Source organism: Momordica charantia (genome assembly GCF_013281855.1).
Source record: "Momordica charantia cultivar OHB3-1 chromosome 4 unlocalized genomic scaffold, Mcharantia_2.0 BLBB01000004.1, whole genome shotgun sequence".
Taxonomy (NCBI): Eukaryota; Viridiplantae; Streptophyta; class Magnoliopsida; order Cucurbitales; family Cucurbitaceae; genus Momordica; species Momordica charantia.
Window position 1 is genome coordinate 23,230,526 of NW_028275162.1, and position 279,165 is coordinate 23,509,690.

Sequence of the window (279,165 nt, forward strand, 5' to 3'; positions counted from 1 at the left end):
CAAATAAATCTAATGTCCACCACTTTTATTATTAAAAATTATTTATTGGGAATAAAAACTAGGATCCATATCAATAATTGAAAACTCTTAATTAATATCTTCAATAATTTTTTTATTATATCAAAAAGTTTAGTATTTTTTTTAGGAAATATACAAATTAAAAAAAAAAAGATTCACTAATCATCTTATATTAAATATAATATAAATCAATGACTAAAATAAGAACCTCTTTTATTCCATGTAGCAAATCATATTATATTTTAGCTTTGAACTTACATTAAATTCTAGAGGTTATAATCATCAAAGCATCTTTTGTTTTCATATCAAGTCTATAAATGCCGACTTTGATGCTTAGCCACCAATTAAAATCATATATATATTTTTTACCTTAAAGAATACAGTGCGTTTTGGATTAAAATGATCTGAGCCATGTAATTTCAACTCATAAATATTTCAAAATTTAAAAAACAGAAACACTTTATATTCATTTCCCCTCATAAAACTCATTTATTAACATTATTGAGCAGAAGAATCAGCCCAATTTTTCCAAAAAGAAATTGGAGTTCTGTACCAAACAGAAAAAATTAATCTAAAATTTCGAGTTGGTAGAATATTAAAATTGCGTAATTAACAAAGAATTAACACAAGTCAAAGAAAAAAAATAAAATAGAGAAGTATTTTGACTGTTTTTAGCACTATAATTTAAATTTCATTGGTCCAGGTTTTTGTTTTTTAACAAATTAAACGACGTATTGTCATGAACACCATCGAAAAAATTCCATTGAATATTTATTTATTAATCATTGCATGGGAATTTTTTTATACCTTTTCTGATGGAAATTGTGGATTATTTATCTTACGCCTACCTTTCAATATAAATATAGGAGGCAAATATAAGGTTAGTTTAAATGGTAGCGATAAATTTACCCTATTTATAAACATAGCAACAAACTTTTTTATTTTTTATTTTTACAAACATGACCAACAATTTTAAGTCAAAATTTTTATTTCTTTTGTTATTCTAATTTTACCATCGTTATCAATATACTTGATATTAAAAAATATAAGTTATATAACTAATATAGATAAATATAAAAATTTTAGTTTTAAGTTAAGTTTCTTAGTGATATATCAAATTATCGGTGATATACTTCATTTAGTGATTATTGATATGATTTATATATTTCATAGAAAGTATATAACTAATATACTTATAACTGATATATTAAATGTAAAATATATTATCGATATAATTAATGTATCTAATATAAAGTATTTTAGAAACACTAAATATATGGAGTATAGTAGTCACATTAAAGAAATGATATACTTCATATTAGGTATATCACTAATAAATCTTATTCAAATTGAATATTTTGATTTAAGTGATATTGTAGGTTTCTTTCGTTTCAAATATATCTAATATATTAGAGGTATAGTTTATATTATAAATGTCTGTTGTATGAAATAGAAATACATCATTATTGATAAATTTAATATGAAATATATTAATCAAACTAAATAAATCAGTGTTATATTTTATTTAGGTGTATTATTTTTATATTTGATATTTGATATATTAATGCTAGTGATATAATTGACCCTTTTTTTCTGTCTTGATTGGACATCTGTTTTTTTTTTTATATATATTTGTAAACTAAAAAATGGTTTTCATATCTGTAATTATTATTTTGTTTTGGCAGACGACCCTAAATATAATAAACAAATATTAACAAGTACGAACATTAAAAGATAATAATAATTTCCAAATTTGTATATGAAGTAAAGAAAAAAATGATTAGTTTATTAATAAATAATAATAATAATAATAAAAGGATTATTAATGAGGTGAGGTGAGGCACGCAAATGTCAAAATGGAAGCGAAGCGAAGAGAAACGCTTTTGCAGTTGGAATTGGACCGGCCGTGTCTGAGCTGGCAAGGAAGTGGAGCCCACATGACCGTCGTTGAGCAGCGTGCGTGGGGCCCACCACCCACGTCTTTTTTCTATAACAGCGAGACAGGTATGGGACGCTGCCAACTGTTCCCTTCTCCCAACGATCTTAGGCGTCATCCAGCCCTCCACGTGTCACGGTTCTAACTTCACAGTCCGTCTCCGCGAAACACCGGATCAGGAGCGTTGGCCGAATGCACCAATCACGTTCTGCCAAGTGGCGTTGTTACGAAAGCAAACTCTGCTTAATATGCAATCCGATTCTATTTTTTATTTTCAAATTCATTTAATCAATTATTGTTCAGATTTGTTTTTTTATAATTATTTTATATTATGTGATAAAAACGGTGTAAAAAATTATATTTTTGTGTTTTTAGTGATTTTTGGAATTGAATTTTGAACATTAAACTTATTTCATATTTTAAATTAAGATACGTAAAATATAATCATATAATATTTTAAAATAATAATTATACAAAATATGTTTCGAGAAAATAATACAAAATGTATGACATGTATTTTGATGAAATTAATTAATAATATTTTAAAATATTTAGTGGGTAAATTCTACTAGTTTACAAATATATTATTAAATAACAATTTTTTATATTAAGATTAAATTTTTAACTCTACTATAAACACGTCACACTTACTAGACAATCCTGATAATATGAAAGTTTTTTTAGAATGTTATTTATTTATTATTGTTTAATATAAATTTTTTGTAATATGAATCAGAAACCTATCGATATTTACTAAAACTGTGTAGAACTTGAATATGAATCATATAATATACAACAATGACTATAATATCTATTTCCTATTTATAACTAATTAAAATGTTATAGTATTATTTTTTTAATCAAAACGATAATTAAAAAGTTAAAAGCTTCCCTAATAAATGAGTTAAAAAAAGTACAAATGGTAAAGTAACTATTGAAAACGTGTGAGGCCACGGAATAAGAAATGCAAATCAGGTGATCATCCTATTACTTTGAGATAAAAATTTTCATTCTCATTTTTCTCCAAGTAAACGTGACCTTTATATATTAAAATTCTCAATCTAGTGTTGGAAAACATGTTTTAAATGATCTCGAAATTCTCCACCTCAACATATTATAAAAAATAAAATGATATTGTACCCTGAAATTTTATTTCTAGAATATGCCCTATACCCAGTGTATATATATTATTTATTTATAATTAGAAATTTCTGGTGGATAATGTCGTGTATTAGTGCAGTGGCCGCCCCTTCCGGACCAACGGAAAGTCAGTTGTTTCTTTCTCTTTGATTTTATGTACGTTCCTTTTTCTTTTCCTTTCAATTTACAAGTAGACAAAACTTTGGTCAAAATAAAAGAAACACCCAATAGAGTTCCAAAGCCATTAATTCTTGTTCATCTTCGATTATTATAATGGGGGTTCAAATTGTACGTAATTTGACAAACTCAAAAATCGAAAGGAAAATAAATAAATAAATAAAAAAAGAAGTACAAAAGAGATGGATGATGTGTTTAAAAAGTGAAAGTGGGAGCGATATTTTTAAAATTTTGTTGGATTGGAAAAGGATATTTTTGGGAAACATATGAAAAGCGAAGTTTTAATTAGTTTCAAAGGAACCCAAATTTCCACCAACACATTTGAGTAGGAATTGGAAAAATGTTAGAATGAAAATGAGGAAAGAAAAAGGAAGAGTTATTGATGAATTTTGATTGGGTGGTGATGGAGGGAGTGTCGGTGAGGGATGGATGGCCATGGTGCATGTGACCAATTTTTATGTGGAAATATGTTTTGGGAGACAGACAAAATGAGAAGACATCTCACTTTTCGGGCTTATTACATATCTAACTTTGTTTATTCCCTTTTAATATCAATTTGCATCTTATAATTTACATCACCAAGCCTAGCAATACCACATTCACCATCAAACTTTATTGGCGAAAAAAAAAGGGAACCGCCTCGAGTTCGAGAATGGATAATATGTTGGAGGGGTAAACATAATCGTTTCATATTGGTTAGAAGTAGAGAAAACTTAAATATAAATATATAAGTCAGGATAATATATTTATTGGTACGTGATATTTTGGATAAAGTAAAAACCAAATTGAAATGAGATTATGCGTAAAATTGATGATGTTATATCATTGATATACAGAGAGAGTTATTGTGGTGTGCCGTTGGAATTTAATCACCTAACCAAATACAAGAGCACATTAGTGAAGTTCATCGGCATGCTAATATTTTTATTTTTGGAACCTTTTTGGGCTGGGAATGTACAATATGCTATAACATTTCATATCCGTTAGAAGTGGAGAAAATCCTATGTATATAATTAAACGCTAATATATCCTACTTCAACTGGTTAAAGCATGTATTTCTAATTAAAATGTCACGTGTTCAAACTCTAATCCCACATATTGTACTAAGAAAGAAACAAGGATAATATTCTTATCGGTATGATATTTTTTTGAGTAAAACTAAAAGTAAAATCATGTGAATTTAAGTTTGAAGTGAAGGGTATCATATGATCATGAAAATATAGAAAGATTTGCTCTTCCAATATTAGCCAATATTAGGTACATAGGTTCGATGCTAGTTAGTAGTTCAATATATATTTGTTTGATAGAAGGATACTTGTAGAGACAATATGTTTGTTTGATAAGGTTTGTTACCACTAACAAAAAAAAAAGATATATCTCAATGACTTTTTAAACTTATTTCTAAAATTTGAAAGACTAAAGTGAAAATTTTGAAAAGTCAGAAATCACACCATCTATTAGTGAAAAAAAATATATATTTTTAAGAAAAATCTATTAGCGAAAACTTAGAGATTTCATGAATAATTTCTCCCCAAATGAATGAATAAATAATTTGGAGATAATTTCTCCACATTGGGGAAATTTTTGGAGAGAAATGTTTGAACAAGCAAGTCTTCCAATTCATAATGGTGAGGTTTGAGAAAGATAATGAAAGTATAAAAATGGGTGGTGAGAAAAGCATATGATTATTGGGATCCACAACTTGAAATGAAAAGTATAAAAAAAGAATGAAGAGGAAAGGAAAGGAAGGCCTAATGAGTAATGAGTAGTCATCCACCCATTAATTCACCCTCAAACCAAACCCAAAACAACATTGTATTATGAATAACATTAATACATGTCACGTGTTCATCTCTAAGGCCTCATTTCCCCCTCTCTAGATTTTTTTTTTCTCAGACCAATTTCAACTTCAACTTCATTCCACACCTCAATACTATAATGCACCCATTTGCTTCAGGTATGTCGTATTTAGATCGTGCAAAGAAATGAATTTTTGGAGTCAGGTTTGGCTGAGTTTCGAATGTCAAGGTAATTTTACTATTCTAATTATTGAATAACCAAATTATCCCTATAATTCAAGAGTTTGATTGTTACAATCTTAATAGTTTTGAGGGTACTTGGTGCGTTTTGCAATATTCAAATGTTTGATTGTAAGTTTAGGGAGATGATTGGATAAATTGAAAGTTTGAGGGTGTGATTGTAACAACTCTTATTGAAAGATGGTTCTTGCAATTTTCCCTTAAAAACAAGTGACTCAATGGGGTGTTTGAAGGATTCACATGAGGATCAGAAATAAAATCAACCAATTCATGTTAATGTTAAATGGGGACTGGCCGATGCTTCTGCTTCTGATCCTTCACAATATTTTTTATTTTTATTTTATATGATGATGACGTGTAGGTGTGCATATTATTTTTATTTTTATCTATCTTATCTATCTATTCCAAATGTCCCTTTGAGTTGAGGAGTTTTGTTGGTTAACTTGGAAAGGCTGCGTCTACGTGGCAACACATAACACTTCCTTTTCCAACTCGACCAAACTCTTCAACTCTCAGGATTGATTCCACGGTTTCCCATCTGTGGGGACTTCAAAAAATCATCTGATTGGGGAGGAAACTCTTAAATTCTTGCATTGTTCTATTCTTCCTAAATTTCTGTGTGGTTAAGTAATATATAGATAAATATATATGTTTTTTAATTTTGCATAATTTTTTGTATAGTACACTTACTAGACCCTACAGGAATTCAAGAAGAAACTCCTCAATTCCTTCATAAAAATTAAACATCTAAAGATCTAAAAGATACTTTTTAAAAGTTAAAGAACCAATTAGATATGGTATTTAGAGTTAAAGACTTGTAAGAACTTCAGGCATGACTAAATCTGTGATTTAACGGCCCGTGAGATACCAGCTGGAAGAAATCAGAAAGATGAGATGATTCATAAGTCATTAAAGAGAGATATATATATATATATATATGTACCCGAATAATTCTACAAATGATTTCATTCAACACTTTGCTGTGAAAAAGATACGTTTCCACCTAATGGCTGCAAGCCAAAATGATCTAACAAGAACACGTGAGATGCCAGCCAGATCCTTTGACAAATTTCTGCTGCTCTCTCTCTTTTTTTTTCTTCTTTTCTAATTTCGTTTTTGGCTGCCCAGCATCTTCAATCTAATTTAACTTGGAACCACATCGAGTGGCAGTTGCTATACTATAACCACTCGAATGAGCATGCTATTGGCTACTCATCCGGTAAAAATATTTGAAAAAAGAATTAACAAAAGAAGAAAAAAAGAAAACCAAAAAAACCAAAAAAACTGTTCAACTCACTCGAGTTGCTGATCAGTAGGGATCTGACCGAATATATCAGGGCATGAGTCCCATTTTCCCTGCTCTCTGGCTTCCCAATACCCGCCAATGTAGCGATACGTATCGCTTCCCTTATCCATTGTGAACCATCTTGGTTTCCAACCTCGTTCTTGCATATTCCGAGCCTGAATACCAAATACAATACCACAACTTATTCTATTGCTCCAACAAACAACTTTTCAAATCTCACCCAAATTAAATAAATAAATCAATCAATCAATCAAAGATCTTGAAACTAGTCTTCCTACTTCTAACATTTGGCTAGGATGTGAAAAAGTCACTCTAGACAAACATGGATTGTACATACTCGTTAAGAAGAACCAAATATGCAACAATCAAGTATAATATACCTGCCGTTGGCGCTGCTCCAATCGCAACTTTTCTGAATTAGCCATTTCGTACTCTCCATTTTCTAAATACCTCTGATCAGGTCTGAGCCTCGAATCTGTAGGAGGTAATTTTTCCTGCAAATTGAAGTAATATTGGGAACAAATTGATCTCAGAACATGTTGCAAGTTGCATGTCATTCCATCGCAAATATTTAATATACACAGAAAAAAGGGAAAAAAGAAATTCTAAACTATCATCTCATTTCCAACGTTTCAACTAAAACGGATAAATGGTCTTCTGAGCCCCGTTCCTACCACCAAACAAAAATGCAAGCCTACTAGGAAACTGTAATGAAATAATCTACAGAATTACCTTCAAGCCTGGGGTCAGCTCATTCAAAGTCGTAGCAAAGCTCGTGAAGTTATATCTAGTAGAAAATTTTGGTGGCTTGCTTCGTTTCCACAGTAAGCGGGCTTCAGATACAGAATCTGATCCTTTTCCCTTCCTAGAACAGTCCCCATTCGCATAATGCATACTCTCATCCCATTTTCCAAATAATGTAGCAACTGTCTTTCCAGTTCTATCTTGAACTATACCATGTACCTGCACGAGAATGGTACTTCAAATTTCAGTCGACTTTAACAATCTATAAAATATCTAGTCGCAAGTCAGAAATTCTAATTTTAAACTTGCACAGGTTTTGTTAACCTAAAGAATTTGACAAAAAGTAACATATTCCCGACTCCTGCACATAATAACCCATTTCACCGAATTGTGTCAAATCAAAGCATCCGATCACTAGGAATGAACATGTTCCTATAATATGAAAACCAGTTGAATAATATGCAAATAAAATATGTGAAAATGGGCCAGCTTAGAGTAGTAAATTTAAAACTAGAATAACTACAGCCACATAAAACCTCAGCTTTCGCCCATGACAAATGAGACCCTGCTATATCTGAATGCATCCAGTAGATTTTCCAATGGGGAACGATTAATTAGTGTACTTCCTTAACTAACTTTGTAAGAGTATTCTATAAACTTCGTGATGATATCTTCTACATCATTGATGAAACACGCAGCACAATCCTCAAAATCAATCGATTGGGAAACATTTTTATTACTTTACATGGCATCGTTTAATTTTCTCATTTCAACCTCTTGTTGAACACAAAGAACCCTATGGTGAAATGCCATGGTAAATAGAAACAATGGTCAAATGAAGATGGCAAAAATTTACACTATTGACGGAATAAAGAGAAAAGATTTGTTAATTTTTTCAACAATAACAATCCTATATATTTCAGGCATATCCTACAAGATTATAGGAAATTACCTGGTGTGGATTCCGGTCAATAATGGACTGCTCCTTGAATTTGAGCCTACACGAGTATTCACGATTTCCCTGTAGACGCATCGTACCATAATGATCACAGTACAGCTTTCCCAGTATCAGGTTGTAAATTGACGTTGTCACCTACAAGAAAAAAGTAGAGTTCCAAATAATTATAGACTCTAAATGGAAAATGGAATAAATAAAAAGAAAGGATTTAAAAAATGTAAAACACTTCACTGGTATAACACCTTACTCCATTGATAGACTTCTCCATCATCAAATTCTAAAGTCAATATACCAACAGGATCAAGCTGAATTGAACGACCCCAAAATTTGCTCTTCAAATTGCTATCCCCCCAAAATCTCCACCCTTTACCCTCACAGTGGCATGCAACTACCATTGGATGATGGCTAACCTAACAACCAAAATTAGAAAAATCTATACCATTTGAGAGGCAATATCTTAGATCAAAGCCATAATCAACAAAGACATTCACTCTTTGATTCAAATGTGGGGACTAGATTATGTAGCCATCCATGCATTCGAATCTAATAAATGAAGCAATAAAGTAAGAAAAGTTAATAAAATTATATAATGAATTAAAATTTCATAATAATGTGACCATGAAAGACCCACTATGTTACAGTAGAACAATATGTTTTTTTCTTAGCAGGAGAGCACAAAGAACAATCCTATTTTGAGGGAAAATTATACTTCCAATAAGAAAGTACCGGAGATTAAAGTCAGACGCTCTTGAAAAGTTAAGATGGCCTACCAATCCAATAATGTATTTTACTTCTTTACTTACACCCATTACTATACATTTCGATAAAATATTTAACCTTCCAGATTTCAAATTTTCATGAAATTTGAAATTTATTAGGATTTTCCAGCTTCTTGCAGTCTAACAAAATGTTAAAAATATTCCCTATATACATTCAACAAAATCCTCAACGTTTGTTTCAGTAACTCCAAAAGCATGAATATGGGAAGAATTGTATAAGATCAAAGAAAGATGGTGGATCAATAACCAATGGAAGTTCTCTCAACCATGCGATCCCAATTGGTTTGGAAACAAACTACTTAAGACAATTTCTTATGAAATACTAGTATAAAAGGACATCCACAAAGCAATCTGGTCTGCACAAGTTCTTAAAATTTTTTGTTTTTAAAATCTTAACTCACCACTGTGATCCCATTTCCTCCCTTATTCCCACCTTACCCGGTTACATAACCCAATCACTGTTGAAATGTTAATGTAAAAAGATTAAAGATAGTTAAGGCAAAACTGAAACGAAGCATGTCAAATAAGATTACATTTTCTAATAGGTTACATGTTAACTTCAACTGAAGAATGTTTATCTAATTTCTGCTAGGCATCTAGATATAGCTCTGGGCATTTCTCGTTTCTCCAACCAACTTTTGTATATGGTTTTCATTTTCTAAGGCCCCTGGTTCTTACCCCAAACAAACGAACAAATCTGAAAACAGTACCTTCTCCGAGAAAAACTTGAGGCCTTTATCTGGATAGTCAGCCTCATAAGTTTCCCCTAACAGTGGGTTAAATGGTTTGCAAATTCTTCCTTCTGTTGAAGCATACCCAGATACAGCAAATGCAGCTACGTTAAGAATCCTCATGAGGCTATCACCCTGAAGAGTTGGCAAGAAATGAACTAATAAATCATTAGGGAGCATGGAAAATAATCACTGTTTCCTTCTTTTTACACTTTACAGAAAGTTCCTAAAATTCCTTTTGGATTACTAGAGTTTGCAACGTCTTCCATGAGATCTCCTTTGTTAATTAAATAGTGAAAAGAATGTTGAAAGATATGCATAACATGGGATCATGGATCATCAACTTACCCTTCTACCATATTCGTATGCCCGATCAATGAGGTATGAATACTCTAAATCTTCAAAACACTTTTGCAGGGAAGAAAGAGGCTCATTGAAGAAAACAGGTAGACAAATTTTAGTGAGATCTTTTCCAATGTTGTCTTTAATCATTGACCAAAGACTGACACTCTTCTCCTTTTCAACTGGATCAGGTAATTTCTTGCGCCGCTTAACATAAGGATAATTAGTTCCAACAGATCTAATTGATGGATCCACTTCATCCTCGGTATCAACTGCAGAAAGCCTTTCATCATCAGAAGAAAAAGATGATATCCTGTAATCGGATCCATTACTTTTGAATGAACTTGATGATAAAAAATCTCGAGTGTCGAAAAAAGTATTTTCTTCATCGTCTGTTTCTTCCTCTGCAGCATCTACTCTCTCATTATCATCATCAGATTCAGTTACACTTGCACTTGCATCTGTAGCCAGAGAAAATTTGAGGGATAAAAAGAATAGGACATATTTTGCAAAGACTAAAAGAACTTGCACTTGCACACAAACACATCTTGAGTAAAAAGCCAAATACATTGTAAACTGTAAGTCAATGTTCAACATAACCAGGCGTAAATTGTAAATAGGACCTGAAACTATTGACAAAAAAACAAAAAACGAAAAATTTATGTGAGAAAATTGATGAGATATAATATTTTGGGAGGATATAAAAAATGGTTCCGGACTTGGGATCTTAAGGAACTAATATTTTTAAATTGATGAAAAATAACAGCAAATATTATCATCATATAACCTAACATACGTAAGAATATAAATAATGGATGAGCCAAATTAGTTTACACAGGGTTCTAGTTGTTTAGCCACCGTTATGGAACTCCCCCGAAGTTGGAAAATTTCAAAGTTCTGGCCATGGAAGCTCAGATGCATCTCTGCATGTTCAGAATTACTATGTCCTAAAATTAAGACAGCCCTTACATCCACCTTCCTACAAACTAAGAACTTGATACTGATATGTTCAACGGCCACAGCTAAATTTCAATTCCATTCTTCACATTAATGAAAGCACACACAAGTCATTGAGATGGCATCCGTAAACAGACATTTATATCTTAATTGCTTCAAGGACTGTGTTGGTGTAGCTAATACTTCATCCCCTATAGCTGATTATGCTTTTCTGTAATCCCCTGAACAGGCATGTTCTCCGGAATAAAAACAATAAGCAATTCATATCAGTGTTTCTGTAATCTGACGGTCCAGTCATCTTGTAGGTCTATACCCTTTTCTTTAGAAGATCTCACTATCATCCATGAGATCTCATACACGTAGTGCTGCATGAGAGAGATCAGCAAGGCTACACTTCACCTCAATCTATCAAATTCAGGTCCAAGTCTAGGGCTAAGCTCCGTCAAAAACATATGTAAGTTTTCAAAAAATTTCTGCCAAACCAATTTCGTCTTCATAATAGCATATCTTAAGAAAACAGAGCAGCACCACGAAGTGCCAGATGTAAAAAAACAAAGCTGCAATTAACACGAAGGAAAATCTCTTTAACTCAACTCATAATCCCAGACAAATTCCTCTAATAATAATTATGAAAAATAATGACGAGGCCAAAAGACACTGATACAAAAGTAATGAAGTAAACAATAAAAGCAGGATTGTATAGATTTAGATACACAGCATGAAAACTCACCACTATACTTTTCCAGCATACCAGACAGAGCCCGAGGATCATTTGACTGTCTCTGGCTCTCATCAACTACTGTGTTCTCCAAGTCAACTTTTTCTGTCTACACAAGACAATATAGAGAGTTGTTTAAGCAGAGTTCGATGACCAAAACAAAATGTCGAATGAAATGCAGAATTAGATAATTTTACATGACTGACCTTAAGATGGTCAGTCAGTGAACTTCTATCGGGACTTCTATTGTTATTGATTTGACTAGAGGTCTACTCAATGCTAACAAAAAATGAATTATTCATGGAAATTAGAGAATCAAATTCTTGAAATAAGTAAATGTATTAAATAATAAATGCAAATAGCTCAAAAGTGAGAAGACAAAAATTGAATAGCTCAGGTGAGGAAAAAAAACTGAAGTGCCTATTTAGCAAATGGTCTGCTTGGGTTAAGCCTCACAACACTGTTTGGAAGTAAGGTTCAATCCAAATGACATTTAACAATTTGATTTGTCTTAATATCATAATTATATTTATAACTTGGAAGTGCATGCAAAGGTTAACTTCATCCTAATAAAACCTTTCAAGGTTAACTTCAACCTTCAGGCAAACAATCAAGAGATTCTAGAAAAAAAAAACCATTTCCGACACAGTGAAAGCACAAAAAGCAAGCAGTAGAAAACTTCACCATCCTTGATGAAGAAATCCAGGAATCCGAATAAAAAAATCTTGGGCAGAGAGTTTTAGATTTGAGTAGCAAGTAGGTGGTATGTCAAGAAAGGAATAAATCTGAGAAGTTTTGATATACTTGTCATCTGCTAGGAAGCATGGACACCCTATTTTAAACAGAGAGTGAATGTCGAACTCAAGAAATATTCTAAACAGAAGTTCCAATACTGAATTGAACTCAGACAAGCTCAAAATAGTGCTTCAAAGTGTCCAAATCCCAAATTTTGGACAGATAGGAGACATATTTAGTATAAAAAATGAAAACAACCCAATATGTAAATAAATTTCAACCAAGGAACTAAGAAACGTTATGAATAAAAAAAACTAATGTAATTAGACAAGAAAGGGCAGACAAACTTAACTAGATATAACCAAATGGAACCATACGAGCAGTGGGAACTATAGTTTTTTCTGTTTGAAATACTTTGTGCATTTTGTGGGAAATTTGACTTCATTTTAATCTTGTGTAATGAAGAAATGTAAACACACTACAATATTTTAGTTTGGATCAAATTAAACATTGCAGGGAGAATAAGTATTCCTAATTAAACCACGACAACCTCTACTACTACATAGAGTCAAATGCCATCACTCTGCTACACAATCAGTAATGGTGCAAGCACCAATGCCGAACCCACAATCAGAATTGTTGGACGAAGAGATGTCCACTAAAGCAATGGATTTAAATTCCTCTACGGAGTCAATAATCAACATAGTATGATGTGGGAAGTGGAACCCATTTAAGCAAAATGACAGTTAATTATTGAAGTCGAGAAATTAAAGTACTTACAAAGTTACGAAAGAGTAAAGTTACAAACTCAAATTCTGCTTATATTCAATCAGAAGATCACTAAAAGGGGAAAATATATACAATCTCTAAAACAGAGTAACACTGTAAGCCAAAGCTCCATAGTAATTTAATTAAAGGGCACTAGACTCCAAGAAAAAGTTCCAATAACAGGAGGAATCAAAAAACAATTCTGAATTTGATACATATGGAGAATTCCAGATTCAGTTTCAGTGTACCTCTAAATGCCGCAGTGTGTCGATAAGTTGCCACTGCTTCTGCCTAAGCAACACGAGCTTGTCTTGCAATGCAGCAAACTCACTCTTCATAATATTTTCAGTGTCCTGAATGGCTGTTTCACTGACGCCCTCTTCTGCAAGCCGCTTTCTAAGCTTCTCTGTTGACACAGACAAGTAGTCCATAGGTGCCATGAGTTCACTGTTTGACATCCTCGGGAATAATTCTTTCACTGCCTGCAATGCCTCCATCCATGCCACACGATCCTCACGGGTCTCCGCCCGCAAGTGAAGTCTCTTTGTCCCAGTGAATATGGAAAACCTCTTATCATCTGATCGGCTTTCACGAATTGAAGAAACCTGTTATAAGACAATCCAATGGAAACATCTGAAGAACAGAACCAGAATGAAAACAAGAAATGCCACGAATGTAACTTAAAAGCAACATCTGCATCCTAGACATCATTTCTCAAGTTTCATTCACCATTAACATGGAAGGCTAGAATCTTGAGAGAATCAGAAGGAAGATTCAAATAAAATCTAACCAAATTAATGTTAAGCATGGATGAAGATGTTGAAATACAATTATAAAAAGAAATGATGAAAAAAACAAACGAGTCAAACTTCAAATGCACACAAACTGGAACAAAAAATGAAGATGTTGATACGAAATGTCAACGTCTCAAAATAAAGAGTGAAAATTAGAATCACGAGAAGAAGAACAATGAATGACATGGTACTTGGGGGCAAATTATGAGGGAGCAGTTAAAAAAATTGGCGAGACCTTGAGATGAACTTCCCCAAATGGCTTGCGCCTGAGTGGGGGCAGGTGGTGGTGATTAGACAACCCATTCTTATGCCTCGAAATCCTCCGCATCGACACCTCGCCGATGATCTTGCATCCCTTCTCTGTTTCCTCATTGACGACGATCTTGTCGGGTCCATGAATCTTATAGTATGATAAAACGCCATCCTGAAGCACGAACCAACGTGGACGCCAACCTTTACCGTAATTCACCCACTTGTAGAGTATACCACAGATACCGTTCCCAACGATATCGTTGATCTTGACGTCAACGGGAGGCTCCCTAGCGGACGAATGTCGCCCAACCATCTCAGCTGCAAAAATGCTCCGCTGGCTAAGGCGTCCGGCATCGCTACTACTGAGACTCCGATTATGAGAAATTCGATTGGCCGGATCGGATCTGGATGCGAGGGAAACCGCGGGGGAGGCCGGTGATATGTGGAGCTCCGGCATCGGATACGGCGATTGCTTGGAGGAAGGAGAGTTGTCGGAGACAGTTGAGACGCAGCAGAAAGAATGCATAGGGAATTGCAAAAAAAAAGAGAAAAACAAAAAACAACAGCACACAAGAAGGATCAAACAGAGGGATCTAAAGATGACGGTGGCGGCGAACAGGTGGCGGTGGCAGTGATAGTGACGTCGGCCGGACGTTTCATTGATCCAAATTGTTGGTGGAAACAGAAGATTTAGAATATTAGAGTGAAAACCAAAACCAAAACCAGGCGATGCGAGGTTCGCGTGAGATGCGAACAAGGCGGTTGGCTAATTACCTCTTATATTGAAGGTGCCCCAACCGATGGCCATCGCTACAGAGAGAGAGAGAGAGAGAGATCTCCGAAGGCAGCGAGAAGGACGGATTTCAATTTTAGAATGAAAAAATTGAAGAGCAAAAACAGAGAAACAACAATCCAATCTAATCCAATCTAATCTAATCTAATCTAATATAATTTGTGTTGTTGAAAAATGGGAGTGGAATGGGAATTTTGAGAAGACGCAATCGGAGAGAGGAAGCGAAGCGTTCCGCTGGCGATGGAGTCGAGCGTGACACGCGGCGAGTGCCGAAGACGAGACTAAATGGGCAGCCGAGTTTAAATATGGGGACGACGCCGGACGGGTGGTTAATACTTGGGAAAAAATTCAATTAAATTAAAAATAAAAGGGAAGGGCAGGCCAGCGTTAAGAGTTTTGTTTGGATGCGGAAGGGTGCAGGAATTAGAGTGGGGAACGGTGCGGGTTTGGTGGGAATTATACAGGTGGGTGAGAGGATCGACAACGTGGGGACGGACTGCCCGGAGGTTTGACGGGAACGGCCCACTCCCTCCAAGGGTCTTTTTGACTTTTCACCTTTTCTTTTTTGAAATTTAAATCCATCGCGTTATTATTTTTTTACGTTAAATATTGGTCGGTGAAGGAAAAAGGAAACATCTCAGTTTTGAGTAAACAATTTTTTCCTTAAAAGAAATTGATTTTGCTTCTTTTATCCTCTCTTTTTTTTTTCTTTTTGTTTTTTTACACGTAAAGGAAGAAAGACAAAAATACAAATAGTGCGAGAATTAATGGTTTTAGATTCCTTTTTTTATAAAATTAAATTACATTTTATCAGTTTCTTAAACTCCTGATTAAAACTCATGCAAGGTTAATGATTTTTTTATTTGTTTTCTATTTTTTAAAATTATAATTATAATAATTCAGAAATAATAACTCGATTTTGTTATTTAAAAAAGTTAATTTCAAAATTTTGTTTTTGTTTTTATTTGATTTATATATCGTGAGTAATTTAAAAGAGTGAAAAACTAAACCAGTAAAATTGATGTCTAATAATTTTCCTGAGATTTTAAAAAATATAAAACCATATTATTATTGAACGGGACTTGCCTAATCAAAATTTCAAAATAAAGAACTATCAAATGTATTTCATTTAAATTAAAATAAAATAATAAGACGATTTAAGAAAAAGTATTTAATCTTTTTAAAAATAAAACAGTTTGACTCGATGAATCGATTGCACTATAAAATTCACTCGAGAGGAAAATGTTATTTTTATTTTTTTTTTCAGTTCTCATTCCGATTTAAAGGAAAAAATATGGATGTAATCTAGTATAAATTCATATTAAATAATGAATTAAAAAAATTAATATAACATCTCAGATATTGTTTTTTTTTTCAACAAATGAAATATTATTTTTTGTTTAGAGGGAAATCATTTTGGTTGTTGAACACAAAATAGAATAAAAAAATAAGTCTGATCTACAGTGATACTTTCGATAGTTATAATGATTAAAGCATATAATTTTAATGAGAAGGTCGGAGTTCGAAATTCCAACCCTCATACTGCTATTGATCTAAGAAAAGTAAACTCTCCATTGCCATTTCACTAAAGGAAAAAGAAAAATGAATTAACTTAATAGTCATAAATATGTTAAATCATTTTTTTACAAGAAATATGTTAAATAAATTGATGGGCATTTTAAAAAAATAATAATAATACATCAAAGTGCGGATGTGAAATTGGATCTCTAACCTCAAAGAAAAAGTAAGGTACTTTAATTGCTGAGTTATACTCATGTTGACAGAGGTAATAATTGTTTAAGAGCACGTTTAAAAAGTTTTAAAATATGTTTTATAGCATGGACAAAACGAAACGATGACGACACTAGTCAATCTTTGCATAGCTCAATTTGGTTAAGACATATATTATCGATTAAAGGGTGTTCGAAACTCCATCTCACATATTGCTAAACTAAAAATAAAATAAGAAAAACGGATCATACTGCATAGATTTAAATGCATATGCATGTATTATATATATATATATATATATACATACGTACATACATACACACTCACGTATTTTTTTAGTTCAACTTGTATTTCTAAACTAAAAAAATGTGTATTATCTTTTTTTTCTAAATATTACTATTGTTGGAGGGTAAAATCTGGTGTGCCACGTAGACCCCTCATAATAAATCGAAAGATCTACCCCAAAGTATGTAGACAAGGTATATATACCGACTTAACTTATGGTTTGATCTATATGTCGCTCAAGAGGAATAAAGGATTTTGGCTAAGGCACCCTTCCAACCTACGACCTTGCTAACCTATGGATCGAGAATTGTAACTACCTGTCAGAACGCCATAACGGTCTTGTTTCTCACCATTCGCCTATTATAAAAAGGAGCTCACTCCTTCATATCAAGTACATAATTTTGTCTGACGCTGACCTATACAGTTCGGATTGGGATTGACTTGAGCTTCAGAGTGTTTGTTCCTTCTTTACAGGTCTTCCCTTGCAAAACTCACTCCTTTGTAGCTTTTGATCTTCGATACTTCAATAGAATTTAGTATCGACAGCTGTGGCAAATCATTCTTTTATATATATACTTAGACAAATGTAGGGATTTGAGCATGAAGATTAAAATGTATTTGACCAAGTAAACTTTTAGGTTGATATGTATTGATCAATTCAACTAGTTTTGGGTCGATATAGGGTAATCATATTGTTTTACGATGTATTTTATAAACTAGGATACAAGAGAAAATTTCAAGCTTCTCTTTTTTAAGTTAATTTAATTAATTTAGTTTTAACAGGAGATTGGAATTGTTAGCAAGTCAATTTAATTTATACTAAAAGAAGTCAATTTAATTAATTTAATATTACCATAGATGTAGCTTTTACCCACCCTTAAGAAAAACGTACCTCCAAGTGGGAGAATTTAAACCAATTAATGGTGGCCAACTCATTTATTAAAGACAACACTTTTCTAAATATAAATTAGGTGTACTTATCATTTAAAAATTAAAATATAGATAAATAATCTTTTTTTACCCAATTTAGAGCCAAAACAATGAGATGATATTTTCTTAAAAATAATATAAAAGTGTAATTTTTAACCATGCTTATTTTGAATCATTATCATTAACACCATTTATTTCGAAATTTTTGAATCGTAACTTCATAAGTTTAAGTACAAATTTTTTAGTCATTACAAGCGTAACTCAATAAATATCTTATTTATTAACATTTCAAAAGTCGATGATTTGATTCTCACAATTTCAATGATTTAAATAAATAAAACAAAATTTATAATTTAATGAAGAATATATAATTCTGTCTCAAAAAAGAAAAAATATATAATTAAATTATTAGAAGAAAAAAATATTGGGAATTAAAAAAATAGAAAAAGGGAAAGAAAAGGGAGGAGTGCGACGTGGAAAGCGCAACGGGGGAAGAGAAAATCCGTTGAGTGGAAACTGTTTTTGCAAAGGAAGGCGTTACGTGGAAATTGAGAACGTGGTTGAGAGTAAGCAAGTACGCGGGAACTGGAAGGGAAGCCAGTACGGGGTGGGTCTGGCGGTCGAAGATCTACGGTTAAGGTCCAATGGGGTGCCGACACGTACACGTAATTCCAAGTTTTGTGTATGAATATTCTCTACTGTACCGTTGCAGAGCCTGAAGTGAGCCAACTCATTTTCAACAGTGAAATACCGCTCAGCCGTAGGCCCCAAACTAACCAATATAAATAAATGAATAAATCCACTTTTACAACTAAATACTCTCAATTTAATCAAATTTAATCTTTAAAGCTTCGAAAAAATATTGTAATTATATTCTTTATGCTTATTCATCTCATTTTATCAAAAATCAATATAGACATTCCAAAGAGCTTTTTAATTTTATTGAAAATTTAATTTTGTACAAAATTGACATGGAATAAACTAGGCAAATTTCACCTTTTCAAAAATACAAACTAGGGTCATATGTTTTATGCGAATGCTTATTTTATTTTATGGTTATTTCTTAGACAAAAACATATGAAAAGGTAAATGTTTTGTTCGTGCACGGAAACGTCCGTCCAAAAAATCAGGCTTATCCCTTCTACCGTGAGTCAAAAGTGGCTTAAGCCAATAATGGTAGGAAACGTATGTAGAGCCCTCATAGCTTTGCTTTGATTCCACCTAAAAAATCTCATATCAATGGAGATAATTGTCCTCCCTTATATATCCATGATCATTCTCTTCCTTAGCCAAGGTGGGACTTTGTTTGCAATCATCTCACAAACCCAATTATCCTCCTCTCGAACAGAGTACCACCGAGCCTCCCCTCAAGGAGTCACTCATCCGTCTACTCTCGGACCTGAATGAAAGTTTTTGCTCCCATAATGACATTGCAACATTTTTTTTAAATTTAAAGTAAAAGTTGTAGTACTTATCCAAATTTAAAGTAAAATAAAATTGAAAATTTAGAGTAAAATTATATGCATAATTTTTTTTTTCAATGAAAGAAAGTGAAGTTTAAAGTTGAATTATTTTTTATGGCATGGCTAGCAAAATAAATAAAGAAGCATGTGCGCCTTTTTATTAATTTATATATTTAGTTTGGTTGGGTGCATGCGTGGCGAAGAAAATACAGTTGCAACATGCAGCACCCATATCCATCCATCGTCTTAAAGGTGCGGCTGGTGGTGGCGGCGCCACCCTTTTTCCACTGTACGTACATGTGGCGTCGACTGTGGAGAAACGTTATAAAATCAGAATACATGTACCATGTGTGTTTACTGTTTCATATTATGACTATACCATCCAATTCTCTCCTTAATTTCCACGAGGGTAAACAAAAATGTGAATTTCGTTTTTCTTTCCTTTTCTCTCTTTTAAAATTGTTTAGGAATATGACGTTTTTTATCTTGTGGAGGGTTTAATTTGTTCTATGGCGTAGATATCACAACTCTATAGAGTTAAAACTGAGTATAGCTCCATTGACTTAATGTATTATTTAAGGTTATTAATCATGTATTGAAAGTTTAAAATATCTCTTTACTTTTTGTTGGGTCGATAAGGAGTGCAAACAAAGACGCAAACAAAATTATCTTTATTAGTATGAGATCTTTCGAGTGAAACTAAAAGCAAAATCATGAACAACCATTGTGGAGATACTTTATTTAAACGACATTTTGTATATATGAGGTTCTATCTTTATATACTTTTTTTAACAACATTCTATATATACACTTAAAAGATAATTTATTTTTTCAATCATTGTATACGTACGTGTTAATGAAGTACTATTGAATATTATAACATTTTTTTTAATAGAGAATAGGCAGTGGTAGGTTATTTTTTTTTATTCAATAACATATGGAGATGGATTCAAACTCACAACATTTTGGTTAGAGAAACAATGCGTTAATTTGTTGAGATATGTTCAAGCGGCTGGTAGTAATGTCTTACCACTTGATCGATCTTACTTAAGTCGACTTTAATATAACATTTTTTAATATATGAATCTAAAAAATTTTATTTTAAGCAGAAGTTTCTTGAACGTGTTATGTGCATGTAAAGATTTCAATTAGCATTTGGTCTCAAAGTTGGAATTATTCCAATCGTCGAGGCTACGATAGTAATCAATAATAAATAATTAAAAGTAAAATACCTGAGAATCATAAAGGTGGCTTATATGAACTAAAGTGGGTTTGTTTTTCTAGATAATATTAAATAAAATAAAAAGATTTCTCTCGATCATTTCACCGACCAATACTATTTCAACGTAAACAAGCCCAGCGGCCATAACCATGGACAAAAATGTCAACCATAATATTGAATTATATAAAATATGGTAATATTATAAATTATCTTTTGAAAATAATTTAAGACGTTAGACGATTTCAACTATTTTCTTAAAAAAAATATAATATATATATATAATCTCTCTTCTTATAAGCTTTCTAACATATAATACGGGATTAGTTTATGGTTTGAAACCAAGTTCTCAAACTTCAAATAATATATGTAAAAAGAATGACATGTAAAAGAGAGATGGAGTGCATGAGAGTGCATCACAAAAAGATGCGCTATATGTATAAACTAATATTATTTAAGTAGACGTAAGCATATCTCAATTAGTCTAAATACTGGAAGTTTGAATTATCATCCAACCTTCTTAATAAAAAATTGAAAGTCGAATCAATTAAAGAAATTATTTATACATTATCCAATTAAATTATATTTGAGATTGAATTTTCAATCTTAGATAAGTATCTATTTAAGTGATCATTTTTCTCTCTTGATTAAGTTTCGATTTATTAAGTGATCTATCCATTCGTTTTGTCCAAAGTATGATTGGGATTCTGTTCGACTAATCCAGTAAAAATATTACAGTACAATTGAGAATGATAATGTGCAGTAAAAATATTAATTGGATTGTGGTTCTGTTTGACTAATCCAATAAAAAAAATTGTATAAATAAAAGTTAATATTTGAGTAGAATAGAATAGCATACCCTAAAAGATTAGGGCACGTTCGGATTTAGGGTTTTTTTTTAGTACAGATTGACGATAATTAGACTATTAAAGAATGACAGGTCTAATATTTGAATGAAATTATGATGATGTTATTCTTGATTATGGAAATATATTGGAACATTATAGGGGGTCGCATGATTAGCTCGCACTTTTTTGGGATCACTTTTAGAGATTGCAAATGAAAAGTAGGAAAAAGAAAAAGAAAATAAATGAAGTCAAATCAAACCGTCTATTAATTGAAAGCCACCCATTTTAATTTTTGACCACCAATTTTTCGAACAAAGGACAATCATGGCGTTGCAAATTCTAAATCTGCCTACTTTTCCCGTTTGTTTTTATGTTATTAAAAATGGAAAATCCACATTCTCATCAAATCAAACCAGTCGTCTCCTCGTTTTCCCCCCAATTTCCTTTTGCCTTTCTCCACTCCTCTTTCAATTCTTCCTTTTTATAATCACCTTATAATAATAACTTGATTAATACCCATAATTTACTTTTAAAGAATGCTGCATTACATTTTTTTTAATGTATACTTTGTGTCCTCTCTGTCTTTAGACTTTAAAGAAAAAGTAACCGTTGCATTTACGACTTTGAATTATGCTTTTATTGCAATTGAGATAGGTTGGTTAAACAAATCAGTAGATAATTAAGTTTGAATTGTAGGTTTTTCTGCTAGTGAAAGAAAAAGATGGACAATGCCAAAAAAGAAGAAAAAATTACTCAGTTGTTCAAGTTAAATCTTTCAAATTTGTTCAACTCGCTGAATACCTCATTCAAATGTCAAAAAATTGAGTATCAAATATATTTTCTTTTTATTACAAAGGTCCAGTATGTTGCAAAAATAAATTTAAAAAAGAAAAAACTCATAACAAAAAGAACAAAAAAATCAATAAAACTCTAGGAACTCTACAAGAGTCGACAATACAATTAAAGCAGGCAAACTTCAAATAAACACCACGTTAAAAATAAAATTAGCATAATTCAAAGTTCAAAATTATAAATTAATGTATCCTTTGCCACCTAATTCATAATAAATAAATTTGAAAAGTTAATTTGATTACACGTGGTGTGAATCCACCACCTCCCACCACAAAGCTCGTTCTCATATATGCGTCGATTAAAAAATGATCGGAAAACGAAAACGATGGAAACATACGACCAAAGCTACAACACGAATATCCCATCTTTCAAATGCGCATTAAACCTTTCGGAATTTCCCTCCGTATATCCCTTATTCCTTTTGTTATTATTAATATTTTATGTAATCTTTAATTTGGTTATTTAACCTTAGTTTCGAATTTGCTATAGTTTGTCAAGGGTAAAATTATTTTTGTCATCATCTAAATCACTCCACTCCTTTTCTTGTTTGGTGAATTAGAAAATTGATTTTAGGAAAGTTTAAAATCACTTTAAAAAGTCGGAAAGGGATAGCTTGGATGGCTCGGGACCTTAAAAAATAACCTTGAAGTTTTTGGTTCAAGTCACATCAGGCGCAACTTTCAAACGATGACTCCAAAAGAGCCACCAACTCCTGGATCATAAAAAAAATCATTTTAAAGTAATTTTTAAGGTGGTTTTGAAAAATCAATTATACTTAAATCTCTTTTTCAAAATCACCTTCCTTCAAAAACACACTCTTAAATAATTAGTCTTATTTTTTTATTATAATCTATCTATTGTACAAAAAAGAAAAAATACTATAATATAAAAGTAAATTCTTGTTGGACAATTTTAGTGTAAAAAATGAAAAAATTAGGTCACTGTATTTAGTAAATTAATATTAAATTATATGTTATGATTTAGGTATAATAATACGATCAATTAATAACAATCAGTTTTACCCATTACATCACTTTTGAGGCCTTCCAATCAATAGCAAATAATATAGACTTAATCTTTTAAAGTTCTCAATTTTATTGTAACGTATAAAGAAATTTACAATTAGGTCTTTAATATCACTAAAATTTAATTAGATTGCTACTACTTGTCCATCAACAAAAGTAAGATTCACTCGTTATCCTAGTCTAAGTGGCATGTCCACGTATCTAATACGTTAATAAAACAATAATTTAATGATACAACTCCTTTCTATTAACAACTTTTTTACTGTTTAAAAAAAAAACAACTTTTTTACATCTTTTATTATGAAGGACTTCGATGAGAATTTCACAAATTTTAAAATTTTAAAAATTAAAGATCAAAGTTAGAAAATCTTCAAAGATTAATTAGATAGGGAAAATATTTTGGTGCAAGACTTTGTGGTCTTCACCACCATTGAACAACTCATTATTTTTTTAAACAATTATATATATATATGTTTATATTTTTACATTTGTCAAACATTCAAGGGTGGTCATGACATATACGAGCGTGAACCAAATATTCTCCATTAGCTATTATGAATTTAAAATTAATTCAAATAGCGATCTAGAAGCTTCATCTTTCAAGAGTATTGTAATATAGATTCAAAAAATTGATGTCAAACTGAACATATCTCAATTAGTTAATATATATAGATTCTTGATTTAAAAGTTTGAGGTTTGAATATTCAACTGATACGGCTGTTCAACTCAAAAGATTCTATAAATTGATGTTATTCTTATATAATTGAAATACATATACGCATCTCACGCAATTCCATGTGTCAGCTAATTGATTCCTTCTCCTCCTCCGCATTAAACCATAATATTAAGTTTTGAACAATTTTTGAAGGAAAATTAAAGAGTGAAGGTGATTTTCACATAAACTAAAAATATTTTATGGGTTGGGTGAATATTACATAAATTTGGTAGGAGGAGAAGGAATCAATTAGCTCATACAAAGAATTGCAAATTTGTACGAGGAGATCATTGATATAGTTTGAACTAGGATTTCGGGTGGGAGAGATAAAAAAAGAGTTGTGTTTTACTTTTGTGAAGAAAAAAAATAAAACAATGCTTTTATTTATATTTAAAACTAGAAACAAGAACCAAAAATAAATTAGTTTTTTATACAATTTGGAAGTACTGAGAAACGAGACCAATAATTATTAAATACCTAATGTTTAAACAAGAAACACGAAATAAAAAACAAAAATTTTACCAAACAACTTTTTTTTTTCAACAAGAGAGTGAGATGATTGAAACTTCTAATCTTTGAGGAGGTAACCAAGCGAGTACGACTTCGTTTCTTAAGTATTAAACATTCATTCTTGTATTGATACAAACGTTACTTTATCAACTTTTTCATTTTCTTTAAACCTCTCAAAATCTTTCTATATTTTGAGGTTGATAGTATGAAAGAACTCATAATTATTAAACTAGTTGAATATATGGAATTAATTGATATTCCTAAATAAAAATTTATTGTTGAAATGTGTCAAATATTTCCATCCCACAATATCTAATATTGTGAGAATCTTTTGAAGATCATGATCAAAAAGCAAATAAAAAATACTAATCATGTTTACTCTATTATAAACCTACTCACATTGATCGGTGCCTATAATAATGGAAAGCCACATAGGAATGAAATCAAATTGTCTATATATAATTTGGAATTTATCACTATCAATGGAGGGATCATAATTAATTTGAATGTTACTTCCAACCCCACCAGATGGAAAATTTATATGTTGTTAACTTATCTTTAAGGAAAAAAAAAATCAATGTTTTAAAGTCTCAATCAATTGACAAAAATATTCCCCACTAACCTTTAGTACTTATTGTATAATTGAAAAGCTTAAAATTAAATATTATTCAAAATAAGACTAATATATAATACGATGTATAGTATAGTTCAATTGATCAAGACATCTCTCACTTATCTAGAAGTCGTTCATAAAACTTACCATTTAAATTTAACTTTTATTAATTAATCGTACTTTTTGATTTATTAATAGTTAAAATATAGTTTTTCGAGTGTTAAAAAATATATACATATAAATCGAAAAAAGATAAGGCAAAAGCATTTTAAAAGTCAAAGGAGAATGAAATGAGATTAAAGATTAAAAGGAATGTTGCTATAAAAGAAATTTGAGCATTTAAAACGGTAAATATTTACCTAAATCATTTTATGAATAAAGATCATTGAGATTTTTCTGTCACTCAAGAGACTACCGTTGAATTTTTTAAAACTTTAGTTATTAAATTGTAATAAGATACATTTTTAAATTAAATTATAAATTTATTTCTATAAAAAGGTAAATTACAAATTTAGTATGTAAACTTTTATAGAATTATACGAAGTTTCAATATTTAAGTGTTATAAAACTTTAAACTTGAAGTCTTTAAACTTTTTAAAAAGTACCCTAAACTTTTATTTTTTTATAGGCCCATAAATTGTTCGTCATTTTTTAAATTCACAAACCTACTAAGACTTTGACCTAAAACCTACTCGACACAGACTGAGCATTGAGGAAACTATTAAATGCAATATTTAAACTTCAAATAACCTATTAGACAATCCACATAAGCTTAATAGTAATTAACATCTTCAAGAGGTCGTGAGTTTTAATCCCCACCCCCACTTGTTGTACTTGGAAAAAAAAAAACGACACAAAATTAGAGCCAACTTGAGTCTAACCTCAATGGATTAATACACATATTTTCAACCAAAAATGTCATAAATTAAAAGCTTAAAACCATCCAACACTTTTTCGATGACAATTGGACATTCTTTAGCCTAAAATTCAAGAATGAAATTTATAGTCTAACCAAAGTTTTTAATGTTGATATTGACGAGGATGTAGAGATCTCAATTTTATGGGAGTGTCAATAAAATGTTGATGCCGATAAATATTTCCGGAAATTTTATAAAAAAAGAACAATAACAAACAAACAATTCATATTTTTTTAAATAACTTAAAAATTATTAAAATCATAGTACGTCCATATTAATGATCTTTGTTGATATTTTTTTATATGAAAATGTCGATTCATTCCTCATATTGATGTCAGATTCATTGACACATAGACGTGTCGATATGTTAACGGATACATTGACTCTAATCTGAATATAACAATCTGACGATTTAAGTTAAAAGACATATTCTCAATCAAAAGAAAAAGTTCAAATTTCCACATATACGTATATGTCAACTTGCAAAAGAAACAGAAAAAAAGAAAACTGCAATATAATATTCTAAGATAGGAAAAAGAAAAGAACCAATATATTATGTACACGTGGCTTGTGGGAGGAGAGTTGGCTGGAAAAACGAAAAAAGTGAGGGTAACCAATAAAAATAAAAAAAAAATAAAAAAAAAATAAGAAAGATGCGGTCACATGCGGCATAAAAAGGGAGCACGTGATTGGAAGGGGTGTGTGACGTCACTTTCGGTGGACGGGCGGACACGGAAAGTAGAAAAACAGAAAGATGATAGGGGCACTCCATCGGCGCAGATTGGATCACGGACATTTCCTTTTTTACTTTCACACTTCACAACTCCACGTGGCCTCCTCTCATTCATTATCGCCCCTCCACTTTTTTCTCCTTTTAAACCATAATCCTTTCTAATTAATTAAAAAATATATATATATACACACACATTACACAACTATGTAATTTAGTTTTAAACTCTATTTTAATCCTGAACTTTTGGTTTATAATTTTGCCAAATTGAACGTAGATCAAATGGTTAAGGTATCTATCTCTGATCAGAAGGTTATGAGTTCAAACTTTTGATTTATTACCATTTAATCTAGAAACGATACAAATGTTCAATTTTGCTTATAAATTTTTATATTTATTTTCTTTGATTCTTAAACCATCAAACTCTCTATTTTAATCCTTGAATTTCAATAGTCATTTTAATTTTCACCATTATTTTTTTTGTTAATTGTTATATCAACATATCGATATAGTTTCCCTCTACACATATATAGACATGATTAGAACCAACGAGGAGTTCATGTAGGTATTGAGATGGGCAGAAACAAGAGCATAGAAAACTTTTCAAAAATATATATATATACATATATTAGATAGCAAAATAATAACAATTAAAAAGATTAATGTTTTTATGTTATTTTAAAATACTAAAATATGGATATTTTTATATCCTAAAGACTAAAATATGATAAACCTAGAGTTTCATATGTAAAAATAGATTTAAGCCTACAATTTAATATAGATCTTTATTATATATGAATTAATTTAAACTTTTGAGCGAAAAAACCCTATAAGACAAACAAAATTTTATTTTATAGTTTTTTAGTCCAACAATATTGTGGAAGTAAGAGTTTGAATACGTGGCTTTTTGGTCAAAGATATATGCATTAATCAATTGAAAATTTTCATTTTATAATTTAAGAAGGATGAATTTGGAAAAATTAAATGAGCTAGGGAGCGGGGCTTCTTTATTGAAAAAGGGGGAATGAGAGGGGAAGGAAGAATGGAAAGGGGGGTGGGGAAGGTCCGGAAAGCCCTCACTTTATTGATGGGACATTTTGATCCCCTTTTCCTCTCACCCTGGTTCTGGTTCAGGAAAGGGTCAACACAAGGATCTTACTTCGAAGCAATCTCTGGAGTTTTCCCTTATCCGAACGGGTCTTCCAAGAAAATAGGATTTCATATTGAGCTCCAAATATACGCTATTGGGATAGGATGGCTCCTACTAGCTCTCCCCCCGTACGAACTGCACGTGCGAGTTCCCCCGCATACGGCGCAAGTGGCGAAGGCCCTTTCCTTCGCGCTTGGTAAGCGCTTCGCTTTAGCCAAGCTTCGAGAATCATAATGACTTAATTCTTAAACTATGAAATTTTATATAGTTTATAAATTTTATTTTTAACCCATTTATTTTAGTTTATCGATTCAAATTTAACTATAAGGTTTTAATATCTTCTATAGAATGATTGATTGATTTTTTTTTTTTTTAAATTTGTTGAGAATTCGTGGATAGGTAGTTGCTTGGCGAAGAGTTATTCAAGCTGCAAAATTTTCATCAAGCTGCAAAGTCGAAGAACTTCAACAAGCTGCAAAGTCGAAGAACTTCACAAGATGTAAAGCCAAAGAACTTCACGAGCTACAAGCCGAATGGGTGTATTATTATTATTTTTATTATTTTGACAAAAGTTATATATACTGCCAAAAAAATAATGGATCTCACGATCTGAGATAAAAACAACAAGGGAACAAAAATATGAACAGCAAATAATAAACAATATAAGAGACACACCACCTATTTTGATCTAGAAAAAACCCACTCATGAAAATAAATTTGAAACCGACCTCATCTATATAATTGGAAGCTAGAACCAATGCTATCTCGTCTTTTATAATTTTGTTGAACAAGTCTTAATAGGTACTATAACAAGTTTGAAATGTCTTCGTAGTTAAAATTGGGAGGTTTTTCTAGATGCCTCCTAAAAGCTATGTTGCTAAATTTTTGCTGATTTAATTCAATAGTTGGTCTTTGGGGAAAAAAAGAGATTAGCTTAGTTATAAAGAGAAATTTTGAAACTTTTTTTTTATATATATATAAATAAAATGTCAAATAGAAACTAGAAAGTATAGGGCATGTATATAATATTTAATTAATAAAATAATGGAGAGAGAGAGAGAGAGAAGGGATTTAGGGTTTACAAAGAGAGTTGATGGAAGTCTCATATCAACAAAGGAATCATTACTTCATAGCAATCCCAATGATTAGAGGGAGGGGAAGATCATCAAATCCAATCTATTCTTTTTTGACTCTCAACTTTTTTACAAAATCCAAAGAAATTCAAATAAAAAAGACAAAAATTAAAGACGGAGACAAAGAAAAAAGGGGGATAATTTTCATGCACCACTGCCACTGTCTCCCCTCTACCTTCTAAAACATTGCACTTTGAAATGACAAAAAGAAAAAGCCTTCCCCAAACTTACTCATTTTTTTCCTCCAAATTTTCACTTTTCCACTCTTCACACTCACATTACTACTGTTCTTTTCCCCCCACCTTTTCAATATATCTAGTATTTAAAACAGCCCTTGTTTTGCAGTATATCTATTTCAAATCTTGCGTGGGTAAAAAAATTTAGCATGTGATTAGGAATGGAAATTCGAATTCAAAAGCATCTTTTGAGTTTTGTTGCCGACAGAGTAGGCGATATAAACGCAGGAAAGGAAAGGTATGAGGATAATTAGGATAAGAATTACAACAAAGATTTCGACTGAAAATTCCTTCAGTCATAACAATTTTTAAAGAAAAGACGTTTTTCAATCTTATCTTTATAATTTAACTAATGTATTAAAGGAAAATTCAAAGAGATCTAATGATGGCTCAATAAACAACTACAAACGATTGCCAAAACGAGCATAGCTAGCAGTAATTGACATATATCTCTAACCAAGAGATTGTGAGTTCAAATCTTCACCCACACATCATATTAAAAAAAAAACAACTACAAAAGATTAAATTAGTATCCAATGTCTTTCTTACTTCAATGAGTCAATTTTAACGTTAAATTTTCGAGAGTATACGAGGACTAAAAATTAAAACACAACTCTAAATAAGTTTTTTTTTTTTTAAAGGTGTTTATTTGTTTATGTTATCGAGGTGTTTTGTTTTGTTTGTAAGTTTGCAAATGGTCATCTTTTCGGCGCGTGATGAGCGTTTTGACATTAATTTCGAATCTTCGTTAGGTCCACTTGAGATTATGGGAAGTATCTTTGACTAATCAACAGCCTGCCTTCTCTTTCTATTTTCTCTTCTTTTTGTGGAAGTAAGGAAGTTAGTTATTTTGCAATGTGAATAATTCTTTCCATCTGATCCTCATTTCCCTTTAACCATTTCCTCATCACTCATCCTTCCCCACTTCCCCTTTTTGCTTTTTCACTTAGATTCTCATTCTCATTCGCCACCCGTCTTTTTGACTCTGAGCAACTACTCTCTCTTTTCCCACGTCTATTTAGTTTTTATATTTTAAAATTTTACTAATAGGATTTTCAAGTGTACTTATAAAAATCTAATAAGCCCATGAACTTTTTAATCCTTACATTGGCATTTCAGTTCGACCTACTGACCAAAACTTACCAGCGTTGGATCAAAAAATTTAGATAAAAATTCAATCTCTAATACCATATAAAAGAACAAGTAACCTAAGAATTCACGATACGTAGAATGTGAACGTTGAATGATAAAGATCCAAAGTATGAAAGTTGTAATTGTAACGACCTGAATAGAGTTCAGAACCATAAGAAATCAAAGAAACCACTAATACAATGCAGCGAGCGACAGCTTATTGTGACTTTACAACAACATTGCGTTGCACACCATACTGAGACACCCCAAAACGACAACATAATGAGACGTAATGGATTTTTTGTTAGAGGTGGCGACACTATACAATTATAAGGATGTCTTACACCTAACGCATCATTGAGCAGATTATAAGACAGAGCCGAAGACAGACAAAGGCTGCAACAGCGGCAAACTCAGGACTTGGGAATTACTATGGGGTCATTATGAGGGGCACATAAGCTGAACACAAACCCAGTTTCCCAGTTGCTGGCTTCCCCCTTTTGCAGCTTTTGTTAACCTCAACTCCACACCACAGACACACACACAGCGCACTCGGTCCCTACATGGCCCCCACTCCACTACTGTTAGCCATATAAAGCTCGTTTTCTAATGGTCAAATGATAAGTTCAGTCCCCAAACTAATGGTCCTTGAGCTCTATATTTGAAAAAATCTGACAAGTTCCTTAACTTTCAATTTTGTGTCTAATAATTTTGTGTCGTTAATTTCATTAGTGTAATGCTTATAGCTTCCCGAAATCGGACTCAGCACAGCATCTTTAAGCAATACGATAAGCATGTTAGGTGCGTGTTGAACTGTCGGAGTTAACGACATGGGTTTATTAGACACAATTGAAAGTTTAGAGATCTATTATAATCTTTTAAAAAAATATAGGATACTAAATAGACACTAACTTGGAGACCAAACTTTAGTTTAACTTTTCCATCATTCAATCCATCTACTGTTCTGCATGTGGCTAGCCAAGCCCTTTCTCTCTTATGATAGTGAACCTTAAACAAAAAGCCCAAACGGCCGCAAGGAAAGAGAAGACATACCAGTTTCTGGGTCTGACATGGCGCCTCGTCACAGGAATCTTTTGCCCTTTTGTAAAGTTCAAATTAGTTGTATCACTTCTCCGTCACAACGTATCGTTACAAAACAACACCTTTCTGTCATAACGGGGTTTCAGTTTCAAGCTCAACAGCTGGCAATAAAGTGGCAGAGAATTTATAAGTTTCTAACAAAAGACTGCTGACTGACTGATTATACCAATTGTGGCCGGGACAGCTTTAATCCAGTGCAAATTGTCCCACTCGGAATTCCTTCACGTTCATTCGGATGATACAAAAATATAGCATGTTCTGAACCTGGACCCTCCTGAGTAAGTTTAAAGATAAATAATATTTACAAGTTCAGTAGAGATCTCATTGTTTAAACATAAAAAGTAAGACGTCCCTCTTTCTTTCCTCCACAATAAATAGAAACAGAGAGAATTGTTAGCCAAAAATAAAAGAGAGCATATGCGTTCTTCTTATTGCACATGATTTCATTCCATACAGCTCATAGCCAGCCACCTGTTGAAAAGTGAAAAAGCAGTACTCTCACTCCAGTTTGCTCTTGACCAGTCCTTTGAAAAAGTCCAAACTGTAGAACAACAGGAAGATGGCATAATCATCAGATTTAAGATCAGATCACTTTTTCTTTTTAGCCTTCTAAACTCAGCCCTCTACAATCATTGCATTTGAAGAAGAATTTAAACAGTCAAATTTGTCAAACACTTAGAATTGTGAGCTGATGCATGCAATGGAGAAACAGGGCATGTAGACATTACTTCCAGCTAAGTTCAAAAGGACTTAAAAGCAATAAATCAGAATTAAAATTTTCGTCTGAGTACACCAGATACTACACTATTTATTGACTGGGCAACAGGGCAGTCACTTCACGATCATTATGATTGATCATAAAGCACTTACCATAGAAGACGTTAACTTTACAGACCACTGTTTCTCAAGTCATTTGTAAATTTGGAATCAATTCTATGATAAAGGCAGTTGCATACATAGTAAGCTATCTTAAAATAATAGCAAATCTAGCGTAAGTTAAAAAATTTGCAAATATGGTACAACTTTTGAAAAGGCTTGTCAACATATCTCTACCCCGCACATCATCAATGAACAAACGTCTACCACTATTGATATACACTAATACACCGAGAGATGTTCGCCCTACAAAATTGTTATATTTACAAAATCTTATTTTTTGTGTCATATTTGTAAATATGGACAAATTATTTGCCATCCATTATAATTCCCCATTTTGTAAATAATCAAATTTTAGTTTAGTTATTATGACAGATCTTTCCCATTTTCCAAGTATCTAACTACAGTACCCAAAGGAAGGAAAATATTTTAGACTGTGGACCAGATTTCGGCTGAAAGCCTGAGATACAATATCTAATTTTCCTATTTGTTGTTTGAACTTCCACGTTGGGGCAAATGGTATACATATATCAAGTTCATTTTTCTCTATAACAAAATGAACTCTCTCAGTCTTCGAGGCTTACTTTTGAAACACAATCCACATGCTACAGACAGATGTCATACTCTTGCAGCCCATATCTCAAATTGTATCGAACAGTTGCAAAAAATAATAGCACACCATCTAGTCATTTCACTGAATCAAGAATGGGAGTCAATTCAAATACTTCACCTATTTCCATCGGGATGGAGCTCGCACATTTGGTTGTCATCTCCAATAGCTAGCAAATATCCTGAAGATGTCAAACCCTGTATATGGAAACAAGCAATTCTGAATCCATACGCAACCAATTCCAGTGTTTAAAACCATGAAAATCATAGAATAATGCATTGAGCACTCTCCAGTACTAAGTTGAACAACAAACTGATGTTGAATATTTAACAAGGACATAGATTTTTTCTCTGTTTTCTTCCTTCCAAAAGTTTTAGCCAAGACCAGTTCGGGGATACGATTATCTAACAACTACAAGACAATAACAAATCCAATTGCAGGAAACAAGGTCTTGTGTTCTGAAACGAAAAGATATTAATAACCACAGTGAGGGACAGAGAGCAGTGGGATTAATTTTGCAGCATTTTTGTTAGGCGTTTTAATACTGGAGCTGCCACAGAAATCAGCTGTTGTTCAGATATCACGTACCTGAATAGTGACTACATTTTCCACTACTTGGTCTTCTTTCTTTTCTTGTACAATAACTCTTTGCCCACTACATACACAGATCTAAATAAAATCATATCTATAGCAAAGAAAATATAAGAACTAATTAGCATAACTTGCACTATACAATATGTCACAAATATATATACACAACAAAACAATCAAAAGTGATCTGCTGCAAAATATTTAATGTATTACTAGCTCCATAGACATTAAGCACTGAAAAATCACACAAGATATTCCATTACCAGGATGTATTGGTCCCCATGGCATCAAATGTATAGACAATAACACACAAACAATCATGAGAATCCTGGAATAGAGCACGTGTTAAATAGAAAGATCAATCCACATTAACGAGTTACCTGTGCAACCATGTCTGATAGTAAAGTTCCTCAAGAGCCTGAAACCCTAATATTCCAGAAATTAAGAAGCAAAATGCATTATCCCGATGCACATAAGCTAATCCAGACCCTCACGAATATTTTTTAAAAATGGCAAAAATAGCAAGAATAAGGTCAACAGGGAAACTTTGAAACTGAAGCTGAACCAAATTGAGATAAACATGATGTTGGCTATATTTAGGGATATGACAGCAAGTTAAGAAGGTAACGATAAATGAGGTGCGTGTCACAAAAATTCTAGCTTTTTCATGAGAGAACAACCTAAAAATCTACATCCTAAATGAACAATATCTTAGTTTTCTCTCTCTCAGTCTCTCTCACTACCTCCAGAGTCCATAGGAAATAATAAATATTGCTCTGATCTTTACAAACTACAAAGATGTGTAACTAGAAAACAGAAAGTTTTTTTCAGCCTCCGTTCTTTTAGCTTTTTGATATTTCTTTGGCTTTAGATCTCATCTATTACCATGTATTTTGATTCCTTTCTTTGGTTGTTTTTCTTCTTTTTTTGCTTCTTTTGGAAGCTTGTATCCTTGAGTATTTTTCTTCCTTTTCATATTATCAATGAAAATTTTGTTTATTGTTTAAAAAAAAAATTAGAAAGATTTCCTTTACGTATAATTAATCATCTCAAGTCCTCCAACCCTTTATGCCATAAGGTAGAACCCAAATGCTTCACATACACAAAACCTTAAGGCAATGAACTGTGTGATGTGAATTTTAAGTGATAGGTTCCCTTTACATATATATAATTTTATTTATCTTAAGTTCTCCTATCCTTTATGCATACAAAACCCAAATTTTAGCATGCACAACACCTTGAGGCTACAGCATGATGTGGTAGAATGATGTTCAGCTCTGAGGGAAAAAGAAGAGAGATGGAAAAATTCAAATTCTGTTGGCAAATAGTGTTTGCTTAGCTGCATTAATTTTTAATAATTCAAAAGCATCTCCAGAGCATTGTTAAGGCAAGATTGAAGGAGAAGCTCTAAATCCGTGCATGCATGTGATATGCCTCATCACGAGGAAGACATTTGATTAACAAATAAATACCTTGATTTATGAAAATATCGTGCAATCTTTCAAATTTGTTAAAAAAGGATGCTAAGATATCCTCCCTCCTGAACTTGTCAGGTGTACTGGACAAATTTTTAAGAGCTGCATTCAAGCATGTCGTTGGTTTATCATTGTCCACATTCAAGCCTATACCTGGAAGAACATGAAGCAGTTAAAATATATCACAGCCACACCAGGCTTTTCAAATTGGTGCAAGGTACGGAAGGTATGGAGACTATAAGTTTCTACTTGGAAGGGGAAAAACAAACTGCAGAAGAAAATTAGACGAAAAATAAACGAACACAATTACCAGCACTAACGTTGAACTTCTTTGATCTATATGTTGAAGTGCACAGAATGCCTCCAAGTTTCAGGCCATTCACATAAAGATCATTTGGCCACTTTATTTTCAAATCAATATAGGGTAGTCCCTGAAATAGGAATCCAAAGAGAATGAGCTAACCTAAAAAATGCAGCACCATTTACAAATGAACGAGATAGTTAAGTGTCATTGGCACAACGAAAATAACTGAACATGTAAGGGAGTCTAATCATCTCCATAGTGCACTAAATCAGTTCTGAATTTAGGAAACCAGTCTACCATGAATCGAATTGAAACCCTACTAATCGTAATCTATTCAATTTAAAGGACAGATTCTTTCCAACAAACTGTTTCCTCACTCTACGACCAAAGTTTCAGTTGTTTAGCATAGCAGGGCATTGAGACAACCCTAGGCGCTATAGAAATTAACAGTATCACTTGGTGGTCAGATTTTTCAACTAGAAGATCAATTCTAATAGAGTTCCTATATTTAACAAAGTAATATTTCAATGAGAGTTGATAATACGGGCAAAAACATGACAAAAGTTACCTTTTTGTCGCAAATATCTTTTATGGCCTCGGTAATAGCAAGAGATACAACATACTGTAGTAGAGGAACAATACGCCCATCTTCCATTTGAATGGTAAAGGAAAACATAAGGCAACCAGGGGGAGATTCCCACAAATTCTTCGATCGACCTTCATTTAAATCCAGAAAGTGATTTTAAATATAAACAGGAATTCCAGAACTAACAGAGAATGCTATCAATTTGTTGTCACTTATTAGCACTACGCACCTCTTCCCTTGAACTGAACATCAGCCACACAGACAGAACCCAATGGAAGGTCGCTGAAGTTGCTGTTGCAAATTCACAGTTAGCTAGCTCGTCAAATAATGAAAAGTAGCGGGAGGGGGGAAAAATAAAAGAAGAATTGTGGCTACTCTTACTGAGAAATGACGTCTTGAGTTGAAGGAATCCGCGGACACCAAATGAGGAATCTACCAAAAGCATCAGTAGAAAGAGAATTCATATACAAATCAATCTGAAAACCATTTTCCTCCAAATGCTTATCCGCTTCTGAGTGTAGAAAAACCGAAAGTCCAGTATCGTCAGGGAGCTTCAGAGTGTTATTCCTCTTCAGCAATTTGGCAGTTTCGTTCTCAGCCGCTGTTTTTCCACTCAAAACTAACGCACAGGTTGAACTGGTCTCCATTGCTGAACCAGACAATAGATAGAATAATCTACTTTTTTCCCCTCTCTTAAACGGAAGTCTCTGTTCCCCAGAAGAAGACGAATTTCAATCTTCTAAACTCTCACCCCACCCCATATACTTGTCTGGCTCTAAAATTAGGCTCAAATCAACGCAATGAAACCAAAATTTCAGGAAAAGTACCCCTACGTGCATAGAAAGGCTACGAATGACGAATATGTTGAAACAAGCAAGAAACAAACCTGGGGCGGGCACTGAAAGAGAGCGCGCTGAAGCAACAACTTTGGAGTTTACGATGGAGAAGAAGTAGCGCGAGTCTCGCCTGCTGAAATAGCGAAGTTGGTTCGCTAACAACATGTCATAATCATCTCGTTTCTCTCATGGACAGCCAGCCTCCAGTTCCATGGCAGGACTCTCGGTCTCGGTTGATGCGGAGAAAACAACATGGTTTATCGTTACGCGACGCGTTGCTATGTTTGCGTCACAGATGCATTTGAGCCGTAGATCGTAGACCTGACTGGTGGGACATCCGCTCTTGAACGAATTGTGACCTCTCTATATGGTCCACTTCGATAATATATCTTTTTAGGTTAATTCATATATTTTATAGGAAGGATACAAGTATGCTATGTTTCTAAATATCCATCCATGTTTTTTAGAGTTTTGCATCTGTACACAGGCTAAATCGATATTTCAATCCTAGAATAAAAAAATTGACAAAATATGAGAAATATCACAATAATATTTATATTAATTATTTTTTAACTTATTTAGAAATATGAAAATGTTTATTTGTTAATTTAAATATTTTTTTTTATAATTTTTCAATTTCTATAATTTTTACATAAATATCTATTGACATCGACATTTTATCGAATTTTCCATGAAATTGAGACATCGACATTCAAAACCTTGTAGTATAGTTAATATATTTAATATAAAATATATCATTAGCGATATATATTTTATATTAGTTATAATTATCACCGATAAACTTTCTTTAAATTTTTTGTTTCAATAACATCGCATACTTTTTTTTATTGATATATCAAGTGTTGATGCAAAAATCGGCCCATACGATTTCGCCACGTGGGAAATCATATTGTTGCCCCACATCAAGTATTTTAGTGATGTAATTCATTTTGGAAGTATCACTAGTAAATCTTATTATGATTTAAGATTTTGGTTTAAGTGATGTGGTAGCTTTCTTATTGATGTATCAAACATATAAATGAATTGTATCACTTATATAACTTGTATATAATGTAAAATATACCAGTCACATTAAATATATAAATCATATATTTCATATTAAGTGTATCATCGATAGATATTTCAAGTAGAATATTTTAATCTATATTGTAGGTTTTTTATTCATATATCAAGTATATCAGTGGTATATTTTATTTTAGATATATCGCTCATATAACTAATATATTACTGAGTATATCATTGATAAATTTTATGGAAGTTTAAGATTTTGGTTAGAGTAACTAGTTTATGATCAATATACCAAACGATATTTATGTTTATGTTTTAATTAATTATGTTTTTTTTCCTTAAACATTCTCATAATTGTATATAAATATTTTAAACAATTAAAATGAGTTTTTTTTTTGTTCCATTTCCAATTTGTTACAATACATAGATATAAATATTGTTGGATCATCGTTGAATTCGTGGATGTTTGACTCATGCAATTTAATATTTTTTTATTAAAAAAATAAGAAACGGTAATGTTACCGAGCCTGTTTTCTGAGTTATCTGACAATGTGTTGAATACTAATATGAACTAATGGTGTGGATTAACACATTCTCCAGGACTCTTTATTAGCTTAGCCTAAGATCCATATGGAAACTTACCAACCCTCATTGGATTAGCGATGCTCACCTTTCTTAAGCAAATTTCTTGCATCACAAATTTTGATGTCGGAGAATATCACAATCAAAGAAAGCTCAGCAGTGGCGAAAGAGGCCATAGTAGTGGGGAAAAAAACAGAACAAAATAACGAAAGGAAAAAAAAAAAAAAAGAACAGCTTGACTAACCATCAAGTCATGCATTTGCACATGTAGAATGCGTAGACGCATTCTTAATTTTGATGCTATTCAAGTTGCGTTGCCTCCATATCTACAACAAAACCCAGAATTTGACACTAGTTAATTTGAATGTAACGTTGTCATATTTTATCCAACTGATTCATGATGGTTCAAGAGCCTTTGCTCACAACACGAGGCATGTTTGAACATCATTGCAAAAATTGACGAAAAATATGCTTCCTAGAACATCCATCCATACGACCCATAACGAAAGATCTCAACTTTTTTAGGAAGGAGTGTGATGCCAATACACCCACTAATTGATATTGTTGAAGGGATCGAGGTTTATGTTGGAAGACACACTAGAGAAGCCCACCAAGCCTCTGGTACATGGGCAAATCTTCTTTCACCGTGTGGGTTGAAAGCGACGAGAACTCCAGAAGCGGCGTGCCTCCACAATACAAGACCAACAAAAACTTGGTCTTTATTTGCTTTCAAGTTCTGTCCACTGGTGTCATCTCTTCTATTGTAATTGTATTGGCTTAGCTTTAGCCCATTTCCTTTTTTGTACTCAACTTCAGGTTTTTGATGCACCATTTTCATTAGGGCAATTCTTTTTGCTCTAATTGATGGACAATTTACATGTTACTGTTTGGTATTCAGGTGGCTCTACCGCTAGTGGGTATAGGAAAGCGAAAGCACTTTTATTTCGGAGCTTAGTCGGTACTGTTGGTGCTCTGTGCTCGGGGCATTCATGGAGGATTTGCAGAGTTATTTGAACGACCGTGGGTTAACAGTTACTATTTTGCCGGAGAAGGGCCGGAGCCTCTTTACCACCAGGGTTTTCCATCCGGGTCAGTTTCTTTCTTCTTCCTTTGTCTTTCGTATTGATTTTCTTTTTTATTAATTGGAATCGAGAGAACTCAGAAGCTTCCATGTTTTCGTGCTTGAGCAAACAAGCTCATACTGGGGTTCAACTATGGTTTTATAATATATTTGGGTTGCGTAGATAGACTCAAAACTATTCGCACCGCTGTAGGCGTAAGATATGAATGGCCAACATTGGGCCGCAAAATTGAGAAATAAAGACAAACACAGGCTTCTACTTCCTAGTTCAGACCTTGGGTCTACGAAAGGTCGCTTGGGACCTGGACTAGTTTGAAGCATTTTAGCCATATGCCATAGGCTGGTTGTTATATGAAATTCTATTAAAATTATGCTGTTAACTGTAATCTCACTCTACAATTAAAGTTCCAATATGTGGTTGTCATGCACGGTACCGTCCAATATGTGGAAAATTTATTCTCTGTGGAGTTTTTTTTTGACATAAACAAATGTACTTCAAAGTTTGTGCAGTGCCGATAGTATCTGTTGATGGAACTATCAATGTAAACAAAAATTTATGGGACTGATTATGATTAGTGTTGCAGGAGAAGAAATAATTAGCCAAGAACCTTATGTTTGTGTCCCGAATAACTCAAAAGTCGAGTCAAAATGCGACAGATGTTTCACATCAGTAAGCCTTAAGAAGTGCTCAGCTTGCAAAGTTGCATGGTATTGCAGTAGTATGTGCCAGGTATGTGAGACAGACTAACTTTTTCGTGTTCCTCTTCCCACCATTTTATGCATCATTGAATTTGACCATCTTTCTATAAACCTTAAGCTAAAGATCAAACATTGCTTGTGACTTGTTTGCATGTTAGGATTGTGCAAGAAACTAAACCATAATTTGAAAACTTTTGAGCAAATTTTAGGACATATTTCTCTTGTTTAAAGTATGGTTTCAAATCCATCCTATTCTCAAATCAATAACTCTTGCAAAAAGAAGATTATGTTCTGTCAATACTAGTGTGACAGAGTGCCATTTATATTTTACAAATTCGATATTCTTCCTATGCCATTTTTATGCAGTGACTAGCAGATGGGTTGTATTGGTGGCTTGGGCCGCTTGGCCTCTAATAACAACTTAGCGTGATTGAACAATGGGGTTTGACTATTTTGTACTTCAATGACTTTCAGAAGTTAGAATGGAAATGGCATCGTCTTGAATGTGATGCTCTCGCAAGGCTTGACAAGGATAGGCACAAATCTGTTACTCCATCTATAAGGTTGATGATCAAACTCTTTATTCGGAGAAAATTGCAAAGTGAAAAGGTAAATTTTTTCCCTCCACTTTTAATCAACACCTCCTGTTTATATTGAGATTTTCATGTTTATTATATGGAAACTGCTGTTGGGAAATATTTTTTAGCTTCATGCTTTCCATGTTAGACTTGTTTGTGAAAAAATAATAGGGTAGGAAATTAAATCGGAAGTGTGGTTTGGCCTTGAAGCTTTATCGATAGTTGAAATGAGCAGCAGAATAATCAATTATTACTATGGGTCTTTTTGGCTGTAGATAATGATGCCTATTAAGCCCCACACATCAATCCAGGAAACTATCCTACAAATAGCAAAAGACACCACAGCATGAAAGAAGGTTTTTCTTCCCTTTGAAGGGGCGACCTTCCAACACCGTCATTATATAATCCTCCGAGGATTTTGGTCAAAAGGACCGCTGGCCAAAGATATTGAAGAAGTTTCCACCAAACTTTCTGCATAAAAATGCAGTCCACGAAAATCTGATTGGTGGAAAGATTAAAATTTGGATTTCTTATAAAAGTATTTAACCTTCCTAAACAAACAGTTTGAAGAAAGACCTTGCATTTCTTAGGATCTTTTATCCCCAATTTTTTTTGCAGAGATCTTCATGAAGGGGAATATAAAAAAAGGGCTTTACTAGAACAGTAATCATCCTCCCATATTTCACTCTTGCTCCATCTCATAATTAGAACATGGGGAAATGAACACAGTAATAAATTTTGCAATTGCCTTCCCCAGGCTTTTAGAATTGGAGTAGCTACAGGAACCTACAAAAAAATGAGAGACATCCGTACTCTCTTTTCTAAGAATTATCTTAAGCCAAACGTGATAGCTTCTCTAGGAAACTAAAGCAGAGGGCTGTATTTAAATGTGTGATGTTTGCAATATTCCCCAACAAGAAAGTGTATATTAGTTCGGGGAAGTATATAATAACTCCGCTATGTCTACTTGATCAAGCTTCAAAGACCATGATCTGATAGTAGTGGCGTTGTCAGTTAACAATTCCTGTTCTATTATGTACATTTAATATGGATGCTCATGTTAATGTGACCTAGTCTTAAGCAGGCAAACCTTTGGGGTTATGAAATTGTATTCTAACATAATATGTATATTTCTTTATCTTGTCGTTTTTAACATTCTCTGATTATGTTTTTCTTTGTCAATATTCATGTTTACGTTAAAAGCACAAATAAGAAACTTTTTAAGTATGATGCGGCACTTTCATGTCTTCTGCAATGGATTGTTTTAAAAATTAATAATCTAATACTTCTAGCTCTAGATATATATATTATTCTTTATTTTTTGCAATTTGTAAATATATTGTTCCTTTATTGTCAGGTCATACCTACGACTGCAACAGACAATTATAAATTGGTGGAGGCACTAATAGATCGTATCCTCATTTTAGGAAGTTCTCGATCTTAATATGTAGTATATGATGCATTGCTATTATAACTATAGCATTCAACTTGCGGTAGTTTTGTTTTGTTTAACCATTTTTCCGACCAGACATGTCTGTCATAGATGAAAAACAATTGGTGCTGTATGCTCAGATGGGAACTCTTGTGAATTTCATCCTGCAGTGGCCAGAAATTAACGTAAAAGAGATAGCAGGAAACTTTTCCAAGGTCCTACATTTAGCATTTATATCTCTACATATTTTCTATTGTAGCAGAACATGACTTCTACTTACTAGGCCTTAAAATTCAAAATTTTTAAAAAGCATTGTGTTTCTTGGCATTCTTATTTATAAATTGGACTGTCTAACAAAAAGTTTCATGTAGTAATGGTCATTTTTAACTGGATGAAGGTCTCATTAGCCATAATTTTATCTTGGCCAGTACGCACCGTAACATGGGCAGTAAGTTGTCCAATTAACTGTTAGTATCTTAACATCTATTTTTGGCGTAAATTTATCTAGGCCATCTTTTAAGCATTGGTTTTTCAGGATTAGCACTTCCTCTGCTGCTATTATTTGATTTAATACCTGAAATAAGTTATGTTGCTAAATCATATTTTCCATAAGCACAAGGTCCGATAAGATCAGTATTGCATTAATTCTTGGGAAGTCTAACCCCGTGCATTTGAATGCAGCTTGCGTGTAATGCACATACCATATGTGACAGTGAACTCAGACCCTTAGGAACTGGACTATATCCTGTAATCTCCATTATAAATCATAGGTAACTCCTCTCAAGACATATGTTTTGGATATGCATTCATAACATCATCATAATAATCTACTAGGTCTCTAAGTGATTTTGGTACTATAGCTGCTTGCCCAATTCTGTTCTGGTATTTGAGGGAAGATCTGCTGTAGTCCGTGCTGTACAACACATACCCGCAGGTGCTGAGGTATTTACAACTTCCCTACCTATGTTCAGTTTTCTTCCCACCTAGTTCTCTATATTTTGCTATGTCAATGAACATGACTGGATGCAAAGAGGCTAGAAGGCTTCGGGTTTCTGGTTTGAAAATTAATTTCTTCGAGTCAAAAGTGGTTGCTATTAATTGCATTGAAGCTAGAACTCTAGAGGTGGCTAGTAGGAACCTTGCTTTGAATTTTTAAGAAACGAACAGCCATTTAGGTTCATGGATTAGGTTTGTCTGATGTGTTTTGTACCTAGTGAGTAATCTAGACAGACAAGTTTCTAATTCCTCACAATCTACAGTTGAATTAGGTTCGTTTGAGGAGCAAGGATTGGTGACAGGTTGCAGTCATGTTATCGTTTTATCTGTACATCTTGTCTGCTGTAGCTCTATTTTATTGTTCTCTTGTCTCTATTGTTTTATGATTAATGTTCCCGAGCTCCATGTCTAATCATATTTATTTGGTTATATTTTATTAGGTGTCGATAAGTTACATTGAAACTGCTGGAAGCACTATGACTCGGCAAAAGGCGCTTAAAGAAAACTACTTTTTCACTTGCACTTGCTCTCGATGCGCTAAGGTTGTAACGATAACTGCATCTTTTAGATGTATTTCATCCTTGATTTAAAACACATTTTGTTTGATTGGAACAATGGAGTTGTTATATGATCAGTTTTTCCCCCTCTAAAAACTTAAAGGTTCAAGTAGATGAAATCAAAGAAAGTGCAATTTTGGAGGGTTACAGGTGCAAAAATGGTCAATGTGATGGTTTCCTGCTCCATAATTCTGGTATGTGATATTTTACTACTGGATCAGTAACCGAGAATGTGCTATTATTTAAATGTTCTTTTTTACATGCAGATGACACTGGATTCCTGTGCCAGCAATGTGGACTCCTTCGAAATAAGGAAGAGTTAAAAAATATTGCTAGTGAAATAAAATCGATATCAGATGAAGCTTTTACTTCTATGTCTTCCCACAGTATCCTTCAGTCTTTAACTATAAAATCATTAATGGTAGTCCGGTTCTGTCACTGATTAAATATTTTAAAGTTGATTAATTATTTTAAAGTTAGTTAAGTCAATGAATTTTTAGAGTTGTGTCTAATAGGTTTCTAAAATTTTAGAAAGTGTCTAATAGGTTTCTCAAATTTACATTTTGTATCTAATTGGTCCCTAAACTTTGAAAGTATATAATAAGTCTTCAAATTTTCAATTTTGTATTTAACAGGTATTTTACTTGTTAGACATTTTTTATAACTCACATACCTATTAGATACAGAAGAATACTATGCTCAATTTGATCTTTGACCAAATTCAGATCATGCAGAAGCTTTATGTATGCATGAAAAAGTTGAGAAACTCCAAAGGATATTATGCCATCCTTGTTCCATCAGTTTGATGCAAACTCGAGAAAAGCTTCTCAAGGTAAGCTAGCCACCAATACTTTTTACTTTTCCTTTTTCGTGTTATTATTCATACATAACAAACCAGCTTGTGTGAGTTATGCTTACAGTATTTTGTAATCAAATGTCTTTTGCAGATTTCGATGGAGCTAGAGAATTGGACAGAAGCTCTAGCATACTGCAAATTGACAATTTCCGTCTATCAGAGTATGTCTCTTTCTTTTCTTTTTTTTTGTTTTGTTTTGTTCTGTTTTTTTTTTTTTTTAGTTTTCGTACAATAAGAGTATGTCTTATTTGTTATTATTCTGGTAAATTAGTTGTTTTGGGATAATAAGTGGATAATGTGTCTAATACAACTGCAAAATTTACTCTTTTGTTCCTCAGCTTTGAATTTGAATCAAGATATTACACATGAAAAAGGTAGAAGTTAGATTTGTAGATAAGTGCAAAAGCAAGTGGGAAAAATATTTTCCGCACTCAAAGAGTGTTACCCCACTTTCTCTTTAGTCATAGACTCATAGCCCAAAGGTTTGCAATCCGGTATTATAAGGTTTACGTGGGAAGTAGAGTGGCCTGGATGTTTACAATCATCACCTAATTGCAAAATGAACAACTCTTTAATTTATCGACGCCAAATATTGTAGAACTAGAAAGTTAGTAGAATTGATCGTAATGCATGCAAATTAGCTCGGACACTTAAAAAAAGTGTTTAGGGAAAAAGAGTCATGGAGTTGACGAATCCTTTAAGGATATTCTGCATGCATAAATGAACAAATGCAGGATGAGGGGCTGTGGGGGAAGATATAGCAAACTTTACCGAGCTAGCATATTTAATTCGGTTGTTGCCTAGGATTACTTTCTTATATGTATTACCCGATATTTTAAAATTTAAAACTGGCTTTGCTCAAAACGAGTCTGGCTTAGGAGCTGAAAGATTGTTCATTTTCATTCTCATTTCTTGTAAAAAGAAGAAAAAAAAGAAAAAGAAAGAAGCATACAAAAACATTCAAGGGTTAGTTTTTCTAGTACGAACATGGCCTTTTCAGCAGAGAGAGAAACATATACGAAGCTAGCCAAAAGTTGATGGAGATTACCGAAACGCTCTTACAATTGACAATAATGGAAAAGATTAGAAAAAATATGAATGTGAAAGACTCTGAGAAGAGGCTATTAAACACACTAACACCTAAAGTATTTAGGTAATGTTTGTAGAGCTATTCTCTGAAGCATTAGCAACATGCTGGCATTCAGAATTTATTTCCCAAGTTAAAGTTGTTTTCACATTATAGAGCTGGTGTCGGTTTGAACCCAAGATTACAATTTGGTTTATTTCAATTTGTTCATTTTTTTTGTTACTCAAATCATCTTACATGCATGTTGTAGTAGTCCCTGGGAATCCTCCTCTTAAATTACTATTATATTTTTACTTGAACTTGAAGACCATGTTTGGTCGTGTGTTGCGATTCTACATAGTTTATCAGTTTATATTCTGAGTCAACTCTCTTTGATTGCAGAACTATACCCAGGGTTCCATCCGTTGCTTGGATTGCAGTTCTATACATGTGGGAAACTAGAATGGTTGGTAATGCTCGATGATATTGTTTCATTTACCAGTCCCCTTTTCTACAGACAGAAAACACGGGGACAGGGAAAAGCTGAAAAAGAAAACTAAAGATAAAACCAATCTCTACCTTATTTTATTTCCTAAAGCTCAAAATGCTGCATGATTACATTGGTTGGGATGTGTCAACTCATTTGCTGTACTTGAGAATGATATCAAAATTAACCAAAGCATTATCATCTGGCTTAATTCGTTTGCAAAGCTCTCTGGTATCTGTGGCCGGAAGAAATAGCAGGATTTTTAAGACAAATGCAGGGAAAGGACAGAATTTTGGAATTTAGAGAGTTTTGTTGCGTCCTCTTGGACCAGCTTTTGAAACTACCTTCCCTACTTACCCCTTATAAAACCCAGTTGGAAGCCTTTTTGTTTCAAACATTTACCAACTAGAGGGAGAGAGAGAGAGATAGCGCGGGGACTTTCCTCTGTTACCATGTACCCTGAAGCACTGTCAGCTGCTTGATGTCTCGAGTTATTCTGCAAACTATAGTTTTTTGTTACACATGTCATTGTGCTGCTTACTATAGACTCGTCAGTCATCACTCATGAAGGGGCTTTTTATAGTGGAAGGGCTCTTGTTACATTGACTTCTAAAAAATTTGATGCTATTTCATTTGCAGGCTACTTGGGTATACAGAGGATGCTGTAAAATCTTACACCAACGCATTTGATATACTGCGAATTACTCATGGAACTAATTCAAGTTTCATGAAGGAGCTGTTGCTAAAGTTGGAGGAAGCTCGTGCTGAAGCTTCTTATAAACTCTCATCTATGGATGAGTAGACCCACCATTACTTTTAAATGGTGAGTTCAGATCCACGTTTCATATAGAACCTTTGGTTATAACTTCTGCTTCATGTCCTAGATGCAAATTATGCCCACCTGTGCCTCAGTTCCCTTCATTTCTCACAGTGAAGTCTGGATGATAATTCTTTGATTGACCACATGAGAAGGTTGACCTCGTTTTCAATCTTGTCTGTCTTATTATCTGGTATGTTAAGAACAAAGAGCCTGCCAGGCATATCTATACACGTTTCTCTTTATTAGATACCTTCACTAGGGATTCGCTGTACATTTTTTCACCCAAAATAATTCATCAATTGGTAGCACTTCAGTTAAATCTGATGATGATTGGTTTTTGAACAGTGTTATTAAGATGTGGGGAGTGAAGTTCAAGGAGGTGTACTTATATACCAAGTTTGAAGAGAGATTTCCGAAGTATTGGGACCAACATGCACTATCAAATTCAAAGTTTTCCAGCCAATGACATGAAGAACAGAATTAGGTTCCACCAGCTTGAACATTCTTGTTCCTGACTTCATCATTTTACTGAAAGTTAAACCTAATACTAGTTTTTGTGCTGCACAATGTGGAAGTACTGCATCTCAGAAAGGGAAAGGTTGCTGGAGCCATATAACTATTTAGGGTTCATTTTGTTCGTTCAAGAACTTCTTTTCGACCAACAAAAATGCGTTCCTTTTTAAAACAAAATATAAAGGGAGAACACGATTGCATTCTTTGAATCCTTTGTTTCTGAAAATACATTTGGTTATTGTTTTGAAAATGATTATAGAAGTCAAAACATATGAAAATGTGATTGGCATGCTTGGTCTAGTTAATTTCATTATGTATTTATATATCTACTTTGACTATGGCGTTGACAAAAGGACAGAGTTATATTGTTGCTACTTCATTAAAATTACCATGGACTTTATAATGTAGCATCACTGTACTCTAGTTAATACATTAAAGTTTTCATTGCAAACTTATACAGAAGGCTTAGACGCAACCCATGGTTATCATACATGGGAGCACCATTTTTTTTAGTAATTAGGAGTCCGAAGCTTTGCTCTCTATACTAGGGGCACTTATGTCCGCCCCAAGGTCCGGATTCATAAGACATCAAGGATTTTTCATTGGAAGATTCGAATTTGAGACCTCTAAACCAGCATGATCAAGAGACTCCAAGTTCTTGCTAAATTGAGCTTCTTGGGGCGGGAGCAACCCTCTAAATTCTCTAGAACAATTCAAAATTTTCAATAAATTATGGTCCTCAGACAAATCTCATCTTATAAACTACAAAATATGTACTTGTTGTGGCTATCATGCATGGGAATCCATAAAAATTATTGGCAGAATTCTTTCTTGTAAAAAAATCCCATGTTTTTCCACATCTCCAGATCTTATTACGAAATTCAGTTAAACAACCCTAAAGATCAGGCTGAAATAAGTAACCGTTTTTTAAATTGATTTCATTTTTATGTTTTCCGAATGCAAAGTTGGAATCATCCTTGAAGGAGCTAATCAAAAGCTTGAGGTCTACAATTACAGCACAAAAGTTGGAGCTTCTCAATTTCAGAACACAGATGATCCTGTGTAAACAATATACAAATATGTCAAATTCCGTTGGAATAACTGTTGGACACTTGAATACAAATTGCTAGATGTTCAACATGCACAGTTTCTGTGTTTCGTCCCGGAAGAAACATAAATGGTAAGCTCTCGAACAAAACTACAAACAAATTTACATCCTCAGCGAAGAACACAGTTATAACGATATATATTGTACACTATTGGCAAACCATACAGAAGTATTGAATTGATTAAGCCAGCTTCTGACAGGAAAAATTAGATACTCTAATGCGCCGAACCTGGAGGAGCAAAAGCAGCATCTCCCAAGAAGCAGCCTCATATTCTATCAATCATCAGCTATTCAAATCCAATCTTTTCAGGCCGAAGAGAACTCGAAACCAGTCCTCGAACAAGAAACAAAATTAGGATTTCGACCTTTCGTCTTTGTGAGTTGCTAGATTTTTGTGGAGCAGAAAATAATTCTTTGACGTTTGGGAAAACAGCTCACTTTGATTGTCTTTTGAAGTTATTAACAGAGATGTCATTGGCTGCTCAGAGTTTATGAGCAGTTGTTGAAGCTGAGAACATAGGTATGAAGCTTCCTGGTCATTTTCACAAGTTTCAGCAATAAGTTGCAGAAGCTTGGAACTCTGGTCTTGAGATAAAGATAGGTGTGGGGACACCGGGGGTACGAGAAAAGGGTGTTGAAGCAACTGAGGAATTCTCCACCTCTCATTACGCTCCCATGCAAGGCATTTCTTCATAAGATCAAGAAGCCAATGGTTGCCCACAGGTTCGTATTTAATCTCATGATTTGGGTCTGTAATAACTTTGAACTTGGCCCAGAATGTCTTATACTCAGAGAAGGGGGTCCTCCCATATACCATCTGATAAAGAATGCAGCCAAGGGACCAAATATCAGATGGTCGACCACACTTGATGGTGTTTCCATTGGCATCTTTCTCATTGCACATAAATGCCTCAGGGGACATGTAACTAAGTGTACCCACCTGGGATATCAAAAAAATTCAAAACCAAAACGGAACAAAAATACAAAATTGCTCTAACCATATCTTATTTGTCTGATTAATAACTAAGAATGCAACAAAAATGGATGCACCTTTGCATTATTGCACATTGCAACATTCGTATGAGTTAAATCCACCATGTATGAACAAAACCAAGGAAGGGTGTCGAATGATATTCACCTGTGAATCCCTTTGGATGTTGGTTGTATCACTCATAATGGCTTTTGCAATACCGAAGTCAATTAGCTTTAAGGAGCCTTTGACAAGAAGAAAATTAGCTGGCTTCAAATCAGAGTGAACAATGCGTTCCTCGTGTATGGTGTTTACAGCTTGAAGAATTTGCTGCCATATATGAAACATTTATATGAAAATTATTAATCTACAAGAACACATAAATGCTGCAAATGATGGAAACTTTTGCGAACTTGTTGAGTTCAGCGGCAAAAAATATGCAGCAGTAAATAATTTCTCCAACAGCACAAGGTTCCAAACAGCTAAAAGTTGAGGATTCTTTATTCTACAGGACCAATCAAAGGAAAACACATGCACCAAATATCATAACAAGCAAAAATTAAAACTATAGCAATAGGTTAAACGCTCCACGCAATGAATTGAAATTAATAAACTTCAGAACCTCAATGTGACTCCAATACCCAGAATAGTAGTAAAACAATTGTGTCTAAAGACGGGGTGCTGAGAGAGCTCAATGATTATGATAGGAAGAAAAATGAAAATAAACTGCCAAAGTGAAATAATTAGAAGTGAATAAAAACTGTGAATAAATGCTGAGGGTAAAGAGAACAGAGGACATTAATAAAAGTGCAATTATTGCTTAACTTGATTCTAAATTGGTAGAGTGGATCACCTGCCAATAGAATCGAAGCCAATTTTCATCTATTGTCTGATCAGAGCCATCAATTTCCTTCCATTTCTGTGAGAGCATGTGAGCCAAATCAATTTCACCATACTCTAGCACCATGTATATATATCCGTCATCCTTAACCCTGACATCTTTATTATTCATGGAGCCATTCAACACTTCCTGAAGTAAAGTCCTATCTGTTACCTAGAAAGAGACAGGTTTTTAGTTAATTATGACACAAATAACCATGCATGACTGAAATATTCCACAGAATAGACACCAAAATTAATAAAACAAAGACTCCAGTTGATAACATTTGGGTTTCTGTTTTCTAGTTATGAATTAAACGTATTTACAAATGATTTCTTTGTTCCTAATCCAGTTTACTAAAAATGTTTTAAAAATCTGTGTCATATTTGAAAGACTAGAAATGACAGTTCTCAAAAATCTGTATTTTATTTTCAAATTTAGCCAAGATTCAAAAGTGCTTTTGGAAAGTGAAAAACTTGAGGGGAAAAAAAAAGGGTTTTAGCAAACGCAGCTTTTTTTTTTTTAACATAAAACTGAAAATGAAAATATTATCAGGGGCAAGTATTTTGACTACTAAAAGCAACAAGGAAAAAACATCTCGTGCCTTCTACTCATGGCCCAAAAGTCTGAGCAGCGGCTGAGAGAAGTAAAATGATCAGCATCCACAGAGTGAAAATGAGAAATATGTAATATGAAATTATGAATGAAAAACACAAACATAAAGGATATCAAGATGAAGGTACATACCTCATAATCTACAAGTTGTATAATGTTGTTCTTCCCTTTCAACTTATTTAAATACACAATCTCCTGACAGAACCCGTAAGCAGTGGCATAATCACGACCTTTAAGTTTAATTTTTTTAAGTGCATATATCGTGCAATCTGATGAGATGACTTTGTGAACCTCACTGCTTCCCCCACTGCCTATTTTTCCAAGTCTTTGATAAAGCTTTCCATTAACCTTAAAAAACAAGTCTGGATCATAATTCCTTTTACGAATTGATGAAGCACTCTTACCACTTGCAACTTTTTCTGGTTTTTCTGATCCAGAAGGGTCCAAATTCACATCAGAAACCGGTTTTTTGGGTACTTGAGCCTCCAGTTTTTTGTCAGTGGCATCCCCCATTAAACCTTTGCCTTCATTTGATTTACCATTATGTTGCAAAGCATGCTTTGGAAAATCACTTTCTCGTGCTAACTTTCCTCGTTGCTCCTTAGAGATGTCATATTGCCTTATAACTTTTTCAGTGTCAGCAGTAAGGCTAGGAGCACATATGGGATCCCATTTCACATTTTTTACCTCACCACTAATGTCCTTTAGAGAAGACCCTGATGTCAGCATCATACTTCTTTTAGCTTCATGTTGAATATTTGCATTAAAGTCACTCAAAGGTTCTGTTGCAACATTACCACCACTTTCCTGAAGCAAATGAGAGCAATAGGTTGTTGAATTAAGCATAGGTACTGAACTTGAATGAACGGACGTGGTGGTTGCACAAGATGGTCCAAATGAAGGCTGACTAACAGGTTGAGCCAAAAAGTCTCCAAATCGCTTGAGTTGATCTTCCATGGCTGGGGTTCTCTGTGCCAACATTGAAATCCCGCCATTATTCTTCATGTTCACATCAGACTCTGTAATTGGAAAACTTTGGTGCTTAGATTCGTCATGATTGATGACACTAGAAGCATCTCCTTGATTGCTGGTTATCCAATCCATCTCTGTCAACGCAAGTGAACCCATATGAGATGATAAGTTCTCCAATCCACTGGCCATTAGATCATGGGCCCCTACAAGTGGAAATAGAAGAACATATGCATTGCAGAACTTGGTACAAAACCAGTAAACTATACAACATAAGTGTCTAATTTGAAAAACATGCAACGTTCACAAGTGATAGTGGAAAACCATTTAGGAAAGGATATGATATCTAGACAGGCAAATATAAGACAACACTGTTTACCCTGAGATATCTTGTTACTTGTAATGGAAAACCGAACCATTTTCTGGCCATCAACATGCTGAGATCCTGTATTTAAAGTAGACGATGCCTTCCTAGATTGACAACCAGCACCACGTACAGGTTCATCTCTGTGCGCATCAGGTGGGAAACTTCCATCAAAGCTTTTGGTCATCAGGCCTGAAATAGAAGGTGGTGTTATTGATTCATCTTGAGTTTCTCCAATGATAGTCATTGTGCTCTTTGTCTGTTCAATCAAATCCTTCACTACATTTTCATGCTCCTTAACATTTTCTTCAACCCCGGACTGTGAACGAGGATTCCTCGACACCTCTCTTTGAGGAACTAACAAGCGCCTGGGTCTTATACTATTTGATTGCGTCACACCTGAAATTTCTTGTAATATGATTGTGGGACAAGTTATTTCGCCGATGAACAAACATAAAACTAAAATCATTACCTTAGATCTTATCCAATCTTTCTTCAAGCTACGCAAAATCATATTTGGTCCAGAATATTTTATACGTAATTATTATTTTAGTAGAAACAAGGTGTTCCTGGCATAAATGCTTCCAAGCAAGCCAGAAAATAAACTATGGAATAGCAATCTAAGGTAACTCCACAGATAAATACTGCAATGATTACTGAGAGAAAGAAACCATATAGTTCTCCTAAGAATTCACTGTCCCGAAACATTTTCCAATTCGGCAATTTAAAATCGGCGAAGATTGAAGCTTAAAGCGCGCCTAAAAAAAATTGAAAACTACCCTTCTTCGAGCTTCCATACAAGAGTTAGAGAATATCTACTAACTGAAGCGAAGGTATTTCTTCTCCTTCTAGCTCCAAATTAAACACGCATGCATATACATCAACCCAATTATAAGCATAATCTAACAAATAGAGTTAGAAATAGTTACCGAGTGGTCGATGGCGCTTAAAGGCGGCTTGAACATGTCGGAGGAAGTCCGGCGGTGAGGAGGAAGAAAACGACGACGAAGACGACGTTGTACTCTCTGCGTTGGTCGGACGACTCACTTTCGTCGCAAGTGCGGACGGGACCGGAAGGTTAGCCTCCCTGTCCATTGTCGGCTCCGAACGGCATTTCTAAGAGAGAAGTAACTACAGAAAAGAGGAGAACAATGAAAGAAGTGTTCTAATTACAGATATTTTCGCTCCTAGCCATCCCGATCCAGAGCTCAGCGCGAATTTCAGATGCTTGAATCAATGAAACTCTCCATTGTTGCAGAAGCACTGTAGAGACGGGAGCAGTGCGAGGGAAAGACTGATTTTTGAAAGGATCGCTTCGTTTCGATTTCGACCTGTCCCCTGTCGGAGCGCTCTGGAATTTGCATTGAATTGTAGTGGACCTCTTATTGGGCCTCCCTCTGGGCTTATGAGAGTCCATCAATGACTTGGATCGGACCTGGGCTTCCATTTGCTCGAATGACCCATTTGAGTTATTTTTAAAATTATCTTGTTTTTCAGAAAAAAGGGGAACTCGTCAGTAACGACTACAAGACACGGTAACAAAAAATAGCCAAAGGTTTCGTAATTTGTACAGACGACCGAAATAGCAAAGAGTTGTTTCAAGGGTGGTAAATTTTAGGGGTGATAGTAAGATAATTTTACTATTTTAGTGCGAGGGTATATTTGTCCATATTTTTTAGACTGCCTTGGTCATTTTTCATTTTTCAAGTCGCACTATTTAATATTTGTCAATTCCGATGGTGGGTTATCTACTTTTCAAAAAATAATTTATTTTCCTATTAAAAAAATCACGGATTTAAGAATAGTTGCACATTAAACTTTATATTTCCGAGAAATTAATCATATTTCTTAAAACATTTTGAAGAAATTGTGTTTAAAACAAAGTGGTTATCATTTTGATCACATGAATAAAAATTGTGTGTATATGCTTTGCTTATAAGTTAGGACTCGGTGATTTTTGTAGACATGTAGGCTTGCAATATGATGGTGAAAGTGTAGACAGCATTGCTCCAATTCTTTTTGGTTATGGAAGCTTCACCTTAAGTTAGGGGGCTTTTACCACAAGGAATGAACTTCTCTTCCTATTTTGAATCCATTTATATTATTACTCTTTTGGTGCAATCATTTTTCTATTAGATTCTTAATATATGGTACTTTTTAAAGTAGATTGAAATTGTAGTTGATATATTAACAGTCAATTCGTCATATAAAATAATATATCCCGATCAAGTCATCGGACACCTCTGGGTTATAGGTTATTAATATATTTGTTAGTTGAGATATGCTCAAGTTAACAAATTATTATTGGTTGATTTATATGTTTAATGTCAATCACAAAGGTCTTGTTTGATAACCATTTAATTTTTGTTGGTGACTTTTAAAAATTGAGTAGAAACGTTACTTTCACCTATGTGTTCCTTTGTTTTGTCATACATGTTTTATAAACATTTTCAAAATCTAGATCAAATTTTGAATATTTTTTTTTCTTTTTTAATTTAGTTAGGGAGTTCAAATATGTTTACAAACATAAACATAAAAACGAAATACCTAATTTACTAATATAGGTGTCAATCGCCAACCATAGCATAGTTCAACCAAAAGATTGGAGGTTTGAATCTACAGACGCACTTTAGCAACTTTGTGGTTCGGTCTATTATATGTATTTAATTATATATATATTTTTAATGCAACAAAGGTGTGAACGGAGGATTGAACCTAACATCTAAAAAACGAGAAAGATGCCTCAAGTAGCGCGGGACAATTTTATACTCGTTTATATGCTTAGTTATTTGCTCCCTTTGATTTGAATCAACATTTTATATGTTATTTCCTACATACCATTTTCACTCAAAGGGTACATATGCTGCGAATTAGTTTTCCAAGAAGTACTTGAAAAGAAAACAAACTTGATTCGCTAGTTGTGTTTAAGATAGGCAACCAGACCTTTTTTTTTTCTTTTTTCTTTTTAATATAAGATTTGAATTGCATCTGCATCCTTAAACACAATAAATTACTGAAACGGAAAAAAAAATAAGAATAAATTACTGAAAGGTGTGTTTGACACTTTTAGAGAAAAAGTGTTTAAATGCTTTCTCTAAAAACACTTTAAAATTTATCAAGCCACTCCCGATTATAAAAACTTTAGAAAGTCCGTGATTTCAAAATGTGAATTTTAGTCTGTTAGTTTCAAGTTTTTATTTATTTTAGTTGTAGTCACCCTTGAGACGTTTATTTTAGCCCGTGTATAATTTAAGAGTGAGTCTCTTCATTTTATTTCGTATCTCATTTTTTAATCAAAATTTCAACCCAACACTATATTCAAAATGTAGTCACAATTTTATATTAAAAATCTTCTGTTATATGTATAAAGTATATGTTAAAATTTTACAAACATGAATCAAAATGATCTCTTTTTAAAATCACAGCCGCACAAGAACTAAAATGAATCAAAATTTGAAACAATATTTTAATTATATATTATATATATGTTTAAGAAGTAGGTTACAACAGCTGCAAGATCAAAGTAGAAACACAAACTCTTGCAACAATTAAAGAAGTTATTTTTATAGCTTTAAGAGACAAAAAGATGTTCCGATAGAAAGAGTAATGCATTCAAATTCAAATCCAATACATGTATGATGGGCATTGGCAATGAAGTTTGAATGGGAAATAGGGGGGTGAGTTTTTTTTCCTTGAATTAATGTAAAGAAAGAAGAGTAGACAGCTTTATTCCATAAGAAATTGTGTGTTTTCAGTTTTGTGGTGATTTTGAGGCAAAAGGAATCAAGAGAGAAGGCAGCTTTTAGTGAAAGCAGCCTTCATTATGGTGTAATTAGTGTGTACCTTAATGTTAGGGGCACTTTGCTTAGCCCCAAAAAAAGCCTGCCTTGCCCTTCTCTTCCTCTTATCTCCCATAATTTGCTGTTGGGTATTTATGGGAAACCACAATTTTTCACTTCTTTTTTAACTGCCCAAAACACCCCTCTCCTCACCATCATTATTTTGCACCTATGATAAATAATTTTGTACACCGCTAACATTGGTGCTTTGGGAGCACAATTGTTGCTATGGACTTAAAAAAGTTTTGAAGCAAATACTCTCCTTTTTTTTTCCTTTTTTGTTAGTCAATTTTGATATTCAAATCAGAATTCTCGTCTCAAACCAAAATTAAGAACTCAAGTCTATGTTTGATATTTGAGTTTACTTATTTCAATCGGTGAATTTGTTACGTCATCTTACTACTTGCTAACTTTTACCGATTATATACTCCCAAACCAAATGCATGTTACACAAATCAAAGCTTCCATAATTTTTTTTCTTCGATTCTATGAATATCCAGGTCCGCTTATAATTTCAAGCAGCAATCACAAGATCCTACTCAAGAATAGTAAGAATCTATCCTAATATATGAGTCAAGAAGTGGTAGTTTGGTCCATTCCATTGTGATTATAAGAAGGAATTTGGCTTAACTACGTTGGGTATGAAAAAATGATGTGAAATTCATAATCGTAGAGATGGGGTATTGTTTAATTTTGTCAGTGAGTATGAAAGATGATAAAATCTAAAACAAAAGGCAGAGAAAGAAATGAAATTAAACTAGGAGGTGTATATAAATAGAGAGAAAAAAACATTTCTTCAACATAATTTACAGGGAACTGAATGTATTTTTTCTACTAAAAAACTAAGCATGGGGGACCTTGGGACCTCCAAAACCGATGCCACATATTGAAAAAGATTCTTACAATAATAATGAATAAAAAATTGTCCTGTTCAGAGCAATAAATTTACGAGTCAATTTATGGTGGGAAAAAAAAATCACTTATCAAAAAGTCCCACGAGTCCCCATATCCATAGTCCCTAAGCTAAAGGAGGTCCTCCTGTCAAGCTTCATCTTCAGCTCCATGTTGCTGAAGAAGTTTCTTCTTTTGAGATCCTGAAATAAGAAGAAAACCCCATTTCATTTACTAAATTGCCTCACTACTTTTTCAGATTTTATGATTATAAATGGCATCTGCCATGGCCAAAGCAGCGAAAACGCAGAGAAAGCTTACCAGACAGACCCAAGAAAACCAGAAACCGAAGCAGCAGAAGGCAGAGAGGCCGCCGTCTTGGGCAGTTGTTAGAGGCATATTCAGCTGCAAGTACCTGCAGCCCCAACAGCAACCAGAAAAACAACAACAACATCAATTGCCACGAAAAGAGAAGCAACAGGAGCAAGCGACAGAAGAGAGTACCAAAAACTGTAAGAAAATGAGGTGTTCGGGTTCGCTCTGTAGCAACACCAAGGTAACTCACAGGCTTGAAGCAGCACCATCGCCGGAAGTTCACAAGAAAAGGGCATTAACTTCAGTGGGTTCCAGAAACAACGATTCCTCAAGTTCATGTAGATCCACAAAAGCTCCTCCTTTGAACGAACAAAATGGTGTCTTATCAGCCACATGTTCATCGTTATCCGCATCATCTTCTTCCAATTCCTCCAATGGTGCTTCTTTCAGGGGAATGCCTTTCAGGAGGTTCTATGGCTGTTATGAATGTAAAATGGTGATTGACCCTGTTCTTGGGATGACCAGAGATCCTTCTCTTAGAGCAACCATTTGCCCCTGTCCCGAATGTGGTGAGATTTTCATGAAAGCTGAAACTTTGGAGCTTCACCAGAGTGTTAGACATGCAGGTAATTAAAACTTCCGATCCCTCCTTTTTCTGCAACCTTAATTTATCAGTTAATAAGGTCCGAACTTATTCTCTTATTGGACAATTTTTTAGTATCTGAACTTGGTCCTGAAGACACGAGCAAGAACATAGTGGAAATCATATTCCAGTCAAGCTGGCTGAAAAAGCAAACCCCAATTTGCAAAATTGAGAGGATTCTCAAAGTCCAGAACACTCCAAAGACCATCTCGAAATTCGAGGAATACAGAGACTCCATTAAAGCCAAAGCCACCAAGCTTCCAAAGAAGCACCCACGTTGCATAGCAGATGGTAATGAACTCCTCAGGTTCCACTGCACCACCTTGGCCTGCTCACTTGGCCTAAATGGCTCCTCCAACCTCTGCAATTCAATTCCACAATGCAATGTCTGTAGTATAATCAAGAATGGGTTCAAGGTGGCCGGAGAGGCCGCCGAAAAGGGCATTCTAACGACGGCAACAAGCGGAAAGGCTCACGACAGTGCCGGAATATCATCGGACAGCAATGACAAACGGGCGATGCTGGTTTGCCGGGTAATAGCTGGCAGGGTGAAGAAGAGTTTGGAAGGTAGCATGGAGGATTATGACTCATTGGCTGGAGCAGCAGGGATGTATTCCAATTTGGATGAGTTATATGTGTTCAGTCCCAAGGCAATATTGCCTTGTTTTGTTGTCATTTACGGAGGGTTTTAACTTATAGCTGCCATTAACGGCTTTTTGGTGGGCAAGAGTTGTCTGGATTGCCTTTGGAAAGATGTTGAATTTAATGGTATTGTATTGTGTTTTTGTAATTGGCATTTGGCGGTATGTTGGGTGGGGGTATTGAATGTGTCTTGGAGATGGAGATATCATCCACACAACCCTATGGAGGCATTAATTGCACATCGTGCACATTCAAAATGTACTTATAATGTGAAGACATTTGCCATACTTCTATAGATGAAGGGTGAGGATAATTATTCCCCTATGAAGTTAATGACTTCTGGAAATAATTTTAAACAACTATGCGTTGTCCTAAGAAACCACTTTTTCGAGATGGTTGTAAATAAATGCCCAGAGATCTTCTTTAAGATCAAATCTTAAAATAATTTCTTAGGCACATAAATTAATCACAAAAATAAGTTGACCTAACTACTCGAGGTAGGCAAACATTATTGCAGCAAAGAACTTCTATGTAGCCTTGTCCATGGGTGTGAGAGCCAATCTGAATATGGCCATCAACAACAGTTAGCCATCACTTGAGCTATTCAAAGTCAAGATAACTCTTCAGACAGCAATTCGCCAATGGCCCTTCACGTTGGCTCGAAAAAATATGGCATAGAGCAGAGAGCATGCCCCTACTCGCCATATTTTTTGAGCGAGTAGGGCCAACACAGAGTCTTCCCCCGCTCAATATATGACAACATGCCTCCGTACTCCGACATCTGATCCGCTGGGCTAACTAAAGGATTTCCTTTGTATTCAGCTCTTTGCCTACAAAAGCCAACATTTTATGTGTTACTCTGAATTTTTTCCACTCTCTTACCTAGTTACTTTGACAAGTACCAGTGCAAGGATTAGCAACATTCTCTCTTTTGCAGGTAGCAGAATGATAGTAGAGAAGTATGTGAATGTGAAGTCCTTACGCAGTAGAAGAACTCCCCATCTTTCAATCTGAAGGCCCTTAATTTCACCAGGGCTCTCTGATGACGGCTGCCTCCTTGAAATGAGTTGTAGCTGTACCACAACTCCTACGGCGGTTGTGAAAACTTCGAGTGAACCCAAAATAGGCCATGTGCTTGGTGTGGGTTATCTTCAAATCCAAGATATGCTAATTTATTTGTCTCGTTGGCTCGTAATCCCAAACTTTTGGAATTTTCTAGGTGTTTGATATTGAAGTTTACAAGCTGAGCGTGGACTTTGGTTAGACTGGGAACTTAAAGACCCCTTTTTCCTCTTTGGACTATGTTAAAAACTCAAGACTTGTACAAAATCCGTAAAAGAGCCTTGTAAAGAAGCGGGCAGGTAGTTGCGAGTTTGGCGCCAAATCTCTCTCTTTTTCTGCTGTCGTTATAATTTATTTCTATTCATTGGTAACAGTAAAAAATAAAGGGTAACAGTACCTCACGCCGGGCCTGAAAAAGGGGGAGCTGAGCCCAGCGAAAAATGGACTAGTGACTGACAAGTAAGCTAGGTAGTGCGTTATATGATTGCAAGAAGAAAGCAACAGAACGTAGGAATGCTTTCTTTTCAGACGACAATCTGCCACCAACAGTTCTGCCGGAGAGATGACATCCTTGAGGGATCAGTCGTTGGTCTCATCTTATTATAGCAAAATATTTCTAGAAAATGTTCACAAGCATATAAAATACTATTTAATGCTTTTAAAAATGATTTAAAAGCCATACTGACTCTGAGAAATGGGTTTAAATCGTAACAGAAGTCCGTCTATATCAATTTATAGAGGGGAGAGCAAGTGAGCAACAAATTCGCATGCATCCTATTTATAATTATAAAAAAGGTAGAGAATTAGCAGAACTCACGAAGTACTGAGGGTACAGTTAACCCTTTCTGATCTTGGCGGGGCCCAGGAATCATGTTCTTCGTTTTTGGAAAAACCCATTTTGTTCTGCCCAATTGAATGGCTTGAATTGACTTGGTCTAATTTCTGAAGCTTGTATTACCTTTTGCTTCTGGGCTTTAAACGCGAGGAAATACTGGCATTTACCGATTAATCTCCAAACCACGGCAGAGATGCAAAGAAATCAGAGCTTAACAACGTGTTGATGATTGGGCAACATGAGCTTATGCTAATTAGGCTTACACGAGAGGCCGTGCCCCTGTTGCATAAATAAAAAATGGAACTTGGCTTTAGACTTGCACCCTCTTATAATAGAAGAATGATATTCAGATATCGCATGTTTAATTTTGTTCTTGTAAGTCATGTCGTGGTCAGTAAACTCATCCCTGATGTTGGATAAATGCGAGGTCCAACTAATTAAAACTTGATAACTTATAAAAGGTTTAACAAAGATAATTTATGGTATAAGTGGTTAATTAATATTGTCCAACGATTTTAATTGTTTAGCATATGTATAGACGTAAACTGGCCACTAACTAAAATTATGAACGTTTGAAACAGGATTTCAAGGGTAACGGACCATAATAATGTACGGAAGTTACCATCTCTCCACCCAGGGACCAATGTCACGATCGGTCCTTTAGCCATCACTACTTTTTGTCAGTTGAGCATTCCCCCACTCTGCCAATTACCAACAGAATTATCAGTTTAGGGGGAAGCCATCAGAGACTTGAGAGGAAACTGAAGTTGACCGACTGTAACAACACATTATGATTATAACAAGTTGGAAATAATATATGACAGCAATTTCTGTCTAGTACGACCTTTTTTGGTTTTAAAAAATAAATAAATAAAAACCACTAGGCCTACCTTCCAGTTTCTTGAGTTACCAGTGGAGTGATCCTCTATGTTACGTCACCAGTTCTCTTCCCGCCAAGGCAGGACAAGTCCTTGAACAAAGATGAAAAGACCATGAAAAAAAAGATGCTCAGTTGATAATCTATCAGCTCGGTAATTATGGAATTGGAACGGAATGATGGTTGTATATCCTTTTTTTCCCTTTATTCTGTAATATGAATGACTTGAAATGACAGAAATGGACCCAGTAACACGGTGAACTATAATAACAAAAACAGTCAATGAACATGATCGATCAACTTTTACAATAGGCCAAACTTGGGAACCGTAACAAAATCCAGGGAGAAAGACAGAACATACTTTTTTGATAAAGAAGAGCCAAAAGAGAGGAAATTCAAGTTAAACCCAGTAATATAAATTTACGCCTTATTAATTGATTACGCCCCCAATTTCAGAATCAAAGAAAATATAGCAAGATTCAAGAGACACCAGGTAGAGTGCAGAGTTAGAAGTGAATGATGTACCATGGACATAAAGGTGGGATCCCTATGAACTTTGGCCTCAATATCCACCACTCCTTTTCTTGTGTAGACTTGTTCGATTACCAATTGCATGAGATGATCGTCTTTCCAAGAGAGGTTAAGCCTAACAATTCAAAGAATTCTATTCCAGATATACAGAACATACTTCTGCTATGGATTAGGTGAAGCAGGGTGTTTTTAACTCGAAACCTCAATCCAGCTCAACCCAGCTCTTTTTGCTCCCACTGTTTTGGCAGCCTCTCTCGCTTTGCTCAGGGTTTGCCACATTCCCAGTGATGCATAAGCATTTGAAAGCGTCACGTACGTAGAAGGGTCATTTGGTGTGGCTTCAAGAAGGCCATCAGCAACACTGTTAATAAGCTTCGGATCATTGCGAGTTCCAATTGCCCCTAGCAAAGTGCGCCATGTGGTCTGATCTGGCTTAAACGGCATATTTGCAACCATTTTCTCAGCTTCTTCAGGAAGTCCCGCTAGAGCAAGAAGATCGACCATGCAGCAATAATGCTCTAAATGAGGTTCTAATCCATATACAGATTTCATGGAATTAAATATACTTCGTGCCTCTTCAACCAAACCAGCATATCTACATGCAGAAAGAACCCCTAGAAAGGTGATCTCATTTGGATTTAGCCCAACTTGAATCATCTCGTGAAAAAACCTGACTGCCTCAGCTGCCCTTCCATTTTGTCCACATCCTACAATGATCCCAGTCCAACTTACTATGTCTTTTTCTTGTATACAGCTAAACAACGTTAACGCATCCTCAATTTCACCGCATTTTGAATACATATCAAGAAGGGATGTGATTGTGAACCCCTCCATTTCATACCCACCCTTGACACAGAATGCATGAACCTGCTTTCCACTTCTAAGAGATGCTAAATTAGAGCAGACTTTCAGAGTAGTGGAAATGACAAAATCATCTATTTCATGAGCCGACGAAACCATATCTCTGAACATTGAGAAAGCTAGCCAGTTTAATCCCATTTGAGCACATCCCATGATCAAACCGGACCAAGCTATGATGTCTTTCCTCGGAAGCCTCTGGAACAGTTCCAATGCGTCATCAATGCTCCCCAGTTTTGCATAAAGATCCACAAGAATGCTTCCAATAACATAATCCAACTCATAACCACAGGTGACGATCAAACCATGTACTTGAAGAGCAACCCTCCGACTTAATACGTTGATACAAACCTTTAAAGCACCACCAAAGGTGTAAGAGTCCAATAATGCACCCGAGCAATGGATTTCTGAAATCAGATTCAAAGCTGCTTTGTCACAATTGTTAATAACATATCCTGAGAGCATCGAATTCCACAATGCCAGGTTATCAGAAATGGAAGAGTTGAAAGTAGAGTGTTGGTCAAATAATTTGACTGCTTCGATCAGGCCATTGCAATTCGAATACATATCAATCAGGGCAGACAGAGTAAAACAGCTAGATTCATAACCCAACTTGGTGACATAGGTATGAATTTGTTTCCCCATGAGTAATAACCCATGAAGCGCACTGATCTTAAGAGCACATGGAAACGTAAAACCATCAAGCTTAACGCCCTCTGTATTCATCATGGACACAAACTCCAATGCGCGCTGACTCCCATTGTCTGCAAAACCAGCAATCATGCTGTTCCAAGATACAACATTTGGCTGTGGCATACAATGAAAAAGTTTTTCGGCCTCCAACATCAAACCAGCCTTACTATAGCCAGAAATGATAATGTTCCAAGAAGTTGTGGTCGCACACGAAATATTGTGAAAGACTTTCACAGCATCATTCAAACTTCCACATTTCACATACATATCCATGAGAGAATTCATCAAAATAGCATCAGCCTGCAATTTAGCTCCATATATTCTTTCTTGAATCAATTTACCCAAATCCAGATCACCCACAAGCCCACATGCCTTCAGAACCGCGGAGTACATGTACCCATTTGCGGCTCTGATTTTGGCATATCATTATATACTCGGAGAGCTTCATAGGGTCTTCCACTATCAGTAAATGCAGAAACCATGGTAGTCCAAGTAACAATATTCCTGTCAGGCATTTCATCAAACACCTTCTCTGCGTCTCGTAAATTCAAAAACTCCGCATACATGGAAACCAAATTGTTCGCAAGAAACACGTCGTTCAGACACCCAAGTTTCCTCAAATAAGCATGAATGGCATTGCCTTGTTTGAAAGCTTTAACTTGCGCGCAGTGGCGCAATTCCTTCGCTATGCGGTTCGCATACATGACTAACAAGAACGTGGGGACTATACTATCCTTCCGTAGCCATATTCGTACATCTTAATGAGAAATTTAAAGCAGCGGTGGAGTGAATCACAAACATATAAAGCAGTTTCGCAAATTTGACATGCACGTTCCTTGCACTGCACATGGGTATGGAGGGCTCGGCATTTCAAGAGGATGTCCGAAATGGGCAGGAAGAAGAAGACTAATTGTACTGTGGCGGAAGACGCGCTTGATATGCATTTGCTTCCACAGTTGGCAGAATCCATAATTTTCTAATTACATTGTTCGGAACCAATTTTATAATAAGTGCACTATTTGTTACGGTGCTGCTACGGATTTGCTAGCCATCGAACAAGTTGTATTGTCTTAAAATGTAGTTTTAACGCCAAAGTGAGTATAACTCAATGATAATTGTCATATATGAGATTCTGTCACCACTCTCATATATTATAGTAAAAAAAATTAATTTAACAAAGTTATTATCCACCGTCACTGCATGTGTAAATCGAGGTGTTCCTAAGAGCGCAATGGATTCGTAAAAAAAAAGGTGGTCTAAGTTGAAAATGATTTTTAAAATAGTGTACCTATAAGGAGGCTCATTTATTTAATTCAGCAGACACTGGTTCTAATCAGTTACAAAAATGTGATAAACAAGTATGAAATTCTCCCAGCTTATGATGGCAAATTAAGCCATTTAACTATGGCGAGTAGACAAAAGGATTGTATTTTAGTTTACATTCTCAGAGCTCCGGAAGCTCCAACCCTATCACGAGGAATCAGGCGTAGTTCAGAGCCATGCTTGAGGAAGACGTTGCCTGCAAAAAGCACAACCAAAGATTTCAACTGCAAATGGAATATTATGGCCTCAAGCTTCATTTCATCACAAAAAAAAAAAAAAAAAAAAAAAAAAATCTCATACAAAATAATTTTGATTTTGAAAGAAGCAATATCAATAGTTCTGTTTTAGTTTACGCGACCATATACGGTTGACTTGGTTTCATAAAATCACAGAAAAATTCCAACCCCAGTCACCAATAATAGCATCTCCTGCATCCATATATCCTCACGGAAGTATGTTTTTTTTTCGTGCATTATGCAGTTCAGAATATTCTTCTATAGTCGGGAAGCTTAAATAACATGAAAGTGAGCACAACAGAGGCCAGGACACTAAAAATTTAGAGCTTAGGAATAGAGCTTACCAGCACTTTGTTGAGGATTTATTCCAACGCCATCTGCAAGTCATATGATCAATTTTAGACACCTAAAATAAGAGGCTAAACGACTGCAATGATAACTATAATATTAGTGTGTCTCAAAGCACATAGGGGGATCAAATGAAATGTCTATATTGAAGAAAATGCAGAACTTGTAATGGATCCTTAAATCTTTTCCCCCAGAAAAACAATGGTGCATAAAGGATCTCAAAATCTAAACAGTGTCATTTTAATCAAAAAGACTAGTAATGGTAAGAAACAAGGAAGCGCTAATACCAAATGATACAAAATCAAAAGGCATCGAAGAAGCTATGATACCAAATGATATACTCAACCCTACTACAAGTGGTTTAGACAATCCTCATAAGAACAAGCACCTCCTAAACACACACGGCAACACCTAATACACACAATGAATCACTTAAGGGAAAGGAGAAACGAACTAACCTTGATGGTCAAGGCTTTGAATAGAAAAACATGTTCTCAATCCAAATTCAAAACAAGGCTCAAAAGCTCTTCCTTTCATCCATAAAAAAATCTCCTCCTCAAATGTACATAGGAAGTGAAAGTTCCCCTCTTTGCTCCAAACCGAAAGCATGATACATCATAGCTTAGGTTGCATGTTCCTTATAAACATTCAAGTTTGATTGATTATCAAACTTGTGGGGTGTTTCAAATTTGGATTGAGAACGAGTTTCTCTATCCAAAGGCTTGAAATCAATGTTATTTCGTTTCTCCTTCTCCTTGAGTATTGCCTTGTGTGTGTACTGAGTGTGTTTAGGAGGTCCTTGTTGTTATCTGGGTTACCTAAGCCATTTGTAGTGGGGTTGAGTACATCAAGTACGAACAAAAACATGACCATTTACCCACGTCTCACTAGTTTATGCATTCTAAAGCACGATCTCCAACCTTTATACCATCAGTAAAATCATGAAGCAACTGCAGATATTTATCTCAAGCACTCTGCAGTTGCAATTTATTGCAAGTTCAAAAAACTTTTTTTCTCTATCTGTGAACAAAAGCCTTGCCTTTAGTAGTTTTGCTTCCATATCAGTACAATAAGAAACTAGACGAAGAAGATTTTCTCTGAGAAGTCAAAAAGAATCACGAGCATGTCTCATCATGGGATCAAAAATATGATGGTAAGATACGAGTGAGTTTAACTAACATCAAGTATTACATATAGCACAATAACAACACTCATTTCCAAGTGCGTACTGGTAAGTTTGCAAGTCACGAATTGTTGAACTAAAACTAATTAAGTTCTTGTGCTCGCATATAATTTTTCTCATATTATACTATTTTTGACATCTTTTTCATCGCTCTGAATCTTCAAACCAATTAATTCGAATCAGCTGCAGTTATATACCTTAAATACAGAAGATAATAGACAACCCTCAATCGTGATGAAGTAATATGACGGGTTCAAGAAAAATTTTACGTTTCTAATAGAAAACAACCCAACCTTACATCAAAACAATTTACATTTGAGAATGAAGGTTTCGGAAGAAAAAAAGGGGTGGGCTCTAACACTAATGCTGACCCAATCTCAATCCAATTACCAACACCCGTTTCTCTCGGAAGACCTTACGCTGCGTGTTATTGTGGGCAGATCCCAAATTTTAAAACACAGAAGAAATTTCATGCATGCAGCTCCAATCACAATCGAATCAAAATTCAACGAATAAATAAGAAATTGATTACCGTTGGTGATGATGGCGCTGGTTTGCGGAGGCACCTTAAATTCTTCAGCGGCAAATTTGAGGACAGCGGTGAAGGGCGCGGCCTCTGGAACACTAAACCTGAGAGTCAAAGAAATTGAAAAACGGTGAGATTATATCTTAAAACTGGACAAAGGGGAGGGGGGAAACCCTAGCAACGAAAAAAGTAGGGTTTGAGATTACGAACACTTTAAAAGGGAGCTTGGGGTCTGAGGTGAGAGTGACTTTGAAGGAGACCTTTCCGCCACCAGCACCCGCCATTTCCGAGCTCTGCGATGAAGGTTGAAACTCGTGGATTTGAGGAGATTCTTCTATGTATAAAAAGCCTAAGCCTATAGGTACGGCGAACTTATTCGTCCGGTATTTTCCTTTTCTTTTCTTTCTAGATATATATATATAATCTCAAAAAGAAAAAAAAAACTGTAAAATATATACCATTTCAGTTTTTTTAATAATAGTTTTGAATTCTTACCTTACAAATTGTACTTCAAAAGAAAAAAGTTTTGAATGCTTACATATTAATATTCATTTTCTGATTTACCACTATTAAAATTTTAACCGCTCTTTATTTTAAAAATATTATATAACACATATTTCTTTTTTACATTTTTTTTATTATCAAGATTTCAATAGTGATTAGAAAGCTATTTAACATGGTTGTACCATTTTTTCAATTAATAATGAGAAATTTCTATTAAATTTATAATGTCTTAATCAATTGATTTAGATAGAAAACAAAATTTTAAATCTTTAAATCTATTATAATCTCATAGTTAAATGTCATTTGAGTTAGTAAGTTGATGTTTTTTTAATAATTAAATATTTACAAAAGTTTACTTTGTCCTTTCTAATTAAAAAAACATAGTAAAATTGTGACATATTTCCTTAACAAGTAGTATCAATGAGAATTTTTTTATTTAGGTACGATGGAATGTATTTAACATTTAAATGACAGCAATGTTTATTTTATATTTGTAAGAACTATCATTCTTTTATCTAATTTTTGTGATGTGATTTACGCTTTTTTTTTTAACAATATGACATTATTAGGAGGGTGAAAATTCATCTACAAAAATAAGTATAATTAGTATTTTAACTGATCAAGCTACATTGTTCAAATCTATAATATTTAAAATATTTTGATACATTGAGTAAATTTGGGTACCAACCAATTAAAAATTTGAGTAAATTAGTTGTCAAACTAGGTTTTTTTTCCCCATTTTAAGTAGGCGTGGTGTGTCAGGTGCGTTTGGTTAAAATTTTCTTTAAAAAGAAAAAAAACAACAAATTGTTTAGATGGAAAAACTTTCAACTTTAGATAAATCCAACTATAATTTCTAATTAATTTAAATAAGTTAATTGCATACATTGAGTATTCATCACCTAATTCAAGCCAAAGTGGAACGAAACTACATATGGATTATAATAATTTATTTACATTGATGCAACGATATTTTTCTTGGAAATGAGGATGAAGATTCGAATAAGGTATGGAAGAACTCAATTAAATTTTGCATAATTGGAAACAATACATAGTCCACAAGACAACCCATTTGGCTATCTTGCACCCGAAGAAAAATCAAATAATCACCCACACAAAATAAAAGAATAAAAATATATATATTTACAAATGTGAAAAATATGGAGTTGGGTCTTAAAAAATAATTCGAGAATTGACCATAAATAAAAATGCTGCCATTACAGCCGCTCCCCATCCTCCGATGAACGATTTCAAGCCATTTGATCCACTGCATACCAGCTTTTGGTTATGGTAACTGCACACCGGCTGGTTCCTACAACGCCCAAATTATCATTTTATTCTGTTAATTGATTGTAATGGAGTTTAAGTCAGAGAAAATAAAATAAAATAATAAAGGGAAATGACTAAGTTTTTGTATAACCGTTTGACAGAAGGTCATGGAGATCAATTATTGAAACTAAAACTAAATCTAGAGACTAGAATGAAACTATTTTGATATCGTAAAAATCTAACAAAAACTTATAAATTTAGGGAAGTAATATGAAACTTTTTATGGACTTAATCTCTTCTTTAAAATTCTACCCACTTATTCAAACGACTATGTTTAATAATTATTGTATTTTTGGTTTTATATTTAAAAAAAAATAAGCTTACCACGGTTACTTCCAATTATATGATCTAGGGCCTATCGTAAAAATTCGAGAGTACAATTCGTTTTTATCAGTGGAGATTAAGATGCTACGAATTTACATGTTTCGAAGAAATGTGTGAAAAACGCAAAGCTCTTGGAAAAATACCCCAATAGAAACAGAAACACATATATTTATTTAATTAATCAGCCTTAAAATGATTGTAATTTTGAGTTTGTTGGTACCTGGATGAGCAGAAGCTGACGACGTAATCGGCGGCGGTGCAGGTGAAAATACTGGTGGGATCATCGTAGGCGTAGCTGTACGCCGTGGGGCACGCGCTCTTAAACTTCTGCGAATAAAACGTGGGCCGGCAAGTCATGGAGTTCCCATAAACTCCTCTGCAGCAATACTCGTCCGTGTTGAACACGTCGCACGCGCTCCGGCACCCCACCACCTTCCCCTTCGCCTTTACCGCCAGCTCCGACGGGCAGTCCCCTCTCAGGTCCCTGTCGCACCCGGCCACCCCGCACTTTCCGGTCCCGTTCAGCGGCGTCACCGCCATCGGCAGATTGAACCCGTCCACCAGGCTCACGTCGTAGAAGTCCGGCGTCGCCAGCGTGAACTCCGCCAGAGACGCCGGCGTTTTCCCGGACGCCGCGCATTTCAGGTCCGTCCCACAGGCCCCGGTCTGGCATTGGCCCTTTCCGGTCTGGTCGAAGCTGCACCCGGTTCGACCCCATATCCGGCCCGACCACCCGACCGGCGCTGTTAACACGATGGACTGCCCGCGCTTTAGTTCAAAACCGCCGCCGTTGAAATGCTCCCCCGGGGTGATCGCCGGCCAGATTGTCTCCTTGCAGTTGTTTATTATGGTGAAAACTCTCGCGCTGTCCGAACTTCTGATCCCCCCTGCGCCATTATTATTCATATTCAATGCAAATGCCACACAAATTAAATTTTGTTAAATGTTGAAAATAGAAAAGAATTAATTACCTGATGAGATAATGATTAGAATAATGAAGACAAAATTAGAAAGTGGATGAAGAAGTGAAATCATCTTGCAATATATATATATTATATATATATATATATATATATATAATTGGTGGGTTTAGATCATGAGGAGATCGAAAAATGGAAATCATATTTATAAAGCAAAATGGAGGTGGGGCGAATTGGGAATACGTGTGGAGGGAAGGATAACTTGGAATTGGAGGCAAAAAGTTGGACATTTCAGAAAAGAGCTTTCTGGGTTTAAACGAGAAATTTTTTTGTTTTCTGTTTTGAGATTCGTTTCCTGACCCTTTACATCAAGTTTATTCAAAGCTTCCATCTTTTTAGTTCTAGTTCTAATTAATCTGTCATTCTTCCACTATTTCAACGGCCTAGCCTAGTAGCCTACTTAAATAAAATGGGCCCAACGCAGAAAGCCCAATATGTCACGGCTTCTTGATTTTGCAAACAGCCCAGCCCACTGTGCAAGTGCAAGATGTACCTTAAAAAACGTATGAACATAAAACACAGAGACTACAAACTAAGCTTAAATCAATTATTACATTCAACAACAATGTCGGTTAACACATTTCCCTTGACCCCATAATGTAGAGTAATTTATAGTTAAGATTTATAAAAAAATCGATAACTCACTCGTGAGAAAAGTTCTTCACACCGCCCAAAATTTGGAACTAACATTTCAATTGAAAATTCATATTAGAGTACTTTTCAAGTCAGTTGACAATGAAAGAAAAAAGAGTTTCGTCATTTTTTCCCGTCTTTGTTGGGTTGACCCAATTTGGATGCTCAAGTAGAATTTGGAGCATTCCAAAAATTTGGAGATCCAACTATAAGAAGAGTAGTTTGAATGAAACAACATTCATTGAATAACTTGACGCTAAATCTCCTGCTCTCTCGGCACCTTGCATCCTTGAGCTAATAACTATCCTTCTACTAACCTAGCCTTATCCATGTTATAACTCTTGAAAACGGAATCTGCTAAATTTTTTCCACCATTGAATGAGTTACTTTTATTGGCATTGGAAGCCATCAGTTGCAGTAATACAGAGGCAAACGTTATTTGGAATAATTAGGCTTGGCTATGCTGCCAAAACAATACAAATATTGGATTCGTTCATCGAGAAACAAGTCGTCTTTGCTTGGAGATTGGCCCTTCATTTCCCTCTCGTCCATCCTTTAATCTATCTCACCTCACAAGGTTGAAGGTTTTTTATTTTTTATTTTATTTTTCTGCTCTAGTGCTTGTAATTGGATGTTGAGACGGGACAACACATATGTATTTTGATTCGTAGTAATAATATGACAAAGTTTATGATGGGTGTCAATGTTCTAAATGTTGATGTTGATAGACGTCGTTGAATTTTATAAAAAAAAAATAAAAATTATTTAAATTAAAAAATAATGTCACATTTGATCACTATTTATTATTTTATTATTTTTTGTTTTAAAAAATCGAGCTTATAAATAGGTTTGGCTTCCTTTCCTGTGGTCACCTTACTTTACCCACTCTAAGCTATGCTTGTTGAGAAAGATACACTGCGATTTCCTCTTCTGTGGACGTACCGAAATATGATTCAGGACGGGAAGAGAAAGACTTTTTTCTCCGGTGGACTTTTTCTCGTAATGCCAAAAACGCCCCAAGACAAGGTACAATTATTGGGGAGGGGACATGAGAAATATAACCTTCCTTGTTTTGTTATATATTTTTTATAAACGTTTTCAAAATATGTGCTAAATTTTGAAAAATAAAGTTTTGAAAATTTTATTTCTGTTTCTAAAATTCAACTAAAAATTCAAATATTTTTTAGGCCTAATTTTTAAAATCAGAAAAACTTAAAATTTATCCAACCTTGCTTAAATAAACACTTTACCTTTTTTAGAATAAATTTAAAACCCTTTCCATTAATATTAGGTAAATATTAATGATATTTTATTAATACTTTCTAATACTTGATCGATTTTTTTATGATATAATAAAAATATCGATTCACTCAAACATGTAAACATATGAAAATGTAGTGTGTGGATATGGATTAGTTGCAAGAAATATTGATAAAAGGTATTAAAAGTATCGAATTATAGCTATCAAATGACCCAATGCCAATACTTTTGCTTCTTTTTGTAAGCGCACATGCAATACAACTTTGCGTCTGTACCGAACCTAAACTCCACCGGGTCCAACGTTTCCATTACACCTCAAAATCAAACTCGGGTACTTTCATTCACTTTAATTATTAATTTCATCCTTTAGGTACCCACTAGTTTTACTTTCTTTTTTATAAGAATTAAAAAAATAAAAGAGCCCATAAATTTCTCAAATGGTAATTTCGTCTCTGTCTAAAATTTTAAGGTGGTGTATATTTAATTTTATATTTTAAAAAATTTGTCAACTTTCGAAACTATGTCTACTTAATTTCTATATTTATTTTGTGTCTAATCAATCTATGTAAATGATTTTTCCAATTTGAAGCTTATAATTATACCAGACAAATGCATAAATAGAACCTGAACTAAATAGGTATGATGGAAAAGTTCAAATAGCAATAAAATATATTCTACACATAAATTAGAAGGTGGTGTTGTATTTTGGGTTAATGAGAAGTGTTTTTTTGTTTTTTTTTTTTAATCTTAAACAAAAGTTCCAATAGGAAAAATATGCATATAAAAATAACGTTTCTCATTTGTAGGGTTAGTGATTAGGTTGGCCATTATTATCAACATCAAAAGTGGGGGTTCTTTTATATATATATATATTTGAATGATAATAATTACCAATCCAAGCTGTTGATTAATATTCTTAAACTCCCAATATGCCCATCATTGCTATGTCACTTTCCAAAAATCCAATGGAAAGCAATTTCTCTTGATCCCCTTTTTCATTTTATTTCAAAGTATGAAAACTAATTTTAAAAGAATTATTTATCAAAATTTATAAAGTAAAATGCATGGCATATTTCACGTAAACATTTATAAATTTGTTGTGATATGAGAAAGAAAATGCAAAAATAAAAATAAAAATATTGGCTAATGAAATTTAGATACTAGTCTTGTTTTTTCTTTTCAATTCTTTCTAAAACTAAGTTGGACCTGTATACACCCCAAAATACAATAATCCATGGTATTGCAAACAACTGTTTAAATACTATTTTTTTCTTGTAATTTTGCCTTTGATTTATTTGATTGTTGTATTTTTAAAATATAATTTTGGTCTCCGTACTCTCAACTTTTATTAATTTCAGTTTTTATACTTTCAAAATGTCTATTTTGATTGATATATTTTTTTAAAAGTGATAATCTAGTCACTCATATTCATCTTTATTCATTTATTTGATCACAATTTTAACATGATACTGCGTGCGTTCAATTATTTTAAATGTTACCATAAATTGTATTAAAGAGTTACCAGTTTATATAAAATAGCTTGTTAAAATTTTGCAAATAATAATTAAAAGAATCAATTTTTAAAAGTACATGGACCAAAACAAATGTTTTAAAAGTATATGCATACTCAAATGAACAGAAGTTAAAAAATACACAAACTAAAAAGATACTTTGAAAGTAACGTTGAACTAAAATAGTATTAAAACCGACTTTTTATTTTATATTTTTACTTTTACATACTGGCCCAAAATAATATTGAATTACGAATTCAATTAGTTGCAAATGTAAATAAAATTGCTTGGAAGTCCCCAAAATATAGCTGAACTGTAGATTTGAGTAGTGGGAATGGAGGCCCATTTCAATACCAATCTTTCGTGGACCGAAAAGCCACTCATGGCCCATCCAGTAACATCCCATAAGTACGAAAATTGAATGTCTCTTTTTCAAAAGCTAAAAAAATATATCAAAAATAAAAAATATTAGAGAAAAGATAAAATTTTCACAATCCTTTCATTTCAACTCTATTAATCATCAAACTTATAAATATTAGGTTCATTTTTTCTAATAAACATTACAACACAACGAGTATTAATGATTTTTTAAAATATAATGAAAATTAAAAGTCAATCTGAACGTATCTACCATCGCAGGTCATGAAATCAAATTCCTCCGCTCCGTGTCGTGCTGAAATGGAAGAAATTTATAGTAGAAAAGAATAAGGTTCTGAAATGTAGCTTTTAAGAAGCACTTAATATCATGATTAAGGATAGGAAAAGAGTGGGCCCAGTTAAGCCCAAGCATAAAGGAAGACATGCAGTGGGGTCCACTGGAAAATTTTTTGATTAATGGCAGAGCCAGTTGGCACACGTGTGTTACTAATCATATTTACCACTAAGCCAAACCTCGAAGCAATCATTTCCTCCATCTTCCCCTTCCATTCCGCCCTTCTTTTCTTTAATCTCTCAATTTTATTGCTAAATTATAACTTTACTTTACTCAGACCTTTACCATTGTGTTAATTTCATCTTTATTAAAAATAATCAATAATCTTAAGTGATGTGATGATTGATTGATATATAATTTTATTTTTGTGAGATTATTGCTCTTAAATACTCTTGATAGGGTTTGTTTACGTAAATATATGCACAACGTCAAATCTTGGTCAAGATCGAATTCGGTCCTAATTTCGTTTGGGATCACAACGGAAAGACCTGCATAAGAGGGCAAAAGCTCTGACGCTCAAGTTAGTAAGAAGCTCGAACTCAATATTAAGTTTGAGAAAAAATTCAATCATTGTGTTGAAAATGAGACTCTTTATTTATAGGTTTAGGTTTCGACAAGGTTACGACAGGCAGTTACCTTGGTCAGAGTTTGAGATCGCACCTATCGGGTTGAGTAGATCGAACCTGGACAGCATCCTTAGTATTGGTAATTTTGATAAGGGAAATAATGGCCAAGACCTCAATCTCGAAAGGTGCCGAGGTGGACCTGCCCTGGAAATATACATTGGGACACTCCCTTTGGTGAGCATTTCATTTCATCAACTAACAGTTAAATGAGTTCAAATTACTATTAATTACAATTTTTCAAAATACCAGAGTTGTAATTTGCTCATTAACCTACATTTTGTTTTTTAATGGGATTTTTCATTAAAAATAAAAGGAAAAAGAAAACAGAGAAATAATGGGCATAGTGGGCCAACCCGCTCGTGCGCTGCATGCTAGGCCTGGCCCATAAACTCTGCTTTTGAAGCCCACATGTGAAGAACTTAAACTTTTTTAAAAAACCTTCCTTTCTATTTCCCCTTCTCTAAAAGCTGGAACAAAGAGATAAAAGAAGAGAAAGAATTGAAATTTTCAATTTCATTGATTGAAACAACTCCATTATAACCACCACCGAAAGCTACAAGAAGAAGGCAGCTTAGTTTGAACTCAACAGGGGTTTTAATTTTAGGTATATATCTCTCAAGGTTCAATATCAATTCCAACTATTCATCTCACATCCCATAAAAAATATCTCTCATTTTCAAAATTCATCAATAATAGTTAAAAAAAAAAAACTCACCCAATTTCCTCAATTTTACATGATGTTGTAAAAACAAAGAGTTGGATTGTAGTAATAGTAATGTTTGTTACATGGGCATGGCTGAAAAAGTTTTTTTTTTCCATAAGCAAAGCAAAAAATTTGAAGAGTGAACTGAACTCTGTCTATTTATAGGCTCTATATCCAACCATTTGTTCCTCCCACCTTACCCAAAACGCGCGCAATGGCTTCTGAGAAGGTTGAAACTGTAATCGCAGGCAATTATGTGGAAATGGAGAGAGAAGAGGGGAATTCTTCGAAACCCACCAAGACCAAGCTCTCATCACTCTTCTGGCATGGCGGTTCTGTTTATGATGCATGGTTTAGCTGCGCTTCTAATCAGGCAAATACCCCCATTTTTTCCTCTATCTTTTTCTGTTTTTTTTAGTCTCTAATGGGTTTCTGGTTCTGGGGGGTTTTTATTTTTGGGTTTTTCAGGTTGCTCAAGTGCTTCTCACACTTCCATATTCATTTTCCCAACTGGGGATGCTTTCTGGGATTCTCTTCCAGCTCTTCTACGGCCTAATGGGAAGCTGGACTGCGTATCTTATTAGTGTTCTTTATGTCGAATACAGAACCAGAAAGGAAAGGGAAAAGGTGGATTTCAGAAACCATGTAATCCAGGTGAGTTCATACTTCCACACCCATTTTTTTTTTCTGTTCCTCTTCTAATCTCTTTTCTTTCCTTGCTTTTGTTTTCCCTCTGCAGTGGTTTGAAGTTCTTGATGGGTTGCTGGGGAAACACTGGAGAAATGTGGGGTTGTTTTTCAACTGCACGTTTCTACTTTTTGGATCTGTGATTCAGTTAATAGCGTGTGCGAGGTAGTTTTGGCAAGAACAAGGAAGGAATTACCCTGAACTTGCATATATTTCAACTTCAATAATTCTTCTCTGCCCCCTCTTTAATGTGATTTTGATGGGGGGTTTGGTTTTGCAGTAACATCTATTACATAAACGACAATTTGGACAAGAGGACTTGGACCTATATCTTTGGCGCTTGCTGCGCTACCACTGTCTTCATCCCCTCTTTCCACAATTACAGAATTTGGTCGTTCCTTGGCCTCATGATGACCACTTATACGGCTTGGTATATGACCATTGCTTCCCTAATCCACGGACAGGTACAATAATATATTCATTAAAATCCTCAAATTTCACTAGTTCAATACAGTCCAAACGCATCTGAATTTTTTATTAGTATAGAAGATATTTTTAGCATACGCATCTATTACCATTTCAGTTTGATCTCCACTTTGCAATAGTTGAACTCAAAAAGAAAAATGTTTTCAAGGAATGTATTAAATATTAGTGAAAAATTAAATTTACCTCGACCCATCAGTTTGAACTTTTAGGTTAAGTTACCCAATTGGTGAATTAACGTGATATCAAGGCAGGAGGTCCTATGTTTGAACTCGTGTAAATCATTTTCTCCCAAGTAATATTTATAACTACTTATTGGACTTTGTACGAATTTCTAATTCCACAAGGGAATTTATGGTAACCCATCGATTTCAACTTTTGAGTTTAGTGGTGATTTAATGGAATGAATTAAAGGCCCGTCATGTACACGTAGTAAAGAAAAAGTCATTGAAATGTAAACATCAAACTGGGTTTTACCTAAATTTGGTTTCATTGAACTAGAAAAAGATGAAGAAGGAAGAAAGTTTTAATGACGTGAAGTTGGTATCCTTTTTACCTCTTTTTTTATCTGTGAAGGTTGAGGGAGTGAAGCACTCAGGGCCTACCAAAATGATTCTGTACTTTACTGGGGCTACCAACATTCTTTACACCTTTGGAGGGCATGCTGTAACAGTGTAAGAATTCAGAAGATAATTTTGGAGTTAGAAAGAGAAAACACACATTCATTTCATTTGTACCAATTGTTTTATCTTCTTTTGCTTGATTTTTAGGGAGATCATGCATGCCATGTGGAAGCCACAGAAATTCAAGCTTATTTACTTGATGGCCACCCTATATGTGCTTACCCTCACTTTGCCATCAGCTTCTGCTGTTTATTGGGCTTTTGGGGATGAACTTTTGACCCATGCCAATGCTCTTGCTATGCTCCCAAGGAATGGCTTCAGAGACACTGCTGTCATACTCATGCTCATCCATCAGGTGACATTCTAATTGCAAAAATCAAGCCCATTTCAATAAGATTGATTCATTGAGATTTCCATTATCAATATGTGTATTAATTTTGTAATGTAACACTTGGGAGTGGTGATTCATTATACAGTTCATAACATTTGGGTTTGCCTGCACACCTCTCTACTTTGTATGGGAGAAATTCATAAGAGTCCATGAGACAAAGAGCTTGATCAAGAGAGCTCTCGCTAGACTCCCGGTAGTGATACCGATATGGTTCCTGGCAATCATTTTCCCATTCTTCGGACCCATCAACTCGACAGTGGGATCGCTTCTCGTCAGCTTCACCGTCTACATTATCCCCGCTTTAGCTCACATGGTCACGTTCGCTTCTCCAACAGCCAGAGAGGTTGATAACTTTTTCTTTCTTTTGATTCAAACTCAGTCTCTCCCAACTCTCTAACCCATTTCTTTCCTATTGAATGATACAGAATGCAGTGGAGAGAGCCCCATCACTGTTGGGAGGGTGGGCAGGGCTATACTCTGTGAACATATTTGTGGTGGCATGGGTACTGATTGTGGGATTTGGATTTGGAGGGTGGGCAAGCATGCTCAACTTCATTCATCAAGTTGACACTTTTGGAGTATTCACCAAATGCTACCAATGCCCTCCTCACAAGCATTGAACTCACTCACACACAGAAAAACATCAGATCACTCAAATTTAAAACCAAAAACAGCCACTGAGGAGAGACTGAGAGAAAGAAGGCATAAATATGTTTGTGTGTAAAGATCAGATTGGCAATCCCTAAATTTTCCTCTTCTTCCTTTTTCTTTTTCCATGTATTGGTGATGATTTTAAGACAAAGGTGTGATGGCATTGTTGGCCACCCCTCCCTATACAGACCTCCAGTTCAGCTTGAAACTGGCTGAGTCCACTAGCTTCCCCTTTTCTTTCTTTTTTTTGATATTTAAGAAATCTGTACTTCCAAGTCTTTCTCTTTATGAATGATATTCTATTCATCATTTTCCCTTATGGCTTAAACTCATCCTAAAGATTGTATGGTGGAAGTTTGTTGTAAAGTGTGGCAAAGCAATTGGGGGAAGTTCGTTGTTGTGTGGTTGTACGTTGTATTAGCGACAGATGAAAGAAGTCATTAGTTCGTCTCGAGAATGAGAATGGCAACCACATAGTCATTGTCTCAACTAGCTGTCCTAACATTACGAATTATTGAATTCCCATCCGTAGAGAGAGAAAAAAGAGAGGAGAGAGAGAGGGGAGGAAGGAAATTTTGTAGGCCCATTTGAGACCTGATCAATGACCGACCTCTAATAAGATGTCACATATTCCATTGAGTTATATCAAAACATATTCAATCCGGTTCAATTATAAAATATTTTATTATAGGTGGGAGGTTCAAATCTCCTAAAATTTTCATGGTTGATTGGATTTTTTTTATTCAATGAACTTTTTAAAGAATTTCTAATTCTGAATCAATTCGACGTATCACTTCAAAGGTTTTGGTCAAAAAAGTTGGATCGACCAAGAGGAAATTTTGGTGGGATGAAAGGACCACTGGGTTTGGAGTTGTTCAATCTTATTTGGAAGGTCTCGACTCATTTCAATGGCAAATTTTATTGCTTTCCCAACATTTGAGTGTAATGACAAAATTACCTCGTGAATTTTCGTCTATTTATTTAATTTTCTTATTTCCATTCAAATCATTACAAAGGATGTATTAATTACTATAATGAATAAAATAATGGTTTTAATCCATCGAAATCTTGTTAAAATTGTCGCGAGTTCTTGATAAGATCTTGCTCGCTTTTTAACGACAACCATTATTTTTTTGTCACCTTTTCTTTTACAATTTGAGCACCAGATGATAATGAACAAAACATATTTGATGGGTTGATGAGATAAGTAATAGAGTGAGAATAAAATATTAATTGAATAATTTTTTGGTTTTATATTAAATTAGAAGCTACAAGATGAAAACAATTCAAGTTGATGAAGATAGATTTGATATGTCGTACTAGTAGGTGTTAAGACAATCGATCTAACTTGTCCACGTAATTCTAATTCTACGTTATTTTGTCTTTGAACTTGTCAAGAAGGATTTATACCGTTAAAACATTATCATTTCTTATTGTAAATAGTAAATACATTATGTGTTTCTCTCCTCTGTAATTGACCTACATAATTTTAGTCACACCATCTTCAACCTTCTCGTTGAACAAAGAATCTTTGAATTCTTTTTTCTAGTGGTCACTCATCCGCTCTCTAACCCATCGATAGTTTGGTCATATCTCTACATTTACTTATTCTATCTTTAAATACTTTTAACATGACCAACGGTACTTTGCACCCTAGGTTTAGAGCACGAATTTGGCACTACTTGTCACGACAGAAAGATTCAATTATGTACCTCGAAAACAATACAACACTATTTACTTAGACCTAAATTTGAAGGGAAGTATTTTGAGGCTCTACATAAAAGATCTCTTACATACAAATATGGATGTTATCCTCGACACTAATGACACTACTACCTGCAATTGAAACTTAGTATTTATTGTAATTTTCAGACATGGCAGAGAGAGATTGGAGAAGCTCTCTGCAAAAGCTGCCTCAGCACGTGTTGGCCCCGTAAAAAAGCATTCACTTAGACCTAAACTTGAAGGGTTAAAGTATTTAAAGAGTGTACGTAAAACATCTTGTACATAGAAGATGCTATCCTCAACACTAATGACAATACTACCCACGACTGAAACTTAGTATTTAGTGTCATTTTCATACAGGGTAGGGGAAGCTCTTTGAAAAAGCTGCCTCAGTGTGTGGGCCCCATAAAAAGCATTGGGCTGGATGGTGGGGCCCATTCACTTGATGGGCTTATCAGGATTTTGTCAACAAATGGGCCTACAGCACGCAGGCCCGTACCCAAAAGGCAACGGTGACAACTGAACCTTTCTACTTTCTCTGACCTCCAACAGTGGTTTCTTTTCCTTTGACAAAACGTGAGTCAGCAGCCCAAGTCGAGGGTGGGGTCCACGCTGTAGGACACGTGTAGAAGTGTCATTGGATGTGGACCCTTTTGAAGAACTTTCCAAGATTACAGAACAAAACAGCCTTTTTTTTTCCATCTTTTACATTGAATCTTTCTATCTAGATGGATCTCCTCTGCCAACTGCAATTCTCACAGGCTCTTTATTATACTTTTACATTTTGACTAAAACTGAAGAGAAGAAAATTTCTTTTTTTTTTCTTTAGTTAAATTTATAAAATGGTCCCTAATTTTTTGCTCAATTCTCAATTTGGTATCCAATTTTTAAAATTTTCAATTTGAAGGTTAATGCATTAAAAAATCTCAAATTTCTAAACTAGTAAATATGCTACTTGTCACCTGCCAATCAACAAAATTCACTCCACCAATTAGCATGTCTATGTAATGTGTCATGTATAGAAATATACTAATAAAATAATACTTTAATAAGTTAATAAATTTTAACAGTTATTTTATGTAAGGACTTAATTGTATTGAAAGTAAAATTGAAAATTTTAAAAGATTAAGGATCAAATTGAAAAAAAAAACTTGAAGGGACTATTTGGTCTTTTTATTATTATCATTATTATTTTTGGTGTTTATGAAATTAACTATAATAGGACATTATTGAGGTGTAAAGGAAAAGTAAAGATGGATGTTTCACTTCAGTGTCAGAGATGGCCTGTCGGCACGTGCTTGGAAGTTTGTTGCCACGTTTACATCGAAATTTTCAGAAAAGTTTTTGGTATTACAAAAAATCTACTAACGTTAAAAAATTATTTGGCCCGTTCAAAGTTTTTCTCAAATTTCCTTCTTGTTTGATGAACTACTTGCTGTGCTCAACAACTTTTCAAAAATAATTGTTTTTTTTTCCTATAACACTAAATATATATTTTCCTTCCTTATTTTAGTGTTTTTAAAATTGGTCCTCACGCTTTTGAAAACTTTCAATCTCATCTCTAACGTATTTAGTTATTTTGATTAAGTCCTAAGAGTGAAAAGAATCGTTGGTACAAAAAATTTTTAAATGATTATTTTATGAGTGTTCAATAACAATATGTAATTTCAAATCAGTGTGTTAAGTCATGAAATGAATAAGTTTTTTTATTTTAATATAATAGTGAGGAATTCTAGCATCTCTTCATATTCTCTAGTGACAACAAGAATTTAGTGACAATTGATGAAGTGTATTTTAACGTTAAATCATAATTTTTTCAATTAATTTTAACGTCTAGTGACAATAAGAATTTAGTTGAAAATAATTTATATATAAAAGAAGAAATTGAAATTCTTACATATAATTACAAGACCAAATAAAAAACCGACCTCACCATCAAAAACTAAAACTTTTTTATTTGTTCGTTAAATAAGAGACCTAAACGTCAAGAACTAAAATATATATTTAACCTTTAAAAATTGATGTTCCTCCCCTCCCCACCTTATAAGTGCTTTTTGAGTTGGTGCATTTAACACAAAGTGCTTAGATCATAAGTACCATAATAAAAACGTGTTCTTATACTGTCATCCTAATGTAAGTCAGGAACTTTATGATCAAATATTTGGGCCAAAAGTGTAGCACTTTTCCATGAGGTAAATTATTTTTTACTTTTTTGAACCATATTTTCAATTTACTCTCAAATATTGATGATTTAGAATTAGAAGTATTTTGATAATGCTAAACGCCCAAATTCGAGTGTCTGGCTGTACTTAATATAAAAATATAAAATTCTGCACCAACTTTGATTGATAATTCTCTTTATTTGGTAGTCGTCGACTAAGAACTTTTCATAAATGAGAAATGTGTAGTTGAAAAGTAGTATAAAAAATAACCTAAATATAATAAAGAGAGAGTAATGACCCTTTAGTAAAATGTATCAATGTGACCATTGCTCTCAAGTTTTAACTAAGTATACAATACAGTTTTATCTATTCTCCTGACATTTGGAAAAACTATAGAATAAGGTTGTTGTAATGTGGTCGTCCCCTAATAACCATGAGATGTAGATTAAAAAATCACCATAGATACTTTTGTGATTTTTCTCTCATAAATATAACAGTATAACATCATCAGTCTCATTGTAACGATCTCCTCCAATAATTCATTCTTGATACGTAAGCCTAGACTAGACCGCTATACATCAAAGCAAAGACATATAATTGAGTCAGACAAAAGAATATACATTTATCCAAGATATCCTCGTGAGGGAGCACAATGTGTTTTCTCCACTCGCGTCACTAATTAGACGTTTATTTTCATAAACTCAACTCGTAAGCCAAATACCTTGATGATACTGTCGTATTCATCTAAGATTGTCATAGATCCCATCCAACTTTGGCACATGGGTTTCATATTTTCTTCTCTCTGTTAAACTTTATTGTTATGAAAAATGATAAACGAATGGAGAAACTTGCTACCTTGTCATGATCATCTAGCTAAACCTGACAACTTACAATGAAGTTTATTGCCCATCTAGTTTGAAGCATAAATAATCAGTATAGAGTTTCCCTTTAAAGTTAAGCATTGGCTTATATACTAAGTAAAGGCAAGAAAAAGTGTGATTATAAACTGTTTCAATTGCTTTCCAGTGGACTGCATAGTTAGATGTTAAGTTCTTTCAGCCATCACCTAATAACGGAACGCAACAGTTCCATTAACCTATGTGTTGAGAAGGAAGATGAAGATTTAGAAGCATAATGCAAATCAACAAACTACAAGCATCTCATCGCAGTCTTTTACAAATGTGAACCTATGGGAAAACAAAACAAAAAGTTAAAAGGCCCGGTTTGATAATCATTTCACTATTTATTTTAAAATTTAATTTATAAATACTACTTCAATCTATGTATTTATTTGCTTTGTTATCTACTTTTAAAATCGAAGTCAAATTTTGAAAACAAAACAAAGTAGTTCTTAACAACTTGTTTTTGTTTTCAAAATTTGGACGAACATTCAAGTGTGTTTTTTAGAAAGTTTTTTCTATAAGAGTGTTTTTAAGAAAGTTGAAAACACACCAAAAAAAATTGTAAGGAAGCAAAAACATAGATTTTTAAAACAAAAAGCAAAAGAAAACGGTAATTAAAGAGGGCCTAAACAATTCCATAACTCCTCAGAAAGCAGAGAATTGAAAGTTTCAAACATGATGCAGTAATCACATACATCATGGAACTAAAAATGATGACTAGTATTGTCCTATAAGAACTTACAGAACATAAAGAACAGCACCAGCGGCTGAAGTTACTATTTAGAATTGTCAAATGTGAAGAATTTGACAGACAAAAAGGAGAAAATTCAAATCCAGCCATAAAACAGATCATTGGAACCCCAAAATGGCTAATATCTTATCCAAAGAGAGATTAAAGAATCTCCAAAAATACTCTTAGGGTGTCTACAAGAGCTAATACATTCGGTTTCCAGAGAAAACAAAGACCATAATGGAAGTAACTGATAATGTGAAAAGAAAGAAAAAGGAAAACATTACAGTAATTGACAAAGACGAAACATTAGAAATACAAAAGAAAATGGTATGAACATATACTCTTGACGGATTACATATATCAATATATAACATGTTAAGAAATATCACAACAATCAAAAGAAGAATGAACAGAAAATGCCAGTAAGGTATAGCATATACAAGCAATTGCTTTCAATTTTCATCATCTAACTCTGAACAGCAAATTATCGAACACCCAAAAGGAGAAACAATGATCAATTGAAGCCCTATGGTTTATTGTCCCGGATCCTCGTGCCATCAATTTCAGACTCGCAGTCACCAATGCACTTATAATCCCAGAAATTTGCACCAAAATTTAACAGTCCAAAACCAAAAATAATCTTCAGAAAAAGAATAAATACCGCTTAAAGGAAGACCCGCATTCTTTATACGCTTTCATTTGGACATTCCCTGGCAAAATGCCCTGCATCTCCACAATTAAAACAACCCCCGGCGCCACCGCCTCCGCCTCCGCCGCCATAACTCCGACCACCTCCGTATCTACGAGTCCCGCCACGGCCGGGAGGCGCACCGGCACCGCCGTTTCCCCGATAACAATCCCTCGCTAAATGACCCACACGGCCACAATTGTAGCACTCACCCCCGCCACGACCACCTCCGCCGAAGCCACCACTGGGGCCATCGTACCTCCCTCCTCTGCCAAAACCACGGCCGCCGCCGCCTCCTCCGTAGCCTCCTCCACCGAACCTTCCATAACCGCCTCCTCTACCTCTACCTCTCCCACCCCCACGCCCCCCTCCATATTCGCTAGATCTACCAATTACAGTGACGTCGACGGCCTTGGCGCGTTGATCTTCGTCATAATCGATTGAATACTCAACGGCCTGACCATCGAAAAGAGTCCGAAATCCTTCGGACCGAATCGACGTCTGGTGGACGAAAAGATCATCGGTAGCATCATCTGGAGCTATGAACCCAAAGCCCTTCTGCGCACTAAACCACCTCACAGTGCCGCTGGATCTCTGCACCTCAGCCATGGAAAAGCAAAATTAAGAACAGCAGCCCTGAAGCTTCTCGCAATGTAGATTTCAGTTGATTAAGCTGCCGGCCATTCACAGGAAGTAATCAATGGCGGACAGTTGAGTGTGAGAATTGATTCAGTTTTCGAAGGTGGATATCTCCGGGAGGAGAGATTCGAGGGAAAAGGAGAGAATCGGGTGAAGTAGGGCCCAGTAGTTATACGATCGGACGGCTGTGAGCTGCTTTATCAGCTCCAGATAGGTTCGCCCTTATCCATTAGGCTATTGCCACGTCATCTACCGAGATAACCAAGCTAACCGCAAACGAACACGTAATCCAATAAAAAAAGACGTTTAAAAGGAAAATTAATTAAGGCGCCGAAATGAGACGGACGTATACAATTACATATGCGCCACTAAAAACTTAAATTCGTAAATAAAAAATGAGCTGATAATTAGTAAGACGATGAAACTTGGAGAGAGATTGGGCTTTTATATGGGCCGAACGTTAGGCCCATTTAAGCCACACTTTAGTGGGCTGGGCCTATATCAACTGGGCTTAGCCGGATTGTTAGACTGGATGAATTCAGTCTACGACTACTTGTGTGAAAATTTCAACGTTAGTAACTGTGGATTAATCATACTATTGTAGCACTAAACTATTTTTAGTTATGCTTAATGAATAAATAACTGATAAGTGGAATGGGGTAATCTATTTACCCGCCTTGTTCACTAATAAATCGACTAATTAAACTCATGTTTCTATAATCAATTCGATCCCCCGATTGAATCGGGGGCAAACGCCTACAAAAAGATCGTTTGGATTTAAGAAGGAGTCGCTTGGATTTATCCATGATTTGTTTATTCCTTATCCCGAAAACCCTATTTCGATTAGATCTAAAATGATTTAGAATTAAGAAATAGGATTTGGTTTGTTTATATTTAAATCTAAAATATGTCTAATATATGTAATTTTTCATCTTCCTTGGATTGGAAAAGGGTGACACACGGACGATCGGTTCGATCTATTTCTTTATCTCCCCATGAATCGTATGTTTGTAACAACGGGGACAGAATTTTCTCAATTCCAACCGATTAGGTGTATTGTGTCTATTCTTTTGAGTAATATATCTGGAAACCCCATTGATTCCTTATTAACACTGTTTCGAACGCAACGAGTATAATATTTTATAGAATATTATATTATTAATAATATAATATTTTAATATAAATTAGTAATTTCAACCATGAAAAACATAAATACTTTAACCAAATCGACCTAACAAAAATTAAAACTTGTCAATGTCACATTTATTTTAAAAACTAAAAAAAAAAACTTGCAAAATTTGTTTATTCAAATACTAAAAGAATTCTTAAAATCAAATTATTTCAATTTATTCGCAACAATTTGTTTCTTTTTATTTTTATCATAGTAATTTTATGATATGCAGTAAAAAAATAAAGCCAAAAGTAAAAAAGAACGAAACATATACCAAAAAAACATAAACATACAAAGATCTGAACAATATTGAAATATAAGGAATCTTAAGTACACCAAAAACAAAATAGAAAATCAATCTTTTTTACAGTCGTGTTATAAAAAAAATCTTTTTTACATTCGTGATGAAAAAAAAAACCTGTTTATACTTATTAGAATAAAAAAAACTACTGACAAATCAAAATTTGAAACTTATTTGGTTGATGATGTAAAAATAAAGGAGGTTAGAGTGATAAATCTTTTTTACCAAAGTATGACAAAATCAGAATTTGTTACCTTTAAATTTAAAATCCTCGCAAATTGTACCTGTTTCTAAACCAAAAACAGAATTTGAAATTATTTAGGATTTCAAATTCTTTTTTCTTTATTTATCCAAACATAAAAAATGATTTTGAAATCCCTCTGGGAGGTTATAAACACGGGTCAATGAGAGTGTTCTCAACCTTTTTTTTTCGGCCCCCAATCAATTCGTCAAATTCGATAGTGGTTTCTAATATTAACCTATGTCATTGAAATGAAACAAAATTAGATGGGGCAACTGAACTTGATGGGTGTGGATTGTACTCAAAACAAATAAATGTAGGGTTGAAATCTTCCATCTCAAGAATAGAAGAGTTTATTTATTTACTAAATAACTGACAATTTCTTGGCAAAATTAAATAAAAAGAAAAGGTGTGGAGGGCGTTGGGCGTTGGGCGTTGGGTAGGTTCTCATGTTTGGGCCGTTGACATAATTATGCTCCTCATTATTCTCTATCCCCTTTGTTGTGTACGTTATTTCAACATTTGGCATTTTCAGCCACAACCATCCATATTAAATCATTTTCAACCAAAAAAAATGTCCTTTTTAAATCAAGCTTTACCATAAAAAAGCTTTTAATCAACAACTTAAGCATAGTTCAGCGGCAATTAGTAAGTACACTTATCTTTGAGATGAGAAGTTCAAACTCTTATATCCCTAATTCGTTGTACTAAAAAAATTAATATCTAAGAAATAATTTAGTATTTTAACCCGAGAAGTTCATAATTAGTTTAAAAATTTAAAACGTTAATTTCACCCTCGCTCATATTTAGGGTTAAATTTCATAAAATTATTCGTTTAAATCTAAAATTAATTCAACAAGTGCTTATTCTTTCCCTGATTTAAATAAGCACATGATTGTGAGAAAAAGGCCAAAAACAATGTACTAAAAAAAAGCCAAAAACAATAGACAGCTTAATTGTCGGTTAAGACAACAATGACACTTGATTTTTTATACTTATATAATCTAAATTTTTTTGTGGGGAACAGTATCTGTATTATTTGTTACATTTCTCTCCAATGGTTGAGAAACTACAAATACAAATATATTTAACTTAGCTAGTTCAGCGGTTGACAACTGTATTTTATCTAATCAAAAGATCATGAATTCGAATCCTCCCACCTTCACTTATTGTATTAATACATATTTTTCTTAAATAAAAAATCAGTTGATAATTATTTTATCATGAATTTTATACCTTCCATTCTAGTTAATTAAAATAATTTTCAAAACTTCTTTATATACATTAAATTGTCTCTAAATTCTATTTAAATACATTTTTTCATTAAATTATAAAATTGGTCATTGAATTATTGACATCTAGTAAATATTTGTACTTTAATTTTTTTCTAATACGTTCATGAATTTTTAAGTTATACTCATATTATCCTTGAACTTATTTTATATTATGTCTATGCACTTCAGACAATTTTGTGTCTAATGCACTCATATTATTAACTCTATCAATTTAATATTGACACCATCAAATATCAAAATCATCTAGAAATGTTATGCCATATGATCTTTAAATAATACACTACAGTCAACTTACTACAAGTGATTGAGATAAAGTATGAATCGTTTAAGTTAAAATATATATCATGAACTTTGTTATAGATAGGTTAAGGGTCTGCCAACTTTAGCTTGGCATGTGAAGACGACAAAGTATCTGATGTCGACTCAAAAGGTAGACCAACTTTGATACTGACTTGGAACTTGGAAGTGGGTGATATCTTTCAAGAATCTCTAAGAAGTTCGTTGACATTAGATATTGGCATCAGAGTGTTAGAGTTGCACTTCCCAAGACACCCCTATAAAAATTAGAGTTCAACATTTTCAAAGGTACGCAATCTTCGTACAATTCTATTCAAATCGTTGAACATCAGCTCGAATTATTAAGTATTAACTTAAAATTCGGAGTGTATATAACGAATACCACATCTGTGCAAAATTTTATTTGCAGGTTACCAACTCGTCTCGTCTCTAGTTTGTTCACTAAGTGACGAGATATCTCGTCCATAATTCAACCAACTTAATTGGTTACAAGGTTACAAACTTAGGATCGGATAAAATTTAATAGTTTAACCTAAAATTTTATTTATATATAAAAAAATGCTTTAAATTTGTTTACGTGAGAAAATAGAAAATAGCCCAAAATGTTGGAAGTTAGAATAGAAGGGAAAAGAAAGTCAAAGTATGGAGACAGAAGCATGCCGCACACGCTAAGCGTTTCATCCCTTCCTTTCACAGCCTGCAACTGCCGTCTGGCTGCGGCCACCTCCCAACCGCCATAGCCTCCGCCTCCGCCGCCACGCCTCCCCAAATCCCATTTCCTTCTTCTCCCCATTGAACCCCTTGTCTGTTCTATTCAACCCACAAAATCGGGCTTCCGCCATTGCGCAATCGCAATTCGCGGTCGGAATCTTCGAATCGCATCGCGACTCGGCGTCGGTGATTACTCCTCTTCCGCCGAGACGAGGCGGTTTTCGTAGCACATCATATATTCCATAACCCCAGGTTCGTTTGGCTTCAGTTTCAGTTTCAGCCGAGCATTAATCTTAATCTTGTAATAATGGTCAAATTTTATCATCCCGAGGTAGCACTTTGACTTATTTGTCTTTATGTATTCATCTCTTCCTCTCTTTTTTATGATCAACAAATACATTTTTCTTATGTTAATCCTTTCAAGATTCCCTCTGATTTTTGTATTTCATTATATTTTCCTCACTGGAAATTCGGCTCAAGGCCTCCAATTCAATGGTTGAGAAATGGGAGTGAGTTTATATGACTTAACAGTGCCCTGTGAGTGGAAAACATATCTTACGAGTTCCCACAAGAGAACAACTTTTATGTTCATCTTCGCTGTGGGTGGGGGAAAGATTCTCTGTTTCTGCTACCAAATCATATATATTTTATGATTATCAAAGAGAAGGTTCCTGTTTTCTTTCATATTTTAGTCAGCAGTTGGCTCTACTTGTTTGTTTTTTCTTTTTCCCCCTTACATCTCTGTCTTCTTTTCAAGTACAGTGATGGCTGAAATTTATAGAAACCACAACCATTGAACTGTACATAGCATTAAATTTAAATCCATCTCTTATCTCCAAATCAGGGTAGTTGAGCTTAAATATATTCATGGGCGAAGAAGTTGAAAAAACAATTGAATATTATTGTCAGCTTTATCATCATTCAATCACTCTGTTCTTTTATCTTGTTTTTTAATCTTTACATATCTGATTCCCTAATAAATTTTCTGCGATTTCTTCCTAAAAGGGGTCATGGATTATGGGAATGGCAACCCAGAAACCAGGCAAGGAATTTCACTCAATCGAGCAAGAAGCTTAGGCTCTTCATTTAGAAGAAACTCTTTTAACTCCCTTGGTGCTCAGCCTCCTCAAACTGATGGAGATGCTGAAAGTGAGAGCGTCTCAGAAGCAGGAGACATAGGGGATCGTGCTCTGTACAGCAACAGATTCAGTGACAGTGAGCGTTTTAGCTTGTCTTTCGATCGTGTATTAGAGAATGGCGCAGTTGCCCCAATTCCAGAGAACAATACCTTCTTGCATTCCTATGGATTTTGGGGTCGTGAGTCTGCAACAGTTAGTACTGCTGTTTCCCCTGTTTCGCCTCTTGCTGAGGAAATCGTGTCTCCTATTGCAACCTGTCCCATGGTTCATTCTGAAGACACAAAGCAAGTGAGCTTTATTTCAACAATTTTTCCTCAACTGTTGATTTGAATGTATTTCCATTTCTCGGATAATTCTTGTGTTTTGTTTGGTTTCATGAACAGGAAAGCCAGAGGAAGCTCTCCAAACCGTTGGAGTATGTAACCTGCCTTGTTCATCTTGCTGTTTTTGGAATTCTTGGGGTAACTCAAAGGAAATTCTACATTTAAAAAAGTTTAGATTAGTGATCATTTTTAGTACATTCTTAGAAAAACACTGCCTGTGGCCGCCTCCCATTTACAACTCAGACTTCTGTTGTTTACTGTCATTTCTTGACAGTACTTGTGATTTGAGTGACCAAAGTTTTGGCCTAAAAGATGTTGGAGTTTGAACTTTTTAAGAGTTGGATGAAGATTGAGATTGTTGAAACCTTTTCTTGTTGACAAACAAATTAGCTCTGTCTATTCATCCTCCAATCAATCTATTTTGCAGGTCTTGACAAGGTATGGACTACAGAAGTTATTTGGTCCGGAGAATGCAAACGTGACGAGCGACAAGACAATTTTGTATCCTGATCTTCCTTCGAATATGGTCTTACTCTCATTCTCTGTTCTCTCATAAAGCAACGAGTTTCTGATCTTCCTTTTGTCTACCCTCTGGAACATCTAATTTATTCAGTCTAAGAAGGATAAAAATGAAGCTTATAATTCAATGTGCATCACCTTTTCTTGTAGTCTAATATTTGTTATGAATTCTATGGGCCAAATGTTTGATTTCTGTGCTTGAATAGGGAAGGCTTGCAGCTTATTTGAAAGGGCGTTTTCTCTTAGTGTTTTTAGAATGACTTCTGGAAAAGTGAAATCTCGAATCATCAATCAAAAGTGTTGAAAATTTTATACACTTAAATGCGTAGTGCTTCTTAAAAAGAATGCATGAGCTTTTGTTTTCTAAAGTACTTGCGAAGAAATACTTCCACTCATCCAAAATTTTAGAGGTATTTTTGTATGCAGCTGCAGCTTGTTTTAAGACAGTAAGCAAAATTGTTTTTTTATATTAACTTTGATAGGTGGGATCGTTCTTGATGGGATGGTGGGGCGTGGTCTTCAAAGGAGATATCTCCAAGATTTCAGACTATCTTGCCATTGGATTGACAACCGGCTACTTGGGAAGCCTAACAACTTTCAGTGGTTGGAATCAGAAAATGCTCGATCTCAGCGTCGAAGGCCACTGGCTCTTTGCAATCCTCGGTTTTCTCATAGGTAACATAAACTTTACCTCGTGCTTGTTTAATCTTTATACTTTCAGTAGGCCTATGAAATTTTAATTTTACGTCCAATATATCTATATTGTGGTCAACTACATCGAAACTTTCTAAAATAAGCCTGTTCGCAATGTAATTTTAAATAGCCAAATACTTGATTCCTTACAGTTTAGGAGCAATTTTGATTAAGAGAGAAATGCAAAAATATAGAATTTTTACAAAAATTAATGAGTTGCGAATCCAGAGACAAAACTTATGATGTTATGCATCATAGCCAAAGTTATAGAAAGACAGTACAAAACCTTTTGTTGCTGTGCAGGTTTGTTTCTGGTGGCCTATTCCATAATCTTCGGAATAGAGACAGCAGAGGGCTTCCGATGGGTTCTGAGAAGAAGAAACATAAGCTGCAGCTGGTGCTGGAAAGTGGACAGCTACAAGCGCCACTTGGCAGTGATGGTGGGGTTTCTACTGATGCTGGCTCTGTTATGGAGCCTCAGCGGAAGTTTGCTGGAGAGAGAGTTCAGCGGCGGCGGGGCGGAGCTATGGGTGGGATGCCTGGTGGGGCCGGTGGGGGTGTGGGTGCGGTGGTTCTTGGCCCGGTTGAACGGGCGCGGCGTGGGTCGGTGGAAGTGGGTTCCGATTGGGACTCTGATGGCGAATGTTTTAGCGGCGTGCGTGATGGCGGCGCTGGCGACTGTGAAGAAGGCGGTGAAAGGGGAGAGGGTGGAGACGGTGGCGGGCGGGCTGCAGCTGGGGCTGATGGGGTGTTTGAGCACGGTGTCGACGTTCGCGGCGGAGTTCAATGCCATGCGAGTGAGCGAGCGGCCGTGGAGAGCCTACGCGTATGCGGCGCTTACAATGGCCATTTCCTTCGTCTGCGGCGTATTCATCTACTCTATACCCGTTTGGACCAACGGGTACAATTAGTACTGAACTAAAGCCCTATTTTGCAATTTTCTTGTGAAGGTATTTTTTGAAGCTTAGGGATTTTAAAGAGGGTTAAATTATTATAACTTTGATGTCTATGATTTGGAGAGTTTTGATTTTGTTTCTATAGTTAATTAGAGCTTACTTTTTAATTTCCCTTCTATGATTGTCAAAATTTGTATAAATTGTCTCTACCTTTTATCATATTAATTAGCACTTTTTTTTTATGTGAGAATGAATTATTTTCAATCTTTTTGTTATGTTTAAATATAATTAATTATCACTAAATATTATAGCAACAAAATTAATGAAATTTTATATTAATGATGGTTGTTGTAATAAAAATTATATTAAACACTTTTAACTAATATAATTTTATTTTTATTATTAAATATTAAATAATTTGCTTAAAAAAATAATTGTCGGTAAAATAGTAATAGTAATAATTAAAATTAAATATTATTAGTTTCTAATTGCAAATAAAATAATATTTTTAGTTAACTAAAAATAACAAAGGAACATTCTAATAATGGTAATATGTCCTATAAAGTTTTTTCTTAGTACGATATGTGAGAAGGATGGAACTCATGATTTCATTGTTGGAGTTATTGGTGGATTATCATTGAGCTAGCAATTCTAATTATGATTAAGTAAAATGTAGGGAGGATAAAATTGTAGGTTTTACTGGTCAATGCAGTAAATTTTCCGTTTCTTCTGATCGTATACTGAAAGCTACTCCATAACAAATGCATTGATTCATATATTGATGACTGGCGGCGGAATGAGATTTAATACATTTATTTATCTGACCAAAACTGCACTCAAAATCGTTGCTTCCAGCGTCTTCTTTCTTTTTTTTTCGTCTTTAAATTTACAAAAAGTTCATTTAAAAGGAGACCATTTCGATTTCTCATCTTTCCATCATTTTACACATATTTTTGCAAACATCAACCGATACTAAGTACTAACCAAAAGTCATTTTCTAAAAGTAAAAAACCAAAAAAAAAAAAAAAGTTCAAAATAATCTAAATCGACCTTTCATTTTATAGACGAGTTCTTAACAGCTATAAATAGAGATTTTAAATGGCAAAAAGCTAACTAAATTTAAACAAGAACAAGTGCTCATCGGCTATATATATATTTTGTTCCTAGAGAATTGTCAAAAGTCAAATTTTAAGTAGTGGTTAGCTTTAAATATTGTTGTTTTAATAAAGTTCCATTATAAGTAAATATAGGCGTGTTATTAATTGGAAAGAAGGCCAGCCCCCTGATGCCAATTTTCGTGACACAATACTATATCGCACACGTCACCGACTTCGTTAGCAGAGCCGCCGTGGCCGGAGAAATACAATAACAAACGACACCCTTTCTTTCGTTCAGTTTCAAATTCAGTCACTGGGGGATCTTGTTCAGCTTGCAATACGCATACTCACCGAACTTCTTCCTCTTGTACTTCGCCGGATTCTTCTCGTCGACCAATTTCGGATGCGGCCCAACTTCAAACTCCGCCGGCGGCTCCAAGAACACCGGCCACGATATCCTCGTCTTATCCTTGTCCACCGTCGTCCTATGAAACACGCCCTTGTACTTCCCATTACTCAGAATCTGCCCCCACACCCACAACACACAACACACAACAACTTCAGAGATTCAATTTCACAACCCAAAACGCATTCTAAAGAATTCCCAGAAATTAGTACCTCAATTTGGTCACCGATGTGGATGACGAGGGCATTTGGGATGTACTTGACGTCATACCAATGCCCATCTCTGAAGGCCTGGAGGCCCTGGACTTCGTTTGGCACAAGAATGGTGATGGCCGACATGTCGGTGTGGGCGGGCACCCCCAGAGCCAGATCAGGGCGGGGACATGGTGGGTAATAGTTGATTTTGAGCAGATACACCAATTCGTCTCCTCCAGCGCCCTCTTTCAGCTCATGCGGTTCCAGCCCCAGCCCCAGAGACAGGCTTTTGAACAGCTTGTCCACAACCCCATGTAAGTGCTTTCTGTACTCCTCATTGGCAGCCCTGTAAAGAGAATTTGGTTAGAAATTTTTCCATGAATTGGGATTCGGAAAGATGGGTGTTGTGTTGATACCTGTAGGAAGGGGGGTTTTGAGGCCAGAATTTGTAGTTGATGTCGGAAGGGGGCCAGATTATATGGAACAAATGGTCGACCCATCCTTTTTTGCCATCGATTTCCTTTTCAAGCTTGGTGCCGTAGCCTTCGATGGATTTGGAGCCAGGGGGCTTGGCGTAGAGCTCTTTCTCCTCTTGTGGGAGCTCGAAGAAATGCTTGCCCACGGCCTGCAGATTGGCGATTACTTGGTTTGGGATCTCGTGGTTGACGATTTGGAACATGCCCCAGTTGCGGCTGGCGTCGTCGATGGCGCGGAGGACAGAGGCCTCATCAGGGTCGCTGAAATCGATGACCGGAACGGCGAGGGTTTCGCCTTTGACGGTGGTGATCCCGGGCTGCTCGGTCTCGGAGCGGACGAACTCGGCCGGGAGACTGCCGGAGGAGAGCACCGCGGAGGCGATATCCTGGACTCTCCCAACCTCCATTGTGGATTCTCGTGGTTGTTACAATTGCAACCAAAACAGAGGACCGTCTCTTTAAACTACTCCCATTTCACGACACAATGCGACGTGGATCGTTTGGGATCGGTCGATTCAACTACCGGCCCCTAAAGAACAGCGTACAGCGGGATTAGGAACAGTTTCAACAGACGCAAACAGTATCGGTTCGGTTTGGTTTTCGCATCTCATGCGAGACACATGACATAATATTTATTTTCATTAAATATTCATGGTTTTATTTTTCAAAGATTTAAATAATGTAAATGCGGGATGTAGATTCACAGTTGAAATTTGAGAGGTATGTCCATGACCGTAACCCAAGTTGAGGATCTTCTTTTTTCTTTTGAAATACAATGATTTTGGTTTAGATTTCATTTTAATCTCTGGTTCGGTTCTATTTTGGACCAAACTTCTAACATCGATTCCCTTTGGGTTGTTCTGTTAGTTGTTATGCCAATTAGAGAGACAGAGCCTAGATTTTAGGCAAGATTAAAAAGAGTAGTTTTATGAGAGGGAGAGGGAGAGGGAGAGATTTTTCCAAGCAAGAAGGTGGAAGATTAGCCCATACACACGATTCATTAAGGCCCAAGACCCGGCCCACTCAGTTATTGGGAACTCATGATTTTTTATTTTTATATAAAAATATATATGTATATTTGAAGATGAGTTTTTATTAAAATAAATAAATAATCTATATCTATATCTATACTATATTAAAAAGGTAGGATGTAGGAAAAACATTTTTGGACACTTTTGCCCTTTACTAAATTTACAAATTACAAATTATACCATTAATATATTATTACAAATATTAAATTAATTATTAATTATTAATTATCCATACTATAAATGCATGGAATATAAAAAGTTAGAATGCAAAAAGTTTTCCAACAACATAAAATTAATTTTTTCTTTAATTAAAATTCATACTAGAATTTCAAGAGTTTTAAAATTTGAAAAGCTTTTGTAACGTTTTATCCTCTACTACTATAAAAATAGGTTTCTTCTACATGTTTTTCACAAGTTTCAATACTTTTTTATTCTTAGTTCCTTCAAACATCTCTCAAAGATGATTCAATCATGAAACCATCTCGAGATATTTGTGACATATTCATCAAATTGCAAGGGAGGCATACGTTGAATCTACATATCTCGAATACTAGGTTTGTGACATTACCATTCTACAATTTTACAAAGTTGAATAATATTATATGTCAAGCAATCTTCAAGAATGAGCATATTTACTCTAAAAAATGAGTGTATAGTAAGTATTTGGATTTTTTTTTGTTACTATTGTTATTTTTCTAATTAGTGTGTTTTTATTTGAAATGTTTCTTTTTTTTAGCAATTTTATTTAGTTTAGGATTTTTCTTTTTGTTACTAATGTTTTTTATTGTTTAGTGTACTTTTTTTATTTGGAATATTTATTTTTTGAGCAATTTTATTTAGAATATTTGTTTAAAATATAGATAATCATAAGCTCATGTTCTTATTGTTGAAAAAAAAAACAATCATAGAAGTCAATATATAAAAAAATGTTTAATTAATAAATTAATTATAAACAATAATTTGTATAGAATCTTAAAAGGTGGAATATAAAACTTTTGGTCATTTTATTTTCTAATAATATAATTTGAAGAATTTTTCTTTAATAATTTTAATTATAATATAAAATTAAATCAATAAAATAATTTATATTTAGTTAAAAAATTCAACATATATAACAAAATGCCAGCTCTAAACAAATATTTAATAAACAAACAAAATATTAAAAAAATAAAATAAAGGACCCATATTGAAATAATTTAAAAATAAAAATATTAAAATACCTATTTACTTTTTTATTAATATATAATTTTTTCCATTACTTTTAATTTATTTATTTACAAAATATATCATTAACAATTAATTATAAATAATATATTTAAAAAATAATTATAAATAATACATTTTATTATTAATAATTAGCTATCAATAATAATAAATATATATAAAAATTAATCTTAATTATTTTTAAAAATAATTATACTTAAAATATTTTACGTGAAATTATATAAAATTTAAGTTACCTTATAATTAAAAAAAATTTTACGTGCATTGCACGTGGTAATATAAAAATGAGAAGAAAGAGTCCCCTTAGCATTGGCAAGCAACTTTGTAAAGACTGGTAGCGAGATTAAAGTGGGAACCTTAATGATGATTTAGGGAATTAAGTTTTCCAAATAGCATAGAATGCAACCAATATATATTTGTAGATAACATTCGATCAACATTTACATCACATTCCACAATTTTAAATTGCAAAAACATTTTCTTCACGCAGCATTTTGTAAATGCACCATCGAAGCAGCCAAATCTTAGCCACAGCACGAGCCACAGGCAGGCAACGAATCTGGTGGCCATAGGTTCACATCAGTAAACAAATGAAATGAAGAACCAAAGGAAAAAAAAAACAGCATTTAACTTACTATGGTCTATCCCTCGAACATTATCTAGACCGCGAGGTGGACCGCGAGGACGACCACCATATGGCCCCGACCCGGGACCTCCAGGGCCACCACCATCCCATTTCTTGCCAGAACCAGATCCGTTTCTATAAGCTTCTGATTTTTCCATCTAGAAAGAAGCATGGAGAATTAATCTTCCCTTCCATGATGATGGTTCTGAATGGTCACATTATTTTCGGGGCAATAAAGAAAAACTTACCGAGAACAAGGTGGTAAAAAACACACCGATGACGTTTACAATGGCCCAAAAGAAATCAGTTATGGTTTTGAGACGCCATATTGATCTCTTGGGTTTCACAACGCCTACAAGATATCATGCAAGTGCATAGTTGGTCATTACATGCTCGACAGAATTTAAGAACATAGAAAGATCCAGAATGAAATTGGCTCCAAGAAACTATCAAATCAAGAATAGTAACATCTCAAACCCACCTAAGAATAACACCAAGTTCAACATCTCAAACGTAACTCAGCCAAATGGATAAGGTGAGAAATAATACCATACAGACAACAACGAATATAGAAGAGGTGAAACAGGTTATTAATCAGGACAACATAATAAGCAGGTGAAAGTGAAAAAAGAACACAGTTCAATGCTCGAAAAGTTAGTGCACAAAACAAAAAATCTTACCGTTAACCATCTGAGTACACTGTACAAGCAATATTCACATAATATAGATTTAGAGAATCCTGCTAAGCAGGACAACCAAAAGGAATTCCTAGTACAAGTGAATAACATTAAAAGCTTCTGATAACCGCCTCAAGTGACAGACACATTTTCAAATGTGGAAGAGAAAAAAGACTCGATAAAACATCAATTTCTTAACCTAGCACTTGATGAGAGCACAGAGAAACTGCCAGACCATGAGAATGTAATAGTTTTTTAGCACACTGATTAAGCTCACTGCATTACAAAACAACAAAATTATGAAGCTTGTTGAGATTAATAATTCGTAACATCTTCTCTCTATATTGCTTGATCTCTATCTATTGCTTGCGATGAGGTAATGCTTCATATATAGAAGACACAAAGAACCTCTATATGGTTTATGAATGGACTTAAAACTAATCACTAGCACCAGTGTCAGACTAACAAAAAGCAAGTAAAACATATTCAAAAGAAGATATATATGTTTATACATCAATTTATATACATCAATTTACACAGGCACTGATGTTTACATCTTCCATATGAACTACACCATCTCCTATACAATTTTTTATTTCATATTGAGCAGATGCATTAAATAAAAAAAAAAAAAACACTCTTAAATGAATGGTACAACTTTATTAGTGAAGTCTACTAGATAAAGCCATTTTTCTGGCTCTTTTCATGCTCCGTTCCATTCACTAGAACCATTGAGATGACAGAACGAAGTGGTAGAACTAGAAATGGAGCGGAGAAATTTGAAGAAAGCTGTCACTTCATCCACAAAAAAAAAAAAAAAAAGATGGATAAAAGAGATAACCAAATACCTTCATCTTTAAAGGGTCAATAACAGCTTGTCAAAGTGGCACCACCAAATTTGAAGTTTAAGGTCGGAAATAAGAATTCAATTCATACAACATAGAATAAATTATCGAAGTTGCCCCAGTATCAGGTGACAATTTCCCGAACTCATCCATAACGTTGTCATCAAGCAAGTGATCAAATCGCACACAAAAGATAAACCCACAAAAATGAAAATAAACCTCGGTCATGAATTTCATCATTAAGGGGAAGAAAAACCCTCAAACTCGAGTTTAAAATGGAGCAAGGTTTGAGGACCTAGTGAAATGACAGGGAAAATTGTTGAAGTTCATTAATACGCGACAAAGAAAAACTCGAATAACATAGAATTTATATAGTTCCTGATAAATGATTAGAAGAATTAGACCAAGTGATATGCAACTGGATCATTGTTCCTTAAGAATACCGCGGATTCCAAACAATTTGATTGGATCTAACTTACTAAGCTCAAAATCGAAATCAGAATCATAAAATGCATGATATCACGGGAAATAGGGAAAGGATCCAAAGATAATTAATCAACAACCCAAACACACAAGGATCGTGTACAAAATCAACAATAGAACCAAAATCCCCAGTTCTGCGAAACCAATCCTTCGACAACCCAGCAAAAAAATTAAAAAGAAAAATCAATAATATTTCCAAACCAGTCCCTCAGCAGTGAAATCGAAATAAAATTGATTAGAAATTGAGAGATAAACCTCGTTCAACATACGCCATGGGAGACTTTCCAGAGAGTTCTCGGAGCGAAAGAAGTGCGATATTCCAGAAGCGGGAGGTCGAAGTCGAAATACGGTTCGTTTGCTTCCTGCCTTCCTTTTTACGATAATTTGCGCGAATTTTGATTGGTTACAGCTACGTCATATTTTAAGAACTTTATTTTCTATTTATTATTATTTTTTAATAAACTGGATGGGGTGACTGTTCTGTTAACTTTAACGCCACCGTTACCTCGACCCGGTCAACGTCGGCGGTCGTTAAATGCCGCAGTCCGGATCTGGGGTCGAATGTGCTATTTTGTACGGTGATGTGATCTAATGGTTCTTGCAATTTATAAATAAAACAAAATTATTTTTTAAAGAATAATATTATGTACTGGCCAACTCAAGTATAGCTCTTAAAATTGTTCTTCGATGTTTGTGGAAATTCATCTCATTCATCTTCTTAATTAATCAAATGTGTCATCAAATGTGTCATGATAGGAAAAGGGGAGTGTTTGATCAAGAATTTGACCAAGTCTCCAAACCTCGGTTCAACAAGAATGAGCTAAGTAGTGAGCTCCCGATGATGTGAAGAGGACCTGCAAAACAGAGCAAAAACTCCGATGCTAAAGTTAGCAAATGCTCAAGTCAATTCGAGAGAGAATTGGTTTGATTGCGTACCTTCAAATGAGGGAAATGAGTCTATTTATAGGCAACTCCTCCGAAAACTGTCCCGACAATGCCTTAACGGCTCTTTAAGGTTGCCGTGAATCACGACGTGCTGTCGTGGAATCTGTCGGAGTCTGGGGCTGAGTCGAGGTAAGACTAATAAACTAAGCGAAGTGATAACAAAGTATTTGAACATTTAGATCGGCTCGGCCGCTCAAGACATCGGCTCGGGATACATATGAGTGTGTCCGAGGTAATGAAACATGAGGTTTATCGCCAGCCACGTGTATTATTTATCTAAGATCTAGTCATCATAGGCCACGTGTAAGGGTGAAAATCCTCTTCCAAGGGGAAGTTTTTTCATAATTGAAGTAACTATTTAGTCTAATTATAGTTTATAACGATTTAATATCTAATATGAAAATATATTGTTAATCTCTTATGTGTAGATCAATAAACAATAAGAGATCAACTGTATTTATAATACTAAATTGTTATATAATATGTTAAATAATATTTCTCAAGTATGCTCAAGAAGTTTTTAGAAACCTGATGTACCCAACCCTACCACAAGTGGTTTAGACAATATCCTTGTAAGAACAAGCACCTTCTAAACACACATGACAACACCTATTACACACAAAGAGTCACCCAAGGGGAAGAAGAAGGGACTTAACTTGAAGGTCAAGGTTTTGGATGAAGAGAACTTGTTCTAGATCCAAAGTGAAACACTCCACAAGTTTGATTACCAACCTAAACTTGAATGTTTCAAGGGGTTTGTGCAACTAGATCAAGAAGCACCAATGCTCACGGTTTTGGGAGCAAAGAGGAAAACTCAATGGCTATTTTCATTCATCAATAATCCAACCTTCAAATGTACAAGAAGAAGCCTATTTATAGGCATCTTGAATTTCCCTAAAATAAAAGGAAAATGACTTTAACTAAACCTAGACTAAACTAGTTACAAAGGGACTTAACTAAGTTACATAAACCTAAAGTTGGCTCTAAGAGCTATTACATAAATTTTCCATTAAATCCAAAAGAAGGTTACAATTCTAATTACATGAAAACACTATTTTAATGATCAAACCCTATATAACCCCTAAAAGTTTCTTTCTCCACTTGTTCTCCTTTCTCATGAAGCTTGAATAATCCATATGTGGAAATGGAGATTCCCTTCTTCATCGGTTGGCCCTCATGGCATGATGTGCGTTGATTGAAGCATATCAAAACCACTAAGTGGTTTGTCAAATGTTGCTCAAGAAACCTCTTTAGAGATAGAAATCTTTGGAAGCCACTAGGTTAAGTAAGTTTGCTCAAGAAGCTTCATTGGAAAATTGAATAAACTAGAAGATACTAGAGTGCAATATGTGGCATAATTATAGCAATAGAAATTTGCTTGAGGAGCAAGTATGAATGGACTATAAATAGGTGAATATCCATACTTGGCAAACCATCCCAAAAATTCTCAATTCCAAGTGAGCTAAAAGTGAGTGTGGGGCTTAGTGAGATAAAGATAGAGAGAGTTTCTTCTCATCAGATATTTTGTTCTCCATAAAAAATAAAGTTTGTAATTCCTACTTTATTGAGTGGAATTCTTCTTCCTCGTCCGTGGTTTTTACCCTAATTCGTTTAGTGGTTTTTCATGTAAAATCAATGTGTCATTTTTTTCTTCTTTCTCTTTACTTCTTCTCAACTCCATTTTAGCTATGATCCTACTCTATCCAGTTCCAATCCTTTTTACAACATAATAAGGATCAATACTTAATTTTGATGATATATTTCGTAATAAGGATTAGATTGTTATAATCTTAATTGATAAAGAACTAAACTATTACATACAAAGTTTAATGACGTAAACCAACCTCGAAGTAGATCAATCGATTAAGATGTCTATTGATATGAATCAATGAGCTCCCTTTGTCATGCCTCATGGACCGATTACAATATCAAGAGCTAGGAAACTTCAACAAGCCTTATTACTTCGTGTTCAAGCATTCGTGCAAGATGTTAGAACAATTCACTACAATTTGGTGCAAGTTATACATTTCTAAGTGGTTTTAAGGTAAGTCAAGTCAACTTAGTCAATGTCAAGGTCAACTCCATCAAGGTAAGTCAAAGTCAACTCGTTCAATACAAAAATCAAGTCATACACTCACATCCCTCATTATGGACGGGATTGCACTTAATTTTGTTCGCTTTCCACTTTCTTAGTCTTTCCATTTGCTTGTCTTTTAATTTATTTAGGTCATGTTTTTTTATTTGCAAGTCTTTTTCATTTCTTGTAAATTATGTCTTTTCATTTACTTAAGACTTTTCATATGAATTGCTAGGATGGTTATATATAACTTTGAGATTTTTTGTTGTAGAGACAATTTGAAGTTGAATGAAAAGTGAGTTTTCTCATTAACTTGGTTGACAACTTTATCTCCCATATATTGTGCAATTTCTTGTGTCTTTATAAATTGCATGTTATAATCATTCAAGTGGTGTTGGTCATACCTTTTGTGGAGTGATTCGAATCACCAGTTTAAAAACAAGTTTTCTCTATATTTGATATTGATCATCAAGGTAATTCGTTCTTAAACTTTTTCTTGGGTTGATTCCATACTTGTTTTTGGATTTTTTGAGATTGAGTTATATGGGTTTTGTTTGTTAGCAAGATTCTTAGATCAAATTCTCAAAGGTTTCTTAACATTTCGATATCAGAGCATTAGACCATTTGATCGAATATATGTTTCCTTGCATTTATCTATTTGAATTCATTGTTAATTTGCTTATTATTTTTATTAGTTCTAAACATATTAGATATCTAACAATAAATATCTTTATCCACCTTTTTTTTTGTTTAATATACTTTTTTTTTACATAACAATCACTTCAATTAAATAATAGGGAACAAAGTAAAATTGGCTACACCTATACAACAATCGATGAGTAAAATAGTGCAACCATAAACACGAAGAAAAAATATTCGCAGCCTTTTTTATAAGGAGACAAATTATTTTACATCTTTATCTACTTGAACTATACTACCAATTCACATCCAAAATGTATTAAGAAGACCAACTTCAGTAGGTACGAATTAAATTTCAAATAATTAAGCCTAACTTTTAAAAATCCAATGAATATTCACTCAAATGGCTGGTTTTTTTGGAGGGAAAAAATATTAGGATTTGACAATCCACCTAACTTTTTCTTTAGCACAACCATAAAAACAAACAGACAGCCTCAAAACTTGAACTATGTAACAATCAAAAAAATATATATAAATATATATATTTAAGTTATTATTATTTTTTAATTGTTTTCTTTTATTTTCTCAAACATAAACCTTTTTGTTTTAGAAATAACTTTTAAAAGATAATTTGTTCTTAGAATTTAAAAAATAAAAAGAAAGAGTTTATTACATCTTTATCTTTTTATTATCCTTTTTAGATAAGGATTCATTAGGGTTTGTTATAAAAGCCCTTAAACCCTAAGTTTTATTTTCTTAAACTGTTAGATGTAGTTTTCTCTCAAAGAAAAGAAAGGAAGAAGAGTTTGGTATTTTCTCTCAAAGATCCGTAAGATTTTCTTCTCATTGTTTTAGTTTATTTTTTTCTTGATTTGTAGTTCTTTAATTCAGTTTATTGGGAAAAGTTTGGAGGTCTTTGTTTTTTAGAATAAAAGATTTTAAGAACTTTTTACCCTAAAAATTTTTCAGAATTTTTGGTTTGAATTTTTTGTTTATAAGACTGTTTTTGGGCTATTTTGAGGCTCTTTTTACATAAAAAATTTACCTATTTGTATTCTATAAATTATAGTTTGTTGTTATGATTTTTACATAAAAAATTATATGTTTTTACCAAATTTTAAAGGTTTTCTAAAAAGCTTTCAGATCTGATTTTTCTATAAAAATCAAGAAATTGTTAATTGTTTTATGGAAAATTCTTGGAAGTTTTATTCTATAAAACAGAAAAATTTTCAGATTTAAAATCTCCAATTTCTAATTGTTTAGAAGGTTTTTAAGCTGGTTTTATTGAGAAACTTTTGTAAAATTTTGTTCATATTGATTTATATCGATTCTTCTAGTTTTAAAATTTGTTATTGTTGAATTTAGAGGCTTTTTAACCTAGTTTTCAGATCTGGTTTTGTAGCCCCAAATCCATAATTTCCTAATTATTTTACATAAAAAAAGTGTTTTGAATGGGAAAATTGGGTAGATAAGATTTGAGTTAGTAATTGGTTGAATTTTAAATCCTTGGATAGGATTTAAGAATTGATTTTGGATATTGGTTGTTTCTAGGCCTCTAAGTTGACAACTACCAAGGAAGAAGTTAACTAGATTCGTAGGATTTCTGAAAGAGGTAGTGTTGTAAGTAATTTGTCATATCCCTTCGAAAAAGTATTGTAAGTAATTTACCATATCCCTTCGAAAAGTGTTGTAAGTGATTTGTCGTATTTCAAAAACTAAAATGTATTTTGGATTTGATAGGAAGATTTGAAATTGATATCTTGCATATGAAATTGAAGTTTTATTATGGATTTGGAAACTAATTTGGCAATTGAAATTATGTTTATTTGCAAAGTATTTGAAGTATTGTTAAATGATTTGATAAAGTTTTGTTTAGATATATTTAAAGGTTTGAAATTGATATTTTGTTTATTTGTGAAATATTTGAAATCACGGAGGATTGATAAAGTTTGTTTTAAATTATTTCAATGTTTTGAATTAATTTAATATTGAAAGTAAGTATTTGTTTTGCATTTTATTTGAAAGATATTTTGACTGATTTCATAGGGCTATCCGGATATGCCATGATTTTTGTTTTGAGGAATGTTTTGCTTATTTGGGGTAGTAGCCTAATTTGGAATTGATGGATTTCTGTTCTGATTTATTTGTGGGAAGACACTTTTGTGGTTTGACATTCCTTAGGAATGAAAATTCATGTGTGTGTTATTCACTCACATGGCCTCACACTTAAGTAACTCTGTTCTGGTCGATATTATTTCGACAACTCTGTTCTGGTCGATATTAATTCGACAACTCTGATAGAAGCTTCTGATTGATTTGGCGTTACCGACGGGTAACCACATATGTTCTGTAGGCTACCCAAATAATGCAACCTTCCACTCTGATTTTGAAAGTATGAATGAATGTAAGATTGTTTTGAATGTTCGAATGATTTAGTTATTTGAAAGTTTGAAAGGTGTACCAAATGTTTTAGAAGGAACTTTGAAAGTTTAGATTGAAAGGAAGTTTGTTTTGAAGGATTTGAAATTTGATCGAATGAAAGTTTGTTTTGAATGAATGGAAGTTTGTTTTGAAAGAATGAAAGTTTGGTTTGATTGACTGGAAATTTTATCTTATTTAAAGACTTTGTTTCCGAAAATCTAGTTTATTTTGAAAGTTTTGAAAATTGTATTAAAGATTTTAAAGGACTTTAAAAGTTTTGATTTGTTCGTCTTTTTGTTTACGAATATTTTGAAAGGAAAATGAATTTTGAAATTCGATATGGAAATTGCTTATTGAGTATTTTTGTACTCATTTTTGTTTTCCTAAATGTTTTTCAGATGAAGGATTAAATGATCGTTCTGGTAGAAGGTGAAGTTTAGCATACTGGCATGAGTTTGAAAGTCATCCTCTTAATAAAAATTCTGTAAAGAAATTGATTCCGCTGAATCATTTTAGTTCTTAAGGTTTCTTGAAAGTTAGGTTTCCGCATTTGGTCAGAATGACCGTATTAGAAAATACGGGTTGTTACAAACTACATCATAATAAATAAATTTTTTTTTTAGGAACAATAAATAACCTTTCTTTTCTGGTAAAACTGTAAATTAAATACTTTTTCTTTCAAATCCCTAATGATGTAACTAAGTACTAAATCAACCATTTATTTGTCAAAGATAAAACTCTGAAACGATTCCACTTCAAGATGTAGTGGCCAAACTCGATCCACCAAACTCAACAATGGCAACGCTGATAATAAGATTAAATTAAATTTGTAATCACCAATTTTCAACTTTAATTTAATTTTAATTCCTATACATATATATTATTTTTATTAATGTTTATAAGAAGTTTCTACCCTTAACGAAAAGTGACATAAATAACATAAAAGAGTTAGTTATCCATGAACATTTAAAATAAAATTTGTGATGTTTTAATGTGTTTAAACAATAATTTTTTTGTACAACATATAGAGGTGAGGAGAAATTCACAATCTATTGATTGGAGATATATGTCAATTGTTGCTAAGCTATCCTCGTTTTGACCGATTTAAACAATATTATTTTAACTGAAAATTAGAAAAAAACAATATAGCATTATTTTGGAGTTGGTGACAAACAATATTATAACTTAATTTTTGTTTTATTAGAAAAATTAAAACTCAAAAAAGATACTAAAATGAGGATATTGAGAGAAAATAAAAAAGAATGTAACGTTACCTAACAATAATTAGATTTTGGACCGTGGGTAGCAAAATATGAGTATTGACTTTCCAACTGAAAAAATGAACAAGTGTTAGACTTCTACAATACTGGGCACCATAATTTTGACCTTACAATAAATAGACCACATTTGTATTTTCTTTAGGTACGAATAGTGATTGGAACCCTGACATTTTAATAGTCAAGTTAAATATAGTTTAACTGATATATATTCTCGGTAAAAAAATGTTGTAGGTTCAAATCAATACACAAAAACCCATTTTAACACAAAGTGTATTTTATTTTATTTTTATTTTTTCAAATTCAACATACTAAAGAAAGTATCTATTACCATCCATGAGGTTTATGGTACGATCTCCTATATTCGAAATTGCTGAACTAAAAAAACTTTTAATTTTTTTTTGTTTTAATTACAACACATTTGAGGTGAGAATTTTGGGACCTCAAAAGAACGAGCGATGCCTTAATTGACGAGTTATGCTTGTTGATGTCAATTTATGGACAAGCGCCACATAAGTATCACATTCGTGCCACATACGTCTTTGTCTCCAAGTTCTCAGCTACTTACACATAGAAATCGATCACCGATGCGGTGCTCTGTTAAATGCACTCCAATGCTTAAGTTAGAGCTCAAGTTGGGAGCAAACATGCATGAAGCAAGTAGAGTAGAAGAGTAGTAATTTTGAGGGTGAGAGTTTGCTTGAGACTGTGTGCCAAATTTTCACGAAAAGCCGTGTGGCGAAAATCAGTTTATTTAGGGTTGCTCTTCCCCTTAAGTACAACATGCAAAAGTGGGGATTCAAACTCACGACTTTTTAGTTGGAGTGCCTTAATTAGTTGCTATGCTCAGATTGACATCATCTTTGCGTACGTTCACTTTCTTATTTATTGCATTCAACTGTAAAAAATATATAGTTTATTCCACAAAGTTTTAAAAAGTTACCATTTTGGTATTGTAATACTGTATTATCACCTAAAATTCACTTACTTAATACTCGTTTTCGATTGATTTGATTTGAATACATGTACACGTCAATACATTGACATACATAGCTGAAATTGTATCAACTCACTTGTTCAAATCAAAATAAAGTTCAAGTGCTAAAAATATTACGAAAATTTAAGACCCAAAACAATTAATTTTGAATCTAAAATAGATTTTTTAATTTAAAAGTTGAAAAGACTCATCCAATTTTTGTTTGAATCGATGATTATTAGAATTCAGGAAGATTTCTTGATTTGGGTCATTAGGAGTAATTACGGGGAAGAGTAAAAGGCAGCGATGACCGGCAGTAGACAGTGAAGAGTCTGAAGACGTAAAGGCTGAACTTGAAAATGTGTGGTGAGAGGAGTGCGCAGAAAGGAACGCACATAGCGGGGAAGGACACGTGTCAGTAACTGACCAATCTTGGCGGGCAGGTAACACAACCCAACCACCAGAACCGGAAGAAGAGAAGACTGAGGCTTTTTTCTTTCCTTAATTAAAAAAGAAAAAGAAAAAGGAAAAAAAAAGGCTAAGTGGGAAGACAAAGGAATCGAGAGTCGGCGGCCTTGTCTTCGCCGACCAATCATCACCTCCCTTTCTTTCTTCTTCTTCTTCGTCTTCCATCGCGCTCTCACACTCTCACCAAACACTGCCTTCTGTTTCTCTTCTTTGTTTTCTTTAACTTTTTGGTTCGTTTAGATCCATTGCCGAGGCGTCTTCCGGGTGCTTTTTTCAACAATTCGGAAGATTGCCTTATCCCGACGGAATTTCCTTTTGTGTTTGGTTTAGATTTGAGGTTTTTCTTGCCCTTCCGTGTAATTCTTATCCAGTTCCGTGAAGTTTCGAGCTCGTTGCGCTTTTATTATGAGGGCAGCTGTTGAGCAATCCACTTCCGAGAGGAACGAAGATGGGGAGAAGGAGAAGAGAAAGAAGCGTCGATCCAATCGCCGATCTAAGCAGACCCAGACCGCCTCTATTACCACGGCTGGTACTGTTCTCTCTAACATGTTTTGCTTGAATTTAATTTTAATTCGTGGGCCTTTACCGGATTTTCTTAGCACAGCCTGGGAAGTTGATTGTTAATCTTAAAAACGTTTGCACGCTTACACAACTCGAGCATTTGTTAGTTCGTTGTCATTTTCCCTGATTTTTTCTTTTGGACTATTAAGTAAGAATGTTACATATTTCGATTTGATTGTTGTTCATTAGTTAATCCATTCTCTTTGGGTGATTATATACTTCTACTACTTCCACTCTTTCTCCCGCGTGGGGATTTTTGGGGGCGGGGCGGCTGTGGGGATGCAAGGTTTAGCATGGAACATTCTGCATTTCTTGGTCTTCTTTAACTTAAATCCTTTCCTGTTGCCTATTACCATATAGAATGAGTTTCAAATATAAATAGACTTCCGTTTGAATCTCTCGATTTTGAGAGTTAAGAGAAAGACTCCCCGGGGTATGATTAAGAGTGTTATACCTGTTAGTTTTGTATCCTTCTTTGATATGGGAATCCTCGCAGATGTAGTTCACAAATTACTATGTTTGTCAGTACTTAAAATTACTGTTAAGTGTTACATAGAGATAATATTCACAGGGCTCTGATATGTGCTGATTCTGAATCAATACTTTGATGTTTGTTTCTCGAAGTCATGTTTTTTTTTTTGTTGCTCAGGAAGATGCTTTTGTGTTTTATTTTCTTTTTCCCCAAACCCCATTTCTGCTCTAATATACTTTTAACTTACAAGATATGTTGCTCCTTTTGGCAGTGTCTTGCAGTTCAGTCAATGAAATACCGGGAGAAACGTCAGAGTGCATGGAAAATGGTAGAATAGATGCCAACTTAACAGCACCCACAAATTATTCTTCTTTGACGGAACCAGCGTATCGATCAAATAATCCAACAGAGCATGGTTTGACCAGAACAAATAAGATTGCGTTTAGTTCTTTGCCCCCTTTGCACATTAGCGAACAAGCAAAATTTTCTGAGTCGCAAAATTTGATAAATCAGCATTTTCATTCATCGAATGCTGGTGGAAGGATTATAAAATCATGTCCTCAAGAGATTGCCAGTGGAAGGGTGCCTGGGATATCTGCGAACCAGAATTCACTTCCTGCCCATGTGACTGAAAATAACTCGCAAAGGAAATATTTTACTTCACACTGGTCGATGGATGATGTTAATGAAGGATTACAGGTCAGTGTGACATTCTGATTTTGTTTAATGCTTGGGGAGAGTGCTTTGTTCAAATGATATGAAATCATCTGACATAATGCAGCAATTCCGCTGTTGTTTTCACTTTTGCAGAAAGGTGACATATTTATAGCATTATTTCGTGTTAATGCTCACAATGGACTTGAGGTTTGTTTCAAATCCCTTTAGTATATTTTGTTGGAAAATTCTTTGATGTTTCGTGCTTTGAGTCTGATCTACTGAGTTCGTTTGTTCACTTCTATTTCTTTCAAGTTTTGCTTGAACACGATATATTTATTTTGTAGGCCTACTGCAAAATTGATGGACTACCAGTTGATGTCTTAATCAATGGAATTGCATCTCAGAATAGAGCTGTGAGTACTCTCTCTCTCTCTCTCATGCAACACATACAAATGCACGTTTACATGCACAACCTCGCGGATAAACTGAAAATTTGTTATAGGCTTTATGAAAAGATTTAAACATTTTAGTTCACTTTTTAGTCCCATGAGGTGTGATGTATGCTTCTAATCTTGGAACTTCTCGTTCATGTTACTTTCATGTATCTGGGTACTCACTCACTCATCTATGTCCCATGTACTGCTTACCCAGATGGCCTGACCCATGAGCTTATTATGTTTGTTTAGGAGATAATTGATTTAAAAAGGTGCTTGCATTTTGGAGGGGCATGACACTATGAGGCCTAGAAAAATTAACTGATTTATTCATGTTATCTGTGTTGAGTTTTTCTTTATAATGTAAACTAATGGAAGGGGTCCAGAGGTGTGCCTGTTGCATTTGGATTTTTTTTGCCACGGGGGTAGAAATTTTTATTGATTTGGAATCACTATCCTCATCTAGGTGGAAGGTGACACAGTTGCAATTAAGGTGGATCCTTTTACGTCATGGACTAGGATGAAAGGTGCCAGTGAGGCTCATAACAACATGCATTCAATGGAAGATGCCAACATACATGCTGAGGAGAATGGAAAGGATGGTCATAACTGTGAAGAAAAGAATAAAGTTGACGTCGTTAAGTCTAACAATTTTAGGAGTTCCTCATTACCTGATAAGAGGTGTTGTAGTGAGGAAAATAAAGTTTTGGATGGAACTGCTTGTGATGTTCTTTTATCAAATTACGAGCAATCTGATGTATACCAGTCATTGGTTTTGGATTCTTCACAGGCTCATTATTCTTGCAATCAAGATGATGTCTCTAAAGCCATAGGGAAGATCTGTGCAGTGATTAATTTACATCCATCAAAAAGACCAACTGGCAGGGTAGTAGCCATCCTAGAAAACTCTCTACAACGAGAATCTATTGTTGGCCATCTTATTGTCAAGAAGTTCCTCTCCTTCCAGGAGATTTATATGAAAGAGATGAATACAAAATCATGTTTACCGTCATCGCCTAATCATGGATATGTCCAGTTGATGCCTAATGATGCAAGATTCCCGATGATGATGGTTCTTACAGAAGATTTACCTGACCACATTAAGAAGAGATTGGACAATGGTGATGTAACAGTTGAGAGTGAGCTTGTCGCTGCACGAATTCATGAATGGGTTCAAGAGAGTTCAGCTCCACGAGCACATGTCTTGCATGTTCTAGGACAAGGGAGTGAAGTAGAATCGCATGTTGATGCTATTTTATTTCAAAATGCAATTCGTACGTGTGAATTCTCTCATGATTCACTGTCTTGCCTCCCTCATACCCCTTGGAAGATCCCGCCAGATGAACTTCAATGCAGAAGAGATCTTAGAAATTTATGCATATTTACTATTGATCCTTCCACTGCCTCTGATCTTGATGACGCTCTTTCTGTTGAAAAATTAGCCAATGGCATCTTCAGAGTAGGTATTCATATTGCTGATGTATCACATTTTGTATTGCCAGAAACTGCCTTAGATAAGGAGGCTCAAATCCGATCAACATGTTTTTATCTTCTGCAACGCAAGATACCAATGTTGCCACCGTTACTCTCTGAGAATATTGGTTCACTTAACCCTGGAGTGGATAGACTTGCGTTTTCATTGTTTTTGGACATAAACCATTGTGGAGATGTTAAAAATTGTTGGATTGGTCGTACTGTGATATGCTCTTGTTGCAAACTTTCATATGAGCATGCTCAAGACATCATTGATGGATTACTTGATTCTGATTGTTCAAAGATTTCAAGAAATCATTGCCCCCATTTGCACGGCCAATTTGCATGGCCTGATGTCATTTCATCTGTTAAAATTCTTCATGAAATTTCGAAAACTCTAAAGGAGAAGAGATTTAGAGATGGGGCCTTGCGGCTTGACAATTCTAAAAGAGTTTACTTATATGATGAATATGGAATTCCGTATGATAGTAAGTTTTATGAACATAAGGATTCAAATTTTCTTGTCGAGGAGTTCATGCTTTTGGCAAATACTACTGTTGCTGAAGTTGTATCCAGAACTTTTCCGGACAGTGCATTATTGAGAAGGCATCCTGAACCTGTAATGAGGAAACTCAGAGAATTTGAATCATTTTGTTCTAAGCATGGTTTTGAACTCGACACATCCTCTTCAGTGCAGTTTCAACAGTCATTGGAGCAGATAAGGAAAAAACTTCATGATGATCCTTTACTGTTCGATATTCTCATATCCTATGCTACAAGGCCAATGCAATTAGCAACTTATTTCTGTAGTGGAGAGTTAAAAGATGGTGAAAATGGGAGTCACTACGCACTGGCTGTCCCCCTATACACACATTTCACTTCACCATTGCGACGGTATCCTGATATTGTTGTCCATCGCACGCTTGCAGCAGCTATTGAGGCCGAGGAGTTGTATTTGAAGCATCAAGGAATCATACAGAAAGTTAATGGTGATGAACAGATGAGATGTTTTACTGGCATTCATTTTGACAAAGATGCTGCTGACTCCTTAGAAGGTAGAGAAGCATTATCGGCTGCTGCACTGAAGCATGGAGTTCCATGCACTAAATTACTTTCAGATGTTGCTCTGCACTGCAATAATAGAAAATTGGCTAGTAAGCATGTCGCGGATGCATGTGATAAGCTCTACATGTGGGCTCTTTTGAAGAAAAAAGAGGTATTCTTTTATGCCCTTTTCTTTTTTTCTTTTTTGTTTCCAGAATTTCTATGCCCTTTTCTAATTCAATTTGAACACCATCTTTGTGCAACCATATTTGTCATTTCCTCAAGTTGGGGACGTTCTTATTCTAAACTGGTTTGGTAATTAACTTGCTATTTTGTTTCGAAAAAAGAGTAGTTCTTAGCCTTACATATGAACTGGTTATACTGTGCTTCTTTTGATGGTAATTTTTTTCTCTATTATGTAGTTTGTGGTATTTTTTTAGTCTCTTAGTTTGCATTCTGATTTCTTTTCTCCCCAACAAAGCAAACTGTATTCCGTCTTTCATTGTATGTTATAATTGGATCAATAACCTGAATTCTCTGTTACGTTTTATGTCATTAAATTCTCCCACAGGTGGTATTTCTTGCGAGGATAATTTTTTTCACATTTTCATTGGAGTTTTACTTTTCCATGTTAACTGTTCTATTATCTTCAAAACATATGTGGTTTTTGTTTGACGACACGGATTGAAGTGCACACCTGTATGTTCATATAGATGCTGATGTAATCACGTTTTTGTTTGTCCTGTAAGTACTAAGTTTGGATGGATGATTGCTTCATGTGTGGCTTCTTCTTTACACTTGCAGATTTTGTTATCAGATGCGAGGGTACTGGGCCTTGGTCCAAGATTTATGTCTCTTTATATTCAGAAGCTGGCTGTAAGTGTTCTTTGAGCAACCTGCATTCACATTTTAATGTCTGAACTTGTTTTTTCTTGTGTTTTAATTTTTTTCTTGTGGTGTTTGATATCAGATTGAGCGGAGAATATACTACGACGAAGTTGAAGGTTTGGCAGTTGAATGGCTTGATGCTTCATCGACATTGGTGCTTAGTTTTTTTGGTACTAGGCGCTCGTTTAAGAGTAGAGGTTCAAGTAAGTGGAAGGCATTGGAAGAAGTTGCACTAGTTATTTCTCCTTGCGACCTGAATGTTCAAGAGAGGATTCTTGGAGGGAGTCCTAGTGAGTCGGGTGGAGTAAGTACTACAGAGGGTGCTACTGTTGAACAAGAGTCCAATTTGAAATCTCATACTTCAGATACTGGAATTGTCCCTGCAGTTTTCCCCCTCACAGTACGACTCTTTTCGACCATACCTGTAGCACTTCATGCCATTGGTGGGGATGATGGACCCATCGACATCGGTGTTAGGCTATACATGAGCTCATATTTAAGGTAAACCATGGTGTTCGATGTGGCAAACCAAACCATTTGTGTTGCCATTCCACTGCTCCTTCAGAACATGATAACGGCACAGACAGTTTTTTTCTTTCTTTTTGATTTCTGGAATTGCCCTGCTCTGTTGTAGATAAGAAGATCAGTGCAAGGCAATAGTGTTTAGGTATAAAGGAGGAAGGTATGTTGGTGTAATATCTGCTGAAGCTTCATTAAGTAGGGAGACAGAACATGATCTGGTGGAGAGTGTAGATAAAGGAGGGAACAAAAGAAAAAGGGTACTATGTGTGGCTTCAGCACTAATTGCTTTTTAGTTGTGTAGGGAAAAAAACAAAATGGGAAGCTGGTTTTCTGGAGAAGGCCATTGTTTTTTGTCGGCCAGTTCCATTCACCGTACAACTTTTTTCTCCATCCACCCATCAACAAATCCAGCTTCAGACATATGTTCTTTATTTGCAGCCCAATCAAGTTTTTTTTTTTGGTTGTTGGGCGGCTCCAACTAGGTTGTATTTGATACCACTTTTTCGCTACTTTTTTCTGTTATTTGAAAACCTTCAGAGAATGGTTTGCAGCTGCTGTTTGAAACACAGGTGCTCATCCTTTTAATGCTGGCATTTTTCGCCTTGCTTTGTTTCCTTTAGTTGTACTATTCTGAATATGAACTTCTGGGATTGCTGAACTTTCACGATATTCATATTGATTGTTAATAAAGATCTAGATTAGTTAATTTTGTTAAATTTATGGAAAAATTAGGTGAAGTTTGCAGTGTGTGGTTGGTTTCATTTCTTTCTTATCATTTGGTTTGATCTCCTAAAATGTCATTGTTGTTATGTGATATGTTTCTTTCGACCCGGTAAAGAAAAATAGTGTTACATTTAATAGTCAGCCAATCTTTTTTTTTTTTTCTCATACTTAATGCTAGTTCTCATCTCAGTCACGTTCAAAGAAAATGTGTTGTATAAGAAAAATTGTTTTTATATTTTAGTGGCATAGATGTTTTATTAGATTTAATCAAATCATGTGACCTAGTATTTTAACTTTACGGGAGTTGAATTGTAATCAAATGAAAACTATGTGTAATCAAATGAAAACTATAGGAAGGATGGCTGTTTTTTTGAGATTATCTTTCGTATAGCACGACCTTTTGGTCGGAGATTGGTGTCTTGACTCGAAATATGGTATTAATTATTCGTTAGATATGTAAACATTTTTATGTATCCATGAATTCGACAGGGTTAAATTGACATTTCTATGTCACTAATCTAGAGAAGTTAAAATATTTAATTGTTAATTGAAATAATTTTTTTAATTTTTATAACCTTTTCCAAAAATATTCATTAGCATTGGTATTTTATCGTTATATCCATAAAATTAAGAGCTTGACAATTGACATTTCCATTTACATACATTTAAAACTGATTCAAATTATATTTGTAATTTGAAAATTATTTTGATATTTGTGTTTGTTTTGCAGAAATGGGCCCAGCGATGAATAGGTGAGAAGGCCCAAATCCAAGAGATGGTTCAGTCGGGGGCTCCGCTCTCTCTCTCCTCGATCCGATTTGCAGAGAGAGAGAGAGAGAGAGAGAGAGAGAGAGATGAGGGGAACTGGAGGACCTCTTCTGTGCATAGGCGATTTTCTGTGCGATGTTGGAGAAGAAGATGGCGGAGAAGGAAAAGGATCTCATGAAACCCCCAAATCAGTAGCATCATCATCTTCATCCTTTGCTTCTGTATCCTGTTTTCCAGACGTATCTGAATCCCCCGATCTCGCCAAACTCTTTCAGGTCTTCCTCTCCCTCTCTCTTCATTACTCGATTCTTCTTCAATTACCGCTTCCGAATGTTGGTTGTTTTTGTTCTTTGGCTAATCGATGCTAGGATCACGCGGATTTTTGTATTGCGACTGTGATTTTTAAGGGCTTGAACTATTTTGTTATGAGCTTTATGTTTGTTTCCCGTTCCAAATATCATATCGACGAGAATCTAACACTGTCCGCCTTCTTCTACTTCAGGAAAATTATGACCAATTGAACAGAGCATTCGATGATAAGGATCACTCCTGGACAGCCTTGACTTTGAAGGTAGGGTGTTTGTTGTGCTAAACATTGATTTTTTTTTTTTTTTTTTTTGGTCCTTCCCCTTCATATTATTTATTATTGCATGATACAATGATAAGAAGTAATCTCTGGACATTTTGGGGTTGAAACTTTGCCTGTTTACAAGTTACAACAACCCATATCTTTTGATTTTGAAAGACTGTTTGATGTTTGAGCAAAGGTATTGACAATTGTATTTCCTTATGGCTGTATTTTGGGGCATTTTCAGATGTGCAGTGCTCTTGAAACTGCTAGTAAGTTGGTTGAATCAACCAACTCAAATTCGAGGTTTTTGTTGGAGAAGATTGTGGAGCTTGAACAGATTGTGGAGAAGGGAGATTCTACAAGAGAGGCAGCCATGGCCATCCAGACCAGATATAGCTCTCAGGACTCCATGTCTTCTCAGAATCAAGGTTAGCTTAGGCTTATACATTAAAGGTTTTCTCATTTTGCATATCAAAATCTGAAGCATGATGGAAATATCCACACCAAAATACCCGTTTGAGCAATTTCCACATCTTACAGTTTTGATTCATGCTATTTTATTTGTCATGGGTTGAGGTAAATTTGAGTTTTAATTATTTAGTTCAAGTAAGTAGAATAAGAATGGAATCTATGGTTGAAACAAATGGGGGTAGAAAGTTCAGTCAAATGGACATTTCAAAATTCAAGGTTCGTTCAGTGTTTTATTTATCTCTGTTTTCTTATTGGCAACAGGAAATGGAGATTTGTTTGCTAATCGTTTCTATGTAGAAGTTCTAAATAAAATAAAATGGAAGTTCATCTGAAAATTGGTTTGGTGACAAGTAATTGGTTTTATGAGTTTTTTTAGGGTGGGTTTTGGTTTGGTTGGCGATGTCTGAAGGTAAGAGATTTCATTTAGGGGTCGTTTGTTTCGGAAATCCAATATTTTCATGAGATGGGGATCTGGATCCCACATTTGTTTTGTGGTAACGTAAGATATCCGGGTATCTCGAAATGCGCGCCTACATTTAGAAGGCATCCAAGTCAATTTGGATACCTTTTTAAAATATGGGTTTACATGATTCCCATGAAAGCATCCTATGTTGACATTTTTACCCTTCGTTATTTATTCAATATTTTCTTTTATCAAATTTCTTTGGTTTTATTTGTAATTTTATAGTTTAAATAAATTAATATACTCAATGACTAATAAGTAATTAAGTATATTTATGTATTACATGTACATATAAAATATACTTCAATTAAATTATATAATATCTCTATTTATTTTTAATATTTGGAATGAATTATTATGAATGATATCTATTATCTTAAATACATGATTCTAATGCAACAGCTTACCTTTGATATTTTTCTTCCTAAAAAATATGATTTGATAATATAATAAATGAATTTTATCCCATATAACATTAATTATATAATTGTATTTTTTAAAAAATATTAAAATCATTATTTATATTCAATATTAATTACTTTTAAAAAAGTATTATATTAATATGATTCTACCTAATAACATAAAAAAATTAATACATTTATGCAATTAATATAAAAAACTTAAAATATTAAATTAATTTAATAAAATCTATTATATACATGTAAATTATATTAGATTAATGTATAAATTATATGAATATTTGGAAGGGAGTTTTTGGAACATTATATAAATTTAGAACATTCCCATGAAACAAACGTGGTTATCCAAATAATCTCGGACATCTTTATGTATTTTCCTACAAAACAAATATGGTCATTTGAAGATGCAAGACATTTAAAATTTCGAACATCTTAAATTTCAGACATCTGCATTTCCAAAAAACAAACGGTCTCTTTTTAATTTTTTAGAAATGAAATAAATTTATAATTTGAAATAGTATATTTATGAAAGTTTTTGTTTTTGTTTTTTTTATATATAATTATACATTTTAAAATTTGCAATTTCAAATAGGAGAACGCGGAAAACATATTGTTTTTAAAACTACTATTATTTGAATCACAGAATTTAAAAAGAGTTTTGAAAAATAAATCTGCCAAAGAGAACAAGAAATAAATTTCGGGTTGCAAGTCCTTGGTTGTCTAAAATGTAGGCTCTTTAATTGCTAGTGTCCAATTTATCCTTTCGATTTGACTTTATTGAAATTTAAAGTGATAATCGACTAACATAGACCATGAGAATATATAAATTAGAAAAACCCATAAAAATGAAAATATTACTTGTAACTTATTAGTGGCCTTGATGATGAAATAGATATTTCTAAACATTTTAGAAAATAATCATTTTGATAGTTCTAAATATTCTATAAAAATAATGCTAATTTTTTTTTAAATTACATAATTGCCAATACAACCAATTCTATAGGGCCCACAGCGAATCATGCTTTTATGGGCCATGGATGTGTTTAGATTGGGTCATTCTTGGAGGCATGGCCATTTAGGAAGTTTTTCTGGACAATAATAAGGTCGTTTGTTATGAGTTGTTTCTAGACCACACATCTCGAGGAAGCTAAGGAACAATAGAGATGCTATAGCGTCCTCTCTTTCGGATGTAATGATCCCAGTTTAGCCCTTCCTTGTCCTGTAGCAAACCAAGTTTGCCCGCTTTTGATTGTTGGGCTTGACCCATGAAGTTTCTTTGTTCACTCGAAGCTGCCGAACAGAGTGTCCAAGGATACGACCTACCGAATGTGTTTCGAAGTCTATGGGGTAACGACGAGCAAACACTCGAGGGCGAGCAACGTAATAGAATCTCCAAGACAGACGACGTGAGTGAGAGCTCATACCATAGCAGCTCTAAAGACTTCTCTCTCCGAAAGGCTTTCTCATATTCCTTAAAAACATATTTGAATTTTTAGCTAAGTTTTTAAATTAAAAAGAAGTTTTTTTTTTTCCCGAGGAAAAGATAAAAAGAAGTTTGAAAACTATATACATCTTTTACAAAATTGTCTAGATTTAAAGAATATTTACAAAAAATTATATAATAAAACAAAGGAACATAGATATGTGAAAGAAATATTTTAAGCATAATTTTTAAAACAGAAAAAAAAACCAAAATAGTTAACAAATTAGCCTAAACAATTCAAATATAATATAGGCTTTTAAACCACTCCAAGTAAACATTACCATTGATTGGGCCGGACCTTGGATATTGATGGGCTTTGCTAAATCCAGTAGGCCCTTCGTGACGCATAAAGTTGTCTAAAGTTTCACGAATTTAATCCACAGGCCCAGCTTGAAATATTTGACTTGAAAATTGATATTGGTTTGAGTTTTCACATTGAAACAGTAACTCTTTATATTTAGAATTCTATGTTGTGATTCCCTCGTTAATTCCATATTAATTCAGTGCAATATTTCTTATTTCTTACTGTCATGTAGGGGTCACAACTCTTGATTGGAAATATATTCCAATTACTGTTGAACAAATAGTTACTTAATAATCGAAAAATGGAGGGAGCCTCAATTATTTTAATCAAATTATTAGGGTATTCGACATCAACAAGAGGAAGAACACCGAAAAAACTTGGACCGCCATTTGTTTAGTGTTTGCTTTCATTCTTCTAGTACAATTTTTTCGTTGAAAATTGGTAGCTTAATCCATTACCAGTTGAATTATGTTGAAGTTGTCTTGTTTAAATCTTATTTTGGTAGGGACTAAAATCTATCTTCCATATTTTTTTTCTTTGTCTTTTTAAAATCAATCGTGTTTCTGGATTTGGAAACTCTTTTTTTTTTTTTTTTTTTGTAATTCATATTATCTTTTCCTTTTCTTTTTAATTAGAGAGTGAAGCCCAAGGAAAGAGAGGTTTCACAAAATAAGAAATATAGCCGGATTATTGCATGACAGGCCTTTTGTTCATTTATGTGAGGTGTATGTGTGAACAAATATTTGGAATCAGATGTTAATCTACCTCAAAAAAAATTAAAAAAAAAATCAAAATTTATGCTTGAGCATAATTTAACAGTCAAGACATGTCTACTTATTCTAGAAGGTCGTGGATCTCTACTTGTATATTCTTTACCTAATATTTTAAAAGAATGAAAAATGATTAATATCAAACCCTAAAACACCATAACTAAAATAGAAAAATTTGCAAGTTTGATGTGAAGTATCTTTCCTAATCAATGGTATAGAAATAATGCAGGGCATAGGTGTGAGCATGCTCCAATTCTCCAAATGTGTAAAAACAGCTACCATGGACCATGGTGGTCTACAATAATAATTCCATCATCTTTTTATCTAAATATAAAATAGTAAAAAAAAAAAAAAAAAAGGAAAAAAAGAGGGGAAATAGTCATGATTGTCCTTTTGGACCATGGGTAAGAAAGAAACATAACATAAGCTTCCACTTCAAGCAAAAGGGTGAATGAAAACTTAGGAAATATGATTAATTATAAGGATTGGATAAAGTGATATGACATGCACCTGCTCCACACTTTTTTTTTTCTTTGATTCTGGATTTTTGGGGAATCATAAGATAAGGTAAATAAAATGGTGACATTCAAATTTTCACATGATTCCACCATTTCCAATTTGAATTTTCCACCCACCAATCCCACATGAAATGTGTAGTTACTTCTTGTTTCTCTTGCAAACTTGGTACTTGAATTTTATAAATTATAATGTTAACTTATTAATTTAAAATAAATTTAACAGTCTAATATATTTTCAGTATACCTTAACTGGTTCATACAATATTTATCTCTTTAAAAAGTTGGAGGTAAAAATAAAAAATAAAAAAGCTCATAATTTTCTTTAAAAATTTAAACTTTGAAACATTCTAATTTAATCATTGAAATTTACATAAGAATGATGGTAATCCTTGGCATTGATATTTTAGTTAAATCATTAATTTGGTCTCTATAATTGCAATTTAATTTTAATTTAGTATTTATAATTTGAATTTAGTTTGATTAGTTACTTATGATTTTAAAAGTTTTAATTTTGTCTTATAATCTGGTAAAATGTCACCAATAATTTTTCCATATATAAGGTTGTGATTATATTGATTATGTGACATTTATATATTTGTATAGCGAATAAGTTGTGTTTTTATTTGGTTGACTAACATTGAAGGCCAAGTATAAAATAGAGGAAAATATGTAAATTTTTTATTGGATAAAAAGTAAGGACAATTTGTGAGGTCTAACTGTCTAAGCATTAGCCCACCATGGAAAACAAATTAAAACCGAAAAATTAATAGGAACCAAATTGTCACGAAGCCCAAATCATAGGAACTAAATTTTAACTTTTAAACTCGTAGAAATTAAATTAAAGTTAAAATAAAGCACCATAACTAAATTGAAACTTGGTAAAATCTGACGTACATCGTTTGTTAATCACCTAATTAATAGTTGGTTAAATGTTGGAATGTCTAAAAGTCTTGAGAGAAAATCAAAATCAAAATCAAAATGTATCTAAACCAAAGTTATATTTTAATAGATTATTTGTTTTTTTATTATTTGACATCTTATGCTTGTATTTTTGGGGTGGCATGGTAAATTTGAGGTTTGTTTTTTTTTTTTTTTTTAAATATGAATTTGGAAGTGAAAGAGATTGGTGGCAACAATAGGCATAGCTGTCAAATTTCAACTAATCCTTGTATTTAAGGCTGACATCTTGATTTGAGAGTCCATAAAAAAGATTAGGTGACCTAATTCAAATCTACACATATAACAATTTTCTTTCATTTTTTTAGTATATGGGCATACCCCATCACCACCTATATCATTTCCCTCCCTTTTTTTAGATTCTAACCTAAAATCTACACTTTCTTTAATTTAAAAAAAAAAAAAACATATTCTACCTTTTCCAAAAATACTTTTAAGAATTATGCTCTTAATTTTTAAATTGTAACTCAAAGTTCTTTAAAATTGAATCATAAAGTAAGGAAATTATGAGTAAAGAAGTTAAAATAAATGAGAAATATATAGATACTTATCATACAACACCCATATTTTACTGACCATCATTAAATTTTGACAAATATGAGAGAAAAATGTAGCAAAAAAGATGTTTTTTCTTTCTGTCTTTCAAAAAATTAAAAAGCTATTAAAATTTTCTCGGTGATCAGCACAAAAATGAGTGAGGAAGGAAAAACATTCAAGCAAGGTAAATTGATTATCAAATAAGCTTTTTCGCATTTTAATTGTTTAAAATAATTGACATCTCTAGATGATCAATAGATCATGAGTTCGAATCCTCTGGTCCACTTGCCGTAAAATATATATATATACATATATATATACATATATACATACTTTTGAATAAAGATAAAAGGAAAGAAAGAAAGAAGATTTAGTCTCTCACTTTTTCTTTGTTTCTCTTTTTGGTAATTAACTATTTTCTCAAAAGTGCTTTTAAGCAAACATCTCTACATTTTCATTGTAGGCAAAGTTGGAATCTCTTTATTACATCCATGCTCCTTCTCAAGAAATTCAAAGATTAGGCCTTCTAATTTTTCCATCTATAGATCTAGAATAGTGTATATCTCTAATTAAACAAGTACATAATTTCCAAAGGTATGAATTTATAATCTCTTATATCACAACCCTACCCCAATACTACAAAATCAGAGGAAATTCAACTCTCATTTAATTATATATTTAATAGCATGTCGATCTCTTACTTAACAATTAATTTAATGACCATAATAAAAAGAGTTATGTAAAAGGGTAATTAACTCGTTTTAAACTTACACAAAACCCACCTATTATTTGTTTTTCATTTGAATTTGTCAACGTTTTTTAGTTATATCATATATGAAGGATTTGAAAAACAGGATCTCTTGCTTTGATACCATGCTCAAGATAAATATACTACTACTCAACCTAAAAGTTTAAGTTGATGGGTTCGATAAATTTAATTGGATATCACAACTACGTTAACCTTTAACCTACCTACCTTATCCAATTTTCTTATACACTATATACAATTTTATTTTTTGGCTACAGAACTGTCGGCGACGTATTGAAATTTCGTCATCACAAGGTACTATAGCCCTTCGCGACGAAAATTCAAATTTCGTAGCCAAATCTGAAAATTCTAGTAGCGAAAAGTATTAATATTCCATTTTAAAAAAACACTAAAAGAAAGGGAAAATCTAAATTAATATGATAAGAAACTCAGGACTTCTCCTTTTGTGAGGATAACCATAAACATAAAGAAATGTAAGAGGCATTAAAAACTTGTCTGATAATCTTGATTTGTGTGGACATGGCAGAGAAGAGAAGACATGCTATGCCATTGATATATATATATATATATATATTTACTACCAAATTAAAAATGTTAAATATTATTAAATTAAAAAATATACACTCTGGAAGTGAAGCCACGACACTGCATCTCTCTCTCTGTGATCTTGAGATTTGAATTTTCCAATCCTTTGTTGTTCAAATTTTTAAAACCAAGATTGGTCAAAAAGTTGCAGAGAAAGGAGAGACTGTGTTTGTTCACCTACAACAAAATTTAATATTCAAACAAACCAATGTAGCATGTGGAAGAAAGGTGAGAGAGGCAGAATTTAAAGTAACAACCCATTCACAATCTTGCTTCCATATTTCTTCATTAATGTTAAAATTCCCTTACGATACATCTACATTTCGATGCGAATAATATTTGGTTGCTAATTGGAAAACAGCAATCTCGTACTGATCATTGTTATGTTATACATATATAGCTGTCAAAAAATTTTAATGGTTCCGACGGACCAATTGATAGTCAAGTATAATTCTTTTGATATTTTGTTTTGAATCGTACTTAAGTGTTTACCGGTCAACACTCATATTTTGATGATCATTATTGATTTATTTTTTCTAATTTTCAAAAAGTTAAAAACTCTCTCTCTCTCTCATTTGGACAGTCATGTTACTCATGTCGGAAGTGACATGGCAGTGGACAATGGACATGGGTTGATGGATTGGTGGGGAACTTCCTTCATTACCCACCTATTTCAGTCAAATCCATGGTGATCTTTACATGTTAGACTCACGGTTTTGTTAAGTCCGAGTTCATCTCGATCGAGAATGATAGTTGATCGGTTGAGACTGACAGGACTCGAACCCGCAGCTTTCCCCTATGACATGATTGATTACCCATAAGATATCCCAAATGCACTCATTTGGGCAGATAGTCTATGTAAAACAACAGAAATACTACTATATATTATTATTTTTACGATTATTTCTTTGTTTTATAATTATAACTACTTTGAAAAACCATTATTTTAAAATTGAAAAAAAAGTTTATGTTTCAATTTCAACTACTTCAAAAACAGAATTATTTTTAACATGGACTTCAAATCACCTCTCCGAGGCAAAAGCAAAACAGCTGAGATCAGAGAAAATTATGGATAACTTTGATTTAAGATAAGAAAAAAAGTAGAAAGATGTGACTGGTTGCTGCTTCTTTAAGCTTTATGTAGGAGCAATGCCGTCTTGAACTCTCACTCTTAAGCCTTTCAGCCAATCTAATATTGCCATGTCATCCCATCCTCCACGTGGCTTTTGTCTTCTTCTCCTTCATCCGGCTTATCAGTTATCACACCTTATACAATAATACAGACTAAAGAGAAAATTCAAGAAATATGAAGCTTCCATTGATATACAGAGGGTTGGGTTGGGTGTATATACATGTTAGATTGTGACCATAGAAAGCTCAAAAGGAAAAAGGAAAAAGAAAGCTCCCCTCAACCTCTGATGGGCTAATTTTTCTCACCAGGGTGGTGGTTTGTTTGTTTCTGAACCAAAGTACTCAAAATTAGTCAAAATTTACACTTTTTTTCTTAAGCGCCTAAATCACAAAACTTCCCTTTCATTCTGTTTTGAACAGCTTTCACTGCAGCTACTCTAGCAGCATTGGCTGCTCTGTTTGCAGCCATTACCGCCTTGTTCACCTCCTCATCCACCTGCCCGATCTTGATCGCGTTCTCCGCCGTCTTTCTAGCAGCCTATCATGGTGTTTGTAAACTAAATTAGGATGAGAAATTCACAACTGAACTGCAGCTAAGAAATGAGGTTGGTTACCTGAACTGCTGCAAGGACTATGTCAGTAAGAGGGGGAAGAGGGTGCTTGAGACTGCCTGCATCCCATTCGCCGCATCGGCTCTCGCTGCTGCGAAAAGTGTACATCCCGAAACCTTGCTCCCGCCCTTCGTGCCACGATCCTTCGTAACAATGCCCGTTAGCAAAGTGATACACACCAAAACCATGAATTTTGTCCCCAAAATACTCCCCTGCATATCTATCTCCATTCCTGCACACCAGACCTAACATCAGATTCCTCCATTCTATAAAAATTGAGAGGTTGATTTTCTCTAGCATGGATTCTCATTCAATGTGCCCACAAGATCAATCAAATTATTGGTGACAATACAATAATGCTAATTACTAGCCATCGGAGGGATCCAAGAGACCCATCAATTCAGATATATCTCAGAAATATTCTTCAATTAAACAACCATTACCAGATCCAATCATTGGAGGGAAGTTTAGAGTCAGAATCAATGGCAAAGAAGAAACTATAGGGAACATAAGGATTATCCAAGGAACAGTGATTCATGTATGGGAAAACACAAAAAGGGGAAATACACCCACATTTAAGATCGCATTCTAAAACAATTAATGTCCAACACAAGCCCAAATGGCAAATCAACATCAAGTAAGGATAATGGCATATCAAATACATCATTGAAATCAAACATTAAAGACTAAAAAGAGCAGCAGTTCACCTAAAATGGTAACAGCCGAGGCCGTGCTTGGCGCCATACTTGAACTCGCCCACATAACAGCTCCCATCAGAGCAGGTCTGTATCCCGAGCCCATGGCTCTGCCCATTATACCACTCCCCTGTATAAGAATCCCCTGTGTAGAACCTATAAATCCCAAATCCATGCCTCAGACCTTGTCTATACTGACCCCTGTAGCGGCTCCCTCTTGCCCAGCTCTCGATTCCATAGCCGTCGTATCTGCCGTCGATCCAATCCCCCTCATACCTGCCGTTGGCGAAGTAATTGTAAACCCCACTCCCGTTGCACTTCCCTTTGTGGAACTCCCCCTCGTAGAAATCGCCATTACTGTAGAACTCGACTCCTTCTCTGATAATTTGGCTTTTCTTCTTGGCCTCAAAATTGGAGTTGGGAGTGCCAATAAACCACTTCACAGGCTTGGCATTGGTCGTCGAAAACCCCAACCGCCTCACATTTTCGTCCCACGACTGTTTCAAAATCGAAACCGTCTGCTGGATTAAACCCTTGTTTCGGTTGGCAAAGAATAGAGTAATCGCAACGAAAACCAGCGCCAGAAGAAGATTCTCGGAAGTCGCAATCTCTTCCTTCCGCGCGTAGAAGAAGAAGCAGAAGCAAGAAACGAAGAATAGCGTGAAGCAAGCAAGCGAAGCCAGAGCCAGAACAGGGTGCGTAAAACAAGTCGACCACGTCCTCGGCGACGAACGGAGTACCACCTTGTTCTTGTGGTACTGGTCGATTTCATCCTCCTCGGTAACCGAAGACAGACTCTGAATCGATCGGACGGTGGGAGAGGAACGGAGAAGCGAGGATTGAGTTCTCGTAAGTTTCGCCGGATTAATCTGGCCGTCCATCGGAAAACCCGATAACAAAAAGAAACAGATCTTTCCCGTTTCCGTTCAATAAGCTCTCCTGTACCTGGAGATTCTCCTAATAACCAAGGTAACTTCAGAATCCGCAGCCAAGAACATCTCAGAAACGGCGCACGATAAGCAGTGAATCAGAAGGGCGCAAGTTAGCAAACAACTAAGAAGAAGAAGAAGAAGAAGCTCAAAAAGAAGAGAAAGAGAGAGAACGTGTGTTAGAGAGAGAGAGGATTGGGGCGGGTTTAGATGATTTATTGTTGGGACGAAGGGAGGGAGTCAGATTCAACTGGAGCCGTCTGATTGGAATCTGACGGAGTGGGATTTTGGAGGAACAGTGACCGTTGGATGGAGCGCGATGTTGCCGGGAAGATATGGTCGTCGGATCAAGATTCGGTCTTCTTTTTCACTTTTAGTGTGACAGGTGTGGCACGTGCCACCACAGTCTTCAAAACTCAGTTCAAAAACGGAAACGATCCCATGTAGGCCGTACCACATTTTGACCCTCCGCCACAACCGATCAAAATTTTCTACCTCCCCCAATCACTGTTCATCTCTCCATCTGACACGTGGGACCGTAATTTGAAGGGCCCTGATTGGGTCCGCGGTGGGGCCCTTCGAGATGGTAGTTTTTGTTTCAGATTTCACGGGGAACGCGAACAAGTCTCATTCGGGCCGGCTTCCGTGTTTGTAGCTTATGCCCAGAAATTCTAGCATTGATATTTCTATTTTTCTCCTGCTTTTCCTTTTTAATTCTATCTTAATTCTTTTTCAAACAAATTCTCTCGTAAATAAATTACGCACATTTTCTCTTATTTTTAGTAATTTTCCTATAAACTCATGTTTTGTTTTAGGTTACTTTTACAAACATATTAATTTATGGGTTAAGATTGGTCAATTTACTTTCCCCTTTAGTTTATTTTGTTTATTATATTTTAAAATGTTTATTTTAATCTATGTACTTTTAATTTCTGCTTATTTTTTATAATTTTGGTTCTCTTAATTTTATTTTTAATATCATTTTTTATCATAATTTTTTCACGACACTACACTTAATATGTTTCTTGAAATGAAACTATGACTTTATATGTTTTCATTAGGTTTATAATTTATATTAAAATTTTGTAAATATAGATTAAAATTGTCATATTTTAAAAATATAATAACTAAAATGAACTAAATTTAAAAGTATATTAGTTAAAATGAACATTTTAAAAATATATGGATTAAAATAATTCAAAGCTAAAAGTAGATAGATTAAAATCATATTCAAACCTAATTTAATTTATTGGATTAATTATAATTATTCATATGTTTCCATATTAGTTATCAATTAAATAATAAGAATAATAAGTTGACGTGACAACTTCCTCATGCAGCCACTTTCCACATGAGAGTTGCGTGAGGTCTTACTATTTGCTCGAGGAAATATGAAATATGTCTTAATGTGTTCGCTATGATTTCTTACTCTTTGCATCTTTTTCGTCCATCTTCATTATGATTTTTACATTTTTCATAATTGTGATTAGGTTAAAGAATTTTAAGAATGGTATATTATGTTATTAAATTATAAAAAGTGTCTAATGACATTTTAAACTATCAATTATTAATTTTTGTGTAGTACTTTCAATTTTGTATATAATTAATCTATGATCTATTTGACATTTTTAAATATTTACCAGCTTAATAAATATTAAATTGAAATGTGAAGATTCTTTCACTTTTTTAATATATACTTCCATTTTGTCCTTTGTTTTTTTTATACTAATCCTATTTTATCATTCACTTTTCAAAATTTAAAGATTGTGTTTTTAACTTTATTTTTAAATATTTTTCCAATAGCTTATTTTTTAAAATGTAATAAATCTTTTAATCTTTCGATGATCAATTATGATGACATAAATAAATAAATTATTTTCCTTTTAAAAACATGCATAAATAATACTTATATTCATCATTTAAATTTTGAAAGCCTTGATTAGTTATAAATGTTTAATTATGAAGTGAACTTGATGAAACTTTGTTCTTTACTAATTTTTCAAAAATACTTTCATGGCTGACACTTAATGGATCAATCAAATTCAGTGAACCTCATTAGTAAAATAAAATAAAAAATTGAAATCTAAAATATAATCAATTCCATAGAATATGTAGATACTTCTCATTAATCTAAATCGAATGAAATAAGAATAATCGCTAATCCTAATAACAAAAAACAAAAAAAATGCTTAAACCATCCCAACTCCATTAGTGCGTCGTTGTTGTTCTTCTACTTCATTCTCCTTGGACATTTCTTCCAGCGATTTTCCTTTAGATTCTGGAACCAGAAAAGTGAAGAGCAACCCAACGAAATTAATTACGCCCAATATAATCAGAGAATTCCTCATCCCGATCCCGGTCGGGTATCCAGCGTCAGTCTTGGACCGGTCCTGGCTCTGAGCCGCATACAAAAACCCAAAAGCTCCAACAATCGCGCCGGCCTTCCCCGCCGCCGCAGATATCCCGTGACAAGTCGACCGGAACCTCGCCGGAAAAATCTCCGCCGGCACAACGAACGTAGTACAATTCGGCCCAAAGTTAGCGAAGAAGAACGTGAGCCCGTACATCACAACGAACCCCACGTGGTTGCCGGTCCAGTGATGGTAAGGAATGGCAAGGGCGAACATGAAAACCGTCATGCAAAAAAACCCAAGCAGCTGAATGAAGAACCGGCCGACCCGGTCTATGAGGAGAACCGTGGCCCAGTAGCCGGGCACGGTCCCACAGAGGGCAATAAGCGTCTGGGCCTTGGCGATTCTGAAAACCTCGTCGAGCGCGCTCATGGTCTTAGCCGGGGGCAGCCAGCCCACGGCGCTAAATATGTCCTTTTGGAACAAATTCTGGCTGTAATACGCCACATCGATTAGGAACCAAGTGCTCGCCGTGCCCAAAAGATGCAGCCCATGCCGCGCCAGAAACTCCCTACTAAAAAACCCAAACGATTTATTCTCGCTTCTGTTTTCAATCTCCACGTTTTGGGCGATCTCCACGTTCAGCACTTTCGACATGTCGTCACAGGCTTTCTTCTGGTCCTTGGCCACCAACGCCGTGTAACGCGGCGTTTCGGGCATTTTCATCCGCCAGTAGTAAGTCAAAACCGCCGGCACCGCGCCCAGCATTAGTATGATTCTCCACACGTAATCGGCCTGCGGGACGGTCGATTCGACTGGGTCGACGGCGTACGGCGGCGCGTGGAAGATGTGGCGGAAAATCGACGAAATCACGACTGCGACGGCACCTCCCGCGAGAATTCCGAAGCCCTGCATTGCGAAAACGGCGGCTATAAAAGCGCCGCGGGACTTCTTGTTGGAGTATTCGGCCATTATGGTGGCGGATAAGGGGTAATCGCCGCCGATTCCGAAGCCGAGCCAGAACCGGAAGAAGCAGAGCGTGGCGATTACGGCGGTGGGGGTGCTGCCGAAGGAGAGGCCGGAGGCTATCGAACAGAGCACCATGAGGATGAGGGTGACGCCGTAGATGCGCTTCCGGCCGAGCTTGTCGCCGAGCCAGCCGAAGAAGAGTTGGCCGGCGAGGGTTCCGCAGAGGGCGACGCCGTTGACGGCGGCGGCGACGTTGGGAGGGAGGGTTCCGGGGCGGGGAGAACCGTCGACGTGGTAGTAAATGCGGCCGAGGAGTTTGGTGACGAGGGAGATGCAGAAGAGATCGTAGGAATCGGTGAAAAAGCCCATGCCGGCGATTACCACGGCGGTGAAGTGGTAGAATTGCGTCTTTGCGCGATCGAGAACATTCAGGACCTCCAGCTGATCGTTCGCCATGGATTGGGTCTTTAGTTAAATCTCTAATTTCAGTAAAATTTTTGAAGATTGAGAATTCAGTGGGAAGGTTCTTGATCTTCCTCTGTATTTATAAGAGGAGAGAAATCCGAGTAAAAATCCGAGTGGGATTAAGAATTCTTCTTCGAATGGAATTTATCACATAATTAGTTTTCTCAAAGGAAAAGGATTACAGAATTACTGATTTATCGTTTGTTTTTTTTTTAAGTTGAATCCTGATTTATCTAAAGAAGAAAGATTTGTATTTGAAAATTTTTGTATGGATAATTAAAATATATATTGTAAAATCCTTTAAAATCAAGAAAATAGAATTTGAAACTAAAAAATATATTTTAGAAGTTTATCCGAAATTAAAATCACTCAAAATTCTAGGAAACAAATCTCTCAAATCTCTCATTCAAAAAACATTTTTTTCTCTCACCAATTAACAACTCCCAATTTTGTTAAATGAATTAAATGCTGTCGATTCTCTTTCTTCATTTGCTGTCCATTTTCTCCAGTCACCGTGCAAAGCTGATTTTCTTCATCGTTTTCTTCGTTTACAAGGTGCAAAAACGTCGGCTGCCAGACCTTCATTTTCCATCTTGAGGGCTTTTATGAACAAGGTATTTATTTCTTTTGCACGTTTTCAACGCCGTTCATTCCCGTTCATTCCCGTCGCCGTTCATTCCTGTCGACATCTTTGCAAGTTTCCAATGCCGTTCATTGTACACCAAATCAACGAGGTATTGATTTCTTCTTCCCTAGACACGTCCAAACCTTCAATTTCCGTCGTTGAATAAACTTTCTGTCGACGTCGTCGTGCAGCGTGTTCCTCGTCTCCTGTCCCCTTGTGTTTATACCATGGATAATTAATAGTCTTCCGTTGAGATTGGTATATATGGGGATATATTTTATGTATGTGTACAGAAAATGGAAATGGAAGTTCTAAACGTCTCACAGTGTTAGTATTCCAGATTATATTCGTATATATAGGTATATATTGTATATGTGAATATATCTTATATGTGTATACATATATCTTATTAGTCTTCTGTTAAGATTGATATATATAAGGATATATTTTGTTTATGTGTATAGAAAATTGAAGTTCTAAATGTCTCATATTCTTAGTATTCCCGATTATATTCATATATATAGTTATATATCTTATATGTGTATATATCTTATAGTTGTATACAAGATATAAACGCATATATCCTTATAGTAATATAGAATGAGTCCTCCAAAACTGAATTTTTAAACGTCTCATGGATGAAGCGAAAAAAGTTCTTAGATTTCGATTTTGGGAGATTTTTGGACGGGATTTAGAGATATTTTGGGAGGTTATGATTTCAATTTTGGGGAATTTAGAGTTTTGTTTTTAATGTTTTGGTGTTTTAATTTGTTTTGGAAAGTATCATTAACCTAAAATTATGGAATGTAAATTATAACCTTCCAATTAATCAATTTTGCATATTAAAATGAATTTAAAATTAATTTGTAAATACAAGAGGCTATTTAAGTAATTTATATAATGTGTACCTTCTTAAATAAGGTTGATACATGACGAATGTGTAAATTCTATACATTATGTAATTAGGATATTTAAATAGCCCATCGTACTAATCTTTCATTAAATTACAAGTTTAATCAATTTGTGTTTAAGTGTCTAAATGTGTCTAATAGAATCTATAAAATCTTAAAAAGTGTATGCATTGACATGTACTGTTTGCTTTAGATGAGACAAGAAGAACCAACTAGCTTGATTAGAAATCTCTATTCGGAATCGGAGGATGAAGAAGAAGAAGAAGGAGAAGAAGAAGATGCCCAAATTGAAGCCGAAAGCAAACGCTTGGATTTCCATCCAAGAACCAGCTTATTATTCGACAATTCCTCCACTATGTACCCATCGTTAAAAAGACCCACAAGCAGCCTCGCTTGGCAGTGATTCGCGAAGCTAATCGGCGCCGCCTTCATCCCCATCATCCCCAACCACTCTCCCCATGAACCCGCCGCCGTCCGCGGCTGCCCCATTAGCCCCACGCTCCCCCAAATTTGTGGCCCCAGGAACACCCGCTCCACCAACGCCCTTCCCCTGTTATTCATCGGCAGCCCTACCTCCAGCGACTCGTAAATCGCCGAGTAACGCTCCAACGACTCCACGAATTCCACCTTGTAATCGCCAATCCCATGCCCAATTTCCTCCTCCACCAAACACACCACTCTCGGACTCAGCGCCTCGGCGCCCCGCAGAAACGACCCTATCGATTCCGGCGTACGGTGCCTGAAATGAGGGAGATGCAGCATACAATTCACCACCACTGCCTCCCCTTTCACCAATTTCAACCCGGCGGCCCGGAAACTCTCGTCGGAATCCAATTTACACTGATGGAAAGAGAAGGGCTGACCAATCGAAGCCGCAAACGCCACCAATCGCCGCCCGGTCTCTTGCACCGTCCCGATTGATCTCCGGGCCGTGCTCCCACCCCTCGAAATAGCCGTGATCCTAAGATGTGGGGCCGGCGGGCCATCCTTTCTTGACACGAAGGCCTGCATCAGCGACGCCCATTGAATCCCCTCCATTATATCGTAGTCCACTATGTGGACCCTACGGTCGTCGCCCACGGCCTCCAGAATCGCCTGATTAGCCGTGAAGTGGCCGAATTTCACGTAGGGGGACATCTCCTGCAGCAATTGAAACGCCGCCACAACGTCGCCGGGAGTGTGGTCGTCGCGGTGGAGATGGTGGTGGGATTTGCCGACGCCGGCGGTGCATTCTAACAAACCCTGGAGGGCTTGGGTATAATACGCGGCGAGGCGTTCGAGGTTAGTCCCGTGAGAAGGGGAAACCAATTCGTTGAGCCGAAGCAATATCACGTGAGCCAGATCACGGCTTTTGTGCTCGCCGTACAAGGCGTCGGCGGCGGCCATTAACAGGTGGTACAACCGTAGCCCTTTCAACTCCTCTTCCTGATCCTCTGCTTCCGTCGACTCCTCCTCTTCGGAGTTGCAGTTGCTGCTGCCGTCGACCTCCGCTGCGTACGTCGGAACGTCGGCGTCCATCACGGAGTCGATTAGGTCGTGGAAGTCGCCGGCGCCGGGGAAGGCCTCCCAATCGGCGTCCGGGGAGCAGTAGTCAGAAAAATGGAGGTGGTGGAGGGGCAAGGCCATCGGGTAATTTACAGTTTGGATCATAGAGGAGAGAATTCAACGGAGAGCGGATTTATATGGTAGCCATAGCCATGGCCGGTGAAACAAATGGGAGAAGGAGACAGAAAACTAATTAACAAAATAAGCTTTTTTTTTTTTTTTTTTTGAGGTTTATCGTTTCTCTAGCTTGGTTTTTTAATGTATACAGCAGGGGTCATAATCAAAGCTGAATTAATTGTTTTCTTTTCCAAAATAAATTATTGCCAATTTAAAATTCAAATCCTTTTCTAATGAGAGAGTTGTTTGTCGAATTGCAAGTGACCAAAAGATTCCTTTGGATTCAACCAATAACTCCAACTAATCTATTTTCAAGTTTCTCCCAAAAAAAAAAAAAACCCAATCTAGTTTCATCATTTCCCATTTTTCATTAATGTTTAACATAAAATCTCATATTAATTAACAACCATTGTAGGTGTAAGATTTTGCTTTTAATAAATCAAGTTTGCTCAACTATTACCTGTTTCTTTATCCTGAAATCTTGCCTCAATTTTAAGAATGTTTAAAGAAAGTAGATTGTGAAATAAAGAAATTATCAGTAAACGAGGTAAAATTTATTTTTGACAAAAGGTAAAATAAAAAATAAAAAAAACTTAGGGATTTTGAAATGTATAAACATATGAGAAAATGTAGTTTGTCCTAGAGAAGCATTGAAAATAGGGAAACATCAATAATTAGAAAGAATGGAACAAAAGAACTTATATTAAAATAATTTTAGAGGCACTAATTAACATCGTTTAGGAGGTGCTGTTCTTGTTTGTTTTTATTCATGTCCATACCTTTGAGTTAAAACAAAGATTAGGAAAGTGATGATAGGGAATAAATAAAGACTTTATACATGTAATGTTATTTTAATTGAAAACAAACTCGTGTATAAAACAAAGTATTTGACCATTGTGGTTCAGTTGATCTGGCCGAACTCTTTGCTCTTGAAGAGGGTTTGTCTTTGACAGTCGATTCGGCGTTTCGGCCTATAATCTTGGAGTCTGATTCTTTGCGTTGTATCGCCTTGCTGGAATAGGATGCTGCGGACTTGTCGGAAGTGGGTCTTTTGCTTTCTAATCTCCATCGGCGTTGCCATCAGTCTGGTTCTGTTGGTTTTGGTTTCACTCATCGAGAAGGAAATCGTGCGGCTGACTGTCTCGCTCGTTTTGCTTTGGTGCACCAGGTGGATCGTGTTTGGCTTGAGGAAGCTCCTTTGACCATTTCTGGAGTTCTTATTTCTGATTGTTTGGTCTCTGCTGTGTAGTTGCTGTTTTGTTTTGTATTCCTCTGTTAAAAAAAAGGAAAAAAAATTGTATTTTGGAGGAAGGTTTGTTATTTAATAGAGCTTATAAGTTTTAAATGTAAGGGAAAGGTTCATAACTCAACTCAATTTTATGAAATTAAGTTAAATGTATGCCTTTTGCACTAAATACTACATATATGATATATGGCGTTTTATGGGTTCAAGGCAAAAAAAAAAGCATATGCTGTCTTAGGTTGAAATTATGATCATCCCACATATTGTTGTACATTACTACAAAACATGATGTAAAAAGATGTATTGGGAGGCCAAACAAGTAGGCCAGCTAGGTCGGTCCCGGGTACTTAAGTAAAAACGAAGACGCCCAAGACTTATATTTGAGGGTAGGGAAAAGACCGAAAGAATGCACGGATCAAAGATCCCAAAAGGGAACCTGGCATGAACAGGGAAATATCCCAATGGGACAAATTACTACCCCATTGACAACTATAAATACACCCCACTCCCATCATTCGAGGTATGAAAATCCGTCTGAAGCTGATCTGTCTAAGTTTGGATTAACTAACTTGGGCGTTGGAGTGACATACCTATTTTGCAGAGAATTTCACCGTCGCTCACACTGAGCTTCCGTGCCTTAGGCGGATTTTAGCATCTTTACAAATAAATAAAGTAGTGCACCTCATCTCTAATCTAATCACTGTAACTCCACCATATTCACTCTAGGAAAAAAAAACTCTGCAATATTCACTTCCATGAACATTTATAATCATAGACACTTTGGACCCTCAATCATTTAAAATATAAGTTTCTATCCAGTCAACATGAACATAACTCAACTTATTAAAACATATATCTTGATAAATACACAGCTCAGTACATTCATAAAATGTACCAAAATCGTATTTTTAAAATAAATCCTCTTATCATTTACAAAATTATAATGTCAATAAAAAAATATTCAAAGTGAAAAATAAAATGGATGTACCATAGCATTTATTTTTTGTCTACCTTAGCAAATTATACAAATTATTGAATACCGTACTTATTAAATATTCATTAGGAACAGCAATTATGATTCGAATAAAATATAAGAACAAAATATTCTTAATGAATATTCTTTTTAATATATAAATTTATCGATATTGTTTATTTATGCGGGTTCATTTTAAAAGGAGTTGTTGAATAATTCATATTATTGCTGAGGATATATGTGAGGGTATAGGCATACCTTCAATTTTTTATATATATTATTTAAGTTTCTCAAGAAATGTCGAAGTTTCTAGGATGAAAATAAAAATATCATAACAATGGATAATTCTAAAATAATTATGAAAATAAAAAATTTATTACAACTATCGAAATTAACAAATAAATAGTCCATACATTTTAAATAAATTAAAAAATTATTTATATTAATATTATGTCAATTGATATGTGTTATATTTATGAAAATGTCAATTCACTGCTTACGTAGATATCCAATATTTAAATGTACGACGACAACGACGACATGTTAACAAAAATTTAATACATCAATGTACTCCCTACAAATTTTAGTTGCTTTCGAGGGTGTAACTACCAATTTTTTAGAATATTTGTTTTAATTGGATCTTTATATTTTTTTCATTTAGGAAATACTTTGTTCCAGGATTAAAATCTTGTATAACCATCCTTCAAAATTTGACAACTCATTATCTAAAAAAAAATTATTTTGATATTTTTCTATCTTAGTTATCAAATATTTAACCGTAGCAGTGATAAGATAGTCTTCACAAGTCAAATATTTTCCTTATATTTATGCCGGCTATAATCGGGTCCATGTAATTCAACACTATTAAATTAAAATATCAATTTGAGATATAATATATTAGACTTATTAATGGACAACTAACTTTGATTGGTGAAATGAATAGGATACCCCTCCCATTTTAAGTCTAACTAATTTAATTCAGTCCTGAATTATTAATATTTAACTCCAAATTGCCTCCTGATTTTATCATTTTAGTTTTCTTCAGATCATTATAAATAATTAAATTTACTCTCATTAATCAGTTAAAATTTTTAATTTCATTAAAAAAAATAATTTTTAAGTTCGTGGATGATTTAACTTGTCTGTAAGATAAATATTACACTTAAAAAATTATGCAAAGTGAATTTGTAAGTACTGGAAACTCAGAATTAAATAAGATTCAAAAAGGAAAAACTCAGAACTAAATCCAAAGGCAAGATCATTTTTGCAGGCGAAGTGATTTTTCAATGGAATTTGATAGCGAAATAAACTCCTAGTCCTGTGTAATTTGCCTCAGAAAAAAAGGGAAAAAAAGAAAAGAAAAGAAAAAGACAGAAAAAAACTCGCGTAATTAGAAAGTTACTAATTTTTCGATAAATTTTCTTGAAAATCTTCCACGTGGAGGGACAGCATCGAATTACGCTTAATTTTCTTTTCCTTTTTGGTTTACAAAGTTCAACTTAGTTTGAATAAAAAAAGGTTTTAAATTTTAGACTTTGTTTGTCCCAAAAAAAAAAATACCACTTTTTTTGTTTTTTTTTTTTATTTTTAAGATGAACCACCTCTCCATCTAAAAGTTTAAATTTAGACTGAGGTAAATTTAATTCATATATAAATATTTCAACGACTCCTATTATTATTAATTATTAAAGTATCATTTAAGAATAGTGTGGATCCCATAAAATAAAATAGTACATTTTTTTAATATAATATATTGAGGGATTAGAACTCACAACCTATTTGTTGGAGGTATATGTCAATTACTGCTGAGTTATGCTCGTTTTGACAATAATACATTATTTAATGATGTGTCAAAATGTGAATGAAATGAGTAGGTAATAGTACCAGGGACGGCTCGAGATGATGTGAGACCTTACGCAAACTTTGATTGAAAGGTCCTAATATAGAAAATATCATCTGAAATTTATTTTTCTTACTTTTTGAGATGTAAAATTATGTATTAAATCTTGATAATCTAAGTTCATACAATATTGTCAATCCATTTAATCTTTCTTATGATAAAGTGGACCTTAAATACGATTTCATTAATTTTAATATTGAAAAACTCATTTCAACGGAAGCAACTTTTAATGATATATTGTTAATAATATTCTGTAATTTCATTTTGCAAAACTTCTCTTAATATTTTTAATTCAAAGGAGAAAGACAAAATTCTAACTAGTTAGAAGAAGGCTCTTTGGCAAATTCTTTAGATCTGGGTAGAGTCTCACTCCGTGGGTGGATAGTAGGTTGGATTCTTTCCATTTTCATCGAAACCGAAGCCATGCCACTTTTCAATATGATGAACCCCGACCCTATTCAAACTCGAGAATTCGGGTGACCGGTACCTCTTAACCTCCGAGACTTGCCATTCCCATGGAGGAGAGTTTCCCTGCGTATTGATTCATTACCGACTGAACTCTACGGCGTCAACCATAAGTTTGATTACATCACGTTCAGTTTGAGCTGAGCGATGAAAAGTTTGATAAACAATAGCATGAACTCTCGTTCTTTTACCTTCTTTCATGCGAAAGTTGACCAACTTCTTGATACCCTTCCCTTGTGCTAGAGACAACATTAGTCAATACCACCGACAAAATTCTCATTCGCAGCCACAATCTCAACCCACTGTTGGGATTCAGCCTGCTTTTTCGAAGCCATCCTTTTATATTATATCTCCAAAATAAATCTAAATCGCTAATGTCTATCATGTGCTAATGTATTTTCAAAATTAATACAATATCTTTTCTGATATTGTATTACTTCTTATTTCATATCAAATAAGAAGTTAAAATATTTTCATATATGTAAAATTGTCAAATCTATTTTTAAGTCAAGAAATTTTTTGATCTATAATATAGTAAAAGTAATCAATTCTAAAAGAATCTTGCGGTGATCGTATTTCTTCAATATCAGCATTCTCATCAAATTGTTTTTCTCCAATGGTTTTTTTCACTAAATATTGGTTGTATTTTCATATCATTTGCAATTTCTTAACTGAAACCGCAGTAGTTGTGAATCCATTTTCTCTATACTTCCTCTCTAGTTTTTATTTGTTTTTATAATTAGATACTTCATTTAACCGCCATATCATCGTCTAAATTTTTCTTTCATCTCTTATTTGTCTATACTTGTCATTTCTTTTATTATTTGAGTATTTTTATCACATTTACTTCCAATTAAAAATTTATTGAGGACATATTCAATCACCTTTTATACTATTATTTTCTTATTAAGCTTTTCATATTCAGATTCATATTTTAGATATTGATATTCCAAGTAATCAAATCTAAACAAACATTAGATATTGGGTTTTGAGCCATCAACAATATGAAATCATTAATAGAAGAAAAGTAAAAGAGATTGAATGAAAAACCTAAAACTTTGAAACAACTAGGTTTAGTTGAGGAAATAACAAGCTTTGATTTCTATTCTAGCACATGATAATCTCGTGAGACCACACACAAGATCAAGATGAAAATTTGAGATCTATTCTCATAATGTAAACTTGAGAGAATTTTGAGCCAGTTATATTAAAAGGTTGAGATTTTTAAGAAAATTTGAAAGGAATATGAATATATAAAAAGATTAAGGTTAACAATTTTGAAAGGTAAGCTAATCAAAATTGAGAGAAATTTATAATCGTATTAATTAGGGATTCTTTTTAGTGGTGCCTAATTTAAATATTACAAAAAAAATTACGAAAAGTAATATTATATATTTTAAATTTAATTTATAATTAAAAACTAAATTAAATAGATACCAATCTTATATATTATAGGAAAATATGAGGCTTTCCTAGAACGAGGGCCTTAAGCGTTGGCCTCGCTCGCTTATAAGTTTAGACCGACCCTGTACTACAAATTTTAGAAAAATATTTGGTTTAGTGTCTAGGGTTAGAACCAATTTTGTCATCCCATTCGACAATCAAGAGAGAAAGACAAAAAAACAGATTTTTTTACCAAATTAATAGGTCAATTTTCGGTTGATTTTTACTTTTAATTCTTAATTGCTTCTCCATCTCATTCTTGACATTCAAAGTGGAGTTCTCTATGTTGTGTAAGATGGTGACTTTTTTATATTTAATATTTAAAAGAACGAAAAATGCTCAAATTTTTATAACCGATAAATTGTAAGTACATGACTTTAAAAATTAGTTTAAATAAAAATTTTAACTAAATATCCTCCGATAACCGAATACCGACATGAACATATCTTCGTAATAGTAAGGTTATATAAACGTTATTTTAGTAATTTCTCTCGTGTCTGGGGATGAAATGCCTTTAAAGATTTAAAATCTATTTTTGGTCGTGTCTCAAAAGAAAAAAAAAAAAAGAATTCTATTTTTGGTCTCGCAGTTTTGTGGTTTATTCCATTTTTCGATTTTTGAACTAATCAAAAACCTAACTTGAGATACAAAGCCCAAACTAGAATGCCCATTGAGAAATAGGCCCAATACGTCTGATTTGTCTCAATGTGGGCCACACCCCATCCGGATGAGGCCCATTTGGTATCTCTATGGGATTTATACAAAAGTAAGCTATATATATAGAGTTATACCCTAATAGGTTATTTAGACACTATAATTATATAAAATGACCATTCGATTTAGTACTTATCACTCAATTCACTAATATATCATTTTGTATCTCGTCTCAATATTAATTAATTTTTAAAATCCAAAATAACATTTGTAGGTTACATTTTAAATCCCTCAAATTTTGTCTAATTAGACTTCCCAAAAGTAAAAAAATACCAAATCCCCAAAATCCTCCAATATTTAAAAAATTTGAAAACCTCCTCCCTCAGACTTTTCTTCTTCATCTGTTCTGTTTCCGTTCATTCCTTCGTCCCTCGCTGCCGTCTGCATTCCTTCGTTTCCAGTCGCCGCCTCCATTCTTCTTCGTTGTCAGAATAGTCCGTCTAGCTTCTCCTTCGTCTCCGACTGCCCGTCGACCGTTCGAGCCTTCCTTTTATCCCGACCATTGTCTAGTCTCCGATTGGAATGTTTGTAGGTTATTTGCTTTGTTTGTTAATTGTAAAGGGATATAGTCGTATATACTTTATAGTCATATATAGGTTATATCTCCGTGTATATTATAATAGATATAGTTTATATCACCATTGTTAAGTCTATGTTGCTTAAGTTTATAGTCAGATATAGTTTATTTTTTCATATAAATGAAAAGATAGTCGGATATAGTTTATATATCTCTCTATATATACATATAAGTGTATGTTATAATGGCTATATTATTGAAATTTGGCCAAAAATTGTAATGAAATGAAAAAATATTTTATAATAAATTTCATTATTTAGTAGAATATAATTAAGGAGTAAATTTGAGGATTATGAGAATAATTGAATATTTTGTAATAAATTTCATTCTTTAGTAAAATATATATTCTTTAGTAGAATATGTTAAGGTGTAAATTTTGGAATTATGAAAATGATTAATTTAGGACCCACAATAATTTAATGTTTACAAAATTAAATTTGGAATATTAATCTTTTGCATTTAAATAAAAGATTAATTATAATAAATATAAATGTCCTAAATAAGGGCAAATTTGATATTTAAAAAAAGTTTTAAATCCAAAAATCTGTAAAATTTGTAAACATTAGACATTTGGAAAAAATTTTCAAAATGGTTCATCCAAGACATTATCTCATATATATATATATATATATGACATTTGGAAAAAATTTTCAAAATAGTTCATCCAAGACATTATCTCATATATATATATATATAAAGCTCTATATTATAATGATTTATAAATGCTTTATTCTGTATGGGTATTATTTTGAACTTTGATGTATCAAAAAAAAAATATTTTGAACTTTGAAAAAGATATTTATAGTGAACGTGGATTTGTTTGGGCCCATCTAAACGAACTCATGACATATATCAGGGTGATTCATTGTAGCTTGTAGGCTCTTGTGACAGCGAGGTTTTTTTTTTTTTTTTAAGTTTACTAAATTAAATTATTTTAATTTTCCTAGTAGTAAATTTGGGATTTTTTATATTATTATTTAGGATTTAGTTTAAAAATTATGGAATGAGAAATCCAACCTATCAACCTTAAAGAATGGAACATGTCATCTATTTGAACCATAATTAGAATTTACGAGTAAAATGTATATAAATACTAAATAGGGAACCTATTAAATAGCATTTAGTAATAGCATTCTTTGATATATATATATATATATATAAAGTAATTATGTTATTCTATTAAATTACTAAAAAAATTCTTAAATCTTTCCCCGTGCATTAAATGAAATGTGAGATTAACTATAACGACAAGTTATACGTGATGGAACATGAAAGATTTAAGAATTGGTTGGTTATGATTCTAATTGAAGGATAAATTGGGTTATTGAAAAAAAGGTGAAGGATATAATTGTCCAAAAAAAATTATTTCACATCCGTACTTTTAATATATTATAGATATAGATATTGATATAGACATGTAAAAAGTAAATATGTTATTCTATTAAATTACTAACAAATGAATTAATAATACTATAATTTTTTTGAACATTAATTGTACTATAATTGACAATTAATTATATGTTGATTTAATCAATTATTCCTTAACTCTGTCGTAATAAGGCCAAGGCCACATCATTAATCTCACGCTCTGTGTTGGATCTAACTCCCAAAAATGCCTCTCTCTCTCTCCGAACAATATATGAAGATATATATAATGTTAATCATAGATTAGCAAAGTAATTAAAATAGAATGAATTGATAATAATAAAAAAAAATCTCGAACTTTGAATATATGCTTTTGAAGGGCACATGTGATGATGTGTCATATTGCAACATTGGAAATTGTCATTTGTGATCATGTGCTCTCTTCCCCTTTTTTTCCATTTTCAGTCTCATTTCATATATGGTATCCTATGCTCTAATTATGCCACCCCACATTCCAAAAATTTCCCTAATCTATTAATTAATTGATCTTCTCTAATTTAATTTTCTTAAATTAACTTCAAATCTATTGGGGTTATCTGCAAAATAGATTGTTTATAAGAATTGTGTTTCGGTAACTTTTAATTTTTATACTTCAACTTTAGTTTAAATATTGAGTTAATATATATATACTTACAAAAATTTTAAATTACATTATAGTAGATGTCATTAATTACCTTCCTACAAAATTTATACAAATTGATAGTCGAGTTGAATATGAATTGAATTATTTATAAATATAATTACTTAAATTCATATGTATCAACTATTAACATGATCTCAACATTTCATTTGCCACACACAATGTTTAATTATTTTATTTTTTCTTAGTACATACTACACTTTAATCGAAATATAAGAATTATTACTGATCTATTTTGTCCTTTTTGCAGGAAAAAAGAAGGGATTACTCAACATATCCTATGGGAATGTAAGGAAATTAAAGATATAGGGATAAATTGCACCCCTATTGAAGCAAAATTTTTCTACATTGATAGGACAAACTGGACTACAAAAGAGTATTGGGAGTGACTAATTGATACAAACACCGGCGGGATTGGCTGGATTTTAAGAGACGAGAAGGGAGAAGTCATCAAAATAGGCTGCAGAATTATAAGAGCGGAAAGAAATATTACTTACCTAGAGGTGATGGCTATTTGCGAGGGATTGCGTGCAATTCGACAAGAACACTGTCGACCAATTCACTTCGAATCTGACTCCCTCGAAGCCATTCATCTACTTCACAGACAGTATCAATATCAAACTGAAATTATTTGACTTTTGAAAGAAGTTTGGCAGATAATGGAAGATATGGAAATAGTTTCAATGAGACATATCAGTCGAGAGGCAAATAAGGTGGCCCATGGTTTAGCCAGACGAGCGATGAAAAACCATTTGAGAGAAGAGTGGAGTTGTCAAACTCCCTCGTGGCTGGACAATTTAGTTTTTTCAAAATTTATTTTATGTTAAGTTGTTTTCTTATTATTACCTAAAAAAAATCAAAATATAAGAAAATAACAATAAACTTTTCAAAATCATATAAATCAAAATGATGGTTAGCTAGGGTGTTAAAGACATCATTATTAATCAATTATTAAAGTTTATTCTACTTAAACTACTAATAAAAATCTATGGTTTCTAAAGAAAGGCCAACCTTTAGTTATTCCATCTAGATACATGTATGCATACCAGGTAATGAAATGACAATAAAATGTGATTTGTAATCTTTAGTTTTATGGTGGTCAAGGTGAAATTTCAGCTTCTGAATCTCGGTTATATATAATAAATCTCTTGCTCCTCGTAATTATTTCAATACATGAGCCCGTTTGTGAGATAATTACAAAACAAGAGTTGAAACAAAAGATTGTGTTTGATTTTTTTAATTTTTGGGATTTTCAAAGAGCAAAAAAGGGTTGAAACAAAACAATTCCTTGAATATATTTGTGATGATTGAGAAAGGTGAAAAGTTATGGGTGTGGATTTCATGCATGAACTTATTTGAAAGAAAGTGATGAGAGTAGACCAGATGCAATGTAAAAGGCAACAAAAAACACACAGAAATGGGACTCCATGCCCCTTACCCCCAACATAAAACCTAAACACAAAACACAAACACAACACATCATGTGATCCCCCACAAAAATATTGTCCATTTTAAGCTTTGGATTTGACACTCATTTTTGGACATCCCCTGCACTCCCCTCCCTAGATTTTTACCATTTTTCTGCTCCATATTTCTATAATAATATGACGTTTTTCACAAATGAACGTAGACAAATTGAGATTGAAATCCAACAATAACGGCTACATGAATCAGCAGAGTTAGGAAATTTGTTGTAGGTGCTTAAAAATTAAACCTACATCTTTTTTCTTTCGTACCAACAGAGATGTTTTCACTTATAAGATTAAAGTGAGGATATTGAAACGGAATGATATTGTGAGAATATCTCCTCGACCTTTGACGTTACTGGTTTTTGAGTTTCAAAAAACTGCCACCGCCCAAACACGCCATTGGTGCACAACTTCTCCATATACCAACAACAAAAACAAGACATCATCACGTTAAAACCACGACACAGATTTCTGGCCATTGGTTTTGTTTTCCTTAGACGATATTAGTATATATCATTATATTATATATTATATATGTACAAAAAATTAATACAAAAATTAATTTGATGAACAACAACGTAAGAAAGTCCAATCCGGCCAGAGAAATCAATAATCAACCCAGAAAAAAATATCTGCCGCAGTAAACAATGTGTATATATATGAAAAGTTTTTCTTTTGTCAGTAATTCTGTGAAATTAACAACCGAGGGATGATCATACAATATGAATATATATTAAAAAAAAAAAAAAGAATGAAACTTTAATATTTTTTTGTTTTTGGGTCTCAGCAGAAGCTCCATAAACGAATATCACTCTCTTCACAAAAGTCATCAATAACCGGTGGATCAAATAGCGTCCCATCCAACATTTGGCCAACGTACTTAGGGGAAAGTAGGTCATCAAAGCTGAACCACGCTGGCTCCGTCGTTGTAAACAGATCATTATCGGACGGTGACGAGACCGACGACGACGATGAAGGCAGCGATGGCGACGAAAAATCAGTAGAATGGACCGCATCAACAGTGTCACCAGGAAAGAAGTCAGCATTAGCAGCAGCCTCGGCGGCGACGCGTTGGATGGACTTAGGAGACATGATATTGGAGGGATCAAAAGAGAGACCGAAGAAGGAAGAAGAGGCGGAGGCGGAGGCGGGGAAGTTGAGGCTGGCGGAGGCGGAGGCGCCTTTGAGGCAGAAGAGGGCGGCGTCGTAGGCACGAGCGGCGGCCTCCGGCGTCGAGTATGAACCTAGCCATATCCTTGTCTTTTGATTAGGAGCTCTGATTTCAGAAACCCAAGAGCCCCATGTTCTCATTCTCACTCCCTTGTACTTCTTTTTGGTTGGTGCCGAATTTGCTTCCTTCTTCACCATATGAAAAGCTTGAAAATCTTCCCAATATAATGCCTTTGAAAATGGAGTGAGGGAAGAGGAGAGTGGAGTGGAGGATTTATATAATATAGAGATCATAGGAGATTTTTTTTTTTTTTTTGGGTTTATATTATTTATTTGATGATGAATTGAGAATTAAGTCTCAGTCAGATTCCTAAGTGAATTTTGTTTATTTGGGTGTAAATGGTTTGATTTAGAACACGGAGATGGCTCGATATGGGTGACAGATATTTTTCACACTAAAATATTCGGATTCAGCACTCGAAATGACATCTGGGTCCTCGTGTTTCTGGTTAGTGTAGTGTTCGCAGAAATGGAAGGGGAGGGCATTAAGGTTATTTCGGGGGGATGGTATTTAATTAATTATTTGTAAGAAAAAGGAGAGACATTAGATATATAGGATGCTGTGGAGGGAGCGGCAGGTTCCAGGATCTTGCAGTTTAGTGAGGCTCAGCAAAATCGAGAAGACGGAGGAAAAAAAAAACAAAATAATTATAAAAAAAAAGACAAATAAGAACAAAGAAAAATGGCAAAAGTAAAAAAAAAAAAAAGAGAAAAAAAAAAGGGTACAGCTGTTGCTGCACTGGCTTTGGATATGAGGTGTGTGCTCTTTGTTTCAACCGCGTTTTCTGAGGTTGGTGAAAACCCTAACTATACATCTTTCTTCGGCTTGAAAATTTATGAAATCTAAACTTTGGAAACTTCCAATTTTGTGAAATCTTAAGTTGGAAAGTTTGAATTTGTGTAATTTGGACATAATTAGGTACTGGAGTCGACGTTTTTGTTTCCTTTTTATATTGCTATTTCAACACAACACTGCGTTTGACACAAGTTTTCGAAAGGTTCGAAATGTTGTGATCATGGCCTGATTTATTAACGAGTCAATTAAAATAAAGGGTATTATAAGGTCATTAACTCTTCAATGATTCAAACAACATTTCATTTTTGGAATCAGTGACCCAACGTAATTTATTTATTAATAATTTTTTATATATTTTATCTTTTTAATTATTTAGAATCATTTAATGGTTAATAGATTTATATAATAACTATATACGACTCAGTATTGTGACTAGTGGCTTATTTAGAAATTGAATCAAAAAGGCCTTTTTAACTCAGTGGTAGAGCAATGTGCCATGATAAGATGTAAGTCATCGGTTCAAATTCGATAAGGGGCTTTGACTTTTTTCATAAAACTCTAGCCATAGTATTCGGATTTGATTGAAGGGAGAATAGACGACATAGTGATTTATTAAGACTCTTCGTTTTAAAATTTGTGATAGAATCAAACTTAGACCAAAATTGATCACTTTTTAATACTATAAGGATTAAAATAGACATTTTAAAAGTATAAACACTCTAAGTATAATGACTAAAAAATAAATAAAAGTATAAAAGGATAGAGATTAAAATAGGTTATAGTAATTCAAGTGATTTGTTTAGTTTCCCACCCCCCTGTTTTCCCTAAATATTAATTTAATATTGTTAATCTATTTATTAATGAAGTTAACAATGGTATTAATACTTCTAATTAGAGCAGCTGCAGTTATATTATTATATTAAACTACTCTTCCTACAAGTTTGAGAAACCCATTATCATAGGTTAAATGACCATTGGTTTTGGTTTCACATTAAAAAGAGAGTCAACAGTTTAAAAATATATTTTGTTCTTTATTGTTTGGCAACAATATTTAAAATAGAATGAGATAGAGTGCACATAAATCTTACAAAATTACGTTCCAAAGAAAATGGTATCTTCTAGAAATATTGAGATTAATAGGGTTATTCTTCCAATCTAAACCCTTTTATGTTTGCAAAATTTTTTATCGAAATTAGAACACATGTTTCAGTATAGTTCAATGGTAATTGATACAAATTCATTCTCTTAGAGGTTGGAAGTTCAATCCTCCATGTCCCCAAATTGTTATACTTAAAATATATAATATGTCGATTTTATTCAAAGCAACATGTATTTAAATAGAAGGATATCATCCGTAGATCTCAAATTTATGATATTGTAATTATCATCTAAAATCATGGTATTAAATAAATGAAAAATAATCAAATAATTTGTTTAGTAGATACAAATATAAAAAGAAAGAAATTGTGCTAAAATCGTTTTTTATTTGAATAAAATATGAAAAATGATAACTTGTGCAACTTCGTCTCGTGTTTTATATGCGGCAACTTGTTCATATTTGAATGAAATTCTGTGAAAACAGATAACAAAAAGCTGCTCTTATTGACCATCTTAATTTTGAGAATTTGCAAATGCACAGTGGAAATATTGTATTGAATTATTTTTTAACGCGATATTAATTATTTATTACATTACATCATTAATGTGTAAAAATAGTATAGACTTGGGAATTAGTGAATCCAAAATATAAACAAACAAATAAACAATGAGATTCCCGAAGCCTCTCTTTTTTGAAACAGAGTATTAATATATTTGTGTTTCTTGAATATGGCTCAATCGGGTGGCTGACAGTATGATTTTACACCTTAATTAATTAAACTAATTATGATGTTCCTTTGCTAATTAATGGAGCTCACATGTTTTTTTTTTTCTTTTCAAAAAAGAAAAATGTCAGAACATGCAGGAAAGGGCTGTTCTTGCTTTTGTGAAATTGTAAGGAAATTTCATTCACTAAAGTTGATATATCATGGCACCAATCAATCTTCAACCCACCATGAACCTGGCAAACAAATTAAAACAATGTGAGTTGTCTGTGGATGTAATCTTAAAGATTAGTAGGAAAATTTTGAATTGGACTAAGTTTTAAGTCATCTATTTTGTAGGACGTTTGTTCTCGTTAGTTAGCAGTATAAATATATGATAAGATTTACTCAAAAGATAAACGAAACTTCCAAATATAGAGACTAAACATGTAATTTAGTCTCATTTTTGCCAATCCTATTCCAAACATGCTCTCTAGTGGTTTAGTAAATTAATCGAGATGTGTACGAGTTAACTCGAATACCCATATCTAATGCTTCCGCATGCGATATTACTTATCTCGTTCTCCTATCTATATCTTCAGACCCACCAAAGCCTCTATATCATAATAAAACTTCATGGCCATTAATGAAGATGCAATGTTTCTTCCCTCATTCCCTAATTCTCAGAAAGAAAGCTGTTTGTTCTATGTTCTCTCTCTACTGGCATTGTACCAGCTTCCGTACGTTGCATATAAACAGAAACAAAGGCATGTAATTTTGTTGGTGTGATGGAGTCTAAGAGGCACATGGCGTATGAGACCAATGTTTTGTTTGTTTGCTGAGAAAATAATGTTAAAAGAGAAATGATTGGATTGGATTAGGAGGATGGGCGAAAGTGCAGCGCTGGTTCTTAAAGTTGGAGAGATGTTGGAAGATGAAGAGGCAACATCCAAGTGCTTTTGTTTCCCATTTTGAACCACAGAATCATATCAAATCAAAACAAATCCCTTTTGCTTCTCATTGGATTAACAGAACTTGCTACCAAACCTTGTTTCCCCTATAATTTTAAGATCAATATCACAACTCTAAGATCTGTATCTCCACAATCAGTAATCCCAACTTAGGTTTTGTTAGGCCTCTAATATGAGGAGAAGGGAAAAGAAGGGGTAATGTGTCTAAAAGCTTCTAAAACTTGGTCCTAGGGAAGAACAGTTTTGAGTTTTTTTCCTTCTTTTTCCCATTATTTGTCTAATTGGAAACCCATGAAGAGGAAATAAAAGGGAAGAGAATGTTCACAAGTGAATTGTGATATGGTGTTGAAAAGGAAACTTCTTAACTTACAATACAGCAGTGTTGCCATGAGTCCACGACCAAAGTATTAACCCACGGCAGTTACTTTTACTGGGATGCACCCTCTTCAAAGGAACTCAAAGCACTGATTATGGATTCATAAACCTTTATGCCCCTTAAGAAGACCGTTTCTGACAAGAACTGCACCAAGGTATAAGCAAATGAGACAACCCATTAGTAAGATTATAGTGAAAATGGAGTAAAAATATGGATATGGAGAGAGAGATAATCATGGAGACTTGTTGAACCTCGTTGTGATCATGCAATAAGATAGGAGTGTTACTCATTGGGGAGAAACCAAGAACAGGAATGCCCAACTGTCTCATGAAGCGTGCATCAGTCGTCGAAGCCAGGATTTCAGGGCTTGAAAGCTTGCCACCAGCATCGGAGATGGCTGTCTCGAATACGGACCACCATCGATTTGAACCGTTTGTCATCGTCATTAATGGACGTCCCAAGTAGTCTCTGATGGGCCCTCTCTGAGTAATCTGCAGGAATCAACTCCATTCTGTTTTAGCTACCATATATTGCTAAGATGACATACAAATAGACAACAGTTTAATTCATTAGAGATGTCCCCAACTTATAATGATTAATGCATTTATTTGAGGAACGTCTAATCCCTAGAAAAACAGAAAATTAATAAAATTGCTCCAGGCCATACATGCTTTAAAAATGTATTAAATCACGGATAAGTGGAAAGGAAGCATAGGAAAGTTGGTCAATTCCTCCCATGGGGAAGAAAAATTAGTGAACCGCATGTCCATAAAGGGCCCGATGCAAATTGTTTGTCGATGCAGTAGATGAGTTTCATGATATGATATTTTGTCATGAACCATATAACTATTTCATCAACCAAGACGAGTGGAATGAACCAATTTGTTTGGGGAATGGAAATTCCGATATCTCCTCTCTGTGAACAACAGAACAAGCAACAACATCCTCCTCCATCAGAATTCAAATTCTTTCTATATCAAAATTGGTTTTAGACCTTCCTAGGATTGCAAACTCTCTTCCCTTTTTCTAATTTCATACATCAATGAAACTGTTTCTTAGAGAAAAAAATGGTTTAAAATCATAATCATGGAGTTCTATTACGTTTTCAGCAAGATAAAATGACAAGTCATAAGAGGAACTCTCCATATTATTCTTTAGATGCCAGAAGCATAAAACTTTGCACACGAAGAATACTAATAATGGGAGCTAACAAAACAGGGGTCCTCAAAATAACAGATGAATATCAGAATCAAATCAGTAATGGGTGGTGGAAATCAAATTAGCCAACCGCCACTCACCTGAAACGTCATATTCCGCCGAGCCGGAGCCCATTCCTCCGCAATTCTTCTTCTTATAGCATCTGGGTCGGCGGTGGGCGGTAATCTGAGATCAAAACCGGCTTCCGCCTCTGAAGGTTGCATATTCATTACAAATCCCTGCGACAAAGCACGATATTAATGAAGAAAAAAGACATATCCAGAGGACTTATTATTGTGTTTGAGTCCTGCAACTCATTTCGCCGAACTCACAGTGGGGGAAGGAATTCCGGCATTGACGAAAACAGGGTTCACAGAGATGACTTCCGAATTAGTAGCTTCACCAGCCTTCACCATATCGAATTGGCTCTCCCTAAACCTACTCACAATCTCAACACTCTTCATCAAATTCTCCATCGCACTGTTATCGTACAATGTAGACCCATGCCCAGGGGTTCCGTTAGCCCTAATTATCAACCCCCACGGCGATCTATCGGCGTAAAAAACCCTAAATTCATCTCCTGGCGATGCCTGCCCTTCGTCCATCATGAACCCCACATTCAACTCCTTGAACTCCTTCGACGAAACAAACTTCGCAGCTCCATCGAAACCCCCAATCTCCTCATCCGGCACATACGAGATGTGAATCGAACGAACCGGGACGAAATTTCGACTCCTGAGGTTCCGAATGGCTTCGAGATACTGGATGGCGATGCACTTGTCATCTTGAGAACCACGGGCGAAGATCTTGCCATCGGAGGACCGGACGGCGGAGAATGGAGGATGGAGCCACTTGGAGGACTCGGCGGGGACAGAGTCCATGTGAGAGTTTAACAAAATTGAGGGCAGAGAAGGGTTCGATCCACGCCAGGTCAAGAGGAGAAGAGGTTTACCTTCAACGAACTCGAGAATTTGCGCATCGAGACCGATGGCCAGTGCTTGAGATTTGAGGAATGAGACGGCGAAGGCGTAATCCGGGTTCGGGTGGGCGGTTTTGATTCTGAGGTAGTTTTGGAAGCGAGAGACTGGAGAATCTGGATCTACTTCATCATCTTGGAGATGGCAGAACGAGAGAGGAAACGAAAGGAGAAGAAGAAAAGCGGCGAGTGAAATGAATGAACAGTGGTGATGGAGGTTCGCCATGGGTGGCGCCGGTGATCGTGGCCAAGCAGTTACAGTAAGTGGACTTTTGAAGTTGAATTGACCGGAGAGCTGCCGAATCGGAAACACTGCCGCCGATGAAGGTATAGCGGATAATCTAGGGTTTGCTTCTTCAACTCGCCGCCGCCGCTGCTGTACCTGAACTCAACTGTCCATGCTCCTCCTAGCTTCTGGCTATCAAATCCAATTTTTTTTCTTTTTTTTTTTTGAGACAATCAAATCCAAAAATTACTGTTATATCATTAGAATGTTTGAAAATATAGGTCAAAATGTTCTACATAGCTTTTCTTGTTACAATTTTAACCCAAAATTTTCATGAATATATGTTTTAGTTCCTAATTTAGGTGTTTTTTCAATTTAGTCTTTCATTGTTTATAAACTTTTAATTTAGTCTTTATATTTTAGTTTTTCAAAATTTAGTCTATCGGTAAATAGTTAAAAGGTAGATTTATATGTGAATTGTAGAATTTTAGAAGAATTATATATCATCGAAGGAAGAAAACTAATATTTCTTAGTATCTGGAGGAAGAATTAGCATTTTCCCTTCTTTAAATTTTTGTCAATTTATTGAGTACTTATGTGGATAATTTATCTTTAGTCACTTTTAACATTTACCGATAATGTGAGCCTAAAAACATAAAAAAGAAAATTAAACTAGAAATTTTTAAACAAGAAGGACTAAATTGAAAAAAAATACCCAAACATTAAAACTTCAGATATATATTTAACCTAAAATTTTTAATTCTACAAATTGAACTTCAAATTTAAATAAATGATAAGATCAATATGCATGCTTAATTAAGTTTTTATTTGTTTTAAGGTTTGTGGCAACATATATATACATTCACACAAGTTCTTTTGATTAGGGAATTGGTTCCTCTTTGGACGGATTTGGGGATTTGGGTATTAGGTTCGGCTATATTGTGAATCTGAGAAATTTGTTTATTTTTCAAATTTGAATGATACCCTTTTCAACTTAGAAAGAAAGCTGAGTGTAATAACTTTGACCTAACGAGAAAAAGTAGATATTAATTATTGTTGAATTATGCTCATATTAGTCGTTGTAATTTCTAGTCACATCCTTCAAATTGTCTTAACTTTAAAAACTCGACCTCTCTATTAGTTAATTATTATTATCTTTTCTAATTTAGAATATACACATATTATATCAATCAAATAAGAATTTGTGCTCACTCTTGAAAAGCGATAATGAAACATAATATATATAATTTGCATTAATTCTGAATATATTTCTTAGATATTCATATTTTTGTCTTATATATGAAAAAAGAAAAAAACAGTTAAACATCAAAAATAAAAAATGTTGAGTTCCTTTTGGGGATACCATGGTGTTGGGGTTTTGTTATATGAACTGTTGAGCTTTCTTTTGTTATATGTTGTCCCCAAAATGCATGCTGAATGTGAAGGCAACTAAATATTGTAGAGGGCCACACCATTGTTTTCTGTTTCTTTAAGCATATCCTAAATATGATTGGTCACTCATTATTTAATTTGGTTGCATATGCATCAAATATCCAAATTTGTAAAAAAAATGAAAAAAATACTCTAAACCTAATAATAATTTTTTTTAGTACAACATGTCGGGGGAGGGGATTCGAACTCACAACCTCTTTACTCGAGGTATATCTCAATTACCGTTGAGCTAGACTCGCTTTGGCCTAAACTAGTAATACTTAATTTAAAATCTCTAGGTTTTCTACATGTTCTAATAGTTCTAATGTCTTATTATTATAGCAAGAATTGACTAAGCTATTCAAAATAAGAATTGAAATGTTACTTTAACTATTTTGAATTGGTTTAGTGGCCCAAAAGAGTAAATTCAAAAAGAATTTAAAGAAAATAAATTCAAATTCTATATGGCTCTCTATCTAAGATTTAAGATCGTATGTATTTTCTCGACACTCATATGTCACAGGATCAAGTTATATATATATTCCTTTTTTTTATACTTTATCCACAATCCCATTACATCTCCACAAAATTAAGATTGACACACTTCCATAGTTGATGTGTGACCAATAATTGAAGGTATGAAATATATTAAATAATTTATATTTTCTCCACCTCTCCTTGAGGTTGAGCTAGCTTTTTATAATCAAATGCCATAAACATTTCTCAGAAGATGAGATAAAAACCCCATGAATTCCACTTCCAAATGAAAACAAAGGAAGAGCACTAACACATTTTTGCCTTATCATATTCTCTTTCCTTTTGCTCAATTATTATTATTATTATTATTATTTGGTTACCTTAGCTTTATTATATTGTTTGGCTACTTGGGATTCAAAAATCAAATCACCTTCTCTACTTTTCTACACAATTTCATATTACATGAAAAAGTGAATGCCATGCACTCACACCATTATTGCCTTCAAAGTGGCAAACCCTATTACCATTGTTGCCCACTCAAATAAATTCTGTTTTCTCTTCTTTTTTCCTTTTCTATCATGACCATATACAAAATATGATAAACTAATAATATTTTAAAGCTAAAAGTCCGAGTCATCTTCCATGCGCACATCTATCTTTGTCACTCTCTTGTAACGTTATCCTACAAATCTAGATGAGTACAAGTTCCTTTTCTCTACCGTACTCCTTCATCCTCATATTGTGATTAACTTGAACTTCTCTCGCGCCCTCCTGTCAATACGTTTGAGTAAAGTTTTTTAAATCATTAAGAACAATTCAACTATATATCTATGCATGCATAGACTATGAAAAAGACGAGATACAAACAACAAATTGTGAAATATTAGAAAATGTGGTTAAGAAAAATCTATTAAGATGGATAGAAAAGTTGGAAAATGAGAATGGTGCAATCAACCAATCTTTCTATTACCACCACATAACACATTATAATTTTCTTTTTAACTTTTGATGTTATTTTCAAACTTTTTCATGTTAGACCATAAAGGAAATTCGCCAAGACACTCCAATATTGGTCGACCTTAATTCCAAGAATTGTCACTATAAGCTTTTTAATGACTTCCATGTTTTGTTGAGGTTGACAGTGATTCAAAATATGTAAAATGGTGTATGTACTTTGTTGGAGGATAAAATCTGACTAGCCGCATGTACCAACTAATAACTCTCTAAATAGAGAGTTATTTGGGTATAATGTTGGTATAAATTAGCTAAAGATAGTATTACTTTCACCCTTAGTTACTGTTTTTGTGCTAAAAAGATCATAAACACGTATTGTCAATTGCAATTGAGTTAATTTTGGTGCATTTTGCTACAGCTTTGACAATCCGACAGCATTAGATCCAGATTTAGAAAACAGCAGAAAACGACAAGTTGACAGTGAAAGGACTGCCCAACGAGATTTACCACAGTAAATGGAGGTTTTAACCAACAGTGAGAGCTAGGTCCCCCAAGGTCCATGTTGTTGCCCTAATATCTGAAGAGGGCATAAATACAAACAAGAGGAGAAGCCTCCGGGGACACACACATCAAGAAACATTCCCCTTATTCATCCTTGGAAGGAATCCACCCTCACTCCAAGAAACTCTCTCTAAGAACCTTGGAGAAAGCGAAGAGAAGAAGCAGACTCTTCAGTGGCATTTGGGAGCTGATCTTCAACTCATTTTCTTCATTTTCTCATATTTGTATTATTTTCATTCCTACATTTTGTTTGACTCTCCTTATGACTTTGCATACCTAAGCAACTTGTGTGAGGGGGAGATGTTCTAGACTTATTTTTTGGGTTGTAACAGTGCTGCTTGTTTTAATGGAAGTGTGCTTTGAGTTGAAGTTGTTAATCACTTTAGTTTCAATGTGTTTGATCACCATTTTGAAATATCTCTTTGATAATGTTTGGAAAAATGTTTTAGGGAACGAAACCCTTCATCTTGAGCTAGAGTCTACTTAAGTGTAGCGTGTGGTGACTTAGGGATAAACATCACCTAGCTTTCATAAAAACTGTGTGTATATGCTATTGATGTTTGTCTATGAATGTTAGTAGTAGAAAATCTGGGGTATTTGGAAGAGCATCTTGTCTGTTTGACCACTGAACTTACTCCATTAATGCTACAACATAGTTAGGGTGGCCCAGAAGAGTCGACTTACTCTCCCCCTTGCGCCGTTAATTTTACAAGATCTTATTGAGTGATTGTGGATGTTTGGTACTTCTAACGAACTTACCCCTTGTGTTTGCATTAAGATATTTATTTCAAGGTTTTTATCTCAGCACTGTGTAGTTATTATTTGGAAGAAAAGCCTATTGTTTGTGTAGTACTTTCTTGAGTGAATATCGAGTGTTTAAGCATTTAGTCTTTGTGGATTCGAACTTTTATTACTTGCTGCGACGATTATGTACACTTGCACATATAAGAATTGGTAGCACAATTAGTGGACAACATCAACCAAGAAAGATTGGTGGATCTATTTTGATCCAAATAAAATATATACATTCTGATCATCTACATCATAGGCCGACCTATGAAGCTTATGATCTTCACAAAGACATACTTTCAAGCTATGGGTATTGCTGATCTATGGCCCAATAGCTCGTACTAATTTGCTTTTCGAAATGTGTATAAAGGACTTCTCCTCCTCCTCGACTTCGTACTTCAAAGTATTTGATCTTTCTTTGCAAGTCTTCTCTAGCACAGGCACTACTCCGTGTAGAACCCAATCACAAACACATACTTCAAATATAAATAAATAAATATACAAAAATATATTATATTATATTATATAAAAAGGAATTATGATCGATTACAACCACACCATGCATGGGCGGTGATATACATAGATAAGATTGGACAACAAAAGCATTAAGTTTTGAAAACTAAAATAATATTCAACCGCTAATCAAATTTTTTTTTTCCTACGACACGTGAGATGAGGGATCGAACTTACAACTATTTGGTTGAAGATATGTCATTTATGATTGAGTTATGCTTGCTTTTGACAACCGTTAATCAATTGCCTATTATTAATCTAAAAATTTATTTAATAACTAAATAAGCATTACATGTCAGAACATCATTGTACTGTTAATATATCAATGTTAAAGACTCGGTTAGAAACATATATGATTCAAAATTTTGGAATTATAATCGAAAACTTTAAATAATCTAGAAAATAAACTAAATATATATAATTTAACTTTAACTAAAATTAAATACAATTCAGAAGATTGTTCAACAGTTATTGTTTGGTCAAAGATTCCTTACTAATAATTGGCTCATCTCCTAGCTTTTTTTTTTTACGAAATGGATAGAACAAAACAAAATAGAAAATGATTACCCAAAAGAAAGAAAAAAAAAAGTATATATTTAAGAAGAAAGAAAGAAAGTAGAGATCCCTTTGGAAGTTGTGAGTGATGGAGATGATCAATAAAAAGGTCATATAAGCAAAGCACTAAGAAAATATGCATCTGCGGCCATTAATATATCAATGACATTGTTGGGATTTCTTTTTTGGGGTCATATATATATATATTTGTGTATCCTAAATTCTTCTTTTCTACATTATCAATTGTTGGGATTTCGAATATACTTAATTTGTTCAAGAATTATGAGAAATGATAATCTTTCATATTTGATTTCTTTATTTTCTCTTTTAAGTGTTTGGTACCATGTATTTGTATTTCTCGCATTTTCTCACAAATACATAAAATTACATATACTACTCATTTTTTTTAGATATAACAACATATATTACTCTTTTAGCACTCCATTATTTGAAAATTTTCAAATTTTATGATTATATGTCTTTGTATTATGGTGTTCAATCTAGACGAAAATTTATCGTGGAGACTAATTATTTAAATGAAGATTCCTCGCAGAGGGGATATGAAAGTCATCATACTGTCACTACTCCACTCCGATAACACTCCTAATCTGACTTTTGTAAATTATTTTAACAGGTCTAAATTCGACCTGTAACTTTAGAATAAATCTATTTGATGATTAGACTCAGGCTTCCACATACATCACATAAGATGGTAAAGATACTCTTCTTTTCTTTTTTTTTTTCTTTTCTTTTTTTGGTTGGACAACTCATCCAATTATCTTCTATATAAAGGCATGCCACTCCAATGAAGTTTCTCATTCTCCATTTTATTATCATCACACTTCACTAAGACTAAGAGATAAAAGAGAGATGAGGATGGGTGGGAGTGGTAGAATGAATAAGTTGAAGCCTTACATTCTAATGGTGAGCCTGCAGTTTGGGTTTGCAGGCATGTACATAATCAGCATGGCTACCCTCAACCAAGGCATGAGCCGCTACATCCTAATCGTCTACCGAAACGCTGTCGCCGCTCTCTTCCTCGCACCTTTCGCTCTAATCTTCGAAAGGTAATTAACTTCAATCATACACACTTGACATCAATTACAATTCCTTCTCTAACTCTTAATTTTCTCGGTCCCCGATCTCAGGAAAACCAGGCCCAGGATGACTCTTCCCGTTGCTTTGCAAATCATGGCCTTAGGCTTTCTAGAGTAAGAAACACTACTTAACTGTTATCCATCAATATCCATCTTTATACCAAGTCACCGTTAAGGATCTCACATTGAAAAGAAAATAGACCTTACAAAGATTTATAATAGATATTAAAAAAATAAGACCTAAAAGAATGTGGAACATCACATCATATATCTTTAAACAATGCTTACGTGGTTTGAGGATCATAGTTTAAGGATTAAAAATGTGTATTAATTTAATTTGTTGGATGATTATTGTTGATCATCAGGCCAGTTGTTGATCAGGGGTTTGGTTATTTGGGGATGAAATACACTTCCGCATCATTTACTTCTGCCATAATGAACGCTGTGCCCTCAGTTACCTTTATTATCGCAGTAATTCTACGGTAATTAATTATTCTCTCTCTCTCAATCTCTCTTATGTTATGGTCTGAAATTGAATTAATATTATTATTTGAAATTAATTAATAATGGGGTCAGATTGGAGCGTGTAAATATAAGGGAAGTACGAGGAGTGGCCAAGGTGGTCGGAACTGTGGTCACCTTCGCCGGAGCCTTGGTTATGACACTCTACAAAGGCCCAATTCTCGATTTCTTTTGGACTCGGAAAAACGACCACCACCGTAACAGCGGCGGCGCCGCCGCCAACCAGCACTGGGTCTCCGGAACTTTGTTCATCCTCGTCGGTTGTGTGGCGTGGTCCTGTTTCTATATTCTACAAGTAACTTCTTCAACCTTAATTTTTTACCCTATTTATTATCATTTCTAATAAATTGGTCTCACTTTTTTCAACCAAAAAATATATATATATTTATATTATATATAAGTTTGCTTTTCGAATCCTTTTAATGAATTCCAAATCTGATATCACTATCTTTTCTTGCTTTGTTTTTTTAATTTGATATCTCTATCTTTCTTACCTTTTTTTCTTTCAAATGTAAAGGAAGAAGCTAGGGAAAAAGGCTATATATGCATGGATAAAGGGAGCTTTTTCGACCAACTTTATTTTCTATTATTATTATTATTATTTGTTTTAGTACAACCAACCAACTTTATTTTCAAGCCAAATTCTAAAGGCATATGATTTAGTACAAAACAATAATATATAAAGTGTGTAGACCATCAGTTTATTACAAGTAAAAGAGAGAATTAGATAAAAAAAAATGTCTCTTTTTTTTTAATTTTAAAAATGAATGAGCTACCAAATTTTGAACGGTGGGCAACATGAAAAATAGATATAATCAATTAGTACCCAAATATTTTTTTTTTGGTACAATTTTAATTAGTAAACTGTTGAGAAATCAATTTGCTCAAAAAAAATTAAACATTGAGCTAGGACCTGCCCATTCACCCCCTTGTTTTTTGAGACCACTTTTTTGTGTCAAAAAAAAAGTTTGAGATAAAGTATTTGTATAACTCAATATTTTGAACTTGCTGTTGCTTTGTTATGGAAAGGTGAAATCGAGGCAGAGCCAGAAATTTTCAAAAAGAAATTTAAAAATTTTAGAAGGATGGAATAAAAAGAAAACTCTCTTGACAGATCAAGGGACAATCCTTTCTTCGCTCTGCCCACCTCGCATAAAATAAAGATGTCAAAATAATAGGAAAAAAATATATTACAAAAACACAAATATGTGACGTACAAAATCTTTGTTGTGAAAAATCACAAATAAGAATACAATATATATGAATACTGATCTCTTCAATTTTACCGACATAAAAAACTACATATTAGATATATATTATATTATATCAATCAAAAATCACAAACTTTCACTTATTAGTCACTTCTACAAAATCCTGGAGCTCTCATATTTTACTTCATATTAAATATATCAATATACAAAAATGGTATATCACTATCATAGATTTTATGAATGCTACAAAAATAATGTATTATAGTTATATATCATATATTGGTATATCTAAATGATAAGACTTTATCGAGTTGCAAATATGACAACTAATTTTATCTTCCTATAAAATTGATAACTCGAAGTAAATTTTACAGTCGATAACGGTGAAGCGATACCCAGCGGAGCTGTCTCTTTCGTCATTAATATGCTTGGCGGGTGCGCTTCAAAGCACAGTGATAGCAGTGGCAATAGAACGCCGTCCCAGCGCCTGGGCGGTGGGCTGGGACTCCAGGCTTCTGGCTCCTCTCTATACGGTCTGTTTCAACCTTATATTATAAATCATACCATATTAACAAATTAATACATATAATAATGTGCGTGTATATGATATAATTAATTAATATATATGTGATTATTGGGTTCTTTTTGTTCAGGGAATAGTTGGGTCAGGAATTGCATATTACTTCCAAGCTCTGGTTATGAAAACCAGAGGCCCTGTATTTGTGACGGCTTTCAACCCTTTATGCATGGTGGTTGTTTCTATAATGGCCTCCATTATTCTCTCTGAGAAGCTCCATCTTGGAAGGTATGTCAAAAAAAAATTTCTCAATGTTTATATTTCAAGTAAATTTCGTTTGGGTCTAAGCTTCCACGAATTTACATTTTTTTTTTTTTTTATCTAGAAAGTTTCATATCATAGAGATGATGTTTGTGTTTTACCTTTAATCAACGTGTGATTATGTCCCATCACATCCTTATCATTATTTTTAATCCAAATTTATCCAACTTAACTGATGGGTTATCTTTCAAAATTATCCTAACTAAACACTTTGAAATCCAAAATCTTTTATATTATTCATGTCAATGTGTAGTTAGAATCAAACATCGTATCAAGTTTATATCAAAGAAATGGGAATTTGGCACATCAACAACTTGGGGAGAAAGAATCAAAGCCATATATTTGTGTTTATTTTTTACTTTATAAAGATATATCTTTTTTTTCTTTAACGTATTTACGTCACTATGGATTAGTATGTATTTTTATATTACCTATCAACAAAAATTTAAAACCTTTTTAATTCTTTAACAAATAAGAAAAATATATATTTTTTAGGGTAAGCACCTCGGTATTTTTCTTTAATTTGGCTAATTAAGTAATTAATTAATTAATTAAATCTCCTGACTTTGCACTTCACCAGCGTTATTGGAGGCATTATCATCGCAATTGGGCTTTACTCAGTTGTGTGGGGAAAGGGCAAGGATTATTCTTCCACCGCCGGCCACCTCGATAAACCTGACGCCGCCGTGCCGGAGCTCCCAATTACGGCCACCTCTAAATTCGCCGCCGGACAAGATGCTCATGATCTTCAACCTCAAAAATAATGAATTTTATATTATATTATATTATGTGCCGCCGCCCAATCATTCCCCTTGAAAGCTCTGTGTGATATTTTATATATATTTCCTTCCCAAGCTTCAAGGGTAGTAATGTCTTCCCATGTCACATTTTTATTAATAAACTTTTCTAACATCCAAATGTTGAAATCTCCACCATTATAATTATAATGTTATTTTTGTATATATGCTTATTTTGGTATATTAATCTATTTTACATCCTTTCCATCCTAAAATTTTAGTGGGAGCACTTTAAAATTTTTAACTTTTTAATATTATCTTCTTAAATCAGATAAATTGAGAGGGCAATCTTCCTCGTTCAACTCGTCCTGATTACTTGGAGGTCTAATTTATTTTATTGATTTTTTAGATAAATTATGTGCTAAAGTTTAGTAAGTCATATATATGAAATTGAGTAAGTTTAATTACTTCATCAAATTAAAACATAAAGTATTTTAAGCTCAATGAATAAAATGTATTCCATCCTCATTTTGTAAGTTAATTTTAAGTTTTTAACGTTCTGTGACATGACAATAAGAATTTAATGGGACAATTTTTCTCTCAACTGTGCAGGAATATGAACAAAACACGTGCATCCAAACACTTAAAAAATATATATATATATTTATATATAGCTTATTAATATTTTCCAATTGTGAATGCCACGAACTCAAATTGAAGAGCCTAATTGATTCCCTTTTGGAGTGTTGTCTTCTTTTTGCCAGAAATCAGAATTAGATCTCTACAGTCCACAATGGGAGAATAATTCTGATTTTTGTCACTTTGGAATTAATTGCACATTATATTAGTATGATTCTTCATATCCACTATAATAATGTATAATGTTTTTCAAAATAAAATTAAAATAATGATGGACGATAAGAGAATAGTGTAAATTAATTTTTAATTAATTCTATTTCCAAATAAAGGTATAGCCACGGGGGCATGTTCGTGTTTTGGAGTGCTTTAATTTCGCTTAATATTTTAGAAGTGCTTTTGATTTAACTAAAAATATTTTTTGAATTTTAATATTTATTTCTAACTAATTTCAGCTTTTACGATGATGTCAGAACAAGTTTGGTTCATAATAGGTTACTAAACTTTTAAATGGACCTTGTAATTTAAAAAGTTATTTAATAATTGTTTCAACTTCCAATTTTATATCTAATAGACTACATTATTAAGACTTTGCTTGAAATAACCTGACGGGTGTAACGCTTAAATAATATTGGTAGTGTGACATGTAAAGTGTTAAATCGACGATGTCAACCTGAGAATAACTAACTGATAAAGACACATATATGGTCCTCGACTAAAAAATCATGGGTTCAAATCTCCACTCTCATATGTTGTTGTACTAAAAATAAGTGTTACATCAACAAAGTTAACAAAAAGGCCTACTAGATACAAAAATATATTAAAGACTTATTCAAAACTTTTTAAATAAATAGAGGAAACTCGAAATTTCTACCAATTTTGTAATAAGTTTGAGGGACTTACAAACTTTCATTCTCTTATATGTGACCATTTTCTTCTAAATTTTTACCTATTATCCATCAATTTTAACCCTAACCAACCATGATTGATTAAATTAAAAAATCTTAAAAGATAAGAGACTAAATTTCAATTTTTAAACAAAAGGAGCTAATTGAAAAAATACTTAAATATTAGGAAATAAAATATATATTTAACTTATTTTTTAAAATTTCAAAACTAAATTTTTAAGATCATGCGATAAGTATATAAAATTAATGTATTAAAAATGTTAGTTTAGAGACAAAAGCCTAGCTAACTGTTAAGGATCCCACATCGATAAAAGAAGGGACTTAACAATGGTTTATAATAGACATGGGCTACTCCTCTCATTGCCAATTGGTTTTGAGATGGAACCCCATGAATATTGATATGGTATCAGAGCCCACAAGCTCAAACGAGCATTCGGTTCTAAAATATTGTTCTGGTCATTTTTTTTTTAAGTTGATGGTTTGATTCCTGTGATTGTTGAACTAGAAAGAAAGAAAAAACAAATCTTTTTTCATTTTGTTGCAACTAAATTAAAAGAATGTTTAAATTCGTGAGAATATAATAATTCGTATGTTTCATTTTTCTCAATCGTCTAGGTTAGCCATGTTATCCTTTCAAATAATGGAAAGCAAAAATATTCTCAAACTATTTATACGATTCATACAAATCTAAGTTGATGTAACACATGTGGAATTATATATGATTAACAAATTCATAATTTTAAATTTTGTTCCTTAACATTTACCCAAACTTAATCTATATATATGAGTGAAACCTAACATTCTAATTTAATTTTATTAATATATATTTGTTCATTGTCTTGCTTCTTAAGACTCTCTTGTACCAACTTTCATCACACTGAATTGAATTTCTTCCTCTCTAATTATTTTATTATTATTTTTCACTTAAATTCTCCTATTTCATTGAGTTAATTTTTATTTTGTTTGTAACAAATAAATTTAGATGCTCATATATTTCCATGCCTTAACAATATTCTTTTGCACAACAACAAATGGACGCAGAATCAAGAATATATAAGAGGACACAATTAGGAATAAGCTTCAAACTATAAATAAATAAATAGGTTACGTCATTTTTCCAACGATATAGAATCCATTTCAAACAAAAGTAAATTGATATATAAAACTAGAATTTTGGAGATTCATCAACAAGAATATATATATATTTTTTTTTGAAGTTGATAAATGAATGTGTAGTGAGGAATCTGGCCTAATAATCCACCATTATTTCCTTAGCCTATAAATACTACCCATGTTCAATAATCTCATCTCCATAAATCAACACAAATTAAGAAACTGATCATAGAGAGATGGAAATTAGTGAAAGGCTATGGGGTATGGTGAGGAAGATGAAACCTTACTTGGCAACGGTGTTTCTACAAATTTCTTTTGCTGTTATGTACACTATTGTTGCAGTTTCTCTTAAGCACGGCCTCAGCCATTTCGTCTTTTCGGTATACCGCCATGCAGTTGCCACGCTTTTTATTGTCCCTTTCGCTCTCATTCTTGAAAGGTTGGCAGCTATATTGAATAATTTTTTCCCAAATTTCTCGGGTAGAGCTTATGAATTCGATCTAATCTATATTTTACCACTCTACTCACTTTTACGACAGGAAAACAAGGCCTACAATGACGTTACCCATCTTCTTAAGAATATTGTTGCTTGGATTTATAGAGTAATTCTCCTTTCTACCTTATCAATTATATTGTTTATTTTATTCTATTTAGTCTATGTAGTTTTTTATTTTGTTTTAATTTTGTCCCCTATAGTTTGAATCTTAGTTTAATTTACTGTTATATGCTTTGGTCATACCTAACCTATCATTTCTATAATCACCCTATATGCAACATGTGACACTCTTTTTAATTTATGTGATAATGATTTTCTTATTTGTTTAAATTGGGTTAAATATTATCTAGTAAGGTTGGGTAATTAAAAGGAAAAAAATTGAGAGCTAATGAATTCATACCTATGATGACCCCCTAACTTAATTAATTCTTATATATTTTACGGAGGAAATTGTCATAGGATCAGATGGCTGTCCCGTAAGATTTTGTTAAGGTGTGTGTAAACTGATTCAGATACTCACAAATATAAAACAAAAATAAAAATCACAAAAAAAAATATTTGAAACTTTTAAAATTGCATGAAACCAAACTACAAAAACTAAATTAAAATTCTTAAAACCACGTAGAAAAACTAAAATTAAAATCATGGACCAAATTTATAATTTAATCTACAATCTTGTAATTGGATAAATAATAATTAATTACAGGCCAGTGATGGACCAGAATTTATATTATTTGGGAATGAAGTACACTTCAGCAACATTCGCCTCCGCCTCCGTCAATATCCTCCCGGCCGTAACCTTCATCTTTGCCGTCGTTTTCAGGTACCTACCTACCCAATTCTCTCTCTCTATATATTATTCCAAAAAGAAAGTAAAAATTTTGTACTGCCAGTAAAAAAAAAAAAAAAAAGTTTATCTGAGGTCAGCGCCATTGTTAATTATTTACCTTAATTCTCATATGTGAAAAACGAAATGAAAATAAAATAGGCTGGAGAGCGTGAAGGTGAGGGAAAAACATAGCGTGGCTAAGGTCGCCGGAACTGCGATCAGCCTGGGCGGAGCAATGGTTATGAGTCTGTACAAAGGGCCGGCTTTCAATCTTCTTCCGGGCGCGCGCGGTGGCTCCGAAACGACCGGAAGAATCACGACCAACGAGTCCACAGATCAGCACTGGGTCACCGGCACCATCTTGGTCCTCATCAGCTGCTGCGGCTGGTCCGCCTTCTTCATTTTACAGGTAAATTAGTTAGCTCACCTGTCTTTTGACAACCGTTTCCTTTTTTAATTTCTATTTCTAAAATTAATGCTTATCTTTTACAGTAATTTTTAGTCAAATTAAAAAAAATTTCAAAATTTAGTTTCTAAGCAAATTAAAAAAAAATTATAGCAAATAAAAGTGATGTTTTTAAATTTAATTTTTAAAAATGAAAAATGAAATTGTTATGCAACATGAGTAATTTAACACTAATTTGGAGGATTTTGTTATGTTTTTTGCAGTCAATGACGTTGAAACTGTATCCTGCTGAGTTCTCACTCGCTGCTTTGATATGTTTCGTTGGAATGGTGGGAGGAGGAATCGTTACTCTCGTCGCTGAACGTAACATGAAGATTTGGGTTATCGGTTGGGATTCGAAACTTCTCGCTGTCGTTTACTCTGTAATTATCCAATATCTCTTAACATTAATTTTTCTACACATTTATTCATGGGACCTATAGAAGAACAATATCTCTCCAATTTAGTTCCTTATATTTTAAAACTAAAATATACGACAAAGTATTTGTGTGAACTAATAAAAATTTAGAAAAAGAAAAAAGGTCATGAAACATATAAAAGTTTCTACTTCACTCCCATGAACAATTTCAAATTTTTAAAACTTATTTTTCTTGATAATTTTTTTGCTATTCTAAATTTCAACTAGTATTATGTCACCTAAGTTTATCATCAACCAATTTAATATTCACAATAGGGACTAAATTGAAATTTTTTAAACAATAAAAACTAAATTAAAAAAATCCCTCAAGATTATAAAATCTCTAGCCTAGCCCGCACCCTATGTATTTAATTTGTTCTTTTTTTTTTTTTCTTTTACTGGAGATATATTTAATTTGTTTTGTTGGTATTCAAGGGAATAGTATGTTCGGGAACTGCATATTACGTTCAAGGAGTTGTGATGAAGGAACGAGGGCCGGTGTTCGTAACGTCGTTTAGTCCTCTCTGTATGATCGTCACGGCGGCTCTCGGCTCCTTTTTCTTGGCTGAGAAAATTCACCTGGGAAGGTAAATTTAATTCCTCTTTTATATTTTAAATAACAGTAAAAAAGTTTTAAAAAAAAATTTTGTTCGTCTTTTTATCTTTTTAACGGTGTGATTTTTGTTTGGGCGTAGTGTGATCGGAGCGGTGATCGTGGTAGTGGGGCTTTACACAGTGATTTGGGGCAAAACCAGAGATTTTGAAACCTCTAAAGAATCCAATAACGAATTGCCGATCACCGGCTCTACTTTCCGATCGGCGAGTGACGATTCGAACGCCGGTGAAGTTTCCGGGAAGCCGGTGGAGGCTCCGGCCAAACCTCCGGTTCCCTAAATATATATATGGAGGATTGAGTGGAAAACTGTGGCCTTACAACTTTTTTTGGTTTTTGATCGTTGAGTCTCACTAATCATAAGTCTTGGTTTAGGTTTAATTCATCTTAGTTGTTATTAATCTAAATTAGAGAGGAAATAATTGTGAATTTAAGCGGAGAAAAATTTACTATAAATAGATCTCGATTCACTAATTACTAAGTGAAGTATTTCTAGGCCTACATGTCTGGGTGGTAGGGATGTAATAATATTATTATGGTTTAAATATTATCTCAGTGATCTGTATTTTTAGTTTTATTTTTGTTTTTTTCGAAAGGAATTTTTATTTTTGTTTAATGTGCTTTAATTGGTTCTGAATTTCATACTTTTAACTTTTATTCCATTTATTTTTTATATTTTTGAAACGTTATTCTTGTTCTTTATTTTTAAAACAGGATCAATTTGGTCTCATTGCAATATTTTAACACAAATTATAAACAATGAAATTAATTCAATACAAATTTATAGTTAAGTTTCAAGAAATTTAAGAAATTTAGAGAACTTGATGTCCTGTTAAAATTATTTATAATGAAAATAAGTGAGATAAAAATGACTAAAATGATGGATTTTTAAAGATATAAGGATCAAAATAAATGTCTTGAAATCAAATCATATATATATATTTATATAAACATATAGATAGCAATAAAAATAGTTTTTAAATCTTAAAAAGAAAAAGATAACTTGACTGTCGATAGTATTTTTTGTTTGAATCATCCGTAGCTGAAACATGATTCAACATTTTGGTCCATTTGGTAATATTTTGTTTTTAATTTTCAATTAAACTCGTCAACTCATAATTTCCAAATAGCTTTGGGGGAAAAAATCTCGACTTCTTGATCAAATCGGATGGCTCCCGTCCTCGTACGCACGAATACGAAGTACGAATACAATACCCCCACGTTGTTCTTAATGATTGGGAATTATCGCTTCTCCTCCCATTTTGATTTCCCAATTGGAAGAAAATTTCCCCTCCGCTCTGGAGCGGAAATAGCAGAGACGCCGTGCTCCGCCCCAATTCCGCCGGAAATTTGCGACATTCAAAATCAAAATTCCCACCAAAAATGGTGATGTGGGTATTCGGGTACGGCTCTCTTATTTGGAAAACTGGCTTCCCTTATGACCAAAAACTCCCCGGCTGTATCAAAGGCTACCGCCGTGTCTTCTATCAAGGTCCCCATTCCCCCATTTCTCTCTCCTTTTCGATTTCTTCTTTATATTCCACTCTGATTTCTGCGAGTTTTTGTCATTAGGAAGCACCGATCATAGAGGAACGCCCGACTTTCCCGGAAGAACAGTCACATTGGAGCCTGCTGAAGGGGAAATATGCGTATGTTCTTCAAAACTGACTTTGATTTCTATGCTTAAAACCCCCTTTTGGTAATGGATTGGAATTCTTAGTGTTACTGTTTTCAGACATTACAATAAGATCACGGTACCCCAGTACTTCAAACCTTCTGGATTTGTCTGTAATGTTTTCAATTCTGCTTGTTTGACTGTTTGATGTGCATTGTGAGATAGCTGAAGCCTCGATGGAAGAGGGAATTGTTTCATGAGTTCAATTTTTCGTTCAGAAAATTATATCATAGTGTAACTTTAGCTCCTACTTATTGGATTTTTTTGGCCTCTCTCTGCACTGTCATCTGTTCTTCCATTTTCATATAGTGAAAATCCAATGTCGAAAGTTGGCGATTGGCTTATGCTACTTAGCTTTCTAGTTTACTCGGAGGAAAGTCAGCTTTAGAGTTTATGGAAGGCATTGTAAATATTTCGGGTAAAAGAGAGAATATTGCTTGGTTTACTGAAAGAGTTTGGGATGCAATGCAAGGAGATATCCTTCCATATCTCCCAGAGATGGCCTTGAGAGGCCCAGAGATTAGTGGGATGGGTCGTGAACATAATTCAAAAACCGGGATTCCTTGATACGTGATTGTGAAAGAAAAATCACTTTTGTCATTGACAAAATCACTCCCTTTTCGATGGATCATGTTTGTCAAACTAAAAAATTGATTTTAAGAAAGTTTTAAACTACTTTAAATTGATTTTTAAGGTATCATTTGGATAGTGATTTTGAAAAATCAATCATACTTAAATCTCTTTTTTCAAAATCACTAATTCTATCATCATTCTGAAACACACCCTAATTCATTAATTTTCTGTTGCCATAGTGGGGTGTCGCTTACAAGATCACCAGAAAGGAGGATGAAGAAACTGCACTAGAAGTAAGTTCTTCAAACATTTTTCTTTCTAGACATTCTGTTAGCTAAAAACTGTCCACTTCAGATTTTTATTTCTTGTCATCAATGGACTGGATTATGTCTGGATGATGTTTTTTCTGTTGTTGTCATGTCATGTATTCCCTTAGCATTTGGAAGTGAGGGAGAAACAATATGACAGAAAGGAATATGTGGATTTTTTCACTGTAAGTTTTGGTTCTTCCAAGTCTAAAGCATCAAATACCATTCTTGATTTACTTGCTCTTGTTAATTTGTTGAAAGCTACACAATTTTTCAGGACCCCATAGCTACCTCCCCTGTTGTTTCTGGAGTAATGGTGTAAGTAGCAGCATTTAACAATTGATGCATTCAGTTCTAGACAAAGACATAAACTCTGTAAGTTCTATGCATGCCACAGATATATTGCATCTCCAGACAAGAAGCTAAACAAGAATTACCTCGGCCCTGCATCTCTCGAGGCGATTGCAAAGTATGTACTCGATATCGATATGATATTTATACTCCTTGACACTTTATTTAGCCTCAAATACCAGTAGAATTATTAATAGCTCTGCATAGATCAATCTCTCTCACCTTATCGTTTTAAAGATTAACGGGATCGAATCACCCGGTGTCTTGTTTAACGTAGAAAGAATCCATTATCTAGAGAAGTTACTAGCCCACAGAGAATGAACATATTGGCAATGGGGTTGTGGATTTACATTCCCTTTTGATTGGAAAAAGAGAGTTCAGATCAAACCAAGTTTCGACATGAGCTGGACGGATTGAACCAATTCCCTAACAGAGCCTGAAAACTAGTGATGCTTTTATATTAATACATTTCACAGCTTAAGAAAGTCCTATTTTTTCTCATTAAGTTCAATTTGCAGGCAGATAATTAGTGCAGAAGGGCCCTCAGGACCCAACAAAGACTACCTTTTTCACCTTGAAAAGGCTCTTCTTCAGTTTGGTAAGTTCCTTTTACTGTATAGCAGATTGAATTTGGAATACAACACAGCTTGCTAATCTCATTCTGTGGTTAAATCTCACTAATTGTTCAACTGTTCCTTGGTTAGGATGGGAAGATGAACATGTAATGGATCTAGCAAATGAAGTCAGAAGCCTTCTTTCCGATGGGGAGCACATGGCTGCTTAGGCGAATGTTGATGATAAGCTTCTGCCACCTCAATCAATCTGTAAATAACTTCTCTTCATAGAATTTACATGGAAGAATTTTAGGTATTCTCAACCTTATTTTCTAGGCAATTCTGAAATTTCCATCCCATTGAAGGATGGTTCGATGTACTGTCAGGTTTTTGCCCATTTGCAAAAAATCCTCACTGCTGTCTCTCGTCGGAGTTTGGGGTGTGTCTTTGTTGCAATGTAGCTGATCATCCTTTGCTGCCTCTTATGTCTTAGTTCTAATGTGGTTGATCATCCTCTTGGCCAGTTGACAAAAAGATTATTAATGTCTTGATTGTTATATTATACTTTGATTTGGTTGGCCAAAGTTGGAAATTTTCAAGTAATGCAACTGTCTTTTTCTTTCGCATTGTCGCACATATGGGATAAAATATTTAAATTTGTGTTCTTTTATCACAAATAAAAATATTTCAACCATTTAATTATGCTCAAGTTAACGTCCAACAATTGTTAATTAATGAGAGCAAAGTATTTTCAATTAGTGTGAAGCCAATCTAAACTATTGAACTATACTCAAATTAATATTCAACGATTATTAATGAAACCATTAACAATTGAACCATTAGTTATTGAGCTATGCTCAAGTTAATACTCAACAAGTATTAATTGAACCATCACTAAGAAACTTCTAGACAAGCTCGTGAGCCTTACACCTAATGAATGACTTGTGCAATGCCAAAAGGTTATGAGAGCAATGTATTAACTGTTGCTCAAAATCAAATGGATGAATTTGAAACGAAAGACAAATCAAAATTATAGGGTTTTTTTTTTACTTTTTATTTCATGTTTAACATTAAGAGTGAACAATATTGTACAAGACTTCGTCCCATCTCCTAGATATAGCTCTAATATCGGTGACTACAAACTCTCCAATAAAAATAGAAGGAAAGAAGAACTAAATAGAAAACAAATTACAGTGTAGATCGTTACTAAGATGATCGAGAACCTGCGGCAACTAATTTTGAATGCTCTTTAATCACTGTCTTCGTTGTCGTCTGTGAGAAGAAATACCACATCATCAAGCCCAGGACAATATAACAGATCCAGATGAAGAATCAATCAATCACCAAATTAGATTTAAAACAAGGTTTAAATATTATTTTGATTGTTCTACTCTCAAACTTCTTTGATTCATTTTGATTTGTATACTTTCGAAATAGGTTCATGTACTTTCACCTTTTGTTCACTTACTCTTTCTACTTTCAAAAAAATTTTAAAATCTATTTTGGTCCTTTTTCGCAAACTTTTAACACAAATTCTATACCTAATAGAAACTCTATAATACAAATTTGTGACTACATTTTAAGAAATTTAGTGAGTGAAGTGTCTGTGTCAAAACTAGAGTCGAAAGAAATGAGATATAAAATAGAGTGAAAGGACCAAAACAAATATTTTGAAAGTTTTTGTACTAAAATGAATAAAATTTAAAAGTACAGAGGCAAAAATGAGCCAAACGGAAAGTAATTGGACCAAAATAATAGTTTTTAAGCCGAAAAACAATCAAAGATTTTTAAATATGATGTAAGAAAACAAGCAAGACAATTTTAAAATGTTGGTAGTGGTCTGTTACCCTCGTTAAATTCTTCACCCTGGCTTTCATCATCACCACCATTATCCTCTTCGTCGTGGTCATCCTCCTCCTCATCATCTTCTTCATCATCTTCCTCCTCATCGGTATCATCAACATCACCATCAGTTTCAACTGGAATTTTCGGTTTTGGAGGTGGTGGTGGTGGCGCCGCATAACTAGCTGTGGATCTTCTACGTGAACTTGAAACAATATTACTCAAGTCAATGCCTTCAAGTTCCTTGGCTCTTTCCTTCTTCTTTCTGACGTCTTTAATTTCTGATCACCAGAAAATACATCATGTTGATCGTTGAACAACAATGGAATAAAGATGAGATATAACTTGCTGCTGCTATATGTTAGTATTTTTACTGGTGTAGCAGGCTACGAAATTTCTGGTTAGAAATCGTCCTGTGACACTACCATGATAGAGTCAACAATCCAAAAGAGCCGCACCAACGAACATATTTTCCATATAAGTCTAACTAGTTCATATCTTTTTCTTATATGAGAACTAATTCCATTAAACAAATGAAATTATTACAGAAAACTCTTCCAGTGGCACAAGAAATTAGATTATAATCTAGCTTTTTTTTCCAAATCTAATAGCACCCCACCTCACCATTAGTGATTTCATTTAGTTCACCTTTTTCAGTGGGATTAGCAGATAATCCTTCTCTAGATAGTATCCCCTCCAACTCCTTTATAAGTTGGGATTCACGTTTGCTTTCAGGTGCCTGCTTGACTTTCTTATAAATTGCTGGAGGAACACTGTAGATAGATTATTGATCTTTACTCTTTACAAGTCAACTCAAGAAGTTAAGCATGTAAATGGTAGGGGCTAGAAAGAAAACCTCATCCCACACGATTTGATAACCGATTTCAGATGCTCCACACGCTTGCCATAGACAGCAGTTGAAACTTCCTTCTGTAAGGTCTGAAAAAAACACCAGAAAGTCAATTTATTGAAAATCAGATATAAGGGAGGAAAATGTAACTCTAACCTTGACAGGTTTTTCACTGGATGATTCAGACCGGCCATCTTCAGAGACATTTTCACCACCTTCTTCATCACTATCATTCTCTGATGTAGGCTGAACATTCTTGCTTTGCTTCTTGGCAGAGACAGTCTCCTTTGCAGATCTTTTTCGCTTTTTCGTTTCATTAGAGTTCGGTATTCTTCCTTTAGTAGCATTTTTCTTTCTAGGTTTTACTTCATCGTTTTCCTCCTCACTGCTGCTGCCTTCTGTAGAATGAGAACTTTCTTTGCTTACCTTTTTTGGAGTTTTCAACTGAGAACTTTTCTTTTCGTTAGGAACTTGTTCAGCAGCTTCACAAGAATTTAATATCTGATTTTAATATTTATAAAGAAAAGTTATCAGTATGCTCGACAACATAACCTAGAAAAACGGATACTCAACAGAATTGACTCACCTCCTCCACTTGCTGGCTTATAATCTTCTTACAACAATCGAGAGCATATTTAGTAAGTTTAAGGTCATTCTCCAGAAGGCGGCGAACTCCAGCCATAGTAACTTTCCTGAATAAGAACATTGTTTGCTTTAAGTATTCATTTATTTTCTATTAAAGAGCTTGAAGGACTGGAAGAGCATTCATGAAATAAACATGAAAACAAATAGACAATAAAAATGCAAGGCCCTATGTACCAGTTCAGAATCAGAATTAAGGATTGAGAATCATTACCTCCATTTCCCTATGCATGTTGTTTACCTAAACATAAGAATCATTTGTTGGTGGTGAGTCCCACCAAAAATCAAGAATGATTCATTGATTTTGGGGGGAATGAGACTCCCCCTCTGGACGAAGAGGAATCCATTCCTCTTTGGAGGGAATGCACCCAATTCTTATATGTTACATTTTTATACCCATTCTGAAGTTTCTCTCCCATATTCCACTCATTCCTCTCTCTCGCTCTCTATCTTTAAATCATATGATTACTGTTCAATTTTCATGCAAATGTTGTAAGAAAGCTCCCTACCAAGACTAATAATCTTTTTTTCTCAATTATTTTTATAAGTTGTGAAATGAATGAAAATTTATTTCTGATAGTAGTGAGTAGTGATTCTACAACAATATAAATACCTTTTAAAAAATTATGAGTACTTGAGTATCAACTTGGATACCCATTCTTGATACAAGCAACCAGTTGAAATTAAATGTGATTTCAGTTCCACAATGTTTTTAGTGAATAGGAAGTAAAACAATGAATTATGATCGGAAATCTTAACGGTTTGGTTTAATTATGATTCTCTTTCAAACCAATTTTAGGATTTAAATATCAGCGATGGATCAAAATACAGGAAAGGGGGCATAGACTAGTCTAATATAACATAACGAAAGCAGATTAATAGCATTAAGATGATCAATAATTTAAAAAATTAAGAACTTACTCTGAATTAGCTTTAAGATAAGAAGTTCTTTTCCTGATAGCTTTCTTAATTATACTCTCGCTAGGAATATCTTTGTCATCTTCGTCTTTGATTCCCTCAGGTTTCACATTTGTTGTTTTCTGTCCTGTGAGAAGGCCCATAACTGGAGAGTCTTCCATTTTCTCCTCATCTTCCAAGCAAGGTTCCTTTACACCTTTCTTGGACTGACGCCCTTCAAGTGACTTGGCCGCTTCTTCTCTACTTACACTTTTCCCCCCAGTTTCCTCAGAATCCTTTGAGGCATTGTCTTCCTCAACACCTTCTAAGCACTAACATATAGAAAGAATAAAAACATCAATTCAATAATTATGTAAGATGTCCAAAATAAAATTTCCTCTGAGTGCTCAAATAACCAGAAAATTAAATAACATGGTAATTAAGGAATTTAAAATTTTGAATCTCAAAAGACACCTCAGAAAGTTCTTGGAACATGTTATTTTAAACTATAACCATATTTCTTCTCTAAGAAATTAAACTCATCGAAGTATATCTTAAAAAGTTACAAGAAGAGCCACCAAAGCTAACAAAGAGAGGCCTGAGATCAATTTTTTTCTTGGAAAGGAAACAGATTTCATTAATGTAATGAAATGGAAAAGGAATACAAAAGGGGAAGATCCCAAACCAAGGGAGTTACAAAAAAGCTCTCCAATTGGTTAAAAGAGAAACAAAGCTATAGTGTTTAAAAATAGGAGAACATTTGCACCAAGATACAACCATAGACACTATAGCTTCAAAAATGATGCCAACAGAAAGCTCCTTTCCTAAGAAGATCCGGCGATTCCTTTCTAACCATGTCGACCAGAGCAGCACCCTAACAAAATGTTTTCATAGAGGGTACACCAAGCAAAGGCCAAAAAATGAGTAATGTCCCACACCGCACCCAATTGCTCTCTATCTTCACTCCAAAATTCTAGAATTTCTCACTCCACATCTTCCAAACTGTGCTTTTGTAGCCACTACCCAAAGGATATGTGCCTTAAGCTTGAGCTGGATGCCTGAGATCATGTTTTAACCAAACGGACTATAACTGCAAAACAGGGTAGAGCCAGAGAGGGTACACCAAGCAAAGGCCAAAAAATGAGTAATGTCCCACACCGCACCCAATTGCTCTCTATCTTCACTCCAAAATTCTAGACTTTCTCACTCCACATCTTCCAAACTGTGCTTTTGTAGCCACTACCCAAAGGATATGTGCCTTAAGCTTGAGCTGGATGCCACACATCAACTGTTCTACATTTTGATTTGCACACGGGGAAGAGCAACAGGAAATCTCAATAGAGTTCAGCACACTCACTCAATTATCACATATTTAGAAGATCCACGTGTGCACTGGTAAACTCTAGCAATAACACTAGTATACAATGTCATGCTCACATGTTTAAAGTTCTTATCAAGGAAAGTACCAGTGAACAGTTTTGAATAATCAAGGGCAGATGAATAGGTAACTTGATGAGGATGATCAAATATTCATACAAAAAGAGATTAAAATCCTTTTGTGATTGATGGGTTTAGGCAAGATTAATACAGTTAGTGTGTGCGTGCGTGTTCTTTCTTTCTTTTTTTTTCCCTGGGTATCTTAATACTCTGTTAAGAAATCAAGAAGGCATATCTTAGGTCCATGTTCCCCACATATATCTTCGACAACTTGATTTGAGCTTCCCATAAAACAGTTTGACAACGAAAGAAAAGATAAAAAACCACTATTTCCTTAGTTAAGGCTCTTGTACTCTTAGATTCATCATCATTCGTTGAAATAATAAAATTTATTAAATGTCAAAAATAGGAATTACTGAAAGATGAAATCATTGAACAGAAGGCATAACAGAAAAATAGGAAGCCACCACCACCAAGAAAAACAAGATGACGCATATAGAGAAAGAAAAACACATTACCTTCACCAAACACTGCTTGATATATCTTTTATGCACATCTAACGCATACGTCTCCAAGCACAAGTCCTTTTCTAACAATCTTCTAACCCCCTCAAAAGTTAAAGAACTGTAACAAAAACAGACAAGTAAACGGAATATTGAATAAACGTATCAATAGTCCTAATTATTCAGGTTTATAAATCAATGAAGTAATGAAGCAAATTTCTTGCGACTAAAATTCTTATAAGGAGCCGGGACATCTAGTTATCCTGCTAGCCTGCTAGTAAGGTTATACATTATCCTAACTTTTTAACTGATAACTTCACCTCTAGAAAATGGTCGTTAACAAAGTCATGAGATTTTAATACACAAGGCACGTATTTTGAGCCCATACCAATCTTCACCATTATGCTTGATATCAACAACTCTTATAAGTTGAAAGAAAACAACGACAACTTCCCCATTAAGAATGCAGAGCGACATACTTATTTTTCTGCTCCTTGTAATAAGGACATGTGTCACGCATCCTCATCTGAAGGTTTGTTTAAAAATTTCACTCAAATCCATTCACAACATCGAGATTTTTTTTTTCGGTTATGAAAAGTCTTACTTTCATTGAAAAAACAGAAAGAATACAAGAAGCATACAAAAAACAAATCAGCTCCACAAAAAAAATAATAATAAGAAGAAGCCAGGCTTAAACATTAAAGGGCTCCAATCTAGTAAAATAAAACCTAATAGGTTTTTTTTAAATATGAAAAGCAAAGCTTTCAGTAAGAAGAATGAAAGATAAGACCTAATAGGTGATCATAAAAATCCCTATACATCAAAGCCCAAATAGAAACACGAAACGTAACAAAGGACGGAACCTCCACCCAAGATCTTTCAACCTCTCAAAAAATTTTATTGTTTCTCTCCACTCAAAGGCTCCATAAAGTAGCAAAAAAGCTAGCATGACACAATAAGCGACCTTTATCACATAAGAGTGAATGAAGATGTTGAGAATTCTACACAACTACACTCATACTGACTTTACGCCAGATGTTCAAATTCCAGTTAGTTTTAGATCAATGGCACAAAAATACTTGTCAAGGTCACAAAATAGGCAAGTGTGAGGAGTAGAAAGGCAAAATTCAAGTTTGGGTGACATTTCAAAACTGTTTTATTCTTGTGAGAACTGCTTATTAAAGTCATTTTCTATTGTTTCCTTAGATGACCTATTTTCGAGTCATAGATGACCACTTCAGAGAAACAGTTGAATTTTATTGTTCCTTCTTTTCATGGGGTTGTGAAAACAGACATCAGATAGAAAATAACTTAATTTTTACCAGCCGCCCAACCATGGTCATTAAAATTAGGTTTCAAACGAAATTCAGCAACTAATATGAAATCAGTTTCCAAACCAAGCCCAGTAAACATATAATAGGGGAGAAAAATGAACTGGAACAATATAATTTTGTCAATTAAAAGAACTAACAATTACAAATGTAAAGGTTCTGATCCTTACTCTCTCAAACGCGCATCCGCATGCAATAAAGTGACGTTAACGTTATTCTTGTCTTATGTTTAGATGAGAACCTACATTTTGATATCAAACGCTAAAAGCCGCTCATACAAGCGCCCAAAAATTTAACCATTCTGAGAAGGATGGAAGAGATACAAAATTTTCTCCTCTTCTACGGATTACCTGGCCAAAAGAAACCCTAAAACTACCGATAACAAAGAGACAAGAGACTGAACCGACAGTATAGGTTCGAAAACTGACACAACTTACAAGATATATGTACGTGTAATTAAACTAAAGTAAGCAAATATTACCAGGATAGAACTAAATATGAACAAAAATCCACCTGTAAGTGGTCTAACAAGCATTTTGGGGGGTGCAGGAGAAACATTATGGCATCATTAACAGCAATTGATAGCAAATACACGAAAAATCACAAAGGAGAAGAAAAACTCCTCGCAAGAAACACAGGCTACAACACAAGTCTCACAGGTCCCCGGAGACGTAAGCGTTGCGCGCGCAGAAAGTGAGAGAGAGAGAGACTCACTCGGCTTGTTCCTTGAAGTGAGAGACGCGGGAGAGCATAGCGTTCTGAATCTTCGCCTCTATATCAACCTCCGTATCCATGGCGTCTTCGTTAGGAGCAGCATCGTTGTCCTGTAATTCCTCCGCCATTTTGCTCTCTTCGTCTCGCGCCGATTCTCTGTGCGAGCGAGCGAACAAATTATGGGCTCTGAAAGTGTGTTGGGACTTTCCAAGAATGACTCTGCTCGACAGAAAAAAGAGGGGGAAGATTTTTGTTACGCTGTGAGTGCTCGTACAGACTGCGAAATCTTGATCTCGATCTCCACCGTTCGTTTGTTTGAAATTGAAGACCTGTGGGAAGCCGTTGACTCTGGAAATAGAACGATCATGGTGAAATTGCGCCGGTTGGCCCGGTTCGACCAATTTAGGGATAGTTGATGGAAATTTGATGGGCTATTCACGTAAATAACCGTAACAGCCGCCACTGCCGGGGATAGATTTTCGAAAACTGGCCCTTTTAGAAAAGAATAATAACAGTACATTACTAAATTACTATTTTATCGCTAAAATATTTGGTCGGATAATTTAATATTTTTACATTGTCGCTTACTTACTGATCAGTAATTACTATCCTAAAACGTTTCTATCAATAATAAATGGACGATTATCAACAAAATATTTTAACTTTTTTCTTTTGATTTGTCTCAATACAAAAATTTATGTGTGAAAATTGAAAAGTTAGATATTTACCCCTTTTATAAAATTTCTTCTGTGTGGAAATTAAATTGACTATTTTTGTTAGCCAAACCATATTAGAGTTTCATTTTTTTAATTCCAATATTAGAGTTTCAAATAAATTTAACCATTTATATATTTTTCATCCCAAGCTCAATATAACAGGTCAATGATAGATTTTATAGAAAAAAAAAGTAAAATTTTCTCTTTCAAAATAACATTTTTTTCTAGAAATGTTACGACATTTAAATTGAAATAAGCATCCTAACAAATTCAGTTATGTTCAAGTTGGTCTCTTCCTCCATAATATGCAAATAAAATGTGACATTCAAAATTTGTCAATATCTAAACAATCTAAATGTTAAAATGGCAGAGCTTTGGAAATCAAAGTAAAAGACTAAAATGTTCTTCAAAAAACAAAATAACTAAAATAGTCATTTAACTTGAAAAAGAAAAATACAGCACAAAATATTTAAGTAAAAAGGTCATTTTTCTAAATGTAGCTACCTAAAATTCACATAAGGTTTATCTAAAAATATGTATATTCCCCACGAATTCCACACCACAACGACAAGGTAGTAAAATTTGATCGCCAATTCAGAATCCATTATCCTTCCGTAGAAGGAAACCTCTTCACGACGCCATTATTGAAGCAGGCCGATCGCGACCGAGGTTTTTCGAGATGAAAGGCCATGGCGCTCTCGAGGTGGCCAAGACGGTCGTCGAGATCGCAGACGTGGCCTGGACTGCGGTTGAGTCCTGCAATCACCACAGACATAGCGAACATGCCGCTAACTGCGCTCCTGCAGAGGAAGAAGGGCTGGAGGCTCTGCGATTGGAGAATCGGAGATTGAGGAATTTGCTCGAGAAAAACCTCGACCTCCTTCAGAACCTCTCTGAATCGCACTGTTTGCTGAAGGATTGCCCTCCTGATGTATTTCATCCATTTCCCCTCTTTTTCAAGTTCTGTCCTGCTTTTGATTGATTTTTAAGTTTACCTAGTATTCAAATTTCGTATTATTTTTGTCTTTCTTTTCCATTTTTTAAATTATCGTTTATTTAATGCCGACGACGCAGTTTGGTTTTGTCTTTGATAATTAGAGTCAAGAATTGGTTTCGAGTATGAATCTTCCCGGCTACAGTTTATGCTGAAAATTTTGTGTTTGAGATTTGATGAGTGTGTTCTTGTTTCCTGAACTCGGATAAATGGCTTTTATTATTTTTCATTTTTAAGTTGGTACATGAAAGTAATCATAGCATTAACTTGATTCCTTTCATTTATCATACTTTTTTATCGCAAATCCTGTAATGAACTCAAGTCATATTTGGACCTTCTAAATTCCAGCTGTACGCTCGTCTCGTTGCGACAGTGGATTCTGAGAAGTTCTTAAATGAAATTAAATCCCTCAACGAAGCATCAAAAGATGGAATTAGCTATGAGTTCCCTTTCAGGGAAGCTACAGGTTTTTTGCTTTCTTCCTTTCTTAAACCAAACATGATCCAATAGTTGATACTGAAGTCTCACTTTCTTATTGCGTGGTGTTTTTTCTTTTCCCCATTTGGTTCTCTGGTTAGGAGCTGATTCGCATACAGCTGATATTCTTGTGAATGTTAGCCGTGAAGCACCCAGTTGGTGGATTTGGGTTACTGAAGATATGGTTCCGAGCAAAGTCGAGGAATGGAGTGGGATTGATGACGAAAGTTATGTGATTGTATCCGAGGAACATGTGGTGGATGCAGTTGCCCATTTTATGGCTAGATGTATTATGTCAAACCCAAAAACCCGGGTATGCTTATCACTTTGAATTAAATTCCTATCTGGATTTCTCTAATGAATCTTAAATATTCAAGTTTTTCAAAATGCAGAATGTCACGCCTGAGGTGCTGCAGAAAAGTACGTCTTTTCTTTTGTTAATTTAATTTCTGGATTATGGGGATTATGCAGAGAGTCGGTGTCAATTGGTGCATTAATATTTATCCTCTATTGAACATCTATTTGCAGCATTAGCAAAAGCCCTGAATAGTATGGGCAGCAAAATGGAGAAGATGTTTGAAATTTGGCATGCTGGGCTACTGTTTTATACCTTATCCACTTGGGGACTTGCACTGGCAGGGTCAGTTTTTCTTGATTTGTTTTTTTGATGAAAATTATCGCCATTTCACTTTTCTAGATACTAATTTACTCTGCCAAACTCTTTGAGCGTATTATCAGATAATAACGATAAAATTTCAGCATGCTTGGATCTGAAATCCAATGTGCAAGTTCTTGACAAACTAGAACCTTGTCAACAAATTAGAGCCTTCCCAAACTAGGAGCATACATCACATAGCTGGAGTTCTGCTCCATGAGTGATAACCGTATACATCTGTAGCTTAAATTGTTTTGCCATTTCACACCTAGGCCGAGCTCACTTGTTCATCTCTCCTTGAAATATGTGGTGAATGAAACATGAATTACATATTTCATTCGTTGATTCTCGAATGGGCAAATCTGGTGATACTGGGATTTACACTCCCAAGTTCTTTAGTTTTAGTACCACACTTCAATCTCATTCCAAGGGCAGAAGGAACTTTATATGTTCAATGCGTTTCTCAGATTTCTGTTGCTATATGTCACCTATCCGTCCAAATGGGTGTACTGAGATCACGCTGAGGTTGTCACATCTGAATATAAACAACAATTTTAGTTTAAGTTTCATGTTATTGTTTAATAAATTTGTCTGTTCGTCGAGCAAGCTATAAGATATTGCTTGCAGGTTGGTTTCGTGGATCTTTACGTGGGTTTTGCATATTGCAGCTTGTACCAGGGTCGTGCTATGTTGAAACTGGCTGCCACTGGTGTTCACCATACAAGCAAAGCGGTGATGAATGTACTGTGAAGAAGCTATTTATATTCACCAAATGTATGATATTGTTTGAAGTTCATTTCGTTTTCGTTTTCTTTTGATTATTCGTTCTATCAAGTGATGTAAATAGCTGTCAACATTTGTTATGATATTGTTTGTTGTTCATGTCTTCTTGTGATTACTCGTTGTATCAAGTGATGTTGATTTCCGTTAGATTTGTAAATCTTGTACAATAGCTTCACTCCCAGTTGAAAGTCCATTGTTTGCTTTTGTGCTACATTATGTTGTAAAAAGTTCTATTAAGTTCAACTATAGAAAGCAATAAAAATCCAATCAAATTTTCTAAACTATTTTTTATTTCTAAATTATTCTTAGGCAATAAAAATATATGTAAAATTTTAAAAAAGTATTGCTATTTTCATTTTTAAAGAAAATTATTGCTATTTTCTTGATAACTTATTCATGTATAGTAACTATCGTAGGTGACGAAAGTAAATGTTAATACCTTGAAACAAGGAATTATTTTGGTGTCAATTTGAACAATTGGTTAAGACATACGTTCTTGACAAAAACGTTAAAAGTTCGAAAGTTTTTGGTTTTACTGATGCTTAAAAACAATTTAATTTTTTCTATTTTACTAGTCTCTGGTCTAGAGCCAGTGACTTTATTTCTCATCAAATATTAGAAATAGCATCCCATGGAGTTGACTTGGTATATTAGCTTCACATGAATTGATAGAGATTTTGGAATATGTCTAATTTGTCTAAAATAAGGTAGATTTGGAGAATATAGTAAAAATCTTAGTTGCAAAATGCAAATTACTATCGTTGTTATTTTATTATTATTATTTTTTTTAAATAAACACCTACAAAATATTATTGTCCACCTACCAATACACTCACTAGTCCACAAATCCTTCATAGAATAGAAACCATATTAATCGATCACATCTCCACAAATAACGTCTGATTACCAGTGCTCCGCTCTGTGTTAGCTTAGCAGCTGAAGCAGTAAAATGTTAACATATTGCAAATCTCTTCCAGATAGTATAGTGCTCAATAGGGGAACTGAATCTTCAACTCAATAACTTAAAAAAGAAAGTTCAAAATGGATGTAACAAGTAGCAGATGAATCAATCTTACATGAACCGTAACACCGATAGGCGGTATTTTCTAACACGAGTACACTACAAGAAAACTGAGAAGGGTCTCAAAAAGCCTATTGTTTGCCGCATTCATACATCAGTTTCAACGGAAAATAAATAAAGGTTACACATTACATACAGCCACCAGCACAGAGAAGAAAAATCTTGAAACATATAAACCACAAATAAACAAAACCCGACATAAAAATGCCCCGCCGTGAGAAAAATTACAATGAAAATGATGTTAAAAAGTTGGCAAGGATAAATAAAAGAAAGGCAGCAGAGATACTAGCTAACGGATTCATCAATGAGGAAGCACTGGAAGGTGCCGAACTCGACCCAAAAGTAGTACCAATGGGGCTGTTGGCTGGTGGAAGTCCAGGGAGAGATCCTGTTGTTGAAGGGATCAATCCCGAGCTGGGCGCAGCTGATCCCGCACCATCAAATTGAGGAGCAGGGGCAGGTCCAAAATTTGAATCTCTGATTACTGTAGAAGGTGGGGCTTTAAGCGGGGGGAATTGCTGTGGCCCTGTAAATTTGAACGAACAAGAAGAAAAGCATGATACGGTTTGCATATATATCTTATATAGATGCTAAAACGATTGTTTTGTTGCACTTGAATCTTTCAAGAAGCAAAACGTGTCTGTTTAAACTTCTACAGTTAAATAACTTATGGTTCACTATAAATCAATCAATAAAACCTACGATCTCCAATATTAAAGGGTAAGTTTTATGGTCATCTAGGTTGAAGTTGAAGCAAAACGAAAAGAACGTTTACCTGGGCATCGGGGCTGAAGACCTGAAGACAACCTGTGAAATATGAACAAAGAATGATCAAGAAGACTGTTCAAATGAACTTGTCGAGACAGCATAACAAATATAATCGAAAGGATCGAAACCAAATAAGAAGCGAGGAACATACGTCGTAAGGATCGTGCCATTCACAAAACCACCATAACTACAAGATGTAACATTGCAACCTGCACTACTCTGCTGTGCAGTGGAGTTTCCAAGCATAAGGTTGCTGTTTCTGCATTGCATACTCGAACAAGAAACCGCAAATGGAGCGGGCATGCAGTACATACTGTTACAAATTGAACCATTAAGCCAATTAAAACAATGATAGTCAGAACGCTGCATAATTCAAGCAAAAACTGGTGAATTACTTGAGGTTTCCCGGCCCACAACTACACTGCACACAGTGACTCGCCGTTATCGCATAGCTCCCATTGGGCACAATCAAACCAAAGTCGGAGGCATATCTTGGAAACTTCGATGCACAAGCTGTAAAAAAGAAGCAAATAAACATCCCCACAACTTCAGTAACAATCAGTTATGAGTCTCGTCTTATGACCAAACTTAGCGCATTCATCAATTCATTTCCTTAAACAGCCATATTAGACAACATATCCATATAAACATCGTTAGTTTACTACAATTCATGAAACTCATAAAATCAACCACATATCCTCAACAAAAGCCTTGAACATGAATATGTAAATGAAGATCAATAACACCAATATCCCAAATTTTCTTATACCAATTTCTGAAGAAGCAAAAAGAAAAAACAGAAAGAGAGAAAACCTAAAACTTACCAGGCAAGGGGACGGCCAAAATATCACCAGGCTTAATCGCCGGGTTTCCCATGGCATTCACATCCATCAAGTCAGTGATAGTGGTCGAATATCTCGACGCAATCCCAGCTAAAGTATCTTCGGGGATGACAACGTAAGACAAGTAAATGGCAGGCAACGAATTGTCTGTCCCATTGAAGCAAGTACAAGGAAGTGGCACGACAAGGGTCTGTCCTACATCAAGACCAGAGGGGTCAGAAATGGAATTGGCCTCCCGAATCTGATCCGACGAGACCAAACCGCCGTAGATTGAATCGGCAATCGACGAGAGAGTGTCAGACGGGCGAGTCTTGTACCGAGTCGCCACCGATTTACGAATCCCATCGACGCAAGAACAGGAAATGGGGATTTTGATGAAGAGCTGCGAAGGAAGAATGTGGTTTTCGACATCTGGGTATGAAACATCTATGGCATTGGCGGTAAGAATCGAAATGGGGTCGATTTGAAAGAGCGAAGCCACCTCAGAAACCTTGAGGTCAGTGTAGAGAGTGTAGCCGAGCAGGGCATTACAAGAATCGGAGTTAGAGCACGGCTCTATAGTTGATTTAGCGCTAATAAAAGCTACATTGGCCAGAATCGAAGTTGAAATAACAAACAAAAAGAAACCCAGAGCTCTACAGGCACAACCCGGCACTTGATCTGCCATTCTGCAAGCTTTGTTCTCTGTCAAGCTCCTCTCCGAACAAAACAGAGTACAGCAGTGGGAATTCGAAGCTTTCTTTTGAATCAGATATCAAAATAATGGCGTTTTTGGTTCTCCCTACTTTACTATTCTCCAAGACTTGAAGCTTGAAGATCAAACAGAGTGAAAAACGAAATGCGAGGGAAATGGGATTCTTCACTTCGATAAGAAACCCATTTTCGTGCCCGGAGAGACGATTCAGAGGGCTTCAAAATGACAACTAGATTCTGAAGAAATTGGGTATTTTTCTTTTTCTTAGCTTCAAGGGTTTTTAGGGTTTTTGAGAAAAAGGAGAGGAGAAAAATGGGGGAAGGAATAAGCTAATGGAGAAGGCAAGCAGACAAATATTTTGCATAGAGGGAACAGACACAGGTCAGAATCTCGATCTTCGAGTTTTTTCTTTGGACTACTTTGTCCACCGTAAAGCTCAAAATTCCCGCTTTCTTGCAAAGCCTGTTCCGCAGTGAAACGACGACGTCTCGAGCCTTTATCTGGATCCCGGGTTGCTTTTTCCGGCGGGGATATTTTCGGAATTTCGGGTATTTGCTGTTGCGGGTCTGGCATCTAAGTGGGCCCGACTGCAGAACCGGAGGATTGGCGCCGTTGAGAAAAGGAATTTCTGGTTTCTTTTTTTCTTTTAGCTGACCGGAGTTCGTACGATATATAGCTCACGCTCCCTGAGTTGCGCGTGTTGGAAACTCGCTTATTTATTGGTGGACAGTTACTTTTCAGAAATTGGGGAAAAAAGGGCTTATTCTACGAATTAACGACGCAGGTGGCGGTGTCCGGGGCGCGGTAGAGCGGGTGGTTTTGACACTGAGGAACTGCTGACGCAGCAAAATAAGCAAAAAGCTTCTCCATTATTATTTGCAATTTATATTTGTTTAAATAATTATTACCTTCGTTTTATAATTATGATTTACCTTTTTCTTTGCTTACCCTCTTCACCCTCTTTTTATACTAGTTTCTAAACATTAGCCAAGAGTATATTACACAATAAAGAAATTGGAAGTAAAAAACAAAAGAAGAAATCTATTTTTCTAAAATAAAGTTAAATTTGTTATTAGATTAGTCCTTACCGACAGAGAGTTAGATTTCCTAGGCTATCTATAAATAGTAACCTAAAACTAGAGTTTAGAGTTAGATAACACAAATTTAACTTTATTTTAGAATAATAGATTTCTCCTTTTGTTTTTTACTTCCAATTTCTTTATTACAAAAATTACAGATGATTTATATTATTAAAATTTTAGGTCAATAAAAAAAAACCTTGGCTATATCCTTAAAATAAGCAATTTTCCAAAACAAAAAAAACAAAAAAACCTCACATTAATATACCTAATATCAAATATATTATATAAGTTACACAAATGATATACCTAAAATGGAGTATATCATTAATATATATAATATGACTAATATACTTGATATCAAGTATATTAGCCATTACTTCACATTAAGTAGTTATATCAATGATATATCTAAAATAAAGTTTATCATTAATATACTTGATATATAAATAAACAAATCTGTAACATCAGTTAAGTCAAAATTTTAAACTCAAAGAAAATTGATATATCTAATTTGAAGTATATTATTCACATATTTAGTGTAACTAATGTATTTCTTATTGAATATGTTAGTTATATTAGTGATATACTTTATATACGGTATATCAGTTATATAATCGATATATCTGATATCAAATATATCAATGATATATATAAAATGAAGTATATTGATATATCAACGAGAAACCTACAATTTTACTCAATAAAAACACTTCAACTTAAAGAATTTTGCCCAATACAAAGTATATCATTAATATATTTAGTGTGATTGATATGATTTACCTTGATTATATTAGATTATTAGTAATATACTTAGTACTTGGTATATCGGTCATATAACTATATACCGAATGTCGAGTATATCAATCATACATTTGATACTAGGAATATCGATTTCTTGAAATAATTAGGGAAAATGAGGATGGTAAAAAAACGAAAATGTGATTTAAAAATTTTTGCCATATTTTCCCAAAAAAAAAAAGCCGGTCCTCTGATGAGCCGTGGCTGTAATGGGCCGTTTTTTAGCAACGGAAGAATGGAGAAGGTAAATTGGGCGGTGGGCCAGATTTGAGAGATGTCCCATCTAGAGTTGCATTAAATGGAGCCCATGATACTGTTTGGGCCGAAGGAAGAAGGCCCATCTGGAAAGGGAAGGCCTTGTATTTTGGGGCCCAAAATAACATCCTCGAAATATGAAGCGAGATAGAATATTTGAAAATTATTGAGTGGAGAGGGAGCAGAGGCGGAGGCAGAGATCAGAAGAGATGCCGCGGAACGCTAATTTGTCCCTACTTGCAAATTGTTTTGTATGACAAAAATCATATTAAAAGAAAAAGAAAAAAAACTTGAAACTCCAATCTCGAAAACAAAATGAGTGAGGAGTGGACCAATTTCCCATGCCCACAAACTGTACGCCCTGGTTTACTACTTAACGTGACGATATTGATTTCTGTAGTACACGTTCAGAGTTCAGTTTCTAGGCCTTTTATTTTACCCCACACTCATCTAACACCATCGATCCTAAACTAATCTAATAATTTATACATGATCCATAAATAGGTAGAGGTATAATTTGAAGCGTGCTTTAATAATTCAATTAGTCATTTTGTTTATACCACATTCTTACCTCTTTAGGAGCATGTGCGAGAGATACAACCAATCGTGCTAAGTAGATTAACCTAAGTGAGGAAGACATACACAAAGATAACAAATACTCGAACACTCGAGTTAGTAAGAAATTTCTGATTTACAAAAATATGTAGGTGGATCATGTGACTCTGGTCTGTCACATGGTTTCTATAACCAGTTAGGTGATTACAAATGGTTTGTGTGTGATAGTTTGGTGTATACCGTGACACTGACTATCTATTTAACTTCAATCTATATAAGCACGTTTTGGTCGAGTTCCATGGTCCTTTTAACATGCTTTATCCCCACTCACATATTTTATAAGAAAATCCGTTGCGCAGTCATTCGACCTAAAATTGTTCCAAGCCAATCACACTTAATTTTAAAGTTCTTATAATTGAGCAACCGAAAAAGAAGGTGCATCTTGTTAGTATATGTAGTAATCATCAATTCTTCTAAATCTTTTTTAACCATACTTCCATGATCTTAAGATCACTCTTATTCGGATGTGGTATCAGTTAATTCACATACCTCTCCTCTCTATCTGGATGTCACAGTCACGTGGAATGATCTTTGATAATGTACCACGTGGTATGTCATATTTTACCCTTCAACATCTTTTATTTAATACATATTATGTAGATAAGGAAAAGGTGAATATTATGAATCTAAACATGGAACAAATCTCAAAATTCCTCGATTAAATAATTCAACCATACGTCAAAAATTTTAACCCTTTTTAGGGAATGATGTAATTGAACTTCTTTTCGTATATGCTAGTAGAGTAAAAAGGTTGAGAATTAAAAAATAAAATAAAATACGAAATTAAAAAGGAAAAAATAATAATAGAGAGAGAGAGGATGAATAAATGTGAACACGTGGAAGGAGGGTGACGTGGAATTAACAGAGGCGGGGAATAGGTAGCGGGTTAGGCGGGTGCAATTATTAGAAGTACGACCTTCTGATTTCGGATGCACGAAAATTCCAATTTACGAGAGTGACCCCACCAAATTACACTCCCCCGGGCCCATTTTCGTCATTTCCTCTCTCTCCCTTCAATAAATAAAATCTTGGTTTAATTATAGTAATACTCACCACCTTCACCTCCAATTTCCTTCTAAATTAAATAATAAATACATGTTTCGGTATCAATACTATTTCTTTTACTTTTACTCTTTTTTTTTTCTCCTAATATATATATAATTATTATATTATATAATAAGCCACTGAGTCGGGCCAGTCCCCTACTGATCTTTCATTCAATATCTCTGACCCACCCATGTCACCCAACACCATACTTATTAGTTAGTACTCTTTAATCTGTGTTTCCATTGCTAAAAGACGATTTCATCCTCCGAATTTGATTTCCTCAGGTCCAAACCACCACGTGTCAACTTGTACGGGAACATAAAATAATGATTTAAATACTATTGCGATGCTTTTATTTTCTAGGAAAAACTTGGTTACTTTCTCCTTTATACTAAGGATGTTAAAGAGGAAGTTACTTATTAACTCTAAGTAGCCAATTTTTTACTTTTTCTAATTTGATTTATACTGGTCAATTATTTTTCAAATAATTTTCATCTTTATAATTCAAAACATCTATTTTTTTCACTTTTAAATAGTGACCATTAGTCAAAAATTTTAATACAAAATTTATATCATTATTAAAAAAAATTTTGTGGGTGAATTGTCAAGTTAAAATTGTGATAAAAATAAATGAGATTAAAGAACTAAAATTATCACATTTTAAAAACACAGAGATCAAAATAGACCTATACAAAATACATGAACTAAAAAGTACACAAACTAAAATAGATATTTTGAAACTATATTGATCAAAATAAATCAAAACGAGCATAATTCAACAACGATTGACATATATCTCTAACTAAGAGATTGTAAGTTCGATCTCTCACCTTACATGTTGTACTAAAAAAAATAATAAACTAAAATAAAAAGTATCACAAATGAAAATAATATTTGACATAAAATCATAATGCTAATCAAGTTTTTGGATCATTTATATTACATATTAAACAAATCAATCATCTGATCCTATCCGCAAATCGAGTAGTAATAAAGTATTACAATGTTCAAGGATTCGACCCAACTTAAATTGCTATCAGAGTATCATTATTATGTCCATTTTTAGGGGGTAAAAAGAAGACGTTTCAGAAAGAGGGAAAAAAAAAAGAAAGAAAGAAAGAAAGAAGAAGAAGCAAATTTCTTTTCGTTGGACGCTGCGTTTCTTTTTCTCTTTCTGTACACTGTATTAAAGTCTTTGATTTTGACAATGTTTCCTATTATTTCATTGTTGTGTCGCCTATTCATGTGTAGAAAATTTTCAAAACGTCAACGTTTAACAATTAAATTCCCCTTTGATTTTTACAAACCTTAAACCTGTAAACTAAATACAATACAACCAAATTTAAGTTTCTATGATTAAATATAAATTATACAAATTAAAACTTCCTAGACCCAAACTTCAGAACTCCTCTTCTTAATGTTAATCATGAAAGTTAAGGATCAACAATTTGGTAAAGTTGTTGTTTTTCATTTTCAATATTCTTAATAAATAAAAGTATTTTACAACTAACTTTGTTTCTTATTTCTCATTTTTTGAGAATATTCTCATGTATAGAAATTTTGGAAATAACCAAAAACAAATTTCTTCTTTCTTATTCCCACTTGAAACAAAAAACAAGTTTATCATACTTAAAACTGAAACAAAAAACATAAACGTTGTCAAAAGAGACCCCAGATGAAAACACCAATCTAATTTAATGTTTTTGGCCTATCCTAGAAAACAAATAGTATAACATCAAACGTCTAATTTTTTTAAATTTAAAATTCTAAAACCCTAAACAAATCATCAAGCAACAATCTAATTTATTTATATTTTGTCAGAAATAATATTGATATTCATCTGACGGTACTTGCCCACTTTAGGTTGCAGATTCTGGTGAAAAGTTCCAAAAGAAATATTCAAAAAAGAAGTAAAATATTTTGAAAGAGAGAGAGTACAGAGGGAATCCTTACCTTTCATGATGATACGCAGACAGCAGTGATTGTGTTTCATTTCTTTGTGTGTGCTGTTCAGTAGAGCCACGCCTGCCCACCCAAGCACTTCCCGTGACGCTTTAAGATCTGTTCATAGAGAGCTCGAAATTATGGCTTTCTTTGCTTCTCCTCAGCACTTCCCTCAGTCCTTTCCCAACCATTAGACCATAGCTCCTCTCTTAATTTAACTTAACCCCACATCTCCCAGGGCTCAGCCCAGTCCCATCCATCAATTTTTTGTCTTTCTCCTCCCTTAAGATTAATGACCCATTACCCAGATCTAGGCCACTGATTCTGCTCAGCTCTATAAAGCAGGAGCTCCTGCTGCTACTGCTGCAGACGTGGTGTTCGATAAAATGCCAAGTACCGAATCGTTTCTGAGGCAGATAAGTACAAGGGAGGGCTCCAAATCTACATCTAGGAGGTGGGGTGGCGAGGGAAGCCATTGGGGCCAGAAGATGGAGGGCGGTGTTAACAACTTGTATGGGATCGAGAGCGGCGGAATGTCTAGGAGGAAGAGGGTGATGGTGGTGGTGGATCAGACTTCACAGGCCAACCATGCAACCATGTGGGCGCTAACTCATGTGGCTAACAAGGGCGATGTTCTTACTCTTCTTCATGTCATCCCTACCTCCTCTGCCCACTCTTCTTCTTCTGCAGATTCTTCTTCCTCTTCCTCTTTCTCTGCTACTTCTCTTGGTTCCCTCTGCAAGGCTTCTAGACCTGAGGTTAGAAGGGAACTCAATTCTCCTCCTTTTCTTTTCCTAGCATATCCACTTCATCTTTGCTGCTCAGATCTCGTGCAATGAGAAGTAGTCTGTCTTATAATACTGTGTTTGATAGATTTCACTTCGTGGGGAGAGTAGATGATGAGTATAATCTGTGTAATGTGTTTTACAGTTGTAAAAATTAAGGTTCAATGTGACATCTTTCAGGTGGAGGTGGAAGTGCTGGTGATCCAGGGGCCAAAGCTGGCCACAGTGATGAATCAAGTGAAGAAGTTGGAGGTGTCGGTGCTGGTTCTGGGACAGAGAAGACCATCGTTTCTCAGTTGGTGGGTCGAAATCTCACGGACATAATTCCCATTATATTCATGGCTTTCCAACTCATTTTTTAACTTAAATCTGGTTGTTGAACTGTTTGCAGCTTTCGTGGAAGTGGTGGGGCGGGAGATCTGGTGGATCATTGCATAAATAACGCAGAGTGCTTGACCATTGGAGTGAGAAAGCAGAGCAGAGACATGGGTGGCTATGTAATCAACACCAGATGGCAGAAGAACTTCTGGCTTCTGGCTTAGTTGGTTTAGTTAGAGAGTTACGACAGAAGCCTGACCCTTGGAAGTTGTAAGTTGTAAGTTGTATTGTAATCTAATTAACAATCACTCAGCCTACTGCTGCAATCTGTAAAACAACTAACAAGCTTATCATCCTTTGTGTTAGCATAATGAATTGCAACTTTTTAGCTAGCTCGATGGGAATTCAGAATAAGTGTTCACATCATGTGAACTATCTCTTTGCACCTTAGAAAACAGAGCTTGGAAGTTGAGAAAATTATTCTAATTCCATTCAATGTTGGAAGGTCCTGGATTGCATTCTTCTTCTTTTTGGTTTCTATTAAGCCCACTGAAAATGGATCTATACCTTTTGGGTGAACAGATGCAGCACCAAATTGGCGTTCCCTATTCAAAAGGGATATTTAACGCAGTATGAGCATGAATCTAACATCCTAATGTTTTCAGATCACTCAAACTACCTACTGAAAAAAAAAGGTGCTAGATCTTCGAGCCAATTCTTAATGACGCAATCTAGAAAAAGGGAGAGTGAAGTCAAACCAACTTATTGATGTCCAACCACTTAATCATTTATAAGAGTTAGTAATGTATGACCATTGTAGACGTACGGTTTGAAATCATATGGTTACAATATTCATTGATAATGTTTCTATTTTTTGTTTTTTGTTTTTATTTTTCTTTAGAAATCTTAGCATTTTGCAGTTATGTTTTTTGTTTTTCATGTTTTAGGAATATTTTCAAAATTATATAGAAATTTTGGAACCATGTTTTTTTTTTTCCAATTTCAATTTGTTCCAAAACACAAACAAGAAAATTATTTTATCACGATGTTGGGGCTATAAGTTTCAGTTTTTTTTACTAGAAATAAGAATCAAGAACGAAAGAGCCGGTAGATCTTAATCTCATAAATGAACTTCTTTTCAGACCCATATTGCAAAAATGTCTAAAAATAAAAAAATTTTCATTTTTGTCTGGTGTCTCAAGGTTTGAGATTTCTAAGAGGAGAATTTTAGCTCGACTTTGGGCCTTGCCCAGTGCATATGATCCAATTCAGAACTAGGCCTAACTATAGGCCGGTCATTGCCATGAAATAGAACTGACCACCGATGGGCACGGCCAGTACCCTAATTGGATCCAACATGGAGCAGGCTCTGGAGCAAACTCATTTTAAACCAACTAAATTGTGCTACATAAACCAGCACAAGATGACAAGAGGGCTTACTTCAAGTCTAAGTTTTGACCGTCAATATGAAAATATAAGTGACTCAACGACACGATTTATAATCTAAGAGAAAATATTTAACTCCTACTAGTTACTAGTATATAAGAGACATCGTCTAAACTACCATTAAATGTTTGACAATTAAGAATGAAATGCAAAAAGATGGTTTTTCTTTTTTAAAATAATGAGTTGTCAATTCATTGTGGCGAAACCAAGATTTGGTATGTGGTTGTCACTCTTAAGAAGTATATAAGTAGACTACTCCTCTCATTGTCAATTGATTTTGAGATATAACTTTATGAATATTAATATTGACACTTTTCAAACAAATAATAATAATAATAATAATAATAAAAGGCCTATATTTTGACAATTGACCACTCCGTGGCTTTCAAGTCTAATTGAATTTTCTAAGTTGAACCATTCATAACTAATGGAGGAACACAACACTCAGCTTTCAAGTCTAGGTTCAGATAATTGACGGTGCATGTGCTATTATTGAGAGAGCAATAAACACATATTTAGACCCGTCAATCTTCTCTCTAAATATCTATTTTTGGGGGCACAAAAATATTATCATTTCTACACAATCATAGAAAGAAAGAAAGAAAGAAAGAAAGAAAAAAAGGAGAAAAGACAGTTGATTCTTGGAAACTAGATCCCCAAAGAGTAGTAGAACAGGACATGGAATGGAGCTAATTGGAAGAAATAAATCAAATATAATGGTCCATGAAACTGAACCAAAACATAACTATAAGATACCCATTCTGGTTGATGATGATGACAAATACCCACCCAACCTTACTTTGAAACAGCCACTCTCTCTTTCCATCTTCCCATGTGGCTGTGGCCATTACTTTCTCTCTTCCCTTTTGCTTTTTAAGCCTTTTAATTGCCAGATTTCTCTACTTTTTTAGTAGCCAGCCCACACTGCATTCTCCTCCCCATTCATTTGTTTCCATTATTATTCTTTATCGTATTATCCTCTTTTTTCTTTCTTCCTCCCACGAATGTGCTTCCTGAGTGCTTTCTTTTCATTTTTTTTTTATTATTAGGATTCCAGTGCCTACAGTGCTCTAAAAGCTTTGGGAAAATTCTGCTTCCATCAGCTACTTTGGAGTTTGGTGTAGGTACTTTTTGTAAAGGTTAGAAGCTAATGTAGTTTATGTTTAGAATGAAACAAGAGGATGAGGAACTGAGTTCTAGAAACCTATGGTTTGATTGGTATGTGCAAAAAGTAAAGGCATATTTTGGTAATTGGGTTTCAGAGTATATGGGTTAATGTGTGAGTCAAATGTCTATTTGGGAGGTACTCGTGAGTTAAGTTTGTATACCCAAAATTAAGAATCCAAATCTATATTTAGTGTATAGATTTAAGTATTCTAGACTGTAAACTTATAACTTATTAATCTTAGACACGATATAAATTCAAATTTCAAATTTGTGAAACCATCTTATATAAATATACAATTGAAAATTACACAAAGTTAAAAGTCCCTATAATAACAATACAAACATACAAATATAGATTCAATAAATTCAAAGTTCATAAATTGAGGTTTATTAGAACGGCGAAGTCAAACATGCCCCAACAATTTTGGCACGCGACAAGTGATTTGGCTTAGTAGTTGTACCGACTTTGGGTGCAGCTTTTGAGTCTTTTTGAACCCTTTGAATGCCCTAAACTATCTACACATATTTATAGTGGGGGAGCTTCAGAAAAAGCCAGAATCAAAGAAGTTTGGGTAATTTAGATTTTTTTTACCAATTTTTAAAAACTCTTATTTATGATCCTTCAATATTTTTTTTATTCCGACATTTTTTCACTTTTTGCACCTGTGTTAAAACTAAAACATCCTTGCATCCTTTTTTTTTTCTCTAACTTCTTATTTCTCCAAACTTTCTTTTCTTTTCTTTTTTTCTCTTTTTGTTTTCAATCTTTTTTCCATTTTGATAAAATTGGTCAAAATTTTGGAAACTCATAAAAAGAAAATTATAAGTGAATTAATCTCGATCTTCTTGATTTTTTTTTCAAATACGGAACTAATATAGAAAAAATCTAACTTTTTAATTTGAAGAATCAATTACGAATTGGAAAAAATACCCAAAAAATTTTAATTAAAAATGAGAGCCAAGAATAAATGCCCAAATATATTTTAAAAAAAAACTGGAATTGCACGCTATCCTGGATCGAGATAGCAAAATCCAATCCCATCTGAGATAGTCTAAAATGCAATCTCAATCCAGATTATGCAATCTCAGCCTGGGATAGCATCTAATTCCATTTCTTTTATCTGGGTATTTATTCTTGGCCCTCTTTGTTAATTAAATTTTGGGTATTCATGCAATTTTGGCACGAGATTGATGAATCTAGACTTTTTGTTTTTTAATTAAATCTAGGCATTTATGCAATGAATTATGTCAAATTAAACTATTAAATATTTAATATTTCATTATATAATTTCAACCATTCTTTATAGATTTTTTCTATATTAGATTCATAATTAGTTCTTCAAATTAAGGAGTTAAGAATTTTTTTTTCAATTTGTAATTGATTTTTTAAATTAAATGATATATTTTTTAGATCGGTAATTGATTCTCCAAATTAAAAAGTTGAGTGTACGGTTTAAGGTAAGACATTGATGGTTTAAGGTAAGACATTGATGGAGGAAACCAAAATTGTGTACAATTTTGCTTTTTTGAAAAATGTGGATATTTTGATAATTTTACACAGTGACAAAGTGAAAATGGGTAAAAAATTAGGATAGAATAGGTAGAAAATGGGTTAGGAGTCCAAATGGAAGTAAAAAGTGGGTTAAAAATTCCCAATTACCCAATAAGTCTCTAGTGGAATAAAATTTTCATTCTTTCTTTTGACATGAAAATGGGAGAGGAGTTGAAGTTAGATGTTCGCAACATGGCTATCTAAAAGAAATCTACCTTTGTGGGCCAAAATGTCGTTCTTTTTTTTTTTTTTTTTTTGCCAATCTTTATCAAGTCCTTGGTGGGGTTGGGTCAAAATTTACTAGCTAAGGGGGCCAAGTCTAAGACCAACTTTGCTGCAATATATCTTTCTTTTTCTATACTATAAATGACCAACACCAAACGCACCTCCAACCCTCATATTTTCTCTCCCTTCGCCTCACATTTTCCTCTCAACTTTCTTGCCTTCCAAAAAAGCATGAATGTGTACAGAGATCAAATCTCCTCCTGTTACTTCCATCCAAAAGAAATAGTGGTGGGTGTCTGCGCTTTGTGCTTAAACGAGAGGCTTCTTATCCTGGCCTCCAAGCGAGGCCGCCACCACTCCTCAGCCCGGACCTGCCGGAAAACTCCCATTAACCTCTCCAAGATCTTCGCTTTTAGCTCTTTCATCACCCGTCTCGAATTCCGGCACCCAAAGCCGGAAAATTCCGATGATGAAGCCTCCACCAGTCATGAAGGTACTTTCTTTTCAGCTTTATATACATACGTACATATATATTTATATATATATATAACTATATAACTTTTCCTAGTTTCAAGTATCAGAATCATGAAGAAAGTTTTCATCCTTAGTCTTTCAGCTGTGGGGTAGAGAAACTGGTAAAAATGAAAAGTCAATAAGGGGTTTGTAGGTGTGTTATGTGTAGTTGGTTCAATTCCATTACCATGGAATAAAGGCTATTCAAAGGATGAGACTTCAAAAATGGGTTAAATGCAACCTAACCGAGGAAATAAAAAACGGTGGAATGGCAAATGAGTGATTTGGCAGAAGGTTGCAGTGTCAGAAACACAGAAAGTACAAGAATAAAAAAGAAACAGAGTGAATAATGGTGGAGGAGACTGTTTTACAACAGTTGAGAAAAGTGCAGGTTTGAATTGTTCGAATTATTACAGAGAACCAGAATAGACAAAATTCTGTAATCTCAAAGATTAGACAGAAACCAAACAGAATTTTGGGGTTAAATTCTGAAGCAAAGTGGGGGAGAAAAAAGACAAGGAAAACAAAACAGAAGTTCACATCTAGACAACACTGACTAGTATCTTTCCAAGTTTTTTCTTTTTTTTTTTCTCTCACTCTCTTAGTTAATCGTATATCTGATTGAGGGATGCGTATTTTTGGATTTTTAGAAATTTTAATTTTTTTTATGTGGGCCCACACATAAATTATGTAGACTCATTCATCTCAATCAACTTTGGGAAAAATGGAGTTGGGTCATGGGAGAAGAACAAGGTATCAGAGGTGTCCCTGGAAAACTGCAGCCTGTCATGGAATCACCACTTGACCAAAGACTCCAAGGAGACCAAGACTGTGATAGAACATGGCAAGACCCGTGCCTCGCTTAGGTGGCGGAAGCGGATTGGCCACCTCTTCCAGCTCATCAGAAGGAAAAGGTCCAACAAAGGGACAGTCTGCCACGTGGAAGGAGTTAAGACAAGGAAAGGCTGGATGAGAACTCTGACAAGGTCAAGAAACAGTGAATAGGCAAGGGAGAATATCTATGGGTGAATCGGAATTCAAATGTGATTTGTATAAAGATTTGAGTCAAATCAATTACTTAATTTTTTTTTATTTGAGCTATTGCAGGTTTAACAATTTGTGAATGAGCTTCTGTAATGTGATTGCAATATCTCTTTTTTTCCTAATGTACAATGCTTGAATATCAAATCAAACACAGCAATTAAATAAACCAATGAAGAAGGAATTTTCCCATTCGTGTGTACAAAATGGGAAACGATGGAGCAAGAGGGCCCTTAGCGACACTGCCACAATTTGGCCTAGAGTTGTCTTGGTTCTGCAAATTTTGAACTATGAAATAAAAGAATTTGAAAAACTATATAATTAATCAAATATTGGGTGTTTGAAATCATTATTCACAAATATATAATCTAAGAAAGAAGAAAAACTTTCTATATTTCAAAAAATAGACTATCTATAAGGACAAACAAATGAAAATAAAACAAGTTTCGGTAAATTTTTGTTCTAAAAAACTGAAATAATATACGCCAGCCTAGATATTCTTTCACAATGAGCAAAAGTCTGTGTCCATAAGGGAAGATTAGAATAGGCAGAGCCTACATCTTTTAGCAGTGTCCTTGACAAGGGCAATTTGTCACAAGTGCCCTCTTGATCAAGAGGACCATTGATCTGGAAAAGGACCACAAATTGAGGTCCAGGAAAGAAAAGCTCATTGTGGCGCGCTGACGAAAATGACAAGACATGAATCTTCACCCAACTTCATCAACCAAAAACCAACACCAACGCCACTGATTAAACGCTTTCAGCTATGTATGACCCAAATTATGCATGCATTGTCTTTTTCTATATGGCAAATTGTCCTATGATTTTATTATGTTGCAAAACTAGCTATCTAAAACAACTCAAGCTCAAAACATAAATAATTTAAGGCATTTTCTATAACTATTATATTTTCATCTGTGGAGCAAAAAAAAAAACACTCAATAGCATAAGTTTTTTTGTTTTGAAAAAAAATTTATTATCAAATTGAACCATGATTTTGAAATAGATGACTGTAGAATTAAAATGATCATAATAATAATAAGGCATATCAAATAATGATGAATATGATTATTTAAAGACACAGTGAGTTATTCTTTAAAGTTTAGATGTGGAGTGTCATATCACAAGAAAAAAAAAAAAAAAAGATGTGGAGTGTCATGTTAAAGAAGGCATAGATATCATCCGAGAAGATATTAATCATTTTACATTGACCAAATTAGGTCATCAGTTTCAGGAAAAGAAGTGGATTTGGAACTATTATATAAATAATAAGGCAATTTTATCTTGGGAAAATCCATAATAAGGCTAAGGGTTGGTTACATATTACATCTTCCACCTACACAACTCAATATTTTTGATGGATACTTGTATCTAACCATCTCTCTTTCTCTCTCTTTCTTGGGAGGTGGATAGGGAAAAGGAAAAAGTAATATGACCTGAAACATAGTGTATGGAGGAAGGGAAAATGAGGACCCCTCTGCCCCTTGTTCCACCAGAATATTTTATACAGAGTGAAGTGAAATTGGTGCTATGCTAAGATACAAAGTGAAGAAGCTTTGGTTACAAGAGATAGCTTGCTTTCACATGTCACTCCTCCCAAGTCAAACTAACTTTAGATAAGCATCTTATTTTGGGTCACACAATCTATAAACAGTGAATTTCTATCACAGCTAAAAGAAGATTTCTATGAATAATAGCCTTTATACACTAACTTTGGTTGGTCTTTGTCTGTACTTTCCCTCATTTCTCCCCTTCTTTTTTCCCTCTCCTCTCTCTCTCTCAAACACACACAAGTCCCTTCCAACAGCTGAGCTCACATGTCTTGACTTTCTCTACCCTCCCTTGTATTCATCTCTCTCTCTCTAGGGCTCAATTTCCTATATTTTCTTCCAAGTTCCAACCATGGTTGCCTCACTATTTACTCTTTAGGTTCCACAAACAATTTCCCAAAAGTGAATTTCCGGGAAAATGAGTTGTTTCTTTTTTATTATTATAAGAAACTAAAGGGAAAATGAGTTGTTGAGAATCTGTCTTTTTCCCCCTCCCAAATCCATGAAAGATAAGATAAAGCTCCTTTGATTTACTTTGTTCATATAATAAAAGTAATCTTATCGCTATGATTTAAATTAAAAAAAAACACACAAAAATGATGCATTCAACAGAGGAGACGAAAGAGAGAAACAGAAAAAAAAAATAACAAAAAGGGAAAAAAATAGGATACCATTTAGTATTTATACTGTAAAATGATGGTATGATAACCAAAATTGTCTATTTAAATTAAATCTAGTCATTTTGGTTAAATACATTCAATACCCAATTACAATCCACTATTATTAGAATAAGATGTTCCATCGATGTGTTTTCTTCTCTTTTCTCTTTTCGAAAATAATTCCATAAGAGAGGAGAAAAAAATAAATACTGAAGTAATTATTAGAGAATAAAAAAAGTGTCAAGTGAAATATTTTAACGCCGTACTTATGATATATTTTACCAATTTTAAATATTGGGTTACTGTTATTTTTTACCAATTGCCGATTAAATTGGACACGCAACTTATTATTAGAGGTGAAAACTTGTGTTCAAATAAGCATGATTTCAATATCTCATATCATTTCATATCACAGTCGTAATTAATAGCGAAAATAAATTTTCTAAAAAAAAAGATAGTCAAAATAAAATTTTGTCTCTAATGTTTTAGAGTTCTAATAAGATTGGACAAATTTACATGGAATTTTATATTAAAAAAGAAACCCTCTGATTTATGTAAAACAACCATAGGGGATAATCTTAGGTTCTAAAATTTCCCTTTCTGTTTAGATGTGATGAGACGAGTTTTACCTCACAGACCCACCAAAAAAGAAAAGAAAAATTCCTCCAGAAATTCTGGTGGGCTGAGAGAACAAAATAAAATACATGGAGCCTCTTTCATGTGGTTGTGTTTAAGAGGCACGGCTTAGGACACGTAGCAAACTGGACAAAGAAATATGGTGGAAGAAAATAATGAGTGATTAAACAATTCAACGTGTCTGCCCACATGCTTCTATGGGAAACCGACACTAATTCACTGCGTTGCTTCTTCCATCAGTTCCGCAACTCTCTTCGTTGCTTTTATTTCTTAACTTTTCTATTAAAAGAAAAACAAGTTTTATTCAATAATACTTTAACTCATTGGCTGTCAGAACAGATATGATGGAGAAACTTGGAATTCTGTTCTAGATTTTAATGATTCATTATGTTGACTCTCAGTCTCAGCTGTATTCATGAGATTTTGCCTAATAGGTGAAGGTGGGGGGGTTGTTTCTGAAACTTGTTCTTGTTGGGCTTCCTTCGTCAAACTTTGGCGGTCGAACATCACAGAATATGTTACGACTTACAAGGCTTGGGAGGTATGTTGTATCTTGAGTTTGGTTTGTTGAATTTAGTCTAAAGAGTGGATCCAAAATTTTTCAACAAATGACTATAAAGATTCCACCAACTGTTCTAAACATTGTTCCATATTATGTTACCAGTGAAGAAGATCTTGAATATACGATGAATAAAGTTTGAAAGTAAAACTATGTAGGCTTAAGCTCTAATGTCATATCATCACACTGATATGCGAAAACTAGTTGTGCTAATACAACACCATACTTGGGTAATTGCTGTCACATTTTTGTAGAAATTCCCAGAGTATGGTGTCTAAACTTTCTACATAATCGATTAGTACTATCTTCCTTTCTGCAGTTTTCTGGTAATCTACCATTAAACCCAAATGTAGCCACTACTGACCATACTAAGGAACAGACATAGAATATCTGAAATCTAAATGTACTAGGAAAATATTATTGTCCAAGAATCAAAACCAAAATAGAGAGGAAGAAAGAAAGAAAGAATGCACTGTGAACTTTTTACTAGTTCTATTCCAATAGGAGTTAACTGTATCTCGTTGGTGTTGCAGCTTTTGCTTCCACTTCTTTAAAATATGCAGAATATATAGATGATTAGATTTCTCGTAGCCTATAGACTCCTCTTTTTTTCCGGTAGAAGAAGATAAACCACCGGGCAAAACAAGCTCAGCACTCCAAATTCTTCCTTCATCACTAACCCTCCTTACTCACAAATTTTTGGCGAAAGCAGACAAAACTTCTTAGACAAATTCCATGACTGTTACCTTCATACAATGGTCTCTTGACACGATGAATATACCTTTCTTACAGTAACCTCTTAACTCTACAAATTTAAGGAAAAAAAATTAAAAAATAAGGTTCCAAGAGAATGTTGATTGGCCACCAAAACAAAGTCTACTAGAAAAGTGCTCTCTATATGTTCGCACATAATTGCAAACATTAATAGCTATTATCATCGACCAACTGTAACATTTCTACTAGAAAAAGGGTCAAATATCAGCATTTAATCAAATATTACTATGTATTTGACGGTGCCTAAGCATTGAACAAACAATGTCGTGACTCAGAGAAAGAGGAGCGGTGACAATTTAGGCACAGCTGGTTTTAAGGGTATAGGCCATGAAATCAGATGGTCCAAGCTTCAGATGGTAACCAGGGCCTAAGGTACTGAAAGCTCGATTGGGTTAAGCAACTCAAACCCATTTCGTGTTATGGTGAAATAGACTTCCAGAAGAAATGGTTTTGTGTTAGTAATTTGCAATTGTTCGCAATTGAATGGCTACCAAAAAACTCCCCATCGACATCCCATAGTTGAAGTTATAAATTCAAATATCTGGTAGGCAATCCACTTATTCCAACACGATTTGGATATTGACATTTATTGAGAATATATTAACCCATCAGAGAAGAACATAATTCCAAATTTCTAACCCTAGCCCTACCAACGAAACAGGGGAGGCTATTATCAGAAACCTAATCATTTGAAAGATTAAAAAGCAATCAATCTTCAGAGAGAGAGAATGAGGGAGAACCTGTAAGAAACATCTCTAACAGAGAAAGTAGACGGCGACGCAGAAGAAAAGGAGTGGAGGTGAACTCCACCAGCGTTAGCATCGTTGATTTCTCCATTGTTCTTAGCGCATTCAATGGAGGCTTCGACGGCGACGGATATATAACTAAAGAGAAGCTTGAAGATTTTCCTGTCATTGATTTTCTTGAACGAGTGTCAAAATGGTGGAATCTTAGAAATCTCCAGTTCACAGAGCTACAATGATGAAGAATCGGATCATCAGTACTCGACGAACCCGCGGGAACGGTTGATTGGGAACTCTTTTCTTCATTGTTTGTAGGAAAATGGAGGGAACGGCTGACTGGGAACTCTCTGTTCGTTGTTAGAAGGAAATTTGCAACGGGGGCTTTTGGCTTCTAACGGGAGCGGTGCTGTTAACTTTACCCAGTCAGCAAAATATTTAAATCATACCGAATAATTTTTGTAGTTTCAATTATGTCTCTATTTTTTTATTCCTCGATTCTACCTTTAAAATTTAAAATTATTTTAAAAATATCATTTCGTCGACTTTTCCTTTTAAAAATACAGTGAATTTGAGTAAAAATACGATGAATCAATTAACAAATCATGAATGATAGACCAAATATGAGGCCAGACAATCGAATCGATGGACTATGAATAAATTTCGTACCTTTGATGATGAAAATTATCTTCCTTCACTAGTTAATTTTTTTCCTTCTAGCTTCCAACTCTTCCACAAGTTTTCTTTCACGAACATATATCCTTCTTGGAAGTCTCTCTAGACTCCACGTTCCTCTGTCTTTACCAATATGCTAATTTTGTTACTGGTCCTTGATTTTTCTCGTGTATGGCTTCCTTTTAAATTATGCAATTTTTATAATTATAATCTTCAAATATGTTTTCCTCCCTAATTGGCACCATTTTTACTAGTTTGTGGTCTTTCTAATGGTGTGTGGCTTTCCCCTTTAAACGACAAAATTTTACTAAAACTCTGATCCTCAGATATACCTCCCTCCCTAATCGACACAGTTTCAAATCTGACAAAAACCCTTCCACTCATTTTTGTGCCTATGTGTAAACTTCCCTTTTATAACTCACAGCTACATTTTCGTCTTCATTAGAATAAGGAAGTTAGTGGAATAGGATTGTTTTGAAACAATTTTAAGGGATATGGGTTAAAATGAAACTTTTAAAATAATAGGGACATATATACAAATTATTACAAGTTTAGGAGCATAAATGAAACTATATATGCCCGTGTGTACCTCTCTTTTTGCAACTCTCCGTCACTGTCACATTTTCATTCTATTTATAATGGCAAAGTTGATAGCATGATATAGATGGTTAAAGGTAGAATTGAAACTTACCACAAAATTGAACAACATAAGGTATAATTTAATCAAGAAAAATATATTATATATATATATATAGCATTTTAAAATGTGAGGTAATTTATTATAGATGTTAATTGATAAATATCATGATAATTACTGATTTACTTTATCAATTTTGTATTCAGGAATGTATTCAATTTGTCAGCTTAAAGGTTGATAGCATTATTTACTAATTTAAAAGACCAGAGAGTTCAAACTCAAAATAAAAAATAAAAAATAATAAAAAAATTCCAATTCAATCCTATATAACTTTATTTTTATTCTTTTTAGCGATACATATGTATGATTGTTGGTTTAATTGGTTGGAGTCATTTGTAATTTATTATTATTATTAGCTTAAAACTCCATCTACTTAATATATTTAAACCAAGAATCCATTTTATAAAAGCTACTACATCAATCCAATCCAACCTCAATAATTTGAACATAAATCCCTCTAAACAAGTAATACAAATTTCTCTGAAAAAAAAAGTTACCGCATATGTGTAAGAATTCAAATTTATAACATCAAAAGTAAATATAATATTATTCTTTTTTATTTATTATTCTTATTGAGTTCAAGAATAATAGAAAAGTTCAAACTTCCAGTCTAATTTAGAATGAGTTATCAATGGTTTTAAGAACTACAATCCTGTGTTATACTTACATTTTTTTTTCCTTATTCTTTTTTCGTGATAGTATAACATTTTTTAAGTACTCAACATAGAGTTAGTTTACTACCTAAGTAGTGGTTTCTGATTTATTTTAAATAAAAAAAACTGTTATCTACTTTTTTTTTAAAGAATAAAAATGGTACCTACTCAAAAGTCAGAACAAATATTTAGAAATTAATTAGACACATCAAGAAATTGTAAGTTTTTTCTTTTTTTGTTTAATAGGAAAAATAATTTTCTCTCCGTACTTGTCAAAATTTAATCGTAGTAAATATGAGTGTTCACTCGTCAACGCTAAATTAAGATTCTAAATCTCTCGGAAACGTTATACAATTAGCCAACAAAAAAGAAAAAGAAGAAAAAAAAGAGACTCATGTTTCCTAAAACTTCACTAGCCAAAGTTTTGGTCATTTGATTTCGTTGTTTAGAGTGTTCATGAAAAATAAATACGCAATAATAACACAAGCTAGAGGAAAAATACGAAGATTTGCTAAGTCCATGTACAGAGAAAAAAAAAACAGAGTCGATCCGATCCGTTCATTCATCTTCCTCCTCGTCGGTGACGAATTTACCAGTTCCAGGATTCAAAGCAGCAATGAAGAAGAACACAACATTCAACAAAACCAGCGGTTCGATCTCATTAATCGGCACTCCAGTTTCGATGTTCAATTGCGCCAACGCTCCCTTACCTGTAATAATTTCTCCGATCAGCGAGAACGCGAACCCTAGCTGCGCCAATCTTCCGACGAACAGCTCGTTCGCCTTCGTGAATCCGAACAAAGGACCTTCACAAAAAACAGAGCCGCCAACGTCATGATCGATTCTCAATTTTGCTGTAAGATTTATCAAGATTTGATTGAACAATACAATAATGGCGTCGATTGTACAGTTACAGTACCTCCTTCTTTGAGACCTAGCGCGGATCTGAAGCCCTTGCCGGGAGGGATGACGGCGCGTTCAAGTCCGGCCGTTTCCGGATCGTCGATGAACTTACCACGGTCTCCTAGGGCTCCGATGGCTCCGAGCAGAGTGAATAAGATGAAGAACAGAAGAAGAGGCTCCGCCTCGTAAATCGGAACTCCAGTTTCCAGGTTCAATTGCGCTAGAATTCCCTTTCCGGTGATCCCCTCTCCCAGTAAAGATGCCTGCACATCAGTTGGGTTTTAAACTTCACATGTGTTTCACAGAATTTGAATTTCAGAGTTCTTTCTTTAACCTTTTTATAGTTAGAAATTACTTAAATATATAAATTTAAAAGGTAAATTATATAAGTTTAAAGACAATTTTTAAACCTTTCGAATTATAAACTCCCTATTTTATTATCCCAACTGTTTCTCTACACTCTGATTTTATTTGGGTAAATTATAAATTGAGTTTATAGATACCGGTGGATTGTAGTTCTTAAATATTAAAAGAAGTTTCAACCATGTTTTTAGATTTGATTAATAAATTTATGTAATAATTGCTTTTCCTAGAATGTTACGTCAGGAGTCCAGAGATGTTTAATTACCCAACTATGCTAAAAAATATTTTTTTAATTGACTAATTTAATGGTATGGCAACAACCAAACAAATTAAAGTAGTTATATATAAAATAAACAATATTTAGATGCCAATCGCTCAATACCAACATTTTACTTACCACCATTAAAATTTGACATGTATGAAAGAGAAATATAGATAGATAAAATATATTTCATATATATTTTAAAGAATTTCAAATTTTTAGTAGGTGTCGATTGGTTGCTGGTAAATATATCTAAGTATTTTCAGGCAAAAATAAAATATGTTGTATATGATACCTATCTACCACATTATATTAAATTAACTGATTTTCAGAAAAATAAATACGTGACAACATTATTTACTTAATAAAATTACCTAGAATTAAAAATTTTATAATTAAGAAAAATTTTATCATTTTAAAATTGTGGTCATAAATAATATTATTTATAACTAAATAAATCATAATTTTGGTTTCTCTAATAAATTGTTTAACTTTAAAATATATCTAATATTCAAAGTTACCTCTAATAAATATTTGTCCTTCCTATTTTATATTTAATAGATACTTAAAATTTTAAATTTATATTTAATGATTCTAGAAATTTCAAAGTTAGCAAATTTATTAGACTATTTTTAACTCCACTAATCTGTTATACATGGAAAAAATACGTAGGAACAAATCTTGTCCTCATCACGGTTCAAAGTTGACAATCAATTATTTTTAAAAAATAGTTTCACCACTATTCAAAGTTGACAATCAATTATTTTTAAAAAATAATTTTATTTTTACATTTATCTATTTGATTGTCAATCAGTCAATGGTGTGTGAGAACAAGATTGCTCATATATTTTTCCTGTAAAAAATTAAAATTTGTTAGCTTTTACTGGACCAAATCTTGTCCTTAGCAACTCAATATATTCTTTTTGTTTTTAGAAAAAGTCTATTTTATATTTATCTTTCTTAACCTTGAAATATTTAATAGCGGTGAATACAACATTCCGTTTCCTATTTGTCGGTAGGAATTTAAGTATTTTTCAACTTATTATACATTTTTTTTAATACAACAAGTTGGGAAGAATTCAAAATTTACTAGAAATTAGATAATTTTGTGCCTTGTCCACTAAATTAAGCTCAAAATCTCATTTATGAGACAAATTTAGAGGTTAGGAAAGTGAAGACGCAAAATCCAACCGTTCTCTCTAGTTTAATCTTTAATCAGTTGAACCGAGGGGAAATGGGAGAGAGAAAAATGACCGAAATACTCACAGCAAAGCCAATCATGGCGACACGACCGACGAAGAGTTCATTCTGCTTAGTGAAACCAATCCCACCGGACGTCCCGAAAATGCCGTCTTCAACCTTCTGCTTCGGCTTCACAACCTAAAACAACATACACACACACACACACACACACACACGCAATTAATTAACCAAACCAAGAAACGGCACTGCAAAGTGCAAATCCTCAAATCCGATGTGTCGTATAATTAATCACCTTCTTTGGAGTCGCTTTGGTTCTGGACTTGAAAACCGCGAGAGTCGTCAATCCACGCGCCGGCGAGCACGGCAACGGCGACGGATCGAAAAAGAGGCGAGCCAATGGGGCGTTAGGTCTGAGCCTCTGCGCCAGAGCAGCGGCTTCACGCTTCGCACCCACGCCGTGACTGGCGCACACACCGGACGTCAGCAGCATGGTTTGAGCCGCCATTAATTAACCACCAGGCACCACCGCCGCCGCTTTCGAAAAATATTGCTAATAATTTGGCTGGAGTTGAAGCAAATGGGAGAGGATTTTGGATGGCGTTTAAAGAAAGAGTGGGGATTTGAGTGTATGGTGAAGGGTGGATCGTGGATGTGGTGGGAGAGTTCAAGGATCGGCGACTAGAGTGACACGTCGTCGTTTAAATTTTGTGATGCTGAGATAATGTTCAACTTCTTTCTCCCCACAACCTTAACACATCTGGTTCATTTATGACCACTTGACATTCATCGGCTCATTTTATGCTCTCTTTTTCTCACATGCTTATTTTTTCCCCCTTGGACTCCAATTATATTGTACTACTTATAAGAAATAATATTAAAATGGGGCCTTCGCATTTGCATCAGTAGCAAAAAGTAAAAGTTTAATATAAGTTTAATGAATATAGAGTCCAAACACTGATATTCCTGATATACATATCTAATTTGATATATTATCCAATTAGATATTGGATTATAAGCATAAGTGTTGATATACCGTTATAAACCAATGATGATATATTATTTTTTTTTCTTTATTTTTCGCTCTACTATTGTTGAGTTTTTATTATTGAATTGTATCGTGGTTATTTACAAATTTTAGATTAAATGCTTGTCTTTTACGATCTAAATGTATGAATAGTTGATATACATAATTTTTTATACCATTGAAAAAAAATCAATAACATTGATTAGCTGATTATGAGTGTTGATATACTAATGTTTGATAGATCTCAAAATCTTCGAGGATATGGTAAAATCAAAATAACTAAAAATTCGAAAACCATATTTTCATAAATTTGTTCATATTTGGGAAATCGAAATTGTTGCTATATTTACAAATATAACATATATTTTTAGTTCTTATTACAAATTTCCTATTGAAATTTTAGGTTTACATCTTTTATTTTTGTTACTAAATTCTTAAAAATATTTTATTTTAATGTAGTGATTTTATTACCTTATATTAGCTAGCTACTTACCTTAACAAACCTCGCCAACCTATCCATATGATTCAAGTATATAGTAACCCGTAATATCAATATAATAGTGAGAATTAAAATAATTGTTTTTTTAGTTTATGAGCTAAAGTAGACATTCTAAAAATTCAAAGACCAAATGATATTAAATTTAAAATTTTAGACAAATAATTTTAAAAATTAAGAAGTGGGATTTAAATCTAAGTATTACTATATGATTGATATTATATCACTGCTTATATACTATGTAGTTTCTCTCTCTTTCCTTTTTTTTCTTTCTTTATTTATTTTTGTAAATGAACCGTGTAGTCTATTTATTTTAGTTTATAGTATGAAGTCTCATTCACCTTTAATTTGTTTTCATCTGTGTGGAAAGGAAACAAATTTATTTGAAAATATGTAAGTTGTAAGGTTGCTTGAGTTTCTAGAAGATCCCAATCGCATACATTCCGGAGATACGCATGTAGGAATTATACCAAGATAGACCGGCTCAACCCAACTGGCCAGACCCGGTCCATATATCTAATGGGCCTATGGGCCCAACAAGACAGCACCACACCGGCCCATCGCAAAATAAAAAATTCTACTTTTTTTTTAATAACTGTGGGGAGAGATATTGAAAGATTCATGAGAACTGTTGGTCCTTGACTTTATAGAAACATGAATGATTGGAATGACAAAGGAGAGGCTGAAGCAACGCCCAATAATTGTGCTTGGTTCCCATAGTGCCCCTCATATAGTGAATCTTCTTTTCTTTCTTGCTTCCCTATGCCTAACAACCTCCCTCAGCTTTTTTGCCTAGCCCTTAACCCATTACCCAAAAAGAAATAATATAAAGACGATGTCGTCCCATTATCCCTGTCACGTCCTCTCGTTTAAGAATTCTAGCTAGTTACCTCTCAAATTATAGACATTGAAACGATCAATCGATCGCGCGGGAGGAAGAAAGAAAAAAATTCATTCGATATTTACTAATATAATAGGAAGGTCTAGCGCACTCCAACTTTTTAATGAGGATTTTAGGAAAAGAGAGAATAATTTGTAGGGACATGGATTGAGATGAAACGTTGTATTCAGACTAATTCCCCAATTGACATCTCCATCTCTCGATTTGTAACTTACAAATTATATCCCTCTATGACCTATAGATTGTTACTTTGATAAGATTTACCAACTTTTATGAATGAGTTTATAGGGCTTGTTTTCTTCCTACCACATGTATCAATTCAATTAATAACTTAAAATAGTTATCTTTTACTTGATAAATTGACAAAGGAATGAAACTAAATACACCTTACAAAATTAAAATCAAAGTGGTTCAATTACTTGTTCATTCAACAATATTTTCAATCCTAGAAATCAATTATAATATCTTTTAGAATTGAGAGTATAAGAATTAAATTGTTAGAAAAATAAATATAAAAAGCAATATATATATATTGCAAGGGTACAAAAAGCAAAATGTTGCGATCATCATGTAATAGTCATTTTTTTTTTTTTGGTAATTAAAAGGAAAAACTAACTAAAGAAAGCCCAATTCACAATCCCAATTGAGTGGCTTGGTATATTCACTATTGAGCGAAATATGAATGTGACCCACTGCCCGTAAATAAATAGACCCAAAACCTCCCACCTAAATAGCTTCTTATTATTTTATTTTATTCATTGAGGCTTGAGCACCCACTTTTCTCAAAATTACTTGAACTGACAGCAAGCTGTTTCGTAACCTCAGTTTTTCTGCATCCACGAGGCATTTACTCGGAGAAAAAAAAGGACAAAAAACAAAAAAACAAAAACAACAAAGAGAGAGCTAAGCCTGTAGTAATTAAAGAAGAAAAAATGCAAAATAAAATAATTGAAAACTATAATCTTGAGTGTTCTACATGTTAAGAGACCAAGTCACTTAGATATTACCTCAGACTACATGGAACACTTCAATTCATCAATTTGTCCGATTCCAAGCACGAAAAAGGGGATCTCTTCTCGTCAAGCTGTCTGAGTTCCTCCGCCTATGGGTGCTATGAAGATTCGCTCAGATGCTTCGATTGTGGGGAACATATCTGGAATTGGGGTGCTGATATGGAATGATAAGAATGAAATTCAGGCGGCCCTGGTCGATTTGCACACGGTGGCTTCTCCTCTATTAGCTGAAATCTTGGTGATTAGGAAGGGGTTGCATTTGGCGAGTCGCCTAGGGCTGAGAAAGGTGGAGGTCGAATCAGATTCAGTGATGACCATTCGTTTGTGCTCTAATGCGACTGTTTGACAATGAGAGGAATCGACGTGGGTGGATGATGTGAAACAGCTGGTCAATTCGTTCGAGAGTCAAACAAAGTGGCTCATTTCTTGGCAAGGGAACCCTTTGTAACGGGGAGACCTTATTTATGATTGAATAGTTTCCCCAGTCGGCTTCTTAATCTTGTTAAAGCTGACTGTCAAAATGTTGTTGCCTTGACGACTCTTTTGTTACGTTGAATGAAGTTCAAAAAAAAAAAAGTCACTTAGATATACGCAGGTGTACTCCCCGTTGAGGTATCTGAACCTTAGGTTGGACACGTTAAAGATAAGGAGGAAAGACCATTGTATCTCGAAATAGAGTTCAATTCGACTCTGTCTTGATAAGATTATAATGGTAAAATTGCCAGTATCATGAGTATATGGGGGATTAAATCTCCCATTTCGAATATGTCAATTACCGCTGTCTATGTTGTCAAAAATATATTTATTCTGTTTATGATGATTAATAGTAAGATATTTTTGTGATATGAAACTTTGAATTGATAATGAAAAATATTTGGACGGATAGAGTCGACCATGAAGTTATGGATAGGTTGGTTGGAGAAATACTATTGGGCCATGGAGATGGTGACAGATTGCATTTTTGTTATTTCAAAATATTTCAAAATATATATACAATATTCTCCCTTTTTTGTTATTTTCAACATATTGGTAAATATGTATGTAGTACTTTTGTCTAATTTCAACATAAGTCGCGCGTTAGAGACACGATTTTTAGCATATCATGTTCTTTGGAGAGAGAATTTATCAAGAGACTCTTTGCTTAAAATTATCATTTTGAAGGATTATTTTGTGAGCATATAGTTTGTCTCGTGATAATTTAGTTTAGTCAGAATTCTACAAATAATATATGGTAAATTTTAAATAATTTTGAAATCACATTATTTTTAAAATCTTTCCTAAAAAATGTATATCCAGGTTAGAATATATAATTTGACGACGATCTTCTATGCAATGTTCTAATATTTTTTCAATCAATTTGAACGTGATTTAGTGGATAAAAAAATCTATTACCATTCAAATCAATGGTTTAATTGCCAATCCCATAATTTTATAGCTACAAAAATAATATTATAATTCAAAGAATTAGGTAGTTATTTTAACTGAAAACTTTCCGATGAGGTTTATTTTACATTTTTAATTAAAAATGTGAAAAGTTCAATTGAGGGCATAGCTCAATCGATTAAGACACTTATCTTCCGCTATCAATGTCGTTAATTTAAATTCTCTCTTCCATATATTGTAATAAAAAAAAGTTCAATTGAAATGTAAAACTTCATTATAGGGATTCATAGTTGGAATAATAGACTATAGTCTTCTTATCCATGCCCATTTTCCACCCAGTAAACCCCTACCTAAACGGCCCCTAAATGAAACATGCGGATTGAGTGCTTTTAGGGGTGAAATTAAATTTTTTTTTTTATACCTGAAATTAAATATATTAAAATATTGAAGATGGAATTTGAAATAATTCCTTTCCTTTGTCGATATTTTCATTTTTCATCAATCATCCACCACCACGTGAACTCCTACCTGCTTTTCTGTTGCTCTCCTTCTTTGGACCTTCCTGTTCTTTTTTTTTTTTCCTTTTTTTTGTTTGTAACAAATAAATAGAATAAAAAAAAAAAAGATAACGCGGGCTTAGTGACAAATAATATGTACATTTTAAAAGCTTATGTCTCTTAATATGCAACAAATTCAATGAATGAAATAAGTTAGATGCAATGGAAAGGCAATGAAGTAAAACCCATTTAAATTTATCATTTTAATTACACAACTGCACATTTTTCAAATACATATGAAAAAAGGTAGACGTGCAAGAAAATGAAACTAACGAGAATTTTAATATTTATAGTCACAACGCATGGAGTTTAATCCATTTCCCATACTATTTTCCATCTATTGAACAATCTTGAGTTTGAAGAATCCTTGTCATGTATCATGTCTCAGTAAGGTGGACAGAGAGGGATAATTGTTGTGTCCACTCCCTTGGGTGTATGGCTCTTGAGTTTGAGGAAAGTAATTATTGGGAGTTTGATTTCCTGAAGTGGCTGACTATCTTTACCTCTTAATTGTTCTCTTGTTTCTTAATGAGGTATTTTTTATAAAAATAAATAAAATAACCATGAAGCCGACGAATGAGGTTGAAACAAATAGTTATAGAAATATGTTTAACGAGTCAGTTATGTCGAATTTAATTTCATCAAAGTTAAACCCTTGACTCCTCTTTTATAAAGAGGACCGAGAATATAAAGGATTAGTTTGTACCATTAATTCAAATATACTTCTGATCCTTTTCGAGCTATTTCCCTCTCGTACCTCTGTCTTATATGAGACAATTGTCCTTCGTGAATGTTATTATTCTCATTATTTTAATAAAATAAAATATTGTAAATATTTTTAATGGATGTGAGATCAACGAATTAAAATAAAATAACAAGTGTCTTGCTGCTACTACATTAACTTAAAATAAAGTAACAAGTGTCTTGCTATGAACTTATATGTTTGATTCCAATCCGATGGAAACAATGTTTTATTAGAACTATATATATATATATATACACGTATGATGATTTCGTGAATGTATGAACTTCTGTTCTAGAGTCCGCACATATGATTTGACTTTTTTTTCTATTTATTTATAATATCTAGCTTTGTCTCAAATATGATATTAATTTTACAATTTCATCAAGCTTTTAAGTTAAACTTGATATCATTTGAATTGTGGATGAATGTTAAACTTAATATACACACACATGTATATATATTTTGTTATATTTTGAAATTATAGATCTAAATTATGTTAAAGTACTAATATTTTTTTTTGTTAGTATAACAAATGCGAGAATGGTTAGTTGAATATATAAATAGTAAACTCTCTCAAAACTATACCTATATGGACTAATATTTAAAATTTGTATGATAACATTTGAATTGTAAAGTTAGAATTATCCGCTCATCTCAGCTGAATTGGAAAGGTAAAGAAATAAAAATAGTATTCTTAAAATTTAAATAGTGCAATCATACTTTAATTAGATGAATACAATAGAAGAGAATGCGGGATTACCATTAATTATTCAAAATTTGATAATATACAATGAAAACAAGAAAATAATATTTATGACAAATAAGTAATAATTGCCAATTATTCATGCTATACTGTAACTTCAATGCAGCAATAAATTCCAATCTCGCATAAAAGAAGATTCCGTTTTTTCTTTCTTTATTTATTTAAAATAAAGACCAATTAATCCTAAAATTTGAATTAACCAATGGGAGTTGGCTTTTAAAAATTGGAATTGGATTTAGCTTTCTAATAATAAATTAGCGTCACCGACTTACGAGGTGACGGGGAGCTGATATTTCGCTTTCACCGGGCAACGTTACACGCTCCTCTTGCCCGATCTTCGATAGTAATTATGATATGCCTTTTTATTAACATTTCTAATATTGAGTTTGAAATAATTCAAATTCAAATTCCAATGTCAATATGACTTGTGTGGATCTATGGTTGGATTCCATACTTCATAATTATTGAAGTTTCAGAATAAAAAATCAAATTCGAATAACGAAAATGACTTTATACGACTCAATTTGTTTATATATATTATATTTAAAATATATAAAAAAATTGTTTTGATCTTAATAAATTGACACTATTTTATCGTTTAAAAATAGGATTTTTTTAAGTACAATTAAGAACTTGAAAAGGTGGTAAGTTGAATCTTTTCTAAAAATATAATAATATGAAATAATAAATTAGATATTACGTTACAATTAAAGAGTCTTCCATCTATAAATAAAAGCTACTATATGTAATTGTTAATTATTAAAATGATAATATGTACTTTATCCACTTGACTATAGTCGGATTGGTGCTACCACAATAATGTAGTTAATTTTATGTTGGATTTTTTGCCAAAAAAATATGTTCAAAAATTATTAATTATAAGCATAAATAATATAACAAATGAATCCTCCCAGTATATTGTACTAACAAATATTAGTAAATGATATAAAAATAATAATTATTATTTTTGAATGCAAGCAATTTAAAATTTAAAATTACTTTACAAAGATTTGACAGAAAAACAATAATTATTTCTTATAAATATAATTTAATAGTAAACAACTACGTAACTTTGAATTTCTCTCAAGAAAAGAAGAACTATTTTACATAAAAAAGTAAAACAAATTATACCAAATGTGAAGGTAGGAGATCCAACATTCAATCTTAAAAGATATAATAAGTAAATAATTAAGTTAGGTTCGCATTTTAAAACATGATTTTTGATTCACTTGACTGATTTAATCCCATTTATGGAAATAATTAATTTAATTGAATTCTAATTTGAGATATTTTTGTTGTGATCTAATTCCATAAACAGTAACAGAGAGGCCAAAAAAGAATAATGGAGGTAAACCAGATTGTGAGTCATGGGCGGGAATACGAGCAGCAGCAGCCATATTTCAAAATATATAAACCAAACAAAGAAAATACAAATTTGTCTCTTTTTTTCCTTCTTGGTTTATAGAAAACAAAAAAGCTGACTACTGAATTTCTTTTGAGGCCCCATTCTTGAATTTCACACTACCATATGCCCCAATCACATGCTCTCTCTCTCTCTCTCTCCTTCTCTTTCTCTCTCTGCTTTTTCAATATTTGAAAGCTACCAGCGTGAAAAGAAGCAGCACAAGAAATTAAAATTAAACAAGAAACGGAACCCCCAATTATCTGCTAATTCGCTGTTTGTTTTCCTGCATATCTGCAGACATTCTACAGATTTTTGCAGAGCTAGCTGTTCGTTTTTTTTTCTGTTCTTCCTCAACTCTTAAACCCCAAACGCTTCCCTGGGATTCCATTTTGTTTGTTTTCTCCCAACGCTGCAGATTAAACTCGATTTTGGTTTTTTTAATTCTGGTCAAAGGTAAAATTTCATCTGGGGTCTTCTTCCTTTTGATGATTTCTATAATTTCTTGTTCAAACTCTGCTGAAACCTTGAATTATTTTCAATTTTTTCACGACCCCTCCCAGGAAAAGAGGGGCTTTGTATTTCTTCTCTCCTTTTGCTTTTTAGATTTGATGTTTCGCTTTCATTTCGAATAAAATTGTTTCCGTCTCTTGACACCATCCACTATTTCATCAATGTTTGAAGGATTTTGTCATTTTGGTTGTCCTTCTTCTCCCTTCTTCTTCCCTTTCTCATTTTATCGTCTCTTCTATGATAGCTCTTCTTTTTATAAACCATTGATCGATTGATTCCGAAGTCTTTACCTTTACCTACTATATATATATTTGAAAATTGATGGGGTTTTTGCTTAGCAGAAACCCTTTTCCGTCATTTACTTGCTGTTGGGTGGGATGATATTTGGGGTGGATTTGAAGCAAAGTTGAAAAAATGAAAACCCAAGTCATCTCTCCGTCTACAAACTTTAGTGTCGTTAGATAGGATGTGAATATCTCTCTCTTTTTCTCTTTGCTACTTTGCTTTGAACTCTCATATAAGCTACAAGCAATTACAGTATTTCTTGCAAATTTTGAAGCTGATTCGTATTGGGTTTCTAAATAACTGTGTGCGTATGTATGTCTGCAGATGGCGCTTTGACCAGTGGACGGATTTGGAAATAGGACATTAGGATGGAAAGAAGAAAATGGCCATGGAAGAGGAAGTCATCTGATAAGAGCCCGGGAGAAACCGAAAGTTCTGGTTCAATGTCATCATATTCTGAGAGATATTCCGACGAGCAGGTACAAAAATGAACCCTTAGAAACACCATGTTGAAACATCCCCATTGATAGTTTCGCAAATTGTTCTGAGTTTTAAGGATTTGCAGGAAACATCATGGAATTATGTAAAATAGAATGAGTGTTTCCTTTTTCTTATGATATCATCACAATGAATTTTATTGGAGAGATTCATTCTTTTAGTAGAGCAAGATCTCTCGGGTGGTTGTACATTTCAAACTCTTGGAGATAAAGATACAGTTGAAATAGTTTTATTTCTTGCTGAGATGAAAAGGGCACCTCAAAACTTGTATGCGATGTGTGGATGTCATCATTCCTAGATATATGTTCTGTTTCCTTCGATTTGCCTGATTTAATTTCCTCTCGCCGTCGTCGTATCAGACAAGCTGCAAGTCTTTCCTGTCACTTGGCATGGGCTTTGATGCATTATATGGTTAATAATATTGTTCTGTTCCTCAATGCGTTTCTATCATTAGTGGAAAAAAGAGACTTAATAAAGCAGAATGTGTTTTAAGTACTTAACTGACAATGAAATGCTCTGGTGGGGCTGCTTGTAGAAGACAAAAGAAACCCTTAGGTTCTTATCTTGTGGGCAGAGTGTTTCCCTTGACCGGTTTGGGACAACTTCAATTGGATTGTCCTTTGATTGGTGTTCATGAAGATTTGAATGGCTGATATATATATATATTTTTACCTTTTACAGTTATTAAGGAAGCTGACTTTCTTTAGGGGTTTGGCTCACAGGATAAATTTATGTAACCCAAAGTGAAGAAATTTAACAGCCTATGTTTGATAGATGAGCTTGTCTATCTTAGGGTGTGGGTTATCCAATTCTAGGTTCATTAACTTAAACCTTTAAGTTTAGAGGTCCTTTGGCACGATTTCTTTCTTTTCTATTTTGTGGGGCATTTGACCAGTGAGGAATGGTACAACTTCTAGACGGGCTATGAGATCGTGGGAAGAGGTTTGAGATGTCGTTGGATTTAATATCTCTTTGTGGTCGTTTGTTTCTAAGTCTTTTTGTAATTATTAGGCCATCAACTAGGTCTTATTCTTTTAGATTTAGAGTCCGTTTTTGCTTAGTTAAGCTTTAAACCCTTCTTTTTTGCGGGGGTTTTTTTTTGTATGCCCGTATTTTATGTTTCTCAGGAAAGGTTTGTTTTCCATAAGAAAAAATTAACCTAACCTATAAAATATGCATTTTATCATGCATAGTAATTTAAAGTATAGATTAGAGTTATTTCCCAACTCCAGATTTGTTTTGATGATTATTTATGAAGACTATGAGCCAAACATTGTGACTGAGTTCTTATCCCTCTGAATTCCTATGACTTTTGACGTTTACTCTCTTGCCACTTATGGTGAAAAAATGGCGTGTTCACTATTGAAAATATGGGCTTCATGTATACTGGGCTGATTGCAATCTCATCCTCTTTCAAAACGTTTGATAATTTGGCTTAACACACCCATGCTTATTGACGAACAGGATGCAGCCAAGTCGTCTCCTAATCACGAGACTCAATCGCCAGAAGTAACGTCAAAAGCAGTATGTAAGGAGGACATTGATGATGATTCACCGAAACAAGAAGATACCAATGATAGTGTGAAAAATCTCAGCGAGAGGTTATCAGCTGCTCTTTTGAATGTGAGGGCAAAAGAAGACTTGGTAAAGCAGCATGCTAAAGTTGCTGAAGAAGCTATTGCAGGTAGAATTAGGCAAATGAAATTTGTTTATTTCTTCTTATGGAAAAGCAGAATCTGATGCATGATCTTCAAAGTCATACAAGTAGGATTTTATTATCACTTCTTGTTTTCGAGAGCTAATTCAAATTCTGCTATTTCTAATGTTAATTCAGGCTGGGAAAAGGCGGAAAATGAAGTCGGACTTATAAAACAGCAGCTCGGGACTACAGTTCAGCAGAAGTCAGCATTGGAAGATCGAGTGAGCCACCTTGATGGGGCCCTCAAAGAATGTGTTAGGCAACTTAGGCAAGCAAGGGAGGAGCAAGAGCAGAAGGTTCGTGACGCTGTGGAGGAAAAAACCCGTGATTGGGAGTCCACGAAGGCGGAACTCGAGAGGCAACTCCTTGAGCTTCGGAGCAAAGCAGATGCTGCTCAATCTGAATCTCCTAAAGCTGATCCTAGCCTTGGCAAGAAGCTTGAGTCATTGAAAAGAGAGAATGCAGCCCTCAGGCATGAGCTCCATTCTCAATATAGGGAGTTGGAAGCCAGGACAATTGAGAGGGATTTGAGTACACAAACAGCTGAAACAGCCAGTAAGCAGCATCTTGAGAGCATAAAGAAAATGGCCAAGCTCGAAGCCGAGTGTCGTAGGTTAAGAGTAATGTCGTCCAAACCATCCTTGGTTAATGATCATAAATCCATAGCTGCTTCGATAATCTCTATCGACTCACTTACCGACACTCAATCAGACAATGGGGAGCAGCTTAGCGTAGTAGATATTGATACAAGAAGGACTGAACGAAACAAATGCGAGCCTAGTTGCTCAGACTCATGGGCGTCGACCTTAAACCCTGTTGGCAGTAATCTTCCTTCTTCTCTTGAACTTGATCTCATGGATGATTTTCTTGAGATGGAGAGGCTTGCTTCGTTACCCGAACCTGATAATGGAAAGCGTTGCCAAGAATCAGAAGCTTCTGCTCATCCAACTACTGAAGAAAGTTCCATGAGAACTGAGCTCGAGACCTTGCAGCATGAGAGATCTGAAATGGAAGAGAAGCTGTGCAATATGGAAGGAGCAAAGATTGAACTGGAAGAGAAGCTAAAACAAATGGAAATAGAGAAGGATGTAATGGAGGAAAGGTTAGAGATGATGGAAATAGAGAGAGCTGAAGTGAACCGGACGTTGGCAAAGACAGAGACAGAGAAATCGGAATTGGGGCAGAAGTTAGTGAAGATGGAAGCAGAGAGAGTTGAAATGGGAGAGAAATTACTGGAGTTGGAGGCAGAGAGAGCTGAAATGGAGGCAGCTTTAAGCCAGAGTCAGAACTTTGTTGACATTTCAAAAATTCAACTCAAGGAAACAGAAATGGAATTGGAGAAGTTGCAGAATGAGCTCACCATTGCGAATGAATCAAAGCTCAGAATTGAGTCTCAACTCATCAGCATGGAAGCAGAAGTTCTGACCATGTCTGCAAAGGTTGGCATGTTGGAATCTGATATTCAGAAAGAGAGAGCTTCAGCATTGGCAATGACAGTCAAGTGCCAGGAACTAGAAGAAGAGCTTTCAAGAATTAAACAGGATGAAAAACTATCACAAAGTGAAAGCTCCAAAAATGAATTGAAGATAAAGCAGGTAAAACCTTATAGCTGGCTTTAACTATCAACATTCAACACTATGTTTTTATTTTATTGTCTAAGATTATACTTATCATCATTTTTTGATATGCATAATTTGAGTAAGTTGAAAACTAATTGTGGGGGTAAAATTGCAGGAGGATCTAGCTGTAGCTGCTGGGAAACTTGCTGAGTGTCAGAAGACAATAGCCTCTCTTGGGAATCAGCTTAAATCTCTAGCAGCACTGGAAGATTTTCTGATAGACACGACACAGCTACCGGAGTTCACCATTGGTGAGGAGCAATGCCAGCATCAGAACGGGACGCATTCTCCCAAAAGAGATTCAGACTATTCAAAAGTAGTTGATGACAATTCTGAACCATCAATGAGTAAGAATGAAGACGACTCGCCCCCGTCTTCGTCTTCATCAACATCATCGATCACGAATCATGTCGTCAATTCTGAGAAAAACCGAAATGGTTTTGCAAAATTTTTCTCTAGAACCAAGAGTGGGATAAAGCTAGAAATTTAGTCAGGAATGCAAATGGTGTTTAAAGACAATGATGGTACAGTAAAACAAAAATAGTGACTTTATTAAACAGCTTAGTTCTTGTGCATCTTGAATTTGCTGATAAAATGCTGTTTTATTGCAGATGAGTGTTTTCAATCTTCACATTGACTTGTACACTTGTTTCTAGCTGCAAAAATGGCCAGAATTTTCTTTTGTTTGCCCTCTGGCCTGGTTATTTAAAATTTTTTTCCCATGCCCCATTGAGAAATGTTCTGCCAATGTGTTTAATTTTTTTCCCCCTAAAGTTTCTAAAGAAAATGGAAACCGCATTACTATTTGTATTATTACTGGTATATTATTTGATATAACTTTTGTGGAATTGTGAACAAGATATTTTTGTTATATCGCAAAAATTTTTTTAATAGATTTTGTTACAGCTAAATTCTAAAGGTGCTTACTTTCCATTAGCATTAAGAAAATTTCTTCCAAAAAAAATGGGAAAATAAAGAGGAGGTAAGAAAGGACATTGTCAAATAGGCCAAATTTGATGGTTCTAAAAAATTAATTCAACCCAGCAATGAGAAGAGCTCTTTATACTGATACTTTTTCAGCAATAAGAAAAAAGAGGAAGTATTCATAATTGTACTTGGTAATAAAGGCTTCTGAAATAGGTTATTTAGTGACAGTTTCTTTAATATATTCTTAGATTTCTTAAAACTGCATTTAAACTTTTAGCCCAATTCTAAAAACAAAATTTTGAAAATGATTTTTTTAGTGTTCAAATTTGACTTAGATTTTGGTTTCAGAAAAACATAAGGTTTACAAATTTAATTTTTAAAATAAAAAATAAAATAACTACTGGCTTCCCTACCTTCTTAACTTAGGCTTTCAACTGAATTGATTTTATAGCCTTGTTGCATGTCTCTGGGAGAAGTTGAGCATTTGAAAAGCACCCTAATAAACATTACATTGTCTTCAAAAGATGGGGTCTTCTTCCTTCTGCTCAAGACTTATCGATCATGTCATCGACACATACGTCCAATCCTTGTTCATCATATCATGAAAGAACGCAGTCATAAATCAATTGAAAAATGTTCTTGTCTCTATCATTCGTTAAGGGTCTCCCTTTTTGGTATTTTAGTCACCTTTGAATAACTCCCTTAATTATGCGAGAATTTAGGGATGACAACGGAGCGGGGTGGGGTTGGGGCCATCCCCATCCCCTCTCCGTTGGGGACCTAAATTTTTGGAACGGGGATTCCCTGATCGGGGACTGGTTCCCACGGGTTTTTGTGCCATCTGTATGTGAGATGAATTTCTCATGAATAATTGCTAGTGCTCGATTAAATTATTTGGAAGAAGTAAAATAAAATATGTGCTATTGCACTTACATTAAAAAATAAAATATTCTGTAGTATTTTGCTTCTCGGATTAACAATCAAGGGTTCCATGGTGTAGTGGTTAGCACTTTAGACTTTGAATGCGGCGACCTGTGTTCGACTCCCGGTGGGACCTTTTTTTAACACTCTTAAAAAACCCTATTTTTTTGGAGATGAACTTCTCACGCTAAACATCGTCGGATTAAACTCATGTTTTTATTCAACTTTTTTTTGTAAAATAATAAAGATGGAGATCTTTTTCATTCTTATACCAACAGTATTTTAACAAGATTTTGAAATTATCATAATTACAACCAATAATACCAATGCATTTCTATAACTTGTTTAATTTTCTTTTCCTTTCTAAAGAAAAAAACTCATAAATTACCATCTTAGCTTATCATATTAAGTTTTCTAATAACTGTAGACCACAGTAATAAAATTTTGAACAACAGAGCAAACTTGATTAAGATTAAGGTTAAATGATTAAAAAAGTAATTTAACTCTAATATTATTAGTCTCGAAAAAAAATTATTATTGATGTTTAGAATAATAAGTAGGAATGAAGATTCGAACCATGACTTTTTTATCCGAATATTCCTTATATTCTTTTAACTAATACAATTCTGATTTTACACAAACTTGCATTCCGTGTTACATAAATTTTGACTGAATCGTTTTCTCTCTTAAAAGGAAAGGACTGAATCTTTTACTATTAATTATTTTCCTATAATATCATAAAAAGAACAAATACAATTTCCACCTTGTGGGCTTCTGTCTTCTACATATCTTCTACTTCATTCACGACGAGGGTGATCTCTTTTCTGGTACTTACTCTCTTTCTTTACAGCGTTGATGAGATCAATGCCAAGAAAAGCATTCAGCAGGTTCATGCCAGCCATCCCAGACAGTGCAAGCGGCAGCTCTACGCCTCTATCGAACTTGGAAGCATCCACGACAAGTTTAGCAGTGATGAGAATGTGCGGTACAACCCTTGCGAAAACAAACGTTAGCCAGTTCAGAATCCATTCGACTTTCACGACAATGCTCTTCGCGTCACGAACACCAGCCATCCTCCGCAATCGCCTTACGTGGAGAAAGATAGAATGCAACTGTAACACCATAATGATTCTTGTTTCAGTCTTGCATATCAAGAATTGGAAGTAAAATATGACAGGAAAAAATTGATCTGCCTACAGAGTCCTTCCCAACGTGCAAAGAAACTATGAACTCGCTCTCTTGCATTTGCTTAACTAAGATAACTATTAAGAAGACATGTTCTACTTGATTTGAGCATTACATAAATAGGGTGTATGTGTGAGCAATTACAAGCGAGAAATAGCAGTGTAAATATAGACTAGTAAGAGAAGTGTATACAATGAGAGAGGCTAGTAATAAATAGTGTGTAGAGAGAGACTAGTGAAAGAAATTGCATAAAGATGGACTAGTGAGAGAAGTGTGTACAACAAGAGACGCTAGTAATAGAAAGTATAAAAGAGAAGCTAGTGAGAGAAAATGTGCGTAGAGAAAAGCTAAAATTAGTGACAGAAATTGTGTAAAGAAAGATTGATGAGAAAGGATGGATGGAAAGAGAAGTTAGTGAGAGAGATTACGTAGAGAAAAAAGTTAGAGAAAGTCTGTGCCATGAGAGATTAAGATGAGGCGTTGGAGCCACAAATACTTTGATTAAGCATCTTTCATTACTTCTTTTTGGAGGAGTGAGATAAATCCAAAAAGGACCTAAAATACTTAAACCTCATCTTTGTGGCTATGTCAAATTCAATAAACTCTTCATCTAAGTATCTATTCATGTCAATGGCAGAACAGAAATACTTAAATCTGACAAGGATCATAAACAATCCGACACGGATCATAAACAGAAAGAAAGCAGCATATTCATAGGACACATCTTGCAAGGAGAAACTAATGCATACCTCACAAATGAGAGTGAGAATGAGATAATTGATGGTGACATTCCTATACAAAGCAAGCGTAAAGCAAATGAGGAGGACCAGATGATGAACCAAGATTGCAGGGATCCAGCCGCTATATAATTGGTACAGCAACATATCCCACTGATCATACGCAAAATAACCGCATGAGAAGCACAAAGCGGCATAAGCCCCCGACCATGTCCCTCCAACCAATTGTGAATGCTCAAACATCCCGTGCGAACCATAACTTAACCACTGACTCACCAAAATGAAAAGCACTGCAATGAAATCGTTGCATCAGGTAAAGATAACTAAACTACACGGCCAAAGAATAGAATGAACTATTGAAATTCAGAAAACATTTGAACCATCGTAGGGCTTTGGGTCAGAATCAAGTGGCAACCAAGGCCAACCTAGCAGCCTTCCTATTGAACAAAAGGAAGTAACCATGCCTTTAATCAAACCTGACCATCAAAAAGTTGGTTTACCTTTAGGCTCTGAACCTCACTTCCTCAACCTTCAATAATATAAAGAAGTTTCTAATAGAACCCGAAGAATATCGCTAACATCATTCACAAATATTAGACATATTCTTCGTCAGACAAACAACCCTTTAATCTCAAAAAACACCAGGCTCTTTTGATGAGCATACTAATATTACAAAATCTTCCCAGTTTTTGTTGTCTCCATCAACCTGATAAGAATGTCTGGTAATTAGGGATATTAATAGAATAGTAAGGGTATGTTAGTAATTAGCTAAGAAATTAGATATAAGGGGTTTGTTATAAATAGAGTGAGGGGAAAGGGATGAGGTAGACAATTGTTTAGTGTGATTTATGCTTGGGTGATTCCAAGACGGGAGGGTCTAAGCACCTCGAATGACTTGAGAATTATTTTAGTCCTTTTATCATTTTATCTTTCAATCTATTTCAGCTATTTGGTTTCTATCACAACCCAACAATAAATTTTTCCCCCTTTTAACTTATGTAGTAAGCATACTATGCAATGATTGACAAAAAGGAAGAAGCACGAGGAGGCAAGCGAATTGATAGGGAATGAGAAAAGAGGGGCTTGAAAATTTCCTAGGTCAGTCTGGAAGAACTGTATGTAGTCAGAGCAAAATGATACCAACTTGTTTGGATTAAGCAACATACTGAGGTGATGATAGAATTAACAGGTCATATGGATAGCCCTTCCCGATGTTTTTTCCTAGATTGATCTGGGAAAACAACTAAAGCTTTATTTTCCTAAAATAAATCCATTATCTCCAACACTTTATTTATTTATCTATTTGCAACCTTCCTTTTCTTGTCTACTAATTTAAACTTGGTTTATTTTGATATCCTGTTAAACCAGAACGAACAGCAACATCCACAGTTTCTTTACACTTTTTTCCTTATACATTACTTACACTCGAAGAAAACATGGGACAAAAGAATCCCCCAAAACAAGGGGGTGACACATAAGAGAGGAGAGAGCAAGATAGTTCTTGAAGCATACGTTTGTTTAGTCTCAAGCTTTAAAGACTTTAAGATTATGTCTTTGAACTTTTAAGTTATGCTTTAATTTAGTTTTCGCCATCATCACATAGAAAATTAACTTTAGCTGAGTTGATATGATGTGGAAGCCAACATGATAGACTAATGAACTGTTCAATAAATTAAATTATGTAATTGGAACTTTTAAAAGTTTAAGAACTAAATACACTCATTGCTCAAGGTTCAAAATTAGATTAATAGTTTAACCAAAGTAATTTAGCAAGAGTAAAGAACAACTTAAAATTCTTGGTGCTGGAAATACTCCCAGAAAATTATTTGTGCTAGCTCATCAGCTGAAACAACCCACTATAGCATACGCAAAGAACCACATCCCTATTCCCAGAAGCAACACCACACTTACAAACTCTTAGCCACCAGTAACAACTAATAATAGACACTATTCACAACACAGCACTCACATCAACGAAACACAACCTACTATCAGTCTTTCTTAATTCTTATAGTGCAAATAAAGTTTCTAATTCCATTAAGGAAAAACCTCAACCAAGCAGAAGAAGTGACCCTCAAACAAAGAATCAAACAGTAAGGCAGTCGCGTAGAAGTAAAAAAAACATCAAATTCAAGGCGCATAAGACCCCCCAAACAGAGAAGTAGAATTGAAAAAGAACCTGAGGCAGAGGTGATAGTGGAGTGAAGGAGAGAAACAGAGGTGTTGACAAAGAGAGGATCCTTGGAAACAAGAGCTCGAACGGTCCAGTTGGCGGATTGGTAGAACAGAGCTCCGAACACGACGTAGAGCAGCTCAGAGCGCCGGTAAAACAGAATTTCGAACCAAATAGACACAATCCAAAGCACCAATGTCGCCGAGAAGAAGCTCCCTGCCCTGCTCTTCTCCTTCGGCACTCTCCTACCCGCCATTACTGCGCTACAAAGCTCAATCGCCTCTTCTGTAACTGCTGGTGATGGCGACGATCGATTGAAACGGAGAGGAGGAGACCGGGGAGAGGGGAACCGGCTTCCACCATAAACGGTGATCAGATAATGCTTGCGAGTTGAGCATCAAGCGATTCCTCGGGTTGGGCTGTATGTTCGACCCATTTAAAAAGTTTTTATTCTCTTTCCTTATCTTTTAATTTTTAAAATCTTTTTTAACTCCTTAATTTTTTCTATGTTTATACCTAAATTATTATTTTTATTATTTTAGTTCCTATAATTTAACCATATAATTTTGTCTAAGAAAAAGACCATATAACTGGAAACTTAACATGTATTCCCATCATACCAACCGAGCTAGCCCGTGGGCCTTCATCTTTGGGCCGGATTCACTTCTTAGATTTAAGCCTGTTAGTTCTCGAGCGGCCCATTTCGAGATTGGCATGTTTGAGTTTGATCATTCAATTCGCTTTCTTGTTCTTGCTATTGAAGAAAAAACTTCAATTCTTTTATCTCATCTGCTCGTAATACATACATCATGTCTGGTTAGCACGAATTATCCTACCGACCACTATTAAAAATTTGAAAATTATTTTAATTTTTGAAAAAAAATATCCTCATTATTTTTGCACTGTTCTCTTATATTCGTTATAAAAATGCAATGTTAGCATGAGATTCTTACTAACCAATCAGGAGGTAAAAGTATTGTTCCTATTTTATCTAGTTCGATTGTTCTTGTTGCCACGTTTTGCTATATTATAATTTGATAATTCAATAATGTTTTGAGTGAAAATTTAAGTAATAGAGTAAACTACATGAACTTGTTAAAAACTTTGAGTATGTAATTAAATTTTTTTTATATAATTAGGTTGAGGAACTAAATTTATATAGCTCTTATTGAATTATCAGTTAAATTACAAAAGATACTCATGAATTTTACCCTTAATTTTGAAAATACTCACATCCTTTCAAAAGTTTAAATACTAACCTTGATATTTCAAGAACATTTTTAAAATGGAAATTAGAGTGTAATGTGGTATATTGATAACGGAGAAAGAGGGAAAATTTTGGTAGTTATATGCCACGTCAATTTTAACATTGTTCTAGATTCTATCACGTCAACTTTTCATTCAAAATATTATCCGAGGATAGCTCAAAAAAATATTTTTAAAATGTTCAGGGAAGGTTGAGAAGTATTATTGGAGCTTTTGAAAGAAGTATTTTTAAAACAAATGAAAAAGCTGAGGTTTTTGTTTTTTTTCTTCTTTTTGTAATTTAGCCATTATTATTTAACAAACTTAGCTGAAAAAACATGAGCGAGCTATTTGGATAACTAAATGGGTATAGATGGACGGTCTGGATTTAACTGTGAGATTGTGAGATCCAACTTTACATACTCGACGGGTGAGTTAACCGGACCCTCAAAGAAAGCCACGCAGTCGGATAGAGAAAGATATCTTCGCAATCCGAGCTGGCAGGATGACGGGGGCCCACTTGCCCGAGATACTCGCTCTCAGTAAATAGAAGCATGTGGAAGCTGAGCATGCCACGTGTAATCGCGAAGAGTCCACTATTTTCCACGTGGCAGAGTGTGGAAGGCCAGCTGAGATCGCGGAATATTACCACCTCTTATCGTCAAAAATCCCCAAACAAAACAAATCTCTCTCACCAAATTTCTCATTCTCCCCCTCTTTCTCTCCCTCGCTCTATTCTCACGGTTCAAACGCCATGGCCGTCGTAGCTGCGGCTGCAGCTCTCTCGTTGCCGATATCTTTCTCCAAATCACCGAAGCTTAATTTTAAGAAGGTGAGTGATTCTTTTCTTTTGTTTTTTCCCCCAATTTTTTGCTCTCAACCTCTTCCGAGTATAGAATTCTGTTCGATGGAAAAGAAGATTGGAAGAAGTCCATTTCAATGTACATTTTTCTGGTAATATGGCTGAAAATGTCCTATCAATGTTCATTGAGCTTAGTTTTCGTAATTGCTTTTGATTACTGGACTTGTGGCTGCTTCCGGTTCATACTTGTGGGCACTAGCTTTAGTTGCTGCAGGAGAGCTGTTGAGTGTTAAGTGAGTAATGGGATGAACTAACTGAATTGATCGCTTTCGGTAACCAACCGAAGACCAAAATATGTGGATTGGATGGGTATTTATTTGCAATTAGCGGTTTAATACAGCGTTCTTCTAAATTGAATTTTTGGCCCTGAGGTTCAAGATTTTCGTTTCTCCTTCTAGATTCCTTTGAATGTACGGTTTTGTGATAGTTACGATTTGATGTTGTGGACTGTTGAATTTCAGAGTGTGAGAGGATTTAGAGTGTTTGCTTTGTTTGGAGAGGAAGGAGCTATAGAGAGAAAGAGTGGTTGGGAAACGCTCTTTGACGTGGAAGATCCAAGAACAAAAGTTCCTCAATGTAAAGGGAAGTTCATAGATGTTAACCAAGCTCTAGAAGTGGCTAGATTTGACATTCAGTACTGTGATTGGCGAGCTCGGCAAGATGTTCTTGCAATCATGCTCCTACATGAAAAGGTTCCTTCAATCTCATGCTACTGCATTTATTTTTTCTATTGCTCTGTTACCAGTCGTTTCTTTCCAAGACTTCTATGGTTTATCTTTCTTCTCGAAACATGTTTTGTTCTGAAAATTCCTTGATTAAATATTGCTCTAGGTAGTGGAAGTCCTAAATCCTCTAGCTCGTGACTATAAGTCTATTGGAACAATGAAGAAGGAGCTGGCCGGATTACAAGACGAATTGGCAGAAGCTCATAGACAGGTCTGTAAAGTTTCTTGTCAATTCTTGTCACTCTCCAAGAATATATAGTCAGTTTTTTTCTAATTCATCAAGAAGAAGATGGACCAATGACTTTTAATTGTTGGTTCTTCGACCTGGTGAGGTGATTATTCTCCTATCTTTACCATTATCATGTTTGACCACCTATGAACAACAGGTTCATATATCTGAAGCACGGGTTAGCACTGCTTTAGATAAACTAGCTTACATGGAAGAATTGGTGAATGATAGGCTGTTACAAGACAGAAACACAGCGGAATTGGATACCCCATCTACCTCGCCTGGTACTTCAACACAGACTCTTGATTCTGTAAATAGAAGGGTGCCAAAGAAAAGTTTAAACGTATCAGGACCTGTCGAACCGTATCATCCTCGCTTGAAGAACTTCTGGTATCCTGTTGCTTTCTCCAGTGATCTGAAAGATGACATAATGGTAACTCTACAAATCACCCATCCAATATCTTTCAGAGTCGTCGTAGTACTTTGGGGGGTGCCCTCTTACTAGTTTATTCTCCTTTTCAGATCCCATTTGATTGTTTTGAAGAACCATGGGTTATTTTCCGTGGAAAGGATCGCAATCCTGGTTGCATACGAAACACATGTGCTCATAGGGCATGCCCTCTTGACCTTGGTTCTGTAAATGACGGTCGAGTCCAATGTGCTTACCATGGTTAGTGTTGATGAAAGAGTTATAGACTCGAAAACTCACGAGCTTCCCTGATTTAATAAAAACAGAAATTAAAGAATTATTTTCATTCGTTGAGAATTTCAGGTTGGGAATACTCAACAGATGGCAAGTGTGAGAAAATGCCATCAACGCGACTACGAAATGTGAAAATAAAATCGTTGCCATGTTTCGAGAAAGAAGGAATGATCTGGGTTTGGCCAGGTAATGATCCTCCAGCAGCCAACCTTCCTTCACTACAACCTCCTCCTGGTTTTCAAATCCATGCTGAGGTAATTGTTAGAAACACCCAGTTGCTTTTAGCAGTTGAGTTGTAAATGAAGAGTGTGCCTGAAATCTTCTGCTGAATTGTATGTGGCAGCTTGTCATTGAAATTCCAGTGGAGCATGGATTACTTCTAGATAACCTTCTGGATCTTGCTCATGCACCTTTCACTCATACTTCCACTTTTGCCAAAGGATGGAGCGTACCCAGGTACATTCTAGTCAATATCAAAATTTTCAAATGGGTGGTAGATGAATTTAGCTAAACCCCCAAGAAAGACTTCTTCTATGTGTTTTCCATACAAACCCTTTACCATTTTTGCTAGTTGCTTCAGATAGCAGACTAAAAGAAAGTGATCTTTCTTAATTTTGGGTGGAATAAGATTAGTTTTTTTTCATCCGCAAAGCAATTGGCATATCACATTTTGTTCCAACTCCAAGTAGTGCCTCAAAATGGATCATAAGTTATCAGTTAAGAAACCTATCAGAACTGACACCTTTTATCGCTCATGAATCCAACTCTACAGCTTGGTGAAATTCTTAACCCCCGCATCTGGGCTCCAAGGATACTGGGACCCGTACCCAATCGACATGGAGTTTCGACCGCCTTGTATGGTGCTCTCAACTATAGGAATCTCCAAGCCAGGAAAACTAGAAGGCCAAAGTACCAGGGAATGTTCAACACATCTTCATCAACTTCATGTGTGCTTACCTTCAACAAGACAGAAGACACGGCTACTGTATAGAATGTCTCTCGATTTTGCTCCCGTATTGAAGCAGATTCCTTTCATGCACTATCTTTGGAGACATTTTGCAGAACAGGTAAAATTATCGTCTCACAATGGAAAGACCAAACCAAATGTTCGTCCAGGACCTTCTTTTGAAAGCAGTTTTAAAAGCAAAACTAAACCAGGAATATATTTGACTAGTTTTAATGCTATTCACGATCGTATTATCCCATTTTTATCCAACTTCAAAGGCTTTCTTTGTGCTATTCATGCAGGTGTTGAATGAGGACTTGAGGCTTGTGATTGGCCAGCAAGAAAGAATGGTTAACGGAGCAAATATTTGGAACATGCCAGTTTCTTATGATAAGCTAGGCGTAAGATATAGGCTATGGAGAAATGCTGTAGAGGAAGGAGCAAAACAACTACCCTTCAGCAAATCAAATTGAAAAATATTCAAACTTTATTAACTTAAAAACACTTCTTAGGACCCAAAATAAACCCCCTTCCTTTTTAAACTTATAATTGGCGATGAACAGACCCATGAGGCTGAGACAAAACCAGCTCCCTTCCTTCAGCTTCCACTTCCTTTTGAAAAGTAACCCTCTCAGTTGGACTCAGCAGAAGCTGTAGAAGAAAATCAATTGGAAGCAGAGAGATGTTGGCTACACAATCCCCTTGTAAATTAGAAACTGCTACATAAATTTCAATCGGCTTTGCTCTGAAGTTCTTTCTGCTTTGCTTTTGGTGTTATTATTCTCCAGAGTTCACCCTCAGGATCATTGTTTTAGGCTTGTAAAACTACGAGTATGCTTCGATTACACATATGCGAAATAATAAAGATTTTCATTCTCCAATCTTCGATTCCTCCATTGATTCAAGCAAGTTATCATCCAAAAGAAGCAGATTTCAAGAACAATTAAGAGAATCAGACGCCATTTTTGAACTAGAAACGACGTGTAAATTGCAAAAGGACATAAGTTTGTAGGGTCTTATTGAGAATTCAAGGTTTTGAAATTTACAGAGAAGAGCCACAGAAAGGGCAGAAGCTGAAGTGGGGCTCCACTAATCGGTTACAGGAACGGCAACGAAGGTCCTTCGAGAGGGCGGCAGGCGTCGGCGGCAATTGATCGGACATTGGCGGCGGGGAGCACGACTGAGGGAAAAAAAGCTTGCAGTTGTTGCAGTGCATGAGTGGTTCTTTTCCGGGCCACCGCCACACCGGAAAAAAGAAGAGCTTCAGAACTTTCTCGTAGTCCACGAGATCGGCCGGCGAGTTGCAAATAATGCAGCGGCCGGCGCCGGATTTCAGGAGCTGGCGAACTTGTTGCTCTAACCCTCCGGCGAAGAAGAAGAACATTTTGTTTTGGGCTTAGGGATTTTTTTGGGGGCGATTCCTCCGTCTATTTGGAGGGAAGATGCGGTTTGATCGGTTGCACGAGAGTCTGGAGGTTTTGGAAGAGTTCCATCTACCTGTTAAACCGGTAGCCTGGTTTTTTTTTTTTTAATTTAAAATTTTTTTCTTCTTCTTCTTCTTCCTTTCATTTTCTCTTATTTACTGAGCATTTTGCCACTTTCTTACCTAAAATTTTATCTTCCTGATCATTTTGCACTTTCTTACCTGAATATATATATATTTTTAATATAACAAATGCGGCGGAGGATTCACTCTTGGTCTGAGATTTTAATAGGTTATTATTATTATTGTTCTTTTAAAAAATATATTTTAATAATGGAGTCGATGTAAGCAACCATTGATTACCTTTTTTTTTTCCCCAAAAATCTAAAACATATCAAAAATTTAAAAACATCTCTGTTTTTGTCCAAATTTTAACGGTGGCTAACGAAAGAGATGTGGTTAGTGTCTATCAAAGTTTTGTATTGTATATAAAAATCTTAAATTACATGTTTTAAAATTGAATAATTGTTAAAATTTTATGACCTAGGAGAAAATTCGGATTTTACTTGCTTCACTTGTGGTAAAAATGTCTCTTCAAGTCCTCTTGCTCTCTGGATGATTTCAAAATTTTGAGTATTTTTTTGTATTGAAATGAATATGTTTTTGTTAAGTTAAATAATTGCACAATAGAGAATTAAACTTATTATAATAATTGATACATGATGATTTTCTACCAAACTATGTTCAAAACTATATTCGAATTGATGTATTGACAAATTTGAAAAATAGTTGAAAATTTTTGTTTGATAGTTGGAAAGAAAAGGAAAATAAAAAAAATTTAGTAAAGGGTTGGGGACCATTTAAAACTAATTTCTAAAAGGTTAGGGATCAAAACTGTCACTTTTTATTCGGGACTTTTTACCCTAATTTTTTTCAATAGTGTGAAATCTAACCGTTCAAAATTTTAGTAGGATTTGTTAAAAGGGATTCATTTGAAATCCGATTTCAAATCCCCAAAATCCTGGGGGTAACAAACTGACTCTAAATAATAGATTCCTATTTTCTCTGTGAGAGGGAGGGTATGGATAGTGGTGTAGTGGGAGTGAGATTCGTAATGGTAGAGGAAACCTTCTTGCGCCAATGGGAGAATCTGAATTTAACAGAAGCAGAAGTTATGGATTGTCTGTGGACTCGCAAGAACACCAGATAGATTACTTAGAAAAGAAGTAGAACTTGGTGGTTTGCAAAATTTTAACATCACAGATAGATTAATCAAGTTCTTGTTTTCTTTGCTCTAACAAAATTGAAGGTAGGGTCAATGGGTGAAGAAACTTTAATACCCATCACTTATGAATTAACGAGAAGGATTTCAATGCTCTAATGGAGAAGCTGAGGACATGAAAAAATAATGGAATGCATATGACAGAAGGGAGATCACAGAAGAAGAAAGATTGGAAGATCTCAAGGGTCCCTTTTGAATAAGAACAATTATCCTTTTGATTTTCTTTTTGGTTTTCCTAATTTTGTAACATGTCTAAATGGGACTAACTGAAAGTTCTACTCATACCAATTAGCTTTTCTCTCATGTTTGTATCCTGTCAGTTTGTATTTGTATTCTTGCTATTTTTTGTAGCTCCAAGAAGAAATGACACCTATTTCATTTCAGCAGTATATGGTTGTAATTTTCCCCTCATTTAAGTAACTAAATTTTGTTCTCTGTACAAGAATTCCAAAACCCATTTCAAAATTTTGATCAAACTACTACCTTGGCTATATATCTAAGTAAAGGAAATACAGCCTCATTCTACCAAGCCTAGTTAATATTTGCCTCTTCAAGATAGAAATGTTATGATATGAACTCACCTCGCTATGTGTTGGCATAGACTTAGCTTCCTGCTCTCTCTGTATCTCGTCCAGTCATCTCCATTTTGCTGTCTGAATATCTGCAAATTTCCCTAGGCCCAAGCTTGTTCACAAGAAGACATTAACAACCCCTTTTCGTTTTTGCCAAAGATTGTTGAAACTCTTGGCTGGTTGCTTTCTCATCAAAATCTTCTCTGGTCGTGTAATTGTTGAAGTAGCGACAAACACTAAGGTTTCAGCAATACTTAGATCATTGTTAAACTTCTGTCCCATCCTCACTATCTGTTAGATTCTCAATGTCTCAATGTCAATGGAGTTTCAAGAACCAGTCCATCTTATTTTCCTGCTCCTCTGTATCAGCTATGTTAAAAACTGACAAAAGCTGGCTTAATTCCTCATCTTCAGTCATTGTATGGCTTCCTAATACTCAACAAGCTATATAACTATACACTGCCTGAGTTAGCTTCCTGCAGCAAATTGAATAACAAGTTCAGTAAGAATTCCAAAATAATTTGAATACTTTTTGTTGTTATTACTTGAACAATAAACCAGAAAATGGGACTGGGAGAGGGTGATAAGCAAAAAATTCTAGAGTCGTAGAACGTTTGAAATTGGAGCTTTTTCCATTCACTCAGTATAAAATGTGTCGTGTGCAGAAGTCCTAAAGCTATTGAACTATAAATTTGGATCCAATTTCTGCTAATTGAAGATGCTATCTATGTGGGATTCATGTGAAGCCCTCATCCACCACTGTGATTTTTGGCAGAGAGGGGAACATTTTCCAGCTAGGGTTCAATAATTTTCCTCAATTAGCTAAACTACAAAATGAATAATGGATGAAAAACCAATTCAATTCCGTATCAAAATTTTACAACGAATTTTCTGCGGGAAATTTGATTCTATCATGTAAAACCATTGACCTCTGAAAAATCTACCCGATCAGCTCAGTGGCAGTGCGTAGCGACACAACGGGCACAAATGACTCGTCTCCAGCCATTTGACGATACAGTCTCTGTGGTAAACATGAGAGCACGGCAATCGCGTAACTTCCATTCCGCTCATCAGTTCATCCAAGCATATCCTGCATTCTCCGATCAACAACTCCCGGCCGGCATCAATCTTCACCGTCTTCAAGGCTTCGATCGACGACTCACTCGCCGGACACGTCTTAAACGCCTGAGCCGATTCCCGCGAAATCCGCCCAATTTCCTCGCGTTCATCGTGCGGCGAGACGACCAAAACGGACACCGCCAGCGGAAGCATCCGACGGCCAGCATTAAGAGGATTGCATGCTATATCGGCCGCGACCGACAAGACGTCAGGAATCGCCGCGTCCAAGAAGTCTTGGGCGACGCCGGTGCCGGAGAAGACGGCGATCAGAATAGTGGAGGCGCGGGCAAAGAAGGCGTCGCAAGGAATCAAGAAGGAGGATAGAGACGAATTTAGGAGTGTGTGCGATGATTCTTGAGGGGAATTTGAGTGAAGAACATGGCGAAAGTGAAGATGGAGAAGGAAACAGTCGCAAGGAAGCAAGTGAGAATTGGAAATGGTAACATTATCGTGTTCTTCGTCTTCGTGAGGTTGCCAGACATGGTAGTCGTAGAGAGTATCCATGGCCATGCGCGATCAAAGTGAGGTCAAGAAGAACCAGAGAGCGGAGAGAGAAAGCGAGTGGGAGTTGATTTTCTGTTATTTAGTTTCGGGTGAAAAAGGGATTTATTTATAAATGTGGAAAAGAAGCCTATTGGAATTTGGGAGAAACAAGGCAGCGTTTGGATGGGTCACAAAACAAACGCTTTTTTTTTTTCTCTTTTTTTGTTCCTTTTAAATTAACTATTAAAAGAAAAGGCTAATTACAAAAATATCCATGAACCTTGAACATCTCTATTTTTTCAAGAGGTTCAATAGTGTCATTTACCTTTTTATACATGCTTCAAAAAATACCATTTGAGTAAATAATTTAGGAGGAGGTTGCTTATATTAGGTTTGAAAAGAGAGAAAATGTGGAAGAAACTATTATTTTTTAAAGAGAGACGACATAGTTGGGTAGACAATAGAGAGACAAACTCTCCTGACAATGGAAGAACAAGACTTTTAAAGTAAAATTGAAATCCATTAATTGTCATGTTAGTTACATATTTTGTCACGTCAACTTTTCGTATGAATATTTGTTCAAATGTATTTTTGAAATGTATATGAAAGGTCAAGGATAATATTAAAATTTTGAAAAGATAGAGGACTTTTTTAAACAAAGAGCAAAGTTGAGGGTATTTTTTGTAATTAAACCTAAAAATGGTAGTTTTCACTTTTCATACCAACCAATTATTATTTCCCATTCTTGTAGATTAAAGATGTTGATGATGAAAATCTATTCCAATTAAGTGAATTTTTAATATACTAATCAACAATACACTAGTAATCTTATTTTGACTAGATTTGAGGTGAGTTTAGGATGGTTTTTGGTTGATACCTCTATAACATATTCATATTGTATCGTTGAGGAGTGATTTCGAACAAATAAAAATACTTAAAACAAGTATTATTTTTGTATTTATTTTTAATTCTTAAATTTTTAAATATTTAGGCTCTTAAACTATTACGTTTTTTGATCTTAATCTCAACTTTAAATTTTGTATAAAAAATAATTTTAGGCTATGTTATTAATTTTAATAAAACAATTTTAGGTTATGTTGTTAATTTTAATAAAACAATCTTAATATATTTTAAAATCAATATATAGTCTATTAAATATGACTCTAAATATTTGTCTCCAAAATCATAACTTAACTTATTAAAACATATATTTTCAATAAAGAAAATCTGAGCTTCGAATCAACACTCTCAAAAGTTTTAATTATAGAGAGAGCTACATGAATGAACCGATACCACATTCGAATGACTGAGATCATGGAAGAATGGTCAAGAAAGACTTAAAAAGAATCTATAGTTACTACCTATATCAACAATGTACACCTTCCTTTTCGAGAACTTCCTATTCTAAGTAGTTTAGAACTTGACGGTGGTACAACCAGATCCCAGAAGAATGCCGGGACAAAGAGATACCAATCCGAATTTCGAATCCTAGGCCCGGGGCGTTATATATATTTATCTATCTACCTAGACATTTATGTATGTATCAAATAAATGAAGAAAATCAGGTATGAGTCACTATCTGGACAAGTTGACATCGACAGCAACCGAATGGGCAATTATTTACTGCAGAGTAATATCTGACAGACCACACCAAGAAGGAAAACTTCTGTGAGTGATTATTTTTTAAACAATTCCTTACTTTTTTAAAATAAAAGTTCAATAAAATTTTATTAAATTAACTATAATTTAACAGTTGCTTTTTAGTCTTTTTCCTCATTTTCATAAATAACTTCTAAACAAATTACAAGTTTTCTATAATCTCAACCTTCACAAATCCCTGAATTATAAGCCCTAAAAATAATTTCAGAAACAACCTATCAAAACAAACTCACAATTTTCATCAGCAAATCAGTTTATTTTGTGGATTTTCCAGCTGTAAGATAAAAAAACTGTAATTTGAACATATTGCATCAAGTCTGTAAAAACATAGAAGAACCATACCATCACCCTAGAAAAAAGGGGTTTACCAAAATGCCCTTTAGACATATATATACACATTTATGAATGTAAGTACAAGGCTGCTCACCTGGTGAGGATGAGAACTCATTGTTATTAAACTGGTTTCCATACTGTAAGCACTTCTTGGAACATCTCCATCATCAGTTCCCGGTCGGCTTGCCTGAAGAAGTTATTTATTTCATCTCTAATGTCGTAGACCTTCCCGAAATCGAACAGGTACGCCAAACATCCTTTCTTCAGTTTCTGCAGCTGGTAAAGCCATGCTTCTTGCAGTCTCTCGAGGACGTTCGCCGAGTTTATGTCTTCCAAGAGGCTCTCCTCGCAGGCATCTTTTAGGTCTTCGATAGCGTACTTGTTGGCTGCCCCGAGAAGTGACAGTCGATGCTTCCAAAAGTCTTCTTCTGTTATGGTTCCATACAGGTATCGTAACAGAGCCATACAGGCTTCTAGTGACATGTCTTCTATGAAGATGATGGAAGACTCTTTTTCCTTGAGATTGTGAAGGAACATGCTCTTGAACACCGGAGAACTGGCCGATAAAATGGCTTTGTGAGCTCGTAAAGTGCCATCGACGGTGTTGATGGTGACATCAGCATGGATAGACTCGTCCAGCATGCGAGAGAGGCATTTAAGAGTGCTTTGAGATGATACAGATTGCATTATTCCATCCATGGGCCAAATAGAATTGGCTTCTCCTCCCTTCAAACCCTTTCAGATTCAACTGTTAGATAAACTATGGCTAGCAAATGTAGTTTCTATAAGAAATCTGAAAATGGCCGGTCACACTCAAAATTACACGGATGAAGAGACAGATTTTCGAACAATTCAAGAATTCAGGTCGACATTCTCGACCTTTTGCTACTGTCAGAATTTCTAGAAATTTATTGCAAAGAAATGGGCATCAAACGACAAATTGAAGTTAAATCAAATCCACCTCTCAAGATGACACTCACATTCACAGGGCAGATCTTCAAGTCAAGGAACTCGACATCAACAATAAAGCGACCATGGAAGGTTGAATCAACAGGCCAAACAAAGTCTTCGCTTGTCCGAAGAAGTCTTTCATGAACTGCAGGAAGAAAATTGCAGTTCATCAACTGTATATGAAAACCGAGTAATTCAAGAATCATCAAAAATCATGCCATTTGACCAAAAAAGAGAAGCTCAAGATTTGAAAATCGTAGTTGGGCCAAAGGCTCCAAGTGGTCTAAACTAAACAACAGCTTTCTCATAAAAATAAGTCGATTAGATATGATATTTTGCATTGGCTACATTGTGTGCACTCCCACACTGAAGAAAAAAAGGTTGCAAAGCAAACCACATTTTCCCACTAGATTAGTTTCATTTTCTCATCCGAAAAAGAGAAGCTAATGAATTAGCAGAAGTATAAAGAGTATTATATTATATGTAGGACACCCACATAGGAAATGGCTAAAAAAATAAGAACAAATTATTACAAATAGTTATAATATGGTAAAATTTTATGTAATTACAAAAAATATTGCTAATTATTTTAACTTTTTGCCAATATTCTCAATACTTTTAAATGCTATTAAACATTTATTGAGTTATAACAAATTAAAACATGGTACCAAATATCTAATTTATTTGATGAAATATACAAGTTGTTAATTGCTTCCCATGTATTATTTAACGATATGATTTATGAATCCTAATGAACAATTTACGAAATAATTATTGAAAATTATTTAATGATTTTATATATAAATATTTTTTTTTGTAAATTATGAGAGTACATGCAACGGTTCCAATGTAAATTGTCATTTCTAAAATACACCTTATTCACTGACACTTCAATAAAAGTTAATAACAAAGCAAAAAAATAATGAAGAAAAACAGAGGAACTTCCAAATTGCTTGTCTAGCTCTAAGTATTCTTCCATCTCCTTCCCCTTTCCTCAGTGAATACGGCTTCAAAATTCTCAATCACAACATGCAAAGCTCAAAAGTAAACAGGCAATATCAGAATCAGCCAAGTGGACAAGAACACATACTGGGAGAAACATAAGGTCTACGGTTAGGTCCAACGCTAGAGACTCGAAGAATAAACCGAGCAATTGGAGGTTGCTCCTTCGAGATCTTCGACGGCTCAGGGAATAAACGAATGTGCAGGTATCGACTCTTCTCGACCGACAAATGCCTGAAATCCAGTACATAAATTCAAGAACAAGCTAAGATTCACCTACAATTGGAGTTCTTCTAATCCGAACAAAATCAAATGAAGCGTCGAAAGAAGAGTACCAATTCCAGATTCCGACCTTGAAAGGATCGGATTTCTTGAAGTTGCAAGGTCCAAGGCAGTCGATCCTCCATTGCGCTAACCTCGAAATTGTATCTACCCTAGAATCCGCCATGGCTCTCTCTCTGCAGCTCGTTTGCACTCCACGATAGAGATGAACGAGAAAATGGACGACTTAAAAAGGGACAGACTACTGGCCAAGTACTTCACGACTAAGCTTTTCAACTCGATTTACGAAAGTTTTTCAAAAAGAAAAAGAAAAAATCGCTGACTTTTGTTCTTACTGATGATTTCCCACCGCGCGCTGCAGAAGGCTTCATTAGCTGGGCCGAGAAATGGGCCGTTGGATCCAGTATTGGACTTCGAGATCGAAATGATTGGGCCTGAAATCAGCCCTTTGGAGCAAAAGAATAAATATAAAAAGTTGTTAAATATGGGGCATTCCGAGAATCGAACTCGGGACCACTCGCACCCAAAGCGAGAATCATACCACTAGACCAAATGCCCGGTTTGCTTGAGAATGGTTACACAATTAATAAGGATACATAATTTCTTGTGAGCCATTTTGGGCCGGCCCTTCCCAATTTTGCACTTGTCAAGCCCATTTAATTGTTTCCTTGTTTCCTTGGGGAAGTTTAAATAATAATAATAATAAACATAGATTAAATTTAATCAAATAATGTTGTAGGATTTAAATAGTATTTTTAATTTTTTTTTCTCCTTCAAAAACCAAATAAGACATTCTTTAGATTTTACCGAAGAAACTAAAATATTTCATGCCAACGGCCACTCACATTAACCTATACACTAAATTTTCATTACTTCCTTTATAGCTAATAATTTTAGTTATTTCTAGGATTATCAATTGAATTACTTATAATCAAATCGAGATTAGGAGTAGTAACAATTATTTTTTTAAAAAAATTGAAATAGCTCAAAATCCAACCTACTATTCAAAGGACAAAAGTCAGTCTCACAACCTCTAAAATCATTACAATTGCAACTGATTTTAATGGGAAGCCACAATGAAAAGACACAGAAGAAGTGTGTCAATTAGAAATGAGATGCTAGTATATAAACGTGAACAACATCTTCGTTCATACCAAGTTTTTTTAAGTAAAGTTGAAAAAGATTAAGAATAATTGTAATTGGACCTTTTTTTTTTTAGATATCTCTCATTATCCATCCAAATAGATAGCATCATATCACAATAAATATATGGATAGTTTTGCTATCTCAAATATTGAAAAGTTTGATATTGATATTTAAAAACTTCTACGGACCAATAAAAAAAAAGTTGATTAGAGCAACAAAGGATGCTAGGTATATATAAATGACCAGCATCTTCATCAATAAGTCCAAAAGTAAAACGGTATGAATTAAGATCCAAATAGATAACATCATACCACAATAAAAATATGAATAGATTCATTATCTCAAATATTGAAATGTTTGATTGATATTAAAAACATTTCTATGGACCCTACTATAGGAGCGGAAAAACAAGAGCAATAATAAAGGATGCCAGATATATAAAGACATACAAGACTATTAAAATTAAAAAATAAAACGATATAAATTGAGATTCAAAGGGATAACATCGTACCACAATAAAGATATAGATCAACTCATTATCCAAAATATTGAAAGTATTTCTACGGACCAACTGGAAGCGGAGAAAAAAAAAGGTTGATGAGAGCGAGGAAGGAAAGGACAGGACAGGGCAATTTCCACGTTTGGATATTAACAAACCCAAAATTGATAGCCCCATTCGTATGGCGCATGGCTGTGCTTCTGCAGAGGAACACGCCTAGTGATGTTGATTTCACAACCTACAATTATAGGTTTTGATTTAATTTCTCTAGCTCTTCGTCTCGAGGACCACCAATCTTTGCTGTATGGCTCCAATGAAATTTGTTAATGACCTTGAAAAAAGTTTGTTGAGGTAGGAATTTGGTTCTAGTTTTCGGTAGCTTTTGTGAATAGTTGTGCATAAAAATAAATCTGCACATCGATGTGGTGTTAAACTCACTACACTCTCATGAGTAAGTTAACAAAAAGTTTCGGTGCAAGAAGCTAGAAGTTGGGTTATGAGTGCATACCTCACCCAAGTCTCTCCTCTTTATTTATAGAAGGAGTCTCCTTGGATTGGTTCGAGTGGACTGGTTTGACCAAGTTCGATCGGCTCTAGTCTAGTCTGGTTGGATGGTTTGGCTTAGAGAATTTGACCGAGTGGTTTGACCCATGTCGCTTTCCTAACTCCATTTCGTAAGATTTTGATAGACAATTTCACCTATAACAAAAATTATAATATATTTATTTGTCAACTTGAGTATAATTTGATAGTCGAGGCCTTGTTTGATAACCGATTTACTTGTTGTTTTCTATTTTTGAAAATTAAGTTTACAACTTCCTCCTCTGTATTCTTTATTATCAATTTTTTAAAAAGATTTTAAAAATCTAAGTCAAATTTTAGAAAATAAAAAATAGTTTCTAAAAACTTGTATTTTATTTTAAATTTTGGCAAAGATGTGTTGTGAAAATATTAGAACAATGTAGTAAAGAAATAATGAGCATAATTTTTAAAAACATAGATTAGAAAAAATGATATAGTTATTAAATGAAGCGTGAGTCATCAATAATTTGTTGGAGTTTGAGTTCCGAATTTTCATACGCCCGACTTTTCGCAAAAATATAAAGTTAATTTTTATTTGAGAATTTAAATTCCTAGACAAATCATTAAATATAAATTATTTTAACTTCGACAAAAGGTCATTTATTTTTTGTGAATGTTAATGTTTTGTTTCCTTATCGGTTGTTTCATTTTCATTTATTAGCTTCACACTTTTTAGTTTTAGTCTTTTTTTCCTGTCGGTGGGAGTTATATTATTCACTCACAATTCTCTCTTTTTATTTGTTTTTTTAAATATATTAAATCAATTTATTGAATCAAATTGTCATAAAAATAAATTATTGAATCAAATCCTAATTAATGATTGACAAGAGGCTGATAGCTTTGTTATTTGATTAATTTGCGCTCTTTTTATATTTCAAGATTCACATTATAAGTTTTCAAGATGGTTTTTTTTTTCTTACCTAATTTAGGTTAAGTGAATAAGAATGGTTTGAATGGTAAACAGAAGAGTGTGATTAACTATCTAAATAATTTAGAGTTGTTTTTAAATATTTAAAAAATGTTAATTTTTCCTTTTGTATATGGCATCGAGATAGATAGTTTGCTGCGTTTCATTTATAAAATGAAAATGATGTGAATAATATTTGGCTCCTCAACAATGAGGAGAAATCTTTATCCTTCCCACCGTTAAATATTTAACCACTCATTATTATTTTAAAAAAAATTTGTTTATGTCTTTTCTTTATGAATTGTCAAATATTTAACTGTGAGGAGAACAAAGTTCCTATTTATTATCGAGGAGTCAAATATTTTTCCAAATATGATTTTATCAAAATTTAATAAGCAGAATTGAGTACCATAAAACTCTTTCTTCTACCAACTTTATAAAGAATGAAAAAAAAAACCTTTCTTTAGAATTCTTAGAAGTATAAGTTCAAGTGACGAAATGTTGGATTTGTAAAATGTGCAAATAAAGTCTTATATTAGTTAGAAAAGAGATTAATTCACGATATATAGATGAGGAGAATAATCCACATTGATAGAAAGTGAAAATCAAAAGCAATATGTGAGCTTTATGTTAAAGCAGACAACATCATACTATTATAGATGATATGAAATTTAAAGATTATTGGTTAATGAGGTAGATTAATAAGAATTTGTAATTCATGGAATTTTTACATCAATGTTTCTTAGCTGTAATAGTTTACATTTCTGTTTCTTAGTTGTAATAGTAAGAACAAGAAAGATCCTCACCTATTAGAACACTAGTATTTTTTTTAATTCAACACGAAACAGATAGATCACTTGAACCATCGTGATGATTGGGAAGCGTGTGACTTCTGACTATCTAAGAAATCAAATTAAGTTGGTGCTGATCCAATCCAAGACGTCTCTCGAGAAGGGGACCCTTTAGCTTACAATTTTCGGAAAATTTAACGTAACAGTCTATCCTTTAATTGGCGATGGCGTGGGAAGGGAAATTGATGGCTGCGGTGACAGCCGGGTGACAGACGCACAATTCCCTTTCCAATATGATCCATTCTCATTACTCACCTCTCTCTTCCGACCAAATTTTATTTAAAATAATAATAATAATAATTTGGATATAGTAATGAAATTATGATTTTGTGGTGGTTATCACTCATTTATGGTTATACAGTGGTAGTCTATATCAGCAAAGAGTACAACACGTGGAGATGAGAGATTAAATTTACAATTTTTTGGTTGGAGATATATATCAATTATCGTTGAGTTATGCTCGCTTTGGTCCAAATACGTGTATTATTATTAGAGGTGTCCATCAATTATATTATTTATTACCTATATATAGTTTATTATTGACAAATGTTTATCGATAATATAATTTATCACTTATGTTTGGCATAGAGTAACATACCTGGGTAGTGGTTTATCCAACCTTTTTTTATAGGTGATCGGTGTTGAATTGGCTGATAAGAGAGGACAAGATTTTCTCCCTCGATTGCAGGCTTAGCAAAAATTTATGTTAGGTTCTTTATCTTTTTAATATAGGATCATTAATATATCTCCTCGAGATAATGCATCTTTTGGATTCACTAATTTTGGATCCCATTTTTGAACTAAATGTTTGTTTGAACTTTTTGAGCTCTAATACCATATCAATATTCATGAAGTTTCATCTCAAAACCAATTAGTTATAAAAGAAGTTGTTTCTTATCATCTATCAATGATATAGTTTATCACCAATATAATCTATCGAAAGATGTTCATTAACGATCTAGTCTACCAGTGATATAATCTATCACGAATGCATCAATAAGATATTTTAAGGTTATTTTAGTCTTTTTCATTACTATATTTGCGAATTCAGAATGTTGTACCAATATTTATAATTAATTAAACTTGTTTCATCAGGATTAGAGACGATTTTGTATGCTTAACCTTTCTATATTTTACAGATTCTTGGATGATTAAATAAATGGCGGGTGCTGGTCGCTGTGGATGTGGATGCGGTGACAGAGTGATTGAACGAACAATACCCACGAATTTCTTATCCAGTCAAAAGCATGAACCCAGAAAAAGAAAAAGATACAAAAAATTACCAAACATTTTTCATAGTAATTTTAACTAAATAGACAACTTTTCCTACTGCGAATTTAGTGTTATTTAACTTTAATTTTTGTCTAATAAATTTCTATGTTTAAAGTTAAGATTTTAAATATAGTCTAATTGATCTCTAAATTAAAAAAAATAAATGAAACTTTCAGTTTCATGTCTAACCGTCTTTGAACTATACAACATTTTAAAATACACAAGCCTATTAAACACAAAATTGAAAGTTTAAGTTTTTTTAGATACAAAATTTTATTTTATGTCTAATATATTCATTAATTTTAAAAGATATTGAATAGGTTAGGAATCTATTGGACGCAAAAATTAAAGCTTAAAAACGGCCCACTAAACATAAATTTGAAAGTTTTAGGGACTAAACTTGTAATTTAACCCAATAAATTTTATTGAATTAATAAAAATTTTCTTATTAATTAAATATTATAAAAATATACCAATAAAATAGCTTATCCTTTTCCTCAAATTTGATTTAGGACCACTTATTATTATTATTATTATTATTATTATTATTATTATTATTATTATTATTATTTGTTCCAACTATGAACTCATTACCAATCAAGCTAGATCAATAACACTCAAATGCAATGTTTGGAATAAAAAAGGCAAACATTCATCATCAGTGAGGTGGGGACTCTCCACCTTTTTTTCTTTCCTCTTTTTCCACATTGATTTTATTTCCCCAACCTCATCTCATAGTAATTTTGGCAATCTTTCATATAAGTCTCAAATTAAAGTCTAGATGAAAAAACACATGGGTTAAGTGGAATAAAATATTTCTTCGATATCAATAAGAAGTTAATTAATCTATATTTTCATTGTTGTAAAAATATAAAAAATGTCAACAAAATATCATTTTTGTTATGAACATAAATACTAATAATGAAAATGTATTATAATTTGTTGATATATTAAAACTTGATAAAATCTAAAATTGTAGATTAAAGAGGTACCAAAACATTAGAAATTGAACCAATTTGAATTTCATCAAAAAGCAATAATTCACCTATAAATATTAGTTTTAGACATTTCAAAAGAAAAATTAAATAAAGAAACACTTGAAAGAAGTCCCTTATCAAACATTTCTTAATCAGACTAATCAATCAAAATAGAGTCGTTAGATCATGTCATCTAATATAACCTTTTTTTTTCTTATAATTTAGGAACTCACATAAATATAGCAGTAGGAATTAAATTTATAATTTAACCTCCCACGAAAAACTTGTATTAAAAACTATTCAATTATATTTTAAAATATAAATAATTTATATATATATTCTTTTTCGAGACATTCTGGGGACTTGAACTTATATTTCAAATAATAACACTAAAACTTTTTGCGACTATGCCAACATCCATGGGCGTAAATAATTTATAGTTGAGTTCATATATTTCTAAAAGTTTAATAAAACCAGAATCGAAACAACCTAGGATTTAGTAGTATAATGTAAATTGAAACCAGAATAACTGTAACAACAGAAAAGTTTTCCTCAGCCATAACATTATCAATGGGCGATTCTCTCTCCTAGGCCAGTTACAGAAAACATAGACAAAATATATATTAATTAATCTGTATATATTTTTTTAATTGAAGAATATAACTTTTGAAGGGCCGTTTGTTTTTTGGAATGTAATGGTTTGAGTAATGGTTGAAATCTCAAATGTCCAAAATTTTAGATGTCCGAAATTTAAGATTGCGACATTTTTTTGTAAGAAAATTTATAAAGATATATCTCGGAATATTTTGACAACTATGTTTATTTTGCAAGATTTATTCGTGGAAATATTGTAATGTTCTAAAAATACCCTTATAAGTTATCATATAATTTATATGTTAAATTTACTATTATTTGAATTCATATATTATATTTTTATGTCAATTTTTAGTTTATGTTTTGTGACTATTGGAATAGTAAACTAAACGAAAGATTGCACACTAGATTTGAATTAAATATAAACTATGATATTATACCATTAACTAATGTTTATTTTATATCTACGCTCAATTTCTCACGCATAACAATAATTTTAGTTTCTAAACTTTCAAAGTTTGGTGTAATAGATTTTAGTGTCATTTGTTAACCATTTTGTTCTTAGTTTTCTATCTTTAAAAAATTATGATTGCATCCCTATCATTTTATTAATCAACTTCTCGAAACATATTTAAATTCTTAGTCATAAAATTAGAAAGCAAAAACAAGTTTTTGAAAAATACTTTCTTTAGTTATCAAAATTAACAAAACAACAAAGGTGAAAGTAATATTTCATAGTTTAATTTTTGAAAACAAAAAACAAAAAATGAAATAGTTATCAAATGGAGTTTAAAGTTTTAATATTATGTATTTTAATAGGTTGTTGAACTTTAAAATTTGTTTAATAAATTTTTGAACTTTCAATTTTATATTAAATAACTGATATATTAGACATTAAAAAAAATAATCCTACTGAACAATTAATTTTTAAAGTTTAGGTAAGATATAATACCAGGACCTCTAAATATATACTTTTAAAGTTTATAATTTATTAGATATAATTAATCTTAAAAGTTCTAGGATCAAAACTTGTAATTTAATCCAAAAAAAACAAACCTATCTATTTCACACAACTCATATCCAATATATTTAAGAGATGGCTAATAAGGATAACTTAATTAGCCCATTCAATTGCATAGCCTTTACACAACAATAATTAATTACATGCTGCAAACTCAAAATTGGAGTTAACAATTCAAACACAAAATACATAAAATTGAAAATTTATTTTTTAGAGTTCAACCATTATGAAGGTGTGAGAGACGTGGATTTCAATTTTCACAAAGTTAAGTAATATCTTGAACAATTCAGCTATGCTCATGTCAATAATAAATCTTTAAAATTATTAAATTGAGTGATAGCGATGAAGTAGTTCTATCAATTTCATGAGGTTGACTTTACCATCACATCTCTTCTTCCTACACAAGTGAACCTATAACTTAAATAAAGTTAATAAATATCAATCAATTATCTCATTTTCCTGACATATTGTTAGCCTACAAAATGCGTCCCTTCAAAATTCCGAAATAATATAATTGTTTATGCAAAGATTTGCACAACAGTGTGTTTCTGGTTGTAGCTCGAACCCGGCCTTCGGACCGATCTGACCACTCGGGCGGACCTGCACAGAAAGGTGAGCACTCCGACGATCAAGTCAGTATAGGTCGGATTCCAAGTCTAGTTCGAAGCCAGAAATCATCGTACCTGATCGGGGAGTGAGGTCCCCTACTTATGGGTGGTGGTCCCGCTAATCTAGCGACTGTTACATTCGGTAATCTCGGGACCGTCGGTTACATCCGGTAATCTCGGGACCGACGGTTACGCCCGATAATCACGCCGCAGACAGTTGCGCATCTCGGCCCATACCGAGCTCCCCGGTGGGTCGGACCTGAGCCGGGCTCACCTTGGCCCTCACACTTGGCATTTGTCGGCGTTGGTGGCGGCCATCTCGGTCTTCCGAGCTGGGCGTGATTCATGAGTCATCTTGGGGCACCAATAGGGGTCTTCCACGTGTCCCGAGTATACCCTTCCCCAAACAATAATTAAAAAGAAGAAAAAAAAGAACAATTACAAGTTTTTCCCACCTGGTACGATTGTTATTTTTTTTAGTTCAACAAAAGTGGAAATTGAACTGCTGACCTTTAAAATGGTAATAGATATTCTATCCACTGAATGCTCTTGCCTTTAGGCCCGCCCACTACCAACCTCAACATGTCGGGATATCCGGACACCCACCTAGCACCCGCTTCACTTACACTGCAGACGACTCTCCTGTGGTTCCATTCCTTCTTACTTGACTTCTGGGTCAACCCAACCCGAATAGGAAGAAGAGGGTCAGCCAAACTGCGGTCCACTTTGTACATTTGCTGAAGCAGACCCTTTGTATAGGGCATTTTTGAAAAGGGAAGGGAACAACTCACCGAAGGAGGCTGGCAGTAGGAATGAAGGAGGCGGGAAGCTACCGCTTCTAGAATGCAAGCAATTTAACAAGATTTCACGGAAGTGAACCCGACGCGAAGTTAGTGAAACCTGAGCAGAGGTATGCCCAGCGCGCGGAGGATCCGTTGAGACTTTCTCTTGTCTCGGTAGGGAACTGTTATCACTCAGATTATTCTTGATAATTCTAATATATTATTATTGATACCACCCATTTGAATTGTAGTGAAAAATTTAACTAATTTATTTAATTGATTACTATTACTTAAAAAGTGCTTGTAACTATATATATAACTAACCAAGCCAATCATAATTTTATTGGATCAATATTATTTGCCTCAAATTAATATATATTTGAACAAATATTAGTTATTAAGTTTTAAGGTTCCATCGATATAATAATATTTCAAATAGATTACTACATAAATAAGTCTAAGAGAAGATATATGAGGTCGACAGAAAAGTTATATCGTTATAAAATAAAATGTTGGAAGAGACCATTTTAAATTTACTTTCACGATATAAATAATTTAAATAATAATAATAATAATATATTTAATGAATAGTTTTTTTTTTGGTACAAACATGGGGTAGGGATCGAACTCACAACCTTTTGGTTGAAAATATATGTCAATTACCACTGAACTAAGCTCACTTTGATATTGAGGGGAGAACAAACACTAAACCAGAAAAATTGTTCATGGATTGATTGGGTTTAATTAAAGTTAATGAATTGATTGGAGGATTAATTCATGTTAACACAAAATTGCAAAATGGGTCCAAAAGCAATGACAAGATCTCTCAATGGTTTGTGGCAATTTTATTTTTTATTTTCTGAAAAGAATTCTTTGTGGCATTGATGAGAGATTTTGGACGCTAATAATATTCATTGTTCGCCCACTTTTGATGGGAGATTCATTTATTTTTTGAAAAAAATAAAATATATTTACATTAATTCAAAAATTAAAATTATAGTCTTAGTGAATTCGAATATATAAACTCGGATAGATAAGATAAATATTACTATATTAAAAGTTATGGTTTTAACCTCACAACTTCGTAATTGTTGAACCGAAAAATAAAAAGGAAATTATATGCTCAAATTCTATCCTGTATACACCAATATGAAGTTGGAATAATTCAATATAAACTTTGAGTTGGAAAAGATAATAATTAATAACTAATTATGAGGAGGCGATTAGCATGTTTCCTTATGTTCCCAAATTATATTTAATAAAAGTTTTGAAAAATTTTAATTTGGTCTTTTCTTTTTTTTTTTATTCTTAGTCAAATTTTACACCTATAAATACAATATTGAAAGTTTAGATACCAATTGGTCACCTTTCTTTTAATATACAAATAGGTCGGGTAGAAGATTCGAACCTCTTGATTAGAGATAGATGCTAATTACGGTTGAGTTAAGCCTATGTTAGTAGCGTCAATCTGTGACTTTTAAAGTATAGAAACTTGTTAGACTCCACCTTTGAAATATCCCAAAACTAAATGTTCATTGACCTATCATATATAAAATTGAAAAGATAATTAGAAAATATAAAATTAAAAGTTTAAAAGACCCATTTAGTAATTTCAAAAAATATAAATCCACGAAAATTTTGAAATGTTCCACTATTCAACGTTACGCACCACAGTGTCAACAGAAACAAGCTCATGCTTTTTTTTTCCTGAAATTTCGTGACAGCGTCAAGGCGCTATGCTTTGGAACCTGTTTTCCGTCTCTTTCTACTTTTCTTCCATTAATCCGAACAGAATTATGTTCAGTCGGGTCCACGTTAATAGTTGAAGAAATTGTAATCTAATGTAAATTATGTATGAATATAAGTTGAAGAATAAACTTTTTATTTAATTGAAGTGGGAAAAAATCCCGATATTATGTATCTGAGCTGTGGCATTTATAAGCATGCGCGCAGCCTTCGAGTATGGATATGCTTTTGTTGACTAAGTTTGTTTCCAATTAATAAACAAACACTTTCAGTTTAAAAACCGTGTCATTGATCTCATACTGATGAGAGCCAGATGTCATGATCTCCTCATCTTTTTTAACTAATTAATTAAAAAATTCTATGGTCCATTTTAATCTTAGTGCTTCCTAAAAAAAATTATAATAATAAAGAAAAAATAATCTTAGTATAATAAAACCCTTGCCATCGACTTTAATCTATACTTTGTAATCAAATTCAAAGTAATCCTTTTGAATTGACAAATGATATTTACAAACGTTATATATTGAATATTTTATATTAAATTTCAATGTTACCCTATCTCCTTAATTATACTTTTAATGAAATTTATATATACTCTTATTTTTATGTTTATTTTAATAAAAGGACGTAATAGAAAAGACTCAATTGAAAATTTTGAAATACAAAATTGCAACATTGATAATAGGTGTCTTGTCTATATTGTTCAAAATGAGATAAATAGCACGGAAGATACAAAATTGCAAGATATAGTTCTATTACTATTTCAAAAGTGGATCCTCCACGTTACAATTGTAAAACTCAAAATAAATAATAATTATAAAAGATAACATTAAAATTTCTTAGGTAATTTTACAGATATATATCAATGATATTTCATCTTCCTGTCAAAATCTTGAATTATAATAACTTAAAAGAGTAAAATACATTTTCTTGTCTTTAAAATGGACATTTATTAGAATTTGGATTAGTTTGTAAATTTAGAAATTGGTTTTTTAACTGCATAGAACTTATGACTAGCTATTTATATACTTATTGATTAATGAAAATAGCAAGTTTATTTACTCCTACGTTCTAATAACATTTTTTGTATCTAAAGTTTGAAAAATAGTTTTAAAGGGTTTTTGAGCTTCTTTTGTAGTTAATTGACTAAAATTTAAATAACATAACAATTAAGTCGTTGATTATATTATTGATTTGACAAAATATATTAATTAAATAATATATTTATGGGTGATTGTACTTTCTCTTTCCTCCCTTCGTCCCTTTATAAGTTTCACTCCCATCTCCTCGCGGCGCTGCCCTTTTGAAAATTCCAAAAGTATAAAAAAAAAAAAAAATAGAAAAGCATCCAAACATGTGTCCGTAAAAGAAAAAGACCTTCAAACCACATATCAATTTTAGTTAATGTACGAAATATTTAAATCCTAGAAGAATAATACTTTCTATATATATGTATATTTTAAATGATGTCAAAGTGTAGAATAAGAAATAATCTTTTTTATCAATGTTTTTTTAAAAAAATAAACAAAGAAATGATTCGATGAAGAACATGATACCAAAAGTCGAACTTTATATATATATATATATATATATATATATAGTATTAAAAAAAACTAATTATTTAAATACAATTATTTCAAAAGTAATTATAAAATATTGGAATTTTAATTTGGACAAAGTAAAATCATCTAAGGAAGAGACGACCTACAAATTTTAAACATATCTTTGGTTTAGTATAATGACTATATTTTCATATTGTCAACTCCTGTCTAGCACTCTCATATTACAATTATTTTTCGTTCTTAGCCAATAAAATACTATATTGCAACCTTTTTCTTCAATTTAAAAGATAATTTGTCCTTCAATAAAATACAGTGTCCTCTCCTAGGAGAGACAATTTTACTTCATGGAATTAATTCTTAACTACTTTAAAAATAGTTTTGAAATAATTAGATTCTTTTAGAATATATATTATGGAAAAAGACCCTACTAAAAGTCTGCTAAAACTTATTATTATTATTATTTTTCTTTTTGGAAACTTTGCAGGATGTACAGCAAAAGCAATAAGCAAGGTCTTAAACATGGTATTAAATATTCGTTGACATGTCCATCAATATTTCCACGTATCTATAGGTTTCGAGGGATAAATCGATATTTTCATCCATTACTAAAAAATTGACAAAATATAAAAAATATCATTAATATATACATAATATTAATATTAATTATTTTTAATTTATTTATAAATAGAAAATATTTATTTATTAATCTTAATATTTTTAAAATTTTTCAATTTATCTAACTTTTCATGTATAGTCATTTGACATTTATATTTTATTGATATTATTGTCAATGTTTTAAAATTATATATTTTTATTGATGCTGACATTTAAAATTTTAGTTTTACTGGTTTATTTATCCTTCCAAATTGGGGGTAAAAATGGAATTTGCGGCAGATTCGCCTGCCAAAATTTGCCAAAAAGTAACTGTCAAATCCAACAAACGAAAATGTCCATGCACTCTTCCCCCTTTTCCATTGGTCCAACCGACAATCAACATGACTAACTTTTTTTCTTTTTTTTTTTTATTATTATTTACTTACTTGTTTTCTTTAAAAAAGCCATTGCCATTTTTTCTAAAAAATACTAAATTACAAATTGAGAAAGGAATTCGACGAATTATAATAAAATAACACCAATGTACAATAATGAAAAATATTAATGTATGACCACTCAAACTAACTTCTCTATTAAAAATTAACTTTCTTGAAAATAATTTAATAAATTAAAAGTAATTAAAGACCTTTCTCAAAGGGAAAAAAAAGTAATTAAAAACAATATCATAAATATGCTAACATAGTTTTTTGTAGGTCAACTTTTACTGAATAATATGATTATAACAAGTGACCTACTCGCTTCTTTTCAATTCAATTCCAAAATAAACTTCTTAGGATCATTTTTTCAAATTTTTATGTTTTGACTAAAATAATAATTAAATTTGTTCATGTGTGAAGAGAATCTTCTCATAATTGTTAACACCATAAGTTAGAATTTAATATTTAAAACTTTGTTGGATACAATTTGTGTTATTAATGAAGTGTCGAACTTTTTTTTTTCGAGTTTTTTAATATCATTTTGATATATAAGTTTAGAAGAAAAACATAATAGTAAAATTCCTGTTGGATACAAATTAGATACTTAGAAAATATTTAATAATTTTATTATTTCCATGTTAAAAATAATTTTAAAATCTTAATAAAAAATTTTGTTTTACAAGTTGTTTGGCTGAGTAATTCTTGAGCTGTGATTAATCAAGGAGCAGTTGGATTTCTTTAACCAAATAATTGGTTGATTTCTCAAATTGGTCCACAAAACACTGAGTGGGTGCTGTCTTTTCATATATGTCCCAAAACATTAAAAAATAAAAAATAAAAAAGGTGGGCACACTCTCATGGTAAATGGCCACAATGGCTTTGTACAAAAGCAAGAGACCATTTTTGATATATATATATATATATATATATATATATATATATATATATGTTATTTTATTTTTTTTGTTAAAACCTCTTTCTTTTTCTAGTTCTTATTATTTTCTTTTTTCTCGACAAGAAAAAATAGTTAAAATGGTTACTTATTGCAGTGAAAGTAATCGATGAAAGTTTTAAATGTGTTGTCGATGGAAATATCGAAATCTAAATTTTATGAAAATATTAATGGAAATATCGATTAAATGTCGATGTTGATCGATATTTCTGTAAAATCATAAAAAAATATTTAAATATTTTTCTATTTCTGAATAAGTTTAAAATGATTAATATTAATATTAGGTATATATTAGTGACTTTTTGGTGACATTTTTCATATTTTGTTGATTTTTTGGTAATATGATGAAAATGTCGATTTATCTCTCATATCGATGTCAAACCTATAGATACATGGAAATGTCGATGTTGACATGTCAACGTGTCGACAAATATTTAATACCATGGTTGCAGTAACATTCAAGGTACTTCTTTTGTTGCATGAAAATACTTGGGTGCTGAACGGTGAGCATCTATCGTAGAATTTTATATAGCTCATTGTTCTTTTTCAAATTTTTTTTTATATTTTTCAAATTGTTTCTTATTTGTCAAAAATTTAATGGTAGTCAGCACAAGATAGATGTTCGCCGGTATTTTCCTTTCCTACCACTTGAATTTTGCTTTTTTACGTTTTGCAAATATTATACGAGAAAGAAACTACGACGAGTTTGTTAGAATCCATATAAATGAATTAAATTTACCCAACCCATCAGCTTAAGCTTTTGGGTTGAGCAGTGATTTATTCATTCTCAAGAGAGTTAAAATAAATAACCGTATATTTTTCAAGAAATAGAAAAAAAAGAACAAAAACAAATAATGACACTACTATAAAAAAGTTTAATCAACTTATATGGTCAATTTTCATTGAGTTCTTGTTTCCTTTGGGAATGAGAATCAAAAAATGAAAATCAAAATCCATTCCCTTCGATGATGTTTACTAAATTGTAGAAAGGTAATGGTGGAATTCATATCAAATTTGGGGTCCGTGGGCCTTTGCACCTTTATAATAATTAGTTTACAACTTTTATCATTTCTAGAAAGAGTTAATGGTTATTAAATATGTTTTTGTTTCTTTATCTTTTATTCGTACAACACATGGAGTGGAGAGATTTGAACCTTCTAGTCAAACATGTCTTAACTCGCTAAACTATGCTTAGATTGACTTCTATTTCTTTGTTTTAATACTAAAGAAATGACATGAAATAATAAACAAGAAACAGTAACAAAAAATAGTTATGTTTTTCATAATTGAAAAAGAAGAGACAATAAACAAGAATATTATCAAATGAGCTCTAATTAACTTGACGTTGTTTCTCAAAAATCCTAATTCCTAAAACCCAACTCCCTAAACTTATATTTTCCTTTATTCAATAACTTCATTATCTCATTACCTCTCGCTAATCTTTCACACAATTAAAGTGCCCACCACTCAAACTAAATATTAACTGCAAATTTGAGCATAGCTAATTGTTTAAGATATATATCTTAAATCAAATATTTCTCTATCCCTCATATTTCTGAACTAAATATATATATATATATATATATATACTTATTTTATCTTTTTTTACCATATTCATATGAAACGTATCACGTAATTTGATAATGTCTCATAAAGTATCAATATTGAAAATGATTTAATCAGATTATAAGCTCAAGTCAGATTAAAATGAAAAAATGAAACAATTCTTTTTTTTGGAATAAAATTTGTTATATGCACTTATTTGTAAATTTAAACGTGAAAAATGAAGTCTAATTAAGAAAGACAGATTTGTTAAAACTTCCCATGCAGTGGAATAAACATAAAGCAACCGTTTGGTTGATGCATTTCACAAAATGAGGATTTTTCATTTTGGTCTCGGGCGGAGTACCATGATTTTAAAAGTTTCAATTTAGTCTTCAATATTTCCATCAATTTGATCCCTATAATTTCAAAAGTTTATAATTAGTCCTATAATTTAAGTTTAGTTTCAATTTGATCATTATGGTTTGATTAAATCTTATAAGTTGTCCATAAATTGTGTTTTTTTTTTAATTTACATAATGTGGGGTGAGAGATTAAACTCACAACTCTAAAATTGAAAAATTACAACTAAACTATGCTCGTTTTAACCCTTTAAGATCCATTAAAAACATCCACTTTTTTTTACTCAATCTTAAATCCTTATGCATTTAAGTAAGGCCGTTACCCAAATATAAAATTGTTACGTAAAAAATTGTCAATATGACAATGTTAAAGATTTGTAAAGTTTGATTAAATTATATAATTAAATTGAAAATTTTGAAATTAAATTCAAAGTAAACTCAAACCATATTGAATTAATAGCTTAACAAGTTATAAAATTTAAATTTTGCGCAAATTAATTAATTGATCCATTTTCCCCTTTTGATGTGACTAATATAATAAGGAAGCAGTCAAGCAAGCCTTCTTCCTTCCCTTTTTCTTTCCATTATTCGTTTGAGTTTAATTAGGCCACTTATCACGTTTTACTAAACACTTACATCAATTATTTGAAAATAATAACATAGCTTGACAATTCTTTTCTGACCAAAAGGTATTTTTCATAAAAGAAATAATAATAAATTTAAAATTGAATTTCTTAAATATATAAATATATATGGCTGGTTAATAAGTATAAAGTTCATAACTAAATTTTAAATAAATATATACGTTTTTAGTTCAACAGTTATAGATGTGAGGATTGAATCAACGGTTTTTTAGATCAGAACATATGCTTTATCTATATATTTAGTATTCGAATAGACAATTTACTGTTTGCGTGATGGTCAACAAAAATCGTTATCCAAGAAAAAGAAGAAGAGCCATACATAAATTATTGAATTGAATAAGTCAAAAAGTGTATGAATAAACTTGAATTTTTAAAATATAAAAAGAAAATTTATATATGTAAAATCATAAAAGAGGACTTTTAAAAAACAAAACATAAAAGAGATATATAATTTACGTTGATAATATCAATATCTTGAACATGCTAAAGAAATTTAAGTTTCTAAATATCTATACTTCTATATTTTATTTTAATCCTTGTACTTATATATTTTATTTAGTTCATAAATTTTTATACGTGTAAAATTTAGTAATTTTAACTCGTAAATATTTTGTTTAATAAAATTCTAATATTTGCATAAAAAGTTATTTTAACTATTATCTTGTATTTTAATGAATTTTATTTATTACTTAAGTCCCCATCACTAGCTAGTTGCCCATTAATTAATTAACAAAAACTTTGAAATGGTATCAAGAATGGTAAATGTATGATTATTTTTTAAGAGAAAAAATTTCTAACTCGTCTTTGGGAGAAACTCCGATTAAACCTTAAAAGAATTTTGAATTTTTTTTGTCCTTAATAATTTATACAATTTTCAAAATCATTTTCAATAATCTAATGATCTATTACAGAAATTTAAAAAAGTACTTTATTTTTCACTAAAAACAATAAAAATATTTTTCACCATTTTAAAAGTCGTCCCATCAACCTCATGTTAGTTTAAACACAAATCTCATAAGTCTACTCATTAAATAAATAATTTAAAAGACCAAATACTATGGCTAAAATAAATATTTAAAAGATCAAAACAAAATATTTTATAGGTATTTGGAGTAAGAGTGATCGTTTCGTGAGTTTGACTTTAAATGTAAAAAAATTTAATCATTTATGAAAAATACTTAGACTCCTCGACCATGAACTTTATCCTCCTCACTATTAAATATTTGACAACTTATTATTATTAAAAAAAATCTATCTTTATATTTTTCTCTCCTACTTGTTAAACATTTAATGCGGAGGATGACAAAATTGCTACTCTTGAGGAGCCAAATTTTTCCATCATTTATATATATACATTCTTTTCACTTGTGAGCTTAAAAATTTGATCACACAAGATCCCGCAAGTAGAAATTAAATGGAGAAGAAATGATATTAAAGTAATTATTAATACCGTATTAAATCCTTAATTAATCTAAAAACTTATGTTGGTGAGTTAATCATTTATAAATATTTTAACAGTATTACTTAGCGAATTCTCGAATCTACTTTAGGACATTTCCTAAACCTAGTTCCAAAACCCTTTCCTTAAACTCTCCGACCTCCTCTCTCAGGTTTTGTTATAAATCGTACCCTGCTTGAAAAGTACGTGCTCATCTCTTCGCTCTCCTCCCTTCCGCTAATGTAAATATCCCACGTGGTATTCATTTTTCTTTTTAACCAGTACGCTGTTGGTGTATTTTTACACAAAGAAGATGCTTGCAATTGAGAAGATTGAAGTCGTAAAGTTTGATGCGAAGATAACATGCTCTTTATTAATATTCTCAAGCTTAAGACGACGAGGAGTCGGTGGTTTGGACGGAAATAATATTTAAAATGAAAGATAAAAGAAAAAGGAAAATAGGGATAGGCGTGGCGTCGAGGAAAGCGGTGGTCCTATCAGCTTCGATTCGACGCCCTCTGTGGAACAAATCGTATTTGTAGTACCACGTGCTCCAAATTCGCCTCCACTTTTTCTCTAATCTCTTTTTTCCTCTCCCCACGTGCTTAAAGATCCCTCATCTCAATTTCCCTCTCTTCTCCCCCACCGGCCTCCGCTTCTTCCCCTTCCGCCGGAATCTCTCTTTTTCCTCTCTCTCGATCGATCGCTTGATTTGGCTCTGCGTTCTTCAGGATGATCTCGTCTAGCAAATTTTGGATTATTTTCTTTCTATCGATTCCGAGCTTTTTACTCTCTTTTATCGAGCCGATCTCTTCTTCCGGCGGCGGTGATCACGGCGGCTCTGCTCTAATTGGCGCCGGATGCGGCGCCAAACCGATTCTGAATTCTGCCTCTCTGAAGAATCGGAGTATTGGAACGTTTATGTCTGGATTGGAATCTCAGAGCTGCGAGGTGTGGACGGACGCCTGCTCTGAGGCGATCCTCAGTTTGGCGAAGCGGACGGAGGTGGTTGATTGGTTGAAGAAGGTGAGGAGGAGGATCCACGAGAATCCGGAGCTTGCGTTTGAAGAATTCGAGACGAGTCAGTTGGTTCGCGATGAGTTGGACCGGATGGAAATTAGCTATCACCATCCTTTGGCTAAGACCGGCGTTCGTGCTTGGATCGGGACTGGCGGACCGCCTTTTGTCGCTCTCAGAGCCGATATGGATGCTCTTCCAATCCAGGTTCTCCTTGGAAATCTGATATCTCCTTCATGATCATATGCTTCTGAATCTGCGATCGCTTTTTTTTCTTTCCTCTTAATTCCGATCGATTGATTGCCTTGATGTCTCTGTTTAGCCTTGAAATTGGAAACAACGTGAGCGAGCGAATTAGAAAAGGAAGAAAACGCGGATTAGAATTTTAAAAAACCGCATCCTTAAAATTATTTTTGTAAATAAGTTAGCGAAATGATTCTTATCTGTTAAAATCCAGTTGTAATTTGCCCCTAAAAATTTCATAGCTGAATTTCTACGAGCTCAGTTAGTTTTTCTTACTCCTTTCCTTACGAGTTGAAATTTCTTCTTTGTTCTTACTTTTAAGCTAATTTTTAGATTTTTATAAAAAAAATATCTCATCGAATATTTTTTTAGTCAATTTTCATTTACAATGGAGATATAGATTGTAAAAACTATTCTTCATTCTTGAAGAAGTCGTAGAGTTTTTCTTTGTTATTATTATAATAGCGTGAGTGACTCAGGGCATAATAGTGGTACTGTATCTTTTGGATCTCTCTCTCTCTCTTAATTTTTTTGCACGTGTTTAAATCTCTTCTTTAAGATAAATAAAATAATATAACTTATTGAGAAAGAATAGTTGGATTAAATGACATGATTTAGAAATATGGTATTTTATTATTATTATTTTTTTTTTGAAAGTCAGTACAATCCATAGCCCCATAAATTTTCCAGATAAAAGGATAAGTGGAAATGGTAGACATGGTTTCTGTTGTACCTTCGAACAGGTTGAGGTTGAGGTTGAGGTGGGTCATAACATTTACGAAATTTTCTAGGTATATTTGATATTTTAGTTTGTATTTAAGTTCTACACCATAAATTACGGATGGTTGAACTGAATCTGATCAATCTCCTTTTTTGTCCATAAATTTTAATATTTATTTTTAATTTTTGAACTTTTTTTAAGGAAAATTATTCTTTAAACTTTGTTTTGTTTTAGCCTTTAAATCTTACCTAACTAATTATTTCAGTCCTTAACAAAACTTCCCTTAAGATCTTCACATCTAAACATGTGCATTATTAATTAGGTAAGACGAACGAAATACATGTTACATAATGATATATGAGAAATGACAAAGAAGTAAAATGATTTGACTTCACAACTTAAAAAATACTAAAATAAAATGCCTGTAATTTTAAGACAAATGCTATGGAATGGGAATTCTATCTGTTTTAGGACTTGAGTTGTTACAATGGTTAATTTCTTGACACTATTTTTAATGAGATTAGAAAATGTGGAAAGGCATTGAAGAATGAGCTTTAAAATTAATGGTGCAGGAGGCTGTGGAATGGGAACACAAAAGCAGAGTCCAAGGCAAGATGCATGCTTGTGGGCACGATGCTCATGTTACAATGCTTCTTGGTGCTGCCAAGATCTTAAAGGATCGTGAACATCTATTGAAGGTTTGTCAAACGCCTCTCATTTTTCGATTTGCTTGAGAAAAGAAACAACGAAAATTTAGTTTTTAGAAAATTAATATGATAATATTATTTCATCTTTAAGAATTTGCAGTAGTTAAAAATTCACTGATGTTTAGTGGGTACTTTCTGTTCTTTGATTTCAAAGCCTCGAAGTTGATTCAATTTTTTCAGGGAAATGAGGCATCAAAATTATCGAATTTAAGGAAACATTATTCTGCCAAAATTGTGGGCAAATTCTTTTGCAAAAAGGAAGGGGGGATGGGAAAGTTGACTTTTTCAGTTGCAGAAATTGAAAATATAGACTACGAATAGTCACTAACCATAATAAATACATAGGAAGTCCTTTTAACTGTAAATGAGAAGAAATTAATGGCTCTTGAAGTCTTCTCGTTGCAGGTACAATGCATAAACTACTTTATTCTAGCTTTAGTTCTATATGGACAATTGGCTTTTTTTTTTCATTACCAAAACAGTTCTCAACTTCCCCAATTAAGTGGCTGTAAAAGTTATAATTATTTTATCTTTAAATCACTATTTACAGGACCATAATTTAAATGGAAGAAGTCATAGGTAGAAACAAACAAAAAGTCCAAAAGAAAAAACAGAACATTGCTTTCTGAAAACGGCTCCCAAACAACTACTACTGAGTAGCTTATTACTCTTCTGTTGTCTTTTCTCACGTGTTCTTCTTTTCTGCTATCTTTTCCCTCTTAATTCCGATCATTAATCTAAACCACTTTGCAAACAGTTGAAAATATATATATATATATATATCATGCTTCTCAACAAAACAATCAACAGGGAAGTTTTGTTCTTTTTTACTCGGAATTTAGCATCTGCACATTTTTTTTTCCCAAAAGGTTATCCCATTCCATGAACACAGTCGATTTTTTTTTCCAATAAGTAGACCAGCAAGTAACATGATTTCTCAGATTCTCTGTCGGCATAATGTTGTCTCGAGTTGTATCTTATCTTTATTCTTTTGGCTGTGGGGTACTCAAAAATCTGGAATCTGTGATCACAGTTCACTTACCATTGTACTGTTTTACAGGGGACGGTGATTCTGCTGTTTCAGCCAGCCGAGGAAGCCGGCAATGGCGCAAAGCGGATGATCGGCGATGGGGCGCTGAAAGACGTGCAGGCCATTTTTGCAGTTCATGTTTCTCACGAGCATCCCACCGGCATCATTGGGTCGCGCCCCGGCCCTCTTCTCGCCGGCTGCGGCTTCTTTCGGGCGGTGATTACCGGCAAGAAGGGCCGCGCCGGATCGCCCCACCACTCCGTCGACCCGGTCCTGGCCGCCGCCGCCGCCGTTATCAGCCTGCAGGGGATCGTCTCTCGAGAGGCAAACCCTTTGGATTCGCAGGTTTTGAAACCACCTCCTCTCATCAGTTTCTTCGGAAATATAATATTGTTGGTAATTATTTTGCTGCCAATGAGTTTTCTTTAGGGAATAATTGATTAATTAATTGCGTCTTAATTAGGTTGTCTCTGTAACTTCGTTCAATGGAGGCAATAATCTGGATACGATACCGGATACCGTGGTTATTGGCGGTACCTTCAGGGCTTTCTCCAATTCAAGCTTCTACCAAGTTCTTCGCAGAATACAGGAGGTAATTAAGCAATTAATTAGGATTTATTTTAAGAAGTCATAAAAAAAAACTCGACTTTAATTCTAAAGTAAATTTTGATTGTACCGTATAGGTTATCGTGGAGCAGGCGAGCGTTTACAGATGCTCGGGCACAGTGGACTTCTTTGAAAAGGAATACACCATATACCCTCCAACTGTAAACGACGAAAAGATGTACGAGCATGTGAAAAAGGTGGCCATTGATTTGTTGGGTTCGCACAATTTCAAGGTGGTGCCGCCAATGATGGGGGCCGAGGACTTCTCCTTCTACACAGAGTTTGTTCCCGCAGCCTTTTTCTACATAGGAGTCAGAAACGAGACTCTAGGATCCATCCACACCGGCCACTCCCCCTACTTCATGATCGACGAAGATGTTCTACCGATCGGTGCTGCTACTCACGCAACCATTGCTGAGAGGTACCTATACGAGCATGGCGAATGAGAAGCTTGAAAATTCAAGCAATGGCTATGCTTTGCGTGTTGATATGTTGTGTTTCCGAAGAAAGACATGGATTCCCATGGCAAGTTTTGGGTGTACCAAGGGCCGATTGTGTTGTGAAGGGAAAGCTGATCATGCCCTCATCCTATTGTATATGATTAGACGATTTGGAGCGTCGTTGCTACAACTACACGGTATATTTTCCAATTATTTTTAAGTGTATTTTGTTTCGGTTGATGGTGTAACCATTGTAACCATCAACTTAAATTGTCCAAAACCAATGGTAGTGATAGTGATGATCGTGATTAAAGTGAATTTCTAAGTGAAACCACTGGAGAAGCACGAATGAAAGTACCTAGGTGTTCTATAATATTCATAGAACTTTCGATTTCAAATTATTTAACAAAACACTAGGTTGAAAAATATTATTACCACTTTTTACCCTTTCAAAACAGTAATCTCAATCTAACTTTTGATCTGAGTTTACCTCTAAAATAATCCTGAAGCACACATTCAGTTTACTCAGGTGGTATCAACTGTGACTGCGGCCTCTAAAACTAAGGGTGTGTTTGAAAGTAATGGAAGAATTAGTAATTTTAAAAAGAGAGATTTAAGTATAATTGGTTTTTCAAAATCACTCTCCAAGTAATATCTTAAAATTAATTTAAAGTGATTTTAAACTTTACTAAAATCAATTTTTTAATTTGCTAAACATGACAATGGGAAGGGAATTTTAATTTAAAGTGATTTTAAACTTTACTAAAATCAATTTTTTAATTTGCTAAACATGACAATGGAGAGGGACAAAAGTCCAAAATCAATCCCAAACACACCCTATCCTAAATATATGGTGCAAATCGAGCATTGGATTAAATAATGAGACAGAATCTAAGATTACTACAAATTTTATACCTCATAAAAGAGAACTCTCATTGGAAGTTTGACGACCGACCTAAAATTATCTAGCACAGCACAGTTAAAACAAAGTCTCACCTCTTCTCACCACACAAACATCTAGCTGCCTGTAGAGCAAAATATGTGAGGATTATGTCTGCTCCTGCCCGTCGGAGACACATCAGAGACTCCATCATCACCTTCTCTTCATCGATCATTTTGAGAACCCCTCCAGCCTTGATCATCGAGTACTCGCCCGAAACCTGACCGAAATAGTAAAATCATTCGACATGATTGCATATTCTAATCACTTGTCATATGAACTAACTCAAGAGCAGTGCATTTGAATATAACAAAATTTGTGTCTAATAATTCTACTAAACACAGACAAAAGTTTGTTTTTTAAACCTCATTTTCAAACAATCCCTCAAGGCCTATAAATACATAGATGCGCATATTGCATTCATTCAAGTTTTATTTGCGTCCATTTTCTTTAATACCATCCTTGTTAGTTATCAGATATCAAGCATGCAATTATGATACAAGTGTCTAGAAATCGTAGAAGTGGGATCATTTACATGACCGCTGCTTTCCACCTCTTTAAATAACAATTTTGTTTTTACTTCTCTGATTTTAAAAATTACGCTGCTGCGTCCCAATTTCTTTAGGATGTTTTCACCTCTTAAAAACAAATTTAAATTCTTAATCAAATTTCAAAAACAAAAACAAATTTTTTAAACTACTTTTCTTATTTTGGCTTAAGTCTTGAAAACGTTTTTAAAAAGTAGATAATAAAACGAAGAAGTGAAAGCTGTAATTTTAAACTTCATTTTCAAAAATAGAAAACCAAAACAGAGTGGTTATAAAATATAAATTATTACTTCATTTAGATCATAGCGGCATTTAGTCAACCACATCAGGCGGAAGACGCTTATTGATGTGTGCTAAATATATCCTTTTATATTTCCTAGCAGCATTCTAAGCTAATCATCATGCGTGGCCAAGGAGAATTATGTGATATTTCAAGTGTCCAAACCCGATTAAAATTATCATTCTCCAAAATAAGACTCGAGTCATGCAATCTTATGTGATATTAATGCCTCATATTGTAGAACATGGGGGTGTGTATAGGACATGAAAATAGGTAAAGCAAAGATAATAATTAACATAAAACAAAATAGTCAATAATACCTGATATGCTGCAATAGGTAAAGGAGAATTATTCCTGAGAAGCCTTATGATATCCAGATAAGGGAGACCAGGTTTCACCTGTTAAGCGATTAGTAATAGCTTTACGTTAGCGACATTGGAGTTCACCACCAAGTATATTATTTCAAAGGATCCAAAAAAGACAACTGACCAGAAGAATATCAGCTCCTTCATCTTCATCTTCACGGGTTTCGATCAAAGCCTCTCTATAATTTGCTGGATTCATCTGGTAACTTTTGTTAAGCAAGCCAGATTAGTTTGGTATGTGAGAACCTAGAGCAAGTAAAATCTCAGTTCATAATAATATAATATACTACATACGTCTTTTTGTCGCCAAAACGAGGATTTGAATCCAGTGCTTCACGAAATGGACCATAAAACGAACTTGCATACCTGTTTAAAATCCCCAAATGAAGGTAAGCACAAAAAAGTAAAACATCGTTTGTGTAAAAAATTAAAGTAACTGGACCATTCATGTAAAAAAAAAAGGAGGGAATTAAAAGTTTTATTCATTCCAATTGGCTAGACATACATAAACCAGGTTGATGTAGAGTAGAAAGAGTGAAAGAGGTGCCCCATGCTACACACCTTCTAAGTGATAAAGGAGTGGAAAATAAATTCAGCAATATTCAAGAAAGATTTGATCCACATGGAAAGGAAATACATCATCAGGTATCTTATTGAGACATTAGCTTAGCTGCAGGATTCTTTAAGTAACCGACTCGAATGGGGAATATATAGCTCATTACAAATTAACAAAAGATTTCCAAATTCCTTAAACATATTAGAGGCAAAAGTTGATTGAGACATCTAATAATTCTTCTATCTAGGCTAGCTACAAGATCTAATGAACTAATAACTTTGTAAAGCATCAGGATTAAACATCATTTTGCTTTTATTTTGACAGGCGGCAGCTGGCAGCATTCATATTCTAATCAAATTTTAGAAGTAGAGCAAAGCTTTAAATGTACTTATTCATGTGGCTAACAAAAACGGGAGAAAATGGTGAAATGGAAAATAGGAAATTACTTTGCCGTGTAAGACATGATGGAGACGTGATGAAAGCCCTCAGCATCAAGAGCCCTTCTAATTGCTCCGACCCTACCATCCATCATGTCACTTGGACTGACAACATCTGCTCCAGCACGGGCCTAGTGATCAAAGAAATTAAGACAGAAAGCAAACTATAAATATCTGTTCAAAAGACACCAGGAGACATATACAAAACGGGGAGATATAAGGTAAAATAGTGAACAAGTGCTCATATATAATATCCCATTAAACAAAGGCAATAAATGTTGAAAGATAGCTGTGAAAATTTGCGTAACCTTAGTACTTTGTAATTCATAAATGGGCCATGAATTTGTCATGTTCGAGGGTTGAGTTTACAAAGAGAACGATCTCATAAAATTACCTGGGAAACAGCTTGTTTGCATAATTGATGAACAGTCTCATCATTCATTATAACTCCTACAAAATATGAAACCAACTTTGTGACCATATATACCTATATTGAACTAAAATAAATTATTCTAGGAAGACATTCGATTGTAAGGTCAATGCCCATAAAATTTTAACAAATTGACTTTGAAAGGATGAGTCTCAGTAACGGCCTCTGCTGCCAAGCAGATATTTTGCCCTTGAAAATTACAATAGTTGTTCTTACGTTACACATTAGAAAATAGAGCTTATTTTGAGGGAATTTCAGTCAAAAACAGTCCATATAGATACCGTTACGAAGCAGTTCACAGTCATAAACTACTCTTTGTCAAGCAAATGGGCACGTTTGCTCGCACATGTGATTCTTTTTACATTCAAAATTTCTTCTGCGTCAAGATGAGATTTGGAGCAAACCTTTGCATAGGGATGGATGCAGTACTGGTACATAGTTTCTACTTGCAAATATTTAATCAGCAAACAGAATCTAGACTTAACCCATTAAAGACCCATGCATTTGATAGATATTCAGATTGTGTATGCGAAGGCAAACGTTCTAATATTATAAAAGTTTTTGGTTTCAACTAAAATTTCTCAATTATTAATGAAATATTCCCGTAAAATTTCTACACAATGCTTCAACGATTATTCTAGCATCATTTAAATAAAGGTATATCACTCTTACCATCCTCTCTAACTATACCATCGTGGCCATCAGAAGAGTATGGATCCAAAGCAACATCAGTGTAGATGACCTGAACAAATATGGGTTGTACAATATATAATTGCAATGTTTCTGCACATGAGACCACAATACTCCCATAACTTAAATCAATATCCAAATAGAATACAGTTCACTTACAAGATCAGGGTATTTGTCCTTGAGCAACCGAATTGTTCGAGGCACTAAACCATTATCATTGTATGCCTCGTCCCCTGTTGGAGACTGAAGCAAAACTGATTATATTATGCAACTAAGAAACCAAAAAAAAAAAAAAGGAATGGTATAAGAATGAGGAGTAAAAACCTTCAATGCATCTGGAACTTTAGGGAATAGCACAACAGAATTGACACCGACATCCCGAGCCTTTGAAACCTGCCTCAAACAAGATTATCTTCTTAACTGATACACATGCATGTTCATCTTTAACTTGAACTATCTCTTTCTGTCGTTTAAAGGAATGACTTTGCATAAACAACTTTCTACAAGAAAGATTCGTCCAAATATTTTTGCCCTTGAGCACCAAAAGACAGTTTTTCAATTTTCTTTCAAGTATTGCTCAGAGCCTCGGACTAAGTAAATTCCTTTTAAATCGATGCTGCAATATAAAATCAAGGTCAATTTATTAAACATGTACATCTCAAAATTCAAGAAAGAAAAGCTTTCTGTGGTCCAAGGGCTGACAAAGCAACATGAAAAAATGCCGTCCTTTCCTTTATTCCATATTTGAATCGAATACTGCAAGGAATTTTCCATGGAACCAAAAACTACAATTCCACAAGAGCATTTTTTAAATTCAAAAATTCAAAGGCTCGAGGAACATACTTTGACTGCCTTTGCATGCAACAAAACGCAAGTGCCATATTAAAAGCATATTCTGTTGCTGGATTTAATCACCAAAACTATCCAAACAACCGGGGACTAAAAAAACGCAGCAGACCACCAAGGAACATACAAAGGTGAAATTTTGAGCAAGGCAACAACCTCATTTGTGATTAGTGATTGCTGAAAAGTAGAGCCCATGTAGCTAAGTTACCTCTTCCAAAAGCCCATGTCTCCACCCAAGCCTATAGCATCCAGGCATAGCTCCAATCGGTGTATCCTCCTCACCTGCAAATTTCCTAATGTTTAGGCCTACCTTGCCTACAAACTACACAAGGCCATGCACACAGCGCCACACCAAAACAGAGTAATACAAATAATAAAAGAAAAAACGGATTATGATTGCATAGTGCGTACCTTCATGAATGAACAAAGGATATACAAAATTTGAAGGTGATAGGCTGGTTTCCTGAAATGATGCTCTGAGTGCGGGTGACCTCCGGTTACGTCGAGGACGACGGCTGAGAGGCTGATAGAAAATTTGTTGTAAGTGAGGAGAAGGGAGCACTCATTTTTAATGTTAAACAGTTCGTGAATGTAGAAAATTAGTAATACAGCATAATGCTTAATAGTTCTTTCAGTGGAATTTGTTATTTGAACTCTCGAATGCATAATCACGATTCAGGTGCACAGATAACATTATCTCTAAAACTAAGGACGTCTACTTATAATTTCATATGTCGATTCATAGTATGAAAAAGTTTATGTGAAAATCCAGTTATATCATCAACACTAACCAGCAAAGGAGCTACAGGAGTTCCAGCAGGCGCTGCTGGTTTCGGCGGCACAGGAGGTGCTTCTGGAACGTTGCCTGCCACAACAGCAGCTTCACACTCTGCATCACTCCGTCCGAGCTTCTTCATATGTGCATCGCGCTCGTCGCTAGCTCTCACAACGAAAAGACGCGGAGAACGCACATTGGCCGGGGTCCGGACGCAGAGGAAATTTGAATTTGGCGAAGGTTTTAGCCCAACATAGGAGCCGCAATCCAGACCGTTAATTGTTCGAACACAATTAGGCGCATTAAGAACTGTTGAAGCCATAAATTAATTCCAAACACGAGAACTGCAACACCTGCACATCCACGCAGAACAATCACTACAACGAAATAAGCTAGAATAATAACACGATGAGATCGCGCAACGAATTAAAGAAGATGAAGAATACAGCGTAAGTTTCCAAATTACAGAATAGATCACAGCAACCACGAAACGTAAGCTAGAATTCAGAAATAAAATCAACTAAAACGAAAATTCTCAGAATTAAAAACTGAAAACAGAATATCAACAACAACCGGCAAACAGAAGCAATGCGAGCACAGAGCAGAATTAGGACGATGAGGACCGAAACGGCAGATACGGAAGAGAGCTCGAAATGAGTTCGAAGTAGAGATCATAAATACGAAAAGAAGACGAACCTGATATTGGATCGTAATCAAGAAAAAAGTAGAGAGAATCGGAAAGGAGAGGATAGGAAAACTCACCGGCGGAAGAGTTCAGAGAGAGAGAGAGACGGAGGCGGTGTTCCCGGAGACCTTATCGGATGAGTATTTGGTTAGGTGTACTGAGCAGCCAATCAGGATTCGGGAGACGCTGTTATGGACGAGATGGCGATTTTTGACGGAGACTCAGCCAACATAGAGAGAGATAGAACTTGTTTGCTAAGACTTTGACAAATTGACCGTGAAATTCCATACAAAAGGCCACATAAAATTAAATTATCTGTTGTCCTCCAAAAAAAAAAAAATAATTAAATTCTTTCTAAAATATTTATATTTATTATAGTCTATGAAATTTTAAAGGGACTATTTTAGTTAATTTTGCACAAAAATTTTAACATAAATTCTCTAGTCAGCAACGAAATCTTAATCTTTAATATTGAATTATGGCTACATTTCAATAAATTTGCCGATTAAAATTATGATTGAAAAAATGAGATAAAAAAAATGAAGGGATTAAAGAGAGAATTTAAAAAGTTTAAGTATTGGAATTGTCAATATTTATTTATTTATTTCTAAACTATTGAAGTGGTTGCAATAGACTTGCAAAGTTTTGTTTATAAAAATTGAACCATCAAGTTTACTTAATTGAAAATATTATACCATCTCGTTCTCTTCAATTAAAAAAATCTATCAATTATAATCTATTAAACAATGAATTTCTTATCAGGTTAATGACATAATCTAATTTACTCATTTAGTTATACTTCAGTGTCTAATTTTTAGAACTATAAATTTATAGGTTCAATTCTAACCATTAACTATATGTTAATTTTAGGAGATAAAGAAAAAATAGATAAAATAACAAATATGATTAATACTTTAATACAAACCTAATAACTTATTTATACTGTAATTTATGATCATATTAGAAAATTCAATTCAAATAATATAATCTAATTCAAATCTAATTATAATTCAAATAATATTATCTAATATTTTACCCTTGTAACTTGTGAAATTTATCTTAAAAAAGTATAAATATATTTATTTTAAAAAATAATTACAAAGATCGCATTTTTTTTCAAAGGAATATCACATTTATTTACACTGCCAGCAAAACTTCCATGAATATTTTCATTTAAAAAAATTACAAATATTTCACACAAAACAACTCCCAACTTCATAGCCATGCTTGTTATAAACTCAAGCTATTAGAAGTATGAGTCAATACTTCCTAATTGTTTTTATTTGAAAACAGTATTGAAAAATATCAACCATAAAATGGCTCTACAGTTTTTTTTTTCTTTCTAAATTTATAATTCAAATAACGTGTGAAGATTTAAAATTTGATCTATCAATTTTTAGGGAAAAAGAAAAGAATTCGATAATCAATGGAGCTGTCTTTAGCCAAATGTACTAATATTGTAAGTACTTAGCCTAAAGTTGTAAGGATCGAAGTTATATTTATTTCATAAATTTTATCTGCAAAATATTTATTTATAAGGAAAAGAGAGAGAGAGAAAAAAAAAGACTGTGGGATCAATATGGATCAGTTCCGTTGGGCCACACAGACAATAAGACTGGGCCAATTGTCTCTTCATTGAACTTTGGCCCAATATTGTTTATTTATTATTCTTTTTTTTAGTACAATTTATGTACAAATTAAAGTTTATCAATGGCTCTAAACTAATAATAAAGTACAAAATAGCTTTCTCTTTCACTTAAACTAAACAAGATATACATTTTTGTATATTAATTACTTTATTTCTCAAAATAGTTAAAATAGAAAAATAATCCAAACTTCATCACTAAACCTATTCCTTTTCTTCAATTTCGAAAGTGAAATAGAGATAAATGTAAAATTATTTTGCAATATCGAAAATAAAAATGTATCTCGATCATGTATAATTGTCATTTTTGTTCACATAATTAATCATGTTATAACGTTGATTGTTCCAAGCCCCATGAAATCAAATGTAGCATATTTAACAACTTTGATTTTTGGTTAAACCTAATCCATTACCAAAATAATCCAATTGAAAGTAAAAACTTGGGATTGCAATATAAACAAGCACATCATATATATTTTATATAATATAGCCACATAATTAAATACATTCATTTCATGTCAAGTATGATACTAAATTACAGTTTGGATTTTTTTTTAATTATCAACAAAAACCAAAATTCTGCCTAAAAATAAGGAAAATAAACAAACTCTTAACTTTTGGAAAAAGAGATAGTCTTTTGTATTTTAGAGAAAACTAAACTATAAGAAAGATTTGTCAATATCTATTAAAAAAAGATTCTATGGTAAAGAAACGCATAATTGATTTGATGATTATGTCTCTCTCGAAAATATTTTTGAGTTAAAAAAAAGTGGAGTTGAGATTTAAACCTCACATGCACTGAAAAATGTCAAAATGGTCATTTTAATAGAATGCTTAATCCATTATAAACAGCAAACTAAATAGTAAATAGTGAAATGAGTATTCCTATTTTTTCTTTTAAACATAATCTAAATTCCTACATTGATTACGAAATTTTATCAATCTATTTAAAAATAATTAAACAACTAAGATTGATTTTTTATTTTTTATTTTTTTATATTTTATAACCGGACAGAGATAAACAAGATTTAGGTTAATTTATGGTTTAAATTTAATAAAATTGAAATTCGAAGTTCAATTATATTCTCTCTCTTTTTTTTTTACATAGTTTTGTCCCAACATTTAACTTAATAATCCTAATTAATGTCCCATCAATAGTAAAGGTTAAGAAAATGGATTTGTTAGTACTAAATTTTGAATCATCTTGAGAACACATACAACGTAAATGAAATTGAGCTATTAAAAACGAGTGAGGTAGAGAAAGATCTGAACAAGAGAATAAATGTTCAAGTCTGTCGTGAGGAATCACATAAACATACCTACCTACGTAGGGGAGTGAGTGCCTACTTATTGGTGGAAGACAGTGGGTCGCACGACTCCAGTCTGTTAAAATTGTTTCAGAAATCAGTTGCATGGCTGCATGAAATACCTCGACGTTGGCCTTCTAAAGGTCATCAATGGCCATTCAAACTATTTAAAATTACTATAGTCGAGTTTCATAGCTCGGCGACTGGATATTTTTTTTAGATTATTTGAAAAAATGTCATATGAGATTATCTGTATTCTACCGTCCAATCAAATATATATAGATATGTATATATAGATATAAATTAAAATAACATTACTTGACCTTAAAATGAGGAAAAAAAATGAAACTTCAATTATAAGAAATTGACCAATAAATGATGATTTGTATTCAGACCCACCGGAGAAGATGCAGCTCCGGCAAGGCCGGAACCGCCGGTCATCGCCGGCCACCGGCTCCATCCACAAAGTTGAAACAAACGGCCGGACAATTGCATCTCAAATTGTGGTCCTCGAATGATTAAAGATACTCACAGTTTCTAGACAAACTGATATCTAAAAATAATTGATCATGCTATATTTGCGGGGATATTGAATTTATATATTAAATGTTAAATTATAACCAGAAATTTCACTCCATTACATAAAATTAATATCTATTTTCAAATACAACTTTTTATTTCTTTTATTAGTACAGGATTTGAACGCTCATCACCTCTTAACTAGAGACAATAGACATGTGACAATAATTGTTGAATAAGTTCATGTTGACATTTTCTTTTAGGTGTGTTTTACCTTACATATATATTATTTTAGTAGAATTTCGAACTTTATGTTATATTTTAAATAAAATAATATTTACACGTGGATCATCATTAATTTTGATGGGTATTGCTTAATTAAGAGAGAGAAATGCATAAAGACATATTTCTTTTAATGATTTTTTTAAATAGAAGATCTGTCAAATTTTTAGTGGTAGTCAGCAGAAGATAGTTAGATACGTAAAATATGTGATATATTCGAAAATACATATATATATTATGTTATTTATAACGTAAACGTCTCCCTTATAAATTTGTTTCACGAACTATTAAGAGTTTATTTAGTCAATAATTTTATAGGTTGTGTCTAATTCGATCCCTTATATTTTAAAACTTTTGTAATAAGTCGTTGAACATTGAATTTTGTCTAATCGATCCCTTCTATTAACATATTTAGTTTAGCCATCTATGTAATTTGTTGACAGTGTTTTTTAAGATTATGCCGTAAGATGACTCTTAGAAAATCTAAGTCATTTAATGCTATAAGCATTAAATTAATTTTCACGAGCCTATTAAAAAAAGGTTGAAGCATAGAAATCAAATATCCACAACTTCAAAGATTTATGAATCCAATATATAATTTAAGCTAGAAAAGATGATTTCAAACATGGTAATCCACATCAACTAAAATTATCTCTGGATGAAAGACAATGTCAAATATTTGTTCTTGTGATTGTGACTCCCGACTAGAGAGAAGAGATACATGAATGAACCAATACCACATCCGAATAAAGAGGATCATGAGATCATTGAAGAATAGTCTAGAAAGGCTTAAAAGAATTGATAGTCACTACCAATACTAACAAGGTGCACCTTTCTTTTCGGCGGCTCAATCTAATAACTCGAAAGTTAAGCAAATGACTTGTGTTGGTGTGTAGGTATAGTCTAAAAAAATCAACAAAATATAAAAAAAATCTATGTAACATCACTAATATAGATACAATTTTAATATTAATAATTTTCAACTTATTATAAAAATATGAAAAGGCTTATTTGTTAGTTTAAATATTTGTTACCAATGAATGATTTTTCGAGAAATATCTATCAACATTGACATTCTATCTATATTTTCATCGACATTTCCATAAAGTTGAAATATCGATATTTTAAACATGACAATTTCAGCGACGTATCTAAAGAAAAAGATCTTTGAGTTGGTAAAAAAAAAAGTTTTAAAGTATAATACTATATTTTTATTCTTTATAAGACAAATAACATTAATTATGCAAAAAGTCTTATCTGTGGGCTACCAAACGTGGAAATAAAAGGACCCCACAAGATTAAGATTCATCATCGATTATAGAAGACAAAGTGATGGCCTCTTTTTAATGTTTGTCAACCGTGAAATCTTGTATGATCATGCCTAATTTTCCCTTTTTTTAGGAAAAAATAATAATTATTTTTAATTTATTTTCATAATTTCTAAAAGTGCCAAAGAATTAATATTTGATTTGATTTAAAGTGAGTCGTCTCCTTGCACGGATTTCATACTTTGGCTTTGGCTTTGGCTTTGGCTTTGCCCCTTTTCCTCTTTTCTTTTTCTTAACCACAACTCTTTGCCAATTGATTAATGTGACTTTTGCCATTTTTTTCAAACACCTCTTTTTGCCATGCTTTTAAGTAAGAGAATTAGGGGTTTTTTCTTTTTGCCCTTTTCTTACTCACTACTATTACGAAAAAAAAAAAGATCTTACATATGAAAAATAAAAGATATTGTTATTTACACCTTAGTAGATTTGATATTGTGTGTAATCTAACGCCGACGGTCAAATTTATGTTGAAATGACTACCTACTAATATAGTTAATTTCATTTCATTTAATTGACCAACGATAAGAAATTGAGGGAGCAACTTGAGTATAACTTAATTCGTTAGGACACCTATCTCTGACTCGTGAGTTCAATTTCTCACTCCACATGTTGTACTAAAAAATAATAATAATAACAAATTGAGGGTAAAAAGTTCATTGCAGTTCAAGAATAGAAATATTGATAATTTTATACATGGTGGGAGAGAGCATTTCTCTTTAAGAAAGTTTGTAATGGGTAGTTTTTTTATTTATTATTGGATTTTGAAAATATGATATTTTAAACTATGATTTAAGAGTATGATATATTTTAATCAATAAAATCGCTCACTTACTCATATATTTTAGCCAATTAATGATTTATTACCGCACGCATCGAGTGATATTTATATTTCTATTATTTTTACAGTTTCTTAGTTTTTTTACTGCAACAAAGATTTTACCTGACTTCGTAAATTTTTTAATTCAACAATTATAAAAGAGTAGAATGAACCATCCACGTATGGTATACTATCGTTAAATTTTACATTTTTATAAAATTATTCGGCAAAAACGACGTGGTTCTTATCTTTTAACAATACAGTTGACCAAGAAAAGGGAGCTTTTTGGGGCCACCAAATGTTAAATGTTAGGAATGGTGAAGGCTCGAAGATATGGTGGGCCCCAAAGAGTAGATGGAGTGAAATCTTGAATATGATTCTTGGATGACCTTATTAGGAAAAGATTGGTCAATAAGATCCTGATTTTATTGTACAAACGGGTCCCCTTTCTTTTTCCTTAATTATCAACACCTTAAAATAATAATAATAATAATAATAATAATAAATAACCGACTTCCTTAAGGCAATTTTTTCTATTCTTTTAAATATTTTGAGATCATCAAGTTGGATTTGCTTGTGTATATTAATGTATAGTTTGATATCACCATAAGAATTTACTAATATAGTAGCGATCATCTTAAATGAATTTGACAATAAAATTTGTTTCCTACGTCATAGGTATTTATTTATATTTAAGAAATATTTACTTTTTAAGATCACTATCTTTTTTTAGTACACTTTTTAAGATCGGTATCACATGCACATGTTGTTTCAGTATATCAATATAAATATAACTCAACTGGTTAAAATATGTATCATCAACCAAAAGGTCGAAAGTTTGAATCTCTACTCCCATATGCTTGAACTAAAAGAAAAATAATAGTTTTGATATTGATCCTTATACATATAGTTTTACCAACTTCTATCTATATTCACTTATTCTCCCTAATCTTTTTTATATATATATATGTATATATAGACTTGATTTTGAGGGTTTCATGGGTTAATAGTTAGTTTAGAGAAGATATTCTTGGCTTAAATTATAAGTTTAATACATGAACTTTATAAAGTATTTGTTGGAGGATAAAAACAACTTTGTCACGTGAAGAGCAACGAAAGCTCAGAAGATGAGGCCTTTTAGAGAAATTTGGAGA

General features: G+C 33.8%; 36 protein-coding genes, 1 non-coding gene and 1 pseudogene across 73 annotated transcripts; 15 read left to right on the forward strand and 23 right to left on the reverse strand.

Annotated features, from left to right (window-relative positions):
• Positions 1-6,212: 6,212 nt before the first annotated feature.
• Positions 6,213-15,495, reverse strand: LOC111011828 (Pleckstrin homology (PH) domain superfamily protein). 3 transcript variants are annotated; one of them, XM_088122705.1, is made up of 11 exons: positions 14,378-15,493; positions 13,597-13,953; positions 12,052-12,114; positions 11,858-11,954; positions 10,177-10,631; positions 9,808-9,963; positions 8,561-8,728; positions 8,313-8,453; positions 7,349-7,579; positions 6,997-7,110; positions 6,213-6,771 (listed from the first exon to the last, which is right to left on the reverse strand). In XM_088122705.1, the coding sequence occupies exons 1-11, from the start codon at positions 14,918-14,920 to the stop codon at positions 6,604-6,606; spliced, it is 2,493 nt and encodes an 830-aa protein (XP_087978831.1). In that variant the 5' UTR covers positions 14,921-15,493; the 3' UTR covers positions 6,213-6,603. The 3 variants fall into 3 exon arrangements, with proteins under 3 accessions (XP_087978831.1, XP_087978832.1, XP_022141418.1); XM_088122706.1 differs by lacking the exon at positions 8,561-8,728 and having other exon boundaries at positions 14,378-15,495; XM_022285726.2 differs by lacking the exon at positions 12,052-12,114 and having other exon boundaries at positions 14,378-15,492.
• Positions 15,496-30,766: 15,271 nt separating this feature from the next.
• On the reverse strand, positions 30,767-37,392 carry LOC111011837 (biotin--protein ligase 1, chloroplastic). Of its 9 annotated transcripts, XR_015790321.1 has the most exons (12): positions 37,105-37,388; positions 36,600-36,867; positions 36,448-36,509; positions 36,201-36,349; positions 35,639-35,759; positions 35,326-35,481; positions 34,234-34,279; positions 33,851-33,917; positions 33,383-33,459; positions 32,248-32,317; positions 31,943-32,050; positions 30,767-31,842 (listed from the first exon to the last, which is right to left on the reverse strand). XR_015790321.1 is itself a non-coding variant. In XM_022285747.2 (11 exons), exons 1-10 carry the CDS (start codon positions 37,217-37,219, stop codon positions 32,275-32,277), a joined length of 1,104 nt encoding a protein of 367 aa, XP_022141439.1. In that variant the 5' UTR covers positions 37,220-37,388; the 3' UTR covers positions 30,767-32,050; positions 32,248-32,274. The 9 variants fall into 9 exon arrangements, 5 of the variants coding, with proteins under 5 accessions (XP_022141439.1, XP_022141438.1, XP_022141441.1 ...); XM_022285747.2 differs by having other exon boundaries at positions 30,767-32,050; XM_022285746.2 differs by lacking the exon at positions 30,767-31,842 and having other exon boundaries at positions 32,031-32,317; positions 37,105-37,385.
• A 1,592-nt stretch (positions 37,393-38,984) lies between these two features.
• On the forward strand, positions 38,985-48,055 carry SDG37 (SET domain group 37). Its single transcript, XM_088123102.1, has 16 exons — positions 38,985-39,434; positions 39,564-39,754; positions 40,331-40,476; positions 40,920-41,054; positions 42,381-42,435; positions 42,552-42,670; positions 43,137-43,225; positions 43,316-43,397; positions 43,892-43,993; positions 44,112-44,202; positions 44,275-44,394; positions 44,734-44,840; positions 44,956-45,025; positions 46,333-46,396; positions 47,057-47,427; positions 47,583-48,055. The coding sequence occupies exons 2-15, from the start codon at positions 39,655-39,657 to the stop codon at positions 47,217-47,219; spliced, it is 1,443 nt and encodes a 480-aa protein (XP_087979228.1). The 5' UTR covers positions 38,985-39,434; positions 39,564-39,654; the 3' UTR covers positions 47,220-47,427; positions 47,583-48,055.
• A 775-nt stretch (positions 48,056-48,830) lies between these two features.
• On the reverse strand, positions 48,831-53,991 carry PPK1 (putative protein kinase 1). 6 transcript variants are annotated; one of them, XM_022285853.2, is made up of 6 exons: positions 53,586-53,991; positions 52,672-52,848; positions 51,456-52,498; positions 50,682-50,882; positions 49,997-50,158; positions 48,831-49,798 (listed from the first exon to the last, which is right to left on the reverse strand). In XM_022285853.2, the coding sequence occupies exons 1-6, from the start codon at positions 53,749-53,751 to the stop codon at positions 49,211-49,213; spliced, it is 2,337 nt and encodes a 778-aa protein (XP_022141545.1). In that variant the 5' UTR covers positions 53,752-53,991; the 3' UTR covers positions 48,831-49,210. The 6 variants fall into 6 exon arrangements, with proteins under 6 accessions (XP_022141545.1, XP_087979227.1, XP_022141543.1 ...); XM_088123101.1 differs by having other exon boundaries at positions 51,456-52,429; positions 52,672-53,055; XM_022285851.2 differs by having other exon boundaries at positions 52,672-53,055.
• A 3,247-nt stretch (positions 53,992-57,238) lies between these two features.
• LOC111011868 (Pentatricopeptide repeat (PPR-like) superfamily protein) lies at positions 57,239-64,911 on the reverse strand. Its single transcript, XM_022285810.2, is given in 7 exon segments — positions 57,239-57,589; positions 57,708-57,801; positions 60,866-61,162; positions 61,506-61,584; positions 61,774-61,853; positions 62,286-64,249; positions 64,252-64,911. Coding segments are annotated over 2 exon segments (2,064 nt in total). The 5' UTR covers positions 64,547-64,911; the 3' UTR covers positions 57,239-57,589; positions 57,708-57,801; positions 60,866-61,162; positions 61,506-61,584; positions 61,774-61,853; positions 62,286-62,480.
• On the forward strand, positions 57,583-59,134 carry LOC111011869 (uncharacterized). Its single transcript, XM_022285818.2, has 2 exons — positions 57,583-58,327; positions 58,420-59,134. The coding sequence occupies exons 1-2, from the start codon at positions 57,661-57,663 to the stop codon at positions 59,034-59,036; spliced, it is 1,284 nt and encodes a 427-aa protein (XP_022141510.1). The 5' UTR covers positions 57,583-57,660; the 3' UTR covers positions 59,037-59,134.
• Positions 64,912-65,110: 199 nt separating the features above from the next.
• Positions 65,111-67,845, reverse strand: CCP2 (ubiquitin-fold modifier). The gene is made up of 4 exons (XM_022286005.2): positions 67,669-67,845; positions 67,465-67,562; positions 65,746-65,778; positions 65,111-65,361 (listed from the first exon to the last, which is right to left on the reverse strand). The coding sequence occupies exons 1-4, from the start codon at positions 67,740-67,742 to the stop codon at positions 65,279-65,281; spliced, it is 288 nt and encodes a 95-aa protein (XP_022141697.1). The 5' UTR covers positions 67,743-67,845; the 3' UTR covers positions 65,111-65,278.
• A 1,127-nt stretch (positions 67,846-68,972) lies between these two features.
• LOC111011965 (Pathogenesis-related thaumatin superfamily protein) lies at positions 68,973-70,728 on the reverse strand. The gene is made up of 3 exons (XM_088122366.1): positions 70,587-70,728; positions 69,836-70,502; positions 68,973-69,274 (listed from the first exon to the last, which is right to left on the reverse strand). The coding sequence occupies exons 1-3, from the start codon at positions 70,648-70,650 to the stop codon at positions 69,136-69,138; spliced, it is 870 nt and encodes a 289-aa protein (XP_087978492.1). The 5' UTR covers positions 70,651-70,728; the 3' UTR covers positions 68,973-69,135.
• A 5,084-nt stretch (positions 70,729-75,812) lies between these two features.
• LOC111012022 (auxin transporter-like protein 3) lies at positions 75,813-79,194 on the forward strand. The gene is made up of 9 exons (XM_022286046.2): positions 75,813-75,941; positions 76,206-76,413; positions 76,509-76,694; positions 76,780-76,892; positions 77,008-77,191; positions 77,787-77,884; positions 77,981-78,188; positions 78,310-78,567; positions 78,650-79,194. Exons 2-9 carry the CDS (start codon positions 76,255-76,257, stop codon positions 78,842-78,844), a joined length of 1,401 nt encoding a protein of 466 aa, XP_022141738.1. The 5' UTR covers positions 75,813-75,941; positions 76,206-76,254; the 3' UTR covers positions 78,845-79,194.
• A 5,516-nt stretch (positions 79,195-84,710) lies between these two features.
• Positions 84,711-85,964, reverse strand: LOC111011802 (cold shock protein 2). Its single transcript, XM_022285697.2, has one exon. It carries the CDS (start codon positions 85,692-85,694, stop codon positions 85,083-85,085), a length of 612 nt encoding a protein of 203 aa, XP_022141389.2. The 5' UTR covers positions 85,695-85,964; the 3' UTR covers positions 84,711-85,082.
• Positions 85,965-89,622: 3,658 nt separating this feature from the next.
• LOC111011796 (camphor resistance CrcB family protein) lies at positions 89,623-93,529 on the forward strand. 2 transcript variants are annotated; one of them, XM_022285691.2, is made up of 6 exons: positions 89,623-89,992; positions 90,746-91,167; positions 91,263-91,340; positions 91,630-91,728; positions 92,204-92,396; positions 92,718-93,529. In XM_022285691.2, the coding sequence occupies exons 2-6, from the start codon at positions 90,751-90,753 to the stop codon at positions 93,323-93,325; spliced, it is 1,395 nt and encodes a 464-aa protein (XP_022141383.1). In that variant the 5' UTR covers positions 89,623-89,992; positions 90,746-90,750; the 3' UTR covers positions 93,326-93,529. The 2 variants fall into 2 exon arrangements, with proteins under 2 accessions (XP_022141383.1, XP_087978455.1); XM_088122329.1 differs by lacking the exon at positions 89,623-89,992 and adding an exon at positions 90,171-90,407.
• A 1,015-nt stretch (positions 93,530-94,544) lies between these two features.
• Positions 94,545-95,924, reverse strand: FLS1 (flavonol synthase 1). Its single transcript, XM_022285695.2, has 3 exons — positions 95,424-95,924; positions 95,026-95,353; positions 94,545-94,930 (listed from the first exon to the last, which is right to left on the reverse strand). Exons 1-3 carry the CDS (start codon positions 95,888-95,890, stop codon positions 94,718-94,720), a joined length of 1,008 nt encoding a protein of 335 aa, XP_022141387.2. The 5' UTR covers positions 95,891-95,924; the 3' UTR covers positions 94,545-94,717.
• A 2,157-nt stretch (positions 95,925-98,081) lies between these two features.
• On the reverse strand, positions 98,082-100,776 carry LOC111012002 (glycine-rich protein). Its single transcript, XM_022286017.2, has 4 exons — positions 100,624-100,776; positions 98,612-98,715; positions 98,374-98,521; positions 98,082-98,297 (listed from the first exon to the last, which is right to left on the reverse strand). Exons 1-4 carry the CDS (start codon positions 100,640-100,642, stop codon positions 98,263-98,265), a joined length of 306 nt encoding a protein of 101 aa, XP_022141709.1. The 5' UTR covers positions 100,643-100,776; the 3' UTR covers positions 98,082-98,262.
• Positions 100,777-109,202: 8,426 nt separating this feature from the next.
• Positions 109,203-115,938, forward strand: LOC111011815 (Ribonuclease II/R family protein). 2 transcript variants are annotated; one of them, XM_022285713.2, is made up of 8 exons: positions 109,203-109,700; positions 110,476-110,903; positions 111,015-111,068; positions 111,206-111,274; positions 111,762-113,984; positions 114,617-114,688; positions 114,783-115,201; positions 115,335-115,938. In XM_022285713.2, exons 1-8 carry the CDS (start codon positions 109,577-109,579, stop codon positions 115,336-115,338), a joined length of 3,393 nt encoding a protein of 1,130 aa, XP_022141405.2. In that variant the 5' UTR covers positions 109,203-109,576; the 3' UTR covers positions 115,339-115,938. The 2 variants fall into 2 exon arrangements, with proteins under 2 accessions (XP_022141405.2, XP_087979212.1); XM_088123086.1 differs by having other exon boundaries at positions 114,783-115,938.
• A 768-nt stretch (positions 115,939-116,706) lies between these two features.
• On the forward strand, positions 116,707-125,211 carry LOC111011816 (histone-lysine N-methyltransferase). 10 transcript variants are annotated; one of them, XM_088123089.1, is made up of 5 exons: positions 116,708-116,988; positions 117,216-117,284; positions 117,529-117,712; positions 119,928-120,043; positions 120,657-120,951. In XM_088123089.1, the coding sequence occupies exons 1-5, from the start codon at positions 116,800-116,802 to the stop codon at positions 120,705-120,707; spliced, it is 609 nt and encodes a 202-aa protein (XP_087979215.1). In that variant the 5' UTR covers positions 116,708-116,799; the 3' UTR covers positions 120,708-120,951. The 10 variants fall into 10 exon arrangements, 9 of the variants coding, with proteins under 9 accessions (XP_087979214.1, XP_087979215.1, XP_087979218.1 ...); XR_015790340.1 differs by having other exon boundaries at positions 116,712-116,988; positions 119,939-120,043; XM_088123088.1 differs by lacking the exon at positions 120,657-120,951 and having other exon boundaries at positions 116,707-116,988; positions 119,928-120,638.
• Positions 125,212-125,856: 645 nt separating this feature from the next.
• LOC111011896 (uncharacterized) lies at positions 125,857-128,119 on the reverse strand. The gene is made up of 3 exons (XM_022285872.2): positions 127,010-128,119; positions 126,306-126,534; positions 125,857-126,229 (listed from the first exon to the last, which is right to left on the reverse strand). The coding sequence occupies exons 1-3, from the start codon at positions 127,876-127,878 to the stop codon at positions 126,065-126,067; spliced, it is 1,263 nt and encodes a 420-aa protein (XP_022141564.1). The 5' UTR covers positions 127,879-128,119; the 3' UTR covers positions 125,857-126,064.
• Positions 128,120-130,115: 1,996 nt separating this feature from the next.
• On the reverse strand, positions 130,116-131,762 carry LOC148212039 (inorganic phosphate transporter 1-4-like). The gene has a single exon (XM_088122999.1). It carries the CDS (start codon positions 131,700-131,702, stop codon positions 130,116-130,118), a length of 1,587 nt encoding a protein of 528 aa, XP_087979125.1. The 5' UTR covers positions 131,703-131,762.
• Positions 131,763-133,304: 1,542 nt separating this feature from the next.
• On the reverse strand, positions 133,305-135,050 carry LOC148212040 (GRAS family transcription factor). Its single transcript, XM_088123087.1, has one exon. It carries the CDS (start codon positions 134,895-134,897, stop codon positions 133,479-133,481), a length of 1,419 nt encoding a protein of 472 aa, XP_087979213.1. The 5' UTR covers positions 134,898-135,050; the 3' UTR covers positions 133,305-133,478.
• Positions 135,051-146,364: 11,314 nt separating this feature from the next.
• Positions 146,365-147,494, reverse strand: LOC148212041 (ethylene-responsive transcription factor ERF014 pseudogene; annotated as a pseudogene).
• Positions 147,495-149,555: 2,061 nt separating this feature from the next.
• On the reverse strand, positions 149,556-153,578 carry LOC111011881 (Peptidase M20/M25/M40 family protein). 2 transcript variants are annotated; one of them, XM_022285840.2, is made up of 5 exons: positions 152,463-153,578; positions 152,232-152,369; positions 151,185-151,424; positions 150,928-151,077; positions 149,556-149,843 (listed from the first exon to the last, which is right to left on the reverse strand). In XM_022285840.2, exons 1-4 carry the CDS (start codon positions 153,330-153,332, stop codon positions 150,985-150,987), a joined length of 1,341 nt encoding a protein of 446 aa, XP_022141532.1. In that variant the 5' UTR covers positions 153,333-153,578; the 3' UTR covers positions 149,556-149,843; positions 150,928-150,984. The 2 variants fall into 2 exon arrangements, with proteins under 2 accessions (XP_022141532.1, XP_022141534.1); XM_022285842.2 differs by having other exon boundaries at positions 150,924-151,077.
• A 5,847-nt stretch (positions 153,579-159,425) lies between these two features.
• Positions 159,426-163,242, forward strand: LOC111011912 (WAT1-related protein At4g08290). Its single transcript, XM_022285891.2, has 7 exons — positions 159,426-159,679; positions 159,761-159,823; positions 160,075-160,191; positions 160,286-160,526; positions 161,817-161,975; positions 162,096-162,247; positions 162,861-163,242. The coding sequence occupies exons 1-7, from the start codon at positions 159,483-159,485 to the stop codon at positions 163,042-163,044; spliced, it is 1,113 nt and encodes a 370-aa protein (XP_022141583.1). The 5' UTR covers positions 159,426-159,482; the 3' UTR covers positions 163,045-163,242.
• Positions 163,243-165,863: 2,621 nt separating this feature from the next.
• LOC111011925 (WAT1-related protein At4g08300-like) lies at positions 165,864-169,052 on the forward strand. The gene is made up of 7 exons (XM_022285918.2): positions 165,864-166,113; positions 166,214-166,276; positions 166,877-166,993; positions 167,159-167,408; positions 167,669-167,827; positions 168,298-168,449; positions 168,558-169,052. The coding sequence occupies exons 1-7, from the start codon at positions 165,911-165,913 to the stop codon at positions 168,754-168,756; spliced, it is 1,143 nt and encodes a 380-aa protein (XP_022141610.1). The 5' UTR covers positions 165,864-165,910; the 3' UTR covers positions 168,757-169,052.
• A 650-nt stretch (positions 169,053-169,702) lies between these two features.
• On the forward strand, positions 169,703-172,558 carry LOC111011785 (ChaC-like family protein). Of its 2 annotated transcripts, none has more exons than XM_022285678.2 (9): positions 169,703-169,967; positions 170,048-170,124; positions 170,963-171,016; positions 171,160-171,216; positions 171,309-171,349; positions 171,429-171,500; positions 171,901-171,980; positions 172,087-172,206; positions 172,302-172,558. In XM_022285678.2, exons 1-8 carry the CDS (start codon positions 169,859-169,861, stop codon positions 172,164-172,166), a joined length of 570 nt encoding a protein of 189 aa, XP_022141370.1. In that variant the 5' UTR covers positions 169,703-169,858; the 3' UTR covers positions 172,167-172,206; positions 172,302-172,558. The 2 variants fall into 2 exon arrangements, with proteins under 2 accessions (XP_022141370.1, XP_022141371.1); XM_022285679.2 differs by having other exon boundaries at positions 172,323-172,558.
• Positions 172,559-172,958: 400 nt separating this feature from the next.
• LOC111011830 (translation initiation factor) lies at positions 172,959-180,367 on the reverse strand. Its single transcript, XM_022285729.2, has 9 exons — positions 180,153-180,367; positions 178,123-178,228; positions 176,192-176,499; positions 175,215-175,320; positions 174,785-175,129; positions 174,635-174,717; positions 174,427-174,551; positions 173,784-174,059; positions 172,959-173,208 (listed from the first exon to the last, which is right to left on the reverse strand). The coding sequence occupies exons 1-9, from the start codon at positions 180,278-180,280 to the stop codon at positions 173,186-173,188; spliced, it is 1,500 nt and encodes a 499-aa protein (XP_022141421.1). The 5' UTR covers positions 180,281-180,367; the 3' UTR covers positions 172,959-173,185.
• Positions 180,368-181,419: 1,052 nt separating this feature from the next.
• Positions 181,420-183,924, forward strand: LOC111011829 (elongation factor). Its single transcript, XM_022285728.2, has 6 exons — positions 181,420-181,799; positions 182,211-182,328; positions 182,441-182,652; positions 182,732-182,759; positions 182,868-182,979; positions 183,663-183,924. Exons 1-6 carry the CDS (start codon positions 181,548-181,550, stop codon positions 183,742-183,744), a joined length of 804 nt encoding a protein of 267 aa, XP_022141420.1. The 5' UTR covers positions 181,420-181,547; the 3' UTR covers positions 183,745-183,924.
• Positions 183,925-184,760: 836 nt separating this feature from the next.
• Positions 184,761-187,593, reverse strand: LYM1 (lysm domain GPI-anchored protein 1 precursor). The gene is made up of 5 exons (XM_022285941.2): positions 186,451-187,593; positions 186,022-186,139; positions 185,778-185,939; positions 185,634-185,665; positions 184,761-185,384 (listed from the first exon to the last, which is right to left on the reverse strand). Exons 1-5 carry the CDS (start codon positions 187,133-187,135, stop codon positions 185,083-185,085), a joined length of 1,299 nt encoding a protein of 432 aa, XP_022141633.1. The 5' UTR covers positions 187,136-187,593; the 3' UTR covers positions 184,761-185,082.
• Positions 187,594-192,886: 5,293 nt separating this feature from the next.
• On the forward strand, positions 192,887-194,533 carry LOC111011779 (universal stress protein PHOS32). The gene is made up of 3 exons (XM_022285670.2): positions 192,887-193,661; positions 193,869-193,987; positions 194,080-194,533. Exons 1-3 carry the CDS (start codon positions 193,290-193,292, stop codon positions 194,228-194,230), a joined length of 642 nt encoding a protein of 213 aa, XP_022141362.1. The 5' UTR covers positions 192,887-193,289; the 3' UTR covers positions 194,231-194,533.
• Positions 194,534-198,517: 3,984 nt separating this feature from the next.
• Positions 198,518-200,075, forward strand: LOC111011807 (uncharacterized). The gene is made up of 2 exons (XM_022285703.2): positions 198,518-198,889; positions 199,604-200,075. Exons 1-2 carry the CDS (start codon positions 198,538-198,540, stop codon positions 199,912-199,914), a joined length of 663 nt encoding a protein of 220 aa, XP_022141395.2. The 5' UTR covers positions 198,518-198,537; the 3' UTR covers positions 199,915-200,075.
• A 7,215-nt stretch (positions 200,076-207,290) lies between these two features.
• Positions 207,291-210,338, reverse strand: NPQ4 (Chlorophyll A-B binding family protein). Its single transcript, XM_022285685.2, has 4 exons — positions 209,917-210,338; positions 209,688-209,801; positions 207,813-208,059; positions 207,291-207,699 (listed from the first exon to the last, which is right to left on the reverse strand). Exons 1-4 carry the CDS (start codon positions 210,127-210,129, stop codon positions 207,452-207,454), a joined length of 822 nt encoding a protein of 273 aa, XP_022141377.1. The 5' UTR covers positions 210,130-210,338; the 3' UTR covers positions 207,291-207,451.
• Positions 210,339-218,039: 7,701 nt separating this feature from the next.
• On the forward strand, positions 218,040-223,132 carry LOC111011886 (filament-like plant protein). Of its 3 annotated transcripts, none has more exons than XM_022285847.2 (5): positions 218,040-218,364; positions 219,031-219,185; positions 220,669-220,888; positions 221,039-222,498; positions 222,638-223,132. In XM_022285847.2, exons 2-5 carry the CDS (start codon positions 219,075-219,077, stop codon positions 223,010-223,012), a joined length of 2,166 nt encoding a protein of 721 aa, XP_022141539.1. In that variant the 5' UTR covers positions 218,040-218,364; positions 219,031-219,074; the 3' UTR covers positions 223,013-223,132. The 3 variants fall into 3 exon arrangements, with proteins under 3 accessions (XP_022141539.1, XP_022141541.1, XP_022141540.1); XM_022285849.2 differs by lacking the exon at positions 218,040-218,364 and adding an exon at positions 218,464-218,607; XM_022285848.2 differs by lacking the exon at positions 218,040-218,364 and adding an exon at positions 218,701-218,889.
• A 1,801-nt stretch (positions 223,133-224,933) lies between these two features.
• On the reverse strand, positions 224,934-228,911 carry LOC111011955 (TRAM, LAG1 and CLN8 (TLC) lipid-sensing domain containing protein). 2 transcript variants are annotated; one of them, XM_022285959.2, is made up of 4 exons: positions 228,472-228,911; positions 226,673-226,768; positions 226,305-226,582; positions 224,934-225,482 (listed from the first exon to the last, which is right to left on the reverse strand). In XM_022285959.2, the coding sequence occupies exons 1-4, from the start codon at positions 228,719-228,721 to the stop codon at positions 225,168-225,170; spliced, it is 939 nt and encodes a 312-aa protein (XP_022141651.1). In that variant the 5' UTR covers positions 228,722-228,911; the 3' UTR covers positions 224,934-225,167. The 2 variants fall into 2 exon arrangements, with proteins under 2 accessions (XP_022141651.1, XP_022141652.1); XM_022285960.2 differs by lacking the exon at positions 226,673-226,768 and having other exon boundaries at positions 228,472-228,904.
• Positions 228,912-230,380: 1,469 nt separating this feature from the next.
• CH1 (Pheophorbide a oxygenase family protein with Rieske 2Fe-2S domain-containing protein) lies at positions 230,381-234,056 on the forward strand. 2 transcript variants are annotated; one of them, XM_022285826.2, is made up of 9 exons: positions 230,381-230,542; positions 231,034-231,264; positions 231,404-231,508; positions 231,684-231,959; positions 232,049-232,196; positions 232,299-232,483; positions 232,573-232,685; positions 233,002-233,296; positions 233,478-234,056. In XM_022285826.2, the coding sequence occupies exons 1-9, from the start codon at positions 230,465-230,467 to the stop codon at positions 233,646-233,648; spliced, it is 1,602 nt and encodes a 533-aa protein (XP_022141518.1). In that variant the 5' UTR covers positions 230,381-230,464; the 3' UTR covers positions 233,649-234,056. The 2 variants fall into 2 exon arrangements, with proteins under 2 accessions (XP_022141518.1, XP_022141519.1); XM_022285827.2 differs by lacking the exon at positions 230,381-230,542 and adding an exon at positions 230,641-230,664.
• Positions 234,057-234,157: 101 nt separating this feature from the next.
• On the reverse strand, positions 234,158-234,697 carry LOC111011876 (zinc-ribbon domain protein). Its single transcript, XM_022285828.2, has one exon. The coding sequence runs from the start codon at positions 234,557-234,559 to the stop codon at positions 234,218-234,220; it is 342 nt and encodes a 113-aa protein (XP_022141520.1). The 5' UTR covers positions 234,560-234,697; the 3' UTR covers positions 234,158-234,217.
• Positions 234,698-234,892: 195 nt separating this feature from the next.
• On the reverse strand, positions 234,893-238,209 carry LOC111011930 (uncharacterized). 3 transcript variants are annotated; one of them, XR_015790226.1, is made up of 3 exons: positions 237,397-238,208; positions 236,462-236,928; positions 234,893-235,748 (listed from the first exon to the last, which is right to left on the reverse strand). XR_015790226.1 is itself a non-coding variant. In XM_022285924.2 (2 exons), exon 1 carries the CDS (start codon positions 238,079-238,081, stop codon positions 237,401-237,403), a length of 681 nt encoding a protein of 226 aa, XP_022141616.1. In that variant the 5' UTR covers positions 238,082-238,209; the 3' UTR covers positions 234,985-236,928; positions 237,382-237,400. The 3 variants fall into 3 exon arrangements, 2 of the variants coding, with proteins under 2 accessions (XP_022141616.1, XP_022141617.1); XM_022285924.2 differs by having other exon boundaries at positions 234,985-236,928; positions 237,382-238,209; XM_022285925.2 differs by having other exon boundaries at positions 234,985-236,928.
• Positions 238,210-239,988: 1,779 nt separating this feature from the next.
• Positions 239,989-242,564, reverse strand: LOC111011978 (BTB/POZ domain-containing protein). 2 transcript variants are annotated; one of them, XM_022285982.2, is made up of 4 exons: positions 242,335-242,564; positions 242,088-242,233; positions 241,027-241,142; positions 239,989-240,772 (listed from the first exon to the last, which is right to left on the reverse strand). In XM_022285982.2, exons 1-4 carry the CDS (start codon positions 242,445-242,447, stop codon positions 240,167-240,169), a joined length of 981 nt encoding a protein of 326 aa, XP_022141674.1. In that variant the 5' UTR covers positions 242,448-242,564; the 3' UTR covers positions 239,989-240,166. The 2 variants fall into 2 exon arrangements, with proteins under 2 accessions (XP_022141674.1, XP_022141673.1); XM_022285981.2 differs by having other exon boundaries at positions 239,989-240,781.
• A 203-nt stretch (positions 242,565-242,767) lies between these two features.
• TRNAP-UGG (transfer RNA proline (anticodon UGG)) lies at positions 242,768-242,839 on the reverse strand. The gene has a single exon. It is a non-coding gene; the product is annotated as a tRNA-Pro (tRNA).
• Positions 242,840-261,304: 18,465 nt separating this feature from the next.
• ILL6 (IAA-amino acid hydrolase ILR1-like 6) lies at positions 261,305-265,934 on the forward strand. Its single transcript, XM_088122639.1, has 5 exons — positions 261,305-262,021; positions 263,351-263,476; positions 264,546-264,860; positions 264,979-265,107; positions 265,199-265,934. Exons 1-5 carry the CDS (start codon positions 261,530-261,532, stop codon positions 265,565-265,567), a joined length of 1,431 nt encoding a protein of 476 aa, XP_087978765.1. The 5' UTR covers positions 261,305-261,529; the 3' UTR covers positions 265,568-265,934.
• Positions 265,935-266,412: 478 nt separating this feature from the next.
• HEMB2 (Aldolase superfamily protein) lies at positions 266,413-272,382 on the reverse strand. Of its 2 annotated transcripts, none has more exons than XM_022285895.2 (13): positions 272,191-272,382; positions 271,445-271,781; positions 271,065-271,176; positions 270,862-270,935; positions 270,132-270,200; positions 269,967-270,050; positions 269,790-269,859; positions 269,082-269,137; positions 268,697-268,818; positions 267,989-268,060; positions 267,819-267,900; positions 267,650-267,727; positions 266,413-266,721 (listed from the first exon to the last, which is right to left on the reverse strand). In XM_022285895.2, the coding sequence occupies exons 2-13, from the start codon at positions 271,748-271,750 to the stop codon at positions 266,554-266,556; spliced, it is 1,293 nt and encodes a 430-aa protein (XP_022141587.1). In that variant the 5' UTR covers positions 271,751-271,781; positions 272,191-272,382; the 3' UTR covers positions 266,413-266,553. The 2 variants fall into 2 exon arrangements, with proteins under 2 accessions (XP_022141587.1, XP_022141588.1); XM_022285896.2 differs by having other exon boundaries at positions 272,125-272,382.
• Between the last annotated feature and the right edge of the window lie 6,783 nt (positions 272,383-279,165).

Coding starts and splice junctions, on each gene's coding strand:
- LOC111011828 (XM_088122705.1), bottom strand. CDS start 14,920: ATGCATTCTTTCTGCTGCGTCTCAACTGTCTCCGACAACTCTCCTTCC. Junction 9,964..10,176: donor CATACGAATATGGTAGAAGG/GTAAGTTGATGA, acceptor CCAACTCTTCAG/GGTGATAGCCTCATGAGGAT. Junction 8,454..8,560: donor AAGTCTATCAATGGAGTAAG/GTGTTATACCAG, acceptor TTTTTCTTGTAG/GTGACAACGTCAATTTACAA.
- LOC111011837 (XM_022285747.2), bottom strand. CDS start 37,219: ATGTTGTTAGCGAACCAACTTCGCTATTTCAGCAGGCGAGACTCGCGC. Junction 36,868..37,104: donor TCTTTCAGTGCCCGCCCCAG/GTTTGTTTCTTG, acceptor TGTCTGGTTCAG/CAATGGAGACCAGTTCAACC. Junction 32,318..33,382: donor CTCCATCCCGATGGAAATAG/GTGAAGTATTTG, acceptor GTTGTTCTACAG/TTTGGACTTTTTCAAAGGAC.
- SDG37 (XM_088123102.1), top strand. CDS start 39,655: ATGGAGGATTTGCAGAGTTATTTGAACGACCGTGGGTTAACAGTTACT. Junction 43,398..43,891: donor ACATACCCGCAGGTGCTGAG/GTATTTACAACT, acceptor ATATTTTATTAG/GTGTCGATAAGTTACATTGA. Junction 44,841..44,955: donor CTCGAGAAAAGCTTCTCAAG/GTAAGCTAGCCA, acceptor TGTCTTTTGCAG/ATTTCGATGGAGCTAGAGAA.
- PPK1 (XM_022285850.2), bottom strand. CDS start 53,751: ATGGACAGGGAGGCTAACCTTCCGGTCCCGTCCGCACTTGCGACGAAA. Junction 53,065..53,585: donor TAAGCGCCATCGACCACTCG/GTAACTATTTCT, acceptor TCATATTACAAG/AAATTTCAGGTGTGACGCAA. Junction 49,799..49,996: donor ACATCCAAAGGGATTCACAG/GTGAATATCATT, acceptor TTGATATCCCAG/GTGGGTACACTTAGTTACAT.
- LOC111011869 (XM_022285818.2), top strand. CDS start 57,661: ATGGCATCTGCCATGGCCAAAGCAGCGAAAACGCAGAGAAAGCTTACC. Junction 58,328..58,419: donor CCAGAGTGTTAGACATGCAG/GTAATTAAAACT, acceptor ACAATTTTTTAG/TATCTGAACTTGGTCCTGAA.
- CCP2 (XM_022286005.2), bottom strand. CDS start 67,742: ATGGCGGGTGCTGGTGGCGGAAAGGTCTCCTTCAAAGTCACTCTCACC. Junction 65,779..67,464: donor CAGCGCCATCATCACCAACG/GTAATCAATTTC, acceptor TATGACTTGCAG/ATGGCGTTGGAATAAATCCT. Junction 65,362..65,745: donor AAATCCTCAACAAAGTGCTG/GTAAGCTCTATT, acceptor TGCTTTTTGCAG/GCAACGTCTTCCTCAAGCAT.
- LOC111011965 (XM_088122366.1), bottom strand. CDS start 70,650: ATGATTTCACTTCTTCATCCACTTTCTAATTTTGTCTTCATTATTCTA. Junction 70,503..70,586: donor TCTAATCATTATCTCATCAG/GTAATTAATTCT, acceptor ATAATGGCGCAG/GGGGGATCAGAAGTTCGGAC. Junction 69,275..69,835: donor GTCAGCTTCTGCTCATCCAG/GTACCAACAAAC, acceptor TGGGCGTTGTAG/GAACCAGCCGGTGTGCAGTT.
- LOC111012022 (XM_022286046.2), top strand. CDS start 76,255: ATGGCTTCTGAGAAGGTTGAAACTGTAATCGCAGGCAATTATGTGGAA. Junction 77,192..77,786: donor CTTCCCTAATCCACGGACAG/GTACAATAATAT, acceptor TTATCTGTGAAG/GTTGAGGGAGTGAAGCACTC. Junction 77,885..77,980: donor GGAGGGCATGCTGTAACAGT/GTAAGAATTCAG, acceptor CTTGATTTTTAG/GGAGATCATGCATGCCATGT.
- LOC111011802 (XM_022285697.2), bottom strand. CDS start 85,694: ATGGCTGAGGTGCAGAGATCCAGCGGCACTGTGAGGTGGTTTAGTGCG.
- LOC111011796 (XM_022285691.2), top strand. CDS start 90,751: ATGGATTATGGGAATGGCAACCCAGAAACCAGGCAAGGAATTTCACTC. Junction 91,341..91,629: donor CTGTTTTTGGAATTCTTGGG/GTAACTCAAAGG, acceptor TCTATTTTGCAG/GTCTTGACAAGGTATGGACT. Junction 92,397..92,717: donor AATCCTCGGTTTTCTCATAG/GTAACATAAACT, acceptor GTTGCTGTGCAG/GTTTGTTTCTGGTGGCCTAT.
- FLS1 (XM_022285695.2), bottom strand. CDS start 95,890: ATGGAGGTTGGGAGAGTCCAGGATATCGCCTCCGCGGTGCTCTCCTCC. Junction 95,354..95,423: donor CAAAACCCCCCTTCCTACAG/GTATCAACACAA, acceptor TTCTCTTTACAG/GGCTGCCAATGAGGAGTACA. Junction 94,931..95,025: donor ACATCGGTGACCAAATTGAG/GTACTAATTTCT, acceptor GTGTGGGGGCAG/ATTCTGAGTAATGGGAAGTA.
- LOC111012002 (XM_022286017.2), bottom strand. Junction 98,522..98,611: donor TTTTTACCACCTTGTTCTCG/GTAAGTTTTTCT, acceptor GCTTCTTTCTAG/ATGGAAAAATCAGAAGCTTA. Junction 98,298..98,373: donor TGTTCGAGGGATAGACCATA/GTAAGTTAAATG, acceptor TATGGCCACCAG/ATTCGTTGCCTGCCTGTGGC.
- LOC111011815 (XM_088123086.1), top strand. CDS start 109,577: ATGAGGGCAGCTGTTGAGCAATCCACTTCCGAGAGGAACGAAGATGGG. Junction 109,701..110,475: donor CGCCTCTATTACCACGGCTG/GTACTGTTCTCT, acceptor TCCTTTTGGCAG/TGTCTTGCAGTTCAGTCAAT. Junction 111,275..111,761: donor TTGCATCTCAGAATAGAGCT/GTGAGTACTCTC, acceptor ATCCTCATCTAG/GTGGAAGGTGACACAGTTGC.
- LOC111011816 (XM_088123088.1), top strand. CDS start 116,800: ATGAGGGGAACTGGAGGACCTCTTCTGTGCATAGGCGATTTTCTGTGC. Junction 116,989..117,215: donor ATCTCGCCAAACTCTTTCAG/GTCTTCCTCTCC, acceptor CTTCTACTTCAG/GAAAATTATGACCAATTGAA. Junction 117,285..117,528: donor GGACAGCCTTGACTTTGAAG/GTAGGGTGTTTG, acceptor GGGCATTTTCAG/ATGTGCAGTGCTCTTGAAAC.
- LOC111011896 (XM_022285872.2), bottom strand. CDS start 127,878: ATGGACGGCCAGATTAATCCGGCGAAACTTACGAGAACTCAATCCTCG. Junction 126,535..127,009: donor CTCGGCTGTTACCATTTTAG/GTGAACTGCTGC, acceptor TCTGGTGTGCAG/GAATGGAGATAGATATGCAG. Junction 126,230..126,305: donor TAGTCCTTGCAGCAGTTCAG/GTAACCAACCTC, acceptor ACACCATGATAG/GCTGCTAGAAAGACGGCGGA.
- LOC148212039 (XM_088122999.1), bottom strand. CDS start 131,702: ATGGCGAACGATCAGCTGGAGGTCCTGAATGTTCTCGATCGCGCAAAG.
- LOC148212040 (XM_088123087.1), bottom strand. CDS start 134,897: ATGATCCAAACTGTAAATTACCCGATGGCCTTGCCCCTCCACCACCTC.
- LOC111011881 (XM_022285840.2), bottom strand. CDS start 153,332: ATGGCGAACCTCCATCACCACTGTTCATTCATTTCACTCGCCGCTTTT. Junction 151,425..152,231: donor GGCGGAATATGACGTTTCAG/GTGAGTGGCGGT, acceptor TGATTCCTGCAG/ATTACTCAGAGAGGGCCCAT. Junction 151,078..151,184: donor TATTGCATGATCACAACGAG/GTTCAACAAGTC, acceptor ACCTTGGTGCAG/TTCTTGTCAGAAACGGTCTT.
- LOC111011912 (XM_022285891.2), top strand. CDS start 159,483: ATGAGGATGGGTGGGAGTGGTAGAATGAATAAGTTGAAGCCTTACATT. Junction 159,824..160,074: donor ATGGCCTTAGGCTTTCTAGA/GTAAGAAACACT, acceptor GTTGATCATCAG/GCCAGTTGTTGATCAGGGGT. Junction 162,248..162,860: donor GAGAAGCTCCATCTTGGAAG/GTATGTCAAAAA, acceptor GCACTTCACCAG/CGTTATTGGAGGCATTATCA.
- LOC111011925 (XM_022285918.2), top strand. CDS start 165,911: ATGGAAATTAGTGAAAGGCTATGGGGTATGGTGAGGAAGATGAAACCT. Junction 166,277..166,876: donor TTGTTGCTTGGATTTATAGA/GTAATTCTCCTT, acceptor AATTAATTACAG/GCCAGTGATGGACCAGAATT. Junction 167,409..167,668: donor CCGCCTTCTTCATTTTACAG/GTAAATTAGTTA, acceptor TGTTTTTTGCAG/TCAATGACGTTGAAACTGTA.
- LOC111011785 (XM_022285678.2), top strand. CDS start 169,859: ATGGTGATGTGGGTATTCGGGTACGGCTCTCTTATTTGGAAAACTGGC. Junction 171,217..171,308: donor AATATGTGGATTTTTTCACT/GTAAGTTTTGGT, acceptor ACAATTTTTCAG/GACCCCATAGCTACCTCCCC. Junction 171,981..172,086: donor AAAGGCTCTTCTTCAGTTTG/GTAAGTTCCTTT, acceptor TTCCTTGGTTAG/GATGGGAAGATGAACATGTA.
- LOC111011830 (XM_022285729.2), bottom strand. CDS start 180,280: ATGGCGGAGGAATTACAGGACAACGATGCTGCTCCTAACGAAGACGCC. Junction 174,060..174,426: donor TGCTAATCCCACTGAAAAAG/GTGAACTAAATG, acceptor TCTGGTGATCAG/AAATTAAAGACGTCAGAAAG. Junction 173,209..173,783: donor GGGTGAAGAATTTAACGAGG/GTAACAGACCAC, acceptor TTCTTCTCACAG/ACGACAACGAAGACAGTGAT.
- LOC111011829 (XM_022285728.2), top strand. CDS start 181,548: ATGAAAGGCCATGGCGCTCTCGAGGTGGCCAAGACGGTCGTCGAGATC. Junction 181,800..182,210: donor TGAAGGATTGCCCTCCTGAT/GTATTTCATCCA, acceptor TCTAAATTCCAG/CTGTACGCTCGTCTCGTTGC. Junction 182,329..182,440: donor CCCTTTCAGGGAAGCTACAG/GTTTTTTGCTTT, acceptor TTCTCTGGTTAG/GAGCTGATTCGCATACAGCT.
- LYM1 (XM_022285941.2), bottom strand. CDS start 187,135: ATGGCAGATCAAGTGCCGGGTTGTGCCTGTAGAGCTCTGGGTTTCTTT. Junction 186,140..186,450: donor TTTGGCCGTCCCCTTGCCTG/GTAAGTTTTAGG, acceptor TCTTTTTTACAG/CTTGTGCATCGAAGTTTCCA. Junction 185,666..185,777: donor AATGGCACGATCCTTACGAC/GTATGTTCCTCG, acceptor CATATTTCACAG/GTTGTCTTCAGGTCTTCAGC.
- LOC111011779 (XM_022285670.2), top strand. CDS start 193,290: ATGCCAAGTACCGAATCGTTTCTGAGGCAGATAAGTACAAGGGAGGGC. Junction 193,662..193,868: donor GCAAGGCTTCTAGACCTGAG/GTTAGAAGGGAA, acceptor GACATCTTTCAG/GTGGAGGTGGAAGTGCTGGT. Junction 193,988..194,079: donor AGACCATCGTTTCTCAGTTG/GTGGGTCGAAAT, acceptor AACTGTTTGCAG/CTTTCGTGGAAGTGGTGGGG.
- LOC111011807 (XM_022285703.2), top strand. CDS start 198,538: ATGACCAACACCAAACGCACCTCCAACCCTCATATTTTCTCTCCCTTC. Junction 198,890..199,603: donor AGCCTCCACCAGTCATGAAG/GTACTTTCTTTT, acceptor TAAATTATGTAG/ACTCATTCATCTCAATCAAC.
- NPQ4 (XM_022285685.2), bottom strand. CDS start 210,129: ATGGCGGCTCAAACCATGCTGCTGACGTCCGGTGTGTGCGCCAGTCAC. Junction 209,802..209,916: donor CCAAAGCGACTCCAAAGAAG/GTGATTAATTAT, acceptor ATGTTGTTTTAG/GTTGTGAAGCCGAAGCAGAA. Junction 207,700..207,812: donor GCTAGGTCTCAAAGAAGGAG/GTACTGTAACTG, acceptor TTTTTTGTGAAG/GTCCTTTGTTCGGATTCACG.
- LOC111011886 (XM_022285847.2), top strand. CDS start 219,075: ATGGAAAGAAGAAAATGGCCATGGAAGAGGAAGTCATCTGATAAGAGC. Junction 220,889..221,038: donor TGCTGAAGAAGCTATTGCAG/GTAGAATTAGGC, acceptor ATGTTAATTCAG/GCTGGGAAAAGGCGGAAAAT. Junction 222,499..222,637: donor ATGAATTGAAGATAAAGCAG/GTAAAACCTTAT, acceptor GTAAAATTGCAG/GAGGATCTAGCTGTAGCTGC.
- LOC111011955 (XM_022285959.2), bottom strand. CDS start 228,721: ATGGCGGGTAGGAGAGTGCCGAAGGAGAAGAGCAGGGCAGGGAGCTTC. Junction 226,769..228,471: donor CACTATCACCTCTGCCTCAG/GTTCTTTTTCAA, acceptor TTTGATGGTCAG/GTTTGATTAAAGGCATGGTT. Junction 226,583..226,672: donor TGACCCAAAGCCCTACGATG/GTTCAAATGTTT, acceptor ATTTCATTGCAG/TGCTTTTCATTTTGGTGAGT.
- CH1 (XM_022285826.2), top strand. CDS start 230,465: ATGGCCGTCGTAGCTGCGGCTGCAGCTCTCTCGTTGCCGATATCTTTC. Junction 230,543..231,033: donor CGAAGCTTAATTTTAAGAAG/GTGAGTGATTCT, acceptor GTTGAATTTCAG/AGTGTGAGAGGATTTAGAGT. Junction 232,197..232,298: donor AGTCCAATGTGCTTACCATG/GTTAGTGTTGAT, acceptor TGAGAATTTCAG/GTTGGGAATACTCAACAGAT.
- LOC111011876 (XM_022285828.2), bottom strand. CDS start 234,559: ATGTTCTTCTTCTTCGCCGGAGGGTTAGAGCAACAAGTTCGCCAGCTC.
- LOC111011930 (XM_022285924.2), bottom strand. CDS start 238,081: ATGGCCATGGATACTCTCTACGACTACCATGTCTGGCAACCTCACGAA.
- LOC111011978 (XM_022285981.2), bottom strand. CDS start 242,447: ATGGCGGATTCTAGGGTAGATACAATTTCGAGGTTAGCGCAATGGAGG. Junction 241,143..242,087: donor TAGACCTTATGTTTCTCCCA/GTATGTGTTCTT, acceptor TTCTTCCTGCAG/TTCATGAAAGACTTCTTCGG. Junction 240,782..241,026: donor TGAAGATCTGCCCTGTGAAT/GTGAGTGTCATC, acceptor TGAATCTGAAAG/GGTTTGAAGGGAGGAGAAGC.
- ILL6 (XM_088122639.1), top strand. CDS start 261,530: ATGATCTCGTCTAGCAAATTTTGGATTATTTTCTTTCTATCGATTCCG. Junction 263,477..264,545: donor ATCGTGAACATCTATTGAAG/GTTTGTCAAACG, acceptor ACTGTTTTACAG/GGGACGGTGATTCTGCTGTT. Junction 265,108..265,198: donor TTCTTCGCAGAATACAGGAG/GTAATTAAGCAA, acceptor TGTACCGTATAG/GTTATCGTGGAGCAGGCGAG.
- HEMB2 (XM_022285895.2), bottom strand. CDS start 271,750: ATGGCTTCAACAGTTCTTAATGCGCCTAATTGTGTTCGAACAATTAAC. Junction 271,177..271,444: donor CTCCTGTAGCTCCTTTGCTG/GTTAGTGTTGAT, acceptor ATTTTCTATCAG/CCTCTCAGCCGTCGTCCTCG. Junction 267,901..267,988: donor CGTTTTGGCGACAAAAAGAC/GTATGTAGTATA, acceptor GCTTAACAAAAG/TTACCAGATGAATCCAGCAA.